The sequence below is a fragment of the Thunnus thynnus genome, chromosome 17, assembly GCF_963924715.1.
Source record: "Thunnus thynnus chromosome 17, fThuThy2.1, whole genome shotgun sequence".
NCBI classification, from domain to species: domain Eukaryota; kingdom Metazoa; phylum Chordata; class Actinopteri; order Scombriformes; family Scombridae; genus Thunnus; species Thunnus thynnus.
The window spans coordinates 20,439,839-20,683,631 of record NC_089533.1 but is presented as its reverse complement, the minus strand read 5'-3'; the positions used below and the strand labels follow the sequence as shown (position 1 = coordinate 20,683,631).

Sequence of the window (243,793 nt, the reverse complement as noted above, 5' to 3'; positions counted from 1 at the left end):
AGAGAGAGAGAGAGAGATGGGTTTGTGCTCACATATATTTCTTTTTTTGTGCTATAGATGATTTTGGGTCCATGAAGCACAAGCATTCTGATTAATTCATGGTTGCAAGCCTTTGCAATACTAAACCACTTCTGCTGCTTAAAAGATAAGATAAATAATCGCAACATCATTCCTAAGCGTGTTAGAGCATCTATACCAGCAAGGTGTATAATTCTTCATGTTGCGAATGACCTGGTGCATCCAATGATCTGTATTATCAGTGTAACATATTATTTACCATTTCCCCTGTGGGCTGCTAGTGCTAGTAAGATTACATTTTATTTCACCTGGTCATGCACATGCATGTCTGCTGCATAATTTATAAGCTTCCAGAATACAATCCGATCTACAGAGAAATATTTTTGGTGGTAAATGTGTCTGAACCAGAGACACTGTCCTGTAACTGGAATGTCACAGGTTTGATCTTACTAAAAATATGACCAATCTTGTTGAAATTCTGGAAGGAAGATGTTTCTGTTCACTTTTCAACACTATATGACAAGGCAAACCTTTAAAGGACTAGTGTGTAAGATTTAGTGGCATCTAGCGGTAAAGTTGCAGATTGCAACCAACTGAATACCCCTCCCCTCCCCTCCCCCTCTTTTTTCAAGTATGTAGGAGAACCTATGGTGGTTGCAAAAATGGTGCAACATGGTGGGCTCCATGGAGGAGGACCCACTCCCTATGCAGAGGTAACAAAAAAACATTTTTCCTTTCCGCTAGATGCCACTAAATTCTACACACTGCACCTTTAAAGCCATATTGTTGTTTAAAAATAGTTTAAAACCGTTTAAATTTTTTTTTTTTTTTTAAATCACTCTTAAAAAAGTTGAAATGTCTTCCAATCAATTAGACACACAAATTATATAACAATAGATACGTTTATTTTTATTAATTCACAAAAGACTTATTCAGTGGTTATAAAATAGAGCATAATCGATACTTTAACATCTAGAAATGTACAACAAAACAAAGAGCACACAGGAAACAAAAGGTGTAAAAACAAAGTGCACAAAGAAAAGACTTAACACTGATAATTGAGGAAATGTTAGATTTACTAATTGACAAATTAAAATAATTATGAATCAGAATATTTATGTCTTGCGTGGCACCCTGACTGGGCAATGCAATGATAAATCGATTGGTTTAAACGGAGGCTACGTGGTAAACAAAGGTTTACATTCATATAGAGCTACCTGTGGGAATTTCTCAAGAATAGGAGACTTTTGTCAGTAGTAAGTCAAAGTGCAAACATTTTTTGGTGATAAAAAAAACATGTTCGTACCTATGAATACCAATCAATTTTTACTGACAGTAGTATAAATATAAATACGCTCAGTAAGTCAGACAGAAAGAGGAGGAAGGATCAATATCTCCATGTAATAACAGATCTGTCTGTACCTAAAACTGCCTCACACCGCGTCTTGTGGCCATGTGGGACAAGAGTCAAACAATTCTCCTTTCCTTTCTTTGAAACACACTTGTGAAAGAGTCTTCATTTATGGGATGTGATGTACATGATCCTGACCCATACTCTTAAAATCAAAACAAATATTCAACATCAACAATAAATAACAGCATTCCTTCAGTGCAAAACTACACAAAAACAGAAAACATTAAATTGACAAACTAGACCTTAAATGGTCAGTGAAGTTGTTCATATCACTGACTTGAACACTCACTCGAAATCAGTTTTTAAAAGCAAACCAATTTAAAGATCTCATTTAGTTCAATAAGCGAGTCATGTCGTAATAACTTTAAACTAAATGCATTGCATAAAAAGCATCCACCTGAATTATTACAAGTGTGATTAGTCAATATCATAGCCGATTAATAATGTATCACCTCATCACCACATAACCAGCATCATTACTTCACTAGAGGGTACTAAACATCTATTTTAAGTAATGTTGAGGAGGATAAACAGAATTGAGAACAGACATAAATGTAAACAAAACAAAGTAGAAGGTTTTCCATTTTCCGGCTAACACAGATCAACTGAATCTTCTCACCTGGCTTCCCTCTCTTCTCTTATTTACTTTCTTTTTGATTCGACCCGGTTCATAAAACATCTTTAATGAGGTCTGTGAAAGCACACGAGCACAGGGAAAAAAAGCAAACATTTCTTTCTTTTCTGCTCATTATTAAGAAAAAAGACAAAGGTGCGAAAGCCCTGTGCTAAACTACCATTTGATGTCTCAGCGCAGCAGCCGGCAAATGAACTGTGATGATAATAATAACCGTGTTGGACAAAACCACAACTCAGAATCCTTCAAAGCAAATCACTGACTTCTGGTAGTGTTTCAGACAGATTTAACAGAGTGAATGTGTGCATCAGTTGCAGTTATTTTCTTCAAGTCTTTACAACAAGAGCAGTTAGTTTGTTTACATGTGGTTTTTATGGTAATGACCCAGGCCTGTAGGTGTGTTATGTTGTTATGGTGAACATTTTGGCATCAAAAGAATGACAGTGATCTCTTGACCTTTGATGGTGTCCTTTTTGGGCTGCATAGCTGGTGGTCAACAGCTTACGAGGCATCAGGTGAACATGTCATAGTTTGTGTGTGTGTCTGTGTGTGTGTGTGTGTGTGTCTGTGTCTGTGTGTGCGCACTATGTCTGGGCCAGCTGAAGTTCCTCCAGTCCATGTTTGCCCAGGTGATATCTGGCCAAGTCTTTTCTGGTCACCAGTCCGACCACCTGCAGGGGGTCACGAACCGAAAATGTGATGTCAGAACAATTGTCAACAAAACACACGAAGAAAAGAACACATACAAGAAAAAACAAACTCTTACCCTGTTCTCATCGTCCACTACCACCAGGTGTCTGAGTCCCAGCGCTCTGAACAGCTTAAACACACGAGGAAGAGATGTTTCCTGCAAACCAATCAAATTCATTCATTTACACAAAACTTTACCACAAACAAGTCTGACGCAGTCCAATCAGTCCGTTGTGTGTCTGTATTACCTGTGGTACAGTGTAAGGCGTTGCGTTCATGAACTCTGTGAGATCCATCATACACTCCCTCTCATCCTGGGAGACGTGGATGCTCTGGATTGGGGGGAAGCGGGGGTAGGCGTCCCTGAAGTCCTTCAGCTGGAGCTTCCTCTGGGTCAGCCGGGACCGGGCTAATTCAACAAACACCTGCCAGGAGACAGCAGGAACTAGCAGTGACTGATTCCACTTCCACAAAGATGATGATTCTGAATATATTTTCTGCCACTTTTCTGTACTAACACGCACAAAAGGCAACATTTTCCTCCCATCACTGATCTTACCTTGTGCTTGAGAAGAACAATGAGCTGAGAGCGAAGGATGAGGCCGCAGAGCTTCGCTGGCTGAATGGGAGAGACGAACAAAAGGAGGATGTGATTACTGTTCAGTTTGGTGCGGGGTGTCGCCCTGGAATTTCTGTAATTATGTGTCGTAAGTTACTTTTTTTGTTGTACTTTTTGAATGTATTAATTTCCCAGAATGACTTTACACACCCTCCAAACAATGGGAACTTGACTGTTTCTGTTCAACTGTGGACACAATATGAGGTGGAAGTGGGTAATAACTTCCTAAAACATGTCTGCATTGCATTTTGGCCTACTATTTGATATTGCAAATGCAGCTAGTCTCTGTTTCTCACTGAATAAATGTTGATTGTTGGCAAAAAAAATGGCACCTTGAGAGAGGCCCTCTTTACAAAAGACTGACACCAAAACCACATTTACAGCTGATATTTTAGTTTTACATCAGTGACTTTCTGTAAATTATATTCTGTATTTTTTCCTGCTATTAAACTGCATTGTATTTGCACTAGAAAACATCACTTAATGTTGTCAGTATTTAAGTGTTTTACAAAAAACACTGGTAGATAAAGGCATCTGTGGAGCAGTATTGAGTATTGAGGATCCAAGCAGATATAAAAATAGGATCATTTTCTTCATTCAAGTCAGTTCACTGCTATGCCTTTATGATCTAAACTCAACTCAAATCCAGAAGAGAACCCAAACTGTGGTACAGTACCTCATCACTACCAGCAACCTGCGCGACAACAGGGAAGCCGTTGTGATTGGTAGAGGTGTTGCTGAGGACGTCCACGATTGTTCCCACCTTCTCTATCCTGTTCAAACAGGTGACTGGTGAACTCATCACTTCTCTAGAATGAGAGAGATGGGGGGGGGGGGGTGAAAGTGAGGATAATACACTGATTACATACAGTGAACAATAAACCATCCTCCTCATGTTGTTGAATGTTTTGAATATAGTTTAAATTTCATCAAATCAGCCATCAAGAAATCAAACAGGATCTTACCTGGCAGTCAGCCAGTGGGAGGTGGCAGGAGCCTCCCAGTGCAGGAAGGGAACACTCTGCAGCTTGATGTGGATGTCATACAGACCCTGAAACCAGAAGAGACAGGTTACAGACAGCTGTGTCCCAGTTCCACACAAAATACTAACTGCATACAGTATGTATCATAGACTAGTTTTTGTAGAATATTGTTTGTGCAGTTAGAATACAAGAAATGAACACACTTTACTGTTTTATAACCAGTCTAACCAGAAATGATATAATACTTGCTCATCAATCAATCAAAGTCCAACTTTGGAATGTCACTGCCAATTAAACTTCACAAAGAGAAAGCAAAAGCTACAGATTTAATAGTATGACTTTTTTTCATTCCTTTCATTTGCACTTGCAGTTTACTTAAATATTTTTTGCAGCAGTAACCAGCTGCTTTGTGCATTGTATTGAGTGGCAATAATGTACATGAACAGCACACTCAAGCAATATTCAAGTGTGAACACATACATACTCAAAACCTGCTAAGAATTAGTGTGGTGATATGGGTTTGGTGCACAGCTGTTGTGTCATCGTGGGTGCACTCCAGTAGCCTTCTGGTTAAGACACATGCTGCATATCTGACTCCTTTCTGTGTACGATTTGGAACATCAGCAAATGGGACACAGAGGGAGGCAGGAACAGTGTGTGTTCCTGCCTCTTTACTCACCTCTACAAAGTAGTCTCCGACTATCTTAGCGGTCATCAGGACGAGCATGATGGGAAGACCATATGTGACATTTCCTGTGGCCTCCACCATGATGACAGTCAAACTGAGAGTCATCCTCACGATGCCACCTGTGGAGACCAGGGCATTACTATACTTTTATACTGTTTTGTATTATATGCTACATTATAATGCCATTAAAGGTTTTACTGAGTATTTAATATAATAGATATGAAAAGAAGACAACATCTGAGTACTGATTGGTCATAATAATATGGTACTTAGAGGTTGGGGTTACTCACCTAACTGAGCTGCAGCTCCAATCAGGGCATATTTACCAGGATCAGCCCAGATCTAACAGAACACACACACAAAGTCAAACAGTAAAGTCAAAATGTGTTGATGTGTTTAGTTCAAGAGGAAAACCTCAACTCACCAATTTACCACTTCAGATGGTTGTGTGCTTTTCTAAGCAACCAACTTCACAGAGAATATCTACAATAATATCACTTCCTCACTATTATATATTTAAAATAGTTCAAAGTCTGAGATTTATTACATTAATTTCTCAAAGAACTTAAAAAAAACATGCAAAGCAAAGGTGAGATGTCAGACTGCGTTCAAATCTATTCATTTTTTACATAAATGATATTATAAATAATGTGATAGTGTAAATATAGTTTGGGCCCTTTTTGTACTACTGGCATTGATGATGTCATCATTTTATTTTATGAAATCTTTCTTTTTCTATTTATGTTTCCAGGCAGGACGGTAGGAGAAACAGTCAATGTCCTAATGTTGAGTCATGCTGAGTCATGTTGAACGCTAGAGAGAATCGCCTTTTAAGAGTTCCATTATGTGTGTGTGAAAGCGTGCATATTGATTATGTTGAATTTTCTATGGTTAAGTTTATAAAAGCCAGCCTTTCAAACGGAAACATTCAGCCATGAAAGTGTGAAGGCCACTTAGCAGCTGAAACAGTGAACTGAGCTGAACACTGACCCTAAACATGAGGAAAGAACAAGAAAAAAAAAAACCCAACATGTGATATGTAACACATATCACATCCTGTGTAGGTCAGCCCAGAGTAGCAGAGAAGTTGCGGAGAAGTTTAACAGTCAGTCAGAACATTACCACATTGTGCATGTTTGTAGTATTTTGTCATTGATTAATAATTTTGAGAAGCTGGTAGATTTCAAAGGCAATCTGCAGATTGTTTTACAGCATAAGACAGCAAGAGGGTGCTGTTGTTACAGAACAAAGGGTCCCTTAAGCTGAAAGGAAGATGTTTAAGTGGGAAGCTAATGGAAAAACTATTATTTCCAACATGTTTCTCTTCTTCTGTAAACCCATAATGAAAAACAAAGGCACACATAGCAACATCAGTGACTAAGAGATCAGACTTAACACAAATATTGTCACTGCAAAAGGGAGCATCAGGAGTTCTGGGAAATGTGGTCTTAAGCTTGAGAAATATGGTCTTATTTAAGTAATTAAAGCAAAGTTTCACATTGAATTTGGCAATAATACACTGATTGTATATTGGCTGTAACCACAAAAGACAGGACAGGCAAGTTCTAAAATTAAATTCAATCACAATATGACCTGTTTTCAATGTGGGAACTGAAAAATGAGGTGTGTCTTGTTGTCATAAAGAGTAATTGCACCCACACACACTAACCGAGCCATTGGAAGTGATGGAAGCCAACAGTATTCCACACAATCTCCCCCAGGCTGCTCCAATCAGCAGAGATGGGATGAAGACTCCAGCAGACACCGCCAGGCCGTAGGTCCAACAAGCCAGGAAAAAATAAGTCAGGGTGAACAATCCCAGGGTCAGAGGATTGTAGGTTCCTTTGAGACAGAAAGGAATGACAGGTGACATAAGAGAATGATATTAACTTTATTCATTACAATCATGCTTCCCTCTACATATATATGCTCCCTCTATAAAAAATAAACGAGGAAAAAACGTCCAGTGTACTTGTTTGTACATATTAGTGGTGTAACTGTATTTATTATTCTACAAAGCTTGTTCTCACACACAGCTTTACCTGGCTGGTTGTGGAAGAGACTACGGACACTTCTCTCAGGAGTGTTGAAGAAGGCTGTTGCCATGGAGTTATACTCCCCATCTGCACAGAACAGCTATAGAGAAAGACAGAGAAAATGATAAGAATGACACAACAAGAGAAAGAGACACAAAGAGCTTTTCTCCAACTGTGTTCTTGTGTCCTTGGTGAAGCTTTCATGTGCCATCTTGCAGCTGATATAGGATTCCAAAACCTGGAACATGAGGGCCGAGACGTATTGCCAACTAAGAATTTATTTGCTAACTTGGTGGATCAGTGGTCTAAGGTGCATATAAAATGTAAACATGATGGTCATTTATCATGTCACTCCCATTCCTCTCTCCCAATGTTTCCTGTTCCTCTTGAATTTGATCTAACATAAATAACAAAATATCTTGAATAACCAACCAATCAATGTGTAGTATATATTTTTACTGGACAATTAAAACAATTGTCCAGTTTCATCTCATTCCTCATAGTTCCTTTAGTAATGCTGTCTTCATGATGCTGGTAAAGCTTAACGATGTGTAACTGTATGGTGTGGCAAAGTCTTATCTGAATCTGCACATGTGTCAGTCTAATTTGATGAATCATTCAAGTATTTCACAATGTTTTTTTTAAATATATGCTTGTCTAGATAAGAAAAGATGAAAGTTGTAAACTCTCCTTTCTTGAATTTCATAATCAGCTGAACCAAGAAAAGCTGGCAAGAGAATGTTTTCAGACTGCTGACAAAGGTGGCACATGTCAGAGGTGCTTGTGTACCTGCAGTGGGTACTCCTCAGTGTGCTCTGGCCCCAGAGGCTGACAGTCATTGGAGAAGTAGATCATGGTGAAAGACACTGTCGCCGTCACTGCAGCAACCAACATGGCCTCCATTACTTGCAAACAAGGGCGATGGACGTATCTGATACACACACACACACACACACGCACACGTAAATGGTATTAAAGTTTTTAAATCCTACACATGACGGTCTTAAATCAACCAGAAACGTCCAACATATTGATGTATTATCAGCCTCAATGTGGACTTTCCAAAGTGACGAGGCAACTTGTTTATCAAAACAGCTGAGTGGAAAACAAAACTTATGTGCCAAATCTGCCTTCTTCCCTGAGGAGATGTGGCTCTATAATCCAATTATTGTTATGAAACATGACACAAATACAAACTTTTGCCTTATGCTCACTCACTGTGTCGGATAACAAGAGGAGTATTCTTAGAGGCAGGACAGCCCAGACAGGCATGAATATAATGAACTGTATGTATCCATATTAATGCTATTCACAGAGTCAACAAGGTTGTTTTACATCTTTATAAGTCTGTGGGTCACTACTTTGATGTACCTCATCATACCATTACTCCTAAAGCTTTAGGTTTTATGTCTTGTGGGTTTATTTCTCCATAATCATACCATAAACAGAAGAACAGAAGAACACTTAGATATGCATTTTGACTGATATTTTCCACTGTCATACATTTTCAAGAACCAAACTGTGTGGGTAATCTTTTTTCCATATCCAAGTGCACCCAATAGTTTATTTCTAATGTATATCTCCCTAATTCATCATGTACAGTACAACACAATTTGCACTGTCATGGTTCAACAATAAGACTTGCTCGATTGCACGGGCCAAGTAAAATGTCACGTCGGGCTAATAAATCTAGCAACTCACTTGGCCGACCAAGCAAGTGAGTGGTTATAAAAAAAAAAGAAGGAAAAAGTTTCATCTTTTCATCTTTTTTTTTTTCAATTATCATTGTATCAAAAGTAATGTTCTTGTTCTCTGGCACACAGCATAGCCCCCCCCTCCCCTTGCACGCATCGAAGAATATTGACGCGCCATTGGCCAATCGAGAACTGAGTAGGCTAGTAGTCTGATGCGTGAAACAAACATCCCTCAAGATTATGTGAGCATTATCAAATAAAGGAATCAGTGGAGCATGTAATCTTTCACTGCCATAAATACTCTCGAGAACGAGAAACATTAAAGAGGGAAATCAAGAAACTTGAAGTGGAAGAAATAAGTCTAAAACATGTATTTGCCCTCGGGTTAAGGAGTCTACTCCATTTTTTTAAAAGAAATTGGGCTGATCAAAAGAATTTAGTGTTCAGTGAAATATAGAGGATGGGTCGTACCATTTTCAATATGCAGGAATGTTTGTTGCTTCACATCTATGATACTCTGTGTCCTTGTTCTGTTTCATTTACTTAAATAAAGATTAAACATGACAATTAACTTCAGTCTTTGTTGTTATTTGATAACCGCTAATAAATAAAACAGCTTTTATAGGGGCAAGTAAAAATTGATTCAGCCGAGTAGATTTCTGACCCACTTGCGCGACCAGGCAAGAGAGAAAAAAAAAAAAAAAATCTGTGGTTGTTTACATGCAATATTACGTGCATTTTTTTAATGAAATATTTATCCAAGCTTATGGTAACACTATGTCCTCTCCATACAGAAGAACTGGCACTATCAACTGATTTAATGACTCACACATGATGTCAATGGGTATGTAGATTTAAAGATAGCTGCAAAGCCACCATTGTAATTTCATGTTGTGCAAAACAACCTCAAATTTGCTTAAACCAAACTCCGAACATTTCCAAACTGTTCAAGAAAGATGCAACATTTTTATTTCACTTTTTACATTTATAGTCAAAAACCAAAAGTTGCAATAATAATTACCATCAATTATTATAATAAACATCTAATGCTGTTTATAATTCTCCATATTAGTCAGATTATAATTGCATTTGCAGATATTTGAACTATAAACTACTGACTTTATGTTCTTCTCATGCTCTCATTATGATATATGTGCATATACTGTATATATGAACCGTCGAGCACCAGACAAGGAAGTAAGAATCCACTGGTGTCTTAGCAGAAGTCTCCTCCCATATCAGTAAAGCTTGCTGTGATTGTTCCTGTTCTTACGCTGTGAAACACATCAATCACAAGGAGCTGATATTCTGAGAAGCTGCTTTAAGAGTGCACTTGGAAATTTCCTAATCTTACACCCCACCCTGTTTTTGACAAGCAGCAGCAAATCCTTCATGCTATCATGTGTTGTTTTTTTTGGCACACTGGACTAACAAAGCAGTTCTTCATATGTCACCTGACGCTTTGTTGAATTTTAGGCCATGTTGATGACAGTTTTATTTGTGCTTGTAGGCTTTGGTTCCCTTTTGAAAACCTTACCTGATCCTGAAGATGGTCAGCCAGTAGTTGAGAACGTTGAACAGAGCTCCCAGCAATCCACCTGCAGAGGAGAGTTATGATTATGAAATTCTGGCAAATTAATAATTTGTGGCCTCCACACAAGAATACTAGAGACAACAAAGAAAGATGTGTTTACCTATAGCTCCCATAGCGATGAACAAGGGAATCTCATAGAGGTTATAGGCCACACGCTGAGAAAGAAAGAAATTACAGATCATGTTTTACATTCAACAACAAATAACATAAAGCTGGGAAAATACACAATATACAGTAAGTATATAATGTATTCAAGTGTGTATAAAGTTTCTCACTTCATTCTCAAAGCGTCCGAAGTTGATGAGACCTGGGTTGGAAAGGTCACCTGGATTGTTGTGATAGATACTCAGGAAGAAGTTCAGAGTGAAGGTAGAGATCATGGAAGCAAAGAACTGAAGATGGGAAAGAAAGAGGAAGACAAGGATGATGAGGAAGTGAACGGGAAGAAGTGAGACACACTTCTCCTTTCACTTTAATTTCCAGTACTTAATCCAATATCATTAATCACAGCTTTATAATGAGTTTAAAAACAGGACCATGTGACTTACTATCCTCCATGTCAACATCTGGTTCCAGAAAGAAGCTCCTTCCTCCAGAGAGAACAGAACGCCGCCTGATGACCAAAGAAACAAAAACACAGTCAGAAAACAAACGCACCAACAAAAGGCTGTGCTGAGACATTATTGTGCAGTGGAAGCTGAATGTTTACTGGGTTCATGTGAGTTAACTGCGACCACATCTTTTTACACGATGCCAACAGATTGAGACACGGTTTGTGAAGCATTTCCACACTAATGGTGATAATGTCTGCGGGAAAATAGCCTCCATATGTACAAGGCACGTTTTTTGCCACAAAAAGCAGGATCTTGAGCAGTATCAGATTAGTGGAGGAAGTCTGTTTCTCTCTTAAATTTTAGCTTTAAATTCTCACACACTTCTCATCTTGTATCGCTGTCATCATCAATCATCACAATGAACCCGCCGTCTGCCAGCACACAGCCTGTACTTGTTCACCAAGCACTGCTCAACAGATGTTGATGGGAAATCTTATTCTCACTCTTTGGAAAACAAGTGGTTTATAGAGAGTTTCCTCGCAGCTTTCTTTTTCTCTAGGTTGGGCATGCAGCCATGCTGTTGAGCTATTGGCTTTATAGCAGTGTTACTTCCCACACTGCTAAGGCAGATTAATAACAAAGCACGCGTTTATACTGCTCTTTGATGAGGTCGCGGTTTTTACCGACTGGTGCTCCAAAAGCAGCTGAAACTCCGGCAGCAGCTCCAGCAGAAACAAAGTCTCTTTTTTCTGTGTCTCTCCGGAAGTATTCAAAGATCTACAAACACACACACACACACTTATTGTTAGAAGTCCTTCTACTCGCTAGCACACTCTAATCACATTTTAAAAACATATGAATAGCACACAATCATGCTTGACCAATGAACTTTAATAATCACAAATAAGGAAATGTAAAATTACCCAAATTGCATAAAGCATCTTTAGTAAAACAAGCGTCTCCTGTTTGTAAAAAAGTCACTGCAATTAAAAAGGACCATTTCACACTGTATAGGAACTCACTACACACACTGACCTTGAAGTCTCTCTTTAAAGAGGTGCTCCTGCCCTGGGAGACTCCCGCAGCTACAACTGCACCAGAGTGAATCATGGGACCTTCCTGAGGAATTGTGGGTAAACAAAAGGACAGGTATGACAGAGAATTCTTGGCTTGTCTTAAGACAACAACAACAACTTGCAATTATATATTTAGTCAATCCTATGACTAGAGTGCATATGATATTGTGAAACACGTTATAATTTATACTTTATAATGCAGTGGCTGAACAAAGTGAAGTGTTACTGCAGCCCAGTGCCAGTGTTTGTGCTCTCATGATATGAATCTAGCCTCGCTCATGCACAGGAACAGTGAGGAGAGATGCTTATTACAAGTGAAACACGTCACTTTACCCCTGATCTGAATGATCCCGATCTGACAAAGCGGATCTAAGTTATGCGTATTATATTTTCACTGATGAAAGTTTTGAGGGTTTACAATGCCTACCTTTCCAACAGCAAGACCACCAACCACTGAACAGATAACACCAAACACTTTCACCAGCAGTGTCTGAGGAAGACAAACACAAGAAATGTAAAGAAATAAAGTTCCTTCCTGCTCAAAAACAGAAATTCATGTTATGCTACTGATGTGTTAGTGTGTCTGTACCTTGAGTCGTACCACCCGGGGTATCTTGACTCCGTTCAGGTAACACTTTATCTGAGGGATACCACTTCCTGCTGCGATGGGCTGTATGAGAGGGAGGAAGAGGAAATGAAGGTTAAGAGGGTGAGGGTGAAGTGTGTGAGGAACTGAGAAAGAGAGAGTTACATCATAGAGAAAAGAGTAATATTTGAGAATGTGAATCTGGATATGATAAGAGAACAAACAGGGTGCAGCTGTTCATTGTTGGCTGTTTTTCCATCATCCAGTGGTTATCTCGTGGAATGGCATTAAAAGCTAAAAGGGTTAGGCAGGAAGGAAATGTTATGTTGAACTTCAGTAGCACTTGATCGCCAACTAATAAACTGTTGCTGACCAGAGTGGCAGGAATAGAGAAACAAACTCATCTTTACAAATTTTCCAAAATTATCCACTTTGGAGTCAAACTTGTGCAAACATGCTATTGCCCAATAAGTTTTCACTTCCACATCAGTTTGAATGGCTTTCACTTCTCGTAACTGACTTCAAAGCTTCTATGGCAAACCTCTTAAAAATCGATTCTCACACACACTCGAGGAATGAAACATGTTAAAAAAAAAAGAGAGGAAGAAAACGCTCATACTAAAAACAGAAATAAAGCTAAGAATTGTTTCCAAATGAGGAGTCATTATAATTTACTAAAAGGTCACATATGTTCCTCTCCCAGTCTTACCTCAAAAAACGCAACTATAATGGCCCCCAACATGACAAAGACGGAGTTGAGGACAGCCCAGAGGATGAGAGAGATAGAAAGGCCGCCCACCTCTGTGAACTTCTCTATGTCTGTAAGGGGTCAGAGGTCAAGGAAAGGTCTGGTGGTCCTGAGGGTGTGATGATAGTTTTGACTGGGAAGATACATAACCATCAACTCTTATTATAGATATAATATACAGATATAATAAACTGGCTAGCTGTTACTGCAGATAATAAAAAGATACCAGGTAAAATAAAGATTTCTAATTTAGTACACTCTTAAAATACTTGAATACTGCCCAAGTATGACATTTCTGTACAGTGGAGGATGAATTAAGCAAACTAATGTTCCTTAACAGAAATATGAAGACTTTTAGTTGATGTCATGCAAAAAGGGAGAATGTAGCCGAGTAAAAACCGGAGAAAGGCAATATATTCTCAAAAGCTAATAAATCTGTATCCTCAATCATTGCACTGCCTCGCTGTGCTATCTCTGTGCAGTTAAAGTTTGTATCTTGTACAAAATGTCAGGATACTCTCTTTGACCACTTGGTATTTGATCCCAGCCAGCTCCTCCACCACTATGTCTATCATGCAGGCGATGAGGCCCGTCAGAAAGCCGATTAGACCGCAGACCACCCAACGACTGATCTCCAGACAGCGGAAACCCTAAAGATACACGACAAGACAGGGAAGGACAGGAGGACAGGAGATACGAGAGAAGTGGTGAGAGAAAATACATGAACATATACACAGTAACATATTAAGGCAGAGCGTTAAACACTATGTTCAGGTCCCACTCACCATGTAACTCATCCTCCTCTCCTCCTCCAGAAACAGTTGGTTCTCAATGTTATCATAGTCCAGACTCTGGAATAAAACACACAATGAAAGAAAATAAATCAGTGAAATTAAGATAAAATCTGGTCTGAGGCAACTTCACAGATAATTATGTTAACTCCTATTCTTCTATGCTTCATGATAGACACAAACACAGTACTGAAATGTCAAAGCCAACTGTCTTACATATACTTCATTGGAACAATGTCAGCAGCTTCATAGCAAACCCAAAATATGTTAATACAAAGCTGGTTTTATCAGCTGTTGCCAGTTTTTCAGTCTTAAGAAGATTATTGCCCCTTTTGTTGCCCCAACATGTGCAATGTTACTGACTCATTTTACTCTTCTGGTAAAATTTGGTCTTTTTTGGTGCTACCATTATATGTCATTTGGAAAGGTTCAAATTCTACACATAGAAGACATTAAAACAATGTCATTCAATGTAATCCAGGATTTGCAGAATCATCCAATAGTCAGGATTCTGTTTGGCGAGTGGGCCGTTTTACCTCATATTTAAGTGACAGCAGCTTCTCATTATGAGGAATCTCTTTAGGTCGGCCCCTCAGAGAGTCCTGCAGGGAAAAACACAGAGACGACAGCGGTCACCACACCAACACTGACCTTTGACCTGGTGAATGATGTGAGGGACGGCGAGGAGTTGTGAACTATGTTACTACAAAGGAATCAAACATTTAAAATAGGACAGAGTAAATCACAAACATCTGAAAAAAAAAAAAGAGAGAGTCGTCTTTTACACTCCAGGCGGCAGTTCGTAGGATTTTTGAAAAATCAAAGAAGATCACTTAAAAAGAAAAAGAGGATAGATTTTACTAACTCACACATTGGAGCATTAATGATAAGGCAAATGGAAGTGACTGTGAAGAAAAACACGCACCAGTGTTTCCTTCAAAAACAGTATAAAAATAGAATTTAGGTCTTGTGAGGTCAAAACGAAACGAAAACAAAAAGGAATTCTTGTAGGTATTTTGTTGATTTTCAGAGTGCTGAAGGAAACACTGTTGCAAATGAGTCCATCCTGACATACATGCACACAAGCCAGCTACAGGCAAATCAAAAGTACTACATTTCACATTCACATGCAATGTTAGGCAGGCTTGTGTCACACAGCTGCGGCCCATGTGTACAGCCATACAATCACCAGCAACAGAGTAAAATAACTGACATAGAACAAAACACTCTGGAAATGAACCTTTGTTTAAGGCAAACATCAAGAAAAACCACATGCATCGCATCACATTCCCATCAGCCAGTGAAAACAGAACTGAATCTGATGGTTTCTGTCATGGAGGAAAACAGATGTGATGTCCTATCAAGCTACGTGATGAAATAGCTTCAAGCATCAGTCATACGGCCCTGTGCTGGGATGTCACCACTGACTGCAGCACGAAGCAGAGACTTTTGCTTATTTTCTTGGGTTCAAGAGTGCGTCTCAAATGCTGACTTGTTGTGATTTGTTTGGCATTTCTGAGAGTTTTTCTATTATCTGACTGATACTGTAACTGTGCTAAGAGTATAGAAATAAACCTAATTAAACTGGACTCTGGTGTTAGCAAATTCAAACGTGTTAACACTTTTTGGGCTTCGTATTTACAGCACAACTATTCTGTGAACTTGACGGTTTTGTGAAAGTCCTGAACTTTATCTTAATCAGTTAAGATTCCTTAAGTTTCTGAAAATACCAAATGATTGAGTGGTCAGGGTTGATCACGCTATTAAACTCATGGCCTGCATCGACCCATCATTTGCAACGCATTATGGTGGAAACCATCAGACAGTTTCCAAACACGTGCCTTTCATGCTCACGGGTTGAGTCAACTGTCGCTGGGCTGCTTAGGCCTTTTAGCAGGTCATTCCTGTGTCAGCTTTCCCACAATAGACTTCAGCCGTGTTCAGCAGGAAGTAGCTGAGTTAAATTTAAATACAAAAAAAGTTATGTTTACATTTGGTGTTATAGACCAGACCTGCACATATGGGGGGAGGGTGGGGGGTGTAGAAAACCTCAGATCCTGTAGATGTTGATGTGATTCGATGTGTGTTTAGCTGGGAATTTTTATGAAGTCTGAAGTTTGCATGCATTAATTTCATGTTAAACAAACCTTTGTTTTATAGACATATCTAGTAATTATTTTGCTACCTTGCCTGAATGTTCACGATGCCTTAACTAATTAAGGTTGATTGGTCAGCGTCAAGTGGATCAATGACATGACACAGTGGCCAGACACTGCTTATCCAGACACCTACATATTTCTTTTTTTAAGTTTAGTACAAAGTCTTAACTAGTAAAGACAAGTCATGTTGCTTTATAAGTTATAAAAAGAGTCACATTACTAGTTATGAAGTGTTTCCCACACACATACACATGGGAAGACACTGGGTCCCATAACTTCCCCTCCTTATCTTTTAGCTTGAAGCCATAAAGCTTTTGGATCCCTTTCAGGGATCTGGATTTGCGTGTTTATTTGTTTTACAACCTGCTACACAACAGCTTTTTGGCATTTTTCTGTTTCTCCCATTAAGTGAAAGATTCTTTCCCCAAAAAGGGGTTGCGGCCTTGGCCCTTGATGATGTGATGCTGGTTTGGTCTATTTAAAATATTGTAAAAACATATTAAATATACTTCCTTCCTCATAAAACATTTGCAAAGCTGATTATTTGCATATTTGAAATCCTGCATTGTTTACATCCATATTTTCTTGCTGTCAGTCTTCCTTTTACTTGCCTTCATTGGCACATTATTGCCACCAACTCCTGAATCTGAATCACAACTATAAATGCCCCCAACATCGCGCTTGATATTGTGCTGCAAAAAATTCAAGATATTAACAGATAACTTCTCATTGATTTGGTTGTGGGTAGATATGGGCTTATTATTAAACATTTCAGCAGTCTGTAAGTGCTTCTAAGGGTTCTCGATGAAGTGATGGCTTGATTGATAGGAGTGACAGACAAAGAAAGAGACAGAGTACGGTGACGTTTCGAGCTCGGACTTTACCTCGTCTGACGTTATCTCCTCCTCCAAATCCACCGTGCTGAGTCTGCCTATCTGAAATATACTGCCTCCTCCAGACAGCTACAGACATCACAGACAGCAACAGAAATATATATGGCTATGTGGAGCTATTTGCAGGCTGTTGTGTTAACATCACACATATCCTGGTATCCAGCTAATAGTAAAGGGGTCCCACAAGTGTAAGAAACTAATACTAAGTGTGATACAGTGTCAGATGGACGTGACACTCTTCTGTCGGAAGTAAAAGTACGTGTTTAAAAGTCTATTTTAGTGAAAATCAAAAGCAGCTACATCAAAATTTATTCAGAGTAAAAGTAACTGTGAGAATGCTGTTGGATGTAATCTTTGTGACTTTAAAACTCTGAGATGACAGAGTTCAAAAGTAATTTTTGTAAGTGGGAAAAATGGAAATTATGATATAAAAATCACCTATAAAGTAACAACAGATTACTCTTCCCTTCTTTACCTTTGAAATGATAAAATACTGGGACTGAAGTTCTTTTTTTTCTGATGCTTATTCTATAATTGATGTGATTTCAGCTGTTGTTGCAGTGTCTTAAAAACACTTTAAGTACAAGCTACTTATTATCATCAACAAGAGAAGGGCAAGTAGTTTACTTCCACCTTTGGTCCTGATGGTGTAGGAAGTAACTTCAACAGTCACTAAATTGTAGTGACTATATTAAAAGGAAAAAGGAAGCTGGATTTTCCAGTGTGTTTCAAAATTATCTGGACCGCTGACTTCATTCAGTCTAAGGATAGCAGGTCTAGAAGCTCATAACATTATCAGAGCTCAGTGTTCACTTATAATACCATTATGCCCTCTAACATACCGACAACAACCTTGCACATAATTGAAAATGTATCCATAACAGCCACAGATTACCTGTAAATCTATGTAACCTGATCTGATTATTTCTGAAGTACGTCAAGTTTTTTTGTTTTTTCCCCAAACGGAAAACCTTTACGATGACATAAAGTTACAGTATGACCTTTGTCATCACCACTCTTTTAAAAGTTATGACTACGATCAGGTTAAGTAGTTTATAATGATGGACGTGTCCGTAATATGGTAGTATAAGGTCACCATCAGTCTGCCTTTTCCAATTTCAGTAATCCCAGTAACAAGCTATGGGATGGACTAGTTCTTTTAAAACCCTCTATAAACTGATTATTTTTCTAGATAACTGACTTTAATTACGTGCATCATGCAAGTCATTTAATTAGCACTAATTCAATTATTCATCCAGTAACAAAGCTTGTTGTTGCATGTGTTGCCCAGTTGCAAACATGCCATAACACATGAAAAAAAAGAACGCTGTGTAGACGGCGATACAATAAAGTTCGTAACAAGCATTCACGGCCCATGCAGCATTTAAAAACATGACCTAACTTAACCTTTAATAAAACATGACACAGCATATTCATCTTATATTGCTGTAAGAGTTAACAGCTGTCAGGGTAAGTTAGCCACCGTGCTAGCTTTACCTGTCTAGAGAGTTTGGGCTGCTCGGAGCCGTTGAGCAGCGGTGTCCCCTCTCCGGCAGCCCCGGACTCGTCGGCTCGGCTAGACCACGACACTTTCTTCGTGATGTTGGCCATAGTCGCCTCCGGTAGCTCGCCACTCTCACCGTCGCCAAATTACTTCATTAATTGCAACTGTTGCTAGCTAACTATTGTTATTCTTCCCCGGAGCTCCCCATGACCATTCGTGTAACTCGTGACGCTTTGTAAGGCTCGCGTGAAGGGCCAAAAATATCTGTTTGGCGCGTTGGATACTGGGATTTGTAGTTTCCTGTTTCCTAGTTATCTTGTGCGAACAAGATAAATTACTATAAATTGACACAATGTGTGTGAAACATTTAAGCCTTTATTAATTATTCATAATCATTTATAAGGTCAGGACTAATGACTAATCAGTGAATGTGACTATCAAGCAATTATTTACTATTTACAGCCCCCAAGAACTCATTTACTAAATCTTCATTTGGGTGAAACTGGAAGACTAAAAGGCAAAATAGCACATTGAATGTTTCAGAAGCATAAAGTCTGTTATAGCACCACTTTAGTATTACCACAACAACAGTTATAAAACAGTTTTTTACCAGAGATTTTTGAACAGGCTGCAAAATACTGAGACACTAGATAGGCTTTGTGTATGTCAGAAAATGACCAAATAGACCATCAGGAAGTTTAGAGGCAAGAAAGGCAGACCACAGGTCTGTCATCAGGTGACTTAATAAGTCAATAAAATCATTACAGCCTGCAGTTATAAATGATTATAAGTCATTAATAAATAGTTAGTGGTTCATATGTTCTGAGTCATCAGGTCTGCAGTTATACCTAATAAGTCATTAATGAAAATAATTAAAGTCTGAAGTTATAAATTATTATAAGTCATTAATAAATAGTGTTTCACATGTTCTGAGTCATCAGGTCTGCAGTTATACTTAATAAGTCATTAATGAAAATAATACATTTCTGCAGTTACAGATGTTAATAAATTGTTAATGAATGGATTTTCATTTGGATGCCCTGCAGCCCTTTTTTCTTCCTTTATGTGCAATAGCAGCAAAGATTTCATTGTATGATATCAAGAGGTGAAAAAGTTGATTAGCTGAGTTCTCTCAATTATATGGTGGCTGTGTGCATCTGAAGTTGGTGCGCTGTATGTTAGAGACACATATGAATCTATAGTAAATTATCTTGTGTGCACAATATAAAAAAATTATCATGTTTCAGGACTTTAGGGGATATGTAATTTTGCACTCTGGTGGACAAATTTGTTGTTTTCCATTCCATTCTAATCAATATGCACAATACTGAGTCATATTCACACAACTAGCGTTAAATAATTAGTTACTACTATTAGTTATTAGTTACACCCATGTTTGTTTAGTCAAAATGTCTCTCATGAGATTTTTGTACCTATGCACTCAACAAAAGGACAAAAATCAAGCACAATGAGTTTCACCATCTTTATTCATAGAAAAATAAGCCACACACATACTGTAGGTTTCTGACCATCTAAAAGATATCTTTGTCCACAGTCATACAGTGGCTATCAATAAAAAAGTTCAAATGTATCCAAGAACAGGCAAGAGGCAGACTGCAGTGTTATTGATAAGAAATGTATTTTCCTCTTCCTTTAACCCCCATCCTGCACCAATATTATAAATTTTAAAATGTGTCATAATTGAAAATAATTGATTATAGGTATTGCATGTTTTCTGACAACTTAAGTCATAGACAACCTAAAAAACTCAATGCATTAGTTCAGTGACAGTGTGTTATCAGATTGCTCATGATAAAAACATGTACACACATACAACAGAGAGACACAATAAAACAACGCCAAAACGCAATTTGTTTCAATAAAAACTTCATACAATATACTGTCTTTAAACTGATTTAAAGATTTTGGAAGCAGATAAATCTTAAAGGAACTGATGACAATGACAGTCTGTTACTGATCAAAAGGAATATGTTTCAGAAACATAATCAGTGAGCTATATTTAATTTTTTCATAATGTATTGTTCTAGCTGTGTTTATTAATGGAATGAAAAAGAGAGAAAATTAAAGGCCATTTTAAGAGTTTCATTCCAAATCACCTATCCAGTATTTGAAAAAGGCAACCAAAATTATGTTTGGCATGAAAGCAAAGAATATTATCATCACAGTTACAGTACAAGCACACTTAAGACATTTCTGGGTTGATTAGTCTATGGTCCTTTGTAATGGTGACCTATTGGAGAATCAAATCGAGCTTCCAAAGATAATTTGGATAACAGACATCCTAACCAGACTGTCCTAAGCATGTACATACATCAGTGTGTGTATATCCAAAGATTAACTCAGATTATGAGAAAAAATACATTTTAAAAAATAATTAATTGGCCTCTTAATGGGCAGGCAAGCAAGAATCATTGCAGAAATCGTGTTTAGGAATGAGACTCTTCATTTGAATCCTCTTCTGTTATTTTAATCAAATACAGTGCTCTAAACATTCACATGCCACCTGCTGCACCTCCCCATTTACTTCCTTTATGTCTTCCATGCCAAGCACCACCCCTCTGGGCACACCTCTCCCGTCTGCCACCCCTTCCACCTCTGAAGGGCTCAGCACTCTGTTCCATACCCTGAACCCCGCCACCTGCCCAGCAAAACCCTCTGAAGGGTCAAACCCCCCACCAACAGTGTCCTGCTCCTGCCCCAGCACCACTGATCCACCTCCAGGAATCTCCCAGCCCTTCCTGAAGTTAGAGCCTAAGGAGGTAAGGCGCCGGTCATTGTAGTGCCAGAAACGACCCTGGATGGAGGACCAGAGGATGCAGAGGTGGTGCCAGCGAGCGTCATGGAGTAAAGACACAGGGAGACGGCGATAGACAGGGTCGCCAATGACGAAGTCAAGAGAAGGTGAGGAGGAGGACGAGGAGGAAGAGGAGGTGTAGGAAGAAGGTGAGAATGGAGAAGAGGAATAGGAATGATGGGAAGATGAGGAGGAAGCAGCGACGGATGCAGATGAGGCAGAGGAGTTGCGTCCATACAGAACTAACTGGTTGTCGTTGTCATGCGTGGCATAGGAGAGCAGCGTGCCGACATGTGAGGTGTCCACACGAAGCCACAAACACACAGAAAGTTCAGGAAGGTTGGGGAGACTCAAGGCGAAGGTGACATAGTTCTCCACTGAGGCTGAGGGGAAGAACAGCATGGAGTCCACGTTACAGACTGCAGACAAAGGAAGAGAGAGAATATATTTGGTTTGATTACAAAATTGCCAAATGTTAGGTGGTTGCAGCTTTTCAAATGTGGTGATTTAATGCTTTTCTTCATCAAACATGATAGTAAACTGATTATCTGTGGGTTTGGACCATGGATCCAACAAAATAAGACATAATAAAGACATCACCTTTGACTTGGGAATTTATAACATTTTTCACAGTGTTATGAAATTGTAAAGACAAAATGATTAATCAATTAATTGAGAAAATAATCAGCAGACTAATAAATTATGAAAATCGTTAGTTGCAGCCCTACTTCAAAATAAACTAGACCAAACCATCCTTCTTTCTGGTAAACCATTCAAACTGTATATACAGTTGTGAAGGCCAAAGCTAAAAATGTATTCAATGTCAACATCAAACCTACCAAACCACTTGGACCCACATCATATAACCCCCTAAAAATCACATAACAAATAGGAATACATTGTCAAACAAGACTGAGTTGTGAATTATCTTGTTTTTGTCCCATGAAATTGCAATTTTTATGAACATTTTTACAAGATACAAAAGGGTTTACAGATGCTATTCAGCATGAATGGAAAACAAGGAGATGGATTTTTCAGATGGGGGCAGAACTCAACATTCAACTCCCAGATGGCCGACCCTCGCTGTACCTCTCAACACCTCTTTCTCTGTCTTCCTCTCTGTCTGTCCTAAAGTATAAGTGAGTGTGTGTTGTCATGTAAGCTGTGAGAGGTGATTTGCAAAAAGATATGAAAAGAGCTTTTAAGTTTGCTGTTGCATGCGATATAACCCACAGATTTTCTGTATGTATATGAATTATAAACATGCTTCAGTTTGGGTTTCAACATTGTCTGTCCTGTGAAAAACAATGTCACAGGTTGAAAAGTGTTTTCTCCTTCTTTAGGTTGGCTTTTTGCATGGTAAAACATTTTCAGAATACATAAAATATACTGTAATTGTTTCTGTAACTGCCTGAAATTTTAATCCAAGTTGAAGACCTCTTTCAAGAATACCGTAGGCATGTTTAAATGTTTCCTCTTCCAACCATATTCAATATCAGACTCTATGCATGTCAGAAATATTGGTCAGAGTTGCAGACTTACTGGTTGCATCCTTCTTGGGAACTGGCTGTGCTGGGATCTTTTGCCTCAAAGGCAGCTGGAGGAAGTTATGGATTACTGAAGATTCCACTTCTGTGTTGCTTTCTTCTTCTTCTCCTCCATCCCACCCACTCACCCTGGGTTGATACGACTCAGACAGGGACTGAGGGAGGACATCTGAAGCTTGGGGCTGTGGAGCCCCCGGTCTGGTTCTGCTTTGTTTCTCTTCGGTGGGTTCAGGATGGGTTTGAGTCTGGGATAGGGCCTGAGGCCAGGACGGGTGATTTGGGTTGTGTAACTGGGGGTGTCTCTGAGGATATAATTGAGCCTGGGATGGTTGCTGGACCTGGGCATGATGATAAGGCACAGTCCGGCGAGACTGGAGCTGCTCCTGCAGGATTGGGTATGGCCGTGTCTGGGCCCCCACCTGGATCTGTGACTGGGGACGGTAATCGTGAGGTTCAGGCTGTGGCAGGTAGTCAGTAGACTGGGGATAAGGGTTTGGATACTGAATGTGTGCCTGTGGATGAGATTCTGGCTGAGGTCTTTGCTTCTGGGCTTTTGAATGTTTAGGTTGGTTTGGTGTTGCCTGGTATTGATTCTGTTGAGGGGGGTTTCTGTTCTGAGGCATCACCTGGGAATCACTATCAGTCTGAGAATAGCTGGTACTTGCTGGCCTGGGTTGGGTATGTCCATCCAGAATCCTTCCAGGTCTCCCTCCTCTATGCGTCTGGCTTCTCCTGCGTGGTTCGAAGTATTCTTGAGGTGTGATGTTGGAGTTTATGGGTTTGCCCAACCTCCCCAACGCACGAGTGTTACCCCCTCCGTTCCCTTGAAGGACCTCGCCGAGTCGCCCCTCCAGGCGGGTCACACGTAGCTCCTGGTTTTTTAGGGATTCATGCAACCCTTTCAGCCCAACTAGCAGCTCGTCTCGCTGGACTTGAAGGGCAGCCAGCTTTTCCTCTTGGTTCTGGAGCTCCAGGGTTAGGTTGAAGAAGTCTTGACCAAGACCAGGCCTCTGTTTCTGGGAGTGGCGGCGGTTCTCCCTCAGGTTCCTCTCCATCAAAGCCAGACGACCCTCCATCCGCTTACTCTTCTTCTCGAGTTTCCTACTCCACTCTCTAGGATGATAATCATCATTAGAAACACAGATCATACACCTTTTTTCTATAGTCTGGCAAAATGTGGTTATTTGTTAACTTGACCAAGTCCTAAAGGATGCAATTCCTGTCATCTGAACTGGACTATGGTTAACTTCCTCTTACCTCAAATTGCCTTCTCTCCTGTCCTCTCCACTCTGCTCTCAGGAATGCCTTCACTTGCAAAATACAACCAGTGTACAGAGATTTGTCTAAGATATATCAGGCATATTAAGACCTTTAGTGACCAATCTCTAACCTGAGACCTTCTATCTCCTGCGTTGTGCTCTGCTTGAGGTGTTCAAGATCCCGTGATAAGTGGTGGTAATGGTCATTTAGAGCCTGAACACGGCTCTCCAGCCCGATAGAGGAGTTTCTGTTCTGGTTCATGGCCAACATGTCCAAACGGGCCTGGGTCAGCACCTGGAACTGTTGGAACTAACAGAAAAAAATCCCTTGAATAGTCAACATTGTAGCAAGAGTTTTTCCATCATTTCGGCTATCTACAGTACTTACCTACAAAATGACTAATACCACATGAGCAAACAGTTTGGTAGTTTCACAAATTGATGGGTAAATTAAGTCCCATGCCTCATTCTACGCGGTTTAAAAAAGGTCTCAAGTTCATGAGGTAATATACAGTTTAGATCTATAGTGCAGGAATGAATGAGAACTTATTGATTTATCATAATATTTAATCTAATCAACTAGTCTATTTGTTGATTGTCATGAAATATTGTACAGACACTCTGATGATGAACCCTAATGTCTTTGTGATTCATTGACTTTTTTTTGTTTTCACTTAATCCACTGAAATATCCCAACAACTACCAAATGGATTGCCACAAAATTTTGTAGACATTCATGGTTCCCAGATTATATAACCTTATGACTTTGGTGATCCCCTGACTTTTCATCTAGCATCATCAGGTCAATTTTTAATTTGTCCAATACTTTTTCTGACCAATTACCTGAAAAATTTACAACATTCCCATTTACCAAGGCTGTACTTTATGTTTAGTGCTAAGTAGTTGATGTTAGTATACTAAACACACTGACCTAAAATAATGAACATGGTAAACATTATACCTGCTAAACATCAGCATTTTAATGTTGTCATTGTGAGCAATGTTAGCATGCTGATGTTAACATTTAGCTCAATGTCCAGTTGTGCACAGTTGTGTACAGCGTCACAGAGCTGAGAGTTAACAAGATAAGTAGCATCTCTCTAAAGGTTTAATCCCAATAGATTTTAAGGTTTTGGAATATTGATGGTTACAGAGCAGAACAATTGCAACCTATCCATAGATTTGGTTTTATTCTAAAAGTGGAATACACTTCAGTTTAGACCTCTGTTATTACTATTATGTTAAGATATGTAAAAACATACAGTAAGTTCTCTAAAAACATAAAACCCAACAGCTGCACAGAGCTACATTTTTGCCGAGGTGGATCAGATAGCCACAATTATAGGCTACTGTAATATTTTGCATCATTCAAAAGTTCAATATGATAATAGCATTTAATAAAAATGTCCATTATCTTACTAAAAGTTAACCATTGTTAATGTAGACACACACACACACACACAAACACACAGTTTGATTCAGGTCTACCTGTTCGTTGAGCCGTCTCAGTTTCTGGGACAAAGGATGAATTCCCTGCACCTTTATGGGCTGTGTTTGCATCAGAAGCATATGGACCATGATCAAGGGCCAATGGGAAGGTCTGAGGCTGCCCATGGTGGAGTGGAGCTTGGATAGATGCAGCTGGGAGCTTGGGTCCCTGTCTGGAAGTGTGGAGGTGAAGCAACAAATAGACAAGAAAATGACATAGCTAAACAGGGCTGGTCTGGATACACACAGTATGCAGACACAATAAACACACGCACACAATACACAAAAGCACTCCCACAAGCTGGGACACAAGCACACTTTCCATTTTCCACAACATCATTGGGGAGCTAAGAGGCACTGCAAATGGATTTAACAGGTTCTTAGCTCTCTCTTGCTCTGCTGCACAAGAAATTAAAGCAAACTCCTCAAAACAATCTACCAATTAATGTCCAGGGTTTACTGATATATAGAATAATGACGGCACATCACTATACAATGTTTCACTATGCTGAGAATCTGAGGGTCACCTTTTTCATGATTTCCTTTATCTTTGGTGTTTTTCTTTCAGCTACAATACCACCTTGAGGTTGTTTTTCTTGCATCTTCTATGGATAAAGTTTATTACTGTTTGATATCAGTCAGCACAAGTAGAAAAGAGAATTTTTGATATGGAAATTTTATTATGACAGACTATTACTTTAACAAACAAAAATAGCAAGCAATGTGATCTAAATTTAAAAAACACACATTTTCATCAATTAATATGAGTGTATCCATGCTTATATATGTGTGTATGTTAGTGTACGTGTGTGTGGCTGTAATGAAGCGGTAAATCTCATGATGTGTGGGCTGAGGGAGAAGCAGTCTGTACTTTTCTCTTCCCTCTGACTCAGCTAGCAGGGGATCTGGTTCTCTTCTTCCTCTTCTGCTTTTTCATAAATGGCCCAATTCAGGAATCACGCTGTTCATCCTCCTCTTCTGCTTACTGCTCATGACCAGGTTACAACACTGTGGCTTCATTTACACTGGACTTTACAGACTCACTACTGACTACAATAATCTGACCAATATGTCATTTTAAAGCCAATTAAGCTACAATACAATAGCCAACATTTTGAGTCCATATTCTGCAACAGTTTTCATTCCACAAATGAGGTTCACACCTTAAATTCCAATTTCATTTCAATTATGGAAGTTCAGTGTAAACACAGTCTTTAGTTTCACTTTCATTGTGACTGTCTGACATGTAGCTAGCCTTTGTCAGTTTCAGTCGGACTGGAAAACCCTGGACTGCATGCTGCCCACTGGAACATCAAGTTCATTACTTCAGCAAGGTAGACGTGACTGCTTTTAAACAAAAGTCTTCATATGTAACTTTTTTTTTAATTCCTAACCTATAAAGAAGGACCATCTGGACGCTTTTTTTCACTTTAGTAATATTTCATCTGTCTTGCAGTACAGATAAGATAAATCAGACACCTTTGAGAAAGGCTGATATTTGCCATCGAACAGCTGTACAGTCCACTGCTGCGGACATGGATGAAAAGACTCCTCTGCTGAATAGAAGACCAACATCATCTGAATCTCAGGTTAGAAATATTTAACTTATTTTAGAGCACTATTCCCTAAATTTGGTGTCGTAAAATTACATCAACAGCTCATAGATGTGTAAGTGTTTAATTTTGCAAGAACAACAAAGAATGAATTCTCCTTCACATGTTTATGGATTACTGTCTCACTCATCCGGCTGAATTTGTTTAGTTCTTGTTCAGTACAACATTGAAATTGATTGCCAGAATGAGAGGTATAATGGAAAAACAGCATTTAGAAGCGATGTTAGATTGCAGAAAATGCTGAGTTTAGTCTGGGAACAGTCTACCAGATGCCAAGTGTAAATGTTGAGTACTTTATTTCTATTAAATTAATTTCTGAGATCAACACTGATATTTACTTTAATATTTAGGCAAACACTTCCCTTTAACTTGAATATAGTAGATTAGCTTCTTTTCTTAAATATCTATGCAGTTTATCATTTGCGTTTTAATTTATCCACATCCCTCCATCCCAGATCAGTAACTCCAAACTGTTCCTGGCTGTCTTTGCGGCTGTCCTGGGGAACTTCAGCTTTGGTTACTCCCTCGTCTACCCATCCCCTGTCTTGCCAAAGCTCAAGAGCCCTGATGCCGACCCTCGGCTCAGAATGAACACGGAGCAGGCCGCCTGGTTTGGCTCAATCTACACACTGGGTGCAGCAGCCGGCGGGCTGGGGGCCATGCTGCTCAACGACATGATTGGACGGAAGCTGAGCATCATGATGTCAGCAGTGCCCTCGACTATTGGGTAAATCTCAGTTATTTTATTATATAAATAAAGGTGTATTATGTATTATATTCAAGAGCACAATAAAACAATATGATCTGAAAATATTGTTTTGTCTGAGCCTTTAAGAGTAAATTATGTCACATGATTGTAATTTCACACCCTTATTTATAGAAGGAAAATGCAAACTGCATTTAATTTTACTATTTTTTTTACAATCATGTCCATCATGATTCAGGAAAACTCGGAGGAACAACTGCATAGATGCAAAATTAAAACAAGACTAGGTCAAAACCTAATATATGGCTGGACTGTGTTTGGTGAATGTGTGAAATTGTGGCCAATTTGTTACAGGGATAGTCAGTGGTAGTGTTTATAATGTGAATTCCTGGATATTAAATGTTCATCTGCAATTTTCTGTAGTGGTCCCAGTAATATTTGCTGGTAAAGTGCACTGAAGTAGCTTATCACATGACATGGGTAAGCGATGTTTGAGTCAAAAAAAAAGGTTATAAATGCAGTTGCAAGAACAGTACTTTTCACTCATATCTTGGGATATTTGATTTGAAAGAGAGCTTCTTTCGAATCAAATAAAATTCTAATTATAACTATTAATTATCTGTTAATTCCGCTCCCTCTTTCATCTGTTTGACTCTGCAGTCTCTCGTTTTTCACTCTGTATTGAGGGTTTTGTCAGAGTGATGGTTATTTGGGGTGCTTTAACTGTGGGCTCCCTTTCATGCCTCTATGCACCTTTTTTCTGCCTCTTTTCTGGTCGATGATCATGGAGGCTGTGGTAGAAATTGCAAATGAAAGTTTTGACAGCATTTTGGGTGCAAATTCAGGAGGCTTATCTCTACCTGGTTACCACAGCTACAGTCAAATCAAGCCCACTGCAGAGCAGCCGCCCCACACTAACCTGATATAACAGCTACATGAGTCGCATGTTTTACCTGCAAGACTCGTGTTTAATGCTGTTGTTCATCATTCGTAATGTGAAAACAACAAGAGCAACGGCCAATGGGGACACCCCAACACTTGGCTGGCTGACCAATGGTATAATTTCATCACTCACTCATGCACTCACTCACTCATGGAGAAACGCAGTTACAGGGCTGGTCCGTGACCGGTCCAGCCAATAAAATTGCAAAAGGAGACAATAATATTGTTCATTCTCTGTTCTGAATGAACTTAAATCCATTGATGCCATCATGTATTTAAAAGTGCACACACAGCAGTAAAAACATAACAGTGTAATTGGGGTTTGTCATGATGTTTGTGTGTGTTGTGTTTTTATCTTTTTTCTCAGCTACATGCTGCTGGGAGGGGCCGTGGACTTGTGGATGCTCCAAGTTGGCCGATTCCTTACAGGTGTTGCCGGGGGGATGACTGCAGCATCCATTCCCGTAGGTTACCATGGTTACAGAAGCTTTTCTTTTTTTCCTTATTTATGCAAGTTTTCCCCTTCTTTGTTCCAACTCCCAATGCCTGTAACAAAACCCCTGTTCTTTGCAATGGTAGATAGGAACTTGACCCCTTTTCTATCACTGAGCTTGTGATGACATCAATTACGTAAATGGTTGTGGCTGTATGTGTGTTAGTTATGTATCATGTGTCACAGGTTTACATATCAGAGATCTCCCACAAAGCAGTGAGAGGAGCTCTGGGATCCTGCCCTCAGATCACTGCTGTGTTTGGAGCCCTGGCGCTCTATGCTCTGGGTAAGAACAAACCAATACTGCTGCATAAACTACTGCTATCATGACTAGAAAATTAAGATTAGTAGTTTACTATTATAAACTACTAATCTTAACAGCATCAAAACAGACCAAAATGCAATGCTGCCACAAGACAAGTTGAGATATGAGTGAAGAGTCTCACTTTTTTCCTGCATTCTTGCTCCTGCTATCATAATCTCAACATCATGTATGATGCACAGGTCTGGTGGTACCGTGGCGGTGGCTTGCAGTGGCAGGGGAGGTGCCGGCAGTAGTGATGGTTGTGCTGCTGACGTTCATGCCTTGCTCCCCCAGGAGGCTTCTCTCTCTGGGCAGAGAGCAGGAGGCTGAGAAGGCCCTCCGCTGGCTGAGAGGGAAACACTACGACACACACATCGAGCTCAGTGCCATACAGGTGAGAGGCAGCAGCAGATATAATGTGTTTTAACAATTTAAGGGGACATTCAATCAACCAGTGGAAACACACTGATATCGGTTTTAAGGTTGAGACGGAGGAGGTTTTAAGGTTATAACATCATCTTGTACACCAACATAGATTTCAGTGAATTAAAAAAAATAAGTAAACGCATAGTACTCACATAGGTTTTTGTGGGGGGGTTTTGTGTGTGTGTGTGTGTGTCTCCTAATGCAGCACAGCATCAGCACACAGAGTAAAGTCACATTGTCCCAGCTGGCCACACCTGTCTATTACCGGCCAATCATCATCTCAGTGGTGATGCGTTTCCTGCAGCAAATGACGGGTATCACTCCCATCCTGGTTTACCTGGAGCCCATCTTTTCCCAGAGTAAAGTCTCGCTGGAGCCCAGGTAGGAGATCCATTCTGTTCACATATATCTATATTATCTATTAAAGCTTGACTTGACTTTCTAATGCTATAAATGTCTGATCTTTCCACCAGTTAGGTCACAAGCACTGTGCAAATCATATATTGTCAATTTCAATCCCAGGATCCTACAAAGACTGACTAACTCTTGTTATGTATCTGTCAGGTATGATGCTGCCATTGTAGGTGCAGTCCGCCTCTTTTCTGTTGCCATGGCAGCCTGTTTGATGGACAGGGCAGGACGCAAAGCTCTGCTGTACATGTCGAGTCTGTTGATGTTCTTGTCCAGTCTGACTCTGACCATGATCTCCCACACCACGCCTTGCCCTCCTGGCCCCGCCCCTCCAAACCTCACTGCGAGTTTGGACTACAGCCCCAATAACTACACTGGAAACATTTTGTATGCCAGCCATCAAACGTCAGCAGACCTCATCCCTCTCATCAGCACTGTGGTGTTTATATTTGGTGAGTGTCAAAACCAACACATTTGGCTGAAAATCCATAGTTTACCTAATCACACCCTTGTTTTTAGCCATACTAGCAGCATGGCTGTAGGGATGGCGATATTGATCTACCATTTGGGCAATTGGTCCACCAATTTGGTTCAGATTAATACATGGTTCATATGCTTATGTTTAATGTTCCCCAGAGGATGAATCGTGCTGACTTAAGTGGTCCACTTTCTCCATTGCCACCATGAGGATGACACCAGTGTGAAATATCTTGACACAGATGAGAAGGATTACCATGAAGTTTGGTACAATTTGTAAAGGCCCCTAGAGGAATACATTTTAATAACTTTTGGGATCCCCTGACCTTTTTTCTTGCACCATTAGCAAGTTAAAGTTTTAATTTATTCTGTGAAATAGCATGACATTTACTAGATGTATTGGCACAAATTTTGTTGAGACAGTCATGATACCCAGAAAATGTTTCCTAATGACAGATTTTCATCTAGCACCACCATGAGGTTTATGGTTAAATGACATTTCTCTACAATTGGATTGTCATGAAGTTCGCTACAGATGTTCATGGTCAATATGAATTCTAATGACTTTCATGATCCTCTGACTTTTCCTCCAGTGCTATCAGCTCAAAATTTTAATGTGTCCAATACTCTGGTTTATGTCTTCATACTTTCAAAACTAATGACATTCCCATCAGCCTCAGCTGTACTTGTTTAGTGCTAATTAGCAAATCTTAGCATGTTAACAGGCTAAACTAAGATGGTGAAGTATAGTCTTGTTTTAAGTTCATTTAGATTCACACTGCCCAGATACAAGCAAACTAGCACTTGTAAACAAACATCACATGGGTACATAGATACAATTAGCCTTTTGTACTGGACTGACATTTGATAACCTGTAAGACATGTGTCCCCATATTGAACTAAGCATGTGCTGTTTGCTGTTAATTACCCTCTGTCTTGTTCCAACAAGTTATGAGCACACAGAAAATAACTGAATGTGAGCGTCTCTCCAAACTGCCGTTTGTCCTCAGGTTATTTTGTCATACTCTTCTCATACTCAATTAAACTGGTTGAGGTGATCAGATTCTCACAATTTATTTGACTGGTTGGGAAAATTTTTCAAATGTCACGGTGCGGTTATGCAGTGCCACTTAAATTCAAATGAGTAAGAGTAAAGGAGTAAACAGATCTTTTTTGTGTCTTTTTCAAACTGCTTAATTATTTATTTATGCATTTAACGTACTTTGACATGATCTGCTTTAATATGAGCTGTTTGCTTTGACATCACATTGTTGGTTGTCTCCTAGGATACGCCATGGGATGGGGGCCAATCACATGGTTGTTGATGTCAGAGGTGTTGCCATTGGTTGCCAGGGGTGTAGCTTCAGGCTTGTGTGTGACTGTTAGCTGGTTGACGGCCTTCATGCTCACTCATGCCTTCTCACACCTGGTGGACAGCTACGGCCTGTACGTGCCCTACCTGTGTTTCACAGTGGTTTGTGTGTTCTGTCTGCTGTTCACGGCAGTGTTCATCCCAGAGACTCGCAACCGCTCGCTGGAGGAAATAGAAAACTATTTCAGGACAGGACGCACGTTTACCATCAATCGGAGTCATTCTACTGCACAGTCGAGCTGAAGCTTATAGATCAGAATGTTACAAACTTTTTTATGTTTTCTATTTTTGTTTCTGGTGTGGGATGGGGTGTGAAACGTTTAACAATCATTATGTTCTACAATGATAACTGTGATATGATAACAGCAATTACTAAGGCTATGCTGTCACACTCATCTGTAATATATACTCTCACATGGTCAAGAAGCAGGTTACCATTTATCCTCAGGTTTTATGTTTAACTAATATACCATGTTGTCATATAAATAGTGACATTTTAATATAAACAAATGTACATTTTCCTATCCTCCCACTCCAACAGTGGAAACACAGCCTCCCTTTTTTCTTTAGTCAGTGGCAGTGGTACAATAATGCACTCTGACATGTCAGAATATTGATGGACTCAGTAGAAGAAATACTAATCCACTATGCAATGTGCTGTTCTTCACCTTCTTGTGTGTTCTCACTTATCTAAATCACACAATGTATAGTGACCTACATTATGAAATTCATTCACTATGTAGAATACAGTATGCACTATTGCTATGTACAATTAGTGACCCAAAAGTAACTTTTCTGTTGAACTCTTTTGGTATATTAAAACACATTTTAGCATTAAATACTTAAAAAATGCATTTTAATTTTCAATTTGCTGACAATGGGAGCAGCTCAGTCTGCTTAGCTGTCCGTCATATTGTTTAGAGTGTGTAACTTCTTTAGAGATCGACAAGGCCAAGAACTGGGGGCCACTTTTGGTTGCTTTGTGTGTACATGCTTTTTTGTCCCTGTGGTATCACACACCCACATTTAATATATAATTTGAATGCTTGCATTGCACAAGCTTTTGGATTTGTACTGTAATCAATCACAGTCTCAGTGTCAGGTGCCATGCTGTTCATACAAAATGATTTGTACTGTAAAGAAGCCACAATTTATTTGTTTATGGTCATGGACAGAAAGACAAACAAGAGAGCGTCTACATTAACTTCATGTTAGAAAATCCAGCAGACAACAGCACCATTAGCACTGTTTCACTGACTTGAGAGGCGCATTGCAAAGTTATTCCAACCCTAGATCTGCAATTAGTTGATTAATCAGTTAGTCGATTAACAGAAAAGTAATCCCCAACTATAATTGAATAATTGTTTAAGTCTTTTTTTTTTAAATGCCCAAAGATTTGCTGTTTTCAACTTCTCAAATGGGATGATTTTATGCTTTTCTTTGTCATACGTGATAGTAAACTGAATATCTTTGGGTTTTGGACCATTGGTCGGACAAAACAAGACATCTGAAGACATCACCTTTGACTGTAATGGTCATTATTCACTATTGTCTGACATGTTATAAACTAACCTAAGTTGCAGCCCTAGTTAACCCCAATTGCTGCTGATTTTGTTGCAGGCTGGACCATTATTTTGTTATATAATCAGTTATGAAGGGTTGAAAAACTGAAAATGATCAATAAAAGAATCAGTTGAATGATTTCTTGTTACAGGTTACATTGACTGACAACATGCTTCAAAAATAAGCAACAAAATCTAAATATACTTACAAAATATGAGCCAAATAAACCATAAAATATCCTTAAAATTTTGTTAACCCTCTCAACAAACAGGTAGCCAGCTGTCTTGGGAAAAAAAACTGGTTCATCATCCACTCTGTGGTTAAAAAAAAGTGGACAGGAAGTGATGTTGTCAGCACGTTCTGGTAGCTCAGCAGGCCAGGTCACATGCCGCAGTGTGTGCTCTCAGTGTCGTAGGTTTGAGTCTGACTCACAGCCAGCGATGCACATCAGTGCCTCACTATCTTCCCAGATCTCTAGCAACAGCATAGAGCTCATCTATATGTTATTAATCATAGCATATAATTATGGATGGACTATTGACATTAAATTGTATACAATTATACATATAACTATACAAATGCACATTATTCCAATTATAAGTAGTAAATATGAACAATTACACAAGATTTTCTTAATTGGTTTCACAAAGAAATGTATAATACACTGTGATCCTGTAGCTACGTTTGGTTTGTTTTATGAGGAAAGCTGCCAGTTTTTACTGAATCAGGCATTGTTTATTTAATATTAATAAACTGATACATGATCTTGCTATCTGAGTAAAGTCAAACACAGAAAATCAAAACAAATGATCAATTCTTTCATTATGTTCTATATTGTATAGCAGAGGATGCAGAGTAAATAATATACAGTATTAAACTTGATAGTACAAAATAATAGATAGATACAAGTTCTAGTAGATCATATAAATATAAAAACTAAACATCTCTCTGAAAGTCTCCATAGTGTTGAAAAGTTATCGGATTGGGTTACATTACACAGTCAAGTGTTCCTGTTATTAGGTCCACCCCGTAGTAGATGTCACTTTAAAGAGTCCAAAGGTATGTATTGTACAAAGTAGAGATGATTATGTGTATACAATACAGTCTTATGTAAAGCTGTGTTGTCTGTAAGGTGTTTAACATTCTATAAAAGAAGGGAAGACACACCACAGGTTTCAGTTTGTTTGTGTGTGTATGTGTCTGTGTATGTGTGAGCTCTTTAGACACACCTTACTTGCAGTGTATTCACTGATGGCAGGTAAAAGAAAAGCTGTAAAACAGCCTTAGTGTGGGAATGTCTAGTTTGCCATGTAAAACCATCTTGTGCAGAACATACAATTAAATCTAACCTTTACAATGCATTGTAATGTACACATGAAAACCACCTTTACAAAACAAGTGTTAAAGTGGATGTGACGGTGCATTTCTGAGACAGTTTTTGCTTGGTAGTGTATTTCTCTCAATGGATTACTGGTATAGTCGCACATACATAAACTGTAATTGTCAGAGACTACTCAGGAAAGAGTTTTAATATATTCCATAATCTTATGTATGGAAGTATGGAAGTGCTGTCAAATGCCTCATGGAAGCTCTATAATTGTTGAATGCTGCCAAAAATAATTGCTCTCTGATGTTTAATGTCTAATGTTTAATGTCTTTTGAAAAAACCTCAACTGAAAACCTGCTCCACTTTTAAAATGATTTAGTCTTCATCCCATTGATTGAAAAATATCTGACTCTGAAATGTTTCACGATAAACCTAAAAGTGAAAGCAATCTTGACTTCATTCTTGTTCATTAAGCCACGCTACATTTATTCTTTTGAACAGAACAGCATCAAAGGGTAAGAGTACTAAAAGGCAGACAAGCAGGTAAACAAAAGAAAAGACAAAGTCAGATGGATTAAAAAGAAAGACAGACAGACATTGAGATGGAAAGAGAGGCAGACAGCAAAGACAGCAGGTACATGGAGACATAGGTGGATGAACACAGTCTAACTCATATTGTTCATGCAGTGTTTATATACCAGGTGAGTCAGAGACTATTTTTATTTTTTTGACTCTACCCACTTCCCTCCTTCACTTCCTTAATCACCGATTCCTTCCCTCTCTCCTTCCTCCTTCCACCTATACTTTGCCGTGCCTGTTTCATCTCTATCAAAAAAGATGCTTAAACCATTACATTGTAATATATTAAAATATGTTATACTGATATGAGTGTCTTTGCACCTTTGAGTCAGAGTTTATGTTTTTTTATGGAAGTGTACTGTAATAGTGTGAAGTGTCCCATATATGATGTTTCCCACATTTATTTATTTTATGCCATTATTTAACACTGTATTCACTTGTAATCATTTGTAGTTTTATCTACAGCTGTTTTTTTAAGTGTTTTAGGTTAACTTGACTTCTCTGATTATGAAACACATTACTTCTCTTCTTTTGATCTTCTCCAAATGAAGTGATATATTAAAATAATCACAGCATTCTTTTTGCTTCAGGAGTGCATTTTTATCTGCTGGACCAATTATTTTCATATTACCTGACAAACAGAAAACACTGTCTGTGTTTCCTCTGCCCCTTAAACAACAAGGTGTACCACAAGGTTCAATTCTAGGTCCTCTTTAGTTACACGTGTGGTATTGATGTCCAATGTTATGGAGATGATTCTCAACTATACCTTTTAAGGAAATTACTGTAGATTAGGTCATTGTTCAGTGTGGGATGTCTGCAGTTCAACTCAAGTTCTTGGTATTAGACATCTTGATTTTATGTTAGCACTAACAAATACAGAAACATCAAGGCAGCCTATAAAAGTTTAGGCAACACTGAGCAACCAAAAGAAACACAAAATCTTATTCTATAAAGGAATGTGGCTAAAATCAGATTCTGTTTCTCACCAGCATAAAGAGAAATAGAATAATAATTTCTCCACTGTTTGCTTATTCACTTTAAGATGGGCCAAAACTGGAAATAGATTTTATTGATAATTAGGCTCCCCAGAGCTGTGCTCAAGCCACAGTACATACCACAGTTTTTAAACCCCTTTTAAATCACAGAGCAGCGTTAAGAGCTTGGCTATCTTTTTTCTATCTGCTTGAGGCTAAAAGCAAAAGACTAAATGCTAAAAGTGACAGATAAACCTGCTGTCAGTGTCAGAGAATCTATTCTTTGTAAATATCCTCATTAAAAGGGCTATTTCTGCACAAAAAAATTACAAATGCACAAAAAGGCATTTGTAAATTTGTTGCATGCTTTCATATTGAACTTAACTATTTTATATGTCCATCCAATTATAAGTAGTTATGTCTTGTGACATGTATTATGCCTTGCCAAATGTTTGATTTGACCCTGTTGTTGGTATTTTTACCTGTTGCACTGGTTTCAGAAGTTTGCGTGTATGGATAAAACTCAATATTATTACTTTTATTGATTGGTTCTAATCTTAGTAGCATAACCAGAAATTTGGTTCTGTGTGTTTTCTCCTTTCTTTAATAGAATACTTGGGTATCAAAAATAGATGAATTATCATTACCATTAGCATTTTCATTAGTATCAGTATTAACATTCTGTCCAAGCTATTATAGGGAAAAGGGGACCAACCTCTGCCTTGAAATTTCTAAAAAATATCCAAGTTAAAATGGAAACAGACAATTTTTCAAAGCACTGCTATCACAAAGAGAACTGGATTGCTTTCCGTTTTCCTCAAAGCGTAGCTCTGTGAAAAAATGATAAACAGAGGAGAGAAGAAAGAAGCATGTTCACTGAACAGGTAAATTGAAATCGTCACGATTTTATATTGAATTTGGGAACAGGCAAAAACTATTGTAATGATGTGCATTTCATACTAATAAGATAGTCTGAGTTATTGCTTCACACAAACAATTAACTGAAACAAGGGGAGTAACATTAGAAATAACATTAGGAGAAAAAGGATGAGTTTGTTCATTCATTTTGTCTACAATGGAGACATGAAAGCAGATTCCTTAGTATGTGTTCAGAAAAGCCTGGGTTGGTAGCATGTTTATGTTTTTGCAAAATGAAAGAAACTGCGCAATGGAGACGGTGATAACATATTTTCTGTCTGTTGATTTTCATGAACAAGTAGATGAGCCTGACAGCCAGCCTGACTGGATACTGATCCAGTATTATATGGCTGTAGGGCTGATAGCTTAGCTAACTGATTTCTAGAGGGCTGTCTTCCCGTTAGCCACGGTAGCTAACGGGAAGACAGCCCTCTAGAAATCAAAAGACAAGTTTATTCAGGTAATATACTAAATGCAACTAAAAGTAGCATACGCAGATATAAGTAGTGTGTCATCAGATTTACCTGTATTCCACATTTATTATATAGCAATAAGACCATAGAAAGAGGTTGGCCACCTAACAAATTATTATGAGATATAGATACCAATAAACAAAAGCGCTATTCTCTTCCTCTTTTGGTTGCGCAATGGTTGACACACTTTCTTTTCGAGCCTTCATTTTCCCGGGAGATCGTACCCAGTAGCAGACAGAATTACATACTGAATGTAAAGCCTATAGAGAACCAATCTAAATGCAGATGATGTTAATTATTCTATAGCCATTACACTGTGCAATCAACATTTACTTCATAATGATAAGTTAAAGCAAAAAAGTTGTCTATTTGCACTTTAATTCTAGCCATCAAAACACACACACACACACACACACACACACACACATACCTCAGCCTTTCTACAGGAATGTAAAAAACTCTGTAAGGATTGGTCTACTCTCTGGAATGTGGTTCATCAGGCCCATCGAAACACACACTTGCACAGACACATACAGACACACACACACACACACACACACACACACGCACACACACACACACACACACACACACATACACACACACACACATACACACACACATACACACACACATACACACACACATACGCACGCCTAACGCCACCTCACCTAGTTGACATCATATGCAAAGGGAAACACCCCACACTCTCACACACACCTTTGGCTCCATAGATCCTCCACCTGTTTTGGGGGGGGTGAGGGAAGAATATAAAATAAGAACCGGAAGCTAAACATAAAAATGTATTTAATATTTAAATATTTACTATTTTAGTGGGTTGGCTTATTTTAAATGTTGAGGTAATCTGAAATGAAACTCTCTTTACATTTACCACCAACATACACTGAAAGAGACTTCCATTTTATAGTGGACAAGGATCAAAATGTGTTGTCTCTTTCCACATAATAGAATTGCTGTCCACTTTGCAACACATAGATGGATGCCTCTTGAATCCTATGTATATGTATATATATATATATATATATATATACTGTATATACTGCATCAGAGCACTTTATTAAAGTTATATGACACTACTACTGAAATACACATTTTTATGAATGTATACATTTTTACAGTATTTTAGCCAGACTTGTTTGTAACATTTGAAAACTCTGGGATCTTTATTAGACAGAGAAATAATGTCTGGATTGATAAGACTGGGCTCCAGGCTGACTGGTCTTTGGTTCAAATCCCTATTATGTTCCAGCCTCTTACATGTTAGGACAGACACTCAACCCCCAGCAGTACTCTGTGATCCAGTGACCAACAGTAGAAAAATGTGGTTGAACTGGCCTGCTCCCAGCTGACATAAAGCTGACATCTTTTGAGCTGAAATTCAATAATGCCAACATAACAAAAGGACACTCGGGCAGGTTTTATATGCTAAACAAAATCAAATGTAGTAAATATTCACACAGGAAAAATGCAGTCAAAAGACACATAGTCTTACATTTTGGGAAATATGCTCATTCGCTTTCTGGTGGAGAGTTTAGATGAGAAGATTGAGAGTAGTATCAATGCTCTCGTCTAACTCTCCGCAAGAAAACAAATAATCATATTTCCCAAAATGTCAAAGTTTTGTTCTACGCTAGTGGTTTTATAGCTCATGGGTCACTGACCATACTGAGAAATTTACTTTGCTTCACTCTTTACTGTATTTACATACAACATTGAAAGTTGCAAAATTCTATACCTATAAAATTATGCATGACAGCTCAAAATCGTTTGGACAAATCTTGTTTAAATGTATATTTAGTCCAAAATGTGTCTGTTCTGAATACTGAATATGAGGAATTCTTGCAACCTTTGCCCTAGATAACCATTTTGCTCCTAGGACTTTTGCCTAAAGCTTAGTCTGGTTTCTTCATACACTGTATGCACACAAATGTGTGTATTCATGTTCAGATTTCAAAAAATAGCCTGAAAAAATTGCATTTAACTTTAACTTTACAACCAGTTTGTTAATTAATCATTTAAAGGCAGCAAAGTCTCACAGAATTTCTTCTATATGAGCAAATGGGTGAGATCGTTCAACCTAATATGAGGAGCCACCTCATATTAAGAATGTCATTGGTCTGAGTTTCAGTGTGGAGTTTTAGTGTAATATCATCATCCAAGTGTTTCATGCTAACGTGAAGGGAACAACTTTGAATTTTTATCATTCTTGGGGGGAAATGGTCCATTTTTAGTGAATGCAAACATGTGTAAACTTATGTCACTAGAGCTTGTCAATGGCCCTCTGGTCCCATTCCAGGACTAAAACAATGATCGCCTCAAGTCTGTGTTAAATCATATCGTCTGCTTAAAGGAGGGAAACAGGTTATTCTCACTTCAGAGAGTGATACACACAAATACACACACACACACACACACACACACACACACACACACACACACACTCCCTCAACAATTTCTCAGAAACAAAGAACAAGGTAAAAATGAGCAGTACTGCCTTTGAAAGTCACTCAGAGTGACTCATGTACCGCTGCATATTCACGTCTTTGTCAATTAGGGCAGGGCAGTGGGTGTGTCCAGGGAGGCTTTTAGAGGCACAGGTGTGACAGGTGAACCTGTCAGTTACAACCTGTCTGGACTGTACATCAGCAGCAGTTCACACACACATCTCTGCATACTGACGACAACACCCCGCCAAGGTAAGACTGTCAGAAATGAATATGTGATGTACAGAGAGAGGATTTGATTTAATACTGTAGGATTGAGAGATCAGATTTTATGTTTCTTGAGTTTGTAAGATGAAAACTGAAGATGTAACAGTTGATGTTTAGCCAGTGAATAAAATCAACAATATCTTAAATGCTTAGGCAGGAAAGGACTGTTTACTATTATAAAGTTAAGATGAAAAAAGAGGACTTTTTATCTCCAGCATTTTAACTCCTATTAAATCATTGTTAATACATTCATTTTGAGCTAAATCTGTTGTGGTTTTACTACTGCAATGTGATGACAAGCACAAGAGGTTTTATAGGCTCCAGCTGAGTCTGGAGGAAATTGCTAGACAAGAAGAAATTTTTTTGTTTGTTTGTTTATTCCTGGTCATGTTTGCTGCAGTTCGCTTTTTCCTTTTTGTTTCTGTTCATTTGTTTTAGTTATTATTTGGCATTTTAAGTTTTATACAACATGTAAAGGCATGGGTGTAGCCCACACTACATGCAGCTGTGAAACTCTCCTTCTCTCTTGTTCTGTGAACTAGAGTCCGGTATTTCTAGGTTTAGAGTGAACCTGTCATTTAGCAGAACTATTACTGTAGGACCTGTGGGGATGTTAGACTCCTTATATGACATAAAGAGAAAGGAGGCATTAAATCACACGTCAACAAATGTCAAGGATAACAATAAATTCCAAGATTTATTCCATTGTGCTTATTGATGTCTGTGCATCTGCAGACTATAACATTTAGTGTCTTTCACAGAGTGTGCTTTTAGAGAGAAGGTGGATCTCCTGTGAAATCTTCTCACTCTCACTCACTAAAGACATTTTGGATATTAATGGACTTGATCTGATGTTGTTCTATTCTGTACATGCGTGGGTGTTGTTTTAACTTTAAGTTAGTGTTCTTTAGGTTCTTTGTTACATGTTCACTTATATCTGGATTGGGTTTTGGATTAGTTAGTAATTAGTAATTAGTAGTTAGTAATTGTAAAGGTAGTAGTATCACTAGTTTTGCAGCATCAGTTGTACTAGCTGTAGCAGTATTACAATAGCTGTAGTAGAAATGGTAGGAATACTAACCATAGTAACAATGAGAAACATGCTAGATTAAATATGTGGTGCGTGTAGGTTTTAGTGCTCATGTATATCAAACCTGTGCCTGTAACCTGTGCCTGAAGTGGTGTAGAGTCGCAATAACGTCTTAAATTGACAAGTGGCTACAGGTGGAAAATTCTACTGTTACAATTATTAACTATTAACTATAATTGTATACAGCAAATGTTAAGAATGAGTTTGTTTGTAATGTCCTCATATGATTTTGTATTGTAATATAGTTATTCATATGAAATGAGCAACTATACCGCAACCAAAAGAACAACAGAAATAATGAGAAAAAACTGGACCATGATATTTATAGGCTACTATATAGTTTATTGTTATATAATATGTAATGTAATATGAAAATACATGTTTGGATCAAATCCTATTCTATTCTATGTAAGCTGGATATACAGTGAAGCACTGTGGAACAGTGAACCTTTGTTTTGGGGGGATGTTTCCTGTGTGTTTTGGCTGATTAGGGGTCAGATCAGAATCAACGCCAGTCCGAAAATAACAGTGATTGAACTAAATAGAGAAAAAATTTAAACAACACTCTAGTTGAGCTTTGATGCATTAAATTCAACAGCTGCTGGAAAGATATCTCTATCTCTCTGAAATGATAAGTGATGAGTGGTTAAATGGGTAATTTCCAGTTAAATTACCCCCTCCTTCATCAGCTGATCAGCTTTGACCAGGACAGATGTCACATACAGTATGGCCACACCCATGACTCAGATGCGTCTCAGGGTGTTAACTTGTCTACATGACAAATCGGCCGGCTTAGCATCAGAGAGAGTGACAGTCTCACAGAACTCAACAGATCAGTTTGCAGGTGATCTTCTGTCTTAACCTGCTGATCAACCACTTCACCAGCAAATCACCTGAAAGTCTAACCGGCTGGTGTCAGTTTTACATTTTGAACTCATCTACTTGCTTTAGGGATGTTTCTTTGTAAACAGAACAAGATAGATGGGAGGTTGTGCTCATTAACTAGACCAGTTTTCTCGATCTGTCTCACCCATTCCTTAATCCACTCCCAGGCACCTGCATCTGACTTCAGCAGTAAATTCAGAGTCTCGGTAATAAAGCTTCAGAGAAAACAAACACTGTCTGAGCTGAGGTCATGTGCCTCGGTCCTTTCTCACAGTAGGTGTATTGTTTGAGCAGCTGCCACTAACTTTCCCCCGTTGTGATTTTAAAGCATCTCTTTAATGTGGCAGATGAATACTTCGGAAGCCGCACCCAGTCGCAGCCTCCACTAGCAGCCACATGTCCCATGTGATGACAGAAACATCAACATGTGTCCTATTTATCCATCTGTCTATATCGCTTCTCACTTCTCTCATTTGTTCTATTCTATCTATCCATTTACTGTTTTTGTTATATTTCATCTTTTTCATAATAGAAACAAGGTTGCAATTGGACTCTCAAAACTTCCAAGCAGCAAATCCCAGTGAGATCAAAGCTGCTTTTTTCAAGACGTCTTGAATGCACCATGACTGCACTGCAGCCACATTGCAGTACTTCTCCAAGTACTATTTTTCTCACTCATTGAAAAAGACAAAATGTTGAGCCACCAGGGCTGCTGGAAACAACTTTACAGAATCAGCTGCCTAACCTGAGCCCAACACGCCCCGAACTTTCCAATTAATGCCACATCAGCAGCTCACAGCACAGTGCAACAAAGCCAACAAGTGAACGAGAAACCAGTTATCAAAGATCAGCACTCCTACCCTGACTTAGCTCTTTATCAAAACAGACAAACTGGTCGCTGCCTTGAATTAGGTTGGAGAGAATAAACTGTACAATGTTTAAGCTGTGTAGCAACATAGACAGCAATACTGAAAACATGTTGGAAATACATTCAAATCCCATTTGGAGATTTTTAAGAATGAAGTATGTTACTCATTTTTCACTACCAGACATTGTATTCAGCTGTCACTTAAAAAAAAAAAAAAAGAAAACTGTCACTCACACAACATGACCTCAGTTCCCCCCCCCCCCCAAGATGAGCCCACTCAACAGATTTTAGATAGATTTGTGCGACACAGCGAGTTCATCAGCAAGTCGGTCGGCACACCCTCAAGTCTGTGACACAGAGAGAAGCATGCAGCTCCGTCACATTCCTACACCAACATATGGGTGTATATACAGGCTTTGTGTGTGTGTGTGTGTGTGTGTGTGTGTGTGTGTGTACATGTGTTTGTGTATGACACAATGACAAAGCAGTCTGTCATCTTCTGCGAGTCTAAACTGCGATGACAGATGATGAACTATGGCTACACACACCTCAGTGCATGTAACGAATGGCTCGAGGAAAGTCTGCCAGGGTAGTGAGAGAGCGAGTGTGTGTGTGAGAGAGAGAGAGAGAGAGAGAAATTGAGATGCATGTACAGACAGGATGTTACATGATAGTCAAGCTTCTGTGTGTACTTTGTGTTATTGTGTTAATGAATGCTTAGTCACGCCAGTGTGTGTTTTTATGTTTGTTTTATGGAAAGAGAGACAAAAAGAGAAGACAAAAGGAGAGGAGAGAAAGGTAGAGAGGTAGAGTCATGTGCATCTTTTAAGTGAGTTTTTCCAGTATGGGACCTGTCGTGGAAATTTTTACATGACTCACTCAGAGAACACAAATTCGCAAGAGAAAGCATTAAACAGTGTTACTTGTTGACCACACACTGAACTGGTCACATGAAGGTTATCAAGTTACTGATCTGTTTATATGTGAGCAGTTAATGCATTATATTTTACATGCTAATATGTCAAATCTACAAAGTAACTACAGCCAACGGTTAACTTCATAAATCCAAAAATAAATTTCCCTCCAAAATATCACAAAATGAAGTCAAATGCCAGCATCTCAAAACCATACTACAGTAATGCTGCTTTGTTACTTACAAGCTCTAATTATAATAATAAAACCTCAGCATTTTTCCATATGTAACTTTAATATTCAAAGTGTGTATGCGCCGGCTGGGAGGTTTGTTCCTTATTCTACTGTGATAATATCACAATAGTATAATGAGACAGTGTTTCATAATTTGTAGGTTAGATTGGTGTCACACATTTCCTAATTATATTTTAATAAGGCCACATCCCACACTGTCCTCTCATCTAAGTCCTCAGCTGTGGACTAATGGCAGTAATTACTTCTAGACTGACAGGATTGTCTCATTGTGAAGAAACACTGTAACATCACAGATATTCAATCCTTAATTTGACCATTAATGAACATCATTTCATTGTTACTCCTTTTTATTCCTCCCCTTGACTGCTTGTCCTCTGGTTTTTGTTGTGTTTTGTGGCATTCATGGATGACTTAGCTTTGTCAATAAAGCCTTAAGAGGCATTTTTCACATGCCACTGGTGTGGTTTGCGTGTAGAAATGACGTCTATTAACACAGAAATAACATCTAATAATGTTCTACGTAACCATGTAAGAGGGCAGCAACCACACTGATTGTTTCATACTTACTCACTTTTTTGTGAGTTTGCTTGAATCAAGGTGTGGCAGCTTCCTCACAAGTAGCCAAAAGGTTATAGAGAGTTTTATTGTAGAATATCACATAGATATTTAGATGCTGTCAATCTGCACTTATTCTTTTTTTAAACAAGGACTTATGTTTCAATTAATCTTTGGATTCATTTTAGTCTTAAAACTATAATCCTTACGATTTTCATGAAATCAAACCCAGTTGTTGATGTTTCTTTGTTGTCTGCATTTTTTTAATAAAAGTCCAAGATTTTTACATTCTGTCATTAACTCTCTGAATAGTAGCTTTCATTGTTAGTGGCAGGTCTGCCATTCCCGTGCTGGATTAAAACTGCATTCACATGCAAAAGGGATTCACAAGACAATGTAGTGTGTAACCCAGCGTAATCGTTTTAATTCTGTCTCACTGATATCAGCCTCACTGTTTACTGTCCACTCTCCCAGCACAGTGTCAGAGATGTAACATGTTACAGCTAATGCAAAACCTACATTTCCCTTACACTAATTCATTCATACAGAATGCTGCTGAATTTTTTTTTATATATAAAATATACAGGCAGTTGTAGATGTGATCAGCTGTTACAAGTCAGGGTCGTATTAATAAATAAAGTTTAAACACAGATGAAGTATGGGCAAAATAGGAAAATGAGGTGAACTCAATCATTAAAAGGACAAGTAGTAGTTTAAAAGAGAAATTTTTAATAGAAATTAGAGAGGTTGGGATAGTCATTGTGGTATAAATATCTAAAAATTACAAATAAATCAAATGAGTCTTGCGAGGTTTCTGTGTGAACATACAAAGAAACTAAAAAATTTTTTCCAGCAACCACACCTGAAACATGCCAGCCATCACACCCCAGACAAAGTCACACCCAGGCGTTTCCCCTCCCAGGGCCGCTGACAATACACATCCACACCGTGCAGTATATACTCTGGGCTGACAACTACTTCATCACTTTGATCTAAATATGTGTCAGCAAGGGCTGACAGACATTTTTATCAGAGCTTCAGGATGAACGTTTTTAGCTGAATCAGTCCGGCCTTACCTCCATCTGGTGGCAGGAAGCAACATCACAATTGTCTCAGGACAACAACCTTAGAGTCACTTCTGTCACAGAACGAAATGTATAATTATTAGTGTGTTTTGTCTTTAATGCTAATGAAGAAGAGTAGCCTTCACAACAATCCCTTTCTTTCTATGCTCTCTCTCTCTCTCTCTGCAGCACAATGACTGTAGATGGAAAAAAAGAACCTCCCCCCTACATCGTACCTGGTAAGCCTAAACACACGTATGTCCACACACATCATCATCACCATCATCTTCATCATCAGATTAGCTCACCAACTCCATCTTGCTTTTGTCTCTCCTCCCCCTCTTCTTATGTTCCAGTTGAAGATCAGGCAAGCGGGGTGAAGGTTTACCATGTCCACACTCCGTTCACCCCTCCTCCCTCCTCACAGGAGTCCATGACTCAGGTCACACCAGGTAAACTCACACTTCCTGTAGACACATATCAAAAACATTAGCTATAGTTTCTTCTAGTTCATTGTAAGTTTGTATCATCAAAACTAAGAAACTCTTGTTGGGTTTAAATAAAGTTTGAAACATTGTAGTTATTCTTTTTTTATTCTTGCCACCACCTCACCTGTTTTAAATCCTTCCTCCTCTCTCCCTCCATCAGTGTACACCAGCGGAGGAGGAGGCGTGGGTTCAGGTCTCGATTCTGAAGATGGCAGAAGGAAATTTGTGAGCTACGACACGGCGCTGGGGAATTCTCCTGGAATGACAACCTGCACATCCTGCCAACAGCAGGTCATGACCAACGTTACCTACAAAGCTGGAACTTACGCCTGGCTGATGTGCTTACTCTTCATCTGCTGTGGGTGAGTGTAAGGTTCAGGGCTGTTGTTGTATCTCAGCACTTTGTACTAAAATGTGTCCTGGTTGAGCTGACTAGAATCTCTAAATACAGATATGAACACACCTTAAAACATTTTGAGGCTGTGTTGCATGGATTGGCATGGCTGTATTAATTGGTTAGGGGACTCCAGGGCAAAAATTTGCTTTTGGGCCCCTACTGACCTCCTCATACAAACAGTACATCTCTGTTACCTCCAAGAGACCCAGAGAACAGCCAGTACAGACCCAAGACAAGAACACATCATTAAAGACCCCCTCCAGACATGTTTTAAGATGCATAAAAATACTCTGCCTTGAATAATAATTTGTGTCTGATATGGTTTTTCCACAAAAAAAGTTCAATTACGTAGTTAAAAGTTCTTAAAATTCAAAATTACATCTAATCCTTCTTCCTCATTGAAAAATCCAAAATGTATGAATATATAAATATTTATCATTCCAAAAGTTCAACTGCTGGACACAAGATGTCTCCTACTTCACTGTAAAGTCCATTCTCAGTGTATGTGCACTGGACGCTTCAAGTTTCCACATCCCTCTTGTGTGTAAGTTACATACTGTAGCACAATTGTCTCCAGACTAGAAGTGATGTCACAAATCATTCTCATACATACATGCCTTAAACTCAGATTCAAAGTGAGCTCTCCAGACTTCTGCAGCTGAATGGGAAAACAGCCTCCTAGTGTCTTTGCATGCATCATTCTGCACAGTGACGGTCAAACATCCAAGTAACAATAAGCAAAACACATTTTGGGAAACTTTATTAATGCACCATATATTGTACTTAAGTCTGGCAAATTTTGCAATTAATCAAATTAACAAATGACACTTGACATACATAATCCAGCCTTATGTCTGAATTCAACTCAAGTCACTTTTGGAGGTTGGGATGCATGAGCCCAAACATACAGTATAATGTAATGAGAATGTGTCCCTGATCTTGCCAAAAGTTCTCAAAGTGTTATTTAGTGAGAGTGTGAAGCAAGTTGACACAAAAAATTGACAAAATAAGATCGCCAGTCAGCCTCAGCTGCATCTTCACTCAATTTGAACAGATCTTCATAGCAGTTTGGTATACTACAACTCAAAAGTGACACAATTTGACATTACAGCTTTAAATTTAAACAGAAAGTAATTTTACTATAACTTACTTAGACAGTACTTCTTTTAATTCTTTTTCATCTTTTGTGGGTTTTTCTTATTGACACCGAGGGTCTAAAAGGATAGAGGGTGTCATATTTAGTTTCAAAGGTGTCATTTTGACTGTATAAATGCAATTGTTTTTCATTTAATAAAACCAAAAACAAATGATCAAACACAAAAATGTGTAGTGGTCAAAAAAACTTACTACCTGACACTAACGCTGTGTGTGTGTGTGTGTGTGTGTGTGTGTGTGTGTGTGTGTGTGTGTGCTACAGATTAGTCCTGTGCTGCTGCCTGATTCCATTCTTCATGAAAAACTTCAAGGATGCATACCACACATGCCCCCGCTGCAACAGAGTCCTTCATGTCGAGAAGAAAAAATGCTGTAAATGACAGACATGAAGGCAGAGCTGGACCCATTGAAATAAGACATAACATCCTGTTACTTTTGTCTGCAGTTGCCCCGTCTTATGAAATTGTTGAGGAAAGGTTGCAGTTCAAATGTAGCTTATTTCCATGGATGAGCCATTGCACAAAGCAAAAATCAAACATGAATGACTTCCAAGTTACATCATATTATTAGCAACAGACTGGGATTGATTATGTGATTGATTTTTTAAGTCTGTCTTGAGACAAAAGATGCCACTAAAATGTGTAAACATGTATATCTTGACTTGTCTAACCAATGTTAACCTTTGTTGTAATTCTGAACACATTAATTATTTTGGAATTATAGGAAATTCACTTTCTTTCTCAAAAATGTTAATTTACACGGTGCCACATTGCCACCTAGTGACCATTTCGGGAACAACTTTTTAAGACCATGATATAAGTCACACACTATTATTACATGGATTTATTCTGATATTAACTTACAAGTGTATTATTTAGCTATAGTTTGATTGCTAGGATCATGTAGACCTTTCTTAATAGTTCTCATGCTACAGATTAGAAAGGTATTGATATTATTCTGTATTTATTTGGTTAAGCGATATTGCAATTTTTAAGTGTTTTCCCACTGGCTTTCATGATATGTCAACATTGATAACAGAAATTAATAAAATTATTCAATTTTAGTTGAAGGCCAGATTTTCCCTTAACACAAATTTAATTTAGTGATCAAGGCGTTCCCTCCAAAAGAGCGTTAAAGATCCTCTTTCCTCTAAAACACACCCACTAGACTGTAAAAACTTTTACAACTCTTTGTCTGTGGCTGTTTTAATCTGTATTCCTCTCTGCCTTGTCAGCCCTTATGGCCCATTCGTTGCGTTTCGGCCGTTGTCTTTTTCATTTTTTTCAATCTCCAAAAAGGAACTCTCAGCTAAGAAGAAAGACTGCAAAGCTGCCTAAAGCCACAGGCCAAGTATCAGTTTCATCTTGCATGTCATTTGAATATATATTGAATTTTTGTAATCTCCTATTTTTATCGTGTAGTTAAACCTTTTTTATAAGACTGTTCAAAAGACCCTTTTTGGTTGTTAGAGTTTCAGTATCAAACTCCTCAGACTGCAACTGAATGCATCAAGACCGAAAACACATAACCCCACGGTGTGTTTGCTACACGGCCTCAGCTAGTCTGAACCTATCCGACTGCATTACCTCTCCTGAGGAAGTGCTGAATCAGAGCGCTTCACTGAATACAGCAGTTCTCATCTGGTTGTCCCCTTGGCGACCCAAGGATCACCAAGTCTGCTTCGCCATGATCAGCACTCTCTCTATATTTATATTTGGCTTTAGTTAGGACTATTTGCCCTTATTGCTCTTTTGACTTTTTTGATAACCCTCATTAATTCATTTATTCTCTCAGCAATAACTTGTTAATTTAATTTCTCATTCATTTATTCTAATTGTATATATGTGTATATGCTTAGTTACCCCCCATTCATCCCTACCCCTTGGTAGTTCAATAAATATCTTGATTTATCATCAAGTTGTTGTATTTGTATATTCCTTTACAATAAAGATGAAGGTCCCTGTATTCAGGGTGAAGCTAATGAATCAGATGATGAGGATTTTCAGGGTTCAGTGCACCCATCAGCCAGCATTTGAGCCCTCCACGCTGGACAGTGGTGGATCAGTGGGATCCCGTTGAGGAAGTTCACAGAGAATATTAGTCTCTATGCTGTGAGAATTGTCATCATCGTCATGCCATCCAACAGCTGACCAGTGACAGGGATGACCTGTATAGAGGTAACAATGAAATGAGGAGAGAGACTATAGAGCTGCAACATACAGCTGATCAGCTGCCCATAGTCGTTAAGGCATTCAAAGAAATGGAACAAAAGATGGAGAAACTCATGGGAAGAAGGGCTGATGAGCAACTAAGGGTTTCAACACCAACAGAATGGAAGAGACCCAACGTTCCCTCATGAGTAAGCACTTGGTGACAGTGGCAAGGAAAAATTCCCCCTTTGACAGGAAGAAACCTCAAGCAGAACCAGGCTCTAGGTGGGTGGCCATCTGCCTCGACCCGCTGGGTTGAGAGAGAAAGAGAGAGGGGGGAGAGGGAGATGTAATAATCATAATAATCATAATAATCATGTTGAGCAGGATCATGGGGGCAGTAGGTGGCTTGCAACCACAGATCCAGATTGTACAGTTCTGGAAGATACCTGTGAGGCAAGAAAGCACAAAACTGTGGGAGAGAGAAGATGCCAAATTAGTAACATGCATTCATGAGACGTGAATGCATGCAGATAGAGAAGGAGACAAAGAGAGAGGATCTCAGTGCATCATGGGAGGTCCCCCTGGCAGAATACCATCTGTACAAGCCCTGTTCTTACAGAGAGGACTCAAGGCCACATATTCCATCACTAGTTGGGGGTACCTACAGGGGTCCCACTCCAACCATCCCTGACCAGTCCATCCAGACCCCAGAGAATTTTCTCAACTCAGAGTAGCTCTCGAGAATCTCTTACCATCTGACGCCTCAGAGAAGTTTCAAGTCCTCACAGACCATCTCAAGTTTAGTTAATTGTATATTCATACAGCAACTCTCCATACCCCTTTTCCAAGACCATGGAAGCCCTTCATAAACAGTTTAGACAGCCACACCAACTAGCCCTTGCATGAATAGCTGAGCCCATGAATGAACCTGACATTTGTAGTGGTGATTTTAAAGCCTTCTAAATGTTTGCCCTTTGAGTTCGCTCCCTAATCGGTATGCTTGAACAGTTGGGGAGGGAAGGCAGTGTTGAACTGCAGTGTGGGTCCCACATATCACGCTTGTTAAACAAGCTTCTACATGATCTGAGAAGCAGTTTTAAGAGGAGAGTGCACCCAGTAAAAGTCCCAATGCCCACACTACATGATCTTGGACACTAGTTAAACTTTGAGATGCAAGTCCACGAGGATGACACCCAATTCTTTGTTCCTCGCAAGGATGACACCAGGAAAAAGGAGCAGTGGAAGGACAAGAAGTACTCAGCCAAGGCGATGTCTCTATATCTCAGTGCAGAGAGGTCAACAGCAGTGGCTAATGGAGCTGAGGTGTCACAATCTGCTGACTTCCCCAAGCAGCCTGAAGAGGTGGAGCAGTCTGCAGAGGCCTGGTATATACCATATGACATGGTGCAGCACAATAACAAGAACAGAGTAGTATTGAACTACTCATACCAGCGCCAGGGAAATAATTTGAACACCCTCCTCTTACCAGAACCCACTCCAGGTCCTCCCCTGCTTGTAGTGCTTCTTCAGTTTCATGAACACAAGGTGGCCATCTACACCAGGTGAGGTTTCTCCCTTAAGATAAGCCTCTTCTTCAGTTCTTACAGAGAGACCTACAGAAGTAAAATCTACCCAGCATATATGAGTGGCAGGTGTTACCATTTGAGACCACCTGCAGTCCATGCTGTGTGATGTATACACTGTAGAAGCATATGTGTGATCACAGCCACCCAGTAGAAGATATCCGTGAGTCTGTAGAAAAGTCCTTTTATGTGGACAACTGTCTCAGGAGTTTCAGTTTAGAAAAGGAAGCCAAAGCTCTGGTGGTGAAACTTCACAATCTTCTGGCCACTGGAGGTTTTTATCTATAGCAGTGGGCAAGCAATAACCTGTCTATTATAAGCTACCTTCATGCAGATGCCAGATCTACCAGCAGTGAGCTTTGGATCAATCATGACCAGACTTCTTTGAATTGGCACTCGGATTGCATTAGCATTGTCCAACAGATATGTTATCTTATAAGCACCGGCCCACCAATGACACTGTGATCACCATGTGGAGTATGTACAACACCCTTTACCACCTGAGCTAAGATCCTGATTCAACGTCTATGGGACAAGAAAAGAGAGTGGGACGATCCACGGCTCCCAGGAACCATACTATGTGCACGACAGACCTGGCAAACAGAGTTACCTGACCTTGAGAAGATATTGTTGCCACGGTGCTATATGAGCCCAAACATGGACATGTTTGAGAACAAGAGAGACATTCATGTCTTTTGCAATGCACCAGAGAACGTGTATGGCTCAGTTGCTTTCCTGGTTACAGACAGACCTAATGGAAGTATTGAAGTTGCATTCCTTACAGCGAGATCTAGAGTTACACCAAAAAGGCAGCAGTCAATTTTTTCTGCTAGAACAGTGTGCTGCATTGACTGACGCCCAAATACCTCAGATACTGAAGACAGAGCTAAGTCTTCCCATCCAGCAGGTTAAGCTGTGGTCAGACTCTGCCACTATAAGGTGTTTGTTGGCACCTGGTTGGCTAAAATCCAGAAGCGGATGAATCCTGAGGACTGAGACTTGTTGAGCTGTCAAAACCAAGTCGGTGGTCACATGGGCCCCAGTTTCTCCAGCAGCCACCTGAAGAATGGCCAGAAATGCCTACATCCCTCCCTGCTACTGAGGAGGAGGAACTCAAGCAACCTAACTTTTGTGGTGTCATTTCCCAGATTCCAAGCTCCACCACACCTGATGTTGGTTAATACCAAACATGGTTTGAATTCTTGGATGCCACTCTTCTAGGAGTGGTGAACACTCACTACAGCCTTGCAGCGGATGACTATTGAAAAGCAGAGATGGCTGTGCTATGTCAAGCTCAACAAAAGATTTTCCCCACTGAGATCAACCAACTGAAGTCAGGCCAACTGCTAGCAACCAGCAGTCACCTTCACCTTTTAGCCCCGGAGTACAACAGTTCCACCCAGCTCATCTGTGTTGGAGGCAGCCTGCGACATGCTGCCCTAGTAGAACAGGACTCTGTCCATTCCATTGTACTAGAAGCCCACAACCCTGTTACCCAGTTAATCATTCAGGACTTTGATAAGTGGCTGCACCATCCAGGTCTGGAGAGAGTGTCCATTGAAATGAGGAGAAAGTCCTGGATTTTGAGGGGGAGAGAAGCCATTCATCGCTCCCAACAGGAATGCACAAGTTGCCGGCGGAAAGTGAGGCTGAAGATTTGTTGGTTGGAACAATCGTTATGATAGTTGACTCACAGTTGCCATGGGCCCTGTGGTCAGTTGGACAGGTCACAGCTGTCTTTCCAGGGTCAAATGGTAAGACTCAAACAGCTAAAGTAGGGTGGGAGACTACAGCTACATCCACCCAGTGGCCCGTCTGATAAGACTGCCCGCTCTCCCAGACTAACCCAGGGATGTTGAACATTACACCTGCCCTTTCAGAGAGACACACATGGCCTTTTCCTGATTACCAATTCCCCTGGGAAATTTGTGGGCGGCTGTGGAAAAGGCTCTTAGATTCCCTGATGTTGAAATTCACTGGGCCTTTTACCTGTCATTATCCATAATCTCCTATCAATCACAGCCAATGAGACTAGATCATTTATGGGACTCTTTGTTCACTGAGGCAGCTCTATGATAGTTAACAAGCAGGTGTTCCATGAACAGAGGTGCTGAGACTGGGTTCCTGCAGTTGAAGAGACAGTTCGGTTGGGGTTCGAAGAAGCTGCTTGTTGCTGTTGTGTGTGCATGCAGGTATTCATAAGTGCCAAACTTTTGGACAAGTTAATGTGTGTTTAATTATCTGTATTTATGTTTAGAATGCTCCTCCTCACAGTTTATTTAGTATTGTAGTTTAAGTAATTTGTTTGGAGCATGTAATGTAATGCTAATAATAGTACTGATAATGTTCATTTAGCCACTGCATAGATGTGGAGATTTGCTTTTTTATTTACATTTGGCTGAGTATGCTCAGTTTATAACTTGGCTTATTTTTCCTTTAAATAGAACCATACACTAACCAACAAGTGAACAAGTAGAGAGTGTTGACAACATTTAATAAACATGCTGCAAAACAAGTTTAATGCCTTGTCCCTAATCAGACATCTGTGTCTTTTCAACATACTGAACCAAAAGGCTTTCTTTCATTCAGTGTGGGATGCCTTAAAATTTCTGAAGTTCGTGGCATCAGACATCTTGATTTTATGTTGGAACTAACAAATACAGTAACATCAAGGCAGCATATAAACGGTTAGGGAACACTGAACAACCATAAGAAACACAAAATCTTATTCTATGAAGGAATATGGCTAAAATCAGATTGATTCTGTTTCTCACCGGCCACAAGAGAAATAGAAGCACTAATAATTTCTCCACTGTTTGCTTATTCATTTTAAGATGCACCAAAACTGAAAATAGATTTTATTGATAATTCATTAGGCTCCCCAGGGCGGTGCTCCAAGCTACATATGATAGTTTTTAAACTTTTTAAATCACAGAGCAGCTTTAAGAGCTTGGCTATCTTTTTTCTATCTGCTTGAGGCTAAAAGCAAAAGACTAAATGCTAAAAGTGACAGATAAACCTGCTGTCAGTGTCAGAGTCCGTCAGTGTCTATTCTTTGTAAATATCCCCATTAAACGGGCTATTTCAGCACAAAAAGGCCCTTTTGTAAATTTGTTGTATGCTATATCTTGATGCAATTATAAGTATTATGTCTAACATTTCATTTGACCCAGTTGTTGGTATTTTTACCTGTTGCACTGGTTTCAGAAGTTTCCGTGTATGGATCAAACTCAATATTATTACTACTATTGAGTGGTCCTAATCTTAGTAGTGCAACTAAAAATTTGGTTCTGTGTGTTTTCTTCTCTCTTTAATAGAATACTTGGGTATGAAAAATAGATGAATTATCATTAGCATTAGCATTTTCTTTGGTATCAGCATTAATATTCTGTCCAAGCTATTAAAGGGAAAAGGGGATAAACCTCTGCCTTGTAATCACTAAAAAATGTCCCAGTAAATACAAGTTATCATAACACAAACACACATACACACACACACACCTCAGCCTTTCTACAGGAATGTAAAAAACTCTGTAAGGATTGCTCTATTCTCTGGAATGTTGTTCATCAGTCCCATTGAACCACACACTTACACAGACACAGACACAGACACACACACACACACACACACACAGACACACACACACACACACCATTTCACCCAGCTGACATCATGTGCAAAACACCCCTTACTCTCAGACACACCTTTAGCTCCATAGATCCTCCACCCACTTGTTTTGGGGGGTGAGAGAAGAATGTAAATGAACCGGAAGCTAAAGATAAAAATGTATTTAATATTCAACTATTTACTATTTTAGTGGGTTTGCTTATTTTAAATGTTGAGGCAATCTGAGATGAAACTGAAATCTCTTTATATTCACCACCAACATACACTAAAAGGGACTTCCATTTTATGGTGGACAAGGATCAAAATGTGTTGTCTCTTTCTACATAATAGAATTTCTGTCCACTTTGCGATACACAGATGGATGCCTCTTGAATCCTATTTATATTTATACATATATACTGTATATACTGCATCGGAGCACTTTATTAAAGTTATATGACACTACTACTGAAATACACGTTTTCATGAATGCACCGGCCTGAGGTTATAATAATAATCTGAGTTATGTTCAAGCCTCCCTCAATATCTACATGTAAAGTGTGCTTAGGAAAGGCACTCAACCCCCAGCAGTACTCTGTCATCCAGTGACCAACAGCAGAACAAGACCATGTAAAAACCTAAGATATGGCTGGACCATGTATGAAACACTAGACAGCTCAACCAGATCTGTCAACTCTCCTGTTTTTCCTGGGTTTCTCCCATATTTTCACCCCCTCTCCCACCGTGCTCCCATTATGTAATTTCCCCCATAAATCTCCTGTATTTTTCTTTTTTCATTTTTGCAGTTATACAGAATCCTAATTGGCACAATCAAGTTGTTTCAGTTAGATCCATAGACTTGCAACAGGTAAATTTTCCTAAGGGTTCTGTAATGTTTTTTTTTAATACCTGAAAGTTACCTAAAGGTTTTTAATAACCTTCAGAGAACCTTTAGGGAACATTCCCTGACGATTACCTGTTTGCTGGGCAGCCTGTAAAAATTGCATTTAATTTTATCTTTGCAGCTTGTTTGTTCATTAATCATTGCAAGTGGGAGCCTGCAGATCACCTTGAAGAATTTCATTGGTCTGAGTTTCAGTGTGGAGTTCTGGTGTCCCATCCTCATCCAAGTGTTTCAGGCTAACATAAAGGAACAACTTTTAATTTTTGTCATTTTTTTGTGAATGCAAATGTGTAAACTTATGTGTAAACAATTAATTGAAATTTAATCAAAATTGCAATATGGCCTACCGCAGTTTTCAAATTGCAGGAGGTGCAATATTTGTTAAAGGCAAAATCAGCATCAAAATACCATTTTAAATTAAATATTGTCGCAGAGATGTCCTTGCTTACACATCATATTCTACAGATTTAAGAAAATACCTTTCTCTTGTACAGATCCCCACAAAAATCAAAACACAATCATTTTAATATGTTTTTCCATGCAAATGAGAATAATGATGTAAAGTTATCATTGGTTCTAATATTGCAAATCATATCGCAACTGTAATATCAGTCAAAATAATTGCAATTAGATATTTTTCAAAAAACGCTCAGCCCTATTCTGGTACTCAACTAGAGTAGCTTTGCATGATTCACAGTTCAAAAAACTCCTTATTTATCTTATACTGGCCTTTTATACAACCCCTCAGTTCAGCCTCTCTCTCTTAACAGGTAGTCTTAGCTCCTGTCTCTTTAAGGGCCCCCTCCTGATGAGCCCACTCTGTTCTGATTGGCCAGCTTCAGGAAGCCTAGCGAGGGGTAGCCATATAAGAGTCGAGTTAAGTTACTGCCGATGAAAACCCAACATTTCCTGCTTTACTGCTTCAAATTAAAAGCTTTTAAATGACTACATAATGGAAGATTTTTATTGTGAAGAATTTACAGGAAATTAAAAATGTTCCTCACCTCATTAGCAGAGCTTCATTAGCGGCGCTAAAAACTGGTCTGAACAACAAGATATGGAGATATTTGCAGCTCTTTGTTCAGTGGATCAATTAGAAATAATGCAAGGAGGAATAGTACAAGCAGAAACTGCCACAGTGATGATGATGTTTGATGAAGAGCCGCAGACAACCAGCACACCTCCAACATGTGAATTGCGTGCTGTGCATAGAGCAGATGACCATATAAAGAAATCTGTCATGAGCCATTGTTGGCTCGATTTGAAAGTAGAAAAAAATGTTGGAAACTGAGCGTTCAGAGCAGTCTGAAGCCAGTGCTTTTTGCTCACAGTGATTACTTCTACATATGTTTACCTCATTATTTGACAGTTTGGCCACATTTAATATGAACATCCGGTATTGTAACATTACATATATGACTGAAAAAAAGGAAAAGCATAATAGGTCCCCTTTAAAGGAGGGAAACAGGTTACTCTCCATCAGAGAGTGGCACACATAAATACACACACACACACAAGCTCCATCAATAATCTCTCAGAAACAAAGAACAAAGTAAAAAAGAGCAGTTCTGCCTTTGAAAGTTACTCAGAGTGACTCATGTACCACTGCATACTCACATCTGTGTCGTTGAAGGCAGAGAAATGGGCGTGTCCAGGAAGGCTTGTAGAGGTACAGGTGAGAAAGGCATACCCCGTCAATTACAACCTATCTGCACTGTACATCAACAGCAGCTCACACACACATCTCTGCATACTGATGACAACACCCTGCCAAGGTAAGACTGTATGTATATGTGATGTGCAGAGAGGGGATTTGATTTTATGCTGAAAGTGTGAGAGATCAGATTTTGTTTCTTGAGTTTTTAAGACCTGAGAGCCTTCCTTCTCCACATCTGTTTCTAGCTGGGTCTTGATCAGCTTCAATTTGGATTTGATTTTATGCTGAAAGAGTGAGAGATCAGATTTTGTTTCTTGAGTTTTTAAGATGAAAACTGAAGATGTAACAGTTGATGTTTAGCCAGTGAATAAAATCAACAAAATCTTAAATGCTCAGGCAGTAAAGGACTGTTTATTATCATAAAGTCAGATGAAAAAAGGAGGAAGAGAATTTTAATATCCAGCGTTCTCCTATTAAATCATTGTTAATACATTTGATCTAATTGATCTACATCTATTGTGCTTTTACTGCTGGAATGTGATGACTGACACAACAAGTTTTATAGCCTCCAGCTGAGCCTGGGGGAAATTTTCAGACCGGAAGAAAGATTTGTTTTGTTGCTTATTCCCAGCAGTGTTGGGCAGGAGCTTCGCTACAAGTAGCAGCATTACTAGTTCAACTACATTTCTCAGTAGTGTGGTTGTAGCGTTGCTGTTTTCTAAATCAAATAGCTTTTCAGTAGCAAAGCTCTTTTATTGATCAAGTAGTGTGGTAGTGTTCACACAAGCTACATTTTCCCAAGCACTAGTCTTTATTCCCACATCTGACAATGAGCTCCACTTAACATCAACCCAGGAGTTATTGCTTGAACTTTAATGTGCTATTTCCAGACATTAAAATTATTGTCTTAACTCCCACTCCTCATATGATAGGACTTATTTGGATAGAGGCAAAAAGTTAAATGGTTTGGAGAATTGCAATGTTCTCTACTCTTTATAAACACTAGTGCAGTGCCCATTCAAAACGTGCCTGTTCGGAACAGGCTGATTGCTTGGCCTCAGGTATTGCTGCTTCAACACACAGAAATATTATTTCTGTTTATGTGAGGTGTGAATGAATACCAACAACAGGAAAGAAACTAACATTCTATTATACACAGATTTTAAGTACTAGTTAAGTAATAGTGAATCTTTTCTCATTTTAAGACTAATGAGGGCTACATATAAAAATCAAATACATAATAGTGAGCTTTTGAAAAATTTGCATCCTAAAATAAAGTGGATTGATTGCATTGGGCTTATTTTCCATGGCTTCAGTTCGGATCATTTGAGTGGGTATGTTTGCTCAAAAGAGCATACTGGTGTTGAATTGCCCGTGGAAAGTAGCCTAAGACTCTGTCCATTCTTGATTAAAAGCTCTGGTTTTGCTGTCTGCTCTTCTATTTTTAGAGCATGCCATGTGGAAAAACTTTTCTCAAGCTGAGCTGATAATAAAAGGTGACATGAAACCACTGCAGAACACTGATTGGTCAGTCATTTATCTCATTCATGGGCTTTCTGTTTCAGAGGAAGCCTTCTACTGCTCTCTTTTTCTCGTCTTTTTAAAAATGAGTCGGGAAGCCGATAACAAAGCCTTTTAACTTTTAACATTATCAAATGAAGAGAGACATTCTCCCCTCATCTCTCTCATGGCAGGGTTGTACAGCTCTGATCTCCGCCTGTGATCATGACATGCAGTCACAGAGCCCAGAAGCCCCGCCACACTGCTGCAGAGCGGAGCAGCACACTGATTGCTTGTTTATTCAAAGTTTATTAATATTGAATGTGTCACATGTCCAAATTGACACTCCCCTTCCTTGGGTCCTCAGCAATATACCTGCCAAGTGTGAAGTCAATCAAATGAAATGTTGTCAAGATACGTGAAGGACACACATACATACAGAAAGACAGACAGACATACAGAGATTCCCTCCTTTATAGTTAGATTTCTGAAGCTCAAGCACAGCAGAGCTGCAAACTGAATTTTTTTGTCTTGTCAGGGAAGCGAGAAGCAATGAATGGTGAAATTAAAAAAAAAATTCTTTTGGCCATGAGTTCGTAAATGTTAATGACCTTGTTATGCCCAACTAGGACGTCCCTTTCAATGGGCAGCAGAAGACCTGAGAGCCTTCCTTCTCCACATCTGTTTCTAGCTGGGTCTTGATCAGCTTCAGTTTGGAGAATGATCGCTTGACTTATGCAGTTGTCACTGGCAATGTAGCATTTATTTTTGACATTGCTGGTAGGGAGAGCATAGGAAGAGCGGAACACCTTAAGTAGTCACAATACTGAATTGGCAAACATCAATGAAAGACGGGGAAGCTCTGTCATTTGTCATGCCTTACCAGTTCCTTGGTGTGGTAAGGCACTGACATACAGCAATACATTTGCACTAGCCCTCTTGCCTTTGCCATGTATGTTTGTGTCTCCATTTGTTTGTCTGTTAGGAGGGTTACTCAAAGGATTCACTTCCAGATTTCATGACAGGATACATTTTTAAAATGTTTTAACATGCCTAGGCACAGGTTTAAGTTCTACTGGGCATCCCTCTAATTGCTAATGGCTAATGCAAACATACCTCTATCTCTCTCATCTCCTCCCTTGCTGCCTCTAGCTACATTTTGCAGATCCCTTTGTATTGTCTTCAATTTTCTGTCTCTTGGCATCCTGTAGTCATAGGGTAAACCAATGCTAATCTCCCTCTTTGCAAGTGCAAGTTAATCCAAGCTAAAGGGTTGTAAACACATCTTAGGGGCAGATAAAGAATACACTACTGAATTCCCTAAAAATTTTACTACACCATAAGGCTTATTTCCAGTTTGTACCAAATATTTAGTCTAGAGATGTATGTATCCAGCTAGCTACTATCCATCTAGCATATTGTCTGTCTGTGAGCTCACCTGATCTTGTCCTCCTCCTCCTCAAACGATGAAAGAAGAGAAGAGCGTTATATCTGTTCAATCCACACCGACTCCAACCTGCGTTCAGTGTCTCTGTCCACAGAAGCAGCTGTTTGTCGGAAGCAGCTCCTGGGGAGCTGAGAGGACAGCGGCCAGCCAAACTGCCTTCAGCAGGCTGACTGACAGCAGAATGAGCTGTTGCAAATTCGTGTTTGTGTTTCTGTCACACGTTAGTATCGCTGCCAGTATGAATAGTTTTGATGCAAAATATTAGCAGGTATTTTCGTGTCATTTATTTGTCATGTCCCCGGTGTGTAAAGCCTTTAGGCATTTTTTCTAATGCAAGTTCAGTTTCACATCAGGATGTATTAAAGAACTTTCTTCAACAATATTCACTAACTAAACTTTGTCAACTACTTAAATAAATGCTTCCAAAAAAAATTTTGTGCTGAGAGCTCAATAATGTTGTTCTGACTTTCATGCCGTTATCTTGTGTGAAGCCCTGCTGTGGACTGAAATAAAACTGCAGCCAATCAGTACGTGACGCCACCTGTATGTGTAGCCGACACATTATTACGGATTCCAGTGTTTTTCTTGGCAAGACACGACCTACATAAAGTTCAAGTGCTAGGATTGGCAAGGCGTCCATGCTCGCGCCGCTAGCCTGCAATGTCGTAACTGTATGTTCAGTGGGTGTCTGGTGTTGAGTCATGGGAAACATTCATTCTGAAGGACTATGAGTTAACAGTTTGAGTCAAGCTTAGAGGCTTTATGATGTGTAGCTTGAAAAATAGCGAAATGATATAACACACATATGAACACAAAAAGTATACAGAAACCACCATTGAAGTTATCCAATGTTATAGAAAGGCCATCCTAAAAAAGTGGGTTTTTAAATGTCGTTTAAAACCGTCAACAGACTCAGCTGACGTAATGGGAGGGGGAAGATTGTTCAAAAGTCTAGGTCCCAGGGCAGCAAAAGTGCAGTCGCCTTTGGTTTTTAGTCTGGCACACAGTATGACCAACAGGTTTTGGTTGGATGACCTAAGTGACAGCTTGGTGTGTAAGGGCTTATCTCAGAAATGTAGGCAGGAGTGATGCCTACATTTCCTATAATAAAAACACACCCTGAATTAGAAAACATAACAGACATAGAGAAACTCTCACTTATTTTTAATTGTTTAATTTTTCTTTTTTATGTATATATCAGTAAACCTGGTTTATTAAAACCTGACTAATTTGCATTATTTGATTTGTAAATAATTTAATGATTACTTTTTGCTTTTATAACCTGATTATATATGTTGCTATATATAATTTTGTTATTATAATTCTGTAAAGACTTCATTTATTTGATAATTTTGAATAATTCCTTGCTCTTAGAACAACTGATTCTCACCATGTGATGGAGGGTCTAATGCAGAAGCTAAATGCACAACCACCCAGACCCTCCACCCAGATAGCAAAATTGCTGTGGCCCATATCCGGCCCACACCTGACACTTTCATGTGGCCCATATACCGCATGGAATGATGACATTCGCTCCCGTTTGCCAAGCAAACCATAGCATTACTGCATGTCAACCAAAAACAAACCAAGTAAACAATATCTGGCCCAAATCTGGACCACAGTTCATTTTTATTCTGTCCCTGATCCAGCCTACATTCCATATCCTCATTTAGCCCAAATATTGCATGGAATGATGGCACTGGGGCGTTCCACTCCTGTTTGCCAGATCTGGGCAACAAGAAAGCCATAGCAATACCGTATGTCAACCAAGAACGAACCAAATAAACAAGAATCAGCCCACATTCCTAATGTTCATATGGCCCATATCCTGCATGGAATGGTGGCATTTTGGCAATGCACTCCTGTTTGCCAGCAACAGGCCTAGAAACATTGTTTTCGTAGTCACCACAGTCAACATGGTTTGCTAATTCCATTATCCTGTGCATTTGTGTGTCACTGGAAAGACAGCTGCCTTAAGCTGTGCAACCCCAAACAAGGTGCTATCAGTTAATCAGTTCAAATGGGTACATGTGGGGTTCAACCCTAATTGCACCAAACAAGGCAGTGGAAACCAGTTCTTAGACTAGAGGTGGGGTGGGTTCTGTGGCTGGACTGTTAGGACAATGATCCCTTGACTGACATAGTACAGTAAATTCCATGTTTATGAGTGGTGGTGGCCAGGGGAAACTTTGCTGTAGAAAAATAATCTTCTGGGAGCATTTCCAGAGAATCTTACCTTCCCAGTTCTAAACATTATCAGTGTGTATGCACCTACACTGAGCTTCACCTCTAAAATTTTATGATTCATTTAGAATCACAGTAAATCATATCTCATATCATATCATATCATATCACATCCAGATTAGCCAGTTCTGAGTGTGCCGTATCTTGGCCAAAACTGGCCCAGATATGTTTTAAGATGACCGGGCCACATTGGCTGCATCATATGTGGGCCACCTCAGGCTCACTTCCAGATTAGCCAGTACTAATTGTGCCACATCTTTACCCATAGTGGCCCAATACTGGTCAACCATATTTGGGCCATATTTACTATTTCAAATGTGGGCCACATTAGGCTCACACTATGACAGCCAGTGCTGACTGTGCCATACAATTGACAAAAGTGGGCCAAATTTGTTGTATAGTATTTAGGCCATATTTGCCATATCATATGTCGGCCACTTTAGGTTCACATCAAGTCAAGCCAGTGCTTCATGTGCCGTATCTTTGTCAGAACTGGCCTAGGTATTTTTTAAGATAACCGGGCCACATTTGCTGCACCATATGTGGGCCACTTTTGGTTTAAATCCACATAAACTATTGTTGACTGTGCCAGATCTTTGCCAAAGGTGGTCCACATTTGTTTTGTGATATTTGGGCCATATTCACTATGTATCACATGGGCGACTTTAAAGTCACATCCAGTTTACACATCGCCGAGAGCACCGCATCTTTGCCCAAAATGGCTCACATTTGTTTTGGGATATTTGGGCCATATTTGTTATTTTACATGTAGGCCACTTCAGGCTCACATCCATTTTGTCCGGGCCAGAAGAAGGCCAGCAGTGCTGCATCATTGCCTGAAGTGGCCCACTTCCATATGCTATCTGGGCACTGTCCAGGTACTGATACACACACACACACAAACACACAAACACACACACACTTTTTCTTTTTAATCTCATTATTACTTGACACTTTGGCAACATTATCTTTGTTACATTCATGCCAATAAAGCATATTGAATTGAATCAAATTGAATTGAGAGAGAGATGCACAGCAACAATAATAATAAAAATATGAAAAATAATAATAAAAATATGAAAAATAATAACAATATTAGCAGTCGGTGTCAAGCAGGACCACGGGGGCAGCAGGCAGCCCGCAACCACATATCCAGATTTTACAGCTCCAGCAGATTCTACAGCTCCAATACCTGCAAGACGAATGAAAAGCCTACTCAACAGATTTTAGATAGATTTGTGCAAGGCAGCAGTTTAGTGCGAATTCATCGTCAGCAGGTCGCTCAGCACACCCTCAAGTCTGTGACACAAAGAGAAGCATGCAGCTCCGTCACAACCTTACAGTCACTTTCTATCACAGAACAAAATATGTAATTATTAGTGTATTTTATCTTAAATGTAAATGAAGAAGAGCAGCCTTCACAACAATCCCTTTCCTTCTATGCTCTCTCTCTCTGCAGCACAATGAGTACACATAGAAAAAAAGAACTTCCTCCCTACATCGTACCTGGTAAGCCTAAACACACATGCTCACACACATCATCGTCACCATCATCTTTATCATCAGATTATCTATTAACAAACTATCTTGTTTTTGTCTCTCCTCCCCTCCTATGTTTTTTTCTCTTTCTTTTCTTCTTCCGTTCCAATTGAAGGTCAGGGAAACAGGGTGAACATTTACCACACTCCATTCACCCCTTCTCCCGCCTTACAGGACTCCGTGTCTCCGGTCACACCAGGTAAACTCTCACTTTGTGGAGATGTATTTAAAAAAGATTAGCTATAGTTTATTCTAGTACATTGTAAGTTTGTGCCATTAAAACTAAGAAACTCTTGTTGGGTTTAAATAAAGTTTGAAACATTGTAGTAATTTTCACTTGCTCACACACATCATGACCATCGTCTTCATCATCAGATTAGCTCACTAACCATCGTGTTTTTGTCTCTTCTCTCCTCCCCTCCTATATTTTTTCTCTTTCTTTTCTCCTTCTGTTCCAGTTGGAAATCAGGAGGACGGGATGCACATTTATTACACACCGTTCAACCCTCCTCCTTCCTCACAGGACTCCATGTCTCAAGTCCCACCAGGTAAACTCACACTTCCTGGAGAAACATATCAAAAACATGATTATAGTTTTTTCCAGTACATTGTAAGTTTTTCATCTAAACTAAGAAACTCTTATTGAGTTTAAATAAAGTTTGGAACATTGTAGTTATTTTTTTATTCTTGCCACTGCTTCACCTGTCTTAAATCCTTCCTCCTCTCTCCCTCCATCAGTGTACACCAGCGGAGGAGGAGCCGTGGGTTCAGGTCTCGATTCTGAAGATGGCAAAAGAAAATTTGTGAGCTACGACACGGTGCTGGGGAATTCTCCCGGCATGACAACCTGCTTTTCCTGCCAGCAGCAGGTCATGACCAACATTACCTACAAAGCCGGAACTTACGCCTGGCTGATGTGTACACTCTTCATCATCCTCGGGTGAGTGTAAGGTTCAGGGCTGTTGTTGTATCTCAGCACTTTGCACTGAAATGTGTCCTGGTTGATCTGACAAGAATCTCTAAATACAGATGTGAACACACCTTAAAACATTTTGAGGCTGTATTGCATGGATTGGCATGGCTGTATTAATTGGTTAGGGGACTCCAGGGCAAAAATTTGCTTTTGGGCCCCTACTGACCTCCTCATACAAACAGTGCATCTCTGTTACCTCCAAGAGACCCAGAGAACAGCCAGTACAGACCCAAGACAAGAACACATCATTAAAGACCCCCTCCAGACATGTTTTAAGATGCATAAAAATACTCTGCTTTGAATAATAATTTGTTTCTGATATGGTTTTTCTACCAAAAAATCTTAAAATTACATCTAATCCTTCTTCCTCATTGAAAATCCAAAATGTATGAATATATAAATATTTATCATTCCAAAAGTTCAACTGCTTGACACAAGATGTCTCCTACTTCACTGTAAAGTCCATTCTCAGTGTATGTGCACTGGACGCTTCAAGTTTCCACATCCCTCTTGTGTGTAAGTTACATACTGTAGCACAATTGTCTCCAGACTAGATGTGATGTCACAAATCATTCTCATACATACATGCCTTAAACTCAGATTCAAAGTGAGCTCTCCTCACTTCTGCAGCCGAATGGGAAAACAGCCTCCTTGTGTCTTTGCATGCATCATTCTGCACAGTGACGGTCAAACATCCAAGTAACAATAAGCAAAACACATTTTTGAGTGTAAGGGAAGTTTACTAATGCACCATATATTGTAAATTCTGCAATTAATCAAATTAACAAATAACTCTTAACATACATAATCCAGCCTTGCGTCATGAAGTCAATTCAAGTCACTTTTGACAATAATGTAATGAGAATGTGTCCCTGATCTTGCCAAAAGTTCTCAAAGTGTTATTTAGAGAGAGTGTGTCGCAAGTTGACACAAAAAATTGACAAAAGTTGTGATTGCCATTCCGCCTCACCTGCATCTACAAGTAATTTTACTATAACTTGCTTAGACAGTACTTCTTTTCATTTTTTTTCTTCTTTTGTGGAGTTTTCCCTATCCACACCATGGGTCTAAAAGGATAGAGGGTGTCATATTTAGTTTCACAGGTGTCATTTTGACTGCATAGATGCAATTGTTTTTCATTTAATAGAACCAAAAACAAATGATCAAACACAAAAATTTATAGTGGTCAAGAAAACTTACTATGTGACACTAACTGTGTGTGTGTGTGTGTGTGTGTGTGTGTGTGTGTGTATGTGCGCTACAGGTTAACCATGTGCCTGGTACCATTCTGCCTGTTTATCGTCTGGAAACAGACTAAGGATGTGTACCACACGTGCCCCCTCTGCAACAGAGTCCTTCACGTCGAGAGGAAAAAATGCTGTAAATGACAGACATGAAGGCAGAGCTGGACCCATTGAAATAAGACATAACATCCTGTTACCTTTGTCTGCAGTGGCCCCGTCTTATGAAATTGTTGAGGAGAGGTCGCACTTCAAATGTAGCTTATTTCCATGGATGAGCCATTGCACAAGGCAAAATCAAACATGAATGACTTCCACGTATTATTAGCAAACAGACTGGGAGTGATTGTATTGTCAGAGTTTAAAGGATAGGTTCACAGTATTTCAAGTCTGCCCTAAAACAAAAGTCAGGTATCCATATATAGATGTGCAGCAAGGAACAGGTTTCCCTGGCTGTAATCATTCCTGCTGTTCATACTGGCCATTAGAAGATTCCTTCCTAATGCTCTGTCAATGTAGGTGATGGAGGACAAAATCCACAGTTCTCGTTTTATGCAAAAATGTATTCAAAAGTTTATCTGAATCCTATATGAAGCTTCAGCAGTCTGAATTAGTCAAATCAAGTGGATTCCAAAGTCTTTTTAGTATAAAATTCCCCTTTGTTTCCTGGACAGTGTTTCCCTGTTGAGGGACAGTGGAAGGATCGTGACAAAAAGAGGGAATTTTGTACTAAAAAGGAAGATATTGACTGTAGATTTTCCCCCAAATTACTTATACCTTGAAAGCACCTTAAGAAAGGATCTTTAAAGGGCCAGTATGAACAGGAGGAATGATTACGACAAGTAAAGCCTGTTTCAATGTTCATTTGGGCACCTGACTACTGTTTTAAGACAGACTTGAAAAATTGTGAACCTGTCCTTTAAATATCAAACGCTCACTTTTGAAGCTCAGGCAAGTGAAATCAAGCACCCATCATGCACTTTTTTATTTTTGTCCTGTTTCAGCCAGAAAAAAAAACTTTCTCTGTTATCCTGCGCAGAAAGTGTTGCATATATAAAGGTAATGTTATTGAAATGAAGGCTTGTACATATACCTGATCCTACAGTATACCTTTTTGTTTTAATGTTTCAAGTAATTGTTCATCTGAAATCTAAATAGACCGGCTACCCATTTGAAGGGATTGTCACAACATCTGAATAAATGCTGTAAAAGATGAAATCCAGCAAACAAGTCAACACAAAAACATTCAACCAGAGCAGAGAGACATTTGTTAATCTGCAGATATTGCACAGTACATTTGCGTTGGCCTTGTTTTGTTGTAAGTTTTTTATTTATCAGAAATGAAACACTAGAATAAAATTGGATCTATATTTTTTAAAATGTTAAATACGTTAAAATGCAAAACAATATTTGTTGTATGTTGTCAGCCATAAAATTATTCTTATAATTACATCATATATGAAGGGATGTTGAAATAAAAGCTAATTTTATGTGCAAATATTTGTTTACATTTGGTCATTTGAATACTACGGGCTAAATTAAAGCAATTCTACTGTCTTGATGTGATGTGTTCATTGACAGTCAACTTTTGTGTTGGCGGAGCCACTGATCAAGTCACTTGAAATAAAATGTGCCCAATCATTTGAATATTTAAAATCATTTTTTGAGCATGTCTGCACTGAACTAATATCTGCAGGTATCTTGCTGTATGCCCATCCTAGAGATGTACATTTTTGTTGACAATAATAATGCAATAACAATATATAAGTGAACACAGGCAAAATGTGTCATCCTCCTCATGTCCTTGCATATTGTCCTTGAATGAAACTGAGTATGCTTGGTCTTGTGTTATTTATGATTATTAACTATTTTATAACAATATTTCTAATAAAAGTAGACTATATAGACGATGTATGGCACTCTGCTGTGATTCTTCTTTTGTCTTTTTTCTTGCCCTCCCTTACAGAGGTCAGAGGTCAGAGTCAAGTTGGGGGTTTAAGCAAAACACTAAGTTGTAACTGCACAAGAGTCTGAACAAACAGGTGTTTTTGTTGACAAAACAATCTCACCACATGGATGACAAGTCCTTAAATTGCCCAGAAAAATGGAAACTTACGTTTTTATGACAATGGGGCAAACTTCATCAGCTGAAGATCATTTGCTACAATCGAAAGCTCTAGAACAGCTACTAAATGGACTTTGTAGTTAGACGTGTTTGTCAACTGCTGTTTCCAGGGTTAATGATAAACTTTCAACGGCAGTTGGTTTTATGTAAATTTGATGTAAATTTGAATGTTGCATTATGTGATAATTAAAGACTTGCCAGCAGTGTGGATATGGATGGTAGTGTCAGTCAGTCTGGTTTACTTTGGCTCAGACTGAGTCATCTAAACAAATACTGAATGGATTGACAAGAAACTTGTATAGACATTCACAGTTATCAGAGGATGAAGCCTACTGGCTTTCATTACCCCAACTTCCTCTAGCGCCACCATGAGGTTGACTTGTGGTTTTGGGTGAAATGTCCCAGAACAATTGGACGGGATGTCATGAAATTTGATACAGATGTTCATGTCAGCCTCAGGAAGAAATGTAATAACTTAAGTGATCCGTCAACTTTTCATCTTGCACAATCAGGAAAAAAAATCTTTTTCTCCAATAATGACGAAATACCTGCAAAGCTAATAACATTCAGCCCCAACTGAACTTTGTGTTTAGTGCTAATGTATAGTGTTAATACATATAAAAATACTCTGCTTGGAACAATAATGTGTCTGATTTTTTTTTTTTTCCACAAAAAAAGTGTAATTCCCTGTAATACCACTATAAAATCCTTAAAATGGCATCCACTCCTTCTTCCTCATTAAAAATTCAAAATCTATATGCATACTGGATCAGAAGTGGCTCCATACTAGTTGTGATGTCACAAATCATGCTCGTAGGTAACACACTTAAAAACGCAGAGAAACTTTCCCCCTTCAGCAGATGAATGTGAGAACAAACTCTGCACAGTGAAGTCCAAACATCTAAATGAAGTAAAAATAAGCAAAACAAATTTTTGAGGGACTTTAAATTTAAATCCTAGCAAATAATGTGAAGGTGAGTAGCAGGTGGCTGGGTAGCATGCTGAGCACTCTACAACAAAGTACCATCGAGCAAGACATCACTGTCAGCTCCGAGGTGACCTCTGACCTCACTGGGAAAATGAAAAAGTCTTCCATCACGAAGCTTCTTGTTCTGAAGTTTATATAAGATCTCTGTCCTGGTCGACCAGTCGTATGGACAAGCAGCAGAGTAGTGTTTTTGTTTTTATAGAAAATTTTATTCAACATACATTTTCCAGCAAAAAGGCAATATACAGGAATAGTTGTCGTACACTGCTGCTACACTGAGGATTTTAAACTGGAAAAGATCAAATTAAGGTGTGATTCTGCAGGTCATCTTTGTACTGCACTTTTTAACAAGACAAAACCAATGCCGTTAGTTTTGAAAAGAAAAATAATCCAAATGTAACAGAAAAAAATCGTCAATGGTACATCAGGAACGCAAAAAAAAAGAAGAGAAAATAAACCCTACACACAAGAAATATGAACACCTGGCTCCTTTTGTACCCAACAACAAAGGCGCGTGTTTCTCTTAAATTTTACACGTTCATATTTTTAAATATACAATTCTTAAATGTTGTCTTTACAGAGCCAGCTATGCGCTATTAGGGGAGCATTCCATCTGTGCTTTAAAAGAAATAAAACAACCAAAAGAAAAATAAATTCATAGGGCTTAAAGTGTTTCTTACAATGCTGGTTTTGTCTCTACACAATCCTCACACCTGTGGGGGCTCTAAGTGTCTGCGGCTCCCTACCAAGCACAGCGCAATTACTGCTCCCAACCACCTGGAGGCGACATTTCAATCAAGAGAAGATGGGAGGGAGAAGCTTGAGTGTGTGTGTGTGTATGTGTGTGTTCAGAGGAATGACTGAGAAAGACATGAAAACCCCCAAATAACAAAAAAGGAAGAGAATCAAGGAGGGTGTAATGTCAGTGCGCGTGTGTGTTCCTTTAAAGTCATTAACCAACTCAAAATCACAGCCAAAACGTACATTTGCCAGTCCTGAGAAACCTCTGACGTTAAGTGCCAACGTGCAAGATGAAATACAGACAAATTTCCTTCTTATTTCTCCCCATTTATTTTTAAACAGATGCTGTGGATTCTTATTTTATTATACAAGATCTGCAGAAAGAGACAAAAAAAAATCATTTATTTTTCCTCCCAACAAAACTAAGTGAGAAAGAACTGTGTGTAAACTTGGAAATACTTTTTTTTTTTTTTTTGTTGCACTAAAGGATGGGAGCAGAAAATATAAGAACCACATCAGGGCAACTAGTGAGCCTCAGGCATTTTAAAAAGAGGATGGACGCCAGTTAGCAGCCGCTTTTGAAAAAATTATTCTGCAAAATAGCCATCAGGCCCTCTCTCCCTTTCTGTCAGTTAGTCCTCGCAAACATCCTTCCATCAAACTCTCCACACAGCAGCATGATGCCTCTTCAAACAACTCTTTATTTAAAAACAACCCCAAAAAAAAAAAAAAACGGAAGGAAAAAAAAAAGCTGGTGAGTGACGTGGGAGAGGGAAAAAAAACTAAGTCTAGAAGTTCATATATATATATTTATGTATATATATATTTTTTTATTTATACTGTGTCCCACTTCCTCTCCCCTCTCCGCTTAATTCATATTAAAATCCAATTTCATTTCTCACACTTCCAGACAGGCAACAAAAAAAAAAAAAAAAAAACAGGCAGTCAACAGTTAGAGAAGCCAGAAAAAAAAGAAAAAAAAAACAAAACAAACAGCCTCGAACGTAGAGGGAGACGATAAAAAAAAAAATATAAACAGCAAAATAAACAGTCAGGAGGTGGTTGGTGCAGTTTATTTTGTGGTTGAAGAATAATCCGTCAGCTGCAGTAAGATCCATATCGCTGAAGACATAGTGCCGGTGTAGAGCTGTAGAGGTGTCCAGGCGGGGTGTTAAAAGTGATGAACACACACACACACACACACACACGCATACCCACACAGTCTTTCACACACAAACACACACGCACACATGGTTGGTTACAGTCTGTGGTTATGGTGTGTTAAGTAGGTAGGGAGGAAGGCGGAGCAGGAGGAGGAGGAGGATGAGGAGGACAACGAGGAAGGGCGGGCTGCTTTAGTTGTGGATCTTGATTGCTTTCTCCAGGTAGGTGTAGCGACCTCTCTTTGGAGCTTTGTTGAAATGATCCAACCCTAGCCAGGGGCGCGGGTGGGACATGTTACCTGCAGCACAGAGAAGGAGACACGTCAGAGCGGTCGTTACATGTCAAGTCTCCCGTTTAAAATGATTATTCAGAGACAGAGAAGGTGTTAATAACTGCAGTAGTATAAATACATCAACAATTCCAGCAGTAGCTTTGTTCCTATCAAATCAATATTGTGTTACAGTTGGCAGTTCATTGCTGTATTACATCCCAAGACAAATATGGGGACCAGTGGCAGCGTGTTCCCCGACTTAATCAAACTAAAATCACATTTTCCACAAGTAAAAGCAAACAGTCTCTAAAGGTGTCTTCTTAAGAAACATAAATGGGCTGTTTTGCTGTGGGCACCAGAAAGGATTAAAAACTCTGAAACATAATCCTCTCTCAGGACGATCTTGAAGTAAAAAGTAGAATTAAGCTGTTCAGATTAAAAAGTTATCTACTAGGGCTGCAACTAACAATTATTTTCATTATCAGTTAATCGTTTTGTCTATAAAAAGATATGAAAATAATGGAAAATGCTGTTGTAATTTCTTAGAGCCCAAGGGGACACCTTCTAATGACTTGTTTTGTCTGATCTACAGGCCAAAATCTAAATATATTGAGTTTGCTATCATGTATGACACATAAAAACATAAAATATTCACATTCGAGGAGCAGCAACCAGCAAATGTTTAGCATTTTTCCTTAGAAAACGACTAAAACCATTATCAAAATAGTTGCAAATTAATTTTCTGTCGATCAGCTAATTGATTTATTGACTAATCATTGCAGCTCTTGTATCTACTAGTATTTATGTTGAACAAAAGTCAACTTATTTTGCCTGAGAATCCTGCGTTTTTCACTGGAGCCTTGTGCAAAAGTCGTGGTCTCATATAAACGAGTGATTTCCTGACTGTCCTTGTGATGCATTTGCATGCTCTCATGTAGAGCTGTGATGATAACCGCATCACTGTGGTCATGTGATGCCTACCGCTGGGTTGAGCTCATTACTGTCATTACTGCAATTTCTTTTAAAAAATGCCAAACACAACCGGATGGAGATACATTGGAGAATCTGTGTTGCCTCGGCTTGCTCAGGGCACCAAGCTGCAGGACCGCCCCACAAGAACGACCGCCCAGGGGGACACCAAAAGCGGTGCGCGAGGAAGTGGAAATGCAGCAAGCGAGTCGCCATCACAGCAAGGCTAAGGGCTAACCCCAGTTGACCAGCTCTCCTGTCAATCTTCATCACCAACGTCTGCTCCATTGACAATAAACTAGACTACCTAAAACTGCTTCTGACCTCCTGGAGAGAAATGACAAACTGCTGTGCCCTCATTTTCACCAAGAGTATCTCCAACTCCGCTATCCAGCTAGCCGGGCTAACTGCTCTCTAGTCAGACAATATTGCTTCGTTGTCCAGTAAGACTCGAGGTGGTGGCCTGTATATTTATATTAACCAAGACTGGTGTACGGATGTGGCGATCATTTCTGCACACTACTCAGTATTAGTGGAGGTTCTAGCAGTCAAATGTAGATCTTATCTATTAAGATAACTTTTGGACTGTAAAGTCCAATAAATTAAAATTTTTTTAAAAAAAGTAATTATTTGCATTGGCAGTAAACCACAGGGACATATGGCTTTGTCACCGTGAGAATCCATGCCCTACTATCATTTTATTTGTGGAATTTGGTTATATATGTATTGTTCTTATGAAAAATGCTAGCTCCATCTATTCAGGCAATCCCAGTACTAAGAGCACTAGCATTAGCATCTACAGCACTTCCTGCCATCAGTACAGTAACATTAGCAGTGTAAATACCTGGCTGTGGTTCAAAGTCCTTCAAGTTGACCTCGTACTCGTCTTCAGTGATGTACTGATGCCGGCCCATCATCACAATCGCAAACTTGAACTGAAAACACACAAAAACACATATTAACAGCCTACCACTGTATACCTGCACAACATGAATATTTAGACAGCAACACGACTGCTTTGTTTATTCTGAGTTCTGTCACACTGAAATGATAAAAAGTATGCAGAAAACACTTCTTAGCATTGGGTGACATTTCATTAATATTAAACTGAAAATATTTAATATCTAAAATGTACTTAATACAGGACATTTTTCCAGTTGTGTACTCAAAGAAAGATGTTTTACCTTCTCAAATTCTTTCTCCTGGATGTCCAGCATGGTCTGGATCCTCCTCATCACCTCCCGAAATGATTCACCCTGTGGGGAGAGGCGGGGTGGGGAATCAAAGAAGGAAACAACCACACAAACGCAGAACATTAAGTAATACATCATGTTGAGTAGACGATAAACACTCTTTCACATATTTGTGTGCACACATACACACCTGTCTGATCTTGAGCAAGAAGGGGATCCCAAAGGTGCCAAAGACTTCCTTGTGGAAATGAGCGACAGGGATTAGCATTTCACTGTCCTTGTCCAAGTCCACCTGGTCCAAAGGTATCTCCTGAGAGAGGGAAGCAAATAGAAAAAGGTGAGAGGAGAGATGGAGACATCAGAGCAGCTTTCAAGAGCAATTTAACATAATTACGGTCATCATTTTGGACATCCCTCAGGTGTAGTTACAGGTGCTGACACAGATCAGCTTTTAACCAGAAGAGATCAGTGCTTCAGCTTGTTTAGTTAATCTTTAACAACTGAACCTGATTACTTTCAAGTAGAGAGTCTCTGTAAACGATGGCTGCCAAAGTGGCTTTTTGTGTAGACAAACTTAGCAGACCGTGTCAAAAAATATAACTGTCAGGATGAGGGCTTCTTCAAGTGGAGGAAAAATCAGAAAAAATAAACTAAAAAGAGAAGAGAAACCAAAAACAGACAAACAGGGAACACTGAACATACATAGTTACCTCTATTCTGAAGGTGCGACTGGCAGCCGGAGATAAACATTCTAGCAGCTCGTCCTCCTGGTGAACCCCAATGATTTTATAGCTTACTATCTCTAACAGCCTGGAGAGGAGACAGAGAGTGAGGATTAATACTCTAAAGCATTTTCTCAAAGACAAACTGATTTGCAGAGCATAAAATCATATTAAACAAGAGATAAACATAAAAATGTGTCTACAAAAGTAATAATTAGAGGAATACATACAATAACCAGAGTTGTTAAAGACAGCAGGTTAGTAAAATCTTTACATCAAAAAACCCTTTCAAATATGCACATTACCCTGTAAATGTTTCTGGTTTTTGATAGCATCATGTCATCATGTGTGTGTTTTGGTTTTTTTTTCGATGGGGGGTGGGGGGCTGTTATTCTGCTGATAAACCTCAATCATGTTTTGTACATGGTAAAGATTAGATCAACTTTGTATGACAAAAGGTTAAAAAACAGTTCAACAAAAAACAAAATGGTAGCCATATTTACTGGCTGATACTGTCCAGACCACATTCTCTTTATTGGTCCTCATCCAAGATGCACTTATGAAAAAATTGCCACTATATGAAAAGCTACTAAATGTGAGCTGAACTTCGGGCTGACAGTGAGTCTCTGGCCAGTGTGTTAAAAATGACACAATGAAAGTAGTATTGTTAATGTGCTATAATGCTACAGCTGTATCTTCACATTGCATAACAAACTGTGGATATTTCAAGTTGGGCTGTGGTGGTTTTGATTTGTTTTCCTCACCGTGAGAAAGCCATTTTTAATGAAACAGAGTAATATTTATAGCGTGTTGTATTTGGGGTGTACTGGTTTTTAAATTCATTTACATAATGTGCACCATAATATGCCAAAATTTCCATAAGGTGGGATATCTTTAGCTACTTCACAAAAAAAAGCCTTCCAATGGTTGCTTAATTCTAAGCAGTGACAGGAAGTATTATGTGTGCACTCATAAAACTGCAGCTCAGGGCGGACCAGATGAGAAAAGAAGAGCTTGCTGTCTGATGGAGGTCGGTGCGTGCTTGGTTTTGATCAGTGAAAAAAAAAAACAAACTGGTAATGACCAATACGAGCTCAACCCCATAGTAGGCACATTTCAGTGAAATACTGAATCACTGAAACACATCTGGAACAATGAGACACACACACACACATTCTTGAAGGGTGAGTACCTGAGCTTCTCAGAGCCTTTTTCAGAAAGCTCCACTGACTTTTTACATTCTTCCAAAAGGTCCCGCACACAGCCATGCTTGTCAGGGTAGAGGGTGATCTCCTGCAATGAGCACATATCCACAGTTAACGTCTCTGCTTATATCACATAAAGCATTTGACTTATCATGTGTAGTTATGCGTGTAAAGTGTTTCTGAATTATTGTTGATTGCTCTTGTCAAATATGATACAGTCATTTTACTGGCTGATTTCAACTTGCATGTAAATGTAGAGCAATGGAATTTATGGACCTTGTTACTAGTCTAGACTAGTGAAGAATGCCACTCATTAATGTGGACATACACTGGACCTTATTTTTACAAAGAGTATTGATGTTGATGTTTCATTTATTTTACAGGTTCCATTTTCTGATCAATCCTGTCTTTTTCAATGTTTCTCTCTGTACTCCAACCAAGTGTTCAGAGCCTAATACATATACTAATTATATATATAATTGTAAAGTGTATTGGGACCATGCTGCATGGTTTAAGTAAAACTGATTGATTGATTGTAGTGACATGTTCCATCTTCCTAAGACAGAGTTAGACAATGTGAGAAAAAGTGTATGAGATTGTCACACATTCTGTGGCAGTAAAAAGTGTGTGTGCGTTACCTCCTCTCTGAACTGGCTGTTGAGCCATATGGATTTAAAACTCCTCCTGTTCTCGAAGTCTGTTATCTTCATCTTTAACTGTGGATAGATGAAGAGGAGAGAAAAAAGAATTTAAGTTTTGCTATGCAATGTGCTGCATTCAGAAAGACATACAAAGAGTACACTACCTATTTAGCATTACACTTCTATAAAAACATAACAAAAGTAATGCAGCAGTCTTTTTAATTCCACTGTTCTTCCTCCTTGTAAAACCTGGGGCCTACATTGCCTACAATGCAACTCCGCCATCAGAGATTCAGGTGTGTTATGCAAGTAATGGCCAATGTAGCGTCGAGCCGCTAGCCTCAAGCAGAGATAAAGAACGAGCTACAGAGGTCTGGTAAGCCCATCTCTTTCTAACTACACATCAGCTAAAATTGGCGCATTTCTCCTTTAAGTGTTAACTGATCATTTATTTGAATGGGATGCAGAGATCTATGAATGTGTTTCCATCATTCAGATCCCACAGGTTCCAATTGAAAATAAATGTGTGGTGCTACTGTGTGTGCAATGCATTTTTAATTTGTAGGAGGATCTCGAGTTCACATTTACTTGTACAGAGACAAATAAGTGCCTTAAACTACCAGCGAGGCTGGAGTGTACCACCTGTCTTATTTAGTAAATAATGTAGCAAACCAGGATGAGGGACTGTTATGTTAAACTTAGCTGGTAGCCAAGGTAGCCTAAGCTGTGTTAGCTCCGCTTGGACAATCAGCTAAAAACCTCAGCTACATCATAACTTGCAGCTGGCCTGGCAGGAGAAGATACCTCCCTGCTGGTATATCTACCAGTTCAGCATGTGCCATAAATCTGGTTTCTCTATCCTGAACATGGTTTACTATATAAAACAGAATGGTATATGTTTTTGTGCTAAACTTTCAAGAATGTAGGAAGTATCTTTAGTTAGAAAGAAAAATGATAAAACATCTGTCTGTCCTCATTCTGCCAGAAAATCCAAAATCATTTTAGAAATAAAAAATATACAAGAGACAATATTAATGAAGGTTTGAAAGACAAGGCTAGAACAACAAAGATGAATACAGAGAAGAATGAGAAGATCCAAAACTAAGAAATGTTAAGATAAACAAGGACTAAGAAATAAGAACAACGGAACTGCTTTAAAACACTTTGGGGCATTAGCAGCTGTCTTGGCCTTTCAAAAACGTAGGCGTCTGTGGAAGAAAACTAAAAAAGTATTAAACACAATAAATCCCAGAAGGCCCTGAGTTGGCAAACCATTCCTACCTGCTGGTAGTACAGTTTCTTGGGCTGCCGAGGCTTGAAGAATTGCAGCAGGTCCCGCAGCGTTCCCTCATAGTTGTGTCTGAGAGGATTCCCTGGACCGTCCCTGTACCTGGCCACCACACCACCAGGCAGGGGGGGAGGACGACAAAGGGGAGGAAAGAAGCACGGCAGCAGAAGAGAAACAGGAGGTGGGGAAAAAAGAAACGACAGAGGAGAGAAGAGAGGCAAGTGGACAAGGAGAGAAAAGAGGGATATGGAGGTGAACAGGAGGAGAAGACAAGAAAATTCAGAGAGGCACAGAGACAGAGAGGAAGAGAAGAGGAGAGGAGAGGAGAGGGAGGAGTAAGAGGAAAACAACAAAGAAAGGTGGGGGGGGACAGGTTACGCAACATTTCTACTGACAACTGCATGTAATCAAATCAAAGGCAAACATGACAAGTCTTGAGAACGAGGGCACATTATGTACACTATTCATTTCTTTCTGTATATCATGTATTGTGTAATTTATTACACCAGGAATCATGTTCCAATAACATCAAGTGAGAGAAAACAGAACACTGCAAGTTCAGGTCTTATGTTTTTTAAATAGGACCAATTACCCCACAGCAAAAGCATAATTAGTCAATTATGGTAAGAAGAAAACAAGTAGTAAAGCTCTGTTTCTTTTTCTCCCTTTGGCCTCATGTGATTTACCAGTTGTAAATCTGAAAATCTTTTATTTTAATTCCTGGCTCGAGATACAGTGAGACAGTCAAGTGTAGAAAGGTGATCTGTTTTATGTGTTATTAATATTACTATATTCACAGTTTTGAGTCTTACTGCAGGCCTATTATCTGTGTGAGAGTGTTGATGAGACAAGCCTCCTACCCCTGTGACTTGAAGAACTGCAGCAGCATGGGATCTGTGTTCAACCTCTGTGCTACCGTCTTGGCCACCTGAAAAAACACACAGCACAAACATTATAAAAAGGGGGTCACCGCAGACCTGTCATGTTATTTCATTTGTGTCGGTTATAAGGAAATGCCAACAGGGAGACTGTAAGGAAAAAGGAAAAAATATTTAACAGGGGACTATGCTCATTTCCAACTCTGTTTTTATTCTGGGACTCTACTGGAGTAGCTTTGCATGGTTCACCGTTTTTATTTATATTTTATTTTTTATTTATCTTATACTGGCCCTTTATGCAGCCCCTCAGTTCAGCCTCTATCTCTACCAGGCAGTTGTGGCCACTCTGTTCTGATTGGCCAGCTTTCTGGAAGCTTGCCGAGGGGAAGCCATATCAGAGTTGTGTTAAGTTACTGCTGATGAAAACCCAACATTTCCTGATTTACTGCTTCAAATTAAAATCTTTTAAGTGACTAGATAATAGGAGATGTCTATTGTGAAGAATTTACAGGAAATGAAACATGTTTCTCACTGAATTAGCAGAGCTTCATTAGCGGAGCTAAAAAACGCTGTTTGATGAAGACCTGCAGACAACCAACACGCCTCCAACAGGTAAACTACTTATTTTACTTTGCCATGCTGTGTAATGGAAAAACACTCAAAGCATACCAGCTAAGCTCAGCGTGACTACCCCTAAAACAATGGAAAAACGCCATAATGTTAGCGGAGTGGAGCAGTGAACTCCTGTGCGTGGAGCAAATGACCATATAAAGAAATCCATCATGTTCCGACATCAGCTTGGGCTAAAAGTAGAAACAAAAAATGTTGGAAACCGAGTGTTCAGAGCAGTCTGAAGCCGGTGCTTTTTGCTCATAGGGATTACTTCTACATACATTTACCTCATTATTTGACACTTTGTCCTTGTTTAATATGAACATACGATATTGTAACATTATATATATGAAAAATAATAGGTACCCTTTAAAGATTAGATTTATACTGCTTCGAGTTTCATATAAAATAGCAAGAAATTAGCTAAATAACTCCTAGTTTCCAAACATTCACTTCAAGTACCTGCAGAGACCATACCTGAAAATAGTTCATGCGGTTAGAGAGTGTGACCACGAAGCCGGGGTCGTTGTGAATGGTCTTGTCACAGAAAATGACATCCACTCGGTGGTAGAGGTCCCGGAAATAGTCCTTGGCGGTAGGCAGCTCACTGCTGTCGTTCTCTGGGTCGTCCCTGCATGATTAGAGGAAAGAAGGAAACGGATAAATTTAGGAACAGAGTGTGCAGTGTTGGCAGGAGGAGGTGGAAAAAAAACAATAGGAGGGAAGACTTGAGACAGATGTGACCAAAGGCAGATGGAGGGATAGGTAGCAGGAGGGATGAAGGGGGAAATGAAAGTGCAGTGTTGGGAGAGAGCAATTAAGAGAGTATGAAGATGGCAGAACATGAGAAAGAACTGAAATAATATAAAAAATTTATACTGACAGATCCTAAACCCTGCAGACAACATTTCTGACCAATATGTTTCTCCAAATGCAACATACTTCTATTTGCCACCCCCCTCCCTCCAAATCTCAATTTTCAATTGTTTCTCTGTATTTCATCAGAAATAACAGACATGTGAACTCTTCTGCATGTTGCTTTGGTGTTTTGTTGGAACAGAATTTAACAAAAGCTACTGACAAAAAATATATATATAATTTCAGTTAATCTCAAATATATAGCTAAATCTATGGACATTTGAGATAACAATAGTAAGCCAAAGTGCATTCTCAAACATTCTAAGTTTTTTTTTTAAAATTGTTTGCATATTAATGTTAGCTCTCACTGCGCAGCACTACTGTAACAGACACACAAAGTCTTACTTCTGGAAGACAATGATGTCCCCGTCCATGAGCTCATCCAGGGCCTTGTCCAGAGAGACATCATAGTCCTGTATCCGCTCTGTTAGATTGGGCTTTACTTCCTGCAACACAAACACACAGACAACATTATGGGAAATGTAGTCATCTGCTGTAAAGCCAAAGTGAAGCTATTTGGTGAGTATTCGGTTAAAGATATGTAAACAAGCAAACTACAGAGGAGTGTGAGAAGAAAGGAGATGCTGCAAATAACTGTGAAAACGTGCACAAGAGGGTTTGAGAGACAAAGCTTGTGTGCCAGATATGAGTGTGAAGGAGAGAATGAGGAGTGAGAACAAGTGAGAAAGAGACAGAGGAATGCGCCAGCAAATGAGAGCTACATAAATAGATCACCTCATAGAGGATAAGGCTAGTTTCCTGCTGAAACCCTGCTCTCTCACACATGACTGGCAGCAGGTCTCCTGTTTACAGAGAGAGAAGAACAGAAACATGATTTAATCCTCAAGCATTTTTTTCACTGCAGACAGAGAACTCATTAAGTTGATGCAATTTAAACTAACACATATGTGATCTAGTGTGTTAAGCTTCAAACATACTTGGATGTTACTTACTTATTTTGCAGGATATAGGTGTGTAGATATGTCCACAATAATTTAAGCTTCTGGTTTTGGGGTCATACATCTTCAAGAACAACATGACATCATCTAAAAAAGGGGAAAAAAAATAAATAAATAAATAAATCAAGATACAGTAGCTCTCACAAAGTGACAACAATTTGGTTCCCAGGAAGACACTCTTACAGAGATGGACAGTATATCAAAACAAACATTACTCCTATTACATTAGTCAGAGTTTCCCACAGTCTTAACAGTAATAGTCCAGTGATCTTAACACATGAAGCAAACACTTCTAGTATTTAAAACTGCAGTTTGTCAGTGCTAGGGCTGTCAAAATTGGCCAAGAATGACCTTCAATTATTCCTTCTAAAAAAACCACACAAGTTCAAACCATCCGAATATCTATTTTTGCGTATTATGTCCATATGGGGGCAAACCAATATAAAGAGAGACATAACTACTTGTATAGGTATATTTATTTCAACAAAAACATGTCTTTTACTAGATCTACATACCTACACATTACAAAATAGGCTAAACAAATAAAATAATGTCCTATACAATAAAATATTTGAAGACCGTAGACCTCTCTTTCTGCACCGTTTTTGGTCCTTGAGTGAGAACTGAGAACACGCTGTCTCTCAGAGCAAGATCAAATGAATGATTTGTAATTGATATTTTATTCAATAGCCTAATTTTTTTGAGAGGTTAGGTAATATTCATACTGGTTACCAAAATCTGAAGTATTTCCAGAGGGGGCTTTTTCTCGGAGTGCAAATCACTCTCTCTACAGCCTGAGTTGGCTTGTGAACTCTCTGCCATCATTACCATACGGTTATTGTTGAATTAATCGCTCATTTCAGCTTGACCTACATTTCATTTTCAATCAATGAAAGTGAGGTAAGACTCCTGTCAGTCATGCAGTGCAGTGGACCAGGTGCATGTGAGAGTTCGCAAGGCAGACAGTAGTAGTGCTTTTTTTTTCCCCACAATTGAGTGAATTGAATGTCTGTTGTTGTTTTGTTTTTTTTACAATTCGATTATATAACTGAATTTAGAATATTTGTTGACAGCCCTAGTCTGTGCCAACACAAACTGAATGCAAAGTTGGTTTGAAACAAAAAACTTCAATGATGTAGAGGTCACGTTGCACTGCCATAAGCTTTAACTAGCCTCAGACTATCTTGTACCAAACAATGAGTCACTGAGCTCTCTAAGTCAAATGTCATTAACAAAGTAAATATCAAAATCTGTCTTCTGACACTGAAGACACTTACGGTCTTTGTCAAACTTGGGTAACGTGGCCCCGCTGGCCGCCATCTCTGGATCCACCGTCTCCAGAAATATTGTCCAGGGGTTCTCATTGTCACTCAAGTCAATCATCTGAAACAAACAAACGTACAAACTTTTTTAAAAATCCATTTCTAAAACTCTGTGCGCTCACGATTTAGTAGAAGCTTATTTCTGTTCTTCTTCCATTTTTGTGCAGAAACAGTGTGGGTACGAGTTAAAAAAAAAAATCGAACTCAAGCAGTGCATACAATTTATCATAACATTCATGATAGACAGTAACAAAAGTAATCCTTGTGCGTTTATTTTGTTCATGTGTCTGTGATACAGTGATGCAGTGTTAGCATCAGTGTGAGAGCACATGAGAATATTCCCCAAAATGTCAGAGGTTACACCCACAAACAAACAGGTCTTACAAACACAACCACTTACCGACTTGTTGCAGTCAGCCTCGTAGTCCAGCATAGCAGGTCGCTTGGTTCCATTGCTACGGGCCTGCATGGGCCACAGCCTCATCTGATCCTGTGGGAAACCCTACAAGCACATCAATAAATGAGTTTCTATCCAAAAGTTTTTATTCTCATTCTTAGTTTAAACTTGTAAGGAGCGAGCTGAATGGAAAAGACAAAAAAGACTTAATTTCACATAAAGGTGGGAAGCACACCAGGATGGAAGACAAATTTGTATCAACTGTTGATAAATATGAAGGATAGAGAATAACTGAGTGTGTGTACAAATTTGGTTCGCTCACCATGGTCTGGGAGAGGTTCTGGACAAACTCTTGCAGTGTGGAGCTCTTCAGGACCTTGAAGACTGTGTATTTCACCTTCTCCTCATCATACATGTCATTGCCCTGATGACCACAGAACTGGTCCTCTGTCACCATCTACCAGAGGAGGAAAGAAATGAAAAAACAACCTTAGCGACCGACACTAAAACAGGACAAAGAACCAAAACATGAAGAGAGTGAACAAAAAGCTTGTGAAAAAGCAATAGGTATCTATGTGCTGATCATTGAATTTTGACTGCCTATTTAAGGTTTGCCCTGACTGCTGATAAGTCCCTGTTTCTGGCACACATTTAGAATGACAAAAAAACAACAACAACAACAAAAAAACACCCCACATTTTCGTCATACACAAAAAACTACCAGTCTGTAACTGAATCCTAATAAACAGATCAGTTTAAACAAATGAGAAAAAGAGCCAATTCCATCGGCTTACAGGGGAAAATGCGTACTGGAGTTTTCACACGTTCTCCTTCTCTCATTTGTTTGATCCTCTCCAGAGCAAAGTAATGAGAGAAATTAGCCTTTTGTCCTCACTTACAACTAAATAATAAAGTCAGTGCTGCTAACATCTTTGAACAGGATAAACCTCTTATCTTTTAACAAACCGTTTCCTCATTATCACTTGCAGCTTTTCTTGTCATCTCAACCACACCGCAACTGCCACAGTCCCATCTCAATTCTATATCTTAGCAGTCCTGCACCACTGCAGGCTTAATGTAATGAGCAGCATCCTTCACATCACAGTATGCAAGAGCTCAATCTGCAAGTTCACCATGTTGACACTGAATTAGTGTGACTTTACTTTCTTACCTTTTCCTACCTAAATCAAAGCAATGCAGCAAAAATGAAGGATTGTATTGTACCTTCCATTCTGTAAAACTTTAATAAAGCCAAAATGACAGCTAGGTTCCTTCCTAGTTTGCACAAAGCGGCTCTACACCAGTACAGTTCTAAAATTAAACGGCCACCAAGGTACTCCAAGTCTGTAAATAGCAACTAAGAGCACATAAACAGCAGTCCTGAATCCCTACCTGGACCTGCATGTAGAGGTGAGCCTCCTGGCGCTCCTTCCTCTTCTGTGCCTCCACACGCTTCTCCTCCTGCAGACGTTCCACAAGCTGCTGGGGGATATCCACATCAGTCATCGGCTGAAGCACCTCGCCTGGAATACAGGGAGAGGTCCAGGTGAGAATCACAGGGCAGGCAGGGTGCAAGACTGTAACTTATCTGTGTTTACTAAAATAGCTATGACAGTAAACTGAGGCAGCCTTTGTGGAAATAAATTTTCCCACACCCTTCATATATTTGTAGTTTTGTACTTGATAACACATCGGTTGGGGCACTTGGGTAGAACTTTTCACCTGTTTATGGGACAGTTTTTCAGACACAAGCCTTTTTAAGATATTTGGCTGAAGGACAAAAAGGAAGGAGAATGTTACTTACTGAGCTTGGACTCACGGATGTAGACCAACATGTATGCGTTGGTGCAGTGGCGTACTGAGAGGTCATCGTCATGCCCACCATAGTTGTGCTCTATGGCCTCCTCTTTGGTGCACCGCGACACCACGTCATCATCAAACTTACACCACTGAATAGAGACAAAGAATGACAAACAGAGGGAGGAGGTGGTTGTGAAAGGAGGATGAGTGGGGTCAAAAGAAGAGATGAGGAAGAGGAGGATAAGGATAGGAGGGGAGCATGAAAGGAGAGGGGAGGAGAGAAGAAAACCACAAGGTACTTAAGACAACCATTTATGTCAAGTCATCTTAATACATGCTTTTAATCAATCCCAATATGAACTGATCAACTTTAACTGATCATCAAATGTTTTAATAACAAAAACTATGATAAAACATACACACTGACAGGATGCGTATATCTTTTAGCAGTATGACACATTGCAAAACTCTTCTTAAAGGAATGATTATTACAGGGGTGCTAAACCAGTTGACCTCATCTATCAATCATGTAGTGAACAACATTACCCTAAATTGAACCTGCGAGAATGAGGGGTTGAGTAGGTCAATGGGAGTGGCTGAAGGTGTTGGGTGAGTAGTGAGGAGTGTGAATAGGTTGTAGACATGCAGCTTCTCCAGATTTGCATATTTATCACTACATATAGAGGAAAAAATGGTAATACAGGGACTGAACTCTGCAGTTGAAATTATGTAGCATGCATAATGTGCATGCTACATAATTTGTAGTGAGTGACTAAAGCTGGATTCATGTTAGTGTTCCTTTCTTTGACATGAAGTGGCAACATACCCTTCTGTCAAGCAGCTTATCTTTCTAACAATTGTTAAGCATTTGTTTTGTGAATCTAAGTGGGTAGTTCATTGAATGCTCCACCTGGTTTTTAACATCTTTGTATATTTTTGGAACAACAACTCACTAGAAAACATCTGTATCGTGGATCTGACATCTTCATCATTTCTTTGCAACATAAACAATGTTCTATGGGCATAATGTCCACGCAAAAAAGTACAACAACATGTGGGTATGTGTCTGTATATATGGATATAGATTATACAGCTATAATATATAGAGTTCCAGTTAGACATTCCTTAATACTGATAATTTCTGCATATTCATCATTTTAGTTGTTACTCCTAAGCTCTCCATAATTGCTTTCTTCATTTGAATTTCATTCTTAATGTACGTATTTAATGTGGTAAAATATCCTGACTGAAATATCCTTGAAGATTTTAGACTGATGAATTTGTCTTTGTATGTAATGTCAGCTCTTTACTAGACCAGTGTAGAAATCCACTGTGTACTTATGATGAGAAAGTCAATCTCATATCTAGAGGTTGAGCACCCTTGGCATAGTTCATCCCCGCTGAAGACAAACATTGGCAGTATTGTGCCAGTGTTTCTCAAAACTACAGCGAACAAATGTGAAAATTCCCATCATCCCCTCCAAAACACATGCTCACAGAATTTTTGGTGAAAGGTGTATAAAAAAAAAAATTGTTCTCACTATTGGTTCCTTGACACTCACTTTGCCGTCTCCTTTAGGGTTAAGATAGACGACGTAGTGACCGCCATGGTTGTCCCCGCTGTGCACTAGCACTGCATGCAGGATGTAGTTGGCTGGGTCCTTGGAGTCTGGCTTCTGAAGGAATTCATCCAGAGGTAACTGATCTGGAAACTCAAACCTATTGATAGATGGATGATGGGGATAGGGAGAGAGGAAGTTTGAGAAGATAGGAGACGAGAGATTGGAGAGAAAAGGGAATGGCAGGCAGAATTAAGAGGAAGAAATGAAGGATGGATGGATGGAAGAAAAAGAGGATTGAAAAAAACGGTCCAATATTAAGACAAGGAGAAACATAGATATACAAAGAAAGCAAACAAGAGTGTAACCTCGGTCCTGTTTACCACTCCACATCTGCACACCCTGGATTTGTGCGTGTGCGTATACAAAACCCTAGGGGGGCCGGGTGCTGGTGGCAGCGTCGCAAGAATGACTCACAGGTTGTGAGAAATGCTACAGAGGAAAATTAGCTATTCCGGATGTCTGTGCGTGTGTGTTGCTGCAAGTGTCACATTATACCAGTGGATTGTTAAAACACCATTAGTTCCCAGTAAGCTTTAAACAGAGCAATACAGCCTACAGGAAATACTCTCAATGACTCACTTTCTCACTGCCTGGGTGAAGGAGGTCAGGGCATACGGTTCAGAGAGTGCAGGCTCAAGTTCTATTTCTAGAAATAGACGGCTCCTTCTACCTATGTTAATATGGATTAGACCTTCTTTGAAATAATGTCCGAGCACTGGCCACTGACGCATTGTGTCTTTGAGAGTGATGGGGAGAGATCTACTTTTTACGCTGGGTAGTGTGTTTATATGTTTGTAAAGTAATAGACATGTAATCATAATAAAAAGAATGATCATGTGATAACAGAGTGTGAGAGTGAGGTCTGGTGTGTTTGTTCTACCTGTCATTAATCTTGATGTTTTGGTCGGTCTGTGGGTCATACATGAACCTCATCAGCTGCAGATGAAGGATTGGAGGGAAGGTAAGAAACTTCACTCCTTTTTCTGCTTCCTGCAGTACAAACATACACAGGCATCTGGTCAGGACATCCCATTGACATTCATACTCTCACCCTGAATGCTTCCAGTGGGAAGTAATTTATTTGAACTCAAACACATTTTTCAAGTCTGATAACCCACTCTGGACAGATACTTCTTTTGTTATTGTTTCTCCTTGTCCTCCATGCTAATACTGAAGCCTCAGAGTAGTTTTTTTCAGATTTGGCATTGAAACACTACATAAATTCAGAACAGAAACCTTTTCCAGCTTTTCCACCTGATTATTAAGAGAACAAATCTGTGCACGGCTGGCATTGTTAAATGTTTTCCAATTAGAGAGTAGTGTCTCACATTCATATTGCGCACTGTGTTAATACAAAGTCAGCAGAGACCTGCTTTATTAGATAATGCGACATAAACGTTGGTTTTATATTAATTTATACCTCAACTGAGATATAGAGACAAAAAAGAAAAAATTAAAATACATAAAACTAAACTCGTACAAAGTAAAATAAATTACAGCAAAAGATGCATAAATTATTTTGATCCAGTCACTGTGAAGCCTCACCTGCAGGCCATGCTCTCCTGCATCGTATTTGTTGTCCCCATCTAACTGTTCGGTTGCAACATAGTCTTTGAATGACTCGAAGACTGGAAATAAACAGAGCATGTATGAGTTAAAAAAAACATCCATATAGATAATAAGGACCTCCAAACGGCAAACAGAGAGTAGCATTATGACACCAGAGACTTGGTTTGAACTGACGCTGTCCTATTTGTCTGAAAAAATCAGTCAGTTCCATTGTTTGAGAAGAGCTGTGAAGTTGATGTGTTCATGATAGTACTCACTGTTCTTCTTTCCTTTTATGCTAAGCTGGATGTCATAGTAGTCCTCTATCCGCTCCGATCGATAATCAACATGCTTACACTGGATATATGACTGGAAAGCAAGAACAGACACACACACACAAACCCACAGCGGTCAGACTATATGATTCAACTGTTGAGTCAAAAATATTATTTCTAAGAGGGTCACCTCTTTATTTTACCTCCTGCTATTCTTAAACTGAGCTTGTTACAGTCTACATCCTGAGCTGAGTTGCTTAAGTACTGTGCAATACAAAAGTCTGTAAATTTCTACCTTCAACAAATAAGCGGCACATATCTACTCTTTCTACAAAGAAAGAGAGGGAAAAATAGAGAGAACATACCACCATCTTTCCTCTGAAGAGCTTGGGGATGGTTCCCTCAACACAAGTGCCTTTCATTTTGTTCTCCACATTGTCCAGGAGCTGAAACACACATGCGCACAGTAGGTCAATTATTCAGCATGCAAACACATACACACATATATTCCTTAAGACAGTATAAGAGAACTCACCACTCTGCACAGCTCCTGTACGTCATGTTGCATGAAGCTATCTAGTGTTTCCCACCTTTATGAAGTAAAAGAAAAAAAAAAACAACAACTACAGGTCAAGACAGATCTTGATCTCAACTCCAGGTAACATCCTACAAAGAACTTAGTTTGACAAGCTCACTACAAAAGAAATCATCTTTGATTGGACAGCACAATAAACTGAGGAAACTGTCCTGAATTGCAATGATAACTACAATTACAAGTTTTTCAAAGGCTGTTCATTTAATAAAATAAAATTACTGACAGACAAATTCAGCTATATGAGAAGACCTTTTTGATGTTATTAAAACATAGCAAATTCTGTTCAAGTATCTCACTTTCCTCCCCACATTCAATGTTTGGAGTATTACAATGCCAACAAGAAAATACAGAAAAAAATGTTACAATTACACCACTAGATCCAAAACCACTAAATAATGGTTTTACTTCTCAATTAGCCTTCATCTTTGTCATCTGAGGACAGAGCTGTCAATTTTTAAAAAAAGTCTGTTTAAATACACTACCCGAAGGACTTGGTGAGTTTCTTGGTGCCGACAGGTTTGTCGCTGTGTTGCAGCTCGTAGAAAACCCTCTGCAGTGCCAGGGGAACGCTCTTGGAAGAGTCATCTCCCTCTGTGGGCATCATGTACACCGCCTGGGAAGAGAGGAGTCATGAGGATTCACACCAAGATTTGTCCAGTAGGTGTAGTTGGTATGACTCTTAGATTGGAGCTTCTTATTTATACCGATTTTGTGAAAACCTACATCATTTCTAAACTTTGTCTAACAACAAATAAAACACACATTTTTAGAATTGGAAAAAGCTATGAAACAGCATTTAGAGTATGTATCAGAATTGTATTAGAGGACAAATTTCAGTGTATGTTGGCCTGATACATAAACATGTGGGTACAAAGGGTACAAACACACAAATGCTGAGAGTAAGCTCTAGTGCACACATATAATATACATTTTAGGGTAGCATATAGGAAATCTCAGCTAAGACACAAACAGACACACAAAGGTAAAACCATACCCGTCGTAGCTGGTTGGTGAAGAAGAGTGTCTGTAGCAGGCTATTCATGTAGCAGGTAGCTCCCTGGTTCTTTAGTCCAACATAGCCTGTGTGTTTCTTAGAGTCCCAGCTGGATACAGAGAGAAAGTGGATGTTAGGGTTATAATTCATGATCAAGAGAAAATGCATCCTGGGATCACTGTAGAAATGCAAACCCAGAGACAATTAAAAGCTACGTACGCCACTCCATGTGGGGCATCTGCCTGGACATAGACTTCAAATGTGACTTTGTCATCATCAATGAAGCCCCTCTCTGGATCAGTAACATCCTGAAACGCAACACAACAAAGGCAGTTAATATCAATAAGGATGGGTAGAAAAAACAGCATTTATTAATATTTTCTATTTATTTTCCTTTATTCATGACAAAAAACAAACACAGAGCGGAACAAATAGACAATAAACTAACTGGATTATGCTGGACAAAAATAAAACAGCCCTTCCAGCATAGCCTCTTTTATCCACCCAATCAACAAACAAATGAAAATTAAATTTTTGACAGCATTTACTCTACCAGCTCTAAAATAGGCAGCCAATGTTTCTAAGGTGGTTCTTGTCACATCTGAAAAACATAACTGGCTACTAATATTAATTTGCCTTGTTCATTTTAAATCTCCTGCATTGATCAATTTCTCTATAATTTTCTGTACTTACACTCCAGGACATGAAGTTGGAGAAACCCCAATCATTCTCTTTGTGAAAGAACAGATGACTGATCCTGCGGCTGAAGGACTTTTCATCGTCTTTGTAGTTGATGATCTTCAGCATGGCCTGTGCATGGCACGACCATGACCTGAAACACCAAGAACAAGATCCATTACTTTTTAAGGATTTCTGCACGTTGTGGGACAAAATATTTTTGAATTAATTTGACCATTTTCTCATGAAAGGCAATTCCTCAAATAAAAGAATTCTGGCAGGTGTCCAATGAATTGTAATGCAGATCTGTAAGATTTTATTTTAAATTGATATTAAGTCTTTTTCTGTCGACCACTGCATCAACTGTTATAAAACAGTTATAAAACACAGAAAAGTGTGCAATTGTTCAGTAAAAATTACAGGTATTTAATGATTTTTACAAAAAAAATAAATCAGCACTAATGAGGGATGTCTATCTTAGTTTGAAAACAGATTTTGTGAAATGTGGCCTTTTAAAAGAAAAATACTTGAAATCTGTTCATTTAATGTTATAGAAGAAATAAAAACCATTAAACATTTTAAGCGTGTGCCTGTGTATCTATCCAATATCCCCCAAATCCCTCGTCCAACTAAGACACCTACGTGGAGTCTGACTCTGCGTTACACTGCAGGAAGAAGCCCACGCTCTTCTGGTGTGGCCTGTCAGGATAGAAGCGCGGCATCACCATTATCTTCCATGGTAGGTTCCGGACAAAGCAGGATGGGCTGAGCACCGACTCACTCAGGCGGCTGAAGCGCTCTACCACAAACCGGAAAGTTGCCTCTGACCGCCAACTGGTGTCTGTGGAAAGATGGAGGGAGAGGGGTGAAAATGGGAAGGGTTTATGTTCAACAGAGGAACAGATTTCTTCCAGCTGTCATTGACCTGGTACAAGTGGTCATTGGATATGAGCGTTTTTGAAACCTAGTTTAAGACAAAAAAAACTTCACAGACAATTCAACTGAATCATTCACAAAATGATGTTAAACCTAGATCATTACTTAGAACATTTTCTTCCACAGCGTTGAAACAAGCAAGAGAGTATAATGTTTTTAAATTGTGTTTGTTTGTGTGAGTGCACATGCTCCTCACCATCCTCCATGTCCTCCTCTGTGTTGTTGTGTCCATCCGCCATGGCAACATTACCATTGATCACTGGGTTGGCCGGGATTCTTGGAGGGTCGTCTGTGTCTCCAGCTGCACAAAGAGAATATTTTAATGATAAGACTGTATGGGTAGCAGGTACCATGATAGGTAGAGACCTGTATTCAACCTTGTTACTTGTACTATATGAGCAAGAGGCCACTATCTAACTCTGTATGGAAGGTCACAAAATGACAATTTTCCTAGAAAGATCAATTAAATATGACATCAAGAGCTAAAAAAAGTTTCTGTCTGACTAGGTATTCATTTTAATCCATATTTACCAGTCATAATCCAGGAACAGAAAAAACTCAGCAATACACTGAATGGTCATTCAATCCTAAAACAGATAATCTGCTAGATTACTGACACAATTTTATTAATAAAAAAATATGAATATACAAGCTAGTTCAACTCTATCACATTCTTTCAATACTTAGGATAATGTAGTTTCATGGTTTGGTTATCAAAGTTAGGGAAAATTCAAGTGGTTATTATTCAAGTTCTTAAAATCTTATTTTGCCTAAATTTTGTGAATATATACTCATCAGCCAAAACATTAAACCACTGACAGGCGAAGTGAATAACATTGATTATCTCGTTAAAATGGCACCTGTCAATGGATGGGATATGTTAAGCAGCGAGTGAACAGTTAGTTCTAGAAGTTGATGTGTTGGAAGCAGGAAAAATGGGCAAGTGTAAGGATCTGAGTGACTTTGACGAGGGCCAAATCGTTATGGCTAGAAGACTGGGGCAGAGCATCTCCAAAACGGCAGGTCTTGTGGGGTGTTCCCAGTATGCAGTGGTCAGTACCAACTAAAAGTGGTCTAAGGAAGGACAACTGGTGAACCTGCAACAGGGTCATGGGCACCCAAGGCTCATTGATGCATGGGGGAAGCAAAGGCTATCCCATCTGGTCCGATCCCTCAGAAGAGCCACTGTAGCACAAAGTACTGAAAAAGTTAATGCTGACTATGATGGACAGGTGTCAGGACACACAGTGCATCACAGCTTGCTGTGTATGGGGCTGCGTAGTCGCAGACCGGTCAGAGTGCCCATGCTGACCACTGTCCACCACTAAAAGCACCTAAAATAGGCACATGAGTGTCAGAACTGGACCATGGAGCAATGGAAGAAGGTAGCCTGGTCTGATGAATCACGTTTTCTTTTACATCATGTGGAAAGCCCGGTGTGTTTGCGTCGTTTACCTGGGGAAGAGATGGCACAAGGATGCACTAAGGGAATAAGGCAATCCAGCAGAAGCTATGTTCTGCTGGGAAACCTTGGGTCCTGGCATTCATGTGGATGTTACTTTGACACATACCACCTACTTAAACATTGTTGCAGACCAAGTACATCCCTTCATAGCAACAGTATTCCCTGATGGCAGTGGTCCCTTTCAGCAGGATAATGCACCATGCCATACTGCAAAAATTGTTCAGGAATTGTTAAGGAACATGACAAAGAGTTCAAAGTGTTGCCTTGGCCTCCAAATTCCCCAGATCTAAATCCAATCAAGTATCTGTGGGATGTGCTTGAAAGAGAAGTCTGATCCATGGAGGCCCCACCTCACAACTTACAGGACTTCAAGGATCGGCTGTAAACGTTGTGGTGCCAGATAACAGAGAACACCTTCAGAGGTCTTTTGGAGTCCATGCAACGATAGGTCAGAGCTGTTTTGGTGGCACAAGGGGGACCTACACAATATTAGGCAGGTAGTTTTAATGTTATGGCTGATGGGTGTATATATACACCTTTTAAAAAGCAGGTATTTAAAGGCAAAAAACATTTTTTGATTGGAAAAACAACAACAAAACAAAACTGAACTATTCTACATCTACTGTCTCCATTTCCATGCAGTGATCCTTCCCTTCCCCTTTCAAACATTTTACTGGGAAAACCCTGCTGAGACAGCATGACAGGTCTCCTTTCCCAGTCTAACAGAGCGAGGGCAACACAGAGAGAGAGAGAGAGAGAGAGAGAGAGAGAGAGAGAGTGTTGTGTGTGTGTGTGTGTGTGTGTGTGTGTGTGTGTGTAACAAAGACCATGCAACATTACAGTAGCCTGGGTAATTATGGACACAATGCAGGATTAAGCTGCAAGTCATCGCTCAAACAAAAACACACGCGCACAAAGGACGACAATTATCCCAGCCAAATCATGAGACGGCTCGATGCACAGTCTCATCTATCAAAACACGATGATGACACAATCAAGAGGAGCTATGTGGAGACTTCAAGGAGTGACTGAAATATGTCTGGATCCTGTAATGATAATAGTAATGGTCCAGAGGCCACACCTTAAAGAAACAACAGTATTAATATGATCACTCAAGCACAGTGTCTCTAAATGTGTTGCTGTGTCAGTACAACTCTTACACATGTGTATCTGAGTTCCTTGTCTTCCTCAGGGCTGACAGACACAGTGGTGTCAGTTGTGTGTCTCCAGGTAACGTTTACTGACCGAGTCCTCCATGTCCAGGAGACTGACCTCGATTCCCCAAGTGGATTACACCCTGCTAATGGGTGCTGTCAGTCAACTCTGTGACAACTTCTTGTCCTGCCCACTGAGTCAGTCTAACGTGAAACCTCAGAGAAATATGGACTAACAGATCAGTCACTGAAACCTGCATGAGCTGGATGTAGGATTTCATATCGGACAAAAATACCACATAGGCTTAATGTAGAAGTTACAAACTATGCAGGTGTCTGGAAGGGGTAGAAAAAAAAATTAACATGCATCTCTACAGACTGACTTATTATTTTCAAATAGATTTCCAAGAAAACATCACTAATTAAACTGAATATGTGCTATGCTACAAGCATAACACAAACTGCTAATAAAAAGTACAGACATATCTTTCTATTCAAATTGCGAAGTGAGTGCCAACATAGCATTCTAATCTTTCCTTGTGGATTGAAAACTACAAGTAAAAGTTTGTTCAATCATCACGAAAAATTTTCTCCTTTGAGACAACTTTATGCTGTGCAAACTGAAAAAAAAACCCAGATGTGTGTTTAACCTAAAGTAACAAGGTTAAAACAGCACAGCTAATCCTGTTACAATGACTTCACACTGAGAGGCTAAAATGCTGTTGGATGAATCGGTCCACACTGAGCTCAGTTTCTCTACTTTCTGAATATTTACCAAAGAGGTGTGAAACACCTCTAAAACAGTATCTTGAAGAACAGATAATATCACTGAATGGAATCTTGACTTAAAATTTGTTTACTAGCATACTAATCTTAACCCATCATCATTTTCTACTAGAAGTGGGGTTTTGTGAAAAGTTGTTTTTTTTTTTTTCAAATGGTAATAATTAGATCATTTTCTATTCATCTCCATAACTTTCAACATTTTTGGAGAGCTAATACAGGCATAAAAATTGGACTGACCATATGACAGTAACATCCTGACATCATAATCTCATTGATATGGCAAAACAGATAATATGCTGAGCTATGCAGAGCAGAGGATGGAGTAATGCCACTGCAACTGTATGGAGCCTCAAACCATGAAAATAATGTGGTCTGTGTTGCTATATGCAGTGAGAAAAAGTGAAGAGTTTACTATGTCAACTTGTTTACTGTCCTTGTAAGGCTGCACTGGGAGACTACCCATGGAGAGTGAACCAGCAACTAAGGGGTTAGGGAGTCTTTTGAGAGCACCTGCTACTAATGTGACAAGTAATAAAATGAATAACTGAAAAATGAAAATAGTACCTCAGGTTGTTTCTATTTGCTTATTTCTGCAGATCATAAAGATGAGCATTATTGTGTCCTACTGAATAACAAGTAACAGTGTGTGTGTGTGTGAGAGAGAGAGAGAGAGAGCGAGAGAGAGAACAGATAATAAAATCACTAGGACTAAATGACGCAGTGATGCTGAGGGCTCCCACACGCCTCTAATCGGTCCAAAGTTGACATTAGTAAAAAACGTAATTAAAATGTTGGAGGGACGGATGTTTTGTGTTTAAAACGCTTGCTATTCCCGAGCAGAGGTGGTCCTGACTCCAAACCGGAGTAACAAAAACACTAATCATTAAAAATGGCGAGCTCCATGCCGTTTGGTCTTCCATACAATGAAGCAGCAAATCCCCGCGCTGCCCCTGTGCGGGCCTGGCTTAACGTTACCGCAGCGGCAACTACCGCTACTTGCCAGCACTGCCGCACGTTTCACATAACACACTGTCAAACGTCAACATATAAACTAACAAACGACTACACTAAAGCATTGTTTTCATGCAGCGTTTTAGATTGTCGTTACCTCTACTTGAATGGCTAAACTTCTTATATCATTGTCAATTTTGCAAATCAGGATTGACGCATCTGCGTTAGCCACTTAGCTATCTAGCAAACACTAGCCACAGATTCATCTGCAGGCCGTTATTAGCTAACATTAGCTGGAATCACTAGTACCAGCCAACAAACTAGGATTACTGCTAGAGAAAAAATATCAACCAGAGTATTTACATTATACTGTTAGATAGCAATTGGAGACAACGGAAAAAGATTACGTGAGGCAAATGTTCAAGGCCTAGCATTCGAGCAACAGCCAAATTGAACGTTGCAAAATACAAGCCACCATTTTGGAACGCCACACACCCCCCTCCGCCAGCGTTAGCTGATCAGCTAACTAGCATGCTAGCCAACGAATGAACGCACCGAAACGGGCCTTGAAGCTAATTGCCTAGCTTGCAGTTAGCTGCCCCGCTAGCAATGTTCATTACGTTTTTACCAGCTTAACACATAGGGTAACAAAACAGATAACCGACGCTGTCCGCACTAAACGTATTTGCTACATAAATTAAAATTATTACAATTTTATGGTCTTCACACATTAGCGGGCCAACTGACATTTTACCCTGCAACGTTAACCGATATATGCAGGCCCGCATATCGTGTACAAGCCATCAAACACGATGCTAACACACTAGCGTTAACTTACTGTATCGAACGGTTATTAACGGGCATTCTTTGAACGTTATCAGTAAGACTAGAGATGCTACTGTTAACTTTATGTACGGAATACCCAACTTTGACGATGAACGCAGGTGCCGAAACTGTCAAAATTCACCCTGAGCCCACAGTGCAGACTGAGCAGCAAGATTAATTTACCTAGCGATGGTTCCATGTTAATTGCAAGATAACAACCACAGTGTTTACAAACATTTAGCTAGGTTATGAACTCTATTAGTTCTGGAACTCCATGATCAACGGTGATAATTTGGCAAACTGCATCTGATAACTTATTACAGCAAACTAACATGAACAAAATCTTAACAGTTTATGAAGAAATACAGTCACTGATCCGAATGAATCATTTGTGTGGCTACTCTTTTAACAGTAAATTATAGATGAACGAACAGCTCTTCTCGAATATGTGTGAATATACAAAGAGAAATACAAGCTAGCGAGCTTATAACGCAAATGAGGTCAGCTCTACAGAAGTATGCTGCAACGGACGCACAATCAGCAAAAATGCAGCCGGCTATCCTAGCTAGCTTCGGGCCTTGTGTTTACTGTAAAGTTCGGCTCCGCTTGCACAAATACAACTTCATGCAATTCTCGTGCGGCTGTTAAATTATAGTAAATAATATTGTAAAGTGCCCGCTCACGCTGCGTGGGGCCATGTCTTACCTTCCATCTCCATATCCTCCGGTTCACTGAGCTGCTGCTCGCCGGCTTTCTGCTGCTGCTGCGTGTGGTGATGGTGGTGGTTCATGTTGGCAGCTGTTGTTGTGGTGGTGATGCGGTGCTCCCTGCTATCTCTGTTACCCTCGACCTTGTCCAGGGCCGGCTCGGCGGGGAACCGGGTTCTGGGCTGCTGGTGAGGTGTGGTAGGATGCGGAGGTGGGGTGGACAGGTCGAGCCTCGGCGGCCGGGCCTGCTCTGTCGCGACCTCGGCCTTGTCCGCTGTCAGCGCCGGGGAGTGAGGAGGGGAGGTCGGCGGGGGAGCGGGTAGAGAAACGCGGACGTATTTGCTCGCTATTCGCCCAATCTCGGCGCCTTTGGTGGGTGCGAGTCGCTGGCTGACGGTGGGGGGGGAGGGGGGAGAGGGGAGGGGGGGTTGGGATGGATGGGCCGGGGCTCCGAATAGGGAGGCCCGCTGAAACTAGCTAAATCGATCCGGCTTTACCCCGGGAAATGTGGGGCAATGAGACAACTCGCAGCACGACCTGCACCTGGAGGAACAAATACCCTGCTTATAGCTAGCGTTAAGCTACCTGACACTAGGCAGCCAACTGCTAATATAGGTACAACAACAATGAAAACAAAGGCTCATTTGCTATAGACACACATTCAACAACTTTGCCTGCGATATCCCCAGTCCGTGTGCTCCTCCGATTGTCCCTCGTCTGGGGGAGAGCGGAGGAAAAAGCTATCCATTCAAACCAATTTCCAATACGGAATAGCACTAATGTTAATTTGGAAGTTCGCGGAGACGAGAGTTGCCACAGCCCGACATAAACCGATTCCCCCAAACCGCCTCTAACAATATAAACAACAAAACGCGGCAGCTCGTTGCATTTCTAGCTAACCTCTTGTGTATGGTGAAATAATGTGCCCGGTCATACAACGTTTAGCCTGAGCTGTGTGGCCCTCAACCCGCTCCTCCCGTGGTTTGTGATGTGTTGAGTCTGAGCCTGTAAATCTCAAAATGGCGGTCGCGCTCTTCTCTGAAATGTCACATCCGCATGGAGATCCAAACACTGGCCCATCCCCGGCCAGGTTCACATCCATGATAGGGATCAGACGTGAGCATCTGGGAAAAAAGGGGATATTAAATAGAAAAACAAATAACACTTAGTGTGGAATAGGAATTTGATTACGAGACTGACAATATAGCCTACATGTTGCATTTGGGCCTTATAATCACATATTTACCAAAACACGAAAACAGTTTATTGTCTGAATGTGTACAGAAACTAAAGTACTGAACAAAGTGAGATTTTGGTGTATTTGATTAATCCCATTTGTTAGACCTCATACACTACTATTGCAGAGATCCAGGAAATCCCAGTCCATTTACTGCGCAGAGGGACTTTATACAACGTCCATGTACCCTCCGTTCAAATAAGTTGTGTTCAACTTGTTTGATAACAGGATAAACAAATATACATTATTTTTTTCTTTTTGTTTTTTAGGCCTAAGAACAGTCCACAATGTAATGTTTATGGCCTATAATCCATGTGATGTTTCTTATGTTGTAATTTGATAGTGGGTCCTTTTGTCCACGAGGGGACGCTCTTGCTTCATTGTTGGAGTATGCTTGGGAAAACCGCCAGACTATTAGAGCCCAGACATGGCTGCAGTAGCCCAGGGAGAAACATGACCACCAAAGCAGGGCCAGCCCTAGCACATCTGGTGCCCCGGGTGAGCTTCACCCCCCAACACCCACACCCCCCTAAAAAATAAAGAAAGAAATATATAGATAGATAGATAGATAAGTGAATACATGTGCAGCGATGGTTCTAAAGACACAAACATGCTTTTTGTTTATTACAATATTCACTGAAACAAATCTAATTACAATTACAATATATGACTAAAACAAATCAAATCAAGATCAACAAAAAAACACAAGAAAGACATGCAAAACTCACACTAGGAATCATAAATAGACAATATAATGTAGAACTTAAGTATAAATTTAATTGAAATATAATTTTAACTTTAAATAGAACAGTTTTTACTTTGTGACAATTCCTATGAATGTGGTTTACACTTGGCCTCAGGTGACTCAAACGACTGTCGTTACAACAGCCAGGAGCACTAATGAACCAAGTGGAATCAGTGACCTTGATAACGACCCCACAGAGGTTAAATACCTGGGACTCCCTAACTGACTCCCCAGTTAGTTAGAGCTGAAGAAGTCCCTTGGATGAGAGCCGAAACATCTTCAAGTATCTACAACAAAGTCCAGTTGCCCTTGATTCAACCCTCCTCCTGAGAATCTTCACAGACATGTATGTGTACACAGGTCAATGTGTGAATGTGTCCCACACATCCTTATATAAAGGCTGTTACATTAGGTGCATCAAAATATACTTTCAGAGTACAATGATTAAATAAAAAGTATAAAACAACCACCTTTGGATATTTGCATACTGCTAAGTATAAACAAGAAGTGAAATTTAATGTATCAGAAGTGTTATGTACAGTGTATGTGCTGCCCTATCTGCCTCTATCAGCGATTCCCAGATGACTGGGAACTGGGACTGGCTCTTCAAAATACGCTTAAAAAACGTTCTTATAGGACTTGGCTTCATGCTTGCCTGTTAAATGGTCCCTTAGTGATTCCTTGCATTTTAGGATTTTTAATAACCTTCTTAGAATAAGTTGTAACTTGTTGCATTCAGCAACATACTGATAGGGATTCTATTACACAAAGTAATAAAGGGACAACATAGTAGCTAACTAATAGTGAACTAATGATAGTGTTAAAGTTGTCTTAAGTAAATCATATGCTCTGGTGTATACTTTTGCTGGTTGAACATACTGTATACTGGGGCTTTAAATTTTAGTTCATTGTGAGATAAATTACGTGTATAACCAACAATATACACCAGGATCCTGTGTTTGCACAAACAGATGTCACCGAACCTTTTGATAAGCTGCCTTGAGAAAATTTAACGTTGCTTTTGTGTAATTTGTGTGTGTGTTTTTTATTTGTGAGGCGAATGAGAAGCCCAACTATGACAACTTGGACATAGTCAGCAGAGATGCAGAGTAAAAATACTTTGATGAAGATGATGAAGAAGAAGAAGAGGAAGAAAGAGCAATTTGTATGACTATCTTTTTCCAAACTCAGAGAAACTGAACAGCCTCTTTATTCTGCCTTATATAATAAAATGTACACACACAAAAAAAACAATGTAGCAACAAAAAAACAAAAAGTAGCTCAGAACCTCAGAAATTCAACAGCGGTACACAGAAAATACTGTGTACTGAGGAAATGAATCAGTTTCATTATTTTAAATGTTCATTTTCATAATGAGATGTACCAAGTTATGTAGTGCAGTGTGTGTACTAAAATATAAAACACATTGCTTTTACTATGTACAAATACCACCATAAGCTGAACATGGGTGTTAAAACCTTACAAGAGAAAATAAAGTTTGGGCTGACTTACACTCTGAAACATAATGGATTTACCACGTTGTTGATCTTTAGTTTTTAGCTCATTGTCATACAAGAGTCAATACAATACCAAGATATTCCAAAAGATTTCAATACTATTTACCTCAAATGCTTACAGTGTAAAAATAGATTTTTTTTTTCAGATACAAGTTTGATCAATATTGTCTGAATTTTTTCAGTGACATTTTTGACTGCTGGGAGCAAAGTTGTTAAACTGCATGTCAAGTCATACACAAGTAGATCATCTGATCAAGTAAAACTGTATATATTTACAGGGGATAATTTATTTTATCAAACTGAAAACATTTCAGTTTGAGTCAGTTCAAGTTATCTGGAAAAGACAACACCACCACTGAACATAAATTGTGTTAAATACCTCAGTAGTTTTTTGACGTTTAAACAGAAGAATACAAATTGAGAATGATTAGTAGGTTCAGAGTATTTCTGTTCTTGTCATTCTTATATTTCAGATACTGAAGGAGGCAAAAGACTACAGCTCCATCCCAGAACTTCAGAGGGTCATAGAAAGAAAAAAGGGTGTCTTCATGGCAGGGGATGCCGTAACTTTGACCCCTAAGGCCAGTTTTAAATGTTGCCACATTTGTAAGGAACATGCATTTGTGGGATGAGCAGCAGAGCTGAGTATGTGGGTTGCGCCCATGAAAAATTTGCCAAATCTTCTCTGCCAATGCCAAACAGCTTATTTTGCTGTTGCTATTGACTCTTGTTTTGAGCTTCTGGTACCCCCAGGTGCTGCCAATCAGGCATCTGATTGGCAGCATGGGCCCTGCTACAGTGGTCAGTTGGTGTGTGATCCAAGAATTGGCATGCCACATTTGACTGATCTGGATGGGGCCCGTGCAATAGGGCAACTTCAAGCTGGTGTTCCGCAAAACCAAGTTGCGGCATTATTTGGAGTGAACCCTAGTACCATCTCCAAAGTGACGGCCAAGTTCCATATAATGGGGGATGTCAGAGACAGGCCGCAAAGTGGGCGTCCCAAGAAGACGACACCCCAAGAAGACCGTTTCCTCGCTCTGTCAGCACTTAGGTACTGTATGCTGTCTTCTACAGATTTGCAGTCAAGGTTTGCAGGATGATATGGCTGACGGCTCTCTGCCCAGACAATCCGGAACAGACTGCACGCAGCCAATCTCGGGTCTCATAGGGCTGCACATTGACCATACACGGTCCAGCCATATACTAAGTTTTGATCAAGTGGCAACTTCCAGGACTGAATAATGAAGCCAATGCGGAAGTGCATAAAACTGCAGTTCTGTGAAAATGAGGCTGGCTCCAAAAGCGAGTCAATCCCCATAGATCCTCATGTTAAAATGCCCAACTTTACAGCAGAAATAGACATGTTTACAGCCTGGTGCAAAAAAAAGGTTTTGGTCTTGATAACTAATTTCCCCTTTCAAGACAACTGTACGGGGGGTGTGTGTGAATTTTTTTATAACTCATCCGTTTAAATTTTATTAAGCCATAAGTAATGCATAATTTATAATGTAGCTGCTAGGTAGCATGTTTCAGCAACCACGCTTCATTCGGCCTGCCTCAGCTCCACCTCTTTGCCCATTTTGGATTAGCTGGGAGTTAGGCGGAGTCAGGCACTGCCAAGATGGCAATGGATGGAGCAGCCCACTTTAAACTTCAAAACCGTTCTTCAGAAACCAATGGGCGATGTCACAGTGGCTACGTCCATATTTTTTACCGTCTATCGTTTTGACCAAGCAGGTAGCTCCTAGTCTGAAAAGTGAAGACAACGTGGAAGTGTATTAAACCTGCATTCTTTCTAATGGCCAGCAGGGGGTGACTCCACTGGCTTCAGCTATGTCACATGAATACGAATACGAATGCTTCGTACACAGATTGTTAATCTTGTGGGTGCAACTTCAGGGTCACAACAAAAAAATTAACACAAAATTGAGAAAGAAAATTTCCATATAAGTATTTCAATTCTCGATTTCTGACACATCAGATAAAAGTCAGATAACGGGTCGTTTCTGTTTTTGTTTTTTTTGTTTTCCTATTACTAAATGGCTGGTTCTCATTTCAAAATGAAAAATCCATTGGCCGCCAAGTACACGGACCTCTATAGACAATGCTGGGCTACTTCAAGAACTACACATTTGATGCAAATCTTTGATCATGTTAGTGCACTATCCAATCATTTTTCACAATGAGTGACAGTAGAGCAAAAGGATGTAGGTCAAGTTTGTTTTATTGTACATTGTACATATCTGGCTCAGAGTATAAAATTTGCCTCAATTGGCCCAAAGTTCTCAGGGGGACTAATTTTTGCTCCCACTGTTAAAGGAGGTGAAAGCAATTTGTTATCTTAATGCAGGAAATAACTACATTACTACATACTATATATAAAGTGAGGTCCACAGCTGTCTAAACCTTTTTTTTAATCCAATCTTTATGTGACACCTAACCTTTGAGATCTTGTTTGCGAGTTATATCTGGCCTGGCAGTGTAAAATAAATACTAGGAGATGGTGTTCATTCAGGCGAAGACATGCACATTTCAGAGACAGGTGTGTTGGGATTACATGACAACGACACATCACTTGCTTTGTTGTTTGCATCCAATTTCATAATGGAAAAACAGGGCCTTAAAAACATGATGTCAAAGTTCTTTAAAACTTGCCACCAAAATGTGATCCCAAGCAGTTGTTTGGAGTTTAATATAAGTAAATTGCTATGCCTTCAACTGTGGGAGACCAGACACAGATGGAAATGATGATGGTAAAGTTGACAATAATATGCAATTAATAATAAAGATGTGGGAGTGAATTAGTCAACTTTACAATTAGGTTATATTGACATGCTTTCATTGTTTAAATTTCTTTATTTGCAGGGTGTAGTATTCCTCTTGTAACTTTAAGACTTTCAATTGCATTTTTATTTTCTCTCTCTTTAGCTGATCAAGGTCCATCCTATCCAGATTGAAGCCAGCAAAGGGCCCAGAGGATGGACCCTCCAACACGTCTGAGACTTGGACTGTTTGGGGACACCTGTGGAAGAAAAAATCCATTAAGTCCATGCATGTTAATGAATCAGAGTGGGAGGAGTAAGAGGAAAATAACATAGAAAGGTGGTCTGGTAGCCTGTTTTATTTAGGGGTGTACTACCAGCTTTACTTTTTAAATTCATTTGCATGTGCACCATCATATGCCAAAAATCCATAAGGTGGGATAACTTCAGCTTCTTCACAATAAACACCTTCCAATGGTTGGTCAGTGAAAAGCTTTAATTATAAGCAGTGACAGGAAGTATTATGTGTGTATTCATAAATCTGCAGCCCAGGGCAGACCAGATGAGAAAAGAAGAGCTTGCTGATCTCAGTGTGTGCTTGGTCGTGATCAGAGAAACGACCCCCCCACCACACATACACTCTCTTGCAGGTTGAGTACCTGAGCTTCTCAGAGCCTTTTTCAGAGAGCTCCACTGTCTGTTCACAATCCTCCAAAAGGTCCCGCACACAGTCATGCTTGTCAGGGTAGAGGGTGATCTCCTGCAATGAGCACATATCCACAGTTAATGTCTCTGCTTATATGACATAAAGCCTTTGACATTATTTGTAGTGACATGTTCCATCTTCCTAAGAGGGAGTAAGAGAATAGGTGATAAAAAGTATGTGGCAGTAAAAAGTGTGTGCATTACCTTTAAAACTCCTCCTGTTCTTGAAGTCTGTTATCTTCATCTTGAACTGAATCTTTAGCAAAGTTTTGCTATGCAATGTGCTGCATTCATGAAGATGTACAAAGAGTACACTACCTATTTAGGCATTACATTTCTATAAACATAACAAAAATAGGGCCCTATGAAATATGTTTTAATTTTTTCTGGATTCTGTTTTATTTTTTCCCAAATTCTGTGTTTTCCATTTTAATTTTCCTGAATTCTATGTTTTATAATTTTGGTGCATTTTGTCATCAGAGGTAGTGTCCAATCATGTGGTTGATGAATATAATTCCAACAATTTGATAAGAAAGTAATCAAAATTTAATCATAAAATTTAAAAATAATACATTGAATGAAATGAATATATATCAATCAATTTGTAATGCTGCAATACAAAATGGCACTATTTTTTAATCAAAAAGTGCTTCAATACACAGTACATTCAGGCATTAGCATGAAAAAGTGAAAGAGATATGTAAGCGTTATGGCCTAAAGTAATCCTTCACATTTTTGTGAGTGATTGCTCTGTGCACCATAAAAAATATCATCACAAAATAACAGAGTCAGGGTGAAGCCACTAACCAGCTGTAGGAGCCGAGGAGAAGCTAAGCCCTGCCCGCAAGTGAACACAGACACACAGAGGACAGAAGCTGCTGTAGCAGTGTCAGTGTTTCCCCTATAATAGTACAGGCCTCAATAGTGTTTACGAGCTTCTGAGCAGCGCTGTTTCAAAATGTGAATCAACGTCTGTGTCGTTTCCTGGGAAACTCTTGGTAGCGTAGCTCCTTTTAAAGAATAGGGCAGTGCTAAGCAAGTGAGTGGTTAAGAGAGCGAGCGAGCATCAGAAAAGTAACGGTGAATGCGAGCAGAGCAGAGGAAAAGGTTAGCAGTAAGTTGTCAATCTGGCAGTAAACGTACAGTACAGACTACAGTGTGTCAGTTAATAAATGCTGCAGCTTGTCAAGTCCAAGAAAAGTCACGTTTGTTGTTTACCTAACTGCAGGAAAAGTGAAAGGGTTAGCTCCAAAGTTGCAACAATGGGTTAGCCTAACCTGATGACGCTACACAGAGAAATAGATGACAGAGAAATGTGTGGCTGCTAATCATCCCCCCACCAGGCCAAACCACTCAACTAAGTGGAAACACTGAGCGTGCAATGTAAATAACACCAAAACACTCAGCAGTTTTTTTTTTCTGTTCATTCTCCTTAGGCACTGTTACAAAACACTTATAATAGTAGGGAAAACCCTGATTTTTATAAATTGCATCCACCTTTTGGCAAATTCCATGATATCCCGCATTTTACGGTTGATTCCATTTTTATTATCAAATTCCACGATTCCATCAATGATTTCTGCATCATGGAAATCCTAGATGGAATCGCGGATATCATAGGGCCCTATAAAAGTAAAGCAGCAGGACCAGAGATTAGTCTTTTTCATTTCCAGTGTTCTTTCTCCTTGTTAAACCTGGGGTGTACATTGCCCACAATGCAACTCCACCACTGACAGTTTGGTCAGAGATCTAGGTGTGTTATTTAAGTAGTGGCCAATTTAGCCTCAAGCTGCTAGCCTCAAACAGAGATAAAGAACGAGCTACAGAGGTCTGGTAAGCCCATCTCTTTTCTAACTACACATCAGCTAAAATTGGCGCATTTCTCCTTTAAGTGTTAACTGATCATTTATTTGAATGGGATGCAGAGATCTATGAATGTGTTTCCATCATTCAGATCCCACAGGTTCCAATTGAAAATAAATGTGTGGTGCTACTATGTGTGCAATGCATTTTTAATTTGTAGGAGGATCTCAAGTTCACATTTACTTGTACAGAGACAAATAAGTGCCTTAAACTACCAGCGAGGCTGGAGTGTACCACCTGTCTTATTTAGTAAATAATGTAGCAAACGAGGATGAGGGACTGTTATGTTAAACTTCGCTGGTAGCCAAGGTAGCCTAAGCTGTGTTAGCTCCGCTTGGACAATCAGCTAAAAACCTCAGCCACATCATAACTTGTAGCTGGCCTGGCAGGAGAAGATACCTCCCTGCTGGCATATCTACCAGTTCAGCATGTGCCATAAATCTGGTTTCTCTATCCTGAACATGGTTTACTATATAAAACAGAATGGTATATGTTTTTGTGCTAAACTTTCAAGAATGTAGGAAGTATCTTTAGTTAGAAAGAAAAATGATAAAACATCTGTCTGTCCTCATTCTGCCAGAAAATCCAAAATCATTTTAGAGATAAAAAATATACAAGAGACAATATTAATGAAGGTTTGAAAGACAAGGCTAGAACAACAAAGATGAATACAGAGAAGAATGAGAAGATCCAAAACTAAGAAATGTTAAGATAAAAAAGGACTAAGAAATAAAGACGATGGAATTGTTGTTTTGCTGTCTTGGCCTTTCAAAAACTTAGGCGTATGTGAAAGAAAACTAAAAAAGTATTAAACACAATAAATCCCAGAAGGCCCTGAGTTGGCAAACCATTCCTACCTGCTGGTAGTACAGTTTCTTGGGCTGCCAAGGCTTGAAGAATTGCAGCAGGTCCCGCAGCGTTCCCTCATAGTTGTGTCTGATGGGATTTCCTGGACTGTCCCTGTACCTGGCCACCACACCACAAGGCGGGGGGGGATGAAAAAGGGGAAGAAAGAAACACGACAGCAGAAGAGAAACAGGAGGTGGGAAAAAAAGAGAAGGGGGAGAAAAGAGAGGCAAGTGGACAAGGAGAGAAAAGAGGGATACAGAGGTGAACAGGAGAAGACAAAAATATTGAGAGGCACAGAGAGGAGAAGAGAGGGAGAAACAACAAAACAACAAAGAAAGGTGGGGGGACAGGTTATGCAACATTTCTACTGACAACTGCAAGTAATCAAGTCAAAAGCAAACATGACAACTCATGAGAATGAGAGCACATTATGTACACTATTCATTTCTCTCTCTATGTCAAGTATTGTGTCATTTATTACACCAGAAATCATGTTCCAATAACATCAAGTGAGAGAAAACAGAACACTGCAAGTTCAGGTCTTGCTTTTTAAATAGGACCAATTACCCCACAGCAAAAGCATAATTAGTCAATTATGGTAAGAAGAAAACAAGTAGTAAAGCTCTGTTTCTTTTTGGCTGGACTGCAACAGTGGTGCCAGCCCTACACATGCAGTTGTATGTGAGTCAATCATTTTCTTCCTTCAGCCTCATCTGATTTACCAGTTGTAAATCTGTAAATTTCATATTTTTATTACTCCTGGCTAAACATACAGTGAGAAAGTCAGGTGTAGAAAGGTGATCTGTTTTATGTGTTATTAATATTACTATATTCACAGTTTTGAGTCTTACTGTAGGCCTATTATCTGTGTGAGAGTGTTGATGAGACAAGCCTCCTACCCCTGTGACTTGAAGAACTGCAGCAGCATGGGATCTGTGTTCAACCTCTGTGCTACCGTCTTGGCCACCTGAAAAAACACACAGCACAAACATTATAAAAGGGGGTCACCGCAGACCTGTCAGACTTAATTAAGTGTCGGTTATAAGGAAATGCCAACTGGGAGATTATAAGGATTTTAAGATTAGATTTATACTGCATCAAGTTTCATATAAATAGCCAAATATTATCTAAATAAATTCCAGTTTCCAAACATTAAACATTCACTTAAAGTACGTGCACAGACCAAACCTGAAAATAGTTCATGTAGTTAGAAAGTGTGACCACAAAGCCGGGGTCGTTGTGGATGGTCTTGTCACAGAAAATGACATCCACTTGGTGGTAGAGGTCCCGCAAATAGTCCTCTGCAGTAGGCAGCTCACTGCTGTTGTTCTCTGGGTCGTCCCTGCATGATTAGAGGAAAGAAGAAAATGGATACATTTAGAGAGAGTGTGCAGTCTTGGCAGGAGGAAATGGAAAAAAAATAACAGGAGGGAAGAGTTGAGACAGATGTGACCAAAGGCAGATGGAGGGATAGGTAGCGGGAGGGATGAAGGGGGAAGTGAAAGTGCAGTAAATAGGAGCAAGACAGGATGTAACGGAGGCAGGTTGGGAGAGAGCAATTAAGAGGGTATGAAGCAATAGAGACATGGCAGAACATGAGAAAGAATTGAAATAATGTACAAAATTTAAACTGACTGATCCTCAACCCTGCAGACAACATTTCTGACCAAGAACTTCCTCCAAATGCAAAACACTTCTCTTTACCCCCTCCTCTTATCTCTATTTTCAGTTGTGTCTCCATATTTCATCAGAAATAACAAAAGAGTCCGAGACATGTGAACTCTTCTGCACGTTGCTTTGGTGTTTTGTTGGGACAGAATATAACAAAAGCTACTGACAAAAAAAATAAAAATCATTTAAGTTAATCTCAAATGTATAGCTAAATCTACACATTATAATATTGACATTTGAGACAACAATGGAGGGCAGTATAAGTGGTATAAATAAACTAAAGTGCATTCTCAAACATCCCTCATTTTAAGTTTTTTTTTTTTTTTTTTAACTTGCTTGATCTGACCAAATCACAATATATTGTCATATTGATGTTAGCTCTCACTGCGCAACACTACTGTAACTGACACATAAACAGTCTTACTTCTGGAAGATAATGATGTCCCCGTCCATGAGCTCATCCAGGGCCTGGCCCAGAGAGACATCATAGTCCTGTATCCGCTCTGTTAGATTGGGCATTACTTCCTACAACACACACACACACACACACACACACACACACACACACACACACACACACACACACACACACACATTATGGCAAATGTAGTCATCTGCTGTAAAGCCAAAGTGAAGCTATTTGGTGAGTATTTGGTTAAAGATATGTAAACAAGCAAACTACAGAGGAGTGTGAGAAGAAAGGAGATGTTGCAAATAACAGTGTGAAAATGTGCACAAGAGGGTTTGAGAGACAAAGCTTGTGTGCCAGATACGAGGGTGTGAAGCAGAGAGTGAGGAGTGAGAACAAGTGAGAAAGAGACAGAGGAATGCGCCAGCAAATGAGAGCTACATAAATAGATCACCTCGTAGAGGATAAGGCTAGTTTCCTGCTGAAACCCTGCTCTCTCACACATGACTGGCAGCAGGTCTCCTGTTTACAGAGAGAGAAGAACAGAAACATGATTTAATCCTTAAGCATTTTTTTCACTGCAGACAGAGAACTCATTAAGTTTATGCTATTTAACCCTTGTGCCTCACTTTAAAATACTATCAATACAGCATATTAAAAGGTCACCATCAAAAACTGCCATTGAATATTAATATATCATATATTAATATTTTCCACTTTCACTGAGTTGATTTTTTCAGTCCTGATCATAACTACCAAATATTCATTCATTTTCAGAATTTTAATCCTTTAAATGCCAGTTTTTTTTTTTTTTTTATAAAAGAAAAACACAAAAATTGAAATATTTTTAGTATACTAAAGGCAAGGGGGATTTTTTTTGATTATCACATTCTGGGATATGTCAGTGATTAGCAACAACAGTGATTTATGCATCTGACCTGTACAATTATAGTCTATGTAAAGTGTCCCGTTACCCATCAAAGTTTTTACTTTCTAACAGCATATCACCTTATTTTGCTCTAGAAATAAAACATCATCACTTCAAACAACATTTATTTTTCAAAATTTAACAATATTCAACATTTAACATTGAAAAAATTCCAGAGCAGAAATGAGTGAGTGAGTGAGTGAGTGAGTGAGTGAGCAAGCGAGCGAATGGGTGGGTGTGTGTGTGTGTCACAGGTAAGAAATGCATAGCTCCAGAGCTGGCTTTACTTATATGTTTAGCTACCACCGCAGCTACATAAACAAACTCATGGTTTAGTGTGCCATGTTTAGTTTTTGCCAAGCTGCATCTTTGCAGTGCTGTTGAAGGTTGTGTATGTGTGTGTCTGAGAGAGACAGGGAGAAAGGAGTAATGTGACCTGCAGCCCATATAAATTACATCTCTTTAGCTGCATGCATACACACATACGTGTGCGCACACACACACACACACACATACACACACACACACACACACACACACACACAATCAAATTAGTTTCTCCATACACACACATACACCACCCTTGGACATCCATATCAACACATACACAACATATTCAGATGAATAAATTCGCAAAAATGTCCTGCAAAACTCGATAATGCGTGAAATGCCCCTGGCATAGCCCCTAGTGGAAAGCAAGGCTAATAGTATATATTTGTTCTTCAAGGCAAACAGAAAATTGCTCAATCAGCTGGAAATACTACAATTTTAAAGCCTCAGTTTGAAAGCCTTATAATATAGAATGCATAGTTTTATGCTATAATAGCCATGGGGTCAAAAATACAGTTTTATGGGTTGACATTGGGCCATTTTTTCCCATAAGGATGTGAGTGTCTGTATTTTGGCTACACACACACACACACACACACACACACACACACACACACACACACACACACACACACACACTTCTTCAGGGAAAACAGGACAAAATTGTTAAATCAGCTGGAAAACAGTAAAAACTACAATTTTAAAGCCAGGGCTTCAGTTTGAAAGCCTTATAAAATAGAATACATGGTTTTATGCTATAATGGCCATGGGATCAAAAATACAGTTTTATGGGTTGACATTGGGCCATTTTTTTTCCATAAGGATTTGAGTGTCTGTATTTTGGCTCCGCACACTGAAGCTGTAATATACTTGACTACAGTGTTCATAATAGAGGATTAATGCCCCTAGTGGAACAAGGAAAATAGCTGGCAGTTGGCACAAACGGTTAAAAAAGTTAAAATGGCTCAATTAGCTGAAAAATAGTAAAAACTGCTAATTTGAAGAAAGGGCTTCAGTTTGAAAGTCTTATAAAACAGAATGCATGAATTTATGCTGTAGCAACCATGGGATCAAAAATGTGGTTCTAATGAGTTTAAATGGGAACTAAAGTGCCCTAACATGCTGAAAGTTAATATTGTTTCTACACAGTTTATTATAGACTTAATATAGGATCTGTGGTTGAATTCCAAAAAATCGATAAAAATACACTCCTTTGCCAAATATCATGGCTACAGCATAATCAGAGCCAAAATGATCGAAAAAATACAACGTTAAAGGCCCTTTTAGGTCCCTAGTGAGGCACAAGGGTTAAGGTAAACACGTTCTACGCTTCAAACAAACTTGGATGTTACTTACTTATTATGCAGGATATAGGTATGTAGATATGTCCACAATAATTTAAGCTTCTGGTTTTAGGGTCATACATCTTCAAGAACAACATGACATCATCTAAAAAGGAGTCAAAAATCAACCAAGATACAGTAGCTCTCACAAAGTGACTGTTCACAGAGAAATAATCAGAAAAACAACATTGTCCTCACAAAGATGCTGTTACAGAGGTGGACAGTATATCATAGGAATACCTCAAATGGCCTACAACTAGTGTAAAATTTAAAAACAATTTTTTTTACAATTCGATTATATAACTGAATTTAGAATATCTGTTGACAGCCCTAGTCTGTGCCAACACAAACTGAATGCAAAGTTGGTTTGAAACAAAAAACTTGAATGATGTAGAGGTCACGTTGCACTGCCATAAGCTTTAACTAGCCTCAGACGCTTTTGCACCACACAATGAGTCACTGAGCTCTCTAAGTCAAATGTCATTAACAAAGTAAATATAAAAATCTGTGAAACACTGAAGACACTTACGGTCTTTGTCAAACTTGGGTAACGTGGCCCCGCTGGCCGCCATCTCTGGATCCACCGTCTCCAGAAATATTGTCCAGGGGTTCTCATTGTCACTCAAGTCAATCATCTGAAACAAACAAACGTACAAACTTTTTTAAAAATCCTATTTTCTAATGTTACCAACACTATAATATAATGTCACTAAAATGCTGACATTTTCCTAGAGTGGAACACTCATTCATAAATTAGCATACGTTACAACATTTTTATGCATTTCTAAAACTCTGTGCGCTCACGATTTAGTAGAAGCTTATTTCTGTTCTTCTTCCATTCTTGTGCAGAAACAGTGTGGGTACGAGTTAAAAAAAAAATCCAACTCAAGCAGTGCATACAATTTATCATAACATTCATGATAGACAGTAACAAAAGTAATCCTTGTGCGTTTATTTTGTTCATGTGTCTGTGATACAGTGATGCAGTGTTAGCATCAGTGTGAGAGCAGATGAGAATATTCCCCAAAATGTCAGAGGTTACACCCACAAACAAACAGGTCTTACAAACACAACCACTTACCGACTTGTTGCAGTCAGCCTCGTAGTCCAGCATAGCAGGTCGCTTGGTTCCATTGCTACGGGCCTGCATGGGCCACAGCCTCATCTGATCCTGTGGGAAACCCTACAAGCACATCAATAAATGAGTTTCTATCCAAAAGTTTTTATTCTCATTCTTAGTTTAAACTTGTAAGGAGCGAGCTGAATGGAAAAGACAAAAAAGACTTAATTTCACATAAAGGTGGGAAGCACACCAGGATGGAAGACAAATTTGTACCAACTGTTGATACATATGAAGAATAGAGAATAACTGAGTGTGTGTACAAATTTGGTTCTCTCACCATGGTCTGGGAGAGGTTCTGGACAAACTCTTGCAGTGTGGAGCTTTTCAGGACCTTGAAGACTGTGTATTTCACCTTCTCCTCATCATACATGTCATTGCCCTGATGACCACAGAACTGGTCCTCTGTCACCATCTACCAAAACAGGACAAAGAACCAAAACAAACAAAGCTTGACTGCTGATAAGTCCCTGTCTCTGGCACACATTTAGAATGACAAAAAAAACCACCCCACATTTTCGTCATACACAAAAAACTACCAGTCTGTAACTGCATCCTAATAAACAGATCAGTTTCAACAAATGAGAAAATGAGCCAATTCCATAAGGTTATAGGGGAAAATGCGTACTAGAGTTTCCACTTGTTCTCCTCTCACTTGTTTGATCCTCTCCAGAGCAAAGTAATGAGAGAAATTAGCCTTTTGTCCTCACTTACAACTAAATAATAAAGTCAGTGCTACTAACATCTTTGAACAAGATAAACCTCTTATCGTTTAAAAAGCCGTTTCCTAATTATCACTTGCAGCTCAGCTAGCATGACTTCATGAAGTCCCATCTCAATTCTATATCTTAGCAGTCCTGCACCACCTCAGGCTTAATGTAATGTTCACCATGTTGACACTGAATTAGTGTGACTTTACTTTCCTACCTTTTCCTACCTAAATCAAAGCAATGCAGCAAAAATGAAGGATTGTATTGTACCTTTTACCTTCTGTAAAACTTTAATAAAGCCAAAATTACAGTTAGGTTCCTTCCTAGTTAGAGCTTGGCGATATAGATGATATATACACTCATTGCGATACAAAATTTAAGTGATAAAAAAATTTGAAAATGTGATATGACTGTTGATAGAAAACAGTGCTTGACAATGCACAACAGTCTACAAAATCACAGGAACAAAGCTATTTGTAACCAATCATATGGCAGTATTTTAAACAGCCCAAGCCCCCAGCAAGGTTGGTTGACTTACCTGAGCAAACCACATGCTACTGTTTTGATTATACAAGAGAATCATGAAAGAGATGAGTGCTCTTTCAGAGGGAACTTCAAGTGTCGACGAAGAAAGCAACAGCTCAGTGGCCACAACAACCATGGCGCTGAAAGCTGGGAAATACCACAAACTTATTTATTACCTGAAACACCCAATAGAGCATACAGAGTACAGGCGTTTACTGTCACAACCAGCAGAAAACTCGTTCCCTGGAACGAGCAAGGACCTGCTCAGAGAAAGGCCCCAGCAACAAACTATCCTGTCTGTGTTTTCTAGCATTACACCATACGACCAAAAAGCAAAAATTCACAGACATAACACATGTTGTTGCTTTTTTTCTTGCAAAAAGCATGATTCAAGAAACTCATGAACATATGGACCCAAAGCTGAAAGAAAAGCAAAGAGTGTGTTCTGACTTAGTACTTTTGAAAACCAAGTTCGTGTAAATGTACTTTTTAGTGTCCTGTAATACTTGAAGGCTGTTGCACAACAAAGAGTCTACATTGAGAAGATTTAAGTTTATTTTTGTATAATTTCTTTATTAGAATTAATTTTCTGTTTGCAGCCCATACAATTCTTGGTCATTTTTTACATTCTGAATCCACTTAAAGGAAATCCTAACAGAATTTTAAGTTTAAGGGCACTTTGAAGTTCAAAAGTATTAACTTGATTCAAATTGTGATGTATATATCGACATTGACTGATATGAAAAAAATAATTGTGGTAAAAATTTTTGACATATCGCCTAGCCCTATTTCTAGTTTGCACAAAGCGGCTCTACACCAGTACAGTTCTAAAATTAAACAGCCACCAAGGTACTCCAAGTTTGTAAATAGCAACTAAGAGCACATAAACAGCAGTCCTGGATCCCTACCTGGACCTGCATGTAGAGGTGAGCCTCCTGGCGCTCCTTCCTCTTCTGTGCCTCCACACGCTTCTCCTCCTGCAGACGTTCCACAAGCTGCTGGGGGATATCCACATCAGTCATCGGCTGAAGCACCTCGCCTGGAATACAGGGAGAGGTCCAGGTGAGAATCACAGGGCAGACAGGGTGCAAGACTGTAACTTATCTGTGTTTACTAAAATAGCTATGACAGTAAACTGAGGCAGCCTTTGTGGAAATAAATTTTCCCACACCCTTCATATATTTGTAGTTTTGTACTTGATAACACATCGGTTGGGGCACTTGGGTAGAACTTTTCACCTGTTTATGGGACAGTTTTTCAGACACAAGCCTTTTTAAGATATTTGGCTGAAGGACAAAAAGGAAGGAGAATGTTACTTACTGAGCTTGGACTCACGGATGTAGACCAACATGTATGCGTTGGTGCAGTGGCGTACTGAGAGGTCATCGTCATGCCCACCATAGTTGTGCTCTATGGCCTCCTCTTTGGTGCACCGCGACACCACGTCATCATCAAACTTACACCACTGAATAGAGACAAAGAATGACAAACAGAGGGAGGAGGTGGTTGTGAAAGGAGGATGGGGTCAAAAGAAGAGATGAGGAAGAGAGAAGAGGAAGAGGAGGATAAGGATAGGAGGGGAGCATGAAAGGAGAGGGGAGGAGAGAAGAAAACCACAAGGTACTTAAGGCAACCATTTATGTCAAGTCATCTTAATACATGCTTTTAATCAATCCCAATATCAACTGATCAACTTTAACTGATCATCAAATGTTTTAATAACAAAAACTATGATAAAACATACACACTGACAGGATGCGTATATCTTTTAGCAGTATGACACATTGCAAAACTCTTCTTAAATGAATGATTATTACAGGGGTGCTAAACCAGTTGGCCTCATCTATCAATCATGTAGTGAAAACATTACTAGAGCCAGACTGATTTATCAGTTGGCCGATTTTATAAACTGATATGGGCTATGTCCCACTATATATATATATATATATATATATATATATATATATATATATATATATATAATATATTATATATATTGCAGCATATGTTTTCCAATATGAAAACAGAGGTGATTTAGAAATGGTGTAATTACATAGTTTGTCCAGTAGAGTGCACTCCAACGCCAGTGTTTACAATACTCTCTGCACAGTCTGCAGCACATGTAGCACAGTGCATCACAGCTGAGCAGACATTGGTGTGAAGTCAAGCAGTGTCATCATGCTAAGTTGCTAACTAGGTTGACATACTGGAAAGTTAATAAACAATGACCCCATCATTTTCCCTTTTCAATATAACTAATATGATGTTAACCTTGTCCCTGACAACCACCATGCTTATCACATCTGTTTGCTATGTTAGCCAGCTATAATTTGTCAGTACAGAACAAAGATCTCCATATGGAGGCTGACAGACAGCAATTAGCACAAAGTACGACCAGCAGCACCAACGCAGGACACACTGCCACAGATGCTTAATGTCAGATCAAAGAGTGAAGAATCTGGACAAGTTGGTGATGGAGATGATTGCTACATATACACAACCATACTCCATCGTTTCAGGTGTTGGTTTTAAAAGGCTTTTAGCTGCTGCAGAACCCAGGTACACCATAAAATCAGAGAATGTCTACAGCACAGAGAAGCTGCTTGAAGTGCATGGCAAAATGGTGGAAAAACGACCTCTCTGTTGAAAATGCTGGAGACATTGCATTCACAACAGACTGCTGGTAAGGGACCATGAGGTGCTGATAAGCTTGACCGCTCATTTTATCAATAAAGAGTGTAAAAGAGTACAAGTCCTACTTAATTTAAAGGCGATGTCAGGATCCCACACTGGCAAATAGGCAGCCTGTTTTTAGATATGCTGGAGGAGTGGGCCATCAACAGCAACTGCGTACTGCTGGTACTATGTGACAGTAGTGCCAACAAGGTAAAAGCGATGAGGATAGAGGACATGCCAGGCCTCAGCTGTAGTGCCCACTTGCTCCTACTGGTTGTACAAGATGGCCTTGCATCACAGAGGGCTTTACTGGATATCATTGCCAAGCTGAAGAGGTGTGCCACTCACTTTGGTCACTCTATCTCTGCCAAGCAGAGACTTGAAGGTCCAGGAAGTTTGCCTCCCTGGTCATGCCATCCTTCAGGCCACCTCAACGAGATGGAATTCAACATTACACTGCTCCTGCACTCTTTTGAGCATAAAAGAGTGCAGGAGCAGAAACAAGTGTTCACCCTGTATTCTTAGGAGTACAGGCATTTTACATGCCCAACTGTTGATGAGTGGGACATAGCGGGCAAAGTCATTGACACTTTGACTCCAATAGAAGAGATCGCTCTGGAAATGAGTAAGTCAGATGCTTCTGTCTCATGTGTCATACCCACAACTGAAGTACTACAGTGCTATTTGGAGTCACAGGTCCAAACACAAGGGGAATCCAAACCCTCAGAAAGACAATGCTGGACAGCCTGAAGAGGAGATTTGCAGCCATGGAGGAAAGAAGAGAAGTGGTTTTGGCCTGCATATTGGCATATTGGATCCTCGCTATAAGCAGCGCCCTCTGTCAGACACAACAATAAGCATGTTCAAAACCGGGCTCCAGGAAGAGGCGGAAAAAGTAAGCAGCAGCCTTGCAGCCACCAGCAGGGAAGAGAGTCCCACAGGGGAGGGCAAGTCTCAGGGTACATCTCAAGTCCCTTATTTGATTTTCCTCACTCCTCACTTGAACCGGAAGTCGTTCTGGTCTGTCATTTTGAAGGCCATCTCAAAGGTCTTATTACAGTTCTGAGGAGTGAGGAGCAAGGAGGGATCTCTGAGGAGCCATGAGTGAGGACACAAGAGAGCAGCCTTCCCAGAAGACTTTCAGCTTTCAGCGCCATGACATATAAATATTCCACCCCTACATCTGGTACATTTGAATAAGATGGCGGAGAAACAGTACAAGTGTAAGTGCCCGTTTCAGTCATTCTTTACAATTAATCTCTGTAATTCAGACGTGCCTACATTAAGGACTCCAGAGAGCAAAGATACAGTATTAAATGCAAGAAGATGGGGATCCTTGTCATGTGTCAAGTTTGTCATCCACAACCTGTTTTGTTATGTCATAAATCTCACTAACAACACCTTCCTAACACGTGTAACATCTTTGATCATACTATTGTACAGCATTCCATTATTTATCAGACCTCATGTGTTAGAAAATGTAACGTTACGACGGTAACAAAATCACACGCATTCACGTGGCTGCCACATTCTATGTTTGGCTGCTCATTTCAAGGACCAAACTGTCACTGATATATACCATACATATTTGCCTATCATGAATTGTTCTGCATGTTATGTGAGTGAAATAACGTGTTTCATGGCTTGTAAGTTACCCTGTCCTGACAGGTCTGAAATATCTCATTTAACAGGGACAGACAAAGACACTGCCAAATTAATGAAATGCAGGTCAGAAAATGATGAAAGATCCTCTCACTTTGAATGTGAGACTCTCATGAGTCAAATGCCATGTTTGAGAATAAACCTTGCGAATAACATAGACTGACTTTGAATAATACAGTGCCACAGTTGAATATGTTCTGCCATTGTCACATTATTGTAAGTATTGTAGATACCCTTTTACTAATCTTTAACCTTAATATCTTGTGTCTGGGATCATCACAGGGATGTGATAAGGTGACATGTTATGTACTCCACAGGGGAATCATGAGGATGATGGGCATGGAGGGAAATCTTGCCTCCATCCAAGTGTCCAAGATATGGGACAACTTAAAGAGGAAATTTAAGGTGAGATTTTGTGTTTATTATGAGCTCAGTTTACTTCCATATAAAGCATTTGTGACTGTTGTTATACATATTGTGACACATTCTAGGGGTTTCAGTGTGTCTACATCTCACTGATAAATCCCTTGTTAGATATCTTTCAGGAGCTCAAAAATCCTCCAACAGGGACGGGGCCAGACGGGGGAGGTCTCTACGGCTATGGTCTTCCCTGATGCATGTGGCCATCAGGCAGCCCACTATTGAGCCCCCAGTCCTGATTGATTCGTGTAGGGGGAAACCATGAGCCTGTGGCTTGTGTGGCCTCCAGTGGTAGTGGCTCATCATCTCCTAGAACTGGAGCTGCTACTTGTGGACAGGAATGTAAGGAGGGAGAGGAATCTGCACAGCCTGACACAAGTAGCTGCACCACCACACAGAGAAGAGACAAGGTGTCTTCACGGGGGCTTTTATGGCCTTTTTAAGGAGAAGGCAGAAAAGGAGGACCAACGCTTCCAGGCTGGGCAAGCCAACCCTAAACGATTTTTTGATCTGCTCAAAAAATTAGTTAGAAAGCAATAGGTTCATCATTAGTATTACAAACGTTTTTGAGTTGTGGAAATCTATTTATGTTACAGCGTATTTATGTGACTGACAGTACAACAATTTAAATGTTTTAAGTTGTGAAAAACAGTCTTGAATCTGTGTTCTTGAAATGGTTACAATGGTTTTAGCCACATAATTTACAAGGGTCTGTTCACACAAATTCCTTTTCCAGAGTAATGTTCAAAGGACAGAAGTGTGGCAACTGAAACAAAAAAGGGCTAGGGTGGTGGCCTGTGTCCCAGGCCTTTATGTCCCCAAGGTCTACAAATAATCATGGTCTTGCAACTCCACAGGGTGCACACATGGAGCAGAGAGCAGCCCTGCCAGTCAGTCAACTGGCCATGTCCACTTCATTCCCCCCTCACTGGACGTGGTGGAACCACACCAATGTTCCTGACATCCTCAAAGGGCTTAAGGATGTCCCCCGCTGTGAGGCAGATGTGCAGCACTGCAAAGGCAGTGATGACCGATGGGACAAAGGTGTGAAGAACAGCGATCTTCAACGCGTCTTCAATATGCTAAAGGCCCACTCTATCATGGAATGGGCTTTAGCATAATGGTGGTTGAAGCGGCTCTGCACCCTCCCATGCAGTGGTTCTCTATATGGGGTGATGATGGCCACAGGTCTTTCAATGCAGGGGTAGCCACCATCACCCACAATGAAGTACCCTGCAGAGAGGTAAACCACAAATTAATAAATTTAGTTATCTATGGATAATGATGTATTAGGAAGTTACTCTAGTCTCATTTGAGGGACGATACAGAGCCTCTCTATAGATCCTGCTGTTCTTCAGGAATCTGATGTCATGGACGGAGCCAGGACACCCCAAAAAGTTGTTGATGAAGAGGCCATTCCCATAACAAACTGCCTGCATTTGTATGGATGGGAAGAGCATTCTGTTGAGGCAATCCTGGCTATCAGGTCCTGGTGGGGTCTTGATGTGGACATGGCAGCCATCGATGGCACCCACACACCTGGAGAACACTGGGCTGTTGGCCAGTCGTGCAAATGCTTGACCGACTTTGAGTTCCCCAGTGGTGGGTAGTCTGATGACCTCCTGGAGAAGGGCTGCAATTTTCTCCACTCCAGTGTGCACCAGTCTGCAGACTGTAAACGAGAACATGAAAGGCCCGGGACACCACACTGCATGATAAGCCGTGTGCCAACCAGTAGACAGTATATGCATATATATATATGCACCTCATGTGACCAGCCTTGTGTGTGCTTTGATGGCAGAATCCTCAGTAAGGCCTCCATGGACTGTCACCTCAGCCTGTAGTCAGCCATGAGATTCTTCTGACCATCAAAGTATACAGCAAGGACTGGCAAGTAAGGAATGAGGCATGCATATACTGTATTAGTGAAGTGTCACTCTACAAAATAAAGGAAACTGTGTTAATTTCCACACTTCTTTTCCTCATGGAATAACATGTCCTAACTACCAGGACCATAAAATATGTTTGACACAGACAACATATTCTGAGGCTATGATGTATGCTTTCTTTGGTTTACCTGGCTGAGCAATATTCAACTTTTATGCCAAGGCTTGTGCATGCACTGTAGCTATGTTTGGCAAAATGCCATGATGTCTGATTAGACAACCTACAGCTATGAATGTGTTTGCTGTATTTGTTGTGTTAGTTTAAATACTATTACATCATTATATTTGTTTGATGATTACCTCTAGTAAGTACATGCTGCAGTCATGCTCTCCTATGTCTTGAATGCTGATGATCTTGTTGGAGCATGTCCCATGTGGAAAGTGTACAAACTACGGGACAGGGGTGTGAATATAACAGTAACGACAGACAATGGCAGCAGATCCAGCTGTGTCACTGTCATCAGAAATGGACATCGCTTCACATGACGCTTTACAGGAAAGGACATCTCATTTCCTCGCTACAAGCAGCGCCCTGCTTGGAAGAAAAGAGCGAGGCTGGCTGGATCAAACGTTCAGCTCTGCATGGTAAGAAAAATGTGATTACAACACGTAACCATGTGAGGAATTACAGGATGTAAGTCTATCATTCAGCTGTTCAGCGGTGTAATTTTGTATATGTACAATTATTAGTGTTACAAATTGACTATGTGTCACAAGTTGTTGTGTGCCATGGTGTTTTGCCCTGTTAAAGAGTTAGTTGTGGGTTATTAATTGTTGTTATAAAGTTATAACCGTTAGTAAGACGGTTACCCAGTTAATAGGGGTCCCCTCTCAATATACTCTACACAGCTTGCCCCGACTGGAGCTCTCTTTGCAGCGATTCTTCTTACTCTTCTGATTTGCCACTTCTCCCCACTTTTAACCTGAATAACAATCAGATTGTTAGCCGCAGCATGGCCAGAGGGAAGCACAGCCAGCTAGCCTCTGCTAGCCTCCCAGCTAGCCCTGGCTCTCCATGTGGATCCAACCAGAGCACCAACCCCCAGTTTGTTATTCAGGTTAAAGTAGGAAGCCGCAGCAGGTCTGTTGGACAGCTGAGTGAAGTGGAGCCTGTGGAGGAGCTGCTGTGTTCGACTGCAGAGATAGCAAACACCTCAGCTGAGAGGATGTACCATTCTATTTGGAAACCTTTTCTTCTTCTTTTTTTGGTTTATATTGTTGGTTGGTAACCAGCATAGTAGGTGCATTATTGCCACCTTCTGCTTCAGTGTGTAGACCAGAGATTAAATCCTACCCATTAATCCTGTCTGTCTAATAAACTAAAAGAAAACTACTACTTTACCTACTTGGCATGTTCATTAAAGTTTTGATGCTGAGCTCCTGAACTCCAGTCTTCCTAAGTTCTTCCTTCATATATTATCTTGATTGATCATACTTAGTACAATCTATGATTGCATGCATAAAAGTCTCCTCAGCAAGGTGGAAAAAAATGTGTGTACATATCATATCAGTACCGGCAATCAGCAAAAATGAGCTGGAAAATATCGGCAAAAAATCCAATATCGTGCATCCCTAATACATCTAGATTTGCAGATATATCACTTCATAGGAAGGAAAAAATGGTAATACAGGGAGTGAACTCTGCAGTTGAAATTATGTTGCATGCATTTTGAGTGACTAAAGCTGGATTCATGTTAGTGATCCTTTCTTTGACATGAAGTGGCAACATACCCTTCTGTCAAGCAGCTTATCTTTCTAACAATTGTTAAGCATTTGTTCTGCAAATCTAAGTGGGTAGCTCATTGAATGCTCCACCTGGTTTTTAACATCTTTGTATCTTTTTGGAATAACAACTCACTAGAAAACATCTGTATCTTGGATCTGGCATCTTCATTATTTCTCTGAAACATAAACAATGTTCTATGGGCATACATATTTACTAGACCAGTGTCGAAGTCCACTGTGTACTTATGATGACAAAGTCAATCTCATATCTAGAGGTTGAGCACCCTTGGCATAGTTCATCCCAGCTGAAGACAAACATTGTCAGTATTGTGCCAGTGTTTCTCAAAACTATGGCTAACAAATGTGAAAAATCCCATCATCCCCTCCAAAACACATGAAAGGTGTGTTAAAAAAAAAAAAAAAAGTTCTCACTATTGGCTCCTTGACACTCACTTTGCCGTCTCCTTTAGGGTTAAGATAGACGACGTAGTGACCGCCATGGTTGTCCCCACTGTGCACTAGCACTGCATGCAGGATGTAGTTGGCTGGGTCCTTGGAGTCTGGCTTATGAAGGAATTCATCCAGAGGTAACTGATCTGGAAACTCAAACCTATTGAGGACAGGAGGAAGGAGAAGCACAAAGGATAGATAGATGGATGATGAGGATAGGGAGAGAGGAAGTTTGAGAAGATGGAGAAAGGGAAGATAGAAAACGAGAGATTGAAGAGAAAAATGAAAATGGTAGGCAGAAGAAAGTGGAAGATATAGATATATTAAGACAAGGAGCAACACAGATATACAAAGAAAGCAAGCAAGAGTCTAACCTTGGTTGTGTTCACCTGCCACTCCACATCTGCACACCCTGGATTTGTGTTTGTGTGTGTGTGTGTGTGTATACAAAACCTTAGGGGGGCCAGGTGCCAGTGGCAGTGTCGATGACTCACAGCTTGTGAGAAATGCTACAGAGGAAAATTAGTTATTCTCGATGGCTGCGTGTGTATGGGTATGTGTTGCAATAAGTGTCACATTATACCAGTGGATTGTTAAAATACCATTAGTTCCCAGTAAGCTTTAAACAGCGATACAGCCTACAGGAAATACTCTCAATGACTCACTTTCTCACTGCCTGGGTGAAGGAGGTCAGGGCATACGGTTCAGAGAGTGCAGGCTCAAGTGCTGTTTCTAGAAATAGACGGCTCCTTCTACCTATGTTAATATGGATTAAACCTTCTTTGAAATAATGTCCGAGCACTGGCCACTGACGCATTGTGTCTTTGAGAGTGATGGGGAGAGATCTACTTTTTACGCTGGGTAGTGTGTTTATATGTTTGTAAAGTAATAGACATGTAATCATAATAAAAAGAATGATCATGTGATAACAGAGTGTGAGAGTGAGGTCTGGTGTGTTTGTTCTACCTGTCATTAATCTTGATGTTTTGGTCGGTCTGTGGGTCATACATGAACCTCATCAGCTGCAGATGAAGGATTGGAGGGAAGGTAAGAAACTTCACTCCTTTTTCTGCTTCCTGCAGTACAAACATACACAGGCATCTGGTCAGGACATCCCATTGACATTCATACTCTCACCCTGAATGCTTCCAGTGGGAAGTAATTTATTTGAACTCAAACACATTTTTCAAGTCTGATAACCCAATCTGGACAGATACTTCTTTTGTTATTGTTTCTCCTTGTCCTCCATGCTAATACTGAGGCCTCAGAGTAGTTTTTTCAGATTTGGCATTGAAACACTACATAAATTCAGAACAGAAACCTTTTCCAGCTTTTCCACCTGATTATTAAGAGAACAAATCTGTGCACGGCTGGCATTGTTTTCCAATTAGAGAGTAGTGTCTCACATTCATATTGCGCACTGTGTTAATACAAAGTCAGCAGGGTCCTGCTTAATTAGCGGATTTGACGAAAATGTTGGCTTTGTATTAGCTTATAATTCAATTAAAATAGAGCAAAAAAACAAAAACAAACAAACAAACAAACGAAAAAAAAAACAATCACAACTTAAAATACATAAAACTAAACTTGGACAGACTAAAATAAATAAAAACAAAAGATGCATAAATTATTTTGATCCCATCACTGTGAAGCCTCACCTGCAGGCGATGCTCTCCTGTGTATTTGTAGTCCACATCTAACTGTTTGGTTGCAACATAGTCTTTGAATGACTCAAAGACTGGAAATAAACAGAGCATGTATAAGATCAAAAAACAAAAAATCCATATAGACAAATAAAGACCTCCAAATGGCAAGAATAGCATAGCATTATGACACCAAAATTACTATTTGAACTGATGCTGTCCTATTTGTCTAAAAAATCAGTCAGTTCCATTGTTTGAGAAGAGCTGTGAAGTTGATGTGCTCATGATAGTACTCACTGTTCTTCTTTCCTTTTATGCTAAGCTGGATGTCATAGTAGTCCTCTATCCGCTCCGATCGATAATCAACATGCTTACACTGGATATATGACTGGAAAGCAAGAACAGACACACACACGAACCCACAGGGGTCAGACTATATGTCACAACCTGGCTCATAAGGTTATGACAAAGTGGGAGAGACAGTTTCAAAAGTTGAAGATGCAACTGCTCCCAGTTGGCACCGATGATCCCCTGCCCCACCCACCAGGTATCTGAAAAACAGGTAGGCAACAGACAGATTGGCAGGGAAAGGCAGGGATCGTCACACTATATGATTCAATTGTTCAATATTGTTTCTAAGAGGGTCACCTCTTTATTTTTATTTATTTTACCTCCTGCTATTCTTAAACTGAGCTTTTTACAGGCTACATCATGAGCTGAGTTGCTTAAGTTCAGCCACTTCACTTCATTACTGTGCAATACAAAAGTCTGTAAATTTCTACCTTCAACAAATAAGCGGCACATATCTACTCTTTCTACAAAGAAAGAGAGGGAAAAATAGAGAGAACATACCACCATCTTTCCTCTGAAGAGCTTGGGGATGGTTCCCTCAACACAAGTGCCTTTCATTTTGTTCTCCACATTGTCCAGGAGCTGAAACACACATGCGCACAGTAGGTCAATTATTCAGCATGCAAACACATACACACATATATTCCTTAAGACAGTATAAGAGAACTCACCACTCTGCACAGCTCCTGTACATCATGTTGCATGAAGCTATCTAGTGTTTCCCACCTTTATGAAGTAAAAGAAAAAAAAACAACAACTACAGGTCAAGACACAGATCTTGATCTCAACTCCAGGTGACATCCTACAAAGAACTTAGTTTGACAAGCTCACTACAAAAGAAATCATCTTTGATTGGACAGCACAATAAACTGAGGAAACTGTCCTGAATTGCAATGATAACTACAATTACAAGTTTTTCAAAGGCTGTTCATTTAATAAAATAAAATTACTGACAGACAAATTCAGCTATATGAGAAGACCTTCTTGATGTTATTAAAACATAGCAAATTCTGTTCAAGTATCTCACTTTCCTCCCCACATTCAATGTTTGGAGTATTACAATGCCAACAAGAAAATACAGAAAAAAATGTTACAATTACACCACTAGATCCAAAACCACTACATAATGGTTTTACTTCTCAATTAGCCTTCATCTTTGTCATCTGAGGACAGAGCTGTCAATTTTAAAAAAAGTCTGTTTAAATACACTACCCGAAGGACTTGGTGAGTTTCTTGGTGCCGACAGGTTTGTCGCTGTGTTGCAGCTCGTAGAAAACCCTCTGCAGTGCCAGGGGAACGCTCTTGGAAGAGTCATCTCCCTCTGTGGGCATCATGTACACCGCCTGGGAAGAGAGGAGTCATGAGGATTCACACCAAGATTTGTCTAGTAGGTGTAGTTGGTATGACTCTTAGATTGGAGCTTCTTATTTATACCGATTTTGTGAAAACCTACATCATTTCTAAACTTTGTCTAACAACAAATAAAACACACATTTTTAGAATTGGAAAAAGCTATGAAACAGCATTTAGAGTATGTATCAGAATTGTATTAGAGGACAAATTTCAGTGTATGTTGGCCTGATACATAAACATGTGGACAAAGGGTACAAACACACAAATGCTGAGAGTAAGCTCTAGTGCACACATATACACATATAATATACATTTTAGGGTAGCATATAGGAAATCTCAGCTAAGACACACACAGACACACAAAGGTAAAACCATACCCGTCGTAGCTGGTTGGTGAAGAAGAGTGTCTGTAGCAGGCTATTCATGTAGCAGGTAGCTCCCTGGTTCTTTAGTCCAACATAGCCTGTGTGTTTCTTAGAGTCCCAGCTGGATACAGAGAGAAAGTGGATGTTAGGGTTATAATTCATGATCAAGAGAAAATGCATCCTGGGATCACTGTAGAAACGCAAACCCAGAGACAATTAAAAGCTACTTACGCCACTCCATGTGGGGCATCTGCCTGGACATAGACTTCAAATGTGACTTTGTCATCATCAATGAAGCCCCTCTCTGGATCAGTAACATCCTGAAACGCAACACAACAAAAGCAGTTAATATCAATAAGGATGGGTAGAAAAAACAGCATTTATTAATATTTTCTATTTATTTTCCTTTATTCATGACAAAAAACAAACACAGAGCGGACCAAATAGACTATAAGCTAACTGGATTATGCTGGACAAAAATAAAACAGCCCTTCCAGCACAGCCTCTTTTATCCACCCAATCAACAAACAAATGAATATTAAATTTTTGACAGCATTTACTCTACCAGTTCTAAAACTAATAACATAACATAACATACTAATATTAATTTGCCTACTTCATTTTGATCAATTTCTCTATAATTTTCTGTACTTACACTCCAGGACATGAAGTTTAAGAAACCCCAATCCTTCTCTTTGTAAAAGAACAGATGACTGATCCTGCGGCTGAAAGACTTTTCATCGTCTTTGTAGTTGATGATCTTCAGCATGGCCTGTGCATAGCACAACCATGACCTGAAACACCAAGAACAAGATCCATTGTGAGACAAAATATTTTTGAATTAATTTGACCATTTTCTCATGAAACGCATTTCCTCAAATAAAAGAATTCTGGCAGATATAGATGTAGATATATTGTGCGGGCATGGTGGAGGAATGAGCTTTCCAAGTGAGTGGAAAAGATGAGGCCTCAACTTAATTTCATGTCATCTACTGTGTTTTGGTGGTGATTTTAAATAACACCTTTAATTAAAGTTAAAGGTAATTAAAAGACCACTGACATGTAAAAAAAACTTTCACTTGACTGAAAGAATAGGTTCCCAAGATTGAAGTCAGCAATCAAGCTAATTGAGGATTCAAACCAATACCTCCGGAAACTAATGGCTGAAGTCACAGTGGCAACAAAGGGGATACAAATCTGTATCTGGAAGGTCCAACAGCTTTCACTTTCCAAGTCAAAACTACATCATGAAGACAAAAAACCACTTCAAATACATTTGGACAAGGTTACTGACAAGTACCAAATAGGGGAAGGATGCAAGAATTTTTCACTGAATATTTCTCAGAGTATTATGTCAATCATAAAAAATGGAAAGAATGTGGTACAGCTGTGAACCCCCCAAAAGCAGCCTGCCCTGCCAGTCAAGTAGAGGTCTTCACGGGTCCACCCAAACCCTAGGACCTGAGACCCGTTTTATGTGGTCAATCAGGTCCAGGTTAGCTCCCATTCTATTGCCATGGGTCTGGGTCTGTATAACTCTTAGGAGTTGCTGATCACACCGGCTTGATCAAATGATGCGTCTGTTTCAGGACGTCACAGCATAAAAACAAAGTCACATTGAGCATTGCCGTCAACATTATCGAAAGTGCTGGCTTGAAACTCCATGCCAGTTTTTGTTTGGTGTTAATAGACCAAGTAAAAACGGAGATATGCTGATATCACTCACTGAAAAGTGTGCAAGATGGGGTGGGGCAGACATTGCATTTATTTTATATCTGACTTTTTGTCATATGACGAAATATTGATGAACATTTCAGGGAGGGGAGGGTGGCCAACAGCGAAGAGCACATACAAAGCAGAGACGTGAGAGAGAGACAGAGAGCAACAGAGAGATGTGAGCAGATATTGAAATAGTTTTTGGAGGATTTGGAGTTTTTGGGGAGGAAAAATGAAGCGAATGCCAAGCTATAAAGTTGTTTTTCCAAGAGGAAGATGCTGATGACAGTTCCTTGTCAGAATCAGAGAGTGATGTTGGCGAGGATGAAATTGCTGAGTCATCTTTTGTCATCCACAACGAGGGGTGAGACAAACTTCTTATGAAAATGTATTGCTTTTGTTTTCTTTACTACTCTTTGTGTAAACTTGGTGAACTCTCTTTTTACATGTGTATATGTAGTTTTTGTTTGATGTTGGTAGACCAGGTAAAAATGGAGATAGGATAAATTTGATATAAAAGTCATATTTACGCGTGTGTAAAAGCATGCAAGATGGGATGGGGCAGACTTTGCATTTACTTTATATCTTCTTCGTATGTGTGTATGTGTACATGTACAGAGATGATGAGCAGCCTGGAGCATCTAGGCCTACAAGCCCAACAAGCAGCACACAGACGCCTACACAGAGGAGGCGTGGGAGAGGGAGATGATGAGACAATGAGAGGTGATACAAACTTCTTATGAAAATGTATTGCTTTTGTTTTGCTTATTACTTTGTAAGCTCTTTATGTTTATATGTTTACATATGTATGTGTGTTTGTGTACATGTACAGTGAGCAGACTGACACAACCCCAACAATGAGCATGAGGAGGGGGCATGGGAGGGGGACTCAAAAGAGGTCAAGATCTCCCGGAGCCCAGTCAGTGCAGCCACACCACAGCTCTGAGCCCTGGAAAACTGAATCTGACCGTGATACTGCCCAACAAACCAGTAGGTTCGTGCTCCGCAGAACACCAGGAGTCCAGGTGAACACAGATTCAGCACAGTCACCAGTGGACCTTTTTTCAGTTATATTTCTCCACAGGTACAATGAGGACACCGCAAAAACACCAACAACTATGCAGCAAAAAACAAGGAAATAGGCAGGACAAATGGGTTGACGTTGAAGTTGAGGAACTCTACAAATTCCTTGGTCTTCTCATTTACATAGCATTGGTGTCGCTGCCAAGTCTCCAAGACTACTGGAAACACAACCACATCTTGCCTGTGCCGTTTCCAGCCACTGTCATGACGAGAGACAAATTCAGGGCGATATTAGGGAACATCCACCTCAGTGATCCAGAGGAGGATGTTGAAAATGAAAGGAAGAAGGGAACACCACAGTATGACCAGATGTTCAGACTCAAGCCTCTTATTGATGTTACTGATAAAATTTGCACTGCCTGCCAGGCTCATTACCACCCAAGGAGGGAATTGGCAGTTGATGAGAGGATGGTGGCAACTAAGGCGAAAACTGGCATGACACAATACATAAAGATCAAGCCAGTGAAATGGGGGATCAAGTTTTTTGTGCTGGCTGAGTCAAGCAATGGTTACACCATCAATCTCAATGTGTACCATGGCAAATCACACACACCAGGTGTTCATGGACTGTCATATGATGCTGGATACCATATTTATATGGACAATTTCTACACCAGTCCCAAACTGTTCCTCGACTTGGCCAGCATGAAGTTTGGAGCCTGCAGCATATACAGGGACAACAGGAAAGGGTGTCCCAGTGGGAGCACAAATGCCCTCACCAGAAAATCAAAAAGAGGCAGCATGAAATAGATCAGAGAGGATCCCCTGCTCTTTGAGAAGTGCATGGACACGTGGGACGTTGCAGTGTGCTCCACAATCCATCAAGCAATTTCTGGTGAGGTGGTCCAGAGGAGAGTGAAGGGTGGAGATGGACACTGGGCAGTGAAAGACAGAGTGCCTCTGCTCTTGGTGCACAAGAACTTCCTTGTTGGTGTTCCTGTTGTCATTGCCATGGCTACAGATGCCAATCAGAAAGCCACACAAGGCCACAGGACCTGCCAGTGCTGCCTACAAGTGGACAAAAAAAGGAACCTCACACCATTGAAATGCAAGTCCTGTGATGTAGCCCTCTGTGTCATCGTTGACAGAAACTGTTTCAAGAGTGGCACAAATAAAAAAAAATTTAAAAAAATGCCACACCTGCTTTTTGTTGTAAATAGTTATGTATAGTTTGATTTTATATCTCAGTGTTACCATTATATGTTCAGGAGGTGAGGGGTCAGAGAGCAGAGGTCAGACTTGTTGCGGAGAGCAGATGATAAAAAATTAGCAATGCTAACATTAGCAGCCGGGGCAACGAACGAGCGACCATTATCAAAGTTCAAAATGGCAAACAGTCAAAGTTATCTTTATTATGTTAGGTGCAACAAAACTACAAAGCTGATTCTAAACGAGTAGTGTTTGTCATCCGTCACTATGACAGTGCATAGGCCATGCTGTTTCAATCAGCCAGAGAGGATTACAGAAAACCTGGATGCATTTTATCAACTTTCTTGACAAGGAGGCTGGATTATATGCATCACGGCCTGGCACAGGGGAGAAGGCTACGTACATTGCATTAGGTAAAACACAAACTTGTTTTGACATCTTCTAAATTAAACGCACAATATGTCATTTCTGCCGCTAGGGGTCTCTCAATCAAAACAATAACAAAAGACGGAGTGTGATGACGGTGTGAAGTAGCGTGAGATCATGGGAGTTGTTGTCTTCATTGTTAAACAACCAGCTTCTCCAGGATAGGATTACTTCAGTGTTCATCATTCAGGATGTGTTTACCAGGAGCCGAATTATCTGCAGTGGTCTCCTCCTCTCCAAAACAAACAGATCTGGTGATTAAAAAAAGATTAAAACACTGATCTGGTCTGTGTCACACACACACACACACACACACACACTATAAACAATCCCATTGGCTCGTGAGTGTTAAAATCTGCGAAGAACATACAGTTGGATGTAGTTGTCACTGTTTTTTTGCCAAGGTCCCCTCTCATATATTGACGTCCACCTTAAAGCAGGCGTCACGTAGCAGACGAGATCAAAGTTCTAATTGGCCCATAGAGGTGCTGAGCAAAACTCAGGAGAGACTCAGCAGCCAGACATTTCTCCTTTCTCTGTTTAAGAGTGGTTGAAATTGTCTCTAAAATGAGAATACACGGTTCACCTTAAAAGGTCGGTCAACCTTAATTGGGCCAGGTCACATTCCCATGGGCAGCTCATTTATGTTCCATCGCTCGCTAACTTCCCCTTCCCTTTAATCAGCAGGGGGCAACTGTTTAACTTTTAACCAGCCCCAGGATGAGGTGCCGCAGATAACGGGAATACACGCACTCAAAAACTGCCTCGTGTAACTGAACACCTGCCTCTAGCATCCAGGTGACTTCATCTGTGACAGTAGCCTAAAGATTTAAAGGTTCTGTATATAGGAATCAGAAATTCCTTGTCATTAGTCACATCTGTGGCCGTTAAATGAGCTGCAGTCAACATCCTGGTGCTTGCAGCGTGAGACTATTGCGGGTGATGTCTATCCTCGCTTACACTTCTCATAATTACATAAAAGATCTCTAACACTGTGTTTTACACCGTGTTTCAAGAAAGCATCTCTCACTCCCAGTCAGTCAGCCCTCTGTGGCTGTGGCCAGGGAGCAACGCGCTGTTGTCGAGGAGCAGCGTGCTGCGGCTGGGGAGCAACAGACTGTGTCCAGGCAGCAACAAGCTGTGGCTGGGGAGCAACGCACTGCGGATTTGTTGTGAAATGTGTGCTTATTATGACCTTTGGACTAACAACAGGAAAAACAAAAGGAGCGAGCTATGTTCTGGTATAACTCTGGAGCTTGTTTTCTGCTCCTTGAGGAAATAATGTTGTTTTAGCTGTGTGCTCAGGAGTGGGCGACTTGTCATTGCAGGGGTTTTATTGTGAAATGTGTAGTGGTTGATGAAGGCAGCTAGCCGTCTCAATAGCTGGATAGCTAATATCTGCAGGGTGTTTCTAGCTGGATAGTACCATTTTTGTTGTGTGGTTACACCATTCATTTATTGATGTTAGCAGGAGAGAGGAAAGGCACTCAGGAGCACGCAAAAACATCACTTCGGTTGGATTTTCGCAGAAAAGGCCTGAGTCCTTAACATAAAAATCAGTCTACAGGGTGTTATAGACAACCGAGGAGGTCAGGGAAGGTCTCATTTTTTACGTTACATTACAACCCATTCACTCATTGGCAATAAAAAAACATTAATACATGTAAATTGCTTCACAATTCCTCATACAGAACCTTTAAAAAAAAAAAAAAAAAGCACTAATGAGATATATCTGCCTTGATTTGAAAACACTGTGCCTGTACATCTATCAAATATCCCCCAAATCCCTCGTCCAACTAAGACACCTACGTGGAGTCTGACTCTGCATTACACTGCAGGAAGAAGCCCACGCTCTTCTGGTGTGGCCTGTCAGGATAGAAGCGCGGCATCACCATTATCTTCCATGGTAGGTTCCGGAGAAAGCAGGATGGGCTGAGCACCGACTCACTCAGGCGGCTGAAACGCTCTACCACAAACTGGAAAGTTGCCTCTGACCTCCAACTGGTGTCTGTGAAAAAATGGAGGGAGAGGGGCGAAAATGGGAAGGGTAGATGTTCAAAAGAGGAACAGATTTCTTTCAGCTCTCACTGACCTGGTGCAAGTGGTCATTGTATATCAATATTTTTGAAACATAGTTTGAGACTAAAAAACTCCACAAACAATTCAATTGAGTCATTCACAATATGATGTTAAACCTAGATCATTACCTAGAACATTTTCTTCCACAGCGTTGAAACAAGCAGTAGAGTGAAATGTTTGTAACTGTGTTTGTGTAAGTGCACATGCTCCTCACCATCCTCCTCTGTGTTGTTGTGTCCATCCGCCATGGCAACATTACCATTGATCACTGGGTTGGCCAGTATTCTTGGAGGGTTGTCTGTCTCTCCAGCTGCACAAAGAGAGAAATAATATAGTAAGACTGTACAGGTAGTGGGTACCAAGATGGGTAGAGACCTGTCTTCAACATTGTTACTTGTATATGAGCAAGAGGGCACTGTCTTGCTCTGTAAGGAATGTCAGACAATGACAATTTTCCTACCAAGATCAGTTAAATATGACATCAAGAACTAAAGAAAAGTTTCTGTCTGATTAGGTATTCATTTTAATTCATATTTACCAACAATGATCCAGAAACAGAAAAAACTAAGCAATACCTTGAATGGTCATTCAGTCCTAAAACAGATAATCTGCAACTCTATCACATTCTTTCAATACTTTTGATAATGTAGTTTCATGGTTTGGTTGTCAAAATTAGGGAAATTCAAGTGATTATTATTCAAGTTCTTAAAAATCTTATTTTGCCTAATTTCTGTGAATATATATATACCTTTTAAAAAGCAGGAATTACTTAAGGCAAAACAAAAACAGCATCTATTAAGACAGGACATTTTTGAAATTAAACAAAACAAAAACAAAACTGAGTTTATTCTACAACTACTCTCTCCATCTTCATGCAGTGATCCTTCCCTTCTCCTTTCATACATTTTACTCGGAAAACCCAGCTGAGACAGCATAACAGGTCTCCTTTTCCAGTCTAATAGAGTGAGGGCAACTGAAAGAGTGTGTGTGTTATGTGTAACAAAGACCATGCAACATTACAGTAGCCTGGGTAATTTTGGACACCATGCAGGATTAAGCTGCAAGTCAACCCTCGTTTAAAAACACACGCGCACCAAGGACGTCAATTATCCCAGCCAAATCATGACATGATTCGATGCACAGTGTGTTCTTACAAAGCTGGGTCATGTTACATAGTGTGATCCCAAGTCTTGCCAATTATGGCAGTGCTGAATTGGGCTAATGTCAATGAACACAAGATGGGCTCATGAAGGGTTACAATAATGATGATAGCACATGGTCAAAAGCACTGGCAACTTTTCCAGTTCCCCACTTTATGAAGGTTAAATATTTCATCTGGCTCACTTAAAATATATTTCACAAGGCAATGATCATATCCAATAACATGGAAAATCATGATAGAGATGTTATATACTAAAAGTAATTAGTTATGGCCTTAGAAGAGTACGGCACAAAATGGCGCCAAGGTGCGCGTTAGCAGAACTGGCATGGCGCTGCATTGGCCATTTTAATATCATAATGAAAAAATTATGTTAAGGTTACCCCACTTGGCTTAAAGATGCAAAGATAGGTCAATAATAACCTCAATAGGCTATAATTTTTCATGGTGAATGTCTATTCTAAGCTAGTTGTTACAGACATAACATTCTTTATCTTCACTAGCTATCGTAGCTATTTAGCCAGCTAATTAGCTAACATAACTAATGCATTAATATGAAGTCACATTATAGTTATGGCTTCCTGTCGGCCCAACGTGACTTGGCTGACGTTAGGTAGACAGTTACGTTAAGTTATCATGTTAGCCAAAAAAAACCCAAAAATCTTAACACTAACGTTTAGTCTCACCCTCACTCCTCAAAACTACAAGCAAGTTAATGTAACCGTTTCAGGGCTAACGTTAGCTAACGGTTCACCTGTAGGATAACATCACTACTGCCATCAAACCTTGAGGCCAACTAGCAAACATTAGTCAGGCCAAGTCGAAATTTTGGTTGACTCTGCATTTGCCTTAGTCACTAACATCACACGGCTGTGATATTATATTATACATATTAATATGTCATATTAATAACACAATAATATCAATTTACCTGTCCCTCAGCTCTGCTGCTGGTGTCCGTAGTCACTCCTCAGTAATTTAGTTCAAAGAGAGATTGTCTCGGCATGAAGCGCAGAAATAAACCAACGGACGGCGGATAGGCAATGTGATTGGCATTTTGAAAATTTCTGCAAATATGTTATTTTTCTATCTACACATTATTTTGTGTTAGGAAACAACACCTCTTTATTAAGTGTGTTAAAGCAGTATTTTAACACTGTAGAAAAGCATCAAAATGTTTTCAGCGCTGATTGATAAATGACTGAAAGTTATCTAGCCTAAATTTTTAACACTATTTTATTTACTTACTATTTTTACTTTAATTTACTTTAATTTATTTATCAATTCATTTACATCATTTTTAATTAATTACCCGTGTAATACTGTTATTCAAAGTCTGTTTACTTAATGACTTATTTACTTAATTATTATTATTTAGTGGAATTGAGATCATTTTCTTCGACAACAATTCTCTGTATTTATTATTTTCTATTTTTATGTGACATCATTAGTAAATGCGGGTTTATATTTTGGCTCCGCTGCATGAGAATGATAGGCTACATAAATATTCAAATGGATGACTGCGTTTTTTAAAATTAACAAATAGTTTTATTGTGTCACTCACACAGGGGTTTAAGTAGGGTTTGCAGAAAATACAGTCGTAGGTGTTTAATTCAGAATTCGTGAGTTAGGTCAATCTATGGACTAAAAACCTCTTCACTCATTACGAAGAGGGGGTGTGCCTGTGCCGATTAGTTAATTACTTAGTACATAAGAAACTGAAAGGAGTGTTACTAATTCTAATTACTGAAATTTACAATTTTGATGTTCGTCTATTTTTTTTTTTATGCACTGACATTCATATATGCTCCGTATGCTTGGTATGCTTGCCTGGTTACACATACCAACTCCTATATTATATAGCATTGTATAAGACAACCTTAAAGTCATTGTATACTCACTACTGAGTACCACTAACAGAGATAAAGTTCAAACACAATTTATCCCTTTGACAAGGGAGTGTCCATGTCCACGATGTTAGTCACATTATCTGCAGTGCTAAAACCAGACGGTCCATGACTGAAATACACCATCTTTCATATTTTGAGTAACATAAATGATACCATCCAGTGGGGGGAAAATGATACTGCACCTGAACTTGGCGTTAGATGCTGTTGCAGTTTTCTTTCTTGACTGACTCACTCTCGTTTATCTCATCTCATTTTATGTTTCTGTTAAGGTTTGTTATAAAAGCTTTTTTTTTTCTTTTTTAAATTAGCAGATGGTTAGTCATGTCATACGAGTCATATATGGACTTGAGTGTCGCATGAAATTAAATTTTAGTTTTTCTGTGTATATTGTTATGTTATGTTATGTTATGTTATGTTATGTTATGTTATGTTATGTTATGTTATATTATATTATACATTTATTCTAACAGCCGTTTTCATGACAAAACTCGCACTCTCGTGCAAGCTTTAGTAATGGGGAATTTTCAGAGGTTCTTTTGTGACAATGTTGTGACGGACAAGTCAGAAAGCCAATCAAAATCTGAGCTCAGAATTCAAGCCCGCCCTGCAGTATCGATGTAGCCAATTATTGCTAGCGTTTAGAATCAAAGGCGGGATGAAGCGCATAACAGGATAGCTTGCGTTGTATATATCCAGAGGTCGGCAACTAGGAAAAATAGTTAGCTAAGCTTCTCGACACAGATGGTGGCAACAGCGAACGGCGAGATATTATAGTGCGAAATAGTAATAACGATAACAGTATTCATGAAATTGCTCACATAATTCGTAATAACGTGTCCCGTTATTCATCCTTTAACACATAAAAGTACATTTCCCCCCGAGTTTTGGTGTATTAAATGGAGGAGAAGAAGGAAGACGGAGACTCGGAGATACAGGAACACGGACCCGAGCACTGGTTCTCAAAATGGGAGCGGCAGTGTTTGGCCGAAGCTGAGCAAAGGGAGCCGAGCGAGGAGCAGGCCGACAACGACCAGGAGAAACTGTGGCATCTGTTTCAGAACTCCGCCACTGCTGTGGCACAGTTATACAAAGGTTCAAACCGGCGCTGTCTGTGTGCTTGTTCATCCAGTGTTACCCACATTGTCACTGTACTTCTGGCTTGTTGATTAGCAGCCTAGCTTTTTACTGACTAACCGAGCTGTTACTGTGACTAACGTTAGCGTCACATCGGCAGAATGCTAACTAGCTCGTTAGCAAACTCGCTAGCCAGTACTGGGTAACGTTTACAGCTGATTTTGCAATGCTAAATTTAGCCAGAAAAATACGAGTTATGAACTGGGATCTGTTGTTATAGATGTATTTCGAATGTGAAACAACCTCAGCTAGATTGACAGACACAATTAAAGTACCTCAAAATGAACATGAATACCTTTGTCAATAAACTAACGTTAGCTTGTTGACACCCAAGTTAGACAGCAGCGGTTAGCTAACTGAACGTAACGTTAGCCAGGCTAAGTTAGTTACAAAATGGCGATGGTAACAACAATCGTATCTACGCGACATTCCCAGATGACAGTCTCCTGAACACTGTCAGTGTTACCATCTGTTATACCGGACGTTATTAGTTAGTTAGTTAGTTCATATGTCCCACAAAGATACAAAGTTAACCAGCACGAAACCGCACACTTGCTTTTAAACGTCCGGTCTGCTGCTGAGTGAGCAGTTTGTTTAGCAACGTGTAGCCAGCGTTATAATCACAAAATGGCGAGGATATTATTGGTTCGCTGTGGAAAAAATTGGTTTGTCTTCAGTCTGCTATGGCTCTTAGTTTTCAGTTATTCAGTTCCTGTCCGTATCGACAGAGCTGGACGTGTTAAGTCTGTTCATGTTTGACATGTTTGTTTGACATGGCTTTGCAACTTTACTGCTGAGAGGGCAGTTAAGTTGGTGTGTCGGTGCTTTCTTGCTAAACAAGCTGCTGCCAAGCTGGCCATCTAGCGCTGGCTGACAGTTATTTTTATGCCAAACCCTGTGTCTGCAATTGTAGATGCAAGACAAAATGGCGAATGAAAATGATCTTCACCTCGACCCTATAATCACCAAGCTGTTGTGCCTCTCTGATGTTATGTTGTCCTTAGGTCACATTAATCTCAATATAACAAGGCTTCTTGCTTTGAGATTATGTCTGCATGTCATGTATAGAAACCAAACATATTTTCCCTTTCCTCTCACAGACAGAGTATGCCATCAGCAAGGCCTGTCATTGTGGGTGCCATTTCAGAACGCTGCTACAGCAGTTACCAACCTCTACAAAGGTAACCAAGTCGCTCTCCTCTCTATCCTTGTGTCTCTGAGCAGGATGTATTGATGTGCTACCTACCACTCCTACAGTTGCTTTTGTGCTTTACTCTATCGATATGCATTGTAGCTGCCTGCCATAGTACTTATAAATGTAGACATGTTTTTATTGACAGGTCCATCCAACATATGGTAAACAAACATGGTCATTATCACCCTTATCAGCTCATATTGATCAGTCTGTCACAGAGCTTGTAGGCTTTTGTCTGACAGTGAAAGACATGTTCATTGTGTGGTTAAAAACAGACTACAGGTTAAAACTTTTCTGTAACAATGTCAGGAATCCACCAGTGAAACAGAGGTTGTTTGTAGTAGTAAGAATGAGATTGGACTGGACTGGGCTCTCACTTTGGCAGTCTACCTCCAAAAAAATGGGCAGAAGATTCCAAGGTAGATTATGTACTCGTACTAGTAAGTGGTGAGCAGCTGGTACCCTCTGGAGGTAACTAGCTATTGCTTAAATTAAATAAAAGATGTTTTCACAAACGGTTTCTTAATGGTTGGACCAAAATACTGTCGCTTTTAAAGATTCTATATATTTTGCTTTGCTTTGAAATATATGATAACGATTGATAAGTTTATGCTGTCTTCAACCATCGCAGAGAGTGTGGAGGCTCATCAGAGAAGCTTCGATCGGGGCATCCAGATAGGCCACCAACGCCGTAATAAGGTTGGTTTGTTCCCCTTTTGGCTTAATGAGGGACCACAATTCTCTTTTATCTAGATAAAGTGGTATTATACTTCCTTGTTATACTTAGTTCCAAGATGCTTATAAACTGCACTAAGTTTACAGAACCGGTGTACTGAAGGGCAAAAGAATTCATCATTGTAGAACTTGGAATGTTAACAAAAATGAAACTTTGGCCAAATCATGGATGAATGACTCTAATATTGTATTGCAGGATATGTTGGCCTGGGTGAAAAAGCGCCGGAGAACCATTCGTAGGGAGGATCTTATCAGCTTTCTATGTGGGAAAACACCACCTCACAGGAGTAGCAGGGCCAACACCAGGCTGACTATGGTGGCCCCCAGTCGGGCTAATTCACCAGCTGAGACTGGCTCATCTGTGGAAGCAGACCTCCAGCCATTCAGGGAGGCCATAGCACTGCATGGTAAGCTTACACAGCAGTGGTCATTCTAGCCACCATCACAAACTTTATTTACAACTCAGGTACATCGTTGGATAGAAAATCAGTGGTACTGCTGGTCTTTCTGGTCTTAACCACTGATGTTATATATCTGTTTTTGTACGTGCATGCTCTTCTTTGTAAAACCCAATTATTGCACGCATTTAATAGATATAAGATTTAGCAATGTACTCTAGATTGATTGTGATTGTTCATATGAGGGGAAAATATGTTGAAAAGTAAACTGGATCCTTTACTAATATCCAGGTTGTCACCTGAAGTGGAATAGTGTTCTTGTAGTCTTTTATGGGATTTGCGGTTACACATATAGTGCCTAAGCAATGAACTACTGTGTGTGTGTGTGTGTGTGTGAGAGAGTGTGAGAGAAAATACTTGTCCTTCAGTGATCGCACACTGCCACATGTGGCTCAGAGATAAGGGAATGTTATGCACGGGTATGTAAGTATTGGCCAATAGTGAAAGAGGGCCTCACTTTGTAAGCCCTGTGTGTGTGTGTGTATGTGTATGTGTGAGTGTGAGAATGTCTCACTTTAATGGTGGTGGTTTTTAAATGCGTAGATGAAACTGTTTTTATTTGTAATTATCTTACATTATGTTGGTATTTCTGGTGTTCTGTCAGTGCAAATGAATATTCAGTGTCTCACATTTGGAAGGGGTCATTTTAGGGTGTTGCTGAGGGCAGAGTGGATGATGTTAGGCATTTGGTGGTTTAGGTTACAGAAATTCAAGTTCAGTCAGAAGGTTTCAGTGCGTCTCCTTTCTCAGTCATCAGATACCTTTTGCGTTTCAACTCCAATGTTTGTGTGTGTTGGGACTGATACAGTCATTTAGATTTTGATGGTAAAAAAAAACATTTCTCTATTGCAGCCTCACAATCAGATTCACAATTTTTTTTGGCAACATCCCCAAACAGGGATTAGAACATCCATGTGTCTTAACAGATCTCTAGACCATTACCACTGTGGTGAAGACCAGTGTGGATTTGTTGGATTAAAAATGAGAAAGCCACACAACAGGAATACAGCACATGCTGTACTTGGCCAGTTAGACAGCGTTCATGACCCCTTACATTCGTATGATGTTGCACCTTTTCCTGCCTCGTACAGTCACGGAAATCTTACTGCAACTGTTTTTATTCGTTACTATGGGCCCAAAGTTTTTTGGGTTCAGTTTAAACTTTGACACAACCCATGTGTGTGAGAGTGAGAGAGATGGCTGCTTCAAATGTTGTTTTGTGGCAAGCATCCTAACAATGTCATTCTCAAGTAGCCTCAACCTTGTGACTCCCGTTCTCCTCTGAAATCCAAACAGGAGACGGGGACAGGGAATTAAATAACAGCCCAAGCAAGCGACTTTGACTAATGATGTGAAGTCCTGTCAAGTACTTGGTTGTGCGTACATCAATCCTTAAAATGCTGAATGAAACTGCACGTAGCTGTCATGCAAAACATTTGACAAGATGACTCACGCAAATTTTTCAAAAGCAGAATGGGCAGCTTGACTCTGAGAAAAGTGAGGTTGAAACTGATACTGTATGTACAGTTTTTTTTTACAGGACAGGTTATCAAGATTTGTATGAAGTAGCTTGCTTATTTGTCTAATTTCTCCATTTTCTGTTGCTGCTCTCTCTTCTCTATCCTGTCTCCTCCTCTTTGCCCAGGTCTGAGTGGAGCCATGGCGAGTATCAGTGTGCGCTCCGGTGCACCAGGGTCCCCCACACACGTGAGCGGCAGCAGCAGTAATGGAGGTGGTACTGGTGGTGGTGGATCTTCCGGCTCAGGGCCGGTGTGCCGCAGCAGACGTAATGGGCTCCAAGACGTCGACCTGAACACTTTCATCTCAGAGGAGATGGCACTGCATCTGGACTCTACAGGCTCCGCCTCTGCTGGAGGGGGAGGAACCAGGAAACGAAACTCCACCCAGTGTAGTGATGTCATCACAGACTCCCCTACTCACAAACGCAACAGGATGATCTGATCTGCTGCCTGCTTATGTGTGTGAGGGGGTTGGGGGGGGAAAGCCTTCAAAGCCAAGGCTAGGAGAGGGGGATGGATGGGCTTATGTGGACAGATGTGCAGATGGACAGACTGACGTTCGGATCCCTGGCCGTGCAAAAGAATCTGGGCTAAAAATGAAAACGGGGACTGGAGGCTCTCAGTTCAGTCTATTCAAATGTTGGATGAATCTATTCCTTGTCTCCTTTCCCCTCACTAGTACTTCAAATCACTGATCTGCAATCAAAACACTGCGTGCAGGTGTGTGTTCGGTCAAATGGGAGGTCTGGACGACACCCACACACCCCCTCAGACGTCGCTGTCGCTGGAAAGGAGACAACGAAGGAAGTCACCAACTCATTGTGGGATGCAGACAGTTCTCAAAGGGGTGAAAATGCACTGTGCTGCTTTAAAAGTAAAAGCCACTTGATCCTTGACACATTTGTGCCCTTCTTCCCTCCCTTAAACTCACTCATCCTCACCCACCACCTTAATAAGGAAGTGAGGGCCATGATCAAATCGTCTCACTCAGTGAATGGAGTTGCTCGCCAAAATGTTGGACCCAGCTCCTGTCAGAGACTCACCTCTGCATCAAACAACCCACCTGTTCTTTCTGTTACTTCATCATTGCAGCTCTCAGTTGGCGTTGCCTGTCAGTGGTGGAGCTAAATCGCCCAGTAGGAGTACATCTATGGCATCATCCTGCCTCATCTGTCGCTTGTAACCAGTCACATTACTCTGGCTACTAGATTGACGGCATGTAACTACCAATAGCAGGCTATTGATGTTGGACATTTAGACCTTATTCTCTGCTAACTACTCTGCTTCAACAGTGACTTTATTTAGTTCAGCCTGTTGCCCGGTTTTTGTTTTTAGTTCTTCAACCACCAGTGTTAAAATTCTAGGTTTGTCGCCACTGTTTGCAGCAGTGATAGCCAAATTAATTTTGTGTTCTTTCTCCACCTTTTTTTTTTTTGTTGTTGTTTGTATTTGTTGAGGATAATGGAAAGGAAATGTTTTTTTTCATTTGTGTATACAGCTTCTCAGACAGCCCGTTTGCTGACTGCGACGCCCTCTCCCCCTTGCCCTAGTCTTATTACTAAAGCAGCTGCTGTTTTATGTGATCGTGTGATTATTCTGATGAGTTGCAATAAGGATTTTTGCACTTAGCTTTCACCTCTAACTCATGCAAACAAATCGGCTCTTCCATTGTATCCCAGTTGTAGCCTTGTCCAGCCCTAAACAGGCCTGCTTTTGGCACGATCACAAATCACATACTGGTTGGTGCTTAGAAAAAGTAAACACTTGGTATGACTAGAAATGGAGCTCTTGTGCGCACCCCCCCTACCTAGTTCCAACAACCCTTCAAAAGTGTTCGATCACAGTGTGGGGTGTTTGCGCGCATGGGCTTTATTTGTATTCATCCAGCTGTGTTCAGAATATCCTTCCCTGTATGACAAATGGTAATGATTTAACTTATTGGAAGATAATTGGTGCTGTTTGGAAAAAGCATAAATCACAGAAATGCTCTCAAGAGTTTCTCAACAGACCCACCGAACATGCCAGCCAGCGCATACAAGTCACAGGGGATAATTTGGCTGGAGAGTGTCGGATTGGGTCTTGGGACACGGTCTGCTTTTTCTCAAAGGGGTGTGTGCATTAAAAAAGGAGATGTGGATGGGTTTGATTTTACTTGGTACAGGATGATGCAACTTGAGGCTTGTTTCATTCTTGAAATGGTTGCTGCCTTCCATCCTTCTGTAAGGGAGTAGAGTAGGAGACACTGATATCACATGAGTCAGAAATTTGGGTATATTTAGCGATTGTAAAGTAATGTGAACTGGTATTGTACTGATGTTTGGCTTATTTTAGGGTATTAACAAAAGGTTGAGTTAAATCTAAGGTCATGTTTGTGGGCACAACAAACTCATTCGTTCAATGGAATATGCTTTTGTTTAGCATAGGAAGCTAACAAAGTGTAAGTGATATAAAGATCTTTAGTTGTCTAATTGGTAAATGCAATCTAAATATTTCCAGTGATGGCCTGCCGTAGTGGTGGTAAAGTAAATTGTCAGTGAGGTGTATAACCCTCAGCTTACTTTCTGTATTGCCCTCAGTAGCTGACTTGTGGAGATGTCAATGTTTCCTTCTCTTTTCCTTCATTTTTGTTGACTTGTTCACTCCCTCTCACCTTTTTATGACCTGGAACGTTGGGTTTTTCTTTAGTTGTTTAAAGCATGCCAGTTTTTAACTTCTGTTACATTTTGGTCACAGATTTCATTTTTGCATATAGGTTGGCTTTTTATATTCATACACGATTGCTGGCTTGTCAGTGAAAGAAATGAACCATGTCAAAATGAAGAGTTTTGCATTTAGGAGTTTGTTCTTGCATACAAGTGAAACCACTGAATTAGACTGATTTAAAAAAAAATGTAAAACTTCATATTAGGAAAATTGAGATTTGATTTGCCTACAGAGAGCCTCTGACTGCGAAAGAGGGTGCACAAGTAATCATTGGTGAGGCCTTTTGGGTTTAAAAATGTACATTTCGCCAAAAAAAAAGAAAAAAAGAAAAGTGAACAATGTCTTGTGAATTCTGGGTAGCCTCAGCTATCACAGGTCTGAATAATGTATCATAGGAAGGATCCATTTTTCTAGAATAGGAACTTAGGCCCTAAAAGTCACATTTAGCCTCTGGGACTCAACCTTGCAGAGTGTTCATGAGAATACGGTGCAGGGGACTGACAGAGGATTGGAGATGGAGTGAATCTTGAAGGCTCACACACTCCTCATTAAATCACAGGAATGCATTTTGAATATTTTTTTATTTTTCTTCCTCCAGACACTTAACTCACCGTTTTGTGTGTTAACACTCCACATCGGCATTGGTAGCACTCTTGACTGAAACCAAATGGCGCATTTAGCTACAAATGAGTAGTCGTAACCTCCCTGAGTTTCTGTTGCATGACAACATGTTAAAGGGAAGATTACGTGAAGTGTCTGCTGACAGGAAAAATAAACTAAAAATTCTAACAAGGATAGTTTTCCTAAAGGCTGAAGAGTTTTCTATGTGCTGTCTATCCAGTCCCACTGTTGCGAGCTGCAGCATTGACCCCCGCTGACTTGCCTGGTTATACTAGAGGGTCACTTTGTGTTTTTCTTTTCTTCCCCCTGAGCCAGTCACCGGCCTTCATCCACATGTTTCAAAAGGCTGACTCATGCCACGTGTCTCTGGAGCCAACACTATTATCAGCTGTTTCTTGATACTTATTTGTTTAAAAAGTAATAAATGGCTAATCTATATACTTAACATTTAATTGTTGGTATGATATATGTGGTTCACATTGTAAAAGAAATAAAACCATTGAGTTGCAATTGGATGGACTATGTTTCATTAAAAATGGAAAATGTCAAGAGTTTTGTTTTATTTGGTGACTTGAGAATCTGGATTCACTTCACGGCTAAACATGTTTTAGAAGAATCTGTTAACTCGCAGCTCTCGAACTTGAAAAGTGGGACAAGTCACATTTGCACTGTTTTCTCTTTCTTTCCAAAGAAACTGTGTAAATGCTATTTTATAAATAGTAACACTCATTGTTCTTATTTTCTCCCTTCCGCCTTGTGTATGTGTATGGTTTTGAACTTGTGTTTTTTTTGTTTTTGCTGCTGAATTGTAAAGCACTTTGAGCTGCATTCTGTGCATGAAAGGTGCTATATAAATAAAGTTCATTCATTCATTCATTTGCTAGAGATCAGTTGACAGTTAATGAACAACAAAACAAACTACTCCAAACTCCCCTTTAAATAACGGATCTGATGAATGAATCTGAACATATGCTGGTAACTAGCATACAAGGAGCAGTAAATGGATAAATTATCATTTTCCCATTCCAATATATTTGATTGTTTTGTCAAAGGATGTCTACAAATGTACGTATTTAACAAGAGACCACGGAAGCAAGAAAATCTCACACTGACACTGATATGGTAATAATATGAATAGATGAGTCTGCATTTGTCTTTTAGCAAGCAGCCCTGCTACTGACCACCGGGTGGTGCTACAGGAACACTTCAGAAACACTTAACTTTTTCTACATGTTGGGTGTCACAATGGTTACTTATTCTGTTCATACTGTAGTGAAGCATTTTAAATGTCATTCTGATGAAAACTACTGTCCTGATTCTGTCCAGTCCTGTCTCACTCTGTGCATTTCTACCAACTTAAATTAAGAAACTTCCCAAAGAAATGGAAAGCTAAGTCTTGATCTGTGGAACGATAAATATAAAATCAAGGGAAATGCTCTGGAGTTAATAGCTTTGAGACACAGATTTACTTTGTAGTGCATATATCATACCAGGCAGATTTTCAAGCATTTATATTTATTTGCTGCATTTAAAATGTTTGCTCTGGCTATTGTATGCTCACAGATAATGACGGAGGGCTATCCTGCACACAACAACATATCCAAATTAACAATGCAGTTGTTTTGATTGTTTGAAACATAATGCAACAGTATTAAATAAGTGTTTCCTGCTTCTGTGAATCTGTAAAGAAGAAAGCAAACAAACACACAATCAACAATGAGAATTAAACAACAATACTTCAGTGAGCACACTGCCCTGCCAACATCCCCAAAAACAACTGTTGTTGCAACTGTTTTGGTCCAAGGGTGTCTTATACTACAAGCCATGCTCCCACATTCACCAAAACACCTCCACCCTTCACCTTCTTTCCTGTCAAAGCTCCTCCACATCCTCATCTTCACCTGCAGCTGCTGCCAAAGCAGCAACTTCCTCCAAACTGACTTCTCTCTCCTTCAGCAACCGTACAGAGGTCCTTGAGTTTCTCCACAGCACACCGACCAGGAAAAAGTGTCAGACTACACAAACATACCTCATTAGAAAATCAAAGCATTCATAAGAGAAAAAAAAGTGGAGATTAAGGGTTTTTTATCTGTATGTCCTTAGAGGGCATCTAAGACTGGCTGTGGATGGTAAACATGAGCCTTCTACTGTTTAGAAGCAACACCTTCTAGGATTTGTGAATTTTCAAACAGTTACCTCTCACTGCAGTTTGGAGCTACAAACTTGCAACACTGCCCTGCACAGCTGTATTACATTTTATTCATTATGTGCTTTCCACATACTGAAACAACTAAATCATATAACAGGACCAAAATGTTTTTTCCTTTGGCAGAGAGAAACTCAGGGCCTCTGGGAGTTGAAGGATAGAAGGTGAGCTCTCAGAGTCCATTTCAGTCCAATGAGTGACCCCGACCCAGAAGGTGGAAAGTGGGTGGGCTCCGCTGAAGGTTTAGAGGCGGAACTCAGATCTGGCTGAGGGGCAGAAACTTCTGGTAGTAGCTCTTGGTCACGTCAATCATCAGGTCCTGCGTGCACTCCGGGAGCTCTCCTGAAAATAGACCTGAGAGAGAGACACACACAGTGATTGAAGTAAACAGTGAGTTGAAAGAAACAAACGTTTGACAGGTGTGTTTGTGTTTGTGTGGCTGACCTGGGCATCCGGAGAAGACGGTAAAAGGAGGCACCACTGTCTCAGGAGGAAGCACGGTGTTGTCTAAAATCTTGCAGCAGTCCTTCAGCACACAGCGGCGACCCTGCAAAGAAAACAAGTTCAACGTTTGTTCCTGTGTCAAATGCTTTATTCATACTGTCCAATATGCAGTGGTAGACAACGGCTGGGCAAGTCTTGTGTTTACACCACGGACCTGGTTACAATTTTATCATCTCTATAAACAATTCTGAATTTTGATTGTGGGATTGCATCTATTGCATCACATCTGTATCTGAGATCACAGTTAACGAGCGTCACGATCCTGTACAGTTGCTCCAGAAGATATTTATATGATGGTGTTTTCTATTGCTAAAAGGCACAGTGTTGCAAAATTGTCAGCTAATAAAATAAAGTCTATGCTGCATATCTGCCACTGTAAATGGCTCCTGCTTTTTTAATTGGTACATTATGTGTTGTTTATTTTCAAGTCTTGAGCAGTCAGTCACCTGTCCTTTCAGGTATGACTGAGCTCTGGCAACATCCAATAGCCACTAGCCTGTTTTTAAATAATTTATTGGCTAAACAATTTAAATGTTAAAAATAACGATCAAATATCAATTTGTTGTCTCCTGGAAACCAAAATTAAGACATATCTGTGTCTAAGATGTAGACCATATTATTGAAATGTCCAAGCTTCAATTCTCTCCTTGCTCTCTCCCACATTTCCTGTCTCTTTCTACTATAATCTGTTCAATAAAGCAAAACGCCAAACAAATTATTTAAAACAAAGACATGATTGTGCAATTAGGTGTTGGGCCCTACCATAACCAAAGTGGCATTTCTGTAAACTTTTGTGCCTATTTAACCATATTAAACTCAGCTTTTTCCTCATACAGCCTCCTGATTTTGTGCCCAATGAAGAATCAAGGTGAAGCAGTGATAATTAAATATAATCTGCTCCTGCTGCGGGTTAACTATTCAACCACCACAGCAATAAACTGTTTAACTCAATGTGTTTCATTTCATAGTCCAACTCATGTCTGGGTCTGTTCAGCTGAATAAAGGAGCCTGCCAGCATTTTGCTCCTGCGGTGTTCAGTTGGTCTCAACATGACTATCATGTGACTGTTTCACCACAGGCAAGACACTGCTTCTGTTTATGTCCCAGGCAGAGCTTTGTCTCTCTCTCAGTACGTTTTCCTTTTTTTTGTCAAGCGGTTTGGTTGTGTGTGTTTGTGTGTGGTTTCATCCTACTCACTATGACACAGTTCTTGCCAATGTGGACGTAGGAACCAATCTGTGCAGCGTTGACCACGCAGTCCTCCTCGATGAAGACGTGGTCTCCGATGTGCAGCGGGAAGAACGCCACTCTGGAGGGAGAGATGGTGGAGAAAGAGATGAAGTTCAGGTGTTTGTTTAACAGGCACGAAGTTCCCAGTGTTTTTCAATTCTGCCTGTTATTTCCTGATGCTGCACAGCTCTCTGTTATGTATCATCACCTTACAATCCAAGATGAAACAATACATTGAAATAATCGATATGCTGACTGACAGAAAATTAGGGCTGCAACTAATGATTATTTCATTATTGATTAATCTGTCAATTATTTTCTCCATTAGTCAATTAGTTGTTTGGTCTATAAAATGTCAGAAAATGGTGAAAAATGTGGACCACTGTTTCACAAAGCCCAAGATGCACCCTCAAATGTCTTGTTTTGTCCTAATCAACAGTCCGTAACCCAAAGATATTCAGTTTACTATCACAAAGAACTAAAGAAACCAGAAAATATTCACATTTAAAAGCTGGAAACAGAGACTTTTTGCATATTATCTTTTTTAAAAAATACTCAAAATTATTAATTGATGATCAAAATAGTTGCTGATTAATTTTCTGTTGATAGACTAATCTATTGATCGGCTAATCATTGCAGCTCCACAGAAAATTAACCCATTGTTTCACTCATTTTTAAAGCAAAAATGCTAAACAGATGTGAGGGTTTCCTGGTTTTATTTGTCTTATATACAGTCTGTGTAGTAAACTGAACATCTTTGGGATTTGGACTATCGACAGAACAAAACAAAACATTTGAATCTGTCACTATGTGACTAATTAAGAAATTAACTGGCAAATGAATTGATAAAGAAAGTAACTGTTGCAGCTCTACAATTGAGCACTGCATTGATATTGTATTGGCATTTAGATGAAATACCGTAACATAATTTGGAAGTCTCTTCCACTTTTAAATACTGTATATTTGACTGTTCTGCAGTAAATAGAGAATACCTCTGCCTGCTTTTCCATTTGTATCCAGATTATTTATACATTCTCAGTGACTATATCACCCACTGTATGAAAACACCACCAGTCGTACCCAAATTATTACCACGTTATCCATATTTTAAATTTAAAAAATATATATTATAGTATTTGGTGTTGTCAACTCGGCCGACACTAGCCCAAATATTTGCCATGAGAAAATGATGCTTTACCCTTTGCTGAACTTTTTGAAAGGTGGTCGTATGACGCTCCGGCTCTTGACAACACAGTGTCTCCCCACCCTGACATTAGCCAGGTCCCCTCTGATGATGCAGTCATTCATGACAATAGTCTAGAGGGAGAGACAGCGCACACACACATACACAGAGAGAGAGACAGTAGACAGAGAGAAAATAAAAATATATCACATACCTAAAAGAGAGAACAACATTACTGCTCCAACAGAAAACTGTGAAAGTCTCCTGGTGTATGTTTCCCTTACTTTGCCATTGAGAACGATGTTTTGACTCCCACACAGCACTGACTGTCTGCTCACTTTGTTGCCAGAAGCCTGAAATGAAACGACACAACGCATTAATTTTAGATAAAAGCCTGTTTCTCTTTTTATTCTAAACTGAGCATGAACAATGATTTCAGTTATCTATCCAACGCCCTACGCCCTGAGCTACCAGCTAGCCAAATAGCAAGCAACTAGCTAACAACGGCTTAAAATCATACACATTACCGTCTCAATGTACTCCGCTTTGTTGTACAGTATTTCAGACAACTCCATGGCTGTGAATTTGGTAAAATATTGAAGCCAGTGATGTTTGTTCAATAATGAAAGCTAACGCATCTGTCTGTTTTTGCTCGGCCTCTTCTTCTTCTGCCGACTCTGATGAATGGATTTTCAGACAATATGAGTGGAGTGTAAAATCATCGATAGATGTCTTTAAGCCTGAGCCAAACAAAGGAAAGACTCCGTTGGTATTTGTTATATTTGAAATGTGTCGTATATGAGTTATAATGTAGATAAACAGTCTAGTTATCCTGCACCCTGACGTCATGTAGCGAGATAATTATTAAACAACTAATCCTTAATATGACTCTGTGATAGATTGGTCTTTCCTGAAATAAATCCTAGCTCTTCGGTACATTTATTATTATTATCATTTTTTATCATAAAGGTATTAGTTTACAGTAGTATATTTTTGGTTTATTTAAACAATAAATGACACTGGGGATAGGCACAACAAAAAAACAAGCTGGGAAATAAAGACGCAGCCTTTTTGTGCGCATGCGTACCGCGGAGCCCTTGACCCAGCTTCTTCTTCGCGTCGCACGCTGGGAGCTTCCTCACGTCACTTCTCTCTCCGTCATGGCGGCCCGTGTCCTGCAGCAGTGTGTCCGCTCGCTCGCCCGGCCCTCGCTGAGGCTTCTCTCCGGTAACCTGGCAGTCAGAGCCGCTGCCGGCCCGGCAGTAGCCATCCACCGACCTCTCTCCTTCGCCGCAGACAGCCGGAGGACGCGGTGGCTCGAGCAGAGCCGGGTGAGTCTCGTGGGGCCTAGCGGTGACCTACCGACGTCTTTCAAAACGGTCCGGCTAACACGGCCTGCTGGAGTTTATGGTGTCATGCAAGCAAGTTATTCAACCAGGAGTCAAAAGATATTGGTGTTAAATCTTGCCTTAAATGATGAAAACACTATAGTTATAATTACACAACCGCCGTGTTTGGCTTATTAGCTGACTGGCAAAGTTATTGAGCTTGTTGACACACATTAGTGCTGCTGCTCTTTCACCTGCAACAAACAGACATTTCGATTTAACCTAAGCGCCTTTTCACCAACACCACAGAGACGATTTCAGCTAAGGAAAGCTTACCATGCTTTGCCTGTTCAGCATGATGCAAAGTATTGTTAAATAATGTTGCTGCGCAGGAGTGTTTCAGTGTTGTGTTTGGGGCTGCCTTAAGTTTAATTACTGTTTCTTGCGCGGTGGCTAGCATGATGCAGTAATGTGATGCTGCTAGCAGTAAGGAGGATGTCAACATACAAGCGGGTAGTCAATGAAAAGTCCTGCATAACCTAAAGTCAGTCAAGATATTTAGAAGGAAGGCAAGATAATTGTATGTAGTTCTGTTCATTACAAGTAAGCTCAACGTGCTTTACATTCAGGAAGGATTTTTAAACATAACTTTTGTTGTTTCTTTTGTTTATTTTTAATGCTGTAGCACTTTGAGATTCACTGTGAATGAAAAGTGCAGTACAAGTTATATATATTATTATTCATTAAAATGCATATAACAAGCAACATGTAGAGAAAAAAACGATTAAATACTTAAAAATTAAAACCATTTCTGGAGAAATATCTTCAGCTTTGTGTGGAAGGGTAAGGACTATAAGGAGCTGGAGCCTTCCTGTTTATCTGTGTAACCCAGTAAAGATAGAGCTATTGTACATTAGTCTACCCTGGTTGAGATTGATACATGAGTAAATAAGACTAAATAACAAAACAAACAAGCAAATTAATATGCAAACTCAATCACCTGTACGTGTAATATAAACAATAGTGGTTGTAAATGTGTTGCAGTGTATGCAGGATAACATTTTGCAATATGTTGCTATATTGATTACTTGTTCATCCACTGACTCTCTATTGCATCACTAACTATTAAACTGCACCTGTGAGATGCAGCTTGTTAACAGTTTGTGCTTGTAACAGTCTGACCCACAGATGGGAATTGAGCATAAACAGCTTCAAGCTTATTCATAGGCTGATATCTGTCTTCTCTATGACCTCTGTCCACCTCATCATCCCTCCTCCTCCTCCTTCTTTGTCCTTCCCAGGTCTCCTCGGTGACTGTGTTGTGCCGACAGTATGGAGACCTGCCCCCCCTCACCCTAGAGACCATAAAAGACCGTGTCATGTATGTCCTTAAGCTCTACGACAAGATTAACCCCGAGAAGGTGAGAGCGAATGCCAACGAGCCAGAGTCCCCCTCAGGCCCTCTGCTTACATCCAGCTCAAACACTAAATAACACTGAATGTTTGGAATTTGAATGATTTCCTGTTTAATTATAGTCTGGATTTTTCCTCTCGGAGTCGACCGGAACAGTTCTTTTGCCTATGATATTCTGTTACAGACTGTGTTTAGCATGTGATTTGTCAGAGACCATGTTAATATACAGATACTGCATCTCCTGGACCTTCAAGTGAAGCTGTCTGATCATTTCATGTGACATCTACATAAGACAGAAAACACTGAAACGCATTGAATTCTTCTCTGGTGTATATGAGAGGCTAATGTTCAGTAAAAGCTTGTTAATGAGTAGTTATAATACTTAAATGGAAATCCCTTGGTATTTGTTTCTATTATCCATGGTAAATGAGGTGAACATGGCCAAAGATGTTGGCTATATAACATCATTGCAGCCTCACTGGTAACATTCCTACTAGGCAGTATCATCTTTTAATACTTATCAAAGTCTGAGAGGGAACCAAAGTATGTGTCGCAGTAAGACAATGATTATGAAAAATGACATATCTGATGTCATTATTAATTTCTGCTCCACAGCTGCAGACATCCTCCCACTTTATGAAAGACCTGGGTCTGGACAGCTTGGACCAGGTGGAGATCATTATGGCCATGGAGGATGAGTTTGGTGAGTGTTTGTCGGCATGACAACCTGTCTGAGGGTTTAGGCATCAGGTCAGCAAGGGAGAAGACTTCACTGTTGGATTGAAGTGACTCCTACACTGCTCAGGTTTGGGGATACAGCACAGGGTGTTGCTAAGTAACACAGGAGTATCTGACTTTATATAGAAGATGTTATGTTTTCTTCTTGTGGGCTAATGTGTGTTGATTACAATACTTTGATTTCACATAACATTTTCAAGACAAACTGGTAAAATATAGCAGTGTAAATCCTGAAATGAAAGCTGGTATTCAGCTGGTGTCAGGAATCATATAATAGTGAGTTGAAGGTTGTGCGAATTAAGAAGGGGAGCAATACTATAATGGCTCACATGGTAAAATTAGCATAATTTACAGCAATAATGTCCATTAGAAACAACAGAGACTCTCATATAAAAAAATACAGATTCTTGGCACAAAACTGACATGTTTATTTTGTTGCATGTTATTTCTGCTGGTCCACATTTGACTGAACAAACCTTTTATTGGAGTTTCTATAGTGGTGAGAGAGCTGTCAGTCTGCCTTTTAGAATCATTGATTTCACCAATTTAGTGCAGTTTTGCCTTATTTTTGCCATCGTTAATTGCTAAATTAATAGTTATTATGACAAAAATGGACATTTTTTGTCAATATGAGGATGTTTAATCAGATTTAAGGTGGCATGAAAGTAGCTAATTTGCCTTGTATCTGCATAATTTTCTCAATTTACTTTCCTTGCAGGTGCAGATCGTGTGTACATGTCGGTGTCCAGCTGACCGTTAGCAGACGTCTCTGTAGTGTGTTTACAGGATATTTATTGTGTGTTTCCTCTGCAGGCTTTGAGATCCCAGACGCAGAAGCAGAGAAGTTGATGACTCCTGAGGGGATTGTACAGTACATCGCAGACAAGAAGGATGTTTATGAATAATCTGTTCTATAGCTCACTTAAAAGGCAAGTCTCCCTCACTCTTCCTGTTGTCTGTCCCTCTGATGGTACATCGTTTGTTTCTGTGGAATCATCCATCAATATGAAATCCAATCAAGTCAAGTTGATACAAATTCGGTTGTAAGAAGTTTTTTTTTAAAATGCATTTTTTTCCCCTTTTCTTCCAGAGAAGTTTGTTCCCACAGGCAGATGGGCGCTGAAATATTTTCCACTTCCTCCGTCAGCTCTTCTGTCTGTTACGGCATCATCGTTGTCAGCTGCCGTGTCTCGTGTTTCACTGTATTTAAATGAACATGTGCTTCAGGAGCTTGGAGATGAAACAAAACAAAACATTAAATATGGTTACATCACAGTTTGGATTTTTTTTTTTCTTCCAGCTCCACCCTGTGATTCCGATGTATAATTTCAAATGAATAAATCAATAAAGACACATGCTGTATGGTTCAGTGTGATTGTTGTGATATTTAGATCATGGCATGAAGAGCATTAACATGTGATTTAGCTGTCATTGGATAAAATCAATTTCAAAATGCCAGCTTTATAAATAAGCTTTTGGAATGATGGCCATATGTTTGAGTTTAACAGCTTGAGGGTCACAGAATCTTCTGAACCCACAACAGAGAAGTCTGCTAAATCAGCCAGTTGATCTGTAGCAAAACTCAGCACAGACACTGAATGAATAAGAGAAATTTCATAATTTATTGCCAATCCACTGAGATCAAACATTTTTATTCCAAAACTCCAGTTTCCACTGGCCTGGTGGACTAGTCTACAGGTTATGCAGTATTTTCACTACAGAAGGGACTTTTATATAGATTCATACTGTCAAAAACAGTTTAAGATCAGGATAAGCATTTGAAAATGAGAACATTTTGGTTCCACAAAGGGGATTCAGCATTAAACATTAGTATTGATCGCACAGATCATTTGTTTAGTTCTACATTGTTTTTAAAGAAATCTTTAAATGTCTCAGGGGTATTTTTTTTAAATGTAAAACTTGTCAAACAAGGCTTTTGGAAACTTTTGTCAATATTACCACACAAGCTATTTCAAACAACTATTAGGAACTATATATGTTTACTTACAGTGTAGATGTAGTCTATAAAGACAGACAGTGAGATGCACTAAATGTAGACAAAAGTTCACAGTAAGCTTGATATGTAACAGTCAATTTGTATAATCTAAAGTCATATTTTTTACTAAAAAAGGACCACAAATGGGAAGTTATCTGGCAGAATAATATAATCTGAGGAAATGGCACAGGGCAATTAGCTTAGGTTGACTTTACATAGAAATTAAAGAATTTAAATGGTTCAGAACTGTTTCACATTTCATCTTCTCTCAAAGACGACGGGAGACAAAAAGAGTCCAGGAGGCCACCGCTGAGTCTTGTTAGTCTTTTATTGAGGGTTGTACCCAAGTTATACAGCTTTGTATGCCGGCTGCGGGAGCCAGAGGGTTACAAACAGTAATCAGTATACGAGTACAGCCAACAGAAGACCCACTACCTACTACTCTACACCTTAGTACAGATTCTCTTAAGAGCACTAAAATCCAGAAAAATAAGGAGAAAAAAATACAGAACAAACCAAGCAACAAAGGAAGGAGAATAAAAAGATTAAATGAAACCAAACGAATAGACAGCATCAGAGGAGACATTCATTATTAGAGCACACTGGAGTTGGTTTTCTATACCTTGTAATATCAGGCGACTTCGTTTTTGTCAATTGTTATACCCATACAAATAAAGATTGTCCTTCAAAAAGTGCAGTTTCCCCCGAAGTTTAAGATAAAATCCTTTGATGACCCGAGGAAGACATTTGAAAATAAAAAGGTACTTCCTGTTTTGTTTGTGAGAGAGGAAGACTTCCTCTCGTTGATTATAGACACTGTACGTTTATATTCTCATATATATATATATTTATATTATATATATAGTTTCAACAGTCTCCCAAAGCAATGTGCATAATAGGTTTACAGGTGATCCAACTACACACTGTGGATTGATAGAATCTCTATAAAAAACATTGTAGTTGTGTAAAATTTGCAGTTTCACCGGCCTCACTCCTCTCGGCTTATCGAGGAGACAAGCTGTGAAAGTAAAGAAATGGACTTTGCAAATCTTAACCTGTCCTCCTCTCCTGCTACAACTGGCCCGACGGTTGCTAGGTAATAAAGGTTTTTCAGTTTTATTATTATTAGTAGTAGTAGTACTAGCAGTACGATTCAACGATGGCACAACATGTTTGAGGAATATTATTGGGAATCCCATCTCAGCTGTATTTTTAAAAAAACTTTTTTGGGATTTTTTTTTTTAAAAGAAAGCAAAAAACCCAAGGTGGACATGGAAGCCTGGGTTCAACACTCCACTGCATAGTCTCTCTGAGCGACACCCACCCCGCCCCCTCTACGCTGTACCCACCCCGGTAACCCACCCGCCCCACCCACATCTTTGTGCTGGTTAGACTAAAGCTTTTCAGGGTTTGTGTGTATTCATACTAAATGTAAAATGACAAAAAAGACAGCAGATTCTCACAGTTTTTGTTTTTGTTTTTTTTTTTTGTTTGTTTTGTTTTTTGTTTTTTTGTTTTTTTAATGTGTGTAAAGTCAAAAAAAATAGCCTTAGCGCTTTTGATCGACAGTAGGAGCCGTTGGGTGTGTGTTATGATATAATATAGCATTTGCTCACAGGATAGTTAAGTCAAGAGAAAAACAAAGAGTCACATTATTTTTCTTAAATATTAAAAAGTAGTAGAGTATCACCAGCCAGCTTCCCTCCTCTCCTACACTCTTTTCCTTCCTTTCTCCCCTCTTCTGGCCCTGTCGGGAAGCTGCTTGGCAGCCCTGGGGATTGTACATTGCTCGTGGTGGTTTTCACTTACTGAAAAAGGTTTTCCTCACATCATCCTTTTGCAAATGACATTTTTCTTCAAGCATTTAACATTGTCCAGCTTTTTAAATACACATACACACACATACATGACAACAACCCCCCTCCCCCCACCCAACCCCCCCCTCCCAAAAAAAGTATCGATCCCTTTCCTTCCCTCTCACCCTCCCTCCTCAATTTGGCATGATAATGTGTTCGAACATACACTTTTTCTGCACGAGACTGGGTTTTTGCATCTTCCCACACACACACACACACAAACAAACACACAAACGCACACACTCTGACACTAACAGTAGATCGGACGAGACGGAAACAGAGCGAGATTTAAGCTGGGAACCTAAACAGTAACATGAACATTAATGAGAGGCGTTTTACAGACGTTGCTTGTCCCTTCTCTAACAGCAGAGCAATGCTGCCTCCTGAGCTGCTGACCAGAGCTCAGTTTTGTCCCGCTAATGGTTAAAATAAGGATACTGAGGAGGGACAAAACTGCTCCCACGTCAGCGCTAGGAAAGACGCATAGCTAAAATCAGAATGAACGAAGTGTAAAATAATTTCATCAAGAGCGGAAAGGGAATAAAGACTATTTAGAGTTAACTTGCCTCCTGTCAGTTTTGCGTTTTCCTCTCCTGTAGTTAAGCTTAGGAGTTGGAGAGGGAGAGCTGATCCTGGATAAGCCAGCAAAGAGGCAAGTGTAACCCTGTGTCCCTGAAAAGCCAGGAAGAACCAGCCGATCACAAGTCACTTCCCCTTTGCCTGAGTCACTACAGGCCAATGAGAAGCCTCGCCTCGTTTCAGTCAAGCTCAAGATGCGAGCATCTCCACGGCAACAGCCACCAATCTATCATCATGACAACCAGGTGTGGTCAAAACAGTAGTTGAATACTTATTCAAATATGAAAAAACGACGAGCGTCGGTTGCTGTATTTGATTTTCTGTGCGGTGGTTCCATGTTTTTTTTTTGAGGCTGATCAGGTGCCGGAGAAGGCGGATCGAGGCTTCGGCCTTCGCTTATAACTTTTTTTTTTTAAAAACCGTTTTCAGCTACATTCTGGCTCAGTGCAGGCGGCGTGGCGAGGTCGCCGACTGACTGGCCGGCCCAGTGAACAGGGAGAGGTAAACCTGGAGAGGACGACTCACACCCTCCCTATTCTCTCGCTCCCTCACTGGGACCAACAAAAGCACCATCTTCTCTAGTCACAGCGCACACAAACACACACACACACACACACACACCTTCCACTTCAGTTGAGAACATGTAGACACACACACTTTACCCTGTCACAATACTGTCACAGACACACCTTCTCCCTCAGACAGACCTGAAAATCCAAACTACACTGCCGCCGCCTGTCTGACCCTCCATCTCGGCTTTGCTCCCCACTCGCTCGGCCTTTTCCTCTAATCCACCCAAGTGCAAAATCCAAGGCTCCTCAGTTCAATTTGTCAATTAAGTTACTCAAAAAACAAATGACAAACATGGTTCAGATGTTCCACTTGATAACATTTGTTAAACAAGACCAAAAAAAACACAAATAAGAGATATATATATATAGTTTAAGCAAAAAAAAAATCTGGAATTAAGTAAACTAATCTTTTGTATGATTGAATTATTTGGTAGAGAGCAGTTCAATACTGGCACACACCACTGTCAAGTCTGGCTAATACTCAAGATTCTGTCTCACTACATATGCTTTGAAGCTGTTAAATATTCACGACTAAACTTAAAAACACAACTAAAGCCAACGTTTGTAGTACTTCTGAAATAAAAACCTATATCGGAGGGGGAAAACACACGCACACACAACAGGCTTAACACAGAATAATTTCACAATGAAGAAAAGAAATTAAGGTCCATGGCTTCGCGCTAATGCTGACTTCTCGTTCACGCACTCTCTGAAGCTTTTGTTTTTCCCCGAATATTTGTGCATCATAGTAACTACACGATCACTGCTAGATAGGTAAAATCTATTATTTCACACGTGTATCTTGTCGACAAACACCACTGGTGGATTTACATTCACGCTGTTCTCCCACACTCATGCAGCCCCCTGCCCTCCCTCCCTTAAACCCCTTCCCCTCCAGCGGTAGAACTCACATCTGCCGGTACAGAGTATCCTATCACACACACACACACACACACAAACACACACGATTCATCAGGTCAAGAACTTCAGATGAGTACCCCCCCCCCTCCCCCTCCCAAAAGAAAAAAAAAAGAAAAAAAGAAAAAAAAAAAAAAAACAGTTCAACAATACAATCATATTCTATTTGTAAACAGGTAGAAGCCACTTGACTTGTTGTTGCATCTTCGGACACAATTAGGATCAAGGCAATGAAATGTGGACGACTTTTGCACTGTTAAAATATTATCTTCAACCAAAACAAGATTTGTAAAGTTTTTCTTCTTTCCTTTTTTTTTCAAAACACCATTTGTGGCAATGAGAGCGATTAAAAAGAAAAAAAAAAAAGAAAAAAAAAAGCAAGTCATAGTTCGCATTTTGTTGTTCTTAATGAAACATTTAAAACATTTTTTGTGAGACACGGGAAAAAAAAGAAAAAGAAAAAAAAAAAAAAAACGCCTCTCTGTAGGCCATGTGAGAGGCTACAGTATGCATAGATACAGATTCGCCTTTCTCTTGGTTTATAAGTCCGACAAGACAGAACATTTCCACTGACAGTCACACACTCACACAATAAACACTCCCCACTTTTGATTTTTACATCAGTGGAGCGGAGGAGTGGAGGAGAGGAGGAGGAGGAGGAGAGAGGGAGCGTTGGGATTTATAAAGCCCGTCCTCCAACCCCCACACACTCAAGGACCCCCCCTCCCTCAAAAGACAGCATATTGAAAGCAGTGTGTTGAGCTTCTCCAGCTTAAAGCAGTTATTTGGCAGAGAAAAAAAAAAAAAACTTACAGACCTATACATAGTTTTCAGTGCTAGAAGTTGGATTTTCCTTTCCTACAAGGAGTAGTAGTTTTTTTTTTTATTCAACTACAAGGGGGGGAAAACTGGCTTGATTTCCTGAGAACCATTGCTGGTTATTTAGCAGACAAAGAGGAATAGTTCAAATAACCAACGCCATGGCCAAAAACACTGATCCGAATTCCCAGAGTTACAAAGCATCGTCTTCATCCTCAATAAGAGTTTAAATTTTTTTGTCATTTTTCTATTCGTTTTATACATTTTTTAAAGGTTTTTTTTTCGTTTTATCTTTATTTTTTTGTGTATTTTCTGTTTTATTCCATCTTCTCTTTAAAATGAAGAATGAACACACGTTCCGCCTCCTAAGTCTTGTAAACAAGAGGTTGCAGTGTGGCACCTCCAAAACATTGAAAGCCTATTCTGAAAGTGCTGTTCCCCCCCTGCCCACTAGGGGGCTTGTGGGAGGGCTTGCTAGATAGGCCCTGCCCCCCTACATTAGGGTGAGCGGGGCTTGCTAGTCCCAGCTGCGGCTACAGTCCTTTGCACTGCAGAGCTCAACGTTCTTTAGTTTTAAAACAAAATTGGTGCAATACTTTTTAATGTCACTTTTACTATCACCAGATAATCCTCCTAAGTCAGCTTTTATTCTTCTTTTAACTATCTGTTGATCTTGAACTCCACGACAACGCAGTAAGGTAGGCGTGCCAAGGCAGAGAGGAGCGCACACATACTCTCACACACGCAATCACACACACACACGCACACACACAAAGTACTTCCACACACACACGTGCGCGTGCACACGCATACACACATACGGTAAGGACCTCAATGAGTAAACAGCTACACTGGAAAAACTGGCTGCTCCCTCTATATTGCAGATTATATATACTGAGAAAAAACCACATTCAGTGCAAAGTTAAAAAAGCTCATTCTCCAACATTGTCAGCAAACAAATGCAAAAAAAAAAAAAAAAAAAAAACGAAAACAAAAAGAAAACGTTAAAAATAAAAAGAATTGGAATTCAAATAAACATGACGAATGAAACAAAAAATATATATATAATAATGAGCTCGATTGAAGCTTTTTTCGGTCTGAAAGAGCACTACCTGGAAGCAAATATCCATCCGTTCACATTATAGAATTGGCCTGCATGATTCAAGTATTCCGACTGATATGTTTTTGGGCTAAAACAAAGTGGACATATGTGCAGAGAGAGAAACGTAACTTGTTTTCCACAGGGGAGACCCCGTTTTGTTGAATATCTTGTAAGTGAGAAAGAGTCCAACTAGTGCCATTGCGTTTATAACTACTTTTTTTTTTTTTTTTTTCAATATTTTCTTCTGCTGATTATTGATAATTCTCTACTGACCCTTCCCCCAACCTGTTTGATTGGCAGGCGGTTCACATGGTGTCCCCACCCCCTGTCAGGTGATCCACCGGGAGGAAGGAGCTGATTGGAGAAGGGCTGCTGATCCTCCCCGCCTCGGTGCCACTGGGTGTCCCCCACAGGCTACTGGAATAGTTGGGCCCGCCCCAGAGGGAGGAGCTATGGAGATCGCTGCTGTTCCATTGGTTAGGTTCAGGAGCGCGGCTGGGAAAGGGGTGGGGCTGATCCATTCTGCTCTGAGAGGAGCCAATGGCCTGCCAGCCAGAGGAGGAAGTGGCCAATGACTGCCCTTGTGCAAAGAAACGGTTGATTTCCTCCTCGCTGGCAAACTCAGCCAGAATAGTAGTGTTCCCCAAAACACACCTGCAGAAATACAATACAACAGTGAGTAATGATGCCAGCAGCTTCAGAAGGAGCAGAACTGAGTGAACTACTGAACAAGCTAGTTAAAAGTGCCATTATGACCTTTAAATACAGAATGGTTGCTTTAATACAGAACTATAAGGGAAAGGTTGAGAGTGTATGTGTGATGTCCTTACATGTGCAGGCTCTTCTGGGCCTTGGCAGCCTCATCCTTGGAGCTGTAGCATACCACAGCGTTACCATGCGGCAGGTTGAGGTGGAATGTGATCAGAGGGCCGTGCTGCATGCACAGGGTCCTCAGGGTAGAGCCGTCAATCTGTGACACAAACACACAGAGACAGAAGATAAACAGTTTGTTACATGCACATAAAATAGAAGAAAATACACTTGAAGCACAAAAATATGCTTCCGGTTATGGTTACGCACAAACAGCACAAGTGAAGCCTGTAAACACAGCTGTATTGACTAAAAAAGAAGCATGTCTGTGCATGAGACAGACAACTGAAAAACACGGCTAAAACACTGAAAACACACTGAAAGTTGTTCAGTTAGAAATACAAATTATAAAAACATTAAAATACTAATTTCTACACAGATTAAATGTTACATTTATACTTTGGATTTGTAGACCTTTTCCATGCTTCTCCACAAGAACTGTTGTTGTTTTCAGTAGGAGCATAATGTAACGTAGTGTCACTTCACTCACCAGAGGAAAGAGGGGAAATATCTAAAGGTGTGATGAACTCCTGTAATAAGAGTGCTACACATACCACATGCATTTATATATTTGTGTGTGTGTGTTTGTTCGAGTACCTGAGGTGTGAGATTTTTCAGAACAAGCCATTGGGTTCTCCCTGAGCTGCTGCTGTCACCCCAACTGGAACCTGCCAACACAACCAGTGGAATTTAGATAAAATGCACAAGTGCAAATATAAAAAGGTATAACAAGTCAAAGGTACATGTTAGAGGTGTCCTCTAGCCATGTAACATGGATGAAATACAGCAACTGTCTCACATTTAGAGCACTTCCTGCATTTATACACCAAAAAAAAAAAAAGTCAGTCATTTTTCCTTTGTGTGACAGAATAATGACAAATACAGTTCCCAGTTATTGGAACATAAACAGTACTGCAGGTAGCTGTATAATGTATGTGTCTCCTTCCTTTCTCACCAGGTGTGTATCTGGACTCAGTGGAGCCCCACCCCCCCAGTCTCAGGGCAGAGCTGTCCCAGCTGGAGGAGGCAGGGCTGGGCTTCAGGCTGGTGAGGCCGGGTGGCGGTCTGGAGGGGGCCGCCACAGACAGCGCCTTGGGAGGCAGGGGGACCTTCCACAGCTCATGGGCCAGGGAGGAGTTAGACACAGAACCGCCGCTGGGAGACCACTTTGACTCACTGGGTCTGGCTGCAAGGACAGAGGACAGCAAAGTGAAACCTTTTACATCAAGGGAAAGGAGGTCTGGTAGGTTTTAATTTAATCATTTATCTCTCATCTATCAATGTGATTTGATTTGACTGTTGTCACTCTGGATATACTCGACATATTAACGTTTTAAAGTTCGTTGTGATGATTCGGCCTGAGAGGTGAAGGAAATTGGAAAAGATTGCAAGAGCTGAATTACAAGAAGGAATGCACACCTGAAGTGCTTTGTGCTGTACTGGTGAGGGAACCGCTGTGGCTGGAGGCACGAATGGATGACCAGGCACTGTTAGAAGGCATCGTGGTGTTCAGTGATGAGGATGGCCCTGAGCGACATAAAGAGAAGGGTTAGTGCATGTCAGTGTGTTTAGGTTGTTGTTTTAAAAATTTGAATCCAGCATCTAAACTGCTCCTCAAACTTGAATGCTTTCAAATCTCTTGGATATATTCAGTTTTAGTATTCCAACATTTTTATGCAACAAAAATTATATATAACTTGATATACAAGACGTAAAACATTAAGACTGAACTGAGATCTGTAATGGGCAGAAAGACTGTAATCCACCTGCAGTTACAACCTGATAATGACATCTCAACAGCATAGCAGTTGTTTTAATATTACAATTTCATTGAAAACAAGTTACCACTCAGGAAAAGACATCCCTAAAATTGTACAAAGTGGTGTTTCTTTCTCTAACAAACGATCTTTAGTCGAGCAAACAGTGGCTTCCTGGCATCACCAACCAACTGATGACATTAATGAGTTAGCTACAGTCGAGCCAGTAATAGTTGTCCTTTCAACTGCTAAAACTAAAAAGGAAAAGCTCACTGCCTTAAAGTTTTACACGGTGATAATTGCTAATGAAAAGAAAAAAGGAGATAAAAGATTGGAATTTACCAACTTAGTACCAGAAACAAAATATAACCAGTGAACAAAACTCAACCTTAGTCTGTGTTCATGTTCTGCCATGTGTGTGACCAACCGTTGTTCCTGTCCCTGAGGTGGTCTGTGTCGCGGACGGTGTTGATGGAGAGGTTGTTGATGACACTGCCGGGGGTCACATAAGGGTCAGTCTCAGGGTCAATGTTGGGGTAACCTTTCCAAGGCTCCCCGGGCCGGAACTCTACAGACACAAATACACACACACAGCAATTAGCAATTTTCAATGCAAACACCTTTCTTCTATTTGTGTTTTTATATGTGAACGCTGGTGTACCTGGGGGCCAGGTGACAGTGTTTCCATGGGGCGGGGGGGAGTTGGCACGGGGCGGCCAGCCATCGCCCACCGAGCCCATTGATTGGCCGGGAGGACTCAGGGGAGATGGGCCAGGAGACAGGAAGTCATAGAAGGGAGAGTCCTCCAGACGCAGCCCAGACGACATAGCACCTGTGGGACGAACGCACACAGCTGTAAAGATACAGTCACATAAACTAAAACCAATTGGTGTGATTATACTACTGTATGCAAGGATCCAACAAGTTTACACCACCATGCCATCACAATAACTCAACAATTATTCAATTTCGTAAGGATCATTTAAAAAAACATATCAGCATATTTGCATCATTTATTTTTTAATCATGTAAGGTTGGAAACTAGGTTTCAATGGCCACAAAGTATATATAGTGGGGTCCAATAGTCTGAGACCACATTGAAAATATCTAATATCCAATTCTCAGGAGAAGAAACAAGACCAAATGCTTGGGGATGGGGTAAGAAATATTTACTGATGAATCCAAGTTTGGCATTTATGGAAGTAACAGAAGGGTGTATGTAAGGAGACAAACAGGAGGATGATACTGCAGTGTATCAAACTAACGGTGAAACATGGTGATGGGATTATTCAAGTCTGGGGGTGTTTTGCCTACTCTGGGGTTGACACAGGGATACAGAGACATGCTCTACCCTCTGGTTTGCATCTTTGTGGAGAAGGATTCATACTGCAGCAGGATAATGACCCCAAATGCACCTCAAAGCTTTGCAAAAAGTACTAGAAGACCCAAGAAGACCAAGAAGTCCTGACAGTCATGGACTTTACTCCACAGTCACCTGACCTCAACCCCACTGAACATTTATGATTTCAGTTGAAGACTGAGAAAACAAAGCATTCTGTGACATCACAAGAAGCTCTTTGGAACATTGTCATGCTGGGATAACATGGGTCATCAGGTTTTGCACAAACATGTGGAGTCCATGCTAGTTCGAGTGCATGCTGTCTTTAAAGCAAAAGGGGGACATACCAAATACTAAGATATTCTGAAATTCATTTACATTTTCCAAGATTCAACTTTTCACTCAAATTGTTAAGCTGATATGATCATTTGAAATGAAATGAATTAGTATTACATTCGAGAAAACTGCAAAATTATATTTATATAAATTATATTTTCTATATCTATCAGCCGTTTTCACATATATAACAAACGTTTCTTTAGAATAAAAATGGGCCCTTTCAGTTTCTAGCTTGATGCTACAAGCATGTACTGTCACAAAAACAAACAGGTTCTTCTGTACCAGGTTTGCTGTTCTGCTCCAGAGGGTCAGTAGCCCAAAGTTTCTTCAGTCTGGACTGGGGTGGCTCTTTGTAGTTCACAGCTCCACCACCACTACCACCACCAACACCCATGTCCAGGGATACATTCAGGTTAGAGTTCAAGCCTGATGGGAAGGATGGAGGAATAGAGGAAATAGCAGAGAGAGAAAAAAATGTCAGTCACTCACTTATTGACATAACGAAAAGGTAATTTACATCATTCAAATACATTGTATAATAAATATTTTACATTCCCTTGAATGAGAAAGTCCAAAGTTTTAATTGGTACCGCACAAGTGAGATGATAGTTAGATAACATACTTAAAGGGAAGTTGCTGAAGGATCCAAGAGCGGCAGCATCCTTCTGCATGTCAGGGGTATTGTGGGACATGTAGTTATCCATGTACGGTTTGAGGGGTGGGGGCTGCTTCAGCAGGGAGGGGTCCAGGTGTCGTGGCGGCTGCATCATTGATGGAGACGAACCAATAGGACGTGTCTAAGGACAGGAGATGAGACAACTGATGAGGCAACCCCAAAGACACTAAACACACTAAAGTATCCTGGAATAAAAACTCTTAAATTGCAGTTAAAATGACGCAGGATTCAGGGACAAACACGCACCTGTTCAGTCTGTCGTCCCACAGGCATGGCTCTCTGGCTCTGAGCCTTCTGCTGTTGCTGCTGCTGCTGTTGCTGCTGCTGGAGGAGAAGACGCTGTGGACAGAGAAAGGTAAAAGTGGGGGGGGGGAAGTAAATAAAAGCTGATCTGCCTCTTTTCAGTTCACAGAAATAAGCACTTGTCAGTTAGTTAGGTACTATAAATGTGGATCTTGGAATACTCTAATACAGTTTCAAGTGTCTCATCTTTGTTGCTTACAAACTGCACCAATTAACATCAGCATCTCAGTGCAACACAGCACTGAATATAAAACTAAAACCATGCTATATTTTGACACCAGAAATTTTTATTTCATTTTTTTTCCATCCCTGTATGTATGTATGTGTGTGTGTTCAAGTGTTTCCATCAATCTACCTGTAACTGGCTGATCTGGTTGAGCTGTGACAGCTGGTTGAGTTGGGAGAGTTGGTTGAGCACAGCCACCTGCTGAGGGCCAAACAGAGGGTTCAGGCCTCCGTTACCTCCTGGGTACTTCAACAGGGATGGAGGGACCTGAACACAGACAAGATTTTGGTTTTAGTTGCCATTATGACATTCAAGTTTTTTTTAATTTTATGTTAAACACAAATAAAACAAGAGCAGGAGAGAGAGAAAGGGGATGGCAAAACTAATAACATATTTAGTATGTTTGGCTGAAGACTTCTGCTGGAAAATGCAGTTTCTCTCTTATATCTTCTTCAGCAGGTGTCTCACCATTATCTAGAAATTGTTTTACATTGTAAAATTGGTATGTCAATAATTACATAATGAATTGATGACTAAACAAACTAATGTTTGCCAGAGGTTCTTACATCACATTTGATTGACATCACTGATTGCAAATAAAATAACCCAAACGATCAACTAATGAGATGATTCTTTTACTGTTTTTGTCCTCTGGATCATCCCTCTTTTCCTAACAGACATAGCATTTTCCCACCTTTTCTCAAGCACTAACAACATTTAAACTAATGAGATGAAATCTTTTTGGTCTAAAACATAATGAGCAGTAGAGCAATGGCAGCTGTGTTGCAGCCCAGTTAAAGAAATATCAATGAAATAAAAACAAGAAATTTTTTTGTGTATGTGTGTTACCTGAGAGGGCAGGATGGGCGGAGGCACTTGGTTACGAAGGTTGGGTTGGGGGGGGACCTGGGACTGGGGGCCGCCACGGCCCTGTGCTACACTGCTGCCACCCAACATAGGGTTTACATTCTAAGCAAGGAAGACACAAACACACACACACACACACACACACACACACACACACACACACACATTGTTGTAATGGTCAAACAACTGTCAAGAAACAACTTTTTGTCATTCAATGTAACGTAACACAAGACAAACAACCAATCCTAAACCATCTGTTAATGACTTTGTGACCACAGGCTGTTAAGTGAAGTCGTTAGTGAGTACAATCACAAATTAAATTCCAGATAATTGTGGGAAATGACATCTCAACAGCTTTTTGATGGGTAACCTGCTGGAGTTCCATCTATATAAAATGCAGGCAAAACACTGATTCAGTTCATCTCCATTTCTTTACATTAAGTGATAGATATTAGTATCCCAAGAGTATTTGGCAGGACATAAGACACATAGGCTCAGGACCAAGAGAAAACATCCTCTTCATCCTTCAGCACTCACCTGCCGAGCAGCCCCAGGACTAGAGTGGGCAGGAGATGGCCCAGAGTCGAGACAAGGGATAGGCTGAGCAGAATTGGAAGGGGAAAAGCTCACGCTTTGATTGGAGGAGAGTCCATCAGAAGCTGGACTATCGTAAGTAGAGGGGGAAACAGACAGCTGCAGAAGCAAGGCCAGGTGCACAGCAGATGGACGGCAAGCATAGAGGGACAGGAAGCACATCATCAGGCAGAGAGGGAAGGAGAAAAGGAAGAAGAGTTAATTTTGGAAAAAGGGAGTAGGAGGAGAAAGAAATGTGGAGACAGAAAGATAGAGTGAACAGTGAAGGAAAGCGTGAAAGAGGAGAGCAAGCAGCTTTAGGCGCAGAAGGAAAAGCAGCAAAGCCAAACAAACCCACGGCAGCTTTCTACAGAACTATGAAAGGGAATGAATCATTACTGTGCTAAAGCCTAATTACAAATCATTTGCAAAACCGTCAATTGCCATTATAAACAATTAACAGGGATTAAAGCAAGAAACAATTTGTGAGCCTGAAAAGTTTTCCAGGAGGAAATATGTACAATGTACTGAATTAAGTATTATATTAATTTCAAACTGCTCTATGCCTGAAATCAGGCATGGTGCCTGAGAACTTCAAGCCCTGAATTAAGCATGTTAGTGATCATCTTTCATTTGTTTTTGTTGCTCATAAGTAACAAAGCATAACTGATAATTCGTAAAGGTGAGATGAGATACAAGGTCATGCAAACAGAAAGTATCAAATGAAACATCCCTTTCAATAGCCTACACATCAAATGCAGTGTGTTAAAACAACCACTGTGGGGCGCAACAGGGCTGAGAGCAGCAGACAATCGGCAGCTTACAGACAACATGTCTGCAGAGACTCTCTCACTCTCTAGACCTACCTCATGATCACCACAATGGCAGAAAGACTCACCAGACCTCTATCAACTAATGATTTTACCCCCACCGCTACTAGACCCAGCTAACAGCAGTGTTTCTGCATACCTTGTCATAGTAAGGGCTGCGATCCATGGCAGACTCCTTGTGGAGCTGGTGTCGAGACCCGGGATTCTTCCCTATTACTCCATTGAAGTCTCCCATACCGCCCATGTCCATACGCTTGTCCTGCACCATCCCTCCTCCTGTTTTCATGGAGTCGTCAGGAGAGTCTCGCTGAAAGGGGACAAGACAAGAAAATGGGATTATAGAAACAGAAAAGCATAAATATTGCACACAATCATCAAAAATCATAAGTCGGCTGCAACAATAGCTTTAGTGCTACGATAACATGGTTTGTTTTTGTTTCCAACACATTTTTCATAAAGGTTTTGTAGACAACAGAACAACACAGTCATTTAGAGATGACTAACGCACAATGGGAATCAGTACTTACAGAGAAGTTCATGCTGTTGAACTGGTTGATGAAGGGTTTCATCCAGGGTTCATCCTGTTTGTTGACTGGTTTGTTCATCTGAAACACAGCAGATACATTTATTTACAATATACAGTAGACACTTGAAGCATTAGCAGGGTTGCCTTTTTAACCATTTAAATTTCAAGCATTCCTTTATTTTGTACTGAGACTTCTGCTGTTTCTGTCAGGAACTCACATGGTTAAGAAAAGAACAAACTTTACATTAAACTGCTTTTCTTTAATGTCAGCAAGTGTTTGGTTAAAGCGGGGGTCAATGTTTTCATTTTTTGTGATGAACAAATGTGCAAAGCTAAGGTGACAGACCTTGTTGGAGCCTTTATGCTTGTAGTTCCAGGTGTTTTGGTCATGGGACCTGTTGTCCTGTTGGCTGTTGCTCCACATGCCAATCTCCACCTCCTCTTCCTGGTCCCAGCTATTGCTCATGGACACCTCCTCACCACACCACGTCTCCATGGGCTTGGGACCTGGAGCTACTGAGGAGGGAGGGAAAGGAAGAAACTGAATATCAGCGAGTGATTGTATACAATTCAGTTGTTCATTTTCCTACAGGAAAATTCTCTCTCCTGCTACTCTTCGCAGAAAGGTCAGAGTTCACTGTCAGGACTGCAGATAATTTTAACATCATAATTCTCTTCAGAACGAGATTTTTGAGGAATATTCAATTTCATGTGTGCACCTACCAGACTTATGCTGGCCGCCCCATCCAGTCTCTCTGCTATCCCTGGCGTGTTCATCCCAACTGGAGCTGGTGTCCATGGGCTTCCCCCATGCAGACGTCCCGTTGTCCACTGTCACGGGCGGAGCAGAGCTGGGCTCCCTCCATGTTGAGGACTCCTTCTGCTGGGGGTAAGGTTCACCCCAACCTAGACGAAAAGAGAGGAAAGTAACATTAGAATGAGGACATACATTCAGAGGTTAAGTCTTGAACCGATAGCTTAAACTAAACATTAATAGTATTTGCTTACTTCTTTTTAAATTGTCTTTTATTATTGAGGCCAAAGGCAGGTATCAGAAGTCTAATTTTTGCTGGCAGAACACACCTAAACCTTGTTTAGTTCGACACTGCAACCTGTGCACAGCTGAATATTCATATAGTAATACATAACGTATGAGTAATGAAGCCACATTTATCAAGGTATTTGTTTGTTTTCATGCCAGCATCACAGCTCTCCCCATTCAGAGTTGCCATATCAGGCTTGTCTAGCCACTCAAGAGTTGTAAGGTGAGTGGCTTCAAGTGGAAAAGGTGACAAAGTAGAGGCATTAAATCACTCTTGGAACCAGACTTACATTTTAATATTTACACTACAATGCTGCTGCAAGTTCATTGTTTTTTTTCCTCTGCTGGAATCAGAGAACACAGCTTGAGGAGAGAGCCATGTTCATGTCCCTGGGGAACCCTGCGTCAACTTGCTTATGTAAGTGTTGTTTACTTTAACTCTTGTGGGTGTATAGATGTGTGTGCGGGTCTCTATACACTTTCAAATGTGATGTGTGTGTGTATGTATGAGGTCAAAAGGCTCCTGTTACAGCTGACCACCCTGACCCGCTACTTTCTCCCTCCACAGGAGGCGTTTGGGGAGATGCCAGGGATACCTCCCTGTAAAAATAGGACAGATCATGGGGTGGCCTCGGGCTCCAGTGTCCCTCATGTGACAGGGCATGCACGAACATAAGCGCATGCACATACAAACACAAAGAAACATGCACACACAGCTAAAACAGACAGACACACAGAGGTAGACATATATACACAGATTGTTATATACATGCATACACTGAAGCAGATCCATTAACTGTAAACTCCAAAAATCACACAATCAGTGTCCAAAATTGGGGACTGGTAGATGAAAAAGATCCACCGGCCAAGCATATTTAAATAATAAATTGCCTTTTTGTGTCACATATACATTTGTTTCAGTACATTTCATTGACATAACAAGGTAATATGTTGAACACTGTGACAAGCAGCAGACCAGCAGCAAGTGACAGTTAAACGGAAAGCTGCAATGTAGAGTAGCGGATGTCCCGTACAGTGAACAGTGCTGTAAAACTAGGGGCGCTTGAGACGGTCTGGGTAGCAGGGTGGCTCAGTGGTTAGCACTGTTGCCTCACAGCAAAAAGGTCCTGGGTTCAAAGCCCGGTCATCCAAGGTCCTTTCTGTGTGGAGTTTTCATGTTCTCTCTGTGTTTGTGTGGGTTTCCGCTGAGTGCTCCAGTTTCCTCCAACCATCAAAGACATGTATGTTTGGGTTAATACTCTTGTCAAGGTACTGGCAAAAGAACTGGAGTTGGTCCCTGGGTGCTGCACTGCCACTGCTCCTAGTGTGTGTGTGTGTGTGTGTGTGTGTGTGTGTGTGTGTGTGTAGAGGATGGGTCAAATGCAGAAGATCAATTTCCCCACAGGGATCAATAAAGTACTTCTTCTTCATCTCAAGCAGTCCTACAGTTTCGCAGCACTGTTTAGACGCATGTAAAAAACACATTTAGTGCGCATTTCTACACTATATAGGGACAAACACAAGTAATTTCTTGTGAGGCTATCGTGTCAGGTATTTTATTACATTACTATTTTGGTACAAACATTTACCCGCTAGTGTGACGGATAGCATTCTAAGACTTACTCGCCAAACGGAAAATCCACCTGCATTTGGCACTTGGCGGGTGCTAATTTCGGACGCTGTATGCAACTGCATGGATAAATATACACACACAACAACTGACAATCTATAACCCCAGCCAGCATCTATTGTTATGTTTCCCTGTCTATGTAGGTGCATCAGTGATCGAAGAATAAAGAGGGAACGAGACACAAGTGTCTCTGCGTGTGCATATGACTGTGTTTGACAATTTGTAGATTTTAGTTGCCAGCACAACAGACTGAAAAATAAAGGATTCCTAAGAAAGAACATCTGAATGTACAAGAGTGAGTCTATTTTTCAATTTTGTGTCCAAGTATACGTCTATTGTTATATAATTTTCTCTTAATTTGCCATGTTGCTGTTTTCAGTGTTCGCAAAAATCTACAACCGGATTTTTTTCTCATTAAGTAGCTGCCTACTTCGCCCCACCCTTCCTATCCATCCACTTTGCAGCTCCCCTTAGCTCACTAGTGAGCAGCCTTGAATAACCCTAATAAACCCTCCCTCTAGTCCCCCTCTCAGCCTACTTCTACAGAATAGCTTCCTTACACGTTTTAGTTTTCCCATTCCTATTACTCAGTCACCAGACCTTGTCCTTTACCCTCTCATGGTCTCTCTCTTTCTCTGAAACCTAACAAAAGCCTGTGTTTCTACAGCAAGCAGAATTGGCGAGTGAGAGAGAAAGGGAGGAGAAAAAAAGGCAAGTGAGAGACGAGAAAAATCGATGCTCTTAGCATTCCAAAGGGATGACTCAACCAGCTTTACAAAAAGCCCTCAACATAGACAACACCGTAGGGAGATGAAGGAGAATGGCTGTACGTGTTTGTTTTTTCTCTATGCTTCTGTGCAAATTGTATATGCTTTTGTATGCATTTGTGAGTGCATCCAAACTTGTTGTGTTTTCACCATCTAAGTCGAAATCCTTTGAAGTCCTTATTTCAAAAAAGAGTGAGTTGGAGGGTCTTGCACCTTCTTATCCATTCCTAAGGCTTACACACTGCACTAGAAGGCTTGCTTTAACATGCTCATACCATTGTAGGAACTGACTCGTATCCTTGTAACTTTTTACATTTTTATATGCATTTTAATATTCTCTCATAACTAAAATGAATGTGGGTGAACCCATGTTTATCTGAAAGGTAATGCAATCCACAGTCACAGCATGCATAAGAATTCACTGAAACACTGTCATTCAAGAGAGCAGGGCTTTCCATAAGGATATGGAGTAGCCAGCTAGTGGGGTACAGGGGCTTGCATCACTGTACAGTTAATCAAGACATTCCGCAATGATGGTTAATGTATTGTTTTACTAGAAACATGAATGCACTTTTATTCAATGACAGTAAACAAGGTTATTTTAAGGGGAAACATGTTTTTAATCTCATGTCTTCTCTAGCCTATGTATTGGTTTTCAATTAAATTATTTTGATATCATGTGAATCTACTGAATCAACTAAACTTCTAGTCCGTCTCCATTATAAACTACTGCAGGAAGTCCCATTATATCATATTTTATTTTTAAAAAATGATTTAGGGCATCTGACATTAGTTTGTATAATTGGTCAATGGAAAAAATACAAAAGCATTGTAAAAGTGAAGAAGGAGTAAGAGGGACTAAGTGAGTAAGTGTATTAGTATCATCATTATTCACATATATGCATGTGTTAGGTGTGTGTGCACATGCCCCATTTTTTTCTGTCCATCTATTTGTTTTTTCACAGGCAAAACTGTAAGAAAGATTGTGTGAATGTTGAAATTGGACAGTTTAAATTTAGTGCATTTATTGGTTGTTTAGACTATGTTTAACATGTACAGTAGGGTCCACTTTCAATGTGAGAGTGGTCTAAAACTTTTGGACCCTACCGTATATGTATTGTATTTTAGTAATAAAAAGGTGATAATTAGTAACTACAGTCAATTAACCTGACTTCATCTAGCCTCTGCCTGCTGTCACCAACATATGGGTGCATGAATTGTGTGTGAACGTAAATGCATGCACACATATTCCAACTTACCAGAAGCACAGCTTTTGTCCTGGGCAACAGGCTGCATGGGCTGTGGAGGATGCATCGAGTTGTGTGCTGGGTGGGACTGGTGCTGAGAGGATGGGCCTGGGCCCATTGCCTCCTGGTCTGATTGGCCAGTCCTGTTCCACATGTTGACTGATCCACCACTGTATTTACCTAGGAGGAAAGTTAATTAGATGGTGAGTCATCAGCTGAAAATGAAAAGCCTCAAATTTCCTATGATTCTGGTCAGTCCCTCGCACAGCTCTTTTTGAAGAAATGTAAGTAGATTGAGCAATTTTACCAGGGTCTCCCCAAGCTGCAGTTCCATCGTCGATCTCCATCCTACGACGGATGGACTCTGGAGAAGGCTCTTCCCACCCAGTCGCCACTTCCTCCTTCTGACCTCCTGTAGGAATGGGGCCTCCCAGCCAGCCTGGTGGAATAATAAAAGTGGTTCATCAATTTCATGTCTTTCCACTAATAAGTCTTGTAGTTCAGCTAGAATTCACATTTGGTGCCCTATAGTGTTCCTTACTAAACATAACTAAACAAATAGGCATGAAATTAGTGAGGACTTGCTCATAAACAAAGGGAAATGATTGTCCCAGTCATTGGTTCTGATGAATAATACTTATAACTACCTGTGGGCTTGTTAGGGCCTTGATTGCCTCTGGACATGTTGGATTCAGGACCTTTTCCCCACTCATTGGAGGCATTGCAGGTCTTCGGATTCGGCTCACCCCAGTTCTGGGCTCCGTGGTTGTTCGTGGTTGGCTCACCCCAGCCCTGGCTCTTACTCTGATTGGGTTTGTGGACTGAGTCGCCCCAGTTGGAGCCTGGGTTTGGAGTGCTCTGGTCTGGAGTATTTGATCCTCCGCTCCCTACCCAGGTGTTACTGCTGCTGGTGTTGGTTCGGCTTGGCTCACTCCAACATCCAGAGCCAGATCGGTCGCTGTCGCTGTCCCAGCCCACTGAGCCTGCACCTTTTTGGGGTTCCCCCCAGTGGTTGTTGGCCCTGGCTCTGGCACTATCTCCACTGCTACCCCAGCCTTCAGTTCCATTTCCACCACTGGAACCCCAGCCCTGCTGTGGTTTGGGCGCATTAGTCCAGGTATTAGATCTGGAAAAAAAAGGTGTTTAGTAAAGTATAAAATGAACAATAGAAATATATTATATTCAATGCAAACAACATTTCTGCATCTCTATAATCAGTATTTCTATAATACTCAGACAGAAATTACCTGTCATCTTTGTTTATGTTGTTGCTCCAAGTGTTACTGTTGTTGTTGTTCCCCTTGTAGCTGGATCCATCATCCCAGCCACTCTGCCCACCTCCTCCACTTGCTGGGACTTTGCTGTCCCACCCAGAGGTTGACCTCTGCTCTCCCCAGCCAGAGCCTCCTGTATCTGGGCCTGAGCTACCTGGCCCACCCCCCCAACCTGCAAATACATGAAAGAGAGATCAATTATTTTGCTGGGTTCTGCAATATCAATTTTTCCTCTAATTTTCAATGTTTCTGTCGATGTCCCTAAAACACATTCAGATGAGCCAAGCTTCATACAGATTACACACATACCTCCAGAGGTCTGGGAAGGAGCTGCCGGTGTTGCTGTGCCCCACCCGGAGCCTCCACTGCTATGCTTTCTTTCATCTCCCCTGGGACCCTGGTGCTGATTGTTAGGAGAATTGACATCCCAGGCGGTGTTCTGCCGTATGGGTGTCTGTCCCCATCCAGTGTTGGACAGAACCCTTGGGTCCAAATCGGCCCGGCTCAGACCCGTTACTATTGTTGGAGCAAGGGTACCTTTTCTGCGGTTTACCCCTTTTGGCTGGCTGCTGTCTCTGTCTGAGCTGGATCGGCCTCCGGAGCTCTCGCCGCTTCCCTCACTTCCTCCAGAGCGACCCCATCCTCCAGTCACACTGCCTAAGCTATGGCTTCCTCCTCCTCCTCCCCCTCCGCCTCCCATGCCCATGGCGTCATCCTCCAGGCTCTTCCAGCCATTGTTGGCAGCACTTCCTTTATGACTTCCAGCATCTGTATGGTTGTTACCAGGAATTGTTGATCCCCATTCTCCATTTGACATCTTGTTGTTAGATGTTGAAGAGGATGATGAGGAAGAGGAAGAAGAAGACGCGCTGCTTCCCCAGGGGCGAGGTATCCCTACTGGAGGGCCCATTGTAGTTTGGTTCCCAGTTCCTGGTGTTTGGCCTGCAGAGGCTGGGATTTGATTCGAGCCAACACCCCAGGACAAGTTGCTCTGAGGCTGGTTTGGGTTATTGGCGGGCCCCTGGTCCCAGCGTGGAGCCCCAGTGTTATTGTGGTTATTATTACTCTTGTAAGCAGCAGTAGAAGAGATTTGGGGGTTCCCAGCCTGCATTAAGGCAGGGTTTTGGGGGTTCACAGTGTCTGCATTTGGGGGACAATTGTCTCCAGGGTAGGTAGTTGTGCCCCAAGGCGTACCGAAGGCCCCAGGACCCCCCAGCTCTCCTTGGGGGTGCTGGGGGGCTGATGAGGGGTTTCCATTGGCCAGCGGACCCCCATTCCCTCCTCCAATGGAACCCCAGGAACAATCCCCGCTGAGTTGGGGTGAGGCGGTAGAGTTTGGTGGACTAGAGGTCATTGTGGCGTTAGTAGTAGTAGTAGTAGTATTCATCATTATAGTGTTATTTGGTCCATTGGATTCAGTGTTAAGGTTGGTAGGCTGCAGGCCACCATTTCCACTGTTGCTGCTTCCTAACACCTTGCTGCTTGCTGTACCATTATTCACCTCAGTGTCTTCCATCATACTGCTGTTGTCTGGAGCTGCCATGCCACCCCAGCCCAGCAAGGGGCCCTGTTGGGGAGCTATACCCAGTTTGGAACTCATCCCCTGAGCCTGTGGAGGCCGTTGGCCTTGGGACACTGGGCTTGGGGTTGGATTCTGTGGCCAGGCACCGTGGTTGGCATTTGGGTTTAAAGTGTTTTGGGTTAACCCTCCATTGATGCAGGGGGCGCTTCCGCCGGTGGTGATCATGTTGCTGCCTGACTGGGTACCCCATACACCACTATTGACAAGCTTGTTGTTGTGGTTACCCATGTTATTGCTGCCAATACTGCTGGACCCAGCGACGGAGAAGTGGGAGGGCCCGGTGATGTTATTATTTCCATTATTTGCACCACTGATGGTTCCCATTCCTCCGCCAATAACCTGACGACTGTTGCCGTTGCTGTCTCCGTTCACTGAAACGCCGACCATCATGGCAGAAGTCACCATAGGAGAGGAGGGAGAAGAAGTCGTAGAAGACACAGAGGAAGAAGCATTTGCTGACATCATCATCACTGTTGTCACAGCAACAGCGGCGAGGTTTTTCTCTGAGCCGATCGAGGAGCTAGAGTCTGCGTCCATGCATTCTGATGCCAACTCAGGGTCTGATCCTGACCCACAGCCAGAGGAGGAAGAAGACGAGGAGCAAGAGAATGAAGAGGAGGAGGGGGGCCAGACGGAAGAGTTAGTTGAAGAAGGGTTGTTGGGTTTGTCGGTGCTTCCGTCCACTAGGACTTTTCCCCAGTTACTGTTGCTGTCACTGCTGCAGGGAGAGCCAGAGGACCAGGGAGAAGGTTCATACTGCGAGTCTAAGCCAGGATGCTCCAGACCTGGAAAGAGGAAGGGTGGACATGGCAGAGGATAAAGGTTATATTAGAGATTTTAAAAAATTGAATTTCTTTTGTAGCTCAAAAACAAAATCTGAGTAAATTTAGTAAAGCATTAACAGAAGATACTGATTTATCATTGTCAAAAAATTATGTCAGTAAGATGTACTATATTAAACAAAATGAAATGATAAAACAGATGTGGTTTAAATTTCCTCCCATTCACAGTTGATTTTATATTCTTCCATTCCCTCCAACCTTCAGCTGTCCAACTGTTCAGGGTGTGATCAGCGCCAGGCGTGAGCCTTGACGCAGCTGCCACCATTTTGTCACCACAGCAGGACCCAAAAGCATGCCAAAGCTATAAACTAGGATTCAGGGAGGCGGAGGACGAAGATCAGCAGGAGAGGAGAGATGGAGGGCATGGGGGAGATGGCAAATGAGTGTGAAGAGAGGGAGGAAGGATGGAGGGAGTGAGTGAGAGGAGGAAATGGAGTAGACATGGTGGTGGCGACTAAAAAGATACAGACTTGGTTTCATAGTCTTTATGCACACACTCATTCAGTCATAATGGCGACTACCTGAATTTGCAGTACCACAGAAATTCTCAGCATATTATTGTCAGCATTCTTGCATTCATTTGCTGTGGTAAGCTAATTTTGATGTATAAAGATGTTGCTGATAATAACTCACAATAGATGTCTTTCAATGTGTTGGCAGTGGTAGAAACTTTGAAGGTGAACTAACTAACAAGGTTAGTTAATATTAAAAAAAGTTGACTCAATAGTAGTTTTTTTGCCAAATAGAAAAAATAGAATTTTTTCTTTCACAGTTTTTTGCCAGAAAGTTGGTGATTTGAAATGTTGTAAGACCAAATAATTGAAAGGAGAGTATCTCAAAAAACAGTCATTTGTTTTTTGTCTGCGAGCAAAAAGAAAAAAGACGGTGTTAGAGGTGAAGAGATTTTTCTTTATTGATGTCCCTGTCCCATGGACTTACAGTATAAAGACCAGTATGCCCAAAGCAATGGCTCTGAGGCTGCCCAGCACCCTTTTATCATATAAATACCAGCTTTTATTTAAGAATTGACGGTAAGTCCTCATATTTTTCCATCATGAAAACATCTACCGTTTATTTCTGTTTTCACTTTCCCATTTCCTCACCAGCTGTCTGCTGCTGAGACCAAAACTGTGACCTACCAACCATGAGCCTCTCGAACCAATTGGCAGCCCATCTCTTACTCCATCTCACTCGAAGTGTCTCTCACTTTCACATAAAACGGTTGCCAGCTCTCTGTGGCGCTTATCCTATTCGGTTGCCAAATCTCCTCTTGCACCCTTTCACACTCATTCATCTCTCCCTGTCTCTCTGATATGCCATGAATAAAACACATAATCAGTCAAGGTCAGGTCAGACTGTGTCTATCCAGTCTGACAATCTCTCAGCAGAGAGCCAAAGTAAGACGTTGGGAGGAAGAATGAAATGCAGAGGAATGGGGAAGAAAGAAGGCAATGTGTAGTCACCTGTTTGATTAGGGGAGTGGCTGACGGAATCCCGAATGGGAGCCATGCCTGGAAACAGAGAGAGGAAAGACTGTCAAACAGACTTAGAGGGAGTTAGAGAAAATGGCAGAAAACAAACAAAGTGGGAGATGGTGCATGACCAAAAAGAAATAGTTAAGACAGATCATTCAATGAGAATCAAGCAAACAAGAAAGAAAAAGAGTGTTAAAGTCAGAGGGGTTCAAAGTGAGAAGAGCTTGCAAGTAGAAGAGTATTAGTAGAGAGACACAGCTGGTTGCTGAACCTAAGTTGGCAGTTAGTTGTGTATGCATATGGTAATACAAAGTAATGAATGCAACATTTGAATTTAAGTAACTCTGGGTCTCAGCATGTAGTTCTCAGTGATTTGTCTGAGCTGAATTTGGTAATGCTTATCGTCGATTTGGATGTTTTTCACCTCAGCACAACCTGTTTCAGACTGTTTCTGATGACAGTATGGCTGCACAACACAAAAAAATGATAATGTTCCAGTTATTTTGCTGAATATTACAGCTGTGATATAAACTCAGAGCCAACCAACAAGTTTGTAAATATTTCAAAAAAATTTCAGGAAACTAGAAATGGTTTAAACAAAAACAAAAAAAAACCTCAATGCTGCTTAAAATTAAAAAATTGTATGTGTTTTAATTCACAAGCCACAAATTAGTCTTAATACAAGTGAATCATGTTAAGGATGTCATTCAGAAAGGCTGCCATTCTGAATAAATTGTAGCCATATGCTAATTAGACTAGATAACTTCTATTCCAACTATTCAGGATAGTACGAGACAAACCACATCATGATCTGTGAGCAACAACACATTTTAACATTTTTTGCCATTTATAAATGTAATTGTACAATTGTGTCCTTGTTTATCCAACACTTCTTACTGGCAGATTGTGGTTGTGTAGGCTAGTGTCTCTGTATGCAACTAGAGACAGATTTAATTGAATGTAACGCAGTTTGTTTGCTTGCGCTCTTTTGTTTCTTTTCATAATTTACCTGTGAGTGCGGCACGTGGCTGCGGCTCCTGGCTGGGCAGGAGGGCCTCCCCGGGTTGAGTGGAGAACAGGTGACCTCTGGTTCCCAGGTCGACAAGGGGGAGGTCAATTGTTAAAGCTCAGAGGGCACAGCCTCAAGGATCTGGGGTGAAGAGGCAGGGCTTTTCAGAGCGGGCAGCAGGCTGATCAGGCCTCCTTGGCATTGCTGAGGACGTGCTGAAGACTGAATGTGTGTGTTTGTGTGTGGGAGGGGGGAAGGGGGGGCGTGGTTTAGATTTAGGACTCTGCCTGGACTTGGTATGCTCTGGCACTGCAGATAAAGACAGACAAAAGAGGGGAAAAGGTTAATTCAACATACAGTATGTGCCCATTATTATGACTTCAAAGACAATACTCAACTTGTGAATCACTCAATCACAACATCACCAATCCACCCCACCAGCATTTTTGAAATGTCACTTGTCTTTCTCACAGAATACATCCGCTTTTATATCAATCCACTGCAGCTGAGATGTAACACATACACACAAATGAATAAATAAAAAGAATTCTGTTTTCTTCCTGGATACTTCTCATAAAGCCCATTTGAAAACTAATTTTGAAATCGAATTATGATCAGACCATGTCCTGCTATTAATACTCAAAGTAATTACTAACTTTGTGATAGAGCAATGACAGGAGGATTTGCCTCATCTAGCTACAGAAAATAGGGTATTGATAATTGCTCAAAGGAGTCTTAAGTAACTGCGGTTACAGGGGATGTGAATCTTTGGGAATCTTAAGATTCCGATTCATGGGTGTCCGAATCGATTCCCGATTAAATGAATAGAATAGGGGGCGCCATTTTCAGTCTCTTGCTCCAGTATATGGTGTGCTAAACCATTCACTGGTGTCCTCAGTCCACTGAAATACAATATGAAAGATAACTGGCAATTAACATAAATGGTATTTTAAAAAGTTAACTGCATTAATTAATGAATTAATTAATTTGAAAGCATCTTACAGTGTCCTGCCTGAGAATAACAAAATGAGGGGGAGGCGGCGTGCTCCACTGTGTTATTAATGTCATGTCTCCAGCAGTGGAGAACAGCCTCTCTGCTACACGTTAGCTCCAGGGAAAGACATTGTTTTACAAGACGCTGAGCGAGCAAAGGGTTTTTGAGGTGAAACATACTGAGCACTGAGTTACTTTCTTCACCTCAGAGTTGGTTTAAGTTGTTTAAGTACTGCAGTGTGTGCTGGTCAACCGGTCTTGTTTCTTATTGCTGGAGTTTGATGCTCCACTCTGCTAACATTAGTCTCTGAGCGAAGGCGTAGAAGATTCACAGTATACTTTCATCTCACAAAGTTAGTTATTTACTCATTAAATCAAAAAAATGCTTGCAACCACTGCCTTTTTTAAAAGATGAACTACAAGATAACTAGCATGAGTGCACTGCCCTTGCAGTTGAGTTTCGCCTTTTTCGTTCAGTCAACACGTTATTTGCTAACATTTAGAAAGTTGATTTTCGACATTTGTTAGTCGATTCTGAATCGGAGATAAGAATCAAGATTCTTATGTGAATCGATTTTTTACTCATCCCTAGCAGTTACATTATTATCATTCCCTGTGATAAAGGGGTGATCGCCACAAAACGTGTCTTGCACTACTGAAAATTAGTAAATTACTGAGCTTTTCTTTGGTTTGCTTGATGTTGACTTCGCTGTCAATGATCTCTACCTACGGGGGAAACTGGTGTTTGCTCCACAGCCAGAATCTACAGTTTTGCCAGAGTTGCTTGTGGCAGCACCTCCAGCGTGCCACTGCATGTTATAGTGCCTGTGATATTACTGCAGTCTGAACACCTGAAGACTTATCCCATGCTTCTGTTCTCTTCCCTTCTTTCCCGCTGAAGGAATCAAATTAGTTCCCATCTCTCCTCGCCCTGCTTATGGTACACTGGACTATGAGACAAGTATGTGAGTCAGCTAGGATTGCCAGAAATGTGCTGTAAAGAAAGAGTGAGTGGAGAATTGAGACGGACCACCCTGCACACCTTCTCCTCTTGAGAGGGGGGAGAATGTGTATAGGCTAGGCTAGATTAGAGTTACACAACAGGCTTACAGCTGGCAACACTGTCCTCTTATCCTGGAGCAGGGAAAGAGAAATATTAAGGGGACAAAGGCAGTCAGGGAGAATGAGGGAGGGAGGAGAAGACAATAAAAAGGAGGAAGAGGAGGAAGGCACGAATCAACAATGAGGTGTGGGACACAGACATCCTTCAGTGAAAGTGGACCAGTGTATCTGACAGCAAGAAGAAAAGTGTGTGCGTGTCTCCTGACCTTTTCTTAGTGCAGGTTAGCGAGTGTGGTAGCTCTCCCTGCCTGTAGCAGCAGTACACAGGTCTATTTATAAACCTTGAGTTCAAATAGCAACCACTATGTTCACCAGCCAACATGATAAGTGAACAAACAAACCCATGTGTGGACAATGAGCAAATGTGCAGTTGCTATGAAGCATGCATGTCTTACAAGGTTGGCACTTACGTTACAAATTTTATTGATTTTGATATTCAATGCCAACTGGTGAAGTTATTGCGGTAAGAAAAACCTTATTACAATTAAAGACAATGTAATCCAGCTATAGCAATACATATCTGGAAAAAGTTTCTTTCAGATACAAAAGTAATGTTACTCATGCAAACCAGCAACTAATACGATAAAAACCTCACATGTTGACCAGACGTACCTAACTGAGGCCAAACTCCACCTTTGTTAACTCATAGCTCACTAGCTAAACCTGGGCATACAGCCAGCATCTAAACATAAAGCCTGCCAGACGCTCTTTAGCCGCCCTCTGGAACCAAACAAAAAAGAGACAGGACAATGATATCATCATTACAAATAACTCTCGCAAGAAAGAGGCCCAAAAGAAGAAGCATTAACCGAAATACAGAAATAATCGAAAGAAAAACGAGAAAGAGTGGAAAGGTAGAGCAGTGCCCGCAGAATAGACCTGTTCCCTCCAGCACCTGTTCCCAGCAGTAACAGGGCCCTTCCAGAAAACGGAGTTGTTTACTTCAATGAATCTTGACTCAACCTTCTAACACAGAAAGTCCTGTCAACCCCAAAGCATCTGATTCAATGCGGCGATGCAGGCAAACTGTTTATCCTTATAAGGCAATGCAAATCAAGATAATGCAGAAAGACATTTAACACTTTACATCAGGCAGTGCTCATCGCGTATTAAGACATTATTGGATACACCTGCACAATTTGGGGTGATATTTTTTTTCTGAGCAATATTGCCATTACAATTTAAAATTAAGTTATTTTCCATACAAAAAAATCCCCAGTTTACATAGTATGATGTAAATGTGTCTACATACACTTAAAGTAAGTCTTAAAATTGTCAGGATTTTTACTTAGATGGCTTATTTGGTCATCTGTTTAGCTAGTTAGGAAATTATATATTGCACATCACTATTAACGTCGCTCAACCCTAGTGTACATAAGCATGTTCATTGCTGCAGCTCAGTACATAGTGTACAGTTTGTTCCCCTTTCCCCCTGCTTCCATCTGAGAATGGCTTTCATTAGGGCCCCTGGAGTTGGCAGCAACCCGACTGCTGCTATCATCTTACAGACAGAGTGGGCTGGGGGGGAGGGAGGGGGGGGAATATAGGGACAAGACACAAAGAGAGAGAGTGAGAGAGTGGGGGAGAGAGAACGAAATATGAACAAAAGAATGGGAAAAGAGAGAAGACAGAGAGAAGAGGAATGTGAAAAAGGAGGGACAAATAGGCAAAAAGAGCCTGTCATTGAGGCTGATGTGAGAGGAATGCAGCTGCAGTTTCTAACATGTATAAAAAGCAAAGAGGTCAACCTCCTAAAGTCAGTGGCACATGAATCCTGTACAATGTGTACTCGGTTTGACAGACAAAGCAAGAAGCAAAGAAATCAGTGTGAAAGAGGCAAAGTGGACAACATGCTGAAGATAGCAGTAAAGAAATGATAAAATTAACCATTACAAAAAGTGTTTTACGCCTGTTTTCTACCTTGCCAGTTACATAAACTAACCTGGAGAGTAGGAGGGGAACAGAGGTGGATCTAAACCAAGATACATCTGAATACACATGGTGTTTTTGGTTTTTTTTGAATGAATGAATGTTTGTTAAACAGAGACAGTCCCTGTAATAAATACAAATATCTTTATACGGACATTTGAGGGTTTTCTACTCCGCTAAAAATAAAAGATAGGCTGGTAGAAATTAATTTTGCACTAATCAAAACTGTAATCCTATAGAGTGTGAAACTGAGACACTTCACTTGTTTTAAATGTTTAGGAGACCTCGTAAACTTCTCAAGGTCCATCTTTTGTTTCCTAAGAATCTCTTTTCTTCCCCATATATAACAAATAACTGTGTTTTGAGTTTAGAGGTAGCTCAATTTACCTGAAATGGGTATAGTTTTAGATCATTTGTTCTAGGTTTAAAAGTGAATCCAAACAATTACTGGAGACACTTATATGGTCAAAAGATGCATTGTACAAGCTTTGCGCTGTTTTAAAACACTCTGAATGTAGTGACTGTCAACTGAACAATGTTTTTAGCTAAAGGCACTTTTCATGTGTCCTGCAGTTGCATAGCAACTGCAAAATCTATTTGAAGCATGGTGCCTTGTTGTCAAAAGCTGACATATTTTTTTAAATAATTTGCATGCCAGTAAAACACATCAGAACCTCAGCACCATTGGTAAGAAAACAAACCTCAACGAAATAAAAACTGAAAATTAGGGCTGCACTAAGGGTGGGTGGTATAACTGGTAAAACAAAAAATCCCACCTGGGGAGATAAATGATAACTCACTCACCAGTGTTTCCCTATATTCATTGTTCAGCAGCACACCACTGCTGCAGAATTATGAGTGCCACTGCTAAAATTTCCCATGATCATTAATATCAATGGGCTACTAATGATTTTCACTCGCACGGTGTGCAAGCATGATAACACCCCACGTTATCATGGAAGTGTTTTGAGTCATTGACCAGTGCATCAAATCCCAGAATCCTCCCTCTCCTCATTCTTCAAAAGGACATTTAAGGGCAGTGCGTAATGTGTGTGCATAGTGAGTGTGTGGTTGAGTGAGTGCAGAGAGTGCAGCAGAAAAGTGAAGGTGAATGCAAGCAGAGCAGAGGAAAAGGTTAGCAGTTAGTTGTCAATATAATAGTAAATGTACAGTACAGGCTACAGTGGGTGAGTTAATAAATGCTGCAGCTTCTCAAAACCAAGAAAAGTCTCGTCTGTTGCTTCCACAACTGCTGGAAAAGTGAAGGGGGTTAGCCCCGTAGTTGGCAACAATGGGTTAGCCTGACCTGACCAGGCTCACTTAACGTGGACTGACCTTTAAGGTGGACCAGCTATTCTCATTTCAGTGTCAATATCAGTCGCTCCTAAAGTGAGAAATGTCTGGCTTCCAAGTCTCTCCCGAGTTGGAATCAGCAACCCCCCACTCATCGCACTGCACAAACACCTCTATTTTACACTAAAACAAATGTACACTTGCATGGTAAGAAAAACTGAAGAAATAAGAGACAAGCAGTATTGCATGTCTGACAAAAATTGGAGCAGATTACACACTCGAAGATTCCTCATTCATGGTCATGTTTCGTCATCTTCTGATCTTACCTTTGTACTGCTGTGTTTGAAAATCTGCTCTAGCTCTGACACAAGCAAACTGTCAAACATCCCTCATACTCACGGACATGTTTAATTTTGAGGGCTTGTTTTTCTGCCTCTTCATATTGTATACACTTTATACAATACAGTACTTTTGACAGATTAAAAATGATCTTTCATGTGATTATGCTTACACTCAGTTGAATTTGTTGGGGCAGCCCAACCTTAATCTATTTCCTGGAACTGAAAACCAGAAAAAAAGCTCGTTAGGGAAGACCCTGTTGTTAAGGCAACGTTCCTAAACACTCCCAGCTCCTTCGGGCTTGTCCAAGCAAGATAACAACAGGATAAGCACATGCCAGTGTCTCACTCTCATATATGCGAAAACCTCTTATTAATCTATAGGTAAGTTAAGGGGAAACCTGGGCATGAAAGCAGCAGTCTGCATTTTTCCTGCTTCAGCTTCTAGTTTCACATGATTTCAACATGAAAGACTGAAGAGCATGAGGAAGTGTTACGAAAAGGTGTAATTTACAGGAGTGCACGTGACTGTGTTGTGCATGTCTGCATCCTTTTCAAAACAGTATGCGGTGCATGAGATTGCATTTGCAGTGTATGTGCAGTAGCAGATAAGCGCACTTGTCAGGCTTTCCACTGCTGTCACGTCAGCTATGGGAGGAGTTTGGAGGGGTACACACAAACCAAACTCAATGTGCAAAAGCACACGCTTCAGGTTTCTGCTTATGACTCATTTGCAAGGTTTTGTCCATTAATCAGTCACTCTACAGTCACGTGTGTTCCCACACCCAAAGTGGTAGCTCTTTCCATTTGGTATTCTGAGGAATTACTCTAAAAATTGTTTAAAATTAATCAATAAGAGTGTTGTTTTTTACCTTTCAAGTTGATTTTTTGAGCCCAGCAGTGTGTGGATTTGGACATGTCTTCTAGGAGTTGAGCATGCTTTGGTGTTACTGTGCCAACTCTTATCATGTATTGCCAGATTCTTGTCACTACACAAAACTGCAGCACTGAGGCTTGTGAAATTATTTTAAGCTTAAAAGAACCTCTATCTGCTCTTCCAGCCACTCTGGCAGATAACAAGCCAGTGTTTAGGGGTTATTTTAAATTTCCTTGAAATTAATTAATGACTGGGGATTCCATCAGCCAGTTTTACTCCTGCTGATTATCACGCTGTACTAGCATCTGTTTACATGTTTCTATCACTGATTGAACAAATTCAACAATGAAAGTGCTGCCCGGCAGTATAAATTATCAGATATATTCAAATCACTCAGACAAGGTATTTACATTTGTCCTGTTTGTCATGTCTTTTGAGCATATCTCTAGTGTGTAGGGCTGCAACCGATGACTATTTTCATTACTGACTGATCTGATTGTTATTTTCTTGATTAATCTATTAAACGTTTGGTCTATAAAATGACAGCAAATGGTGAATGCCATCACAAGTTCTCAAATCCCACAGTGACATCTTCAAAAATTGCTTGTTTTGTCAGAAAAAGTAAATCCAGATATTTATTGTACTATCATATAGGAAAGACAAGTCGAAAATCCTAATATTACTGAAGCTGGAACCAGAGTATATTTGTTTTTAAAAAATATCTAAAATTTATCAATTATCAAAATTGTTTCAGGTTAGTTTTTTGTTAATCCACTAATTGGTTCATTTCTACTGGTGTGTGTGATGAAAAACAGAATTATGTCATATTTCTGCTAAATTCGAGACCAATGATAATTGAACTGGCGCATGCTAAAGAGCTGCTGACCTGGGAGAAAAACTGGCCTGTAGACTCCAGCTACCTTTACGTATAGACATAGTCTTTCAGAGTAACGATAATTACACTCCTGTTATTGTGTAACCATTACCTGGGGAGAAGAGCTACCATGACAATAAATGGCTGCGTCAGTTCACAGTCTGGTACTACAGAGATTTAAACTACTTGACTGTTTGTACACATAACCAAATCTAACAATATAGGAAGAGAGTGAAACAGAGTCAGAGACACAACAGGACGACTGAAAAAGAGCAATTGAAACATGAAGGCACACTCAAGGTCAGAGATAGAGGCTATCAGAGTTCCAGCCTACACCAGTCATGACAGTAGTTTCAGCTGTAACCGTAGTAGGCTAGTACACACAGGACTCGATGGAAACTGTAACAGCAATTCAAATGGAAAACAGCACTACGTCACATGGCAAAGTACACCAGCACTGTCACCAGAGCAAAGCACATTGCACTACAGCGGCAGACAAATAGGGATAAGACCCAGATCATGCAAGGACGACAAAAATGTTGGGGAAAAAAATGTAGTATAACATTTATAATTTTAATAGTTATAAATCAATTGGAGTATTGGTCTTTCCCTTTCAAGTTGATGTTTTGAGCCAAGCAGTCAGTGGACTTTCTTAAGCCTTCTGGGAGTTGAGCATGCTCTGCTATTTTATACTGTGCCAATTGCTATCATGTATTGCCAGATTCATTCTCCACACATAACCGCAGCGCTGAGGGTTGTGAAACTATTTTAAGTTTATTGTGATCCTTTTTCTACTACCTAGAACTGGGTCGATATTCAATATTAATCATATCCTTGGTTTTTCTGCGGAATTGTATTTGGTGCTTGGCAAAATTTAACACTGAGAAAACACTGACAAATGGGCTTTACTTTTTTAACAACACACTGGCCATTAAAATAGCTCTGTGCAAGGTGAAGTTGTTGTCCTAGAAGCAGCACTTGCTGATAAATCACAAAGACAACAAGTCCTCAAAGAGGGAGACAACCTTTACAATGCCAAATCAATAAAAACAACCAGACCTAGGGCTAAGAAAAAATATTTTCTTTTATCAACATTCAGTGAGATAATGATTTTACAATATTCTGTTGTCCAAATTATTGACTCCACTTTAGTTAACAGTAAACGAAATTAACAATTATTTATTGAAGGTTGAATTTCACACTTGAAAGACAAATTCAACTTCTCCACAGCTCCTGAAAAGACGAGACCAAATACCATGACATCTTCTCTCACCTTTTGTCCAGTCCTGTATCTTCTTATCCTCCTTCCTCGTCACACACTCCGTCTCTCTCTCTCTTCCATCCACTGTTCTTCCCTCTGTGGGTGTGTTCCCTGCAGATGATACAGGAGGAGAAATCATTACTTGCACTTAAATTGCTATTGCATTTTGTGTTTAATGTGGCACAATGGCAACGTGTGAAAAGAAAATGTGTGAACCAAAGATGATGGGTGATTTTTGATATTTTAATCTCTCTCTAATCCAAGCCAAACTTTAGGGACTGAGTGTTTTCTTTTTGCTACAAATTGAAATTCAACACAATGAAATCGAGGAGCAGAAATCCAAACTAATATCAGTTTATACAGAACCAAAAAACTGTCATGGCAGACAGGGAGCTCCTACATCAGCAAGTGATGTCTTTAATGTTTCGCAAATTCACAGGACCATCACGAGTCATCAGTCGGACAAAGCAAACAACTTGGCCTCAGGGAACTTGCAGTGGGCATTTTATCTGATTGACGTTTTATAGACCAAACTCACTTGATTAATCAAAAACAAAATGTGACAAATTAATCTAGAATGAAAATCCTTGTTGGTTACAGGCCAGATCTAATCCCCTTCTTTTTAAGTCTATGGTGCTGTGCTTTAATAATGTGTTTTCAAAAGACAGAGCACTTTCACATTAATTATTACTTATTCTGAACGTAACTGTATTTCAACAGTTTACACTGCCTGATAATGACATGAAACAAAATGAAAACATTTCAAAACAGAAAGACGGGTGCACTTAAACATCTGTATTAAAACATTTTCACTACTTTAGGGTGAGTAAAATATTACTCTTTTTGGCTCCCAAAAAGAAATCTTCCTATCAGTGTCATATTAGTTTGTAATCAGACTGTGGCTATCCCTCAGTGAGTGTTAAGTTTAGCTGCATTGGGCCCTGTGGGTGTGCCATTTAGCCTGCAGGAGAAAGCTGCGGGCTGCAGTCTAATCCGTTAATGGGATTACAGCACAGCACTTACCTTTGCTATAAACAGACAGACGTACAGAGATGCTGAAACAACTCATATAGACAGGACTGCAACATTAAATGTATAATCATTTGGTAACATTTCAGTTAAATAATAACACAAAGAAAAACTGGTGTTGAACGTCACCGTCACACAATGCTGATAAAATGTTCTGCATAAAAATCAATTAAAATGTTTGCTAAACTGAGACAATAAATCAGAAAACTGATGAAAATTTTAAGTATAATCAGTGATTTATAACGCTTTTTGTGACCTGGTGTTTTACATATTCAAATATGCATGGGGGAGATGTAGCTCTGAATTGCTTTGAGCAGCAGTGATCAGAAATTATGCTGCCTTCTGTATGTCTACAGGACATCTATATGAGAGAAAAAGGCCTTGCACATCTTTATTTCATGCAGGACATTTGTATTTTAGTGTTTTCTGTGGAACTACGGTTGCAGACTGATGATCAGAAATCTGATGCTGACCAGAGAAAAGTCTCTGATAGCAGTCGGAAGAATGGGTTAGCCACATGCATTGCTATTTGCCACAATGTGTTTTTGGATACGATCACCAAAAGTCGGCTAAGTCAGACACTTATTTGAATGTTTTCCCTTAACTATTCTTATGTGTTTACATAGCAGCTGAAATCATCAGCGGTTTGGTTTTATCTGTTGTAATTAAACTGTAAATGCACACACAGTGTCCTTTTTTTGCTACCACCTTCAGTCACCACCCCCCTCCCTCCGTTCCCACACTTCCCCCTCTCGTCTCCTACCCAGCCCCACTCCTTTCCAACCATCAAGTGCTTCAGCAGATGGTTCTGGGTTCAACAACAACAACAGCAGAGCATGGTGGGGGCCCTCCTGGAGTGCACACATACACACCACGGACAGCATCTGTTTATGAATGGGCCGACAATTGCCCATCCCCCGACAGCTACAGCTGACAGAGGGAGGGGGGGCTCCACAAGTCACCAAAAGCAAAAGGAGGGATCAAGAAGAACAAGGCAGTCAGAACAGGGGGAGGGAAAGACAAGAAATAGGGGACATCAAAGTTTCAATTGCAAATATGTTTTATGGTTTGTTTTATCCTATTCTAGTGCCAGATGGTACTGGGGAAAAAAAACAAAAACACAGAAAACCAAATTGTATACCCTGCATATAAACAGCTGACAAATATCAGGATATCTGCTATAAAACACATTATTGTATAAGTTTGACTAAAACTTTTTGTTCCTGAAAGCTTTTAACTTAACTGTCCAATTAGGAACACAATAAAACCTTTTTTTTTTTTTTTTTTTCAATTGAGCAATTTTTTAATTACAAAATATCTTGAGGTAGGGATACATCTGCCATGTCTTAAACTCCCCATGAAATAAAAAAATACATTTTCCCAGTTTTAATCCTGTGCCCCTGTGTTAATTGTTTATCTCTTGTTAGATGCCAAATATATGTATAAAAAAAAAAAAAAAAAAAAAAAAAAAAAAAAGTATCAGAGTATATTTATATCAAAATGCCTGTCTTTTCTATTCCTGTAAGAGTATTCCTGTAACAGTTTCAAATGTTTGACAACTCATCCTACTCTCAGGGGCATTGACAAAAATTCATCCAATCAAATGAGACTTGAGCGAGTAGCTAGCCACACTGGTCAAACAAAATCGCACTTCAGTGTTTGTGGGTCGCATAAGTTAACAGAGCAATATGGAGAGAGATAAGAAGAGACTTTCCAGAGTTGGCATCTGATAAGACTTGTGGATGTTAATCAAACTGGACTTTGTGGTTTGTATTTCATTATCTCATTGGAGCCTGTAGCAGCAAGCTGACACCTCAGTCTCTTGCATTTTTTTTTGATGAAGGGATGTTTATGATTTGAATACAACCATAGTAGGCACTCACGTTAACTATCACCTTTTAAGTTCCTGGCTATAGGTGAGGTATGTGTCTAAGTGTGTCAGGACAGGGGTCAAGGTTCAGGAAGGTGGACTCGCATAGAAAAAAAAAAAAAACATATCACAAGTTGGCTCGCCCAGGACTGGCAAGTCACCTAATTAGTAATTTCAAATAATTCAAAATTATTATCTTGGTTTTTATTTTTTCACTGCCTGAGAAATGTACTTTAAATGTTATATTTTGACTTATTCTACCTTTTTATTCTGTATGTGGGCCATAATTCAAAACATGAGGAAATTATAGCTTTAGGAACATGCTAAACTGGATTACCAAAACTTCTTCCCTAATCTAGGTTACCTCAAAGTTGATAAGTACACACGCTGACCATGTGCTTTCTGTTATTGTTTTTATATGAGTCTGTTAATATACAACTGTAATAAATCAGGCAAGTAATATAATTTCTTGTTTGCCTGGAGGGTGCTGGACCACAAGTACTTATGAACCAGATGCACTAACTTTAGCATGGACAAAATTGTAGTTATATTCACTGCTATGATATTCTTGAGGCATTGTAATAAACCTATCTTATATTCACTACATAATGGGAAAATTTAATTGTGAAGAATTTACAGGAAGTGCAATGTGTTCCTCACCGAATTAACTGTGCTAAAAAACCATCGAAATAACAACATAATGAGATATTTGGAGCCATTTGCTCAGCGGATCAATTAGAAATAATGCAGCAACACCATAACGTTAGCGAAGCAGAGAACTTGCGCATTGTGCATGGAGCAGTTGACCATATAAAGAAATCCATCATGAGCCGACGTCAGCTCAGGCTGAGTAGAAAAAAACATTGGAAACCGAGCGTTCAGAGTAGTCTGAGCTTTTTGCTCACAGGGATTACTTCTACATACGTTTACCTCATTATTTGACACATCAGCCACTTTTAACATGAGCATCCGACATTGTGACATTATATACATATGTCTGAAAATAAGGAAAAAATATAATAGGTCCCCTTTAAGTTATGAAATGATACTCTGTCCAAATGCTTAAATGGGTTCATTTTTGCATCGGTCCATCTGGCCAATGTCTAATTAACGTATCAACATCAAGCAAAAACATTTACTTCAAGCTCACTTGGCAAGAAACTCAAGCTCAGCAAGAAAAAGGCAATTTCATTTCCAACTCAAGTATACTGTCCACTATAGACACAACTCCATCATATATCACTTAAGACACACGCAAAGCTACTGCATTATTTGACAACACGGAGAGGAGCCAGTTTCACTGTAGCACACACATCGCCAAACCGATGAACAGGAGATGCTTTCCAAAAATATCTTGTCTCTAAATATGGTCTTTGTAGTGTTTAAAGAGGATAAAATAACAATCTGGACAGTCGATTCCACTATTAAGCGCATACCTTTTGGTTTTTCCATCTTGAGAGAGAAGGAGTGCTGAGGGGGGATAAGAGCAGCTGACAGATGAAAGACAAGGAAAATAGTTGTGAAAGGTCACAAGCGATGTTATGCACAGCTTTGCGGCACAGTAGGTTAGACTAATAACTTTTTCAACAATTTGGGTTACCCGAATGTCCTGGTAAACAAAGTAAACTGGGGAATACTATGTTCTCAAAGCATTTTGGTTCACATTTTTAAAAAGTGCTTATTATTCCATCTCTATAGTCATTATTTTGGCTAAATTTCTTTCAACTTTGTCTCCGTCTTTCTCTGTTAATGTTGGGGGATGAGCTACATTCAGTTAAGTTTAAAGCTACCTCTGCCTCCTACTTGCCTTTTCTGTCAACTCTTTTCTGCCTGCTGTCAAATAAAGCTGAAACACTTTAAAAATAATCAAACTATATTTGGGTTTCTGAGGAGGTAGAGATCAGACATCTGAGGCTTCAGACTACTCCATCCTTAAGACCCCGTAGGAGTGTTTTTCACTCCCAGTATTGACTCATGCAGTGAAGCCAGCAAGGACTTTTAAATTTATAGGAGAGAGTATCGATTCTATTTGTAACCTTGTGGAAGTAGTCATTTTCTCACAAACATACCAGACATACACCCAAACATAACCGATAGACACTTGCATCCACATATGCACGCTCACAAGGGTTTGTCTGTCCTTGAAGAACAAAAGCCAGAGGATAGTCGCGTGGCTAATTTGCATGTACAACACCACATCATTTGCATCAATTTGCATTAGCATGTTCTCACCAGGGCTTAACACTGGAGGCCCGTTCAGAAAAGCCATCACTCAATTAGGGGATGACAACAAGTTATCTCCTCATCACAAACAGCCCTACAGTGAAGGCTTTGTGAGGCTGACATTGAAAGATATGACATTTCCAGCCTATCTCTATTAAATCAGCCATTTGTATAGCGCAGTCAAAATCAGGACGGTTCATTTCAGGTCACGGTCAGTTAAGAAAGGCAATATGATATTTCTGGCTGGAAAGGTGGTTTAATTTTACTGCTGGCAGAGGAGGGTGGGGCAAGCCATGAATCAAAATATTTCCTATGGCCATCATACTTAACTGGCATCAAGTAACATACAAATGCAAATAGTGGAAAGAAGGGAGTCCCTTGAAATATTAGATCTAAATATTTGATACTTTTGTTGTGCAGGTTTAAATCCAAAACCATTATATCAGGGATGAAAATGGAATTGAGGTCAAAGTTTTGTTAAGTTTCTGTTAGCTCACCAATGTCAGCTACACTAATTTGACTCAAAATGCAAAGCCTTCTCCCATCCACATGGCTGAACAACTTCCTCGTGTAAAATGAGCTTTGCATCCTGTCTGAGCTTGCACAGGTCAACAGCATCAAATGCTCAATTTTAGCTCCTTGCTAGTTTTCAGTCTCATGATCCATCTGCAGGTGTGGCTTTACTGCTCCGAGGGGCAATGGTCAACTATTTGATCCCCTTCCAAGGTAGCTACGTTGCAACAGCCTAGGAATTTACAGCACTGCAGTATTAAATTCCAAATAAGAATATGTGAATGTTGACTATTTCATGAGAAAGTCGTTTGATATAACTTGAGACTCTAAGAGTGCTCTGACGTCACTACATAAACTTTTTGTGAAGGGTTTTCACATTATTACATAAATCAAAAGTGAAAGTGAAGCTAGATAGAACATTGTTCCGTGAAGCCAAAAGTAGTAACATTGCAACAGTGGTCATAACAAATCTAGCTGCACACATTATTTTTCCATTGTATTAGAATAACAATGCAATGAGTTCACAAGCAATATCCTGGATGTGTGAGAATCTGTGAAGAAACTGGACGGTGAGTCTGTGTCTCAAAATTGTCTCATAGTCTAGAGCTTTTCTTCTGAATGACTAAAAGGCCTCAGTAGGAGTAGGAGTGTTGAGGATTTATTCGTTTTTTGCCTCGAAGGACGCAATTCCCACTGGTGCCACAAAAGCTATAAATGTATTAAATGTATGTTACGGTGGTTTGCCTTAAATAGAAGCATCCACCAAATGCCATTTGTAAACTTTAGGACCAACTTCTTTTTTAAACATAAAAGTGAAACCACTTTCCAAAAACTATGAAATGAAACTGAGATGGCCTAAAGCAGCACTGCACTGTTGGCAGGGTGTTATTCATGGAACAAAAACAGAGTTTCCAGTTAATCTTTGCAGTAACAGATGTTATGTTGGAGTTAAATTGGAAGAAATGTATTTTAGGCTCATGGTGTTTTTTATTTTTAGATCAAATGAAACACGATTCCCAAGAGGCAAATCATTTGAATGTTAGTGTGGGAAAATCAAGAGCGATAAAACTACAAGTGCGACATGAATAAAAAATATTCCAAGTAATTCACTTAATATAATTTCCCATTATATTACTTAAGCAGCCGTCACTCCTACATACACACAGCTGGAAAATATGTCCCAATGTGAGAAAAATATGAAACATCACCAACTGGCTTTAAAAACTATACGCACACAAACCAACATAATAAAATACCTCACAAAGCCATTGGCTAAATAATATTTTTAAACCATGAAACGCAACAAATATAATAATGTCACAGAAATGGGACTGAACTAACATTAAAAACAAGGCACTTGACTTGTTTCACATTTCAATGGAAGGATGTTTCCAAACACTGACGACAACAGACGCTGTTGGAGATGATACGTGTTGAAGAGCACCGAGTTGATGCACTAGCGCTCTATGATTACAGCACAATCAAAAAAACAATTCAGGAAATTGCACATGATAACAAGATTCATGAACAGATTTAGGATCTAAAAACAGAAAACAGATTAAACAGGGCCATTGGAGCGGGGTGATGGACTAGTTGTGCTCCACAGCTCTTTTGTGCGGCTGCATGTAGACCAACTGTATGGAAACAATGAGCTGCACAAACACCTCTCCACACACAAAACATCAGGACTCTGGCTTCTCATTTAGCGATTTTAAAACAGCAGAGCTTACTCAGCACAATGTGGCCTAGACCAACCCAGACCCTCCAATTCAATTCAAACGGAACTGCATGTGCTTGCATAAGCAGCAGATGCCCATCCCGTGTCCCCCTGACACACACACACACACACACACACACACACACACACACACACACACACACACACACACACACACACAGCCCTGTGGTAACCCACCACACACAGACCACTCACAGAGAAGTGGCTAGAAATGTGATCTAAATTGGTCCTTAGCTCACACACTTAAGATACAAATTTGTGTGTGTGTGTGTGTGTCTGTGTGTGTGTGTGTGTGTGTGTGTGTGGTGGCACACTCACCTGTTAAGATGCTTCAGTTTCTTTGGTGGCAACAGCTTCCAATTCCAAATCTCTAAAAGAGAAAGAATAAATAAGAGTTTTAATCTCTCAGATATCAAAAACCACAACAACACACCTCAATCACAAATAGAAAAACATATCCTGCCTGCCTGCATGCGTACGTGTGTGTGTGTTAGACGTGTGACTGTTCGTGTATTCATCCCAAACTATTCGGTACAGGATGTACGGTTCCGTATGCGACTTTCCTCGGTTCAGCATGCTCCCTGACCCAAACAATAACTGTCAAAATAGTTTAATAATCCACTTATTCCGATATGCAGAATAATAATTCTAGCAATTGAGTTCCAACCGGAGTGTTTTGGCAGTGCACCACTAGGCCGTAGCATGCTCATGGATGTATGCTCGCTGGCTAAGCCAAGTTACCCTGGTTACCCATGCTCATGTAGTGTTGCTGCTGTCATTATTATTAAAATATACGCCGTTATCCCCGTATTTAATCATATAACGTCTCCTCGTCCTCCTCCCCTCTCTGCTTTTCACTCCTCCTTTGCATGAAGCTGTTCAAAACAACTATAAACATTTGATTTCCGACATGGTAGGACCACACGTCGTAACAATCAGTTCCGAGCAACCATAAATCAGCGTAAAACAGCTGTCAGCAGGTGTCCTGACTCCTTGCAGGAAACAGAAGGGTTGTTTTCCTTTTCCACTGCAGCACAACTAAACTGTTTCAGAAATAGTTTTGGCCAATGAGCCATTGTTGGATGTTTACATTTTTCAAAATGAAGGACCAAAATATTATTTTCTTCCTTTCTTTTTCTCCCCCTGCTGTACCGAAAACGTGCCAATTCGTGACCCCACAACTGAGCTACATACCGAACCATGAAATTTGTGTACCAATACACACCTCGTGTCTGTGTGATGCAGTTTTATTGGTTTACTGCGATTAGACAACACCTTGTAAAAACTACATGTGACAAGGTTACAGACTGGTGCTCCTGATTCATCTCTGCTATACCTGAAATTGCAAACATAACTCCCATTAAATGCCTCAAGTTTATTTTTGATGGTGCACAGGTTAACAGACATGCACCTCACCCACACCGTCGATGCAAGGACAAGCAAACACAAACACTACGAGACTCGTCAGTAATTGCTGTAACATGAGAAGTATTTCAAGAACCCAATGTGGAAATGCAGGTTGATCTGCATAACAGGGCAATGCACGATCAGGACCTAGAAGGTGAATGGAGAGTGTGTGTATGTCTGAGAGTGACAGATAAAGAAACAGAGTGTGTGTGTAGGTCAGAGTTACAGCTCGGGTCCTGATCGGCCATTATCTCAGCTGTTGCCTGACTTACAGCTTAACCAACATGGCTTCTCTCGAGCCTGGTATTTTTCCAGCGCAACCAACACTAACAAACAGCCTTACCAAGGCGTCTTGTTACAGTCGATGCAATTCAGTTGTTATATGGCTTGACCGTGTTTGCAGCGTCGTCGGGCCAGTGCATAAAAGTTAGGCGAATACGACTGCAAAACCAGCATATCGGAGGTCTAATGTTGAGCCTTTCTGCCGACAGAGGGTGTTAAATCGAAATACAACCCTGCAGGGTTTTAACAATTCCCCCACCAAATTTACATCGATATTGCGGTTCACCACTCAATTTTGAATATTTATCGATGTTTGGACAATTGTCTCCTTTCTGCATGTTACCAAAACGCCGGACAATCAGTTGTATGAGTTTCCGCCGAAGCAACCTGCGTCGTCAAATTTGCATGACTGCTAATGCTAGCTACAAGCTAACGTTACGAAGTGGCTAGTTAACGCTAACTTACCCCGTTTGACTTCAAATGTAGCAATTACGCTATATTAATAAACACAACGGCACATGAAATCCGTAACCAATGATGGCTTGCGGATAAATAAATAACCGGAAACAACAATATCTTACGAAATATCTCTTTTGACAGAAATGTACGCACAGCTGGCGAGCTAAGGTTAACCAATGCTCGTACTAGTTAGCACTAATTGGGTTAACCCGCCTACAAATGCAAACGTCGCCTGTGAAACATGCTTTTCAAATTGACTGTCACCTTCAGGCAAACATTATCCTTTGGTTAGTCTGTTGTTGCGTCTGCTACTTGGGCTGCAAACTGCGATGCAACCGAGCCGCCTTGCCCGGTGTTAGCTTTAGCTCAGTCACGGCTAAACTAAACAACTAAACTTCTCACCCCGGGTCTCCCTGTTCCCTGAAATGGTGCATTAGCTCAACAAAGAGACACACAGTAAAAAGCCAACCTCACCTCATTGAAGTATAAAGTGCAACAGAGTGGAAAGGAAAGCCGGCTGTAAGGCTAAAAAAAAAATTTCAACGCGTTTGCAGCATCTACGAGGGGAAGCATTCGTCCTGCATGATCGCCATTTTCTTCACTCGCTGCTGGCTAACCTTCTCTCTCGCTGGAGCTCTGCTTTCCCCTCCTCTCTCTCTCTCTCTCTCTCTCTCTCTTTCTCTCTATGTGTGTGTGTGTGTGTGTATGTGTGTGTGTGTGTTTCTTAGCAGGAAACACATTTACCACATCCTCTGACTGACAAAACCAAACACAGCCAAAAGTGGCTGAATAGTAACGAGGAAAATTAGAAAAGCAAAAGAATTTAAAGCAAAGTGTGTCAACCCTGTGTTTAAGGAAAGCAGCTCCGTGCCTTAACATGAATAACCCCATGAGAAATGTAAGCATGGTACCGTATGCATCAGAGGGAAACAATAACATTTCATATGTATTTTGTTGTAATTCCATAAAGAATTAAAAACTATATATTGCAACCAGATGTAGCCTAATAAAGACTGGGCTGAGCAGCGTGTAGAAATAAATATCATAATTACCAGAAGCCATTTATCATTTTTGATTATTTATCACATTTAGGTGTTAAGTCCCACTACGCCCCTCACCACCCTCAGACAACTATGACCAGGAACCGAAAGGAAGGCCATAAGAAGGTCCATGTTTTATTATTTGGATTTTTCATATTTGATTTATTGAGTTAACTGTTCTATTTTATTTTCCCTACATTTTATTTCTTAAACTGAGGTGTTAAATGCTGTTAAAACCTTCTCAACACTGTCAGAGATAAAATTCTGGACTGCTGAAAATCGGTCTAAAAATAGTCAAATTTAAACAGATGTCTAAAAATCCTGGAACCAGCTCATAAAAAATACGCACCATAGGAAAGTAAAACCCTCCATTTCACAACAATAAAACCAAATTTTGTTTAATTTAAAAATATAGAAGATAGGACCTCATTGCAAATATTCAATAAATTACAATGAATGGTCATGGGAAGTCAAATTAAACCGTAAATTCGTACACACTGAGGAACTGCATTGTAATGTTAATAAGCCCAGTGATTACAAACCTTTTTGGCTTGTGACCCTTTAAAAAAGAATCAAAGTTAACTTGCTCTTTGTCAAAAGCGATAGTTGTATGACCTATGAACACCTTTATTTATTGTTATTTTCAATAAGTTTTAAAGGACCAGTGTGTACGATTTAGTGGCATCTAGCAGTGAGGTTGCAGGTTGGAACAAACTGAATAACCCACACACACACTTCCAAGTGTTTAGGAGAACCTATGGTGGCTGTGACACTTGCAAAAAATATGAAAGGCCCTCTTAGAACCAGTGTTTCTTTTGTCCGTTCTGGGCTACTGTAGAAACATGGCGCTGTAACATGCTGTGCTCTGTGGAAGAGGACCCGCTCTGTAGATATAAAGGGCTCATTCTAAGGTAACAAAAACACAAAGATTCTTATTTTCAGGTTATTATACACTAATTAAAACATACTTATGAATATTATATTCCATTTCTGTCAAGTCCTTTCTGCTGGATGCCACTAAACTCTACACACTGCGCCTTTAAAGGCCTAAAGAAAGATGTCCAGTATTTCACATGAAAACAGCAAACAGATTGTTGTTTTTCTTTTTTCCTAACCACAGATGGATCTATCCTTCAAACGCCACTGAACATTGGAGTTAAAAATCCAATTTCTCTACAGAGTTTTACCCTTATTCACTTTTATCAGTACCCTGAAAAGGTCAGGATAAAAAGCTGCATGAATTACTTTTACCATATCTTGCTGTTTTTTAATGCCAGTCTCTGCTCCTCTTGACAGACATTACTGACTTATAAAAATAAATACATTCAAACATTCCTTTAGAAATGTAAAGAAAGACCGGCAGACACACATCAAACATAAACTATATAAGGTGAAACTAGGAAACGGATTTTTAAACTGACTCCAGACAATAGCGTTAATAATTTATTCAGAGAGAGTAGGGAGAGACAGACCATCAGCAGGAGGATCCTGAGTCAGACCCCCACATCGACATACAGTAGGCTACATCCGCCTCGCTCAAGTGTCCTTGAGCAGAATACTGAATCCCTAATGGTGACCTCTGACCTCTGACTTCCCTGTGGAGGAGATATCAACTGAAATAAGAACGTCCTTGACAGTTATATAATGAGTCTCATTTTTGTCATTATGTTTAATTGCGTTAGCCGGAACTCACCCTATTAAAAATGTAAATGACCTGGTGCGTGTGTGTGCTGACTGTACTTGTGGAGGTACGTAGAAAAGGCAAGTGCGAATATCTGTCACACACTCGCGCAGACACTTACAGACACAGACTGTAGGATAATTCCAGCATCCCTCTACTGTTTTCACAAGCTTGTCTTCACCGTTCATGCATGGGTTTGTAAGAAAAACAACCCTTGAAAAGAGTTTAAAAAAAAAGAGACAGAGAGGAAAGAGATGACAAAGATGCCTGAACAGCAGAGAAACAAATACAGAGTGGAATCTGCCAACGTTTCACCAACGAGACAAAGGCTGTGGCTGCTTACAGGAGAGACAGGCAATACGTGTCTGGGTGTTTATATGTGTGTATGTGTGTGTGTGTGTGTGGCCAGTTCAACAAAGCAGTGACCATTGACCCACCGATGGCAAAAACAACCCCCAACCTTGTGCACAAATTGCCTCCCTTATCTGTTAGTATTTGACTGTGAGGGGGAGAGAGAGAGGCAGAGTTCATTTACTACCGAGTAATGATTTTATTTGACCAGTTATCAAAGACAATGAGATTAGATTGTGCAGTGTATAAACCACCTCTCATATAATCGAAACGGGGCGTTTCTTGCTCGCAAACTCTTCTATATAGCAGGTATACCAGTTATTTTTTGCTGCTGTACTCTCATCAATTGTCATTCCTTAGTAATGAGATGTTGTCAAGAACTTAAATTGTTCTGCAAGTTCAGTGTGGAGTCATGGCTTTTAGAGAACTTTCTAATAACAATAATCATACATTGATATAATTTAGCATTAGTTGCTTGGCAAATTGAAGTCTCCAGGATGCTAGTGCATGTTTGATAGCATACTTCAATTTCTCAGGCAGATTTATATATTCATCCAAACATCCCATATCAATATTATTTGGCTCTCATGGCAAATCTCACAGTTCATCATCTGAATGTAGCCAGATGGGAAAACATGGCGAGAGTCTGCTGGACAAACTGGCATGATAGCAGATGGTTTGGGGCACTTTGACACATGCATGCAAACAAATCCCCAAGTACACAAACCTATCCAAGGTGATAACGGCTTCTGATAGAAGATGCCGATTCATAACTCTAAGCAATGGTTTTAATTTGGGTTAATTTGGTGCCAGATGTAACTACACTTAAAAAGAAGTCAAACTCAGAATCTTTGCAAGTTTGGTGACGTTAAAGGTGAAAACTCCAGCAATATTTGTAGTGTTGAGAACTTTATTGTTGGTTTTAAGGAAGTTGTTCTCAATACTATAAATGATGCTGGAATTTCCACCTTCAAGATTGCCTCCATCAAACTTGCCAGCAGTCAAGTTGTACCAGAAACCCAACTAAAAATTTTTGGTGAACCACACTAAAGAAGAAGAAGTGAGTTTTCTGGCTTTTGAATGTACTAAAGCAAAGAGGAATAAGATTAAGCTGGTAGACTGTAGCAAAACATAGAAGTCCAGAAACAGTCATAGTTAAAACCTTGGAAAAGCAAGACAGAGACGAATAGAATAAAACAGTACTTTGCTACAGAGAGAGTTAAATTTTTCACATACATGGTAACATCAAAAGTGCAAACACTAAAAACTATACATTAGTTTCTACCTTTTATGTTAAAATAGCCTACACATAATACCCGACAGTGACCGGTGTGTGTGTTTGAAAGGGCAGAAAAATACTTTCTGGCTGTGTGTCACAATGAATGATAAATCTACAGTTTTGAAACCCAGCTAAGTGTGTGTGTGTGCACATGTGTGTATGAATAGGTTTACTGGGAGAAGAGCAGGGCGGTGAAGTCAAAGAGTTTGGTAATAGTCTGTGACAAGGCAGTCACCTTGACAGACAGAGCCGTGTATACAGAACAAGCCAAGGTTTAATCATTCACACACACAGACATAGACACAGACACACGCGCACACACACACACACACACACACACACACACACACACACACGATATATAGTATGGACAGACATGGGTAGCAAATTCTTAACCACCATAAACATCATTATTTTAGTAACAGCTTATTCTCGTTTTTGTTAAATGGCCACCAGCGTGACAATGATATCACTTTCGTTTCATCATTTAATTTCTTTGAAAGCAAGTGTGTTAAAAAAAAAAAAAAAAGTTAAAATGCAGGAAATAGACCCTGGTTATTTGGAAAAACAAACGCATACAGACGTGTGTGTTCACATTTACTGACGCAGCACAGGCTGTGATAAAGTTATGCAATTGCATACATGTCTATACATCACCACAACCGCCTCAAAACCTGACATGCGCAGTCATGCATATGTGCACCACCACACACACACACACATTTAAGTGGCTTTTTTGTGGGTTATGCACACACGCACACACACACACACACACACACACACACACACACACAGGGCACAGTGATCAGTTGCAGCTGCAGGAGTGAGAGAGTGTGTAAAAATGGAAAGACCATTGTACTGGAGAGAGAGAGAGAGAGAGAGAGAGAGAGAAAGGGGCATAGAAAATGTGATATGTGTATGTATGGGACGAAAAGGGAAAGTGAGCTGGCAGGAGCAGGGAACATAAAGTTAGCAAGGGGAGAGAGAGAGAGAGAGATTATAAGGTGGGGGTGAGAGTGCGAGAGAGAGAGAGAGACAGACTGACAGACAGAAGAAGGTCAGAAAAGAGATTTGCATGTCAAGCAGTAATAGGCTTGTCCTGAGTACAGACACGCACACTACTAAGCTGCAGTGTTCATAGTGCTGCAGAGTGTGTGTGTGTGTGTGTCCAGCACCCTGCATGTGCAGACAGTGCATTACTTCTTCTGCAAGCCAGCCAGCCAAAACTAGCTGCCACTGCATCTCTCAGAGTCACTACGGTCTCTATTGCTGTGTTTCTCAAGCACGTACAAAACCACAAATATGCAATAATTTGCAATTAATATATTGTGCTTGTGTGTGTCTGTGTCAAGTGTGCCGGTGATGTTAATGTCTCTCAGCCTCTTTCTTCACTGTTCCTTTGAGTCTGATCCTAATCATTCATCACTCTTTCAAACCGCCTCCCCCATCCAGTCCACACTTCACCACCACTACAGCCCCTTCATTTTTCACGTTTTCCCCTCTCCAACGTCATTATCTTCTCCCTGCCTCCACCCTCCTCCTTCACCTTCTATCGGCGCAGACACACACACACATGCACACAATAGCGTGTACAGACACTCACACAAAATGACTCATGCACTGTCTTCCTTCGACTTTCTGGCTCTCTTAATTGTTTTCTTCCTGTTCTCTTCCCTGTGCTTAAAGATATGAATTGCCCTCATAAATAAATAAAAAGGCATCATAAAAACAACAAACAAATCCAACAGGACAATTCCCATCTCAAAATAATGTGGGGCTGCCCAGTATACAGTAAGGAACCCATCAAAGTTTGGATGGGCCAGTCAGTACTTGTTGACTGAAAATAACGCAAACTGGTCCATCACATTTTAGATGAGCCCTGCCTTTTCTAAATGCTACTTTGTAGCCACACAAGTTTGGACTGGCTTGCAAGTTTAAAAAAACAGAAGAGTCACTTTTTATTGTTCAGCTAATGTAGTTATATTTTAGAAAAGGAAAACCTCACTAACCAACCAAACTCACCACACTGGCAACAGTGTTTCCAAGTGCAACACAAGTTCAAACCAGCTACACTGTGAAGGGGGAAACCTTGACATTTTAAAGACAACATATTATAGTAGTATCTAACAGACATTTCATAGTATCTAAAGCCAGCAATGAACTAAACCCATGTTTTTTTGGGGAAAAATTAGCTTATATTAAAAGTACTACAATATTGGGACACCCTAAGGTGATACCTCACCATGTCTCATCCCAAGCATGAAATAAAACTTAATCAAACCAAATAAACCAGTCATTTTCACTTTTCCTATTCAATGTAGGCTACAAAATGCCGTCTCTCTGGGCATTGATTGTATCTTTTTCTTGTTTTAATGACATATGGAAGTTTCTTGCTAACTTACCAACTTATCATGTTATAATGAGAAAAAAATTGTTTTAATGAGATATGTTTATTTTGTGAAATTACGACAAAGTTTTGTGATATAACAAGATAAAGTGATATGCAGTTATTACGAGAAAAGTTTCTTGAAGAAATTGAATAATTTGGTGTATAGTACTAACAAGAAAATATCAGAATAACATGGCTAATGCCACATCAGCCATTTATTGCCCCCTCTGTATGTAACTGTTGAGCTATATGTGATTTCTGGTTGTGGCCGTGTCTTGTCTGTGCAATGTTGATGATGTAACTGTGCTGTTACACACTGTACCGGCACCAAATTCCACCAGCTTAGCCGTGTGGTCATTAATGTGAACTGATTTGAAAAATATCTCATCGAGCTCTTTCTTGTATCTCGTGTGTCAACAAGATACTTGATACACAAGTATCTTGTTAAAACATGAGCAGTTTCTCATTCTAACAAGAACACATTTTTTATCATGGTTGCAGCAAAACACTGACTGCACAGACTTTTAAAAAGAAATTGTGCCGAAATGTGATATTTTCTTTATTTTGTTGAGCTCTTTCTCTGTTTCTCCATCTCTATAGTTCTCTCACTGACAGAGTTCAAGCTTTGAAATTGATTTGTTATGGCTAAATTGCACCTGGTCTTCAGCCAATTACCTGAACACTCATTCTCTTTCAGCTCTCAGTGCATTCACACACACACACACACACACACACAGATTTTTTTTACACACAGATGACTTTCATTCACCCTTGCAGACTTTATTTTGCACGTGCACACAACACATACACACAACTACAGGTTATTCTGCAATATATAGAGACAGGTACTACCAGGAGATCTTTCCATTTCTGCCCCCATAATCCATCACCAGGCCTTGATTATGCAGATAGTCTTGATATGTGTGCTTGGTGACAGTATAACATATTCAAATGTACCTCTTTATTTAAATTCCCCCTCATTTATATTCATATCACTGATCCAATGCTGGCCTTGCTCCTCCATTACCACAGGAGCTCATGCAGATCGGTGGTCACAGGGCACAGTGATTGGCTGGTTTTATTATCATTCATCTACTGTGCAGAGAAAGGCTGAGGAAGAAACACGCAGATACACACTGTACAACAATCACACCGAGACATTAAATCACACGTACAGTCACATGCTAAAACTCTGCACCCCTCATGTTGCTAACGTCAGTCCATGAAAGTGCCAAAGACAGCTCTGGCACCGTTGTATTGTTCATTCAGTGGAGTGCATGTGTAGGTGTGGGGAGTGGGGGTTGATGTCAGGGGAGGGAAGGAGAGATGAGGTAAAAGAAGAATGTCCTTTTGGCTCAGTAGTCCACATTCAAAGGCCAATCACTCCAACACAAAATACTTTGCGCATCTCAGTGGAACAACATGAGCTCACTTCTGGTGCCAGTGTTACTTTTTATCATTTGTTTGGTCAAGACTTTAATCTACAAGTTTGAACGACTCTCTGATGCTCCACTTACATCAAAGAAAAGGTTGGAAAAGACCACTTTCACTTTTCTAACATGGAATAGTTTGACGTTTTAGGAAATATGCTTATTTACTTTCTTGCAGAGAGTTAGATGAAACTATTGATACCAGTCTCATGTCCGTATGGTAAATGTGAAGCTACAGCCAACAGCTGGTTAGCTTAGCACAAAGACTGGAAACAGAAGGAAACAGTTAGCCTGGCTCTGGCCAAAATCAACCTACCAGCACCTTTAAAGCTCACTAAGTAACATGTTATATCTTGGTGTTTAAGCTATACACAAACCACAGTGTAGACATGACAAATAGTGTTACAGGGGATTACATGCTGACTATTTCTTAGCTGGGCGCAATAACTCCCTGGAGGTCCAAGTGGACAGATTTTGTTACATTCAGACAGAGCCAGGCTCACTGTTAATTCCTGTTTCCAGTCTTTGTGCTAAGCTACACAAACCAACTGCTGACAGACAGGTATGAGAATGGCATAGAGCAGAACTGAATGAGAATATTTCCCAAAATGTTGAACTATTCATTTAAGTTGTCACAGAGTTCAAGTAGCACTGTGGGAGCGGATGTGCAAACAGCTTCTGATAAAACCACAGAAAGCAGCTTGCGCTCTATAGTCAAAGATATTCATTCACTCATGAAGTTTCTTCATGAAGCTCTTCTACATCAGGGTTGTTGTATCAGAGAAACCACACATAATCGCTTTTTTCTTTGGAAAACAAAAAATCACCAACCTGCCAAGGAAAAAATTAAACAGAGTAATGGCAGGAGAAGATGGAGAGAGACCAAACTCCTGCCTAACATGTACAAAGGGAGTACAGGGGGAAATGAGCTCAGATTTAACTCTGAAAGAAATGAAGTCTTATTTAAAGTCACAACGCAGCTGAGCTGAATCAGACGAGGTTCATCACTGATATTACATCTGATAATACTTTTTTCTTTAAATTCAGGAATAGGAAGTCAAGTTAAACATTATGTATGCTGTCTCTGCTGAGTCTGAGTAAGAGCATAGAGCTTCAAACCTTACTTCTGCTGTTGATCAAACATCATTTTCTCAAGAAATGAAGCTCAAAGACCAAAAAATAAAAACAATTCTATTACAAGTGAATAGTTAGTGCGATTTTACATGGAAGCAGTCGAGTTGAAATAATACAATTTTTAAAAATATTTAAAATAAGTATTAAAGTAAATTGTTAGTCCAGAACCATTATTATTATAATTTATATATAATTATAACTCCTAACCCTTGTGTGATTTTGAAAATGGAACAACTTTGGTTTGTACCGAACATACAACATTTGATTAATGGAGGCCAGTCAGTCAATATCACATTATTAGAGGAGTTTGTCACAAAAAGCACAGTTTTGTGGTCATGATGCAATGTGTGGCATGCAGGCTGACCTGAGAGCCATTGTCATGGACAGAGCCAGAGCCACTGCTGGCCTTTTGTTAATGCTGAACGGGCCAACAGACCCCTTGTAGAGAGAGAGTGTGTGTGTGTGTGTTTGATTCTGCAGTTCAAAGTGTAAATGACAAAGAGGAGAATGATGTGATGGGAGGGGAGAAAGTGTCAGACACAGGAGATGAGAGGGGGAAAGAGAGACTGAGAGGCTGGCAGAGGTGACAGTAAAGGATTTCATCACATTAAATGCCGTCATAGAAGTCTAACCAACCTCTGATTATCCTGCATGCTTTCTCAACTCTCCTCTTGTGTATTTCTGTCACAAAGAGCTCAATTAAGTTTAATTTCACTGAAGGTTGTTCTCAATCTAGTTAGGCTTAAAAAAAGACAAGCTGGAATAATATTTTTTCCATTTTCTATTCCTTTTTTTCATTGAGGGAAATTTACTGTGTTCCTCTTTTCTCTACCTTCGTCCAACACACACACACTCACACACACACACACACCGTCCCAACCCCCATGCCAGCAGCCCAAAATGAAGTGCGAATGTGTGTGTGTGTGTGTGCTCAGAATGTTCTAGCGCATGGGGGGAAGGGGTGTGTGTAGATTGTCCTGGCACACTGCCAGTCTCTCGGTCTCTCATTACCACTGTGTGTGTGTGTGTGTGTGTGTGTGTGTGTGTTTGAATGCGCAACGGGGGCCTGCCAGCGTGACGGGCGTTACCATGGCAACGCCAGAGCAGGTTCCAGATGCAATGCATCATATTTCTACAGGATGGTGCACAGGCATGCGCACACGTGCATGCGCGCGCAGACACACACACACACACACACACACACACACACACACACAAACACACAGACACACACACATTAAATTGGCAGTGGACCTTTGGTTTGCCATGCAGATTAGTTTTATCGTGATAGACCAACTCTGATTTAAATATTCAGTCTTCCTTTTCTTCTCCTCTGTTCTGAGATGGATGATTGGCTGCCTGGATCCAGCAATCATCTGGTCACACACGCACACTCGCACTCACTCACACACATGCATGCACACACACACACACACACACACACGCACACAGCCACAGACAAATGGCCATGCACACACAGTTAAGCATCCACTTGCAAAACCTTTTCTTACTTTTTACTCCTTCTACCTACAGTACAGTCTAATGTTTCTCTTTGTGAGGAATGTTTTTTACAATATGAACTCTGACACTTAAATACAGTTTATTGCCAATTCTTTTATAGAGAAGATATGTGTGTGGGCTTATTTCTGGGTCATATTTATCTTTTCCATTGGCTGTTACGTGACCAACCATTTCAATATTTCCAAGCCGTTGTGCATGATTCATAGGTATAAACAATGAGCAACTACTTTTTGATTCAGTGAAAAACATGAAGGTACAACACTGTACACATAGCAGCTATCTAATTTAACAATGAAAAGGATCTAAATTTGACCTCTCAAAGATAGCTGGTTGGCTTTGTAGAACTTGTATAGAAATTTGAATTAAATACATTTTTGGATTTGGGGATGCATATTGGGACATTCAGCATCAACTGTATAGTTGTTTCTTTCCTTTCCCACTTTTCCACTGTCTCACCTCAATAAATATTTGACAGTGTGTGGTTTTTTTCATCTACAGTGCATAGGTGACATCCCAAAAACACATTCATTCCGCTAACATTTCTCTCCCCCGTCCCTGTCTGCCTTCTTCATCAACTCTCTCCTTTCTTCTCCCTTTACAGTTCCCACATTTGTCACTCATCTCTCATCACCTTTTTCTCTATTTTACACATTTCTTTCCTTCATCTCTTCCTCACTCCCTCCTTCACCTCTCTCTTTCCTTCTATCTCGTCCTCCACAATGATTCTCGGAAGACGTCTAATAAAACCTCGTTACTCACATTATTAAGCCCTGACAGTGAAGAGGACCCAGAGTGTGTGTGACAAAAGAGAGGTGTGTTTATGAAAAAAAGAAGGAGATAAAAGTATGTATCAGTTCTTAGTGTGTATGCAAGGAGGCGGGTGTTCAAGTAGAGGTTCTGTCTGCATGACTTATTTATAACAGTGTAGAGTTACAGTCTGCCCAAACACACACTGACATTTTCACAGCTTCACCCAAACTGAAACTTAAAACAAATTTTATCAGTGAGATCTGAAGATGTTACTTGAGAAGAACATTTTTGGAAGATCTCTTGTACTGTGAATGTGATTCACCAATGTTTTTTCACAATTGTTATAGTTACTAACGATCTATGTTGGCCTTAATGCACTCTGTCTGATAGCTGAAGACATATGATCTTTGTTGGTTTGAAGCTGAAATTTACTATGATATAAGTATTCTTCAAGGTTTTGAGTGTCTTTAAGTACAGAAAAGGGTTAAAATAATTTTTCATTTTTATAAAATGAACAAATGTTAAAAACCTAAGTATAGGAGGATTTTGGTGCCAACACATTTTGCTATATTTTGGAAAGGAAAACCAGCAGACCGACCTCCCCCATGTAGTCTTTCGAGTACAATTGCTAGTCACAGATATTACACTTCTCATGAGACACAATAACAAGCTACATTCAACAATAAATTATTTAGCCTAAAATGCAAGATACAACAAACACGTCAGTCTTACTGTACACTGCAGTGGTGAGTATCCCAAAGATTAAAGACTGATGATCCCAATTATTTGCTTCTAAACTTTTATCTTTAGAAGCAGAATAATAGGAGAGAGAGGAAAGAAAATGCTTGCCTTGATCAAACATATTGATATTGATCAATATCAACTTTAAAAAAAACAAAAAACATTTTTTTTATGGCTAAAGAAAATTTAGAAAGATTTTTTTTTCTAAAGTCACATGAGCTCTTATATCAACAAATGAACATTTTCTACAACCTGAAAAAAAATCCTCATGAGTTAATAGTTTCAATCCAAATGGGTTTAATGTACAGTGTTACTAAATGTGGTTATATTGTTGCCTGGAGAACAGTTTTCTGTTCCTGACACATTTCAGTCTGAATCTGTGGTATGCTTCAAACATTTTCTTTGTAGCTGCTTAGAAACAGTAGGAGCCATAACCAGCGAACCCAACGCATCCTTTCATGTCTGTTAAAGAATAAAGAGTTGCCTTATGAATATATGGGCCATTTATTTATTATATATATAGGTTTCTATCTCTGTGTCTGCCAGAGCACAGTGTAACAGAGGCCAAAACCTTCCATCATGTAAATTATGGGTTGCACAAGTGTGTATAGCATGTTTTGCAAACATATAATTGGCATTAATTAATTTTATCCTTTTTAAAAAAAATTTTTTAACAGATATTTGAAAGCCTGGTGAGATGACAACCTCCTCAGAGAGCTCCAGGTGAAGTGTCAGACTCAACATGAAGAACTCAAGAGGGGCAGACTCAAGTCTCTACCTGACTGGTCATCATCAGCAAGGAAAGCAACTGTGCTAATAATTCTCTTTTCTCCTGGCAAGATAATGCGTGGGAGGAGTTATGACACTCAAGCTGCAGGTCTACCAGTGTTTATTTATAATAATGGCTCTTTTTTCCCTCATTATTGTCACAGTAAATACGTCTCTAGATCTGAGCTGAGAACTATGAGTGCCAGGATGTATTTCAACACGAGCTTTAAGTAGTGTGTGCTTTAAGTGGCCGCATACACAGATAAATAGCCTCAGCAGCACCTTTAATAAGTATCTGAGTTTACATTTACCAACAACACACAGCTCCCACCACCTGATATTTAGTCACTCCAGCCTTTATAAGATGTTATTTGGAGGAATAAATGATGCAAGATGTCAATATGCCTGAATCAGTTCACCTATGCATGCAATTTCTATAGATAGATCGGTCGTTTTAACTTTAAAACAGTTCCTGAATCATTAATATTCTACTTTCAGAGTTAATGAGAGTCTCTTTCATTTGTGTGCAAGTACACACTGTCTATGGGTGTGTGGGTGCTCCCCTCCCCATCGCTGCTGGATTCTGGCCCAGCGCCAAACTGCAATTGGTTCTCATTCTGCCAGGAACAAAAGACCAGCAATGACAGTCAAAGCAAGAGAGCGAGAGAGCGTGTGAGCAACAGAGAGAGAGACACAGAGAGAGGTGAGAGAAAAGTGAAAGAGAAAGAGAGAATAACAGGGGGAAGGGGGTGCACAGATTTCACATCTCAGCGAGCACAGAAGACAGAGCGAGAAATGAGTGGAGATTAGAAATGGAGAGTGTAAGAGAGGAAATAAAGGGGAGGGTGAGATGAAGGTGAGAGTTTTACAGTGAGAGGTGGGAGACATTCATTTTTAATTTACATTCAGAAATGCTAATGCTGTGATATGCATGCTGTTAATGCTAAAAGAGTGAATCCACACCAAATCTTTGCAGTTTCGTATTAGACTGTATTAAAGATAAACAATTACCCAGTCAGTTACCAGCCATACTTCCTGTCTGTTAACACGCTTTCATACATGCACTTTGATCTGTAAATGCTCCGCTGTTAACTTGTTTGAAAAGGAGCATGAAACTTTTACATTTCACCTCCTGTACATATGGAGCCATTTTGCTAACTTAAAGCTGCAATGTTTCTATGTACGGGTATTTTATCATTGAATTATCAGTTGGCACATCCATACATTTTTGCAGGTGCTGGCTATCAAAAATCTACACAAAAGAAAAGAGTGGTTGAAATGTTGTCATGTCCATGTGGAATTAAAGAGAGAGCAATATAATAGTGTGAAGACATTCGAAAGCCTGAGTTTCTGCACACTGATCATTGTGCATCTTATGTTTTACTGTGCTAAATGTTGGATTGTACGGCATGTTGGGAGATTTAGTGTTTATTGTGATTGCAGCGACATGAGATGAAATGTCAAAAGAGCGGGTGATGATATGCTGGGGGTCTAATTTCTGCATTTTATTGATTTATTAGCTTTTACTGCTTTGTCTATTGCATCCCAAATTTGTTGTTGTGATAATTTAATTCACTTCTGGATAAAATTAACAAGTGTCTTTGAGTTTTACAACACTCTAAAATTTTTATGATGCTGCAATTTTACCACAGCAATACAGTTTGGCACACACACACACACACACACACACACGCACACACACACACACACACACACACACATAACACACACACACAGGAGGAATTCCTGTCTTCCCTTCTCCATCTCCATATCAATGGCAGCAGGACAATCAAGTAGCTGGTTCACACCAGCAGCCTGGCACACACAGACACACACACACACACACACACACACACACACACACACACACACACAGACACAGCCTTTTTCTCCCTCATTTTCTTTCTCCTACTTCCTCAACCCAACTCTTTCTTTTGTGTGTCTCACTCTCTCCCATCAACACACACAGTGATAGGACATGAAAAATCATGTATCACACACCAAAAAACATGATGGACAAATAAAGTGTGGTGGCTATTACTGTATATCATCTCAAAAACTCAAACGCTGGGGAAAAAGGTCTGTTGTAGCATTATTAGGAACATGGTAACAAGATTTTGATAAGGAATTGCTCTTCCTTATGGAAGCACTGCCCCTCAGAAGAACTGTCCGTTTTATTCATTGATTGATATTGAATTATGAAAAACTGTTAAGCAACATGCATTTCAAAACATGCATTTATAAAAAACATAATTTACATGATTTGCAACTTCCAAACATATTGGAAAAGAATATTAATATTTTCAAAAAGAAAAGAAAGAGACAAGAATGAGATAAGACTATACACAAAACTGAATGTTATTTTGTCTTATGCTTAAACCTAAGCAGACCAAACTAGTATGATCCGCTTTGCGAATGCTTTAAAAGGGCCTCATTAGCATCATTAGTGTCATAAAGATTTGTCATTCTGCAGAAAAAAACTGTTCAGCTGATGTTAAAACTTGCAAACAGACCAATAGTATCTTAAGTATCAGGGTGGCCTAGTGGTGAAGACACATGCCACATCCTTGGTTCGATTCCTGCCAGGGACAGTTGTTGCAAGTCATTTCTGTCTCCCCACGTTTCCTGCCTGTCTTCTGTCAATTAAGGCTAAAATGCCAAAAAAGAAAACTGTAAAAAGGGGAAAGCGTGAAGTAGAAAGTATATGTTAATTACAGTGGGATTACTGTTTGCAAAATAATAGTATCAGAACTGACTATGATAAAGAAAATAATTTACCAAAATCTGAAATAAATCCAAAACAATAAACTGTACAATTAACACGTGTATAGAAATGTGTGTATGTGTGTGTGTGTGTGTGTAAGCACATGACTGAGTGTGTCAGAATGCCGGTCGGGGTTTATTTTGATGACAAGACATCATGCCAATTTGCATAATTCCCATAGCCGCCCCTCTTTTCCCTCTCCTCCACATGTTAATGAGCTGTCGCCATGGACACGCTAATTAAACATAATGTTGCACACTCAGCCAATCAGGAGTACAGCGGAATGTAGACATCACAGACACAAAACACACACACACACATGCTCACATATCACAGTCGTGCGTAAAGATCTTTTCTAAGTTTGAGGACGATACTCTGTTGTGTGTGTGTGTGTGTGTGTGTGTGTGTGTGGGCACAAGTGGCAAAAAAAAGTCCCATGACCACTTTTCTTTGGAAAGTGGTCACTACTTCTCTCTCTCTCTCTCTCTCTCTCTCACACACACACACGCACAAAACCATAAATAAGGTGTCTAGACAGCACAGCCGTCAGTCTGCCCACTAGTGTGTGTTGAACATACAAATCAACAGAGTGACAAAAAGAGAGAGACAGAGGGAGGGGGGGGGAGAGAGAGAGAGAGAGAGAGAGGGAGAGGGGAGGCTAGTGTGTTAATAAATATGCATGCTGTATGCTCCTGGAGGAAAGACTGAATCATCTGAATGCTTAACTTTGCTGGCCCTCACCAACATGCACACACACACACACATACACACATGCATGCGCAATAATGCTAGAGGTATGTAAACAAACAGTCACACACATGGGCAGAAACACACATCAGCAGCACAAGGAGAGGCACAAACCTGTAGGCAGGCACACACACACACATACACCAGAGGCACTGTTTTCACCTTCGCACCACAACAGGGATCCTTTTATTCCAACACTTTTCTCTGATTTCACCTTTCTTCTGCTTTTTCTATGTTTGTCCGACAACTCTTTCCATTTTCATGCCTCTAGCTCTTCCCTTCATCTCTTCTTTTCTTATCTGTCTTCTTGACCAGCGTTTGGTCATTGAAACTGTAGCTTATCTTGGATCATTCCTGTGTTTTTACATGTATTAGGATCACACATTTCATTGAACACTTAAGCTTTTGACAGCGACTCTTTGATGCTCAATTTTCTAAGCCAACATGGACAAAAAGTCCTTAAAAGTGCTTGAGAGAAAAAAGGAAATTTGAACATCTCCAATTCCATAAAACACTTCATCTGCTGACAAAGATCATGTGATAAGACTGAATTCTCCAGGAAGCTAACAAGTCGACCTTGAGGTAAGATTTTAACATCACTGTGACTCTTTTAAATGATCTTTTTGTTGGTGTGCTGAGACGCACATGATAACGCTCACATCAAAGGCTTAGCAGTCAGTAGCCAAAAGGCAGGTTTTTTTTTTTTTTATTGCAAGAGGCAACTTAATTCACACCATTTCTTTAGACAACATCCATTTTTGCTTGTTCTGGCTTAATTTTCTGACATTATAGTCCAGGAATGCAGCATTTTTCTGCAGCATCCATGCACACAGCAGCAAGGAAAACAGTTCCTGCTTGCAAATATATTAAAATGTTTACAGCCAAGTCGAGCTATTCTGTAAGTAAGTTGATTTTCATAGTTCACTGAAATAGAAACCAATGGCTTTCTCACAGGAAGGAAATGCCAAAAAAACAACAACTTTGGAAATGATTTTGTCATACACATCAACTATATAAAGTCACCAAGTAAGTTAAACATATGACCTTTGACAAGAGGAGAGGAGAGGAGGAGGGATTTAAATCTGTTCTTAAACTCAGTAGGGCAACCCTGGCCCTTGGCAAAGACAAAGACACACACACACACACACACGCACACACTCAAATGCAGTCTGGGTAGCCTGAGATGCTCATTGTTATTCTGCACACAGTTGTGGTCACAGACAGGGCCAGGCAGGAGTGCAGACACACACGCACACACACACACAGAGCGAGGCACATGTTGTCATGACACATTACAAATGCTAAATACCATACAAGATTAAAAAATACAAAAGCAGACCTAATTTGCATAGACACAATTGCACATACCGCTACACACACACACACGCATACACACACACATACACACACACACACACACACGCACACACAAACACACACACACACACACATTCCATCACTGCCAGAGAAACATCTGCCATCAATAGACTCTTTCTTTCAAAGCAAGCTTTCCTCTTGGCACTCCATGAAACAGAGAGAGAGGGGACTGAGTGGCAAAAATACGAAGTAGGGTTATAGAAACACTTGCAATAGAAACTATATGAAACAATATCACTCTAAGAATCTTTGGGGTCTTACAGCATGAGTGGTCATGTCCTTTTTTGTTTCATTTGTGTCATGGTTCAACCTGTCTGCACAAACAAAAAAATCCACTTTAAAAACAAGAACGTCATTTAACTGTGATTGTGTTTGACTGTGATTTTCCTGTACAATCAACTGCATCCTGTTTTACCACATCTCTCCACTAGAGGTCATTAAACCCAAGACTTGATACTACTGACAAACCAATAAAGCATTATCCTTTTTCTCATTTGAACTGACAGGAAAGTCATTTAACAGCAAAAACAAAACCCTCAGCTTTGTTGTTTCCCAATCTGCTATAAACTGTAAGGAGCTTTGCATCACAGCGCCCGCACAGTCGGTGTGTGTGTGTGTGTGTTCATGTGACTGTGATGGAGTACTTGAGCAAGGCACAGAGTCTCTGACCTGCTGTGACCTTGATATAATCATTTGTCAATGTTCAGCTGTTTCCTCTCTTCAGCTATTGTACAAATAACCAGAAAGGAAAGTCAAATGAACTTTTCAAAACCACATTTTGAAATCTGTGTCAACCCAGAGCAGCTCATACTGCTGTGGGTGCAAATAATTATGGAGCCCCAGTGTAGCATCAGTGTCATATACTGCACCTGTTGTTGCATTACTATGCCGAAAAACATTTATGAAAACAAAATCATATTGAGATCATATTTTCATGTATTTTCATGCATGGACAGTAGACCACCCTGAAACTTAATAAATGCATCTCACTAGTGCCTTTTTGTCTCTGCCACTAGTTTTGTGTCTTATTTATGTTTTTTCTTGTTTACTATATGCCCATTGACTACAAATTGCATGACCTTTCCTTTGACTGTTATAGTTCCTGGTTTCTATTCATCTCAGTAGACTAACAACTTGATGAGAAACATGAGGCTGCATTTTTATATATACATATTTTTTCCAAAGATACGTGCAGAATCGAGAGTATCGGACATTCTCAAAATTCTTCTTGCTGGTTCGCTGCAACATCCAAGCTGCTGGAGAGCATTGCACTGATAAGAAATTATGTCACAAGTCAAATGAAGAAGGCAAACAATAAGCAAACTTGCACACTGTGAAAAATATCATGTCATTTTTTTTTTTCTTTTCTCTTACATCCAACACTTAATGAATTTGTTTAAATCTTTTTTCACAACAAGCAATAAAGAAAGACATATTTATGTGAAAGGACAGACTCACAGTGGGCTTTTTACCCCACACGGATGCAATACCACAAACAAGTGTTTGCAGCTGCTGCCGGCCCCCAAACAAGCCAATCTGCATACACACACAAACAAGAGAACACACAGCTTGGTCTTCATCAGGACAGCGTTGGCACAGCGCCCTGAGACGTCGGCACACATCACGGGCACAAAGGAGGGAAGGAAACCCAGACGAAAGAAAGAAAGAAAGACAAAACAAAAAAAAGAAAGAGGCTAAAATAAGCACACAGAGGAAGAAACAAAGCGCAGCGGATGGCGGGATGACAGAGAAATAAAGAAGGCTGAGCGATAAATCCGACAAAGCGTACCTCGTTTCTGATCCACACCACACAGCTACAGGGTCCACCTGTTTGTCCTTCTGCCTGACTGGATCTTTGTCTGTGTGTCTGCCGTCTGTACCTGTCTGTCTGTGTCTGTGTCTGCCTGCTGTCTCATATTTTCAAATGTGCTTTTGTGTTATGCAGGGTCAGTGTTTCTCTGTGTTTTTCACATCTTAATCTGCAGTTATTGCTTTATCTATGTGACTACCTGTCTGTCTATCAGTCTGGTGTGTGTCTGTCCTTCTGTCTGTCTGGATGTGCTTCTGTCTGGGTTTGTCTGTCTGTCTGTAGATGTTTCTCACACTTTCTGCTTTCCTTTATCATTTATCGGTCAGTTTGCCATTCACATATATGTCTGCTATTGTCTGTTTGCCTGCTGCAGTGTTACCCACACACTAGCACATACACACACACACACACACACAGAAGCAGTCAAGACATTGCAGAAAGCAGAGCCGAGTTGGGATGCTGATGGGGAGCCTGTGAAGTTTGGTGGCCATCTTGGAGGACAACGAGCCAATGGGAGAAGATACCTTTTGTTATGAAAGCATGATAGAGATGCTTGCTTTTTATCTGCCACCCTTCCCATCCCGTCCATTCGCCAAAAGTTTGGATACGAGCCAGGTCGGGCACCCCATGCCCACCAGATTTCCTCTGTTCAATCCCAGCATGGCTTTGGCACGACGGCACGAGCGATTGCAGTCACAATGGCAAAAACAGAGACAACAGACAGAAAGACAGACAGGGATGCTGGATCTCTGCCATGTCTTCCTTGTAGTGAGTTAATGAAGCAAGGAAAGCTGGAATACACTTCAAACATCAACTTGCACACACATGCACAGCGGGCACAACAACCCAAGCCAGCAAAGACAGCAGGCATATTGAACATGTCTGTCATATTTATTTAAACATGTTGCCACCCTCTGCACAAACAAAAACCCCAACAAGGCGAACAGCCACCAACCTGTCTGAAAACTGAGTGTGTGAGCATGTCTTTGTTCATGGTTGAATTGCGCGTTTGATGTCTTGATTAATGTTTTTGTGCTTTTTTAGTTAAAGCATGAGTGCCGTGCAAAGAAGTAAAGAAAAGAATAGCAAAAAACATATATTTGTTGTGTTCAGTGTGGGCATTCTTACCTGGTACGTGGGCGAGAGGATGGACGAGGGGAGGGGACGTGCTGTTGTGTTCAGTTTTTGGCCGACTGTCTGAGATTTTAGAGACGGCTGCGTGGGTGGGGGGCTAACATGGTGTCTGGAATAAAAGATGGACAAACGGAGAAAGAGAAGGAGCAGAGAGATGGTGGTAAGGATTATTCATTTTACACTTCCATCTGTGGTGACAAATTCATGATAAAATACACTTTGTGACCTCAAGTGAACTGAATGTACTTTAGGTGCCCGGGTTAAGGTTAGTGTTAGGGTTAGGGTTAGGGAAGGTAAGAGACCACTTACCTTTTTTCCTTGTTTTGTGATTGCTGCTGTTATACCACTGTGTCACACTTTAAAGACTTTGAGGAAAATTTCAAGTTTTTTTCTACAGTGTTCTGGCAATAACTAAAATGATTGAAAAATGATGATGAAAATAACGACAATTATTAGAGTGTATGTAATTTGTAGTTAATGGGAAACAATTTAAAAATTCCATTAAGAAAGTTTTGTTTTCTGGTTTTAAAAAAAGATAAAAAAAAGATATATATAGTTTGTCAAAATGCATTGTGATGTTTCTCTGAGCTCCCATGAAGAGAAAATTTTAGAGGCACATACAAGATTTTTATGCATTTTTGATTTGAGTAAAAACATAAAACTTACTCACAATTAATAATGTTAATGTGATACCAGGAGCAATTCCATCAAAAAGCTCCAGCAAGTACAAACATTAAAATGTTCGTTAGCTAAAAATAAATAAATAAAGGATTTAGTGGTGGAATGTAACTTAATGCTGGGCTTAAATACAGGTTTGAGGTACTTGTGTATTTCCATTTTCGACTCCACTACATTTCAGATGGAAATATTTATGTGACAGTTATAGTTATTTTGTGGATTAAGATTTTACATACAGAACACATTATCTCAATACTGTATGATGCAACCCAACTGTATGTGAAATAGTTGACATTAGCTCCAACTCCACCAAATGCAACATTATAATGCTGCTGACATATGAATAGTACTCCCATGTAATTTTATTTATCAATATAACACTGACCACGGTGATGGTGCATAATGAGTCATTTTTCTTTTGATACTTTAAGTACATTTTGCTGATATTCCTGTACTTTTTTATTAAAAAACTTTTGAATTCAGAATTTCTACTTGTAGTGGAGTATTTTTACCACTTTACAACAAACTTTTACAAGTTTCTGGTGTGCAGGAGAAACTTGTAGAATTATTTCCTTTTGCTCATGTCCCAAAAAAAACATGGAATCTTGAAATATTTTATTCAAGAAAAATCTGCATATTCTTATTGTCTGCAATCCATATTTCCAATGTACACAACATTTTTTACTTTTTTTAGATGTTACTTGTGTTACTATTACTTACTAACTCTAAATAGCAGCAGAAGACATTAATACAGACAGAAAAAAACATTTTATGGATGTTTCTTTTATTTCCTTCAAAACAGGAAAAACTAAACTTTCCTCTGGTATATCATGTATCCATCCAACAGCGGTTTTTAAATTAAACATTTACAAAATTAAAAAGAAAAATAAAATACAACACAGAGGTTCAAATCATAAATATTCACAGTTTATGTTTTAAATTTTATCACAAACCTTTATCCAACAATCCTCTATGTGCACTCCTGTGTGAGGCAAATCAAATGACTGACTGACCTCTTGGCAAAATGAAAATTCCTTCATGCAAGCTGCAACACTGGAGGTTCAGTAAATATGAACCACAGTTGGTGACAGTCCTGAGCAAGTTGTGAGTGTGTGCAAAGTCCTTGAACTTTAAATAATTCAAGAGGTCAAAGATCTTAGCATTTGCTTTCATTCACATTCATTTTTCATATCCATAGTAAAGTGCTTTTCCTTCACAATTTGTTCAATTTAATCTTAGATAACACATTTATTAGATATTAAGGTGATACAAAAAGTATCCCGGGGGGAAAAAAAAGTCAAAAATTAAATCCAGGCACTTTTTGGACAGAGAAAGGAAGCTTAGCGTGGTCTTCCTCCTCTTTCCATCTGTCGTCCACCTCTCCACTACTCTCCTCCTTGTTTTCTTCTTTGTTTTTCTTTGACTTCTTCTTCTTGTGTTTCTTCAGCTCACCTTCCTCCAGCTCTGGGCCGGAATGTCTCTTCTCCTTTTTGTGCTTCTTTTGCCTCTTCTTCCTGTCTTTTCTCCTGTCGTCCCTGCTGTTCCCCTGGCTTGCTGAAGAACTGACGCTGCTGCTGCGGCTGCTGGGCCTCTCTCCCTCCTCCAGCTCTCTTCCTGCCCCCCATTTTGGCTCTCCGTCCAATTCATCAGCCTCCCACTGACTACCTCGTTCTCTCTCAGTCTCAATTTCTCTTGTCTCTCTCTCCCCTTTGTTTTCTTTTATTACTTTATCCAGCTTGTATCTCTTCCACTCCCCTTTCTCTTCCCTGCTATCGTTTCTCCTTCTGTTCTCCCTCTTTTCTTTTTCTCTCTCTGAGCTGCTGGTCGTGTCTTGGCTGGATTTGGGTGGCTCTGCGGGTAAGGCTGCGTGCTGGCTCATGGACCTCCAGGTGTTTGGCTGATCAGATCTGGCAACATGAATTAATTCAGGATTAGGGCTGCTCATTCTGGGCTTACTGGGCTCTGACTCTCCTTGGAGTCTTCTAGGGGATTTGGAGGGGAACTGGTCTCTCTCCTTACCCCAGCTGTGGGAGAGGGAAGATGGCGAGTGGCGGGTCCCTGCAGGTGCATCTTCACGTCTGCAGGGCTGTGTTGGGTCTCTGTGATTATGATGATAGTAGTCATGAAGGCCTTTCTGTTCCTCTTCTTTGCCTTTAGATTTCAAGTCCAGTAATGTGTCCTTGTGCGTTTTATGTGCATTTTGATCAGGCGCTTCGGCAGTTCTGCTTATCAAACTGATTTCCTTGATCCTACTGGGACGGGAAGGACTCTTGTTGCTGCCCTGGTCTCCCCCTCGCTGCCTGTCTCTCCTCTCTGTGTCATGTGATGCAGAGGAAGAGGAGTAGTGAGTAGAGGAAGGGAGATTCCTCCTTAGGATGCTGCTGTGCTCTCTTTCTCTCTCCCTGTCTCTCCCTCTCTCTTCGTCCCTTATCCTCTCTTTTGCCCTCTCGCTCTCTTTCTGGCTTCTCCTCTCCTGTCTCTCACGCTCCCTACCTCTGTCTCTATCTCTGTCTCTGTCTGTACACAAGCTACTGTCAGTTCTGTCTTTGCCACTAGAGGGAGCCACACTTCTGGCTGAGTTGGCCATAGTGGAGTTTTTCTCTTTCTCCCTGTCCCTTCCTCTCTCCGTCGCTCTTTCCCTGTCTCTCTGCCTCTCCACTGACCTCGGTCTCTTCCGCTCATTCTCTCCCTCCGTTTCCTTGTTAGTTTGTGTCACTGGTGGTGTAGGCAGAGCCACCGAAAGAGTGTCGGTTTGAACTTTGATCTCTCCTTCGTCTTGCCCTTCTCCCTCAGACTCTTCCTTCTCCCATTTGGAGCGAGGGACCTGGGACAGAGAGTGAAAGAGAGACTGAGACCACATGCTATTTTTGTTGCACCATGGACTCATGACCTTCTAAAACAAAAACAAACAATCCCGCAGAGTTAAAAACAAAGAATGATTTCACAAGACACAAAATGGTGATGCACTGCATGAGTCAAGGACACACCTGTACAAGTAAGAGCTTGTCCTCTCTGTCTTCAGCTCTGTCCTGTGTGTATTCCTCTAGAGTTTTCATCACTGTCCTCCTGTCCTGACAGTCCTCACCTCCCCAGCTGCCCACTGTGGGGGTACTGCTGCATTTAACACACACACACAGAATTAAATAACGAGTAGACAGGAAACCACATAAAAGAAATAGAAAAAAATAGCTGTAACATTCTGACCTGCCATCCTCCACCGTGGTGTTTGGTCGGTAACGGTGGGTCTCGTTTCTGCTCCATTGTGACCTCGGCTCTCCCTCTGTCACCTCCTCTTTTGGCTTGTACACCCCCGGCGGGGTTCGGGTACCTGCGACAGACTGTGCCATCTCTTGACCGCTGTTGTCACTTATCACTCTCTCTTCTTCCTCCTCTTTTCCCCTCACGCTCCTCCTGTCGTCTCCAGTCAGCTCTTCTCTCTTGCTGGCCTCCGCCCCGTCTCCTATCCCCACTCCTCTAAGGGCACAATGCCATAAGTTAAAGTCCTCCTCTTCTCCGTCCCCCTTCTTCTCTCTGATGTCTTCCTCCTCTCTGGCAATCTTCTCCCACGTCTCTCCCTTGTCATCCCTGAAGGTGGCTTTTTCCCACATCTCTCTTGCTTCTTTTTCATCTGGTTTTATTTTTTCTTCAAGCACACCTTCCTGTTCTTTAGATTCCTTTTTTTCATTTACTATAATTTCTGTTTCTCTGTTTAACCTCTCCTCCTCTCCAGTAGCAGTTTTCTCAACCCCTTCCTTTGATTTTTCTGCAATCATCTCTGAGTAAGACAGGTCCTGTTTTTCATTTTTCTCCTCCTTCCTTTTTCCATCCAGGTTGATGTTGATACTTATCTTCTTCTGTGGTTTCACCTTCACTATCTCTCCCTCCCAGATGTCTCTTTCTTTTAGAGGCCATGTTTTCTTCTCCTTTTTCTTCTCCTTTTGTGGGGTCTCTCTGTCAAATCGTTTTGGGGATTCACTCTTGCGGGTTTCAGCGTCCTCCGTGACTTTGGTTTTCAGGCATTTGCTGCTTTGAGTCTTTACGCTGGGACTTCTCTCTCTCTCATTTCTCTCCACGCCCTCTCCTTTCCTCTTTCTCTTCTTCTCTGATCTAGAGTCAGAAGCTTTGCTGCCTCCAGGGTTTCTCGCCCTGTCTGTATCCACCCTGCCTGCCTCTTCACTGGGCTTCACTTTGTGATGTCTCTCCAAATCCTGCCTGTAGTCTGACTCTCTGCCTCTTCGCCATCCTTTCTCTCTTTCCAAATTCCTTTGCTCTCTGCTTCTTCTTTCATAGTTTTTTTCCGAAGGTTTATCTGATTTCAGAGGAACTTGGACTGAATCTACGACATCGCTGGCATCGCTTGGTCTGGTGTTGTGCCTCCTCTTGTTGTTTCTGCTGTCGTCTGTTGAGTCTGCAGCATCAGGGGATGATGACTCCTCTACTTTACCTCCCTCATGCTTCCTCATCCTCTTTTGTGCATGTTCCAGGGCGCTGAGGTCTTCCAAATTTTTAGAGATTAGCTGCTTTTTGTCTTTACTTCTTTCTTGCACTTCCACCTGCTTACTACCCTCTCTTGGTCTGACTGGCAGGCGGCTGTCCTTCTCAGCGCACCTCGTCTGATGAGCTCTTTCTTCGGATGGTGCAGAGCTGGTGTCACTGGACGGCCGAGAGGCAGGTGAACGGCTGTCACTGGACGACTGAGATGGAGGGGAACGGCTGTCACTTGAAGACTGAGATGGTGAGGAGCGGCTGTCACTGGACGACTGAGATGGATGGGATCGGCCGTCCGTCCGGGCGGTGTGTCTACCTTTGAGTCCGTAGCGGGAGTCCAAGTTGCCTTGTGAGTGATTTCTGCTTCCTTCTCTGTCCCCCCAATAAGGATTAGGAGGAGGAGGGAGGGTGAGGAGGGAAGGGGGCAGTTGGTGGAAGTGGCTGACATAGCTGCTGAAATATTTCTCACACCACTCTTTGTACTCCTTTTTGCACTGCAGGTAGCGCTCTCTGTCCATCTCCAGGCTGCTGTCTTGATTTACATGCAGATCATATGGGTGAGTGACTAAATTCCCCCACGAGCCTCCTGCTTCCCTCTGGGAGAGACCTGATGTGGATGAGCGTTCTCCTCCCCTCCTCGAGCTGTAGCTGCTTGAGGCTGACTTCTTGCTGTGATGACGTCTTTTCCGGTGATCTGACGGTGACTTGGACCTGGAGTGGTGACCCACTCGAGGTGACGATGATGAGGATGGCGTGGGGGAGCGTGATCGTTTGTAACCATAGCTATAGGAGCGGGAGGGATGAGAGCGAGTGTGGAGGTCTCTGGCGCGGGAGTAAGGTGAGCGGGGCCTGAAGGAAAAAAAACAACACAACAAAAAAAAAAAAATATATAGATATGTCACACATTTTAAGGCATAATTTCTATTTGACTATATCTACAGTACTTGTTCTTTCTGGGTGTGCATAAAAAAGACAAGCATTTTAAATGGAGACAGGTCCAAAAAAGTATTTGACAGAGTTTGTAATTTTACAATAAACCAAAGGTTGCGTTTTCTGTGTTTTGCAGGAACCACTTAAATCCCATGTTTACTTCTCCTGAAACTCACATGTGACATCACATTTTAACTTTCTGAACGATTCACTTTCAAGGTAGGGCAACACAATGACTGTGAGACCTAATAAGAATACTAGAAGAGCAATTTTCAATCCATGTATTTGCTCCGTTCTTGTCCTTTGGACAATGCAGGTCAATGCGCTCAAACATCACTCAGAGTCCATTGTTTTCTGTCTTTTATCATATTTTATTTTCGCTTCTCATTCAGTCTCCATTAATCAAAATAAAACTTAATATCAAAATAATAATTTTGGGTCCAACAAATACTTTTATAGTAAAAAAAACCAAACTTAAAACAACAGTTTAAAAAAAGGGCAAAAAATACCTTGATCTGCCTTGGGATCTGGACCGGGAACGAGATCTGGACCTGCTTGAAGAGCGAGAGTAGGAGCGAGAAGACTTGGACTTAGAAGACTTGGAATTAGAACGAGAGGAGGAGCGTCTGTAGGCAGATCCTCTGTGAGGTGACCTGAGTGACAAAGAGAGAGCGAAACAACTAACTCATGCCATTATGACCTTTACTGATCACTACACTACCTCTGCAGCTTTAATAAACTATTAATAACAAATGCACTCAAAGTATAGCCCAACCAGTACTGGACTTTACACATTTTATAAAATATAGATTAAACAATATACAGTAAGATATTAGTTGTTGTTTTTTTCCATAACCATAATGTAAACATAATGTTGTTGTAAAAGAATCTGGCTAGTATCTGCAGGTTTCAATAAAGCCACTTTAAAAAATTGTGTTGCCTAGAATTGACGTGATAATTTCAAATAGCAAAAACAGTTGACAAATTAATTTTTCCTACAATCAAACAAGTACATTTATCTAATTTAACACAGTAGTTGGAGACTTGCAGACACCCTGTCATGGGTACGACTGCTTGCTGAATGTTGCATTTACCTTTCCTTCTTCTTTCCTTGATGCCTGAACCACTCCTTGGGGATGAGGGCAGGGATAGAGGAGGTGGAGGAGCAGAGGGAAGGGATGGGGGCACCCTGGGGGTTTGGGAGCGTCCAAATGGGCGTGGTAGGTGGGTATCCAGGTGGGAAACCGCTGAGGGGCTGCTGAGCCGAGAGGAACGTGTGGAAATGGGGGGAGGGGAAGAGAGGTGGAGGTGGAGTAGTTGAATATGATGTTGAGGAGGAGGAGGAGGAGAGGGGAGGGAGCTGCTGGGTGTTGGATTCAGTCCAGCCTACGGTGGGACAACCTGAGGAGGAAGAGGAGCTATGGGGAAGATACAGGAAGAGGAAATGACATCAGTTTTGAAACTGTGGATGGAGTCAAATACAGACTAAACACAAACGCACAAATGTTTCACTGACCCGTCCCAGCAGGTTGATGGCCCAGAGTGTCTTGGTGCTGGACCTTGGCGTTCAGAAAGAAAATAAAATACAAATTAACAGACGCAAAGAGACACTTCTTGATCACGTGCTCCACCAATTGTACATATTAAATGTCCACATGTTTGATTGCTGGGCAGCAGAACCGTCTACTACTCACCTGAAGAGGACTGCTGCGGATTTACACTGACTGACGGGAGCTGGTCTGCCACTGGAGTGTGAGTAACCTGAAAAGACACAGACATCAAAGATTTCATACTGAGAAACTTTGCTGCATTAAGTTAGTGTGTTTGTGTCCTCACCAGTGGTATCAGCTGTGATGGAGCAGCAATGGGGTCTTTGTTTGAAACCAGTACAGAAGGGACAGCAGCAGGCACTGAGTCATTATGTTTCTTTCCTTCAGCCTCCCTGAGGAAACAGCAGATACATCAGTGTCATTACTTGTCTGTCACTTTCAAATCCATGATGCCAAATTTGGTCAGAGATTGTACCAAATGTTCTTCTCTGGGTGCTTTAAGTCTGTTAGAAGTGTTTTAGACAGTTGCTAACATTTGTTCGACTAGTAACTTTATGATAAAAACAATAAAAAAAACCTAACACAATTATGTCATGTTTATTCCTTTATTTCATCCTTGTGAGGAACTGATACCACAGTCAGACCATCATTTCTCACATAAACTGTAAAAAGAAAACAACTCTAATTAATTGCAGCTGTTGAAGGTAGACTGAGGCAGGTGTCATTATGCTCACCTCCATCACTTTAACAGATGCTTTCACAGCTGTAGTTTGGTTTATTCGGTTCAGATTAAGAAATATGATAGACTATTGCCTTTTAGGTTAATAATAAATACACCTCAATACACCTCTATTTTTAACTCTTTTTCACTTTCTGATGTTTCAGGGAAAAATCCCACACTCACATACGTGTTACATCGCTTGTAGCCTACAGATCAGAAGACCAACTTCTTAACAGTTCACGGTCAGCAGATGGATGTAATAGTAGTTTAGCTTTTGAATTAATCTCAGTATCACAAATCTACTACCACAAAAAGCTGCAGTTGGTCTGTTTTGCTTTCACAATACAAATGAAACGCACCAGATTCCTCTTGGAAGCGACCCTTATATTCTCCTTTTCAGGCGGTCTGTCTTGGTAGGGTTGTTTATTTCACACCAGAGATCAATAAGCAGCTTTCACACCATCACTTGTGCACCAGCTCTCGACTGAACCGCACCGAAAATGTATATAAAAGCATCTTCACAGTGGCTGACACTGCGGCTGAAAAACCCATGTGCTGCAAACTCAGGCTTTCACTTTTTGTTCCCAATTCAGAGTATTGTTTTAGTTTTAGTTTTAATATTCCATGTCTAATAATGTGTTAAAATTCAAAAATAAGTTTATAAAGCCATTCTGAACCTGATGGTAAACGTAAGACAAGGCTTTTTGCTGTCTTTGTAATATACAGCTGTACAGTACCACGACAAGAACTCTAAGGAGATAACAGTTGGCTTGTCAACCAAGTGAGGCATTTGAGGCACTGTGAATAAATGGAACAAAGTCGCAATGGCACTTGCACATCACGAACCCGCCCACCTACACGATGTACCGTAATCCTTAAGTGATTTTACTGATGTGTGAATATGTTTATGTGTGTTCGTACTTGTCTGGTATCTCCAGATGGCTTTGCACAGGTTGGAGGGAAGTGCTAGGTATGCTGGAAGCAGAGGTGGGACCTGTTACTGCAGGAGGAGCCTCAGACACCTGAGACAGTGGCGGTGTGTCTGCAGGCTGTGGGCGGCGCAGGAGAGCGTCCAAAAAGAGGGGAGACAACAAGAAGATATAGGAGAGATGAGAATACAATGAAACTTGCAAGATAAACATTTCAGTACAGACATTAGAATAAGCAATTACACAGAATATCTGCATAAGACAATACTTAAATGTAAATACTGCCTCACTAATGAGGCGATCTCAGTCCGACATCAAAGTTTGAGACAATTTATTTTTCTAATTTTCTCATGTGAGCGTGAAACTAACAACAGTACTCAAAAAAAGCTGAGAATCATTGTTTTATCTAGTCTATAATTTCATTAAGTGGAGCCTTAAAAATACCTGATTACAAGTCACACTGGCAAAGCAAGTGCATGTTAGGTTAAATATGGAGAACGCTGATAGAAACTTGTGGTATATTCTTGTTTTAACGGTTTGGGAGACCTGAATCTCCTTTGATTCTGAGAAGAAAACATTAATTATCCTGTTTGCTCCTGAGTCACACAGTTACAGGGCTATATTCTTTTTTTCTGCCTCCCAAATGAAACACATCATTAAGAGATTCACCTGCTGACTGTGGGTCAACTGGTGGGGCTTCTGGGGTTGGCTCTGTGTGGCGATAGGGGGCGGGGTGGGGACAGGGCTTGGTATTGGGGTTGGATTTAGGGACTGGGGGGTGCCAGACACTCCTCTCAGGTTTTTGGTGTGGCCTCTCTCTTTCTTATAATTGTTCACAGCCTGTGTTGGGAGAGACAGATGGACATCACACACAGAGCATTTCTATAATGAACTTACCAACACTGAAAAGCTTAATGTCAGGCACATTTTGGATCAAATCAAGAGGAGTAAAGTTATACTAATCCCCTCTTCAAAAACAATTCATTAAATCCCCTCCTCATCCATCTGTTAGTTCACCTGTCGGAGGAATTTATTGGCTATCAGGGTATCAGGGGAGACATCTGATTGGCTACAAGTGGGGCAGACGTGTTCCTCTGAATCCAGCAAGGCAGTTCGAATACCTGAGCAAGAGAGAAACAAGTTTGAAGGGTAAATAAGTTTCCAGTCAGGAGAGTTTTTGAAGTAACGGCACAGAATAATGATGACAACTGACTGTTATTATTCTACTACTTGTGTGACTTCTGTTTTTATAATAAACAGATATTTGTTTTTTTTTTTTAAAGGTGCCAAAAAATAAAGAAAAAGTATTGGCTGTTCATCTCCTGTTTGCATTAGTTTTGGGAGGTAATATTTACATATTTAAACTTTCTGAATCTGCTAAACCTAATAATACACTTTAATGGTTTCTATTCTCAGTTTTGGGAGTTACAAAGCACTGCAGAGGCAGTCAAATTAGTTCCTGCATTACTAATACAGATCAGAATGACTTTCTTCTTTAAAGTACAGCAAGCGTACATTAAGTTAGTCTTGATATCTGTGTGTGTGGCAGACACTCACAGTCATCACAGTAGCTGTTTCCACAGCAGGGTATGACCACAGCGTCACTCAGCAGGTCATGACAGATGAGACAGAGGAGCTCGTCAGGTACGGGATCGTCCTCGACTTCTGACTTTGGCTGCTCCTGTGGAATGAACGGAGGCTTCTCCTTCTTGCCGATGGCGTATGCCTCCCTATAGACAGACAATAGTGCACATACTGCAAATCCACACTTGTTTTTTTATGTTTAGAGGATACTTTGGCCAGAGAGAGAAGGTTTTGAGAGACGGTCGATATTTTCGACATATAGACTTGACAAGAGGCTGCTGATCGACACAGATTGTGACACTTCATATGAAGTCTTGCTTATTGTCTCTATGAAAATTCTCAGTCATCCAGATCATATTTACAAGAATTAAGTTAAAAGCAACTGGATTTGCTGTTTTATTCTTATTCTGTATAAGAATGGGGAGTCCCAAGAATACAGTAGTAAATCCAATTCCCAAGTTCTTAGCAGTTATAGATACTCCTGATCATTACTATTTTTTGCTTCTGTGACAATAAATCTCTTCCTCAATAAAATCTTAGGTATTTAGCTAAGGTTTGTATCCTAATCGTCTTAAAATCCTAAAAACTCTGAACAAGTATTCAAATTGTTTGCACATTTCCCTGGATATAGCCTTTAAAACAAAAGAAACACAGACACACTGGCTCTTTTGTTCACACTCACGCGTCTATGGCAGGAATGGCGTAACGTCCACAGTTGGTCAGCATGGCCCCCTTTATGCTGGGATCGTCCACCTCGACCATAAAGGAACGAGGGATGCCTGTGCTCTTCTTAATCCTCAGAGGAGCCTCGACATTTTTATCCTGCGGTCAAACACACACGTATCTGCATTCAACGTTAGGCGTGAACTGACAGTCAGCACATAAGTACATGGTGGCACTCGGCTTACAGTGCACACACCCATGCGTATGCAAACAACGTCAACACAAACACTAATCAAGTCAGTTTCTCTGCAGAGCAAGATTTGTACAAGACTGCAACAGGAACTGCCTCACTTAAAGAGATATCACGTGTCCTGATCTTACCCCACTGGTGGGACAGTTCCTGATGTGGTGTCCAGTATTTCCACAGCGATAACAGGCATAGTTCGCAGGAAGAACAGCGCCTAACTTCTTGGTGTAACTAGGGAGAGACAGACGATGTGAATGAGAGGAGTACAGAGGAAGACAGAAAAGGATAGAGAGATAATCACAACATGTGGATACACTAATTTAAGAAAATGGAAAAAGCAGGTGAAAAGAGCTACTAAGGAGACAGAAACAGGGATAAAGGATGAGAATTGAAAACATTATAAAAGTGACTCACCTCATGGAATCGTAGGCGGACTGATTCATCACAGCTTTGATTTTATCGTCCTCCGAAACATCCGCATGAGCCAGGTTAGTCATCTGAGTGTAGACACATGAATGTGTGTCAGGTAAAATAGGAGGATCAGTGTTTATTTCAAACAGACTCACATGATCCAGGATGAATATGTAAAAGTTGAATGATAATAAAGCAAGAAAGAGAGTGTACCTTGGAGAAAAAGGGTAAGGCTCTGGAGGAATTGTGGTCATCCATCTGTTAGGATTAAGCACAAAATCAGTGAGCCTATCTAGAAAAGATTGGGAGCTGTATGTCCATAAATAGTGGGGAAAAATGCCCAAAACATTGTTTGTCCTGCTAAACTTTGATGCAGTTCAAACTAGAAATACCGCCTCATGGTTGTATGACTCTGACAACTAGTCAAGTTGCAGTTTACATCCATGTCTGTCCAGACATGTATAAGATCTATACAATCACTACGGTTTCAAGGTGGGCACCCAAGATTAGTGTCACCAATTCCGTATGCGACCAAATGTGAAATACGGTCATAATCTCCCCTTCTGTTCCTGAGTTATGGCGTTGAATAATGGCCAGAACATAAGAACATTATAATGCCACAGTGAAGTTGACCTTTGACCTTTTGAATATAAAATGTCATCACTTCAGTTTATTCTATTAGACATTTGTGTGAAACTTTGTCATAATTAGTGCATGAATTCTTGAGTTATGGCCAAAAACGAGTCACAGTGACCTTGACCTGTGACCACCAAAGTCTAATCAGTTCATCCCTGAGTCCAAGTGGATGTTTGTGCCAAATTTGAAGAAATTCCTTCAAGGAGTTCCTGAGATATCACGTTCACAAGAATGGGACGGACGGATGGATGGACAACCCGAAAAAATAATGCCTCCGGCCATGGCTGTCGCCGGCATGGAGGTGTAAAAATAAATTCAGCATCTTCCCACTTCAATCTGTGTACCATCACTGATTTCCTGTCTAATGTGAGAGAAGCTGCTGTATGTCAAGTTTTCACTTTTGTGTCTTTTAAGAAGAGATAAAAATTTACACAGCATCATGCAGGGTGGAGAATAAATTTCACTGCACTGTTCTCATGCCAGGATTTCTGCCTCAGCTACTCCTGCCAACTCACTTCTCATACCTCATAACCTGCTACAGTGAAAACAACGGTGCCGACAATATAATGCTCCCTGGGAATTTTCACCTGTCAGACCAGCATTTTGTTGGTTTCACATAACCTAATATCTACTTCACTGCCTGTTTCTGAGCATCTGTTCTTGATTTGTTCCTCTACTGTGCTGCAAGAGATGCGTGAACCAAGAAAGCAGAGTTTCATTTTTTTTCTTAAATAGCACTGAATAATATAATAGTGATAATATTAACAATAATAGCATTAAAATAGCATTGCCCTGTACTAACAGAACAAACATGTACAATCAAAGAAAGAAGTTGATTGCCAAAAAATGTTTCAGTGCAGGTCAAAGTTGTAATATTGTCAAAAATGTCTTTCTCTGAATAATTCCTTCTAATCAGTCAATCTTGTTAAAGGTTACACACATTCATTCAATAAATACATTTTCAACTACACTTAAATGTTTGTGTACTCTGCTAGATGTACTTTAATATTACCCCGCTGGAAATGAACAAAGTTCTTTAAATTGAATAAATTAGAAACCTTATGAAAAGCTGAACATTTACTCATTGAAACTTATTTTTGAATCATAACCAAAATGTACTTTAAAGACGTATTAATGTACATGTTGTTCACAATGAAACATGCTACAGTTTTGGCTACCATCCTACTTTACGCTTCATCCACATTCAAACTGTAAGATGATTTTTATAGGTAATTTGGCTCCAGCACATTGGATTTTATATGAAACAATGACTATGATGATTAAGTGTTAACTTTCAGCTTTCAGCTCAACTTTCAGCTTTAAGAGTGGATTGTTCACATCCATACTGAATGAGCAGTGTAGGATTTCTTTCCCTTTTTATACACAGTCCTTCAATTTTAGGACAATGCAGCAGGACAATGGCAACCAATGAGTTTTGGCCAAACAGTTCAGTGTCCTTGATTGGACTTTGTTCAACTGTATAACATACAAACAATAAAACAATATGCTGGAGTACAGCAATATGATCTGATTTCCCAGCATGGGTTAGAAACATGATCTAATCACATATTTTAGCACTTTAATGGAGCCTTATATTGTACTTTCAATACTCATACTGTACAGCAAATGAACAGACATTGTTTTCCTGTATGAAATATTGAGAGTGTTACTGTAAATATGCAGCATCACTTAATGAAATGTAATTAAATACCCGAAACACCTCCCTAACATTACAATGCTTAACTTTTCATCATTCGGTCAAAATGACACAGTTGTTAAGCTTTCCAATGTGATTCCAGTCTGTGTGTTTCTTTGTTTGATTTGTCTTTCCGGCCGAGGGGAAAATGTGGACCAAAGATCGAACAGAAATGTTGACTGATGACAGAGACCAACTCCAGTGAAATCAAACACATAATCAATACATAATACAGCTTCATACAAACAACTTTATTGGAAGAAAAAAAAAAACACAAAAAAATAATTTGGGTCGTCCAACAGACTCAAAGTTTTAAGAAGAGAGGCAGACACTTTTCCTACTGAGAAACCAGAGAGAAAATCAGTCAGGTCAGTGTAAACCAGTTCAGACTGCAGCGAGTAAAAGCTTCAGAGAGGCATTTAGGTTAGTTTACAGAATTAGAGATAAAACTGCACTACAAGAATTCAGCATAAAATAACAATGGTGCACCACTTAACTTAAAATGAAGCATCATTTAATTTTTAGTGGTCAGATTTTTTTTGGTTCCCACATTAAAGCCAAAACACTGTAATATAATAAGCCTTTTTTTGATAATGGTTCTTTCACTACAGTAATACAGGTTTGTTTCTGTTGAAGTTCTGGTGACATCACACTCCAAATTCTTCAATTTCTTGGCTGAATTTAAAGTTAGGTCGGTGTTAATAATAATTTTGCATCTGTTCACTCCACTATAGTTTTAGATTATCCTAACATTAAATCATTCATTCTAACACGTCCAATTGTTTTGTGGATGGATGGACTCAAAACCTAGCTTGGGACTGAATAAGATCCAATATACTAAAAAAAAAAAAAAAAAAAATTAAAAACAGCCTTTAATGTAACTTAAAGACTCGCAGCAGCACAAGCTGTACAGCTATCAAGTAAGACTAAGAAAATAAAACTATATAGTGCATCTCTATTGGTTGTAAGGTGCCTGAGATAAATCAAAAAATGACAAGTGTCAGCAGAGCCAGTGTGATAAAACAACAGTTGGGTTTTATCAGCTGGCCTGCATGATAATGTTTGACCCGCCCGAGCTGCTCCCACCACCCACAGACAGATACTGAATGATCTGCAACAATAAATACTGTCTGGTTACACACCAGTCTGTTAGAGTAATAGCTGTGAGCCATTATAAAGAATATCTATAAATATGCGTTTTCTCTTTGTGGATAAGCATATAGCAGTGGTTATATAGTAAACATCACTTCACTTCAACACTTTCCCCCCCTCTCTGTTCATCCTCGATCCTTCTGAGTGATCTATCATACGCTTGATGTACCTGCCAATACTAAACTGTGTCATTTTTTTGGAGTTAAAGTCATTTAAACCAGCTCACTGTAAATCAGAGTCTGAGTAGCAAACAACTTCCTCTTTGCAACAGGAACTTTAACTGAAATAGAGGAAATAGACGCTTTCAATGATCTCAATCATGGTCTCATTTGTTTAAACCACACGTGTTCATTTGACGTGTTATTTGGATATTTACGCAATGGAGAGATGCAGTTTTACATGTCGATATATGTATACATGTATACATATATGTATTTTGAGAGGTGCAACACAGCATTTCAAAAGCTACAAAGCACACAAATGTTAAGCTATTAGTTGTTACCAACAATGTGTGTGTTTATAGTACTGTTGGAGGAGAGGTGCGGTGGGATTTGTTAAGGTTACATACTGCTTTGATGGCTCCAGAGGCGTGATGATGCTGGTTGTCTGATCGCTCTCTGAAACACAAAAAGAAATTATTTTTCACCATCCGTCATGTGACATGTTTAACAATTAAACATTCTGAAACAAATGTTTTTCTGGCAAAACTTTTTGTTCATCTAAGAGGACTTTTATTGGCACTGCTCTTGTCAAGACACCCAAAGACTCTTAACATCAATGAAAGAATGAACAAAAGTACAAAATACCAAACACAAATAAAGATCATCTCAACAAAGAATCACATATTTAATGAAACCAGCCATGTTACGGTTTAAGCAATTAACAGCAGACAATGGGAAGGTTGTTAACCCTGGCTAAGCACGTCAGGACTGTGTGATACTCTTTTTGTGTAACTATGTTCCTCTAAACCTGCCTCGTCTACTCACCCTTCAGGTGGCAAATCCCTACATTTCCCAGAATGCTGTCAGAAAACTCCTACAGAGCAGATGTGAACATGTGTTGTGTATCTCTGAGTGGAGTTGGTGTGAATGTCAGTAGAGTATAGTTCGCTTGACAGTGGGTATTTTTAAGCTTTTAATTTTCCCACCTTCAATAACTTGTAAAGCAAAGAAGCACAGCATTAAACATCTGGTTGGAAGTGTAAAGAATATTTCTACACTTGTCTCATACAACCTGTAGTATCTATAAAAAATATAAAATGACAATTTGACTGTGTCTGCTTTGTCTAGAGAGAAGCCCTTACGCTTTGATTCTGAACTGACAATAAAAGTTGATGAATACTGTTGAGCCTTTTTCCTGCATCGTTGCAACATCACATCTTCTATATTTGGCCAAGTTAATCGCACAATATGACAAACACTCCACCACAAGTGGACTAGTTTAACAGCCTTTGTGAAATGTTTTTATAGTGTATTTTTCCTTTAGAGTCAGACATCTGATTTAAAGTTTAATGTAAAAACTTTTAAAGTTGCTCAAAGTTAAGGCTTCCTTAGAAGCACTACGAAGCTGCGTGACTGTCAGTCTGCTTGTGCTTTTAATCTTGCGGGCAGGGTTACACCACTCTTTAGCCCTCATTCCTCTCCGCCTGTCTGCATGCTGCTGACGGGGCTAATCACATGACCGCCAGTCTGTTCCAGTGAGGTCTTTTCCTGCTTTCCATGCATAAAACCCACACCACCACTGCTGGCTCTCCTGTCTAAGCCTGACTAATATCTGGTTAATCCCTGTGTTCGTCACCATGGAGTTATACTTATACTCTTTCCTCTTTTCCGGTGAACATTTTATCACGGAAATGTTATGCAAAACCCTTTTTAACCAACTGTCGGCCCTCAGCTGAAAGATTCTGCCACAGGCCTCTGTATGGATTCACCACCAGGATGTTTATGGCATTGTTTTCTTCACCATTGTAGTCCCTGAAAAGAAACGGCCTCAACCTGCAAACACAGCGGCAGCCGGCACACACATGCTGCTGCTCTAAATCATGCCAATAAGCAGAAGCAGCATCAGTAACCTCCTACTTTACATACAAGTAGTGTCTTTAACAGCAATATTTAAAAAATAATTCAGGATCGCTTCCTTTTTTAATTAATGTCCCTGTTACTGAGGCTGCTGATCCATTGTCAGCTCATCTTTTCATTAACTACAACATGACTGTGCAGACGGGTGAAAAAATTTAAATACATGAATATTTCTGGCCAATATCGAGTGTCATTTTCATATTAAAAAGATCTCTCAGTCCTGAGCAGAAGCTGATTAAGCTCAACTAAAGCATAGTTTCTTGGTGGAGTCGTCTAATACTGACATTATGACAATAAACATAGACTTGCAGGTGCCAGGTGTTAGCTGTTGCAGGCTGGGTGGAGCCTTTGCAAAAACACTCATAACAGTCAAAGACTGTAAGTAAGGGCACTTACATGTTGTGGTTCTTGCTGCTTGAGCTGGACTTGACTGCAATGATGGGGATTCTCCTGACGATGACAGAGGAGCCTTTGGGGATGAGACCTTCATCGTCTGTGTACTCTGAGAGGGAGAGATGGAAAAAGTGAGGGTTTACATTCACACAAAATGATTTTAGCTACCATTTTTGAGACCTGAATAAATTAAAAAACAACCACACAAAAAAAAACATGTTACATGACACAGCTCTTTTCTACAAGTGAGAATTGAGGCAAGAAACATGAAAGCTGTGATTCCCTTAAAGATCCCCTTCAGACTTTTTAAAGATGTATATAAACTGCTCAACTTTGAATAATAATTTGTCTAATAGAAAATCCTTAAATTGGCATCTACTCCTTCTCCCTCATTAAAAACTCCAGATTCTATGAATATGTAAATATATTTCATTTCAAAAGTTTAACTGCTGGACACAAGATGTCTGCTGTTTCACTGTAAAGTTCATTCTCAGTGTTTGTGCACTGGAGGCTTCAAGTTTCCACATCAAATTTGTATAAGTTGAATACTGGACCACAAATGGATCCAAACTAGTTGTGATGTCACAAATCATGCCCGAAGGTACAAGCCTTAAACTCAGATGTTCAGTGAGCTCAGAGGAACTTTCTACTTTCAGCAGATTAATGTGAATACAGCCTTCTAGTGTCAAACTCTGCACATACATCATTCTGCACAGTGAAGTGCAAACATCCAACTGAGGGAATATGAAGCAAAACACAGTTTTGAGTGGAAGTGGACTTTAAACCTTCATATATAATGTGTGATATGCTTTTTTTGTATATGCCCGCCAGGACTAACTTTTGTCTTTCTGTAAACTCTTACACAGCAGGAGTTGTATGTGTGTGTGTGTGTGTGTGTGTGTGTGCATATGAACTTTCTCACACAAGGTGTGGGGGTTGTGCTTTCAGTGGAACCACATAGCACAGTGTATTGCCTATCTGCAGGATATGAACACACTCTGAGCTGATCTTTATCATGCATGCCACTTTTTTCTCACTTGCCTTCGGATTATTTAGTGGATTTACTACATGGATTTACTACATGCAAATTTCGATCACATTATTTACACTGATGAATTTCATCTGTGTGTGAGTGTATGTGTGTGGCTGCACATAAATCTCATGGTCATGACTCCTACCCCACCTTTGCTATTTTTATCCCACATCTCTCCCGGGACTTTTACATGCGTGGCACTGACAGTGCTGATCCACCACCATCAGGCCGTTTAATTAAAGACATGAAGCGTAAATGCAGCAGGAATGTGGCTCATTCATTAGGTCCTTTGATACTGGCTTGACTTTTCTGGACCCCTGAAATAGGTGACGCAACCCCCCCTCGCCTGCAACCCCCCCACCCACCCACCCAGACCAGACAGCTGTCAAACCTGGACCACGTGTTTTCTACCAAAGTTCAAACTGTCAACCTGCCCTTATACTGCTAGGAGAAAAACAGTCTTATCAGTTCATACATTGTGTTTTATTACCTTCTTTGGTCTGTGCGTTTGTGATCTGCAGGTCGCAGTCCCCGGCTCGGAGCTTCTCCCTGCCCATGATCTGCCTCTTCAGATCTCTCAGCGTGATGTGCGGGCCGTCAAAAAGCACCGTGTCGTAGCTGAGTTTAGAGGAGAATTTATAATGAACATGAGTCATGCTGAAACAGAGCAAAAAAACTCGTCCTACACTGCCAGGAGAGCGACGGCTGACAGTTTCCCTGCACCGACAGAGAGGCTGTATCGCGTTAGTTGCTATGGGAGTATAAAGTTAGCTAGCTGGCGTTAGCAACCGGCTGCGTCGAGCGTTCAGTGATTCGCCGCTAACAAGCTAGGTCGTTAATTAACAACTGCCTGATAAAGTGGCGTTCACAGGATGACATGTCCCGGCGTCTGATGGAACAGCAGCGCAGGGTCAAATCAAAGCGCATTCAGTCAGTTTCGAGTCTAATTTGAACTTTTATTCTTGCTAATGTCGCTGTCAATCCGAAGTGTTCGCTGACAGAAACCACCAGCTGTTTCCACAAGCAACGGCTCGTCAGCACAGTGCACTCACCATCTGATGCTGCGTTCACGCCGTGCCTACACACTCCGAATTCCAAGCATCGAAGTCAGTATTAAAATGTGTCATGATATCCTGCATCGTCATACTGCTTCCAGATGTGTTGAGAGCATCAAGTTGCTCTTATATTAATATGCTGTGATAAACTGTCGATTTGTATACCGGGAATTTGTTATTTATCAGGCGTTTATGATATTATTTTTCATTTTTATCTGATTTCAAAGGGAATTAATTCTTTGAAAGCTTTGTCAACATATTGTGACAAGTTTGAATTTGTGAAAACAGGCGAATAAAAGTACTGTGAACCCATAACTTTCGCTGTCAGACTTTTAAAACAGAGACGCACATAATTAACATTTAGCCTGCACAGCATACTGAACAATAATATATATCCTTATATACAAGAGGAAGCAAAACCTAAAAGGAAACAGAGTCGACCCATACACACCTACGCAATCACTATGATAACAGGAGCCAACGTCTAACCACACTGTGGACACTTAAACATCCAATTTGAGAAATTACAGTTTACAATTTTCCCCCGACACTTGAAGGCAGCGCCTTGCTTCCACTCTCAGAGCAGTGCACCTGTTTGGGCTCAGGGGACAACAGGCAGCCTGGCTGAAAGAAAACCAGATTTACACCCGATAATGCTTAAATAAACGCTTTCAGTTGTCCAGTCCATGTGTTGGAGATTTGACTGGTTGATTTTTTTAAATTGCATTATAGTCCCAGCGAGAGTCACACTCAAGCACTCAAGCTCCCTGACATTTAGGACCACGAAAGAAAGATATGTTTTATAACATTCATACATATTTTTTTATATTTTATCCAACAAAACGCAAATGATTTACAACTAAATTGAATAGTTGACTGTTGTTGTTTTGCACAGCCCAAATTATCCGTTAGAGGGAGACAAAGCACCATTTATGATGCTGATGTGTTTGCGTATGTGTGTGTGTGTGTGTGTGTGTGTGTGTGTGTGTGTTAGCTGAGCTGTGCTGCTGCAGTCAGTCTGAGAGGTTCTGATACATTTGGTCCCATATCCAAGACAAAACATTGGTTGATTGTGTCCTTGACTGAAATAAAGCCCTGAGAGTCTGTATGCAAACCTCTCCTCACTTATCTCCAATCGGGTGTCTCGTCATTGAGATGTTGCATGTAAGTCAGTGTGTGATTACCCTACAACCACAAATTAATGTTCCAAATCAAATAATTCAATTTTAGTTGGAATTCTATGGGGACATTATTGTCGCAATATTATTTGCAAATGTGTGAGTTGTGAAACAGTGTTTCAATCCATGTGTGCACAATCAGATTTGTAAATGTGTAAAAGAATCTTTAAATGCATACTGAAATTTGTGAATGTGCACAGGAATCTGCAAATGTGTACACAAATTTGTGAAAATGTAAATGTTCGTCAGACTTGTACATATGTGAAAGAATCTGTAAATATGTATTCAAAATACTCACTGTAAAGGGCCTTTTATTAATGACTAAAAAGTCATTAATAAAAGCTGGATACACACACAAGTCATCAGTTACTACTCAGGTTCGCCTCTCGATTGGTTTTTTTTACATCTGACTTTTGCAACACCCCTGATTTCATTGAGTGTTAACTACCTGAAATGCCCATTTTTGATATATGTAGTGACACTCTTGTTATTAAAAAGATAATTTCTGGCAATTATAGTTTTTTACTATCAGCAAATTCTTTAATAACTAATTGTGATTGAATTTCTGATATATATCTATATATATCTAAATTAATGAAAAGTTTTTCATATTAAAGAAAAAAAAAAGCTAAACTAGCTTGTCACAGACTCCTGTCTTGGCACTCAAGGCAGAAGAGCAGAAATGTAAATTTTTAGTATGGAGTTAAGATAGTGAGGAATAATTGACCACCACACATGCACACATGCACATAGTTTTTCTGCTTTATTTCATGGAGAGGCAGGGTAATCACAGGGAAGCTAGAAGACAGTGGTTTACTGGAAACCGCAAGCTGATTGGTTGGATTCACAGAGACGGAGCTAGAAACAGAGAAAGGGAGAGAGAGAGATAAATGGAGGTAGAGAAAGGAAAGATGAGAGAGGAATGTCTGAGGAAGTGTTTTGCACTCAGCCTTCTCTCTCCTCAGTCTCCTGCTCTGTTTCTTTCTCTCCTGCCTGCTCCTGCTCAGAGGAGGGATTTGCCCTATCTTCCCTGGCTTAGCACACCATTGTGAAAGCAGTGGGAGAATGGAGAGATGCAGAAGGAGAAAGAGGGGGAGAGGATGAAAGGGAAACAGCTGCTGCCTTTAAACTGATGTTCTTCTTATCGTGATATGATACAGGACATGTTCAGTGACTCAGCCATCAAAGAGCTGCTTGGAAACAATTATATCCCTGGCTTTGTGTGTGTGTGTATGTGTGGATGTGTGTGTGTGTGTGTGCATGTGTAAATTCTGGATGGCACATGTTGTGTTTAAACAGGAGCATATCATAGTGTTTGTGTGTTTGTCAATGGAAGCCCATTTCTTGGAAGTTAGGAATGAAATACACATAATTGAATTGATGAGATACACTGATGTTCCCACCAAAACTGAACCATGTAAACTGATCCTTTCCTGTGATTGGCTGACTGGCTTCCTATTGGACTTGTTGACTGGTTAACTGAGTGAGTACAAGAATAATTGATGAATCAACTGGCTTAATTAGTCAGTGAGTAGGAATTAATGCAACTTCTGCTGCTTGACTGATTTGAAGCCAACTAACTGCATGGATATTTGACTGAATTTGAGAAAAATGTTTAAACAATGTGAGTTTTCCATTCCTGTTAGTATTTTCAGATCATTTTTCTCCAAGTTTGGTGTTCATATAGAAATGCCAAAACAGTAGAAACATGGTTCTGACTCTTCTGTCAGCCTTTACATTGCCATTTTTAAACTTAAAAATTAAGTCTATCAATAATTTCTTCAATAATTTCTCCAATTTCTGTCAATAAAACATAAAAAATAATGAAAAATGCAAAAGGCCCAAGGTGACATCTTATTCAATCCAACCAACAGTCAAAAAATCCAAATATTTGCTATTTCCTGTGGTATAACAAAGAAGAAAAGCAGCTGATTCTCATGTATGGAACCATTTTTTTGGCATTTTTATTGGATAAATGACTTACATGATTAATCAATTATTCAAATGCATTGTTGTCAATTAGTATTCTCATCATTGCAGCACAACTGTACGGCAAATCACTCATCTCTGTTTTCTTCATCCAC

At 40.2% G+C, this 243,793-nt stretch overlaps 12 protein-coding genes across 33 annotated transcripts; 5 read left to right on the top strand and 7 right to left on the bottom strand.

Annotated features, from left to right (window-relative positions):
* Nucleotides 1-1,076: 1,076 nt before the first annotated feature.
* clcn7 (chloride channel 7) lies at nt 1,077-18,928 on the bottom strand. 2 transcript variants are annotated; one of them, XM_067615742.1, is made up of 25 exons: nt 18,675-18,928; nt 17,169-17,246; nt 14,662-14,727; nt 14,120-14,185; nt 13,852-13,984; nt 13,296-13,405; nt 12,590-12,670; nt 12,428-12,490; nt 11,960-12,043; nt 11,608-11,701; nt 10,919-10,983; nt 10,646-10,762; nt 10,471-10,525; nt 10,314-10,374; nt 7,872-8,013; nt 7,089-7,182; nt 6,716-6,888; nt 5,337-5,388; nt 5,038-5,165; nt 4,341-4,426; nt 4,052-4,184; nt 3,316-3,375; nt 3,005-3,181; nt 2,833-2,913; nt 1,077-2,737 (listed from the first exon to the last, which is right to left on the bottom strand). In XM_067615742.1, the coding sequence occupies exons 1-25, from the start codon at nt 18,786-18,788 to the stop codon at nt 2,651-2,653; spliced, it is 2,400 nt and encodes a 799-aa protein (XP_067471843.1). In that variant the 5' UTR covers nt 18,789-18,928; the 3' UTR covers nt 1,077-2,650. The 2 variants fall into 2 exon arrangements, with proteins under 2 accessions (XP_067471843.1, XP_067471844.1); XM_067615743.1 differs by lacking the exon at nt 17,169-17,246 and having other exon boundaries at nt 18,675-18,927.
* Nucleotides 18,929-20,154: 1,226 nt separating this feature from the next.
* LOC137168190 (uncharacterized) lies at nt 20,155-25,977 on the bottom strand. The gene is made up of 4 exons (XM_067570695.1): nt 25,791-25,977; nt 24,434-24,612; nt 23,039-24,156; nt 20,155-21,915 (listed from the first exon to the last, which is right to left on the bottom strand). The coding sequence occupies exons 1-4, from the start codon at nt 25,914-25,916 to the stop codon at nt 21,173-21,175; spliced, it is 2,166 nt and encodes a 721-aa protein (XP_067426796.1). The 5' UTR covers nt 25,917-25,977; the 3' UTR covers nt 20,155-21,172.
* Nucleotides 25,978-27,080: 1,103 nt separating this feature from the next.
* Nucleotides 27,081-33,373, top strand: slc2a6 (solute carrier family 2 member 6). The gene is made up of 8 exons (XM_067570748.1): nt 27,081-27,379; nt 27,859-28,130; nt 29,419-29,515; nt 29,731-29,830; nt 30,049-30,242; nt 30,480-30,655; nt 30,839-31,137; nt 32,449-33,373. Exons 1-8 carry the CDS (start codon nt 27,326-27,328, stop codon nt 32,775-32,777), a joined length of 1,521 nt encoding a protein of 506 aa, XP_067426849.1. The 5' UTR covers nt 27,081-27,325; the 3' UTR covers nt 32,778-33,373.
* Nucleotides 33,374-41,023: 7,650 nt separating this feature from the next.
* On the top strand, nt 41,024-50,689 carry LOC137201424 (lipopolysaccharide-induced tumor necrosis factor-alpha factor homolog). The gene is made up of 5 exons (XM_067616481.1): nt 41,024-41,088; nt 46,922-46,971; nt 47,089-47,184; nt 47,381-47,582; nt 49,035-50,689. Exons 2-5 carry the CDS (start codon nt 46,926-46,928, stop codon nt 49,150-49,152), a joined length of 462 nt encoding a protein of 153 aa, XP_067472582.1. The 5' UTR covers nt 41,024-41,088; nt 46,922-46,925; the 3' UTR covers nt 49,153-50,689.
* Nucleotides 50,690-52,095: 1,406 nt separating this feature from the next.
* LOC137168349 (uncharacterized) lies at nt 52,096-66,349 on the top strand. The gene is made up of 5 exons (XM_067570892.1): nt 52,096-52,487; nt 65,326-65,375; nt 65,521-65,604; nt 65,864-65,953; nt 66,144-66,349. Exons 1-5 carry the CDS (start codon nt 52,096-52,098, stop codon nt 66,347-66,349), a joined length of 822 nt encoding a protein of 273 aa, XP_067426993.1.
* A 4,570-nt stretch (nt 66,350-70,919) lies between these two features.
* Nucleotides 70,920-136,420, bottom strand: LOC137167997 (ubiquitin carboxyl-terminal hydrolase 7). 9 transcript variants are annotated; one of them, XM_067570397.1, is made up of 31 exons: nt 136,200-136,420; nt 92,657-92,761; nt 92,167-92,365; nt 91,540-91,678; nt 91,066-91,154; nt 90,847-90,955; nt 90,335-90,465; nt 89,793-89,847; nt 89,623-89,703; nt 89,261-89,351; nt 88,980-89,062; nt 88,315-88,424; nt 87,354-87,531; nt 85,817-85,961; nt 85,405-85,535; nt 84,335-84,469; nt 84,016-84,117; nt 83,571-83,676; nt 82,288-82,380; nt 82,070-82,137; nt 81,680-81,780; nt 80,894-81,047; nt 79,787-79,854; nt 78,920-79,028; nt 77,636-77,713; nt 76,985-77,085; nt 75,781-75,880; nt 75,261-75,380; nt 75,062-75,133; nt 74,722-74,812; nt 70,920-72,935 (listed from the first exon to the last, which is right to left on the bottom strand). In XM_067570397.1, exons 2-31 carry the CDS (start codon nt 92,697-92,699, stop codon nt 72,829-72,831), a joined length of 3,189 nt encoding a protein of 1,062 aa, XP_067426498.1. In that variant the 5' UTR covers nt 92,700-92,761; nt 136,200-136,420; the 3' UTR covers nt 70,920-72,828. The 9 variants fall into 9 exon arrangements, with proteins under 9 accessions (XP_067426498.1, XP_067426501.1, XP_067426493.1 ...); XM_067570400.1 differs by lacking the exon at nt 136,200-136,420 and adding an exon at nt 98,347-98,763; XM_067570392.1 differs by lacking the exon at nt 136,200-136,420 and adding an exon at nt 98,347-98,570 and having other exon boundaries at nt 78,920-79,022.
* Nucleotides 104,057-138,762, bottom strand: LOC137167999 (ubiquitin carboxyl-terminal hydrolase 7-like). Of its 10 annotated transcripts, none has more exons than XM_067570410.1 (26): nt 138,608-138,762; nt 134,324-134,419; nt 133,840-134,038; nt 128,312-128,450; nt 127,888-127,976; nt 127,669-127,777; nt 127,151-127,281; nt 126,610-126,664; nt 126,440-126,520; nt 125,885-125,975; nt 125,603-125,682; nt 124,911-125,020; nt 123,927-124,104; nt 116,386-116,530; nt 115,974-116,104; nt 114,111-114,245; nt 113,792-113,893; nt 113,240-113,345; nt 112,724-112,816; nt 110,564-110,631; nt 110,125-110,225; nt 109,203-109,371; nt 108,929-108,996; nt 108,038-108,146; nt 105,272-105,372; nt 104,057-104,872 (listed from the first exon to the last, which is right to left on the bottom strand). In XM_067570410.1, the coding sequence occupies exons 2-26, from the start codon at nt 134,355-134,357 to the stop codon at nt 104,689-104,691; spliced, it is 2,808 nt and encodes a 935-aa protein (XP_067426511.1). In that variant the 5' UTR covers nt 134,358-134,419; nt 138,608-138,762; the 3' UTR covers nt 104,057-104,688. The 10 variants fall into 10 exon arrangements, with proteins under 10 accessions (XP_067426511.1, XP_067426512.1, XP_067426510.1 ...); XM_067570411.1 differs by lacking the exon at nt 138,608-138,762 and adding an exon at nt 136,023-136,043; XM_067570409.1 differs by lacking the exon at nt 138,608-138,762 and adding an exon at nt 135,955-136,012.
* On the top strand, nt 137,672-145,254 carry hapstr1a (HUWE1 associated protein modifying stress responses a). The gene is made up of 5 exons (XM_067570412.1): nt 137,672-138,270; nt 139,413-139,493; nt 140,139-140,206; nt 140,439-140,649; nt 142,346-145,254. The coding sequence occupies exons 1-5, from the start codon at nt 138,075-138,077 to the stop codon at nt 142,660-142,662; spliced, it is 873 nt and encodes a 290-aa protein (XP_067426513.1). The 5' UTR covers nt 137,672-138,074; the 3' UTR covers nt 142,663-145,254.
* Nucleotides 145,255-147,783: 2,529 nt separating this feature from the next.
* Nucleotides 147,784-151,370, bottom strand: dctn5 (dynactin 5). The gene is made up of 6 exons (XM_067570414.1): nt 151,195-151,370; nt 150,952-151,020; nt 150,683-150,801; nt 149,452-149,563; nt 148,195-148,297; nt 147,784-148,104 (listed from the first exon to the last, which is right to left on the bottom strand). The coding sequence occupies exons 1-6, from the start codon at nt 151,240-151,242 to the stop codon at nt 148,007-148,009; spliced, it is 549 nt and encodes a 182-aa protein (XP_067426515.1). The 5' UTR covers nt 151,243-151,370; the 3' UTR covers nt 147,784-148,006.
* Nucleotides 151,371-151,775: 405 nt separating this feature from the next.
* On the top strand, nt 151,776-155,516 carry ndufab1b (NADH:ubiquinone oxidoreductase subunit AB1b). The gene is made up of 5 exons (XM_067570413.1): nt 151,776-151,998; nt 153,297-153,416; nt 154,025-154,112; nt 154,961-155,076; nt 155,238-155,516. The coding sequence occupies exons 1-4, from the start codon at nt 151,828-151,830 to the stop codon at nt 155,050-155,052; spliced, it is 471 nt and encodes a 156-aa protein (XP_067426514.1). The 5' UTR covers nt 151,776-151,827; the 3' UTR covers nt 155,053-155,076; nt 155,238-155,516.
* Nucleotides 155,517-156,453: 937 nt separating this feature from the next.
* LOC137167996 (trinucleotide repeat-containing gene 6A protein-like) lies at nt 156,454-200,029 on the bottom strand. 3 transcript variants are annotated; one of them, XM_067570390.1, is made up of 26 exons: nt 199,846-200,029; nt 197,542-197,593; nt 189,863-189,961; nt 181,164-181,472; nt 180,143-180,190; nt 176,565-178,622; nt 176,229-176,427; nt 175,629-176,107; nt 175,289-175,420; nt 174,994-175,161; nt 171,019-171,201; nt 170,642-170,808; nt 170,297-170,374; nt 169,909-170,076; nt 168,349-168,468; nt 167,629-167,766; nt 167,217-167,309; nt 166,917-167,091; nt 166,577-166,720; nt 165,278-165,448; nt 165,044-165,184; nt 164,279-164,386; nt 163,815-164,045; nt 163,457-163,527; nt 162,820-162,959; nt 156,454-162,643 (listed from the first exon to the last, which is right to left on the bottom strand). In XM_067570390.1, the coding sequence occupies exons 5-26, from the start codon at nt 180,186-180,188 to the stop codon at nt 162,295-162,297; spliced, it is 5,559 nt and encodes a 1,852-aa protein (XP_067426491.1). In that variant the 5' UTR covers nt 180,189-180,190; nt 181,164-181,472; nt 189,863-189,961; nt 197,542-197,593; nt 199,846-200,029; the 3' UTR covers nt 156,454-162,294. The 3 variants fall into 3 exon arrangements, with proteins under 3 accessions (XP_067426491.1, XP_067426490.1, XP_067426492.1); XM_067570389.1 differs by having other exon boundaries at nt 170,642-170,811; nt 199,846-200,028; XM_067570391.1 differs by lacking the exon at nt 180,143-180,190 and having other exon boundaries at nt 170,642-170,811; nt 199,846-200,028.
* Nucleotides 200,030-221,565: 21,536 nt separating this feature from the next.
* On the bottom strand, nt 221,566-240,528 carry LOC137201038 (E3 ubiquitin-protein ligase RBBP6-like). 2 transcript variants are annotated; one of them, XM_067615860.1, is made up of 19 exons: nt 239,967-240,528; nt 238,447-238,552; nt 236,541-236,589; nt 232,702-232,746; nt 232,492-232,574; nt 232,212-232,308; nt 231,850-231,989; nt 231,141-231,313; nt 230,601-230,704; nt 230,253-230,423; nt 229,576-229,703; nt 228,220-228,325; nt 228,078-228,144; nt 227,900-227,942; nt 227,478-227,801; nt 226,893-227,036; nt 224,170-226,302; nt 223,953-224,079; nt 221,566-223,789 (listed from the first exon to the last, which is right to left on the bottom strand). In XM_067615860.1, the coding sequence occupies exons 1-19, from the start codon at nt 240,130-240,132 to the stop codon at nt 222,263-222,265; spliced, it is 5,733 nt and encodes a 1,910-aa protein (XP_067471961.1). In that variant the 5' UTR covers nt 240,133-240,528; the 3' UTR covers nt 221,566-222,262. The 2 variants fall into 2 exon arrangements, with proteins under 2 accessions (XP_067471961.1, XP_067471962.1); XM_067615861.1 differs by having other exon boundaries at nt 223,953-224,076.
* Nucleotides 240,529-243,793: the final 3,265 nt, after the last annotated feature.

Excerpts from the sequence above, each read along its gene's own strand:
- clcn7 (XM_067615742.1), bottom strand. The coding sequence starts at position 18,788 with ATGGCCAACATCACGAAGAAAGTGTCGTGGTCTAGCCGAGCCGACGAG. Across the intron at positions 12,044-12,427 it reads GTGGTCTTGCTGTTGGAAAG|GAAGGTCCCATGATTCACTC; the intron begins GTAGGCATTGTA and ends ACAATTCCTCAG. Across the intron at positions 10,375-10,470 it reads CATCGCTATGGGAGCTATAG|GTGGATTGCTGGGAGCTCTG; the intron begins GTAAACACATCT and ends TCTCCTCTGCAG.
- LOC137168190 (XM_067570695.1), bottom strand. The coding sequence starts at position 25,916 with ATGGGCAGCCTCAGACCTTCCCATTGGCCCTTGATCATGGTCCATATG. Across the intron at positions 24,613-25,790 it reads TGAGACGGCTCAACGAACAG|TTCCAACAGTTCCAGGTGCT; the intron begins GTAGACCTGAAT and ends TTTTTCTGTTAG. Across the intron at positions 21,916-23,038 it reads TCCCAAGAAGGATGCAACCA|TCTGTAACGTGGACTCCATG; the intron begins GTAAGTCTGCAA and ends CTTTGTCTGCAG.
- slc2a6 (XM_067570748.1), top strand. The coding sequence starts at position 27,326 with ATGGATGAAAAGACTCCTCTGCTGAATAGAAGACCAACATCATCTGAA. Across the intron at positions 29,516-29,730 it reads TGACTGCAGCATCCATTCCC|GTTTACATATCAGAGATCTC; the intron begins GTAGGTTACCAT and ends CATGTGTCACAG. Across the intron at positions 29,831-30,048 it reads CCTGGCGCTCTATGCTCTGG|GTCTGGTGGTACCGTGGCGG; the intron begins GTAAGAACAAAC and ends TATGATGCACAG.
- LOC137201424 (XM_067616481.1), top strand. The coding sequence starts at position 46,926 with ATGACTGTAGATGGAAAAAAAGAACCTCCCCCCTACATCGTACCTG. Across the intron at positions 46,972-47,088 it reads TCCCCCCTACATCGTACCTG|TTGAAGATCAGGCAAGCGGG; the intron begins GTAAGCCTAAAC and ends CTTATGTTCCAG. Across the intron at positions 47,185-47,380 it reads CATGACTCAGGTCACACCAG|TGTACACCAGCGGAGGAGGA; the intron begins GTAAACTCACAC and ends TCCCTCCATCAG.
- LOC137168349 (XM_067570892.1), top strand. The coding sequence starts at position 52,096 with ATGCAAGTCCACGAGGATGACACCCAATTCTTTGTTCCTCGCAAGGAT. Across the intron at positions 65,376-65,520 it reads TCCTCCCTACATCGTACCTG|GTCAGGGAAACAGGGTGAAC; the intron begins GTAAGCCTAAAC and ends TTCCAATTGAAG. Across the intron at positions 65,954-66,143 it reads CATGTCTCAAGTCCCACCAG|TGTACACCAGCGGAGGAGGA; the intron begins GTAAACTCACAC and ends TCCCTCCATCAG.
- LOC137167997 (XM_067570400.1), bottom strand. The coding sequence starts at position 98,431 with ATGAACCACCACCATCACCACACGCAGCAGCAGCAGAAAGCCGGCGAG. Across the intron at positions 89,063-89,260 it reads CATAAAAGGAAAGAAGAACA|TCTTCGAGTCATTCAAAGAC; the intron begins GTGAGTACTATC and ends GTTTATTTCCAG. Across the intron at positions 85,962-87,353 it reads TGAGTGTCAAGGAACCAATA|TGGTGTAAGTTTGATGATGA; the intron begins GTGAGAACAATT and ends GTCTCTATTCAG.
- LOC137167999 (XM_067570402.1), bottom strand. The coding sequence starts at position 134,918 with ATGTCCTGTCTTAATAGATGCTGTTTTTGTTTTGCCTTAAGTAATTCC. Across the intron at positions 128,451-133,839 it reads AATGCAGAGTCAGACTCCAC|GTCATGGTTGTGCTATGCAC; the intron begins GTAGGTGTCTTA and ends TTGGTGTTTCAG. Across the intron at positions 110,226-110,563 it reads CTAGCCTTATCCTCTACGAG|GAAGTAATGCCCAATCTAAC; the intron begins GTGATCTATTTA and ends TGTGTGTTGTAG.
- hapstr1a (XM_067570412.1), top strand. The coding sequence starts at position 138,075 with ATGGAGGAGAAGAAGGAAGACGGAGACTCGGAGATACAGGAACACGGA. Across the intron at positions 138,271-139,412 it reads TGTGGCACAGTTATACAAAG|ACAGAGTATGCCATCAGCAA; the intron begins GTTCAAACCGGC and ends TTCCTCTCACAG. Across the intron at positions 140,207-140,438 it reads GCCACCAACGCCGTAATAAG|GATATGTTGGCCTGGGTGAA; the intron begins GTTGGTTTGTTC and ends ATTGTATTGCAG.
- dctn5 (XM_067570414.1), bottom strand. The coding sequence starts at position 151,242 with ATGGAGTTGTCTGAAATACTGTACAACAAAGCGGAGTACATTGAGACG. Across the intron at positions 151,021-151,194 it reads AAGCGGAGTACATTGAGACG|GCTTCTGGCAACAAAGTGAG; the intron begins GTAATGTGTATG and ends GTTTCATTTCAG. Across the intron at positions 150,802-150,951 it reads ACATCGTTCTCAATGGCAAA|ACTATTGTCATGAATGACTG; the intron begins GTAAGGGAAACA and ends CTCTCCCTCTAG.
- ndufab1b (XM_067570413.1), top strand. The coding sequence starts at position 151,828 with ATGGCGGCCCGTGTCCTGCAGCAGTGTGTCCGCTCGCTCGCCCGGCCC. Across the intron at positions 151,999-153,296 it reads GGTGGCTCGAGCAGAGCCGG|GTCTCCTCGGTGACTGTGTT; the intron begins GTGAGTCTCGTG and ends TGTCCTTCCCAG. Across the intron at positions 153,417-154,024 it reads ACAAGATTAACCCCGAGAAG|CTGCAGACATCCTCCCACTT; the intron begins GTGAGAGCGAAT and ends TCTGCTCCACAG.
- LOC137167996 (XM_067570389.1), bottom strand. The coding sequence starts at position 180,188 with ATGGCTCCCATTCGGGATTCCGTCAGCCACTCCCCTAATCAAACAG. Across the intron at positions 170,812-171,018 it reads GGGCGGCCAGCATAAGTCTG|TAGCTCCAGGTCCCAAGCCC; the intron begins GTAGGTGCACAC and ends CTCCCTCCTCAG. Across the intron at positions 168,469-169,908 it reads GCAGCCCTTACTATGACAAG|AATGTAAACCCTATGTTGGG; the intron begins GTATGCAGAAAC and ends TTCCTTGCTTAG.
- LOC137201038 (XM_067615860.1), bottom strand. The coding sequence starts at position 240,132 with ATGACTCATGTTCATTATAAATTCTCCTCTAAACTCAGCTACGACACG. Across the intron at positions 236,590-238,446 it reads AGCAGCAAGAACCACAACAT|AGAGCGATCAGACAACCAGC; the intron begins GTAAGTGCCCTT and ends TTTGTGTTTCAG. Across the intron at positions 223,790-223,952 it reads ACAAGCTCTTACTTGTACAG|GTCCCTCGCTCCAAATGGGA; the intron begins GTGTGTCCTTGA and ends TCTCTGTCCCAG.